This window comes from Eumetopias jubatus, unplaced genomic scaffold (assembly GCF_037043125.1).
Source record: "Eumetopias jubatus isolate StellerSeaLion01/CBP00866 unplaced genomic scaffold, mEumJub1_p1.0 scaffold_2, whole genome shotgun sequence".
In the NCBI taxonomy this organism is placed as follows: Eukaryota; Metazoa; Chordata; class Mammalia; order Carnivora; family Otariidae; genus Eumetopias; species Eumetopias jubatus.
Genome location: NW_028274808.1, coordinates 112,294,384 through 112,582,741, shown reverse-complemented (window position 1 = coordinate 112,582,741; position 288,358 = coordinate 112,294,384). Strand labels below are relative to the sequence as shown.

Below are 288,358 nucleotides of genomic sequence, written 5' to 3'. Positions count from 1 at the left end.
TTTTTTTAAGATTTTATTTATTTATTTGACAGAGAGAGAGACAGCAAGAGAAGGAACGCAAGCAGGGGGAGTGGGAGAGGGAGAAGCAGGCTTCCCCCCCGAGCACGGAGCCTGATGCGGGGCTCAATCCCAGGACCCTGGGATCACGACCTGAGCCTAAGGCAGACGCTTAATGACTGAGCCACCCAGGCGCCCCCCAAAGATTTTTTAAAAAGATGTATTTATTTGTTTTGAAAGAGAGGGAGGGAGTGCACATGAGCGCGCATGAGCGGGGGGAGGGGCAGAAGGAGAGTGAGAGAGAGAATCTCAAGCAGACTCCCTGTTGAGTACAGAGCTGGATGTGGGGCTCCATCTCACAGCCCTGAGATCATGACCTGAACCTAAATCGAGTGAGACACTTAACCAACTGAGCCACCCAGGTGCTCCTTCATCCCAAAGATTTTGGACCATTGTGTTTTTATTTTTATTTGTTCCATGTATTTTTTGATTGCCTTCTTTTGATGTAGGCAGGCTGGATTCAAGAACCCAGAGGGGGTCCCACAGGATCAGCCAAGAGGGTCCTTGGGTATATGCAAGACAGAAATCAAACACGAGCTAGGAGGGAATGAGAGCAGAGTTTATTGAAGATATAGAGAGAATGTAGGTACAGACAGAGGCTGGGAGATTCAGAAAGGAAAAGAAGAGAGAGTCTCATCTTTGCTTGGGGTCTGGGGTTTTTACTGAGGATTGTGGTCTGGTGTATGTGTCCTCCCAGGCATCCAGGAGCTAGTCAGATCAAGGACAAGAGCTCAGGTGTCTTCCATAAGTCACTTGGAGCCTGGGGGTCTCGGCGTCTAGATGTCTAACCCTGGTGGTCTGGAATATGCACAGGATGGCCTCACCCAGTCATTCTTGCCCAGTCCTTCCTTAGATGTTATCTGTTGTGCTGGAAGACTCTAAAGAAATCATTAACTCCTTGTCCCTTACAAGGAAGACATACATTATTTGTACTATGAGGCATGTGTAGAGCGGGGGTACAGGTCCTAGCAAGAATAGAAGCAGGAAAAGGAGCAAAAAGCAGATTTTTATGGAGTGCTTTGGTTTTCCTATCTCACTTTGATGCTGGAATGTATGGAAACTTCAGTTGTTTTAGCCGAGTACTAGGCAGAAACTTTTGCTCTCATCACCTCTTGACCTTCCTTCTAAGCCTGGAGTCTGAACTGGTGTGCACGTCTGTTTTTACTTTATGACCTTGATTTTCTGAGTCTCCCAAGCCTGGCTAACCATGCTAATGTCTCTCAGTGTCTGGGTTTCCCAAGTATTTCCCAGGATACTGAGTACGCTGGAATTTGTGTGAGTGTGAAGGCATTTGAGAGCCAGCAGACCCCTGTGACAGTGACTCATGGTTTACATTGATTTATTTGCAAGCCCCCTCTCAGTGACAGGATAGAAAAAGGCCTCTCAGAGGAAAGCACTCTCGTCTTCCCTCCATTCAGAACAGCTATCAGGGGCTATAGATCAGCTTTGTGTGGGTACCTGGGTTTCATTCATGAGGTGGTTCTTTTTGTGGGTGGATGGTTGCTAGGATACAGATAGTCTGAACAATATCATGGCAGCTGACTTGTTCTTCAGCACATGGTATGGCAGTTGAGAAATATTTTATTTTATTCATTTCAATACTTTTCTGGTTATAATTTCAAAAGCTTGAAGAAGGATCTTTCTTCTGTAGATTCCATCCTTGTATAAACAGATCAATGATAGAGGATCAATCAAATTCGATACTATATAGCTGCTGACACCAATCCTGTGTATTATGGGCCCTTCCCTTATGAGGTTTAAAAACAGGCACAGAGGCAGAAGCTACCAGCAATCTTCTGGTGTTTTTCTCCCTCCCTCTGAAGCATACAGTTATTCTGTTTCCTGTAGAATTTTCTTTTTTTTTAAATTTTATTTATTCATTTGAGACACAGAGATACAGAGAGAGAGAGAGAGAGAGAGAGAGAGAGCATGAGCAGGGAGAGAGGCAGAGGGAGAGGGAGAAGCAAGCTCCGCATTGAACCAGGAGCCCAATGCGGGGCTCGATCCCAGGACCCTGGGAACATGACCTGAGCTGAAGGCAGACACTTAACCCTCTGAGCCACCCAGGCGCCCCTCCTGTAGAATTTTCGACAGAAAGGAAGTTAACCTCTCTTTGGTCTGTGGGGGGACTGCAAAGGCTACTGTCATGAACGTTAATTTGCCCAGTATGTGGAAATGTACATCTTTTAGATTCAAGCGACATTGTTGAGAATTTTAAAAGCTCTAAGTGGATCCAAAAGTTTATTGTATTTTGGAAAACAAATTTGAAAAAATCAACTGAAAGTTTTATGTCTTGGTTATCCTAATGAATCATGACTAACAATTTCATCTAAGAAGAAAAAAAAGGTCCATAAGAAAAATTTTCATCTAAAATTTCAACGTATTTAAAAAGCACCCAACAATGCTCAAGAAAGGATGATAGGTGACTGTCTTTTTTTTTTTTTTATTATGTTATGTGATTTTATTTATTTATTTCAGAGAGAAAGAGTGAGAGAGCACAAGCAGGGGGAGGGGCAGAGGGTGAGGGAGAAGCAGGCTCCCCGCTGAGCAGGGAGCCTGATGTGGGGCTCGATACCAGGACCTTGGGACCATGACCTGAGCTGAAGGCAGATGCTTAACCGACTGAGCCACTCAGGTGCTCCTACTGTCTTTCCATGTTGTTATATTATCTTCTGGAAAAGAAAGCCAAAAAGAAGAACACTGTTCATGGATATCCCTCTTTAACATAAACACATCAATGCACATGAAATGACCAGGTTTTATTACATCCAACAGAGAGGATGAAATGTCATTTTGAAACAAAGGACACATTTTAAGCAGGGTGAATTGTGGTTGGTACATTACCCGAGTGGATTGATCTTGTCACCGGAAAAAGTGGGGCAGTTGCAGACAAGTGGTTCTGGTGTCACCTTGCTTGTTGTCTTATTTTGAATGAAAGTACATGTAATTAGTTGATGAATTTTCTAGACTTCCTCCGGAGGGTCGAGCATGTGTCACGGCAGGCGTGGGCATTGTTTGTTTTAGGTTATTGTTTTATTTCCTTTTGTAGAGCTCATAGTGACACATTATTAATTTGATATTTGAAGTTTAGAGAAGCAGAAAGAAGAAAACATTTTACAGAAAATAGGACTTAAGGTGAATAGCATCTATTTATGAATTTACCATGAGCTCAGCCTTCTTTACAAAATGCCCCAAACAAGGAAACTCTTGAATTCTATAAGACCAGCAGGATAGGAATTGAATTGTTAATGTTAGATTAGAAAGACCTGGAAGATCATTTAGCCCAACCATCTCCTGTTACTGATGAGAAGTTGAGATCCAGAGAGGTGAAGTCACTCAGTGGGATCCTGTAATACTTTGAACTCAGGACCCTGGACTCATAAAATCTACCATGTACATGCCACCTCCTGTGACTGATGTTTGAAAGCTCACCAGTGTAATGATTAGTTCTTCCTACCAAAAAGTATTAATAATATTAAGTTGGTTTAGGTTAAGTCTCTTAAAATATCTAGTGGTTTATCTTTAAATCAGCTTGAAAGAAGGACTAAGATTTCCTTTTATATAAATTATACCAACAAATTAATTCAAATCAATTAAACAAATATTTATTCAATTTTAGTTATGTGTTTGGACGGACAGCGGTGACATCACTGATCCAAATGCCCAGGATCTCCTGAGGGGACAGTGGGGTTCCCAGCTCAGAGAGCCAGGTGTGGAGTGGCCTGCAGTTTACCTGATGACTTATAGACCATATTAGTTGAATTTACCAAAACTAACTTTGACAAAATCCAACAAGTGGCTTAAAAACCTTCCTGCAAAGGAACTAAAGATTGCAGACAATGCTACTAATTCAAACTCAAGAGAATATGATGGAAGGACAGAAGGACCTTTCTCTCTTTCCTAAAATAAGCTCTTTCTTGGTTGTATAAGAGACAAAAACAATGTAAGTCTCTTTAGAGTTGACAAAAAATAAGAAATAAAAGAGAAAAATTAACAAGAAGACAGCCTGAAAAGTGGATTTATGTTTATTAATGTTAGTGATGGACCACACAACAAGTGTAAAATTTGCCTTGAAATGTTAGCTAATGGTAATATGAAGCCTTCAGAACAAGCATGATATTTTAAAATAAGTATCCAGCAATGTGAGATGACTTTTGCTGATTTTTACAGTTGTGTTCAAAGTTTGGGTATATAAGACTATAGTTACTAAGCTTAATGATACAAAGTTAGAAGTCTCTTGAGATTTCTGACATTACAGCAAAAATAGACAAGCCTCTTACTATTAGTGAAATACATATTTCTCCTGCTTCCTGCTGTGGTAGAACACAGCTAAAATAATACACGGAAAACCGCATAACAACAGATTAAAACTTCTGTGAAGTTTTCAACTTCACAGAAAGCATTACTGAAATTTTGAAGAAAAAGTATTATAGAAATTACACAGTTGAGTAAAAGTAAAGGTGTTTCTTATATATCTTGGCTTATGGTATTTTCCAGAAAGTAATAGTCAACACTTAAATGACTACTCCATCTCCATTTAAAGATGAAGAAACTGATACACGGAGAGGTTAGGTAATGAGCTAAAGGTCACACAGCTAATAAGTAATAAATAGTGGCCGGGAAACACTCAACAGTGATCTTAGCCACTCTTTGTGCATTTATCTTTGTTTCAACAATGAAATGTACAAAGAACTAACATTTCTCTGTTTCAACAATGAAATGCACAAAGAACAAATACTTTTTCATTAATCAGTAAAGGAAAAATGCAACAGAGAAGAAATTTTCTCCACAGTCAATTACTTCTTTATATATTGACAAATGTATTATGAAAAAAAAGTAGCATAAGTGTACCCAGCAACAATGGAACCACTGCATTTGCTGGCACGTCAGCAAAAAAGATTCTTAGGTAAGATCATGGCGGGTCCTATACGACAGTCCTTGGCAGTCTCCTAGGGCAGCAGTATTGTCAAGAAATTGGAACTGGAACTGCATAAAGTGCTCTGGGACACCACTGAATGTCTTTACTCCTCTAAAACAAGACTAAACTGGGTTCTTTGTGATACTTGGTATTGAATGGGGAGTAACCATGAAACTATTCTTCCCACAGGCTTGCCATAGAGCATCTTGAAGCAAAGCACTTGAGAGCAGTGTTACATAGTTTTCTTTTTAAAAAAAGGATAAGTTGCAATTTTTTTTTACCTTTTCTGTGATTACAAATAGATGTTACTAGTATGCTACTCAAAAAAATAAAACCATAGAAATTTATCCCTTCAAATTGGAGGTGACGTTCTAACAATGAGGAAGTGACTGCTGATTGTAAGAAACTTGGTTCTGAAGAGAGCAATTTGAAAACAGGTGTTTGGAAAAATCTCCATTGTTTTGTGATTAGGTACCTAATGTCAATATGCCACCGATTAAAAATTCTTATGTCTGCGCTTAAAAAAAAACACAGAAAACCTTGCAAACAGATTTTTTGGAACTTTAAAAAACTTCTAAATATTTTTGTTCCTTTTAATTGCTAAAAATATAAAATATGACACTTTCTGGTTAGTTTGCATTTACTGGTTGAAATCTAGGAAGATAGAGATTTGCTAGTCTAATTCAATAAAATTTGTGAATGATTGATATATTTTGTGATTTTTGTGCATACAGCCAGTGAAGCATTTCTTTCACTTGACATAGATATAATTGTGAATGAAATATGAGTGGTTTTTTTTTGTCTATGACAGCTATCAAAATATCAAAACATTGAACTTTAAGCCAATTTTTTAAATTGTTATGTTACATTCAATCTTTTTAGTAAATGCAAACTAACCAGAAGGTATTGCATAGTCTCAATTTTTCACATGCAGAGGGACTTTTGGGGCTGTGGGATATCCCCAGCTGGAAATGCTCAGCAGAGAGTAGGAAATATAGTAGAAAAACACAGAAGATGGAAGAAAATAGTGATTTCTGAGTCTTTATCATGTGTTTGTGTGTATGTGTGAACATCTGGAAAAACTTTTCTAATGCTTTAATGCTGGTGAGTGCATTTTAGTCTGGTAGCAGCAGTCTTTAAATAAAATTGAGCATAATTTACACTGACAAGATGGGAGATATTTAAACATGCGTATTTGAGACGAAGGATTACCTACAGCACAGGAACCTTATAACAGGATTCATTGTCCTACAAAACTGCATTTTTATGAGTTTTTAAAAAGTTATACTGAGCTGTGGTATTAACCAGGAGATGGATACATAAATTAATGGAATGGACTAGAAAGTCCAGAAATGGACTTGAGCTAATATGGTCATTTGATCTTTGACAAAGGTGCAAAAGCAATTCAATGGAGAAAGGATAGTCTTTTCAACAAATGATGGTGGATCAGTTAGGTATCTATGAGCAAAATAATGAACCTCAACCTAAACCACATACCTTATGCAAAGATTAACTCAAAATGGATCGATCATAGATCTAAATTTAAGATGTAAAACTATAAAAATTTTAGAAAAAGCAAAGGAGAAATTTTTGTCTTGGGGTTAACAGTTCTTAGAAATGACACCAAAAGCGTGTTCAACAAAAGAGAAAAAAAGTTGATAAATTATACCTCACCAAAATAAAAACTTTTGCTCTGCCAAAGGCAATGTCAAGAGGATGAAAAGACATGCTACCTGATGAAAGAAAACATTTGCAAATCACATATCTGACAAAGCACTTGTATCCAAAGTATATTTTTAAAAAACCTTTCAAATGCGACTAGGAAAATAAATAACATAGTTAAAGATGGGCAAAGGATTTTTTTTTAATTTTATTTTATTATGTTAGTCACCATACATGACATCATTAGTTTTTAATGTAATGTTCCATGATTCATTGTTTGTGTATAACACCCAGTGCTCCATGCAGTACGTGCCCTCCTTAATACCCCTCACTGGGCTAACCAATCCCCCCTCCCCCCTCCCCTCTAAAACCCTCAGTTTGTTTCTCAGAGTCCATGGTCTCTCATGGTTTGTTTCCCCGTCCAATTTCCCCCCCTTCATTTTTCCCTTCCTACTCTCTTCTTCTTCTTTTTTTTTTTTTTGACATATAATGTATTATTTGTTTCAGAGGTACAGATCTGTGATTCATCAGTCTTACACAATCCACAGCACTCACCATAGCACATACCCTCCCCAATGTCTATCACCCAGCCACCCCATCCCTCCCACCCCCCTCCACTCCAGCAACCCTCAGTTTGTTTCCTGAGATTAAGAGTCCCTTATGCTTTGTCTCCCTCTTTGATTTCATCTTGTTTCATTTTTTCCTCCCTTCCCCTATGGTCCTCTGTCTTGTTTCTCAAATTCCTCATATCAGTGAGATCATATGATACTTGTCTTTCTCTGATTGACTTATTTTGCTTAGCATAATACCCTGCGATTCCATCCACGTCGTTGCAAATGGCAAGATTTTTTTGATGGCTGCATAATATTCCATTGTGTATATATACCACCTCTTCATAATCCATTCATCTGTTGATGGACATCTTGGCTCTTTCCATAGTTTGGTTATTGTGGACATTGCTGCTATAAACATTGGGGTGCATGTACCACTTTGGATCACTACATTTGTATCTTTGGGGTAAATACCCAGTAGTGCAATTGCTGGGTCGTAGGGTAGCTCTATTTTCAACTTTTTAAGGAAGCTCCATACTGTTTTCCAGAGTGGCTGCACCAGCTTGCATTAAAAAATGGGCAAAGGATTTAAGCAGATATTTCACCAAAGAGAATATAAGTATGCTAATTAAGTTCATGTAAAGATGCTCAACATTATTAATTGCTATAGACTGAATGTGGCCTATGTTTATGTTTTAATTTCTGGAACTTGTGAATGTTACCTTATATGGCAAAAGGGACTCTGCAAATGTGATCCTGAGATGGGGTGGATATCCTGGACTATTTAGGTGGGTCTTAAATGTAATCATCAGGGTCCTTACAAGAGGGAGGCAAGAACATGAAAGGAGGAAGGAGGCAGTGGAAGTGGAGATATATTTGAAGAGTCTGCACCACTGGCTTTAAACATGGTGAAGGAATACATTAGATATAGGGAATACATACATATGTGATGCAATATATTATAAAATTAGAGATGCAGTTATCTAGGTGATGTAATTGTAGGAATCCATTTAAAGGGACCCACTTTTTAAACTCTTTTTATTATTATTATATAAGTTTCAGGTGTATAGCTTTATAATTTGACATCTGTATACAATGAAAAGTGATCACCACCACAAGTCTAGTTACCATGTCACACATGGTTGACCCCCTTCCCCTCTAGTAATCACTGGTCTGTTCTCTGTATTTATAAGTTTGTTTTATTTTATCCATCCCTCCCTCCCCCCTCCTTCCCTCTTTCCCTCCCTCCTTCTTCTCTCTCTCTTTCTCCCTTCCTTCCTTCCTTTCAGATTCCACATAGGAGTAAAATCATATTGTGTTTGCCTTTCTCTGTCTGACTTTTTTGCTTAGCACAATACCCTCTAGGTCCATCTATGCTGTCACAAATGGCAAGACTTTACTTTTTGTGGCTGAGTAATATTCCGTTCTGTGTATCTATGTACCATATCTTTATTCATTCATATATTGATGGACACTCCATTTGTTTTCTTGTATTGGCTAGTGTAAATAATGCTACAGTGAATGTAGGGGTGTATATATCTTTTGAACTAGTGTTTTTATATTATTTAGATAAATATCCAGAAATGGAATAGCTGGTTCATATAATAGTTCTAATCTTAATTTTTTGAGGAATCTGCATACTGGTTTTTGTAGTGACTGCACCAATTTACAATCCCAACAGTGTATGAAGTTTCCCTTTTCTTCATATCCTCACCAACACTTGTTACACTTGTTATTCCTTGTCTTTTTGGTAATAGCTATTCTGACGTGTGTGAGGTGTTATCTCATGGTTTCAATTTGCATTTCCCTCGTACAATTAGTGATGTTGAGCATATTTTCATGTGTCTGTTGGCCATCTCCTTTGGAGGAATGTCGACTCAGATTCTCTTCCCGCTTTTAAATAGGGTTGGATTTTTGTTGTTGAGTTGTAGGAGTTTTCTATTATTTTGCATATTTACATTTTATCAGACACGTGGTTTGCAAATATCTTCTCCCATTCAATAGGTTGCCTTATCAATTGATGATGGTTTTCTGTGCTGTGCAGAAGCTTTTATTTAGGGGCGCCTGGGTGGCTCAGTCCTTAAGTGTCTGCCTTCAGCTCAGGTCATGATCTCAGGGTCCTGGGATTGAGACTCCCATCACGCTCCCTGCTCTGCGGGAAGCCTGCTTCTCCCTCTCCCACTCCCCCTGCTTGTGTTCCCTCTCTCGCTGTCTCTCTATCAAATAAATAAATAAAATCTTTAAAAAAAAGAAAGAAGCTTTTATTTGATGTAGTCCCATTTGTTTATTTTTGCTTTTGTTACTCTTGCCTTTGGAGTCAGATCCACAAAGATGGCACTTAGACCAATGTCAAGGAGCTTACCTCTTATGTTTTCTTCTGGGAATTTCATGGTTTCAGGTTTTCCATCCAAGTCTTTAATCTGTTTTGAATTAATTTTTGTGTATGGTATAAATAATAGTATAGTTTCATTCTTTTGCATGTGGCTGTAGCAGTTTTCCCAACACCATTTATTAAAGAGACTGTCCTTCCTCCACTGTATGTTCTTGGCTCCTTTGTTAAAGGGACCCACGTTCTAATCAGTTCCTGGAACGTGAATGCAGAGAATCTGGCCTTAGGGTGAACATGCCTCGAGCAGTGTTTCCTGAAGTGGGTTTTTTGACACAGTTGAACTATGAGACACTATCCAGTAAGAATTCCTGTTAAATTCAATTTGAGGTAAACATTACAGCATGATGTTTAAAAAGTAGACTCTGTGATCAGAAAGACATGACTTTATTATTTACAAATAACATAAATCTGTTATTTATTGGCCATGTAACTATGGCAAGTTAACTGCTCTAAACTTCAGTTTCTCCTTGTGTACAATGAAAATGCTGAGAGCCCCTACCTCCTAGTGTTACACAATTAAATGAAATAATGCATTCAATGCACTAGTGATAACACCCAAGATGTTGGCTGTTACTATTCTGATGCTATTTACCACCTACTTTCTTGGAGCATCAAAACTTGTCATGGCACATTAAAGACTGAGAAGTCCTATTGAAAAAAAAAATTTGCAGAACCTTCTAGTCTCAGTTAGTATCCTAAGAACCTGGGAGTAGACCGTTTAAGCCTGATGATGAGAATCGGGCTAAGGATTAGGTAGGAGATATTTTCTGCTTTAGATGATACAGGTCCACCACTGCTCTGGGACTAGATAGGCAAACTTCATTCACATATTCCAGAAAGCAAAATTGAACCCCAGAGCTTGTCTTATAGAATTAAGATTTAAATTCACCTCTCTGGCTCCCATTTCTGGTTGTATTATTTCTGGGTCACTTGGTGTCTCTCTCACCTGCCTTGAATGCTGACACTAGTGAATAAGCTGAGAATAAAGATATGATTGCCCCCAAATTAAAAGTGTGCCCTTTCAAGTATGGTAATTAAAAGAAAAACAGATGGAGATGGACTTTTAGAGTGAAATAAAACTTTCTGCACTTCTTAAAACCCAAGTTACCACTCAAGTCAGCCCCTTGAGAGGTAGACTTTTATTAGGGGTTTATGGAAGGAGCAGTGAAAGGAGGTGTCAGGCTTTCTTCCATCAGGTCTGTCAGTTTATTTTTATTTTATTGTTTTTTAAAGATTTTATTTATTAGAGGGAGAGAGCACATATGCGGGGGCGGGGGCAGTATGGCAGAGGGAGTGGGAGAAGCAGGCTTTCCACTGAGCCGGGAGCCTAATGTGGGGCTCGATCCCAGTACCCTGGGATCATGACCTGAGCCTAAGGCAGACACTTAACCGACTGAGCCACCCAGGCGCCCCAGTTCTGTCAGTTTAAATCTATATTCTTTTTTCATGGTGTTGTTGAATCCTGAAGGTCCAGAGCTCCCTTTAAACTGTCTGTCCTGTGAATCTTCAGTCTGTCTCCAGATTTAGAGCAGGAAACCAGTGGTGGGGAGAGCAGGGTGCCATGTTGGCCCGAGAAGGATTTTCTGTTAATCTGGTTGCAGGACCATTTCTGTGTTATGTAGTTCCTGTGCGTCTTTGCCCCCAGGTAGCTGAAGACCTTTGCTTTCTCTTCTCTTTGACCTCTGTGAGACCACTCCCACCAGTTCAGAGCTGATATAGAGGTGCCTCTTGTGAAATACTCTGTTTCTGCTGCCAGCTTCACTCAAAACCTGCTTGTCCCAACTGACCTCTGAACCAGTTCTTGGAGTCACTAATAAAAGTCTTCAGTGGGCTCCAAACACCTTGGCCTCCTTTCTAATTTCTGCAGATCCCCTGCTAATCCCCCAGGTTGGGAAGTCAGAGGTTCCGATTGATTTCTGTGACCTGTTTGCTGGCTTTGGGTTTGTATTCCTTAGAAATGATGTTTGATTTTCTATGCACTTCCCTCTTGCTGAATGGCACCCAAAATGAAGGGCATAGGTTTTGACACGGGAAAGTTTAGCTGTTCAAACATGCACACACTGCTGACATTCAAATCCATGGATTGTACCACTGATGTGTAGAGTCTCTGACAAGTCTGAAAACCCTAACTGATTATCATTTCCAGTGGTAGTACAGAATGACCATTCCATCAAGCCTAAATCTCAGTCTTTCATTTAAAAAAAAATCATATTACATTTCAGGTCTACAAATAATTACCCAGGCCCTGATTTATAAAAAATGATGCGGCAGTGTGGGAAAAGGAATGAACAGTGTTTTGAGGGAAGTGGAATTAAAATCAGTTACATGGGGATGTCTGGGGGCTCAGTCAGTTGGGTGTCTGCCTTCGGCTCAGGTGATGATCCCAGAGTCCTGGGATCGACCCCCGCATCGGGCTCCCTGCTCAGCGGGGAGCCTGCTTCTCCCTCTGCCTCTGCCCCTCCACCCCCACCACCGCCCCTCCACTTGCGTTCTCTCTTGCTCACTCTCCCTCTCAAATAAATAAATAAATAAATAAATAAAATCTTTAAAAAGATTTAAAAAAATCAGTTACATAGGGGCGCCTGGGTGGCTCAGTTGGTTAAGCGACTGCCTTCGGCTCAGGTCATGATCCTGGAGTCCCAGGATCGAGTCCCGCATCGGGGGGCGGGGGGGTTCCCTGCTCAGCAGGGAGTCTGCTTCTCCCTCTGACTCTCCTCCCTCAAATGCTCTCTCTCTATCATTCTCTCTCTCTCTCAATAAATAAATAAAAATTAAAAAAAAAATCAGTTGCATAAGCAAAATAAAGATAGTAACGTCTTGACACATGACAACTCAGACCAAGGCAGGGAAAAGGGCAATATTTGACTGCTAATTCCAACTCTGCCACCAACCAGGGGTGGGTCTTTGGGAAACATCACTGAATTTCCTCATCTGAACTAGATCTATGATTTCCAGTTCACCTAGTGTAAGAATAATCTGGAGCGTCTGTTCAAAAAACAGATTGCTAGCCCTTGGCCTACCCCTACTGAACTGGAATCTAAAAGGAAGGGATCTGCAAAAGACACACATACTCACAGCACCCCATGTGATTCTTTTGAACAAACAATTTGGGGGAACAATTAATTAGGTAATATTTAGGGTCCTTTTCAGTCCCAAGAGGCTATGATAAACCCTGGATGCCATAATTCACCAGTGAATGAGAAAAATCTGAAGAGAAATTTCATTAGTTAATTCATACTTAGTAATTTAATAAATATTTTCAATTTATTTTTTGAAAAATTACTGAAGTTAACGTTATGGTTCATGTTTTATGGATCTAGGTATTCTTTAGATTTCTCTTTTCTCTTTCATTTATTCATTGTAATATCTGGCCTGTCTAGTTCATGGTGTTATGTTAAGCATAAATGAGATCAGGATGTGAAAGTTTGTTGCTATCATTATTATTATTATTGCTGTTAGTAAAATAACTACTGTAGGATTAACTCTGCTTTTATGAATTTGATGTATCTTCTGGTGTCTTCAGCTTTCTTCCTATGGCTAAAGCCAGACAAATGAGCAAAACACAATTATTTCTTTATTTATTCAAAAATTTTGAGTGCCTATTATGTACAAAGCATTATGCTATATTCTGTCTAAAATGTTTAGAGTGCCTTTTCTTTCTCAAAAAAGCTGGAAACCTCCCGTTTCGTAGTACTTTTATTTATTTTTTTAAACGTTTTATTTAATTCTTTTGAAACCTCTACACCCGAGGTGGAGCTCAAACTCATGACCCCGAGTTCAAGATCACATGGTCTTCTGATGGAGTCAGCCAGGTCCCCCCATTTAGTAATACTTTTAAATGAATAAAATGTTTTATTGGTCTTATTAATGTATCAGTGCACTAGAAAATTAATAATATGGGCACATTTATTCAGTTTATAGAGCATGCATGATACACATTTCAAAGAAATGGCTCCTAGTGATAAATCTATAGGCCCACAGATCAGTAGCTATCAGTTTAGGGTGGCTTTTGTATTCCTTCCTTTCCTCTAGGACACATTGCTATGGGAGAAATGAGTTACACCAATGTTCTCACCCAGGGGTTCAAACCTGGACAGTGGCACAAACCTATGTAGTGAGACCTTGGTTCTGGGAATCAGCAATGGCAAATTATATTTGTATAGTGCTCCACAATTAATAAAATACTTTCCCATCTAAAATTTTATTTCTGGGGTGCCTGGGTGGCTCAGTCAGTTAAGTGTCGGCCTTTGGTTCAGGTCATGATCCCAGGGTCTTGGGATCAAGCCCCACATCAGGCTCCCTGCTCAGCGGGGAGTCTGTTCTCCCTCCCCCTGCTCTTCCCCCTTGCTCATGCTCTCTCTCTCTCAAAATAAATAAATAAAATCTTTAAAAAATACAATTTTATTTCTTTCCCCATTAATCCTCTAACGCAGGCAGGGAGGTCTGGTGAGATGTGTAGGAAAGCTATGGTGCCAGGACTATAAACAAGGCTTCCTGGCTCTCAGTCCAATGCCCTTCCTATTTCTTCTATGATACCTCTGGTTCTACAGCTGGAGTGGCAATAGAAAATGGGCTCTCCTCCATATCTGTGCAGGGGTCTTTTATTGTGAGAAAGATACAGGAAGAGTGATTTGAGCTAATTCTCTTAGATATGTATGCTGGCACCGATTTCAGACTCCCATGATCTTGCACTTCTTCCTTCCTCTTGTATTTATTCCGATATCCTCTAAAGCGGAGTTAATGTCTTCTGACTGTAGAACAGAATCCCTGAATAAGAGGAGGTTAATCCATCATTTCGTTTAATCCTTAGAACAATAAACACATTTACTATGTCACATTTAAGGTATTAAAGGCTAATGTGAAACCAGAATAATGTAAACCTAGTGGGGAAGCAAGAATATGTTAGCATTCATCTCCAATGCCCCACTCATCCCAGAGGCTCCAGAGTTCTCTAAAGGCACAGTGGAAGGAGCCTCGTCACCCTCAGGCAGAAGAGACCAAGGCAACTAACCTGGCTGCAGGAGATTAAGCTATTCTCCGGCATTCTCTTGAGGCATCAAAGGCAAGCTCTGCAGAGTCAGCCAATAATTTGTGCTGAGGTTTCCAAAGAGAGGTATTGGATTCCCAAGCAGGTGCTGACTACCTGGGAGTCTGAATGGGAAGGTGGCCATCACCTGGAACAGGAGACGATAGGGTTAGAGTTCAGGGCAAGGTCCTGCAGGAATCAAAAATCCAGGGACGTCCACTACCCAAAACTAGCAAATAAAAATGTAGGTCAACTAGTTAAATTTGAATTTCAGGTAACAGTGAAATAATTTTTTAGTGTAAGCATGTCCCATTCAATATATATGCAACTCAAATTTGACCGGGCATCCTGTATTTTATGTGGCAATGCTAACAGGGACAAAACACTTCAGAGCTTTCACAGGATGGCATCTCGGTTTTCCCTGCTTCCACTTAAGACCTCTTGTTTTCGGGCACCTGGGCGGCTCAGTTGGTTGGGTGTCTGCCTTCAGCTCTGGTCATGATCTCCGGGTCCTGGGATTGAGTCCCACATCGGGCTCCCTGCTCAGGGGGGAGTCTGCTCCTCCCTCTACCCTTCCCCCCTGCTCATGATCTCACTGACTCTCTCTCAAATAATTAAAATCTTTAAAAAAAAAAAGACCTCTTGTTTTCCTTATTTTCTTCTCTGTCATTACCTGAGGTTCTCTTCAAAAGGTAAGAAGAGGAGGTGGGTTGCGTTTCCAAAATGATAATATCTGTAATATTATTTCCAATTTGCATAATTAAAATTTACATTCATCCAGACCCTATCCACAACAGAGTATAGGAGGTGGTTTCTTTTTTAAAATAAAATGGCATTTTACAGGTAAGAGTAGAAAGTGGTTTCCTTTTCAAATAGTTCTTTCTTCCTAACTTGGCAATGTTCATTTCTTGCAATTAATTTGCGAAGAAGATGATTTATAAAATTAATGGTGAACATCCACAGGAACTTGTTCTTCATTTAACATTCTTTATTTAAAATATAAAACCAGGAATTAAAAATTAAGCCTACTTGTACTGGTTGTCATGGGGAAATATTTATTCTAAATCAGATAAAATGTTGAAAATATACAGTTTGGTTTCTTTCTTCCCACTCAGGTCCTGCACCGTTCTTAATTTTCTCCCATGGAAGCAGTATCTTTAGGATTGACCTGGAAGGAACTAATCATGAGCAACTGGTGGCAGATGCTGGTGTATCAGTGATCATGGATTTTCATTACAATAAGGGAAGAATCTATTGGGTAGATCTAGAAAGACAACTTTTGCAAAGAGTTTTTCTGAATGGGACAAGGCAAGAGGTAAAGTACATCCCCAAAGTATTTAAGAGATTTTTGTATAGGCTGACAAACACAGTATCATTAATTAGTAATGTACAGATGAACGAAAATTACATTCCAATTCAAATGTTTCAGGGATTTGTAGATATTTGTTTAATTTGCATCTGTGGCATGTTACTGAACAAACCCACTGATATTCAGAAGACTGCAAAAGGAGTCAGGATGTCAATGGAATTTTGAAACTATACATGTTTATTAAGTCAGATCACCATTTTATGGTTAAAACAGATTACTTACATGATTATTTTTGACTCCAGTGGTTCTCAGCTGAGGACAGTTTTGCCCCTCCAGGGATATTTGGCAAAGTCTGGAAAGATTGTTGGTTTTCACAACTGTGTTGGGAAGGAGAGAGAATGTGCCACTAGCATCTAGTGGGCAGAGGCTAGGGATGCAACTTATCCTAAAATATACAGGATGACCCCCACAACAAAGAATTATCTGACCTTAAATGTCAGTTGTGCTGAGTTTGGGAACCCTGTTTTGTCTAAAATGTCTGTCATAGGTTTTAGCACCTGATATTTAGGAAGAAAATCTTTTTTGATTCTTTTTTTCTTTAAAGATTTTATTTATTTATTTGACAGAGAGAGAGAGACAGTGAGAGAGGGGACACAAGCAGGGGGAGTGGGAGAGGGAGAAGCAGGCTTCCCGCTGAGCAGGGAGCCCAATGCAGGGCTCGATCCCAGGACCCTGGGATCATGACCTGAGCCGAAGGCAGACGCTTAACGACTGAGCCACCCAGGTGCCCTTGATTCTCCTTCTTCTTTTTTTTAAAGATTTTATTTATTCATTATTCATTTGAGAGAGAGCACAAGTAGAAGGGAGAGCCAGAGGGAGAAGCAGACTCCCCACTGAGCAGGGAGCCAGACGTGGGGCTCAATCCCAGGACCCTGGGATCCTGACCTGAGCCAAAGGCAGACGCCCAACCATCTGAAACACACCAGGCACCCCATCTTTTTTGATTCTTAAGGTGTTTGCACTCTGGAAGAAAAATAATAAAGCAGGTGTCAGATATAAAGTATTTTGCTTCAAGTACATACAAAAGATCTTTAATCTTTCTCTGTAACTGGTGGAAACTTTAAATGAGTCCCAGGAGGAATGTTCTCTCGATTCCTGAGAGATGGATTACAGAGACTCGTGACTGGAGAAACCTGAAGCATTTATTCCCAGCACAAAGTGCTCACTGTTTTGTTTGTTTTTCTTCAAACTTCTTTCCCTTCAGTTATTCTTAAAAGCTTCAATTAAGTGCTAATTTCTTTTATTGCATCTCTTCTCTGAGACTTAACTAATGTCACCTTTAACAAGGATGGCTCCTCATTATTCTCCAGCCATTGGTAGAATAGTTTAAAAAATCTTGAGTCTCAAAATCTGGGAAAAAAGTTAAATACTTGTGAATTTGTGTCAAGTCATTAGGAAAGGATTGACCTGATGCCTAAAATCCACCATTGTATCCTCTTCTTTGAGTTAAAACAGGGTTTACAAAAAAAAAAACCCCGTTAAAATACAATTCATCTGGGTGAGCTAATATATTAATATATTAGCAACTGGTTCAATGGATTGGCTAGATTACTTTGCATGAGGTATAGGAATAGTGCAAGCTGGTGAGACTAATCTGAGTTCAGTGATGTCGTGTCAGTGGCTAGAAATCAGCTCTGGTGGGAATATTTGCACCAAATGGTGGGAATATTTACAAACCAAGGAAATCTGCAACCACACAAATCAGGGCTTCTCCCTACCTCCCACCCACCACCCCCCAAGAAGACTGACCGGTTTACCTGCACACGCTAGAAAATTAGGAGATAAAAGAAGTTTTTGTTTGGTCATTTTATCATGAGAGAGCAGGAAACAGTGCACCCAGGAGACATAAAGAGAAGCTCTGGTCTTTGGGCCATAGGGTCACAGTGTGAGGGCACTGAAGACTTGTAGAAAAGGTGGGGCCTGATGGAAGAGGAGGGGCCAGGAAAGTGGGGCTCTAATGAGAAATTCATTTATTTTAGAGCTCTGTGCACAAAGGTCAAGGGCATCTTGCCAGATTTTGGCAAACCTTAGAATTGGGTTCAGGTGAGAATACGGAAAATTCCATTAGCAAATGGATACACTGTCTTTAAGATAGCATGGAAATTTCACTGTTAGTATAGTTGAAATCATTAATACATTATGGTTTTTCGCCTAATTTCGATAAGCATAGGATAATTTTCCATTTAAGGCCCAGAAATACTCATGTGGGAGGGTTAACATTGCTCCATCAAAACAATGGCACCATATATGTGACTATTTTATGATTTAAATAGTTTTATGAATGCACAAAAAATGACAAGTACTTAAAAGAATAGACTTTTATATATAAAGATAATAAAAAATGTTGATGTGAATGAAAAAATATTAATGTTTTGAAATTTGATTTTACAGAGAGTATGCAACATAGAGAAAAATGTTTCAGGAATGGCAATAAATTGGATAAATGAAGAACTTATTTGGTCAAATCAACAGGAAGGAATCATTACAGTAACAGATATGAAAGGAAACAATTCCCGAGTTCTCTTAAGTGCCTTAAACTATCCTGCAAATGTAGCAATTGATCCAGTAGAAAGGTAACTGCTGTTTTCAGACATTGAAGTAGATATCAAAATCTGATGATAATTTAGAGACTCATAACATTTTGAACTCAGAAGGACAAAGGTTGTCTGGATTTGAACCAAGGCAGGCTTCCTTCTACAAATGGTGCTCTTGATTATCCTGATTTCCTACTAGAGAAGAATAATTCCTTAAAAAAAATTTTTTTTAAAGATTTTATTTATTTGACAGAGAGAGACACAGCGAGAGAGGGAATACAAGCAGGCGGGAGTGGGAGAGGAAGCAGGCTCCCTGCTGAGCCAGGAGCCTGATGCGGGGCTCAATCCTAGGACCCTGGGATCATGACCTGAGCCGAAGGCAGACGCTCAACCACTGAGCCACCCAGGCGCCCCAAGAATAATTCCTTTTTTAACTTGAAATCACATGGAATTTCCACAGCAGGGCAATAAATATTTGCTGAATTGGAATTTCATTCAAAATAGTCCAACTCCTCCTGTGCAGACATCCAGGGACTGCTGAAACACTGAGAGTTGGCCATTTAAGTGACTTTACCTTCACTTATGTGTCTATGATGTGTTTGCTCTCAGGTTTATATTTTGGTCTTCCGAGGTGGCTGGCAGCCTTCACAGAGTAGATCTCAATGGTGTGGAAGAGAAGATTCTGTTAGAGACGACAGAAAGAATAACAGCCGTGTCACTGGATGTGCTTGATAAACGGCTTTTTTGGATTCAGTACAACAGAGATGGAAGCAATTCTTATATTTGTTCCTGTAATTATGATGGAGGTTCTGTCCATTTTGGCAAACATCTTACACAGTAAGTTTTGGCTTTAGGGCAAAATAAAGTAATTGCCATTTGAAGTTTGTCCAGCTGACCTAGTGGAGTGGCTTAGCACAGATTTGGAAGTCTAAAAGCTTCATGAGTACATGTCCTAGATTTACCATTTATTGGGCAGGTGGCTTTGGGAAGATTACATGACTTCTCAGTTTCTTTTTTTTTTAAGATTTTATTTATTTATTTGAGAGAGGGAGAGAGCACAAGTTGGGGGGCGGAGGGCAGAGAGAGAGGGAGAAGCAGACTCCCCACTGAGCAGGGAACCTGATGTGGGGCTCGATCCCAGGACCCCAGGATCATGACCTGAGCCGAAGGCAGATGCTTAACCAGCTGAGCCACCTCAGTTTCCTTTAATGTGGGGATAATAGTAGTAGCTATTTCTTGGGGTTATTGTGAAACGTAAGTAAAATTAATTAAGTAAAGACATGCAAATAAAAATAATTAACAGAGTTTTGGCGACTAATAAGTTCTCACATGTTGGCTGTAAGTTACAGTCAATCTTTTGGACTTACTCTGTCCTGTATCTGTGAAGCACCTATTTCATTTGATATACTATCTTGCCTGTGACTGACTCACCAGCTTGTGGTAGGAGGCTGAAATTAGTCAAGTGTGAAATGGATACAACCAGAATCCACTCTTAGAGTGTTCCTATTTTCTTCCCTGTTTTACATTCATCACACTTAAATGCTGATTAGCAAAAGAATGGGACAATGAAGCTGAAGCTAGAAATTATATCCCATTAATTCAGATTATGAATACATAAATAAAATTTTAAGCTTAGTGTCTGCTTCTAAACCTAAATGAGATACAATTGAAAAGGTAGGTAATTAAAACTCAGTCAATAAATTGAAATGAAGTGAAATGTTAATAAGCCTGGGAAGAAATGTTCTGCAATTCTTTATATATTTTCTGTTGTTTTTTAGGCACAATTTGTTTGCAATGTCCCTTTTTGGTGATCGGATCTTCTATTCAATATGGAAAAAGAAGACAATTTGGATAGCTAACAAACACACTGGGAAGGATATGGTTAGAATTAAGCTCGACCCATCATTTGTACCACCTGTTGGAATCAAAGTAGTGCATCCACTCTTACAGCCCAAGGCAGAGAGTGATGCTTGGGCACGTGGTGAGTCATCTTTGACCTTGAATGGAGTCTGGCACTTCGTCTCCACCCGTCCACCTGCTCAAGCCGGACACTTAGGGGCCATCCTTGGTTTCTCCCACTGCCTCAGCCCCAATTTTCAATCTACCGCCAAATCCTTTCCATTCTACCTCCTAAATACATCTCAAATACCCTCTTCTCTCCTCTACTGCTACCACCATAGTCTAACGACCAGCATTTCTTGCCTGGCCTATTGTAGTAGCCCCTCAACTAATCTTTCTGTTTTCCCCTCTTGCCTTGAAATAGTTAATCTGATCCATTAACTCCCCTGCTTAAAATCCTTGGAAAGCTTTCCTTTGCATTTAGATCGAAATGTAACATTTTACCAGGCCTATCAATATATGGTGAAACTGATCTAACACTCCTCCTCCTCTGCTCGCTAGAATCTGATTCAAGTCTTTCCACAGTTGCTCAAACATTCTGTCCCCTTCATGCCTTTGGGCTTTAGCAGTCACTCCTTTCTCGGCCTAGAATTCTCTTCAGTTCTGAGCTTAAGTATCATGTCCGCAGATTAGCCTTCTCTGGTCATCCAATCAAGAGGAGGTGAAGAGGCCTACCTCTCACCTCTGATTTTTTTTTTTTCAGTACACTCTTCACTGAACTTATCCCAAGATGTAATTACATATTATTTCGCTTTCTTTCTGATAGTCTCTCCCACTTGATTATAAATGCCCTGCAGGCAGGGACCAATGCCTATTATTTATTTATTACGTAAACCTCCCTCTATTCAGTGGTTACTGATGTATTTATAAATGAAGAATTTTAAATAACATTAGTTAAATGGTTTGACTGAATCTAGTCGCAGTCCCAAATTTCTACTTTCAAATGTAGTCTCTGAATTCTTTAGCATATACGTTTTTTTAGGGAGGCTCTTCAATATGGTTTATATACCACACAAATGATGTTGTCCTAACATTTTTTATATGTAAAAGGTTAATTTCAAGCAGCCTTTGATGTATATTTACTCTTATCCCCAGTTAGCCAGGAGAGGTTCTGAAGCAGAGATGGAATTCTTTGTTTTCTTTCTATCTGTTGGGTTCCCCTAGGGTTTGGTAATAGTGTGGGAAATGGTAGGGACTGTGTGTCCCTGCCACAGTCAGTAGATGAATGTGTTTGTTCCTGTCCTAGACATAGCTCCAGAAGAGAACTGTGGAGGCTGAGCAGGACAGGCACGAGATTGCTGAAGGGGGGCTGGAATCTAGGGCAACTGACATTATTATTTCTTATATCCTCAAAGAGTTAACTAATAGTGGGAGGACTTTTTAACTGATTTCTTTAAAAACTTAGGTAGAAACCATCATTTAATTTGTGTAATGACTCTGCTTTCAACGCAAGTGATGAGGAACTTCTAAGGTTAAAATAAATTCCAAGAGATGAAGTGTTTATTCAGATAAATTATTTTTTTAAAAACAGATTTACTTGAATTTACAAAGCAGAAGTGGTGGGAAACAATTCAGCTGTGGGTTGGAGCATAACATTAAGTAACAACCTAGTGGCAATGTTATAAGTGAGATGGTTGACCATGATCCATGCACTAAGGGCAGCGAATCTGATATTCTGCCAGATACCTTCCATGGGAAATTTTGACTCAAGCTGTCTTCACATACGACTCATTGTCCAAGTGGTGGTGACTCACTACAAAATTAGCACCAACCACTACTATGAATAAGTAATTATTGAGTCTCATTAGTAATCATTATAGATATGTCCATCACCATCTCTTACATTTCTGTGTAATCTCTTGCTTTCCAAAGTATTTTCGTGAACATTATCTTATTTGTTTGTCACGGTAACATTGTGACACAGAAAGATCAGCAATTATCGTACTTATTTCATAATTGAGAAATCTGGAGCCTAGAGAAGTAGAGTGTGTTTTCCAAGATTACACAGCTTGTTAATGAGGGATTTTGGAGACGACAGTCTCGGCGATGAGTCTGTCAGTTTATTATTCTTTCTGCCATAAACACTTGAGCTCTTCAGAATCCTCCACTGTTACTCAGCTTTTTTGATAGGGCGGTCAAATACGATCATTGAAAGCATGAAGTTTAGAAGAGAATCTATAGTGATTCATTAAAGAGCAGCTTCAACCCATCTGGCAAATCATGGACTTTGGTTGGGAAGCCATGGCCAGCTGCAGAGCTGCAGGAAGACCTGAAATGTAGAAGGCAGGTGGTATTGGAGATACTGGTTCCAGTCAGTGACCAAAGAACACGCTTCACATATACCCCAAGGGCAAAGGACTTTTGATTTCAAAAGCACTGTTACTTTAGCCTTCATTAAATAGGTCTGAATTATTTTAGTGCCTGGTAGAGCAGGAACTCTTCAAGTGGGATTTAAGGACTGTGAATCTCTTGATTGTATGGGTTAGATGAAAATATGCAAGTGTCCCTCCCTACGCAGGTGGTATAGAGCTGTCATCAGCTTCTCCAAGTGCCTTCACATTTAAAGACATACGACTTCTAGAGGCTGGCTAGTTCCTCCTGGATAGTGGGCTTACAACCTCAGCTCCTCTGGAGAGGTGGATGGTGGTGGTACTTGGTTTGCAAGGCATTTAGTAGTGAGATTACTTCAATGGGGAGATGGCTGAGAAAAATCATGTAACCTGGTTGGTATTATTTTTCACATAAAATTTAAGTATTTATACAGACAAGAGTCTCAATAGACTTCATGCAAAATGACTAAACCATCATTTATCAAAGCATGTTCTACAAAACACTGGTACTGTGGGGTTTGATGGGATTATTTGGGGGCAAAAAAGTTTCAGGGTCAAATGACTTAGATAGGCCAGGTTAAAAAAAATTAAACAGGGTGTCTTTTCCCCAAGTGATTTCTTAGAACCACTCATATGGTTAAGTGCATTGTTAGTCTCTAAGGACCATACAACCTATGGCATTTCCCTTAAAAAAAATTTTTTTTAAAGATTTTATTTATTTATTTGAGAGAGAGAGAGAGTGAGAGAGAGCATGAGAGGGGAGAGGCTCAGAGGGACAAGCGGACTCCCCGCTGAGCCGGGAGCCTGACACGGGACTCGATCTCCGGACTCGCAGATAGTGAGCTGAGCCGAAGGCAGTCACCTAACCAACTGAGCCATGCAGGCAGGCGTCACAGCATTTTCCTATTTTATTTTCTATGCAGCAGCCCGCTTGACTCCCAAATCTATTATTTCTAGCCCCGACCTCTATCTTGAGATCTAGACCAATTTTAAAAAAAGAGAAAGACTGAGGCACAGTGAGAGTTAAGCTGCAGAGAAAACTGATTTAAAACATTGGGGATTTATTCAGGGCGTATGAAAGTGAGCTGCACCAGTGAACACTGTCTGACCAAGGGCGAGGGTGGGGTTTACAAAAGCGAAGCCACAAAACCTCACAAGGAAGACACAGCAGTTTGTCGGTTTAAATAATCCTTGTCTTCTCGATTTGGATGGGCTGGTTACAGAGGAGCTGGGTGCCCCTGGTGGCTGAGCCCCAATCCACGCAGCAGAGCCACAGTTTCACCGTCGGTCTGGTTTTCTGATACTTCTACCCAGTTTCCTGAGAGTGGTCACTCAGGTCCCTCATCTGAGCCACACCTGCTTGCTGTCTGCACCCTGCAGGGTCCTGCCGTGGCACATGGAAAATATCCTTATCAAGGCCCATATATTTATCTGCTTTCTGAGCATTTCTGCTTGGCTTTCTTTCAAGTGCCTTAGGCACAAAGGAAATAGTTGACCTACCAACTTCCACCTCCCTTCTCCCCAGCTCCAGTGTCCCCATCTCAGTGAGTGGCATCTCACATCCATCTCCCAAGGCAGAAATCTTGGCCTGAGCCTTTCCCTTTTCTTTCCTCACTCCCACCCCATGAAATGAACCTCCAGCCCCCAACCACTGCCCCGCCTGCAATCAAACCACTAGTGACCTATTCTGCAGCAATTCGTCCCTAAGTTCTGCTTAATCAGCATCTCTGCCTCCCTTCTCCATGCTGCCGGGAGCATAACCCTTCAGAAATGAGAGCCCAGTCATGCCATTCCTCGGTTAAAACCAATCAACAATTCTGTTGCCCATGATGGAAATCCAGTCTCTTTATTTACCCTGTTCATAGCTGTTCACAGAAGGTTCTCGGCTGCACCTCTCACCATTGCCTGCATTACATTCCATGCTGCAACCCTGCTCAAAGATTTAATTTCCTTCCACAAGATATGCTCGCTGTGAGCCCCCTCCCCCACACCCCGCGCCCGGCCTTTTGGCATGTTCAGAAACGTGTTTTCTCCTCTGCACCGGCTCACTCTCTTTGTCCTCGGAGAAGTAGCTCAAACGTTACCTCTTTCAGAAACACCTTCCCTGCCTCACTAATGGTGAGCCTCCGTTAGCTTTTCTCAGAATAACACATTTCCCTCACTTGGCTCCCTTGCTCTTATGAGGACAGGTGGACACCTCCCGGTTGTACTCCCAGTGCCTAGAGGACATTTTATAAATAATAGTTGAAAGAAAAAAGAAGAAATTGCAAGAAGCCCAGAGATATGTTCAGAGTGTTTTGTATAGCCTATTCCATAACCAAAAATAAAAGATTTGTTCTATTTTATAGGACAAATAAAAAAAAATAAACAATAGTTGAAAAAAAAAAGAATGAATAAACACCCTTTGTCACTTTTCCCCCTAAATAATATCCTGACGAAAAAGTTTTAAAGAGGTATCGTAGTGTCAAGTACGTGTCATCTTCCTTAGATGTCGTAAGAGCCCCCTTCCCTTGGTCTGACAGATAGTCTGCTCCCGTTGGTATATAATGACTAAATTCCCAATGTTTTACATCAGTTTTCTCAGTTAACTCTCACTGTGCCTCAGTGTATTTTTCTTTTTTCCTTGAATTGGTCTGGATCTCAAGAAAGAGGTCTGAGCTAAAAATAATAGATTTGGGAGCCACATGTGGACTGCTGCATAGGAAATAAAATAAGAAAACGCCACAGGCTGTGTCATCCTTAGAAATAAATCATTATAATTATTGAGTGTGTAAAAAATGATCTGCTCTGGTGTTACCCATATAATCTCATTTAATTTTCGCAACAATCCTATGAACTAGGTGTGATTATTCCTACCATTTTATAGGTTAAAAAGCTGAGTTGCAGAAGGGTCATAATAGCGCGTTCAAGGTCACACTGTGGAGGAATTGGGATTTGAACCCAGGCAGAGTGACACCATGCTTCTTCCTCAACCATGCTAAAGAAATTCAGCAATATTTTATATAGTAGCAATAATATTACTATTCTCTCTCATTTCATATCTTAGATTTTGCTTTATTTGTTTGGGGAAAACCTGTAATTTGGCATATTCTTAGCTATCCATGGCCTCCCGGTGGTTAAATTTTTTGGTGTTCATAGATCATGGGGCCAAAATCTCTCTCTCTTTCTCTCTCTCTCTCTCTCTCTCACACACACACACACACACACACACACACACACACACACACACACACACACACACACCCTCCCCTGGCTGTCACAGAATTGATCTCCCATTATTTCAAGTTCAACTTATATGGATTTTTGCAACTAGTTTTACTGCTCATATATACTGCTATAAAAGGTCCAAATATTTTTGCTTTCTTCTGTACTCTTGAAATGTAGATTCCAGTTTTATGCTCATAAGAGAGTTTCCAAAGCATATTCTTTGGAAAATGAAGGGTGTCTACCATCAGCACTGTGCAAAATACTTTACATTCATTTCATGCACAAAAATATTACTGAATTTCTTTGGTTCTGAGATTTCATGAAGGAGAATTGCTTCCACCTGGAGATCTACCTGCTTATGGAAGTGATTAGTAGAGTTAAAACTGCCCGGGTGGGACTCTGATTCATTTTGATGATGTCATTGCTGGAATGTCTACTGTAAAACCTTGCCTATTTGGAAACCTCTAGAAAAGAATCATCCTGGATATTTGAGTATTTTTTCATACAGTTGTTTTCCAAATGTTTTCATTATGGTTAACTATACATAACTTAAGATATACAATCTTAAGTATTTTTAAGTGTACATGGGGCGCCTGGGTGGCTTAGTCTGTTGGGCATCTGCTTTGGCTCAGGTCAGGATCCCACGGTGTTGGGATCGAGCCCCGCATCAGGCTCCTTGCTTGGTGGGGAGCCTGCTTCTCTCTCTCCCTCTGCCTGCCGTACCACTGCTTGTGCTCTCTCTCTCTACGAATAAATAAATGTTTTTAAAAAAGCATTTTGAAGTGTATAGTTCAGTGGCATTAAGTACATCCACACACTTGTACACCACCACCACCATCCATCTCCATAATATCTCTAACTCTTCTCATCTTATAAAACCAAAATTCCATACACATTAGCTATACCATCTCCCAGCCTCTGGCAATCACCATTCTACATTCTGTCTTTATGATTTTGACTGCTCTCAGTACCTCATAGAAGTAGAATCATACAGTTGTCTTTTTGTGACTGGCTTATTTAACTTAGCATAATGTCCTCATTTCATCCGTATGGTAGCAGGTGTCAGAACTTTCTTCCTTTTAAAGGTTGAATAATACTCCATTGTGTGTGTATATACCACATTTTGTTTATCCATTCATCTGTTGATGGATATGTGGGTTACTTCCATGTTTTAGCTATTGTGAAAAATCCTGCAGTGAACATGGGCATACAAATATCTCTTCAAGACTCTGCTTTTAATTCTTTTGGATATATACCCAGAAGTGAATTGCTGGGTCATGTAGTATTTCCCTTCTCAATTTTTTGAGGAATCACCATACTATATTCCACACAGTGGCTATACCATATTATATTTCCACCAACACTTTTTTTCTGTTTTCATATACTTTTAAATGATCAGTTCAAACGCCCAAATCTCTGTAATTTTTCATAGAAATCTTAGTAAAATATGGATGGTTTTATCTTCCTAACATTATTTATATATAGTTATTGACATTTTGTTAATGATGAGGGTCACACAAAGATACATGCCAGTGGGGCAATCGTCAGACTGGTTTGAGGCAAAGCTGGGTTTTATTTTATTTTATTTTATTTTTAAAGATTTTATTTATTTATTTGACAGAGAGAGAGACAACTAGAGGGGGAACACAAGCAGGGGGAGTGGGGAAGAAGCACACTCCCCACTCTGCAGGGAGCCCAGTGTGGGGCTTGATCCCAGGACCCCAGGATCATGACCTGAGCCAAAGGCAGATGTTTAACAACTGAGCCACCCAGGCGTCCCCAAAACTGGGTTTTAAATGCGAGTTTGCTCTGACACCAAATTGCTGCCACTTGAAATGTCTTTTAAATACTTGGAATGGTTCTCTATCACTTTTCTCTTTTCTTTCTTGCTGTCAACTCTCACTTTTTGCTGGTTTCCACATGCCTGGCTGGGGACTCTATTTATTTTCAAATCTGAGGCATTTCTTTGCCATTTATTTGTTGAGGAAACCAGATCATTTGTCCTGTCGCATTTTCCACAATTTGGATTTTGCCGAGTGTAACCCCATGGTGTCATTTAACATGATTCCATACTTCCTACACACAGATAATTTGGGCCTAGAAGCCTGATCAGATTCAGATTTTTTTGTCAGAGTACTTAGAAGATGGTACTGCAGGTGGTACTGTATGCTTCCTACAGATCACACCAGGGGTTGTGTAGTGCCTAGTTCTGGTTCTTATTGTGATGTTCAAGATTCATTGGCAGTTTAGGTGTTGCCAAAGTGGTCCATCCATCGTAAAGTTTCCCATCAGCCTTTCACATAATAGCTTTAGAAGCTATTATGATTGCCTAGAGCCATTTTTTCATAAGAGTTTCAAAGAGATGATATTCTAATTCTATCATTGCTTATGCATTTGTTAGCTGAAGAACTTTTCTCCATCAGCTATAATTTCCCTGGGGAGGATCTTTTATAGGAAAAGTAAACTAAATGTTTGATTCTTTCCTTTATCTGTTTTCAGAATAAAGTGTCTTTTTTTTTAAAGCATCTTCATAAACTCAGAGATTTAAAAAATATTTGACATGTTTCTATTCATTGCAGTTATTATCATTTTGACATCAAACTGTACCATCTTTCTCCAGGAGGAGCCCTGAACTGAGGCTTCTAGTCTTTGTGGGAGAGATGACCAAGAGGGATCTCAGCAACCCTCTCCCAGGAAGGCCAGTCTAGAAAGCTGGGCTGAGGCCGTGTCTGGGCTCCCTGGAATCATGCAGTCATTTCTGGCAATGGGAAGTGCAGTGGGGGTGGGGCGGTGACAATGGGAGTGGCATGGACACCTTGCATTTTCACCGTCATGCTAGGGGCTGGCCATGGTCACACTTGTCAGAAATGGGTACAAAGGAAGAAATGACTGAGTGGGCCCAAGGGGCTCATCTGGAGTAAAAGGCACGTATTTGTTAACTGCTCAGAGGCTGTTGATTTGTTTACTTTCTGATTCTCAGAGGGGTTTAGATGGATAAGGGTACCAAGTAGCTGAATTCTGGCGAAGTGGTTTTTGTTTTTACTGTAATTAGGAATTCCGAGAAACTATTCTTGTATTTTCTTCCTCGTTATTTTCTATTAACAAAGAAGAATAAAGCTATATTATACAGTCTGGGAAGTTTTTTGAGGAAATTGAAGAAGTCATTTATTCAGGGAACTCATTAATGAGGAAGACAATAAATAAATGAAACAAAAACATAACTAGGTTCTGGGGCACCTGGGGGGCTCAGTCGGTTGAGCGACTGCCTGCGGCTCAGGTCATGATCCTGGAGTCCCGGGATCGAGTCCCACATCGGGCTCCCTGCTCAGCAGGGAGTCTGCTTCTCCCTCGGACCCTCCCCCCTCTCATGCTCTCTCTCTATCTCATTCTCTCTCTCCAATAAATAAATAAAATCTTTTTAAAAATAAAAAAATATATATTATATGTATAATATATATTTTTTCTATAAAAACCCATAGTTATATATATGCACATAAATACAAGTATACATACATACACACAAGTATGTGTCTATCTATCTATCTATCTATCAGGAGATGGGTCTACAGCCAGAAGGCTTGAGCTTGAGTCCCAGGTTTACCCCTTATTACCTTTATGCGATCCTTAAGACATGGTTTCCTAATCTGTAAAATGAAAGATAACATGTGCTCTGCATAGCTTAAAGGCTTGTTATGAAAATTAAATGAGATAATATAAATGCTTTACAAAATGTTATTTGAATTTTTTGTTGTATGTGCTAAATACTGGGTGTGCTGATACGGAGGTATAAGACTAGTTAAAGTGAGTAAGTTCACATGGAAGAGACTAGAAAGGCTTTGTTGCTGAGGCAAGTCTTACCCTGAATTTGAGGTGGAGGAAAGTTGATCAGTCGATGGGGGAATCCCATGGGCATTGTTTCAGAACTGGGCCAGGGTAAATTCTATAGATTTCCTCGGCGGTAGAAAAGCTCACGAGAGCCTGTGCGTTAGGCAGTTTTTGAAGGCGCAGTTGGTGGTGGACATTAACTCCATGATTAGGAGCTTTAATTTGATCTCAGAGGTACTTAAGCCACACTGCTGAGCTCTGGGAAGGGGTGTTATCTGAGGTCAGCAGCAGCTGGTTGAGCACTAGCTTTGGCCTAATTTGAAGCTAAAGAACAGCAGAAGATTACGGAGATTAAACAAAACTATAGTCCTCAATCCTCTATGTCTTGCCACTTCCTAAAATGACCTTTTAAAGTGTTTAGCGCCTGAATTCAGGTGGCATCCTCAGCCTAACCATTTAGAGGAGAATGGTGATTGCTTTCCTGGCCATCTTCATCATTAAAGAGTGATATATATTGCTAATAAGTGCCATTCAAACCATCAGCAGCATGGTAGCGTGGAAGGGGTACTGGGGTAGGATAGTCTGAGTTCTAAGGCTAAGGTTGACTGGAAATTCAAGGAGAAACGAAATAAAGGAGTTAAGTTGCAGGTGACATGATCACGGGGTTTTTTGTGTTTTTTTTTTTTGTGTGTGTGTCTGTGCATGAAGCCTATGTTTGTAGTATACCTGTGTTGTGAAAGGCACCAGGCTAGGTGCTGTTTGGGCTATAAAATGTGAATGGATTACATGTCTTATCCTCAAGAAGCTTATTGTTAATGGAAAAAAGAAGCATATATATATATATAATCGTGATGACAATGGGATGATGGTGATGATGATGATCAGAGGACAGGTAAGTGCAGGAGAGAGGTAGGAGAAAAGTACGAAAAAGGGATAAATAATAGTGGAGCTAGATGAGTAATAGAGCATTTCCTGTACCCTGGACACTAATTGTTTTTCTTCAATAAGCAGTTTGAATCCCTATTAATACACCATAACAGTAATGAAGGTTTGAGACTCCTTAGAGGTATAAACTTAGAGGAATTTACCACAAACATCTGATTCTGTATAGAACCATAAAATTTTTTTTAAAGTAAGGGATCTCAGAATATTTATTCCAAAACTTTTAATTCATGGATTAGGAAACCAAGGTGAAAGAGATAATGATTCGATGTAAAGGCAGAACCAGAAAACTTGGTTTTTCCTAGTCCTTAATCCAGTACTCACCTGTCATGCTGGGTTTGGCAAGACTTTTACAAGGGATATTTATAGGGAGCATAATTTCTTAATTTTTTGTTACGTCAAGAAAGTGGTAGCACTTTGGTGCCTTTAAAAGGCTGAGTCAGAGGACTGCCTCTTCACCTGGTAGTTAGGGTGCTGGTGGATTCATGAATCATTTACTAAAGCCAGTTAGATCTTCAAATTAAAAAAGAAAGGCCAGGGGCACCTGTGTGGCTCAGTTGGTTAAGCGTCTGCCTTCCACTCAGGTCATGATCCCAGGGTCCTGGGATGGAGCCCCGCATCGGGCCCCTGCTCAGCGGGAAGCCTGCTTCTCCCTCTCCCTCTGCCTGCCACTCCCCCTGCTTGTGCTCACTCTCTCTCTGTCAAATACTTAAGTAAAAATATTTTTAAAAAAAGAAAGAAAGGCCAAGCCAGACATTTCTGTATTTTTATTGTTGTTATTCCCTTGCAAACTTTATAAAAATTAAAGTTCAAAAAAATACATTTTTTTTAAGAACTTTGAAGTGGGTGCATTTTGTCTACTCTTAAAATTTGGATCATTTTATTTTTTCATTTTGCTTAGTTAAAATTTTGGTAAGTAAAGCATGTAGGAACCTGAAAGCAATGTAGCTCTATATGTGTGATTGGTGGAAAAACCATGGATAAGAAACAGAATGCTTGGAATCAATATGCAAGAATCTATTCAGTATAAATCTGAACTGATTCAGTAGGTAATATTGCAACAGTATTGAATAGTCAGCAAGACTGATTTTGTATTTAATTCTGTCATAAGATCTGAATAAACAAGTTTAAAATAACGAAGTTCACAACACAGACTTGCTAAAAAGAGGTATTCATAATTGAGGGGAGGCTGGGATGTTTCAATAGCACATCAGGCAGGTGTTTTTCAAAGTGTGTTGTGAAGACTCTTGGCAACAGAATCACTCTGATTCAGTTGAAAATGCAGATTCCTGAGCCTTTCTCTTGATTCACCAAGTCAGAATCTCTAAAGGATGACATGCCAGGGAGTCTCAATGCACACCAGGGACATTTTCAAGAGGGAAAAAATATGTTTTTACTGTGTCATGCTGTTGTTGATCAAGAGGAATGTTTAGTGACTTGAAATAGAAGGAAATTGGTAGAGTCAGGGTGAGGAGACTTCTTTATAAGTAGATAAACAGAGACCAGAGGAACAACCCTACATGGAGAATGGTCTCAGCTTCTTGCACAGCTGAGCTCAGGCTCTCGCTGGTTTGTTCCCCATGCCATTCGCAGCAAGCCTGTGTTTTTGCAGTCCTTCCATTGGGCCCTTGGCTCTTCTCATTATTCACAGACTCTCATTGATCTCAACCCTGCCTTGACTCGGGATCCATGACCCCAGTCTTCCCCCGCTGTCACCTCTTGCCAGAGTGCTGACCTCTATATCTACTTGGATCCCGAAATCTGCCCTCAGACTCAGGATTAACTCTGTATTTCCCAGAACTTTTTACAAAGGCCCTGTCATTGTTAAAATTGGCAAAAAGTAAGAAGGAACAAAATTGGAATAGGGATATATGCGTTACTAGTTCGTCTCTTGACTCTGGCTCTGAAAATCAAAGGTGCAAAGTTGTCCATTTATTGTTCCATATATATCTGGCTAATCCAGCCCCAGCACCTACCTCACTAAACAGATTTTACTATTTTCCCTGGGCTATTTTGTAAAGCATGGTATACCACCAGCGATGGACTCAGAAATTTGGGGATAAGACATATGGCAGTGGTATATTTTGAGTCTGAAAGATGTTGTTCTTTAAATAAGGATCCTAAAAACAGCTAAATATATATGTAGATCGGACCTATAACTATTATACTTAAAAAAAGATGTTCTTAGGATTAAAGCTTTTTTTGTTTCTTAAACAGATATTTCATTTTCAGGAGTTTTGTTTATGTGCTTTATTATTTTTCTTTTTATGAAAGTAAACCAGAATGAGTGAAATAAAGGGGATTAAGAGTACTCTTATCTTGATGAGCACTGAGAAATGTATAAAATTGTATTTGTATATGTATAAATATACATATATATAAAATAAGTAAAGCAGAGGGGCGGTATAGTCGTTTAATTGCCTACCTCTTGGTTTCTGCTCAGGTGGTGGGCTCAGGTCATGATCTCAGGGTTGTGAGATCCGGCTGGGCACCGTGCTCATATTCAACCCGGAGTCTGCTTAAGACACTCTCTCCCTCTCCCTCTACCCCTCCTCCTTGCTCTCTCTCCCTCTCTCTCTTTCTAAAATAAATAAATAAATCTTTATAAAAAATAAGTAAAGCAGAATGAAAAAGCTACTAGTGTTTAGTGTTTATAGCCCAAGGAATGAAATCTCCAGCTGATTAGGATGTCCAATCCTGAGTGCTTGGTAGGAATAATACAATTAGAGAAATAAGTGGGCTGCCTCTCTGAATGCTTCAGAATCCAGGCTAATACTGTTTAGCTCCAGAGCAGTGCCACCATGGGGAAAGACAACACCCCTGCTCTTGTCACAGGGAAATTAGACTTCTAAGAACCACAATGGGATCAAGCAGTGTCCCCGTCAAAATACATCTCCACTCCAAATAAACCATCTTCTCTTTTAGATCAGAAACCCTGCAAATGGAGGAAAGGTAACTGCAGAGGTAGCATGTGTGGTGAAGACTCGAAGTCCCATTTGTGCACGTGTGCGGAGGGATATACTTTAAGCCAAGATGGAAAGTACTGTGAAGGTAACGTGCAGGGGGGTAGCTGCCTAATGCAAGGACAGGCCACCTGGGCCAGTGGCTGGTCTTCAGTGGGTCATCCACAGCCTTGAAGCAAAACAACTTGAGGTTCCCCCCCCCGTTTTTCCCCAGAAAAATTATTTTTTTCTTCTGTTATTAAAGCCTCTGTAATAGCTTTCAGATCTTCTTTATGTGCTGTGTTCCTAGATCCAATACTCTTAGAGGCTACTCAGAGTTTGATATATGGCAGGGATTCTCTGAGTGGACACCACAAACCTCTGTGGGTTTGACAGTATGCAAAATGTCAGTATTTTCAAATTTTTGCAGTTCCATAGCTATCATTAGATCTTCAAAGGGTAAGTGACTCCTACACCACATCCCATGAAAGTCTGGTAGGAATCTTGAGAAGCTATGCACCAAGACTGTTTATCTGGGGCTCTTCCTATTTTGAGGCTTCAGGCCCAATTCAATGAACCGGGGAGAAATACTGTATTCTTTCACCTGGGAGGTGGGTCCAGCGGGTTACTAATGAAAAGCATCCAATGGCTGTTAGCACACATTCAGTAGAATTAGTTGCGGTATGATGTCAGGTAAACCTGACCTTGAAGTATAAGTTAAGTATATGTCCCCTGCTCACCTGGGACTACTGGGGGGAGAGCCATAGCATAGAACAGTGGCCTGGAAGGCTGGGTTTCAAGCGGAGTGAAGCTGCTGGGGAATGTACCTACATTCAGGTGAAGGGCTCCTGTCAGCTCTGAGAAGGCTGAAGAGCAGAACAGGCGATGTCATATCCCTATCAAGAACTTTCAAGAGTCCCCGCCTTCAATGGCTACATCTTTTCATGGGAAATTGTACTACTTTTTCCTGAAGGTAATTCTAGTATGAAAATACAGAACTATTTGAAAGTTTAAACTGTAACAGTAAAAATGGCTTTCATGACAATTGAACTGACTTCTTTCATTTTTTGCGAGGGTAGCAAAAACAGTATTTCCATGGTCAGTTACAGCAAATGCAAGTGTGAGATATTCTACTTTGTGCTGACTTACTAGCAATATTACAATTTATTTTAAAAAATAACTATGTTTTACTGTTGTCATTGTATAGATGTCAATGAATGTGCCTTTTGGAATCATGGATGTACTCTTGGATGTGAAAACATCTCTGGATCTTATTATTGCACATGTCCTGTAGGTTTTATTCTGCTTCCTGATGGGAAACGGTGTCATCGTAAGTATTTATTGCATTTTTTTTCTTTCATTTTCAGTGATGTTTCCAAGGTGGCTATGATCTGGGTTGTTGGTCCTTGATCAGCAGTATGCATCAGAATTACCTTGATGTTTTATTATGTACATGAATGACAGGACCACAGACCTATTAAATCAAAACTTCTAAGGTTGGGAAAAAGTATATAGATCTCTCTCTATATATATATTTCTTGTTTCTTTATCCATATTTTCTTATGTCTCTCTGAAAGATAAGTGTGTAAAAATATAATCGTGATACATTATTACATCTAAAACACTAGCTGTAATTTCCTGCTATCATCTATTATCCAGTTACTTTTTGGGTATAATCACAATACCGTTGTCACACCTGAAAAAATTAGCAGGAATTCCCTAATAAGACCAAATGTCTAGACAGTGCTCAACTTACCTTAAAAAGTTTTTTTAAACAGTTGAATTGTGTGAATAACTATCCAGACAAGAGCAATGTGTTTTATTAGCTTAATACTTTTCTTTTATTCTACAGATTCCCTCACCTCTGTTTTTTCCTCCTTTCAAGTATTTGTTGAAGAAACTGTTTTTTTTTCCCCCCTGTGGCTTCTTACATTTTGGATTTTACTGATCGTGCTTCTGTGATGTCCCTGACTTTCTGCAAACTTGTAGTTAGATATAAAGGCTTGAGCAGATTCAGCTTTGACATTTTTTGGTAGGAATACTTCTAGGTGTGTTTGTGCTTCCATCAGGAGACACATAATATCTGGTCATTTCTCTTTCTGTCATCCATTATAAAGTTCCTCAATAGTCTTTTATTTTTCTTTTTTAAGCTCTGTCCAGTTTTTTTTTTTAAAGATTTTATTTATTTTTTTGAGAGAGAGAGATAGCAAGAGAGAGCATGAGAAGGGATGGGGGGAGAGGGAAAAGCAGGGTCCCTGCTGAGCAAGGAGCCCAATGTGGGACTCCATCCCAGGACCCTGGGATCATGACCTGAGCCGAAGGTAGACGCTTAACTGAGTGAGCCACCCAGGCGCCCCTGGCCAGTTTTAATAAAGAAAAATTTTGCATGATTTACTTTTCACTGGTCTGTTCTGGCATATTTCTTTCTTTTTAAAAAATATGTGTTTTGTTTTATTTTTATTCTTTTAAAAAATTTCCAGGATAATTAGCATACAGTGTTATATTAGTTTCAGGTGTACAATATAGTGATTCAGCAATTCTATACATTACTCAATGTTCATCAAGATAAGCCTACTCTTAATCCCCTTCACCTATTTCACCCATGGTTCCACCGATCTCCCCTCTGGTAACCATCAGTGTGTTCACTATAGTTAAGAGTCTGTTTCTTGGGGAGCCTGCTTCTCCCTCTGCCTGCAGCTTCACCTGCTTGTGCTCTCTCTCTCTGACAAATAAATGAAATCTTATTAAAAAAAAAAGTCTGTTTCTTGGTTTCTCTTTTTCTTTGTTCATTTGTTTCCTAAGTATTACATATGATAAATTCATATGATATATGTCTTTCTCTGACTTATTTCATTAACATTATACAATCTAGATCTATCCATGTTGTTGCAAATGGCAAGATTTCATTCTTTTCTATGGCTGAGTAATATTTTATATATATATATATCACTTCTTTATCCATTCATCTGTTGATGGACACTTGAGTTGCTTCCATAATTTGGCTATTGTAAATAATATGACAATAAACATAGGGGTGCATGTATCTTTTTGAATTAGTGTTTTTGTATTCTTTGGGTAAATACCCAGTAGTGGAATTACTGGACCATATAGTAATTCTATTTTTAATTTTTTGAGGAACCTCCATACTGTTTTCCACAATGGCTACATCAGTTTGCATTCCTACCAACAGTGCACAAGAGCTCCTTTTTCTCTATGTTCTTGCCAACACTTGTTTTTCTTGTATTTTTGATTTTAGCCATTCTGACAGGTGTGAGGTGATATCTCATTGTGGTTTTGATTTGCATTTTCCTGATGATGAGTGATGTTGAACATCTTTTCATGTGTCTGTTGGCCATCTGGATGTCTTCTTTGGAGAACTATCTGTTCAGGTCTTCTGCTCATTTTTTAATTGGATTATTTGTTTTTTTGGGCTTTGAGTTGTACCAGTTGTTTTTATATTTTAGATACTAACCCCTTATCAGATATGTCATTTACAAATATCTTCTCCCATTCAGTAGATTGGTTTCTTTTTGTTTTGTTGATTGTTTCCTTTGCTATGAAAAAGCTTTTCTTTTGATGTAGTCCAGTAATTTATTTTTGCTTTTGGTTCTGATGCCATATCTAGAAGAAATATTCTATGTCACAGAAATTATTACCTGTTCTCTTTTCTAGTGTTTTTATGGTTCCAGGTCTCATGTTTAAGTCTTTAATCCATTTTGAGTTTATTTTTGTATATGGCAAAAGAGAGTGGTCCAGTTTCATTCTTGCATATAGCTGTCCACTTTTCCCAACACCATTTGTTGAAGAGATTGCTTTTTCCCATTATATATTCATTCCTCTTTTGTCAAAGATTAATTGACCATATAATTGTGGGTTCATTTCTGCGTTTTCTATTCTAGTCCATTGATCTATGTATCTACTGTTATGCCAGTATCATACTGTTTTAATTACTACAGCTTTGTCATATAACTTGATGTCTGGAATTGTGATACCTCCAGTTTTGTTTTTGTTTTTCAAGAAGGCTATGGCTTTTCAAGGTCCTTTATGGTTCCATACAAATGTTAGGATTATTTGTTTTAGTTCTCTGAAAAATGCTGTTGGTATTTACAATGATTAATTCTTCTTGTTGGATTATTCCCTTAATGATTATGTAGAGTCCTTCTTTCTCTCTTGTTATAGTCTTTCAGCACTTTGAATATATCATGCCACTTTCTTCTGTCCTGCAGAGTTTCTGCTAAAAAATCAGTGGATAGCTTTATGGGGTTTCCCCTGTATGTAACTGTTTCTTCTCTTGTTCCTTTTAAAATTCTCTCTTTATCAGTACTTTTTGCCACTTTAATTATTATGGATCTTTGTTTGGACTTCCTTGGGTTGATTTTGTTGGGGGCTCTCTGTATCTCCTGGATATGGATATCTGTTTACTTCCCCAGTTTTGGGAAGTTTATAGCAATTATTTCTTCAAATATATTTTTTGCCCCCTTTCTCTCTCTTCTCCTTCTGGGATTCCCATAATGTGAATGTTGTTAGGCTTGATGGTATCACTGAGTTCCCTTAGCCTGTTTTCATTTTTTATTATTCTTTTTTCTCTCTCCTGTACAGGTTGATTGCTTTCCATTACCCTGTCCTCCAGCTCACTAATCCATTCTTCTACTTCCTCTACTCTACTATTTATTCCCTCTGGGATTATTATTGCAGTTAACTGAGTTCTTCATCTCTGATTGGTTCTTTTTTGTATTTTCTATCTCTTTGTTGGGGGTCTCACTGAGATAATCCACTCTTTTCTTAAGTCTAGTGAATATCTTTATGACCATTACATTAAATTCTTTATAAGGCACATTGCTTATTTCTATTTTTGTTTATCGCTCTTGCTGTGATTTTGTCCTGTTTTTCAGTTGGGATATGTTCCTCCATCTCCTCACTTTGTCTAACTCTCTGTGTCTATTTCTTTTTTTAAAATTAAGATTATTTATTTATTTATTTTAGAGAGGGAGAGAGCATGAGTGGGAGGGACAGAGGCAGAAAGCATCCAAGCAGACTCCATGCTGAGTGTGGAACTCCATGTGGGACTTGATCCCAGGACCCTGAGATCATGACCTGAGCCAAAACCAAAAGCTGGATGCTCAACCGACTGCGCCACCCAGATGCCCTGTTTCTATTTCTGTGTGTTAGGAAAGTCAGCTGTGTCTCCTGCTCTTGAAAGTAGTGGCCTTATGAAGAAGAGGTCCTGTAGTGCTCTGCAGTGTAATGTCCCCTGTTCACCAGAAACTGGCAATTTAGGGGTGTCTCCTGTGTGTGTTGGGTGTGCCCTGTTGTTGTGACTGAGCCATGTTTGCCTTTAGTCCAGTTATCAGCAATGGCTCTCTTCACTTGTTGTGGAAAGGATTTGGTTCCTGTGTTGTTCCTTTTTTTGGGGTCGTGATAAGTGTACTCTTTAATCCCCATCACGTATTTGACCCATCTCCCCACCCAACTCCCCTCTGGTAACCATCAGTTTGTTCTCTATAGTTAATAGTCTGTTTCTTGGTTTCTCTCTCTCTCTCTCTTTTTTCCTTTGTTCATTTGTTTTGTTTCTTATATTCCACATATCAGTGAAATCATATGGTGTTCATCTTTCTCTGACCAATTTTTCTTAACATTATTCTCTCTATCTCCATCCATGTCATTGCAAATGGCAAGATTTCATTCTTTTTATGACTGAGTAATATTCCATTACACACACACACACACACACACACACACATATCATCATCATCATCCAATTTATCCATTTACCTATTGATGGACACCTAGGCTGCTTCCATAATTTGGCTATTGTAAATAATGCTGCAATAGACATAGGGGTGTATGTATCCCTTTAAATTAGTTCGTATTTTTTGAGTAAATATCCAGTAGTGCTATTCTGACAGGTGTGAGGTGATATCTCATTGTTTTTATTTGTATTTCCCTGATGATGAGTGATGTTGAGCATCTTTTCATGTGTCTGTTGGCCATCTGTGTGTCTTCTTTGGAGAAATATCTGCTTATGTCTTCTGCCTATTTTTAAATTGGATTATTTGTTTTTTGGGTGTTGAATTGTATCAATTCTTTATATATTTTAGATACTAACCCCTTATCAGATATGTCATTTACAAATATCTTTCCGGTTCAGTGGTTGTCTTTTTGTTTTGTTGATTGTTTCCTTTGCTGTACAGAAACTTTTTCTTTTGAGGTAGTCCCAACAGCTTATTTTTGCTTTTGTTTTCCTTGCCTTAGGAGACATATCTAGAAAAAATATTGCTGTGGCCAATGTGAAAAAATTACTGCCCGGGCTCTCTTTAAGGATTTTTGTGGCTTCTGGTCTCATATTTAGGTCTTTAATCCATTTTGAGTTTGTTTTTGTGGATGGTGAAAGAGAGTGGTTCAGTTTCATTCTTTTGCATGTAGCTGTCCAGTTTCCTGACACCATTTGTTAAAAAGACTGTCTTTTTCCCATTGTATATTCTTGACTCCTTTGTCGAAGATTGCTGACAATATAGTTGTGGGTTTATTTCTGGGCTGTCTATTCTGGTCTATTGATCAATGTGTCTATATGTGTGCCAGTACCACACTGTTTTGATTACTACAGTCTTGTAGTATATCTTGAAATCTGGGATTGTGATACCTCCCATTTTTTTTTTTTTTTCAAGGTTGCTTTGGCTATTCGGTCTTTTGTGGTTCCATACAAATGTTAGGATTATTTGTTTTAGTTTCATTCTCTGAAAAATGCTATTGGTGTTTTGATAGGGATTACATTAAATCTGTAGATTGCTTTGGGTATTAGAGACATTTTAACAATATTTGTTCTTCCAATCAATGAGCATGAAATGTCTTTCCATTTCTTTGTGTCATCTTGAATTTGTTTTATCAGTGTTTTATAGTTTTTAGAGTACAGGTTCCTCACATCTTTGTTTAAATTTATTCCTGGATATTTTATTGGTTTTGGTGCAGTTGTAAATGTGATTTTTTTTCCCCCCTTAATTTCATTTTCTGTAGCTTCATTATTAGTATATAGGAATGCAAGAGATTTCTGTACATTGATTTTGTGTCCTGTGACTTTACTGAATTCATTTATTAGTTCTAATAGTTTTCTGGTGGAGTCTTTAGGGTTTTTCCTATATAGTATCATGTCATCTACAAGTAGTGAGAGTTTTTCATCTTCCTTACCAATTTGGATACTTTTATTTCTTTATGTTGTCTAAGTGCTGTGGCTAGGATTTTCCCGTATTAAATAAATAAAATAGTGGGTGTGGACATCCTTGGTCTCTGTGTTATTAATGGATCAGTCTGGAGCCACTTTGGGCTTGAGTTGGGTCACAACAGATGTTTGCCAGAGCTGTGGCTGCACCAAACTCTCCCTGTGTTGTCTCCTGAGAGGTTTTCAGTGGTGGCTGGGGCTTGCAGTCAGACTTGATGTCTACCCCAGCCTAATGCTGGATTAGTAGTCAAACTGGTGTGTGTGGTTATGTTCCCCTCTCCCAGGACAGGAGTCCCTTTGGAGTGGTGCTGACTCCTGACTGGGCTGCTTGCATAATGACAATCTTGTTGAGCCACTTTGGAGAACTCTTGCCTAGGGCAGGTTAGATGCAGTAGGGGTCTATAGGAGAGCGTGGGGGCAGGGTGTGTTGTTAGTAAGCTAGGTGGAGAGTATTGGCACTACTGGTTCCCACAGGTGTTTGTGTATCTGGGCCAGTGGGTGGGGGAGAGAAATAGCACTAGCCAGCTCTTTTGTTCTTGGAGAAGTCTCCTAAAGATCCTTGCCTCTCCTGCGAACATTCTGAGCTTAGTAAACAAATCTCCTTCGTGTATAATACAGGTGTTTTTCTAACTGTTGCTTCTGTGCTGTATCTCAGTGGGGCTCTTTGTTGTATTATCTCTTTAAGGGTTGGAATTCAGTTTCCTTTTGCCCTCCAGCTCTCCCAGAGCTGAGCCCACTGGTATTGAAAGGTCCTGGTGTTGAGCCAAGCCCCTCTGGTTTTCATAGCTAAATATAATGGAGCTTCATCTTCCCAGTGTGGGTCTCCCTGTGCCTAGGGTACCTGTGGTGGGGTCTGCTCTTCTCCATTCTTCATGCTTGCAGTGGTACTCCCTCCCAAGGGATGTCTTGCCATGTCAGTTTGTTCCCAGCTATGTCTCTACAACTAGCTGTGGAGAGTTTGTTCTGCTAGTTTTCAGGTTGTTTGCTGGGTTATTTACACTGATGTGGGTGTGCTCTAGGTGTATCCATGGGATGAGGTGAGCTTAGTATCTTCTTACTCTGACACCTTCCACGAAAGCTGTTTGGGCATAATTCTAATGATATCAAAATCACCTGGGTCATTAACAGCTAGTGTGTGTACTCTCTGATATTTTCCACATGCTGTGCCTAATTTAATGTTATTGCCATAGTAGTGTTGGACACCAGTTTTGGCCAACATGGCACAGTACTCTATTTTAGATTTCTGCAAGGCTGGGCAAGAGTTGTTGGTGAGGATGACCACTTTTGTTTGCCTTGTCTAATCATTTTCAGAGTTTTCTTGTACTGCACTATACACTTTTCACTCTTCATAATGGGTTGGAGCCTAGAGTTGATCTATTCCAGCAACTTTTTCATGTTCTATGAGGCCACCATCTTCCTGCCTTAGGTACAGGACAGTTTTCAAACAAAAGAAGACACTAAGATGGTTGGGAGTGACAAGAGTCCAATAGTCTTTCTGCAAATGGTTGTAGCAGAGATTAACAATAATATACTAGGTCTATTACTTCACCAAGGGTTTCAAATGGTGATATCTAGTTGTATTATTTAGTTTTAGTTGTGCTTCATAAAGAGCACTTTCTCTCATTAACTTTTTTGTTACCTCAAGATACAATTCTTACATTAAATGCAGGATAAATGTTGGATTTTTTTCTTCTTTCTTTATTTATATAAATAAACTATATGGTTCCTTAACACTTTTCAAAGATGAATGGTGAGTGTTTTTTAAAAATTAAATATTATTATGAAGTCATGGGTTTTTAACATTTTTAATATGGTTCAACCTATCACAGTTGTTATCCTTACCGATGAGCAAACTGTCTTCTCCTTGGCCAGTGGGAGCCTCTTCAAAGACCCCAGTAGTCTCCAATAGTTGCCTTGTTATCTCATAGGTCATATTTTCCAGGCTTGTCTCGCATATTCTATGTTCTAGACATGGCATTAGCAATTTCTTAAAGAGCAGTGCTTCTTTTTAATGAGAAAATTTATTTAGAGAACATAATCTGCTACTAAGTTAGTCATTGTGTCTAGCCTTTTGGGGAGTCAGAGCTAGGAATACACTTTTGAAAAAGAGAAATATACTAGGAATTTATATGGACATGCCTATTTTCAGTTTAGGATCATATACTCAGGTACCTTCTTATAGGTTTCTTATTGAATCCACTAACATAACTAAGTAGAAATTAATGTTAAAACCATGTATATTATCTAGTCCTGTTCCAGAAATGATGGTGAATAGGTCCGTCTGAGTGCCATAAGTGCTCATGGCATTTAAAGCATTTAAAAATAGATAGATGGTAATGAATTTTTTGGAAATTACCCACTACATTTGTGCCTGTCTGTGGAACTTGCCCTTCTTCTAATACCAAGTGATTTACCTGTTGGCAAATATACTAAAGTGTATGATGTTAATCTGTTATAGAATCCACTACGTGCCAAGCATGACATGCATAATCTCACTTGGTTGTCAAAACTTTTAAGACCTCTTTGGTACACATATTTTATATTTTAATCTTTGATTTACTTGGAATTTATTTTGACGTATGGTGTAAGGTAGGGATTTAACTTTTGCCCTAAATCATTTCTCAGTTATTTATGTATCATATTGGATGATCTTTTACATGCTCAATGATTTAAAATACCTTTACCACAGGGGCGCCTAGGTGGCTCAGTCGGTTAAGCATCTGACTTTTGGTTTTGGCTCAGGTCATGATCTAATGGGTCCTGGGATTGCATCAGGTTCTGTGCTCAGCAGGGAGTCTACTTGAAGATTCTCTCCCCCTCCCCGCTCCTGCAATTCGTGCATGCACACGCTCATGCTCCCCGCCTCTCAAATAAATAAATAAATAAATCTTTAAAAAAAGTAAAATACCTTTATCACATACTACATTCTTTTTTGTTTTTTCTTTTAAAGATTTTATTTATTTATTTGACAGAGAGAGACACAGCGAGAGAAGGAACACAAGTAGGGGGAGTGCGAGAGGGAGAAGCAGGCTTCCTGCCGAGCAGGGAGCCCGACGCAGGGCTCAATCCCAGGACCCTAGAATCATGACCTGAGCCAAAGGCAGACGCTTAAAGAATGACTGAGACACCCAGGTGCCCCCACATACTACATTCTTATGCATACTTGAGTCTTCTAAAATGAGCTTCTATCTGGTTCTATTATCCTCTCTATTCCTGCACTCATTTAGTTAATGCTTCTTAATGATATATTTTGATGTTTGTTAAGAGCCCTTCATTCTCTTCCTACACCTAACCATGCTCATACAATGTTCTTAATTTTTTTTTACATATACAATTAGTTTTCCAGATGAACTTGCAAATCATTTGGCTAAGTACCATTTAAAATATTTTGATGACTAATAGCTTTGAAAATACTGTTTGACATAAAAGAAACTTAAAGGAAGCTAGAAGCACTTTCCAAAATGAGGTCTTTCTTAAATTTTTTTAGATTTGAGCTTTTTCTTTATTTTTACATCTCCCTTACAGCATTTCATAAATGTCTGATCCTTGGTTTAACTTACTCTTTTTAGCATAGCATTTTTGTTAGCAGTTATTTTGCTAAATTTTCACAAATCTGATTTAACACTAATCTTGACCTTATGCTTCATTAATTAGAATTAATTTCCTGTCCAAGCAATACATCCAAATGTAGCCATGACTGTGTTCTGACATCAGATGGTCCCGTATGTTTCTGTCCTGAGGGCTCAGTGCTTGAGACAGATGGAAAAACATGTAGTGGTAAGTTTATTTACTTTTTGTTTGTTTGAAAACATTAATTTTCTGAGTGACACCTAAAGATTGATCTTATTTATAAAGGAGAAGAGACTTTCCAACATTACACATTAAAAGATATTTGTGCAACAGAGTAATATAGATTTATATCAGGTTTTTATTTGTGTGGTTTTTGTTTTTAGATAGCATAGTGTAGCAGTTATGGGCAAGGACTCTGAAGTAGCACTACCTGTTAGTAGCAGTGTTATTTTGGACTAGTTACTTGCCCTCCCTTAGTCTCATTTTTTTCATCTGTAGAAGTTATTCAGCCCTGCCTCCTGGATTTGTGGCCAGCATTGAGCAAGATGATGGATGCAGAGTTTTTAGCCTATTCCTTGCAGCTAGTAAATACCTCTCTACTTTTATCTTCATAGAGACTTAAACATATAGAAGGCTGGATGTAACTTAAAATTAGCATAAGAGTTATGTGTGGCTCTTTTTTTTTTAAATAAAGAAAGCAAAAAAAAAATCATGAGGCCAAAAATATATGTGAGAAAAAAATATATTACTCACTAGCAAGAGTTGGACCAGCTGTCAAACTCATCAAAATATATTTCTTATTCCAACCACTGTCGGTGCACTTGGTCTTCAAGCTCAGTTGTAGAACGGAGGACAGGGGCTGTTGGGATGTGAAGGGTTAACATTCAAGCTATGAGGTTATAGGAAAATAGAATATGGTGACATTTTGCTCCTAGTCTCTGAAAAATAACCTTGATTGCAGCAGTATAAAAGATTGTGGAAATGGTTTTAAAAACCAACATATACTGGGTTCGCTCAATATTTTGATGAAAAATTGTTATATTTTTGAATGACATGGCATCATTAACAAGTGCTTGTTTTTGTAGGCTGTTCATCACCTGATAATGGGGGATGTAGCCAGGTCTGCCTCCCTCTCACCCCAGTCTCCTGGGAATGTGGTTGCTTTCCTGGGTATGATCTACAACTGGACAAAAAAAGCTGTGTGGCATCAGGTTGGTGCTGTGGACGTTTGAAAGTGTGTCTGCAAAAAGATTATGTGAAAACATTTTATTTAGAAAGGTGGAGAGTTAAATTGCTTTTGGCTTCTGAGTGGAACGTCTGATTTTTTATTTTTGGAAATAGAAAACAAATCACATTGTAAATATAAATAAATAACCATTTTTTGAGGAATGTTTCTAAGTTCATTAGCACTCAGCAAGGATTTGCCATTACATCAAGTATGGCATTCCCATATATGGCGAGAATCATGACCAGAATAGTTTTAAAAGACTTCATAGTTTAGAGGCTTTTAATAAATATTGTCGATTGATTTGATTTTCATCTCTCCAGTGAATGTAACCATCATAATACTTTGACAGATTCTGTCCTTTTTATGTCAAGAGTTAATAAGCAGTTGAATGCTTGAATAATTTTTTCATCTTCTGAGATTCTATCTCTTGTGTCCTTTGACAGCCTTGGATTCCTAGATTTATACCGAATTGATGTTATCTCTCCCTAGGTTCATTATGTTTATAATCTGGGATAACATAATGAGGAGCCTGCAGAACTTTCCTTAGACCCCAGTACTCTTAAGCTCTTAGGGCCTTAGTGAATATAGCGTAATCTGAGCTCTGAAAGTTATCAGGGGTCTTGCTATCAACCCAGATAATCATGCCTCTCTTTCAGAAGTGCTCAGGGCAGAGAAAGGTATTTATTTGGACATGAATTAATGTAATTTGCTAATATTAATATGTTTCCATACGTGTGAATCAAGGAGATTATGGCACTAAGACTGGTGTCATCTAGCTATGGTGTTGGCTGTTTATACTGGCTCTTTGTATAAGTAATTTGCATTTTAAAAGCAGGCACCTAGACAGAGGGGAATCCAGTAAAATGGAATTCTGGTAGAATGTCACCTCATAGAAGAAATCTTGCCTGTCCTAACCTACACCACACCAGTGGGAAATTAAGAAGACAAGAACTGCAGAAAGAGGGTACAATGAAAAGGAAAAGTCAGAAGTGCTTACTGGGTTCCAAGGCATATTTTAAATGGAGGCATACTTGACTTTAACAGGACCACAGCCGTTTTTACTGTTTGCCAATTCTCAAGATATTCGACACATGCATTTTGATGGAACAGATTATAGAACCCTGCTCAGCCAGCAAATGGGAATGGTTTTTGCCCTTGATCACGACCCCGTGGAAAATAAGGTATGGTTTTGTCTCTTGAACAGATGTGGCTATGGTTTAAGGACAGAGTAGAGGATTTTATCCTAACAGATGACCTGAGCTACTTGACAACCCTCTGCTAAGCTCAGGATGATTAGGCGCGGAAAAATGTAGATACAGACATTGGAGCATAATTTGGGAAATGTTAAGGACGCTTCTGTTCTCATAACCCTACCCTGGCCCTTACGGTGACTCAGCCATTTTATTGGGAATGATTGAGCAGGACCTTAAATTTAGTTTCCTCTTGGAGATGAGGTTGGGAGGCTAGCACAGTGCTGTACACACGGGAGGACTGCCATAAATAGGTTTTTAGTTATTTGCCAATAGCAGAATGAGTGGGAGGCTGGGGTGCGTTACATTTGTGCTAGGTTCGAATGTGCTTGAAATGATATGTTATGGTGTCTCCTGGAGTTTAATCACACAGTAGTTATACATTTACATAGTTATTAATTATTTAGTTATTACTAGATAGTGCATTCAACCCTAGAATTTTAAACTTTGTATTTTAGAAAAAATATTTTATTTATTTATTTGACAGAGAGAGAGGGAGAGCACACAAGCAGGGGAGCAGCAGAGGGAGAGGGAGAAGCAGGCTCTCCACTGAGCAGGGAGCCCGATGCGGGGCTCGATCCCAGGACCCTGGGATCATGACTTGAGCTGAAGGTAGACACTTAACCGACTGAGCCACCCAGGCGCCCCTAAGCTTTGTTATTTTTGTGTATTCCTGATTTGAAGCAGTCTGGTATATGGTCAAAAGAGACAGAGTGAAGCTGATTGATTCTGTGTTCAGTTGCTATGGATTGATAGCCAAATATAACTCTTTTTGCAAATAGAAGTTTTATACTTAAACACTAGCGAAAAAAATCCTCCTTTCTTTTCCTTGAACTGAATTTATATGACTCCCTGGAAGAATTATATTAATAGAAAGAAAATAATAGGAAAAATCAGTTCAAGATTCATTTATTACCAAAGTAGTTTTTTTCCTACACAGTCAGCATTTTTTATAAGGTGAATAAAGAGACCTAGAATGAACTTGCAGTCATGTGGCTGTTTTTCATTTCCCTGGTCAAGTTCTCATGTTCTTGCTCTTCAAACTGTGGTCCTTGGACCGGCAGCATCAACCTCACCGGGAACTTGTTAGTATTGCAGACTCCCAGGCTCTGACCCCTGAAGCAGAATCTGCATTTTAACAAGATTTCCAGGTGATTCGTGTGCACATTTGAGCTTGAGAAGAGCTCTAGCTTAGTGTTTTGTTTTTTTTTTAATATGAGAAGTACTCATTTTTGTATTATGGAATAGAACCTTTTCTATTTTATCTAGAAAGATGACAACCCATTAGCTAATGAATTACCATTTTATGAACATTGTCATCACTGATTATAAGTTTAGGTACATATACCTACTCAGCTAAAATTCCACAAATGCTATCATTAAATTATCAGCTGACCCATGGCAGTTTTTAACACTCTCACAAAATTCTTGTACTGGTTTGCTAGTCTGCATAGGAGACTGAAAAGGAGCTTTGCACCTGCAAGTTATGTTCTGTTGAACAAGATGGATTAATTAAAGAGAAATTAAATATGGTTAGAGATGAAAGAAACTTTAGCAAATACCTAGTCTAACTTTGTCATTTTTCCAATTGAGAAAATTGAGGTTAATGACTTGGCCAACTCAATTAAACAAAGAAGGGCCCGAACCAGGAGAGGAACCTGTGTCTCCAGACTTGCAGTGAAGTGCAGGGCTGTGGATTGAGCAGTGGAAGTCACAGCCCAGCTTGAGGCCCCCACTAAACTGCTCATCATTGCCTCCTATCAGGCTGTAGAAGCCATTAGTGTTCAAGGACAATGGCTTGGTTATTGACCAATTATCAAAGATTAATGAATTACCCAGTAGCAATAGACATATGTGCCAGGCACAGGGATATATATATATATATATGACCCTGAGGGTCTGAGACATGGAGGAACTTGCTTATGTTTACACACATCTGGGAAGCAGCAGAGGTGGGAGGTGGAATTCAGTTGTAGGTGTGTCTATCTCCAAAGCCAATCTCTTAATGATTACGCTGTATGATCTGAAGATTTGCTAACCATGTTTGTATATATGCCACATTAATTTTTAAAAACAAATCAGATAGAAATGCCTATGTTCTTTCTTGTAGATATACTTCGCCCATACAGCCCTGAAGTGGATAGAGAGAGCTAATAGGGATGGTTCCCAGCGAGAAAGGCTTACTGAGGAAGCAGTAGATATGCCAGAAGGTCTTGCCATCGATTGGATTGACCGTAAATTCTACTGGACGGACAGAGGGTAGGGCTCCTCCTTCTCTTTTAAGCCACGTGGGATGGGAGTGGTGGCATAGGTGATACCGCTGGCCTCATCCTCCACTTTGAACCCAAGAAAATAATGCTGGGCGCTTGGGTGGGACTGGAGGAAAGATGCCCCTAGTGTTGTCCATATTCCTTCCATTCCCTCCACACTACCAAGCAGGATGGTCCTTCTTTCACCAAGACTGGATCTGTATCCAAGGGAGAATTGTGAGGACCAAGAAAGTAATATGTGTTTTTGCACTTCAGGCTGTGGTAATCAGAGAAATGCAAAGCCTGTCTGAATACAATCAGTGAGCACCCTTTGAGCATCTCTTATGGATAAGGCCGTATCCTGGGTAACGTGGGAGGTGCAAAGGAGCATGAGGAGTGTCCATCTTTGCAGTCGGCTCACAGGTTAGCCAGGGAGCTAAGGCACATGGACCCAGGAAAACGCAGTACAAAAGCTTGTTCTACATATCAGTACAAGAGATGTACAAAGAAGGCGGCGCATAAATAATTGCCAATGGAAGGGTGTACACACCCAGAGGGAGCTTTGGAAGAGGCTCCGGGAATCAACTAGCCCAAACCCCTCATTGTACAGACTAGAAGGCACATGCTCTCTCCCTGTGAATAAGCATGAAGGAGGGAGCAAGGCTGAACGTGGGAGTTGTGAGCCGAGTCCTCACGAGGTTGCAGAGATGGTCTACTTGCCCTGACACGGTAAAGAACAGAACTAGAGAGAAGCTATGATGTTTCTGCCCTCTGGGCGTACTGCTCTAGGGGCTGTAGGGGGACAGCCGCGCTTGATGTGTGTGGGGCTTGTGTGAGCCCCGGCAATGGTGGCGGTGGGAGGAAGGTGGAGCAGGGAAGTGGCTGCATCTCTCATGTGCGCTACTGAGAGCCCACACCTTGCTTCCAAGAGGTGCAGCCAACCACAGAGTACAGACAGCTGGCCCAAGATAGCCTTAGAAATTCTCTCTCTAGGATGTTTTCTTGTAAGGCCGTAGAGTGTAAGGGTAGTCAACCTGTGCAACTGTGTTGAAGTAAAAGAAGATAGAATCAATTAGGATTTCACCTCCATGAGGTCAGCGGTCCCAACCCAGAAGGAGAAGTCCCAGGGAACAGGTTTATATGCTTGGGGGTAGGTTTCCTGTGTCCCAGAAAAATCTTTTGGTCTGGATAATCCATGGGAAACAAAAGGTTTTAAAAATGAGCCCCATGTGCCACTGGTGTGCTGTACAGTTATCAATAATATGGTACCTTTATATCCAGGGTGAGTCCATCCTCATTCATTCATTCATTTTTGTTTGTTTACTTTACATACCTTTATTGCTTTATTCTTTGGATATTGATTTATTACATAACTGAAATGCATCAGACACTTTGAAAGAGCATTATATCCGTGACACTATGAATCCCAAAAGGCTAAGTTTTCTTATCCCCAATTTAAAGATGAAAAAATGGAGAATTAAAGAGGTAAGGTACCTTTCCCAATGGCAAGCAGCCAGCAAGAAGTAGATCTGGAATTTCAGTTGTAGTAATGATAAAAATCATAATAACAGCCTCCTCTGTGTTGAACCTACTTAAAAGGACGTTTTAAAATGTCAGCTGTGCATAATAACAGAGCTTGTCCGTGGCTGTTCTCAGAAAGGTAAACGTTGATCGGGACAGCAGATGTCAGCTGCTCCGGGCCTCTCCGAGGATGCCAGGTCTTCTCGTATTTCCCACATTTGCATGTCACCTTTAATTTTCAGTGTTTGATTAATGGCCCCATGGTACCTACTGCAAGGCAATGCCCTCAGGAGAGAGTCACGCACCTCCGTGTCCTGGAGAATCAGACCTCAACTTCCCGAGTTCATTGACTTCGGTAATAACAAGCCCCTCTAAGTCCTCTTCCCTCTAATGGCAGCTGTTAAAAGAAAACCTTTCATTTGTCTGGAAATGAGAGGTTTATAGCTTGAAAACCTTGGTATTAGCTAGAAATTGGATTTAAATAACTGAGATTCCAAGCTCATGATATTAGATTATATGGTAACTTTTAGCCAATTAAAAGAAGCCAAGTGGATGCTTACAGTTTATATTGGCTGAGGAAAAGACAGATGCAGATTAACATCACTCTGTAGGAAGGAAGCTAACTGATCGTTCCACTGCCAATGCTATTATTTAGCATTAAGGAAGCCTGATTCTTAAAGTCAAATGCCTAGTAAAAATGAATCAGGAGGGCGAAAATATATGTTTGCTCATGATTTATACCCACCAGTAGGTATAAATCACTCTTCTAGGGTTCTGGATGGACAAGTGCTGCCCTGAAAACAAGGTGGGTTTTGGAGCATCCCAGTGGCATTGAGACCAATTAGATCATGGAAAGAAAGGGAAAGATGCTCCACTAGATCAAGGGTCGTGCTGGAACTCGTGGGCACCCAAATGTCCGTGCTTGCCTTGCTTTCTCATTACCCACACTGGAGTTAGAGATTTGCTTTCTGGCTGAATCAAATAGAGGTGTATTATTGGGTGAACCCCTCAGAGAGCTGTGAAAGTAAATTCCAGCAATCCCGCGTAAGACAGATCCAGAGTCAGGAGCTTATGTCCATCTTGATTCTCATCATTTCACTCCTGCCAAAACAGTAGGAATTTAGAGATGATGTAACAGTGAGATCAGGACTGACAGTTTTATCTCCCCTGGTCACAAGCAAGTGGCCTCAGAGTTCCTTCCCTCCCATCCAGGGACAGGCTCAGTGACAGTTGTGACTGAGTGAATTTGACACATTGAGTTCAAAAATACCTTCCACCCAGCAGTACCTTCCCGACGATCACTTCATCTGGAAATAGAATTATTTTTTAAAAGTGGCTCTGTTGTACAAATGGCTTCCAATTATCCAGCGCCCTGAATTGGTAGTTTGCGCAGTGTGCTAGATCAGCACAGGCCCTCAGCCAAGTTTGCCTTTGCCTCTCTCCTGCATAGAAACTATGAGGAGGACTATATGAAGCCCCTTCCCCACTGGGTGGCTAGAAAGTTCACTCGAATAAACCACCCAGAGACCTCCTTAGTGTTTAGTAGAACAGGGAGGAGAGAATAGTTCTCCCTTGTGTTTCTGGGCAGGCCTGTTTTATGCAGACATTGCCCACAAGAGCAAGAGATAGACCTTTCCGGATGTTGGTTGAATGAATCAAAGGTAATTAGACTTCTTAGTTTGGAGTAGGGAAACAGGCTGAGCCGACAACACGGGGTGGGGAGGGGAGGTTCTTCTTACCCCTTCAGCTTGCGGTCCTGCCAGTTCCTGGATGCTGCTCGGAAGCCCAGGTTGGTACACAGGATGAGGGCGTGCTGGAATAAGGCATCTGTCTGACTCTGCCACTTGCATTCTTTACATTCTCTAGACTATGATTCCCTGTCCCTCTCCTGCTGAACTCTAAGCTCTATAAGGACAAAGACAGGGTTTTGTTTCCCGTTGTCTCCAACGCGTAGGCCAATCCTTGACACACAGGAGGTGCTCAGTAAATACTTATTTGACAATGAAGGTCAGTTTAACAAATGGTAGAAAAATCAGGAAAAGAGGAGTTTCTCCTCTGCCAGATTCCAAAGGGTTATTTTTTTTAAATTTTATTTATTTATTTATTTGACAGAGAGAGAGAGAGAGAGAGAGAGAGAGAGAGAGGGAGAGCACACAAGCAGGGGGAGCAGCGGAGGGAGAGGGAGAAGCAGGCTTCCCGCGGAGCAGGGAGCCCGACGCGGGGCTCCATCCCAGGACCCCGGGATCGTGACCCGAGCCGAAGGCAGACGCTTAACCGACTGAGCCACCCAGGCGCCCCTATTTTTTTTAATGTAAAGATTAGCAAATAATATTTCAGCACTCCCATTTGTCTTAGAATCATATGGAAGAAAATTAAGTCAACAGAAACCTCCCCTCTGCTGTCCTTGTGTTGGCTGTCTCTGTGGCCCTTCGAAGCCTGCTCTCTCTCCTTCCCGTGATCTGTGACCATGAAAATGATAACTCCTCCCCTCTGGCTTTCACTGGGTTCAGCAGGAGCTGGGAGGTTGTGAAGAAAAGGGGTTGGTGGTCACACCCCTGGCTTTGTCCCTGCCAGGCCCCTGACACAGTCCCCTCTTACCTTATCCTTTCACTGTGTATTTTAGTTTGGTGGAATAAATATTATGATGCTGATTAAAAGACTTTAAAAAAAATAGAATTCGTGGGTGTATGTCCTGATGTGTGTGTGTGTGTACACATGTGTGTGTGTGTACACATGTACGTATGATGTCCCTTACTTGTGTTGAGAGTGTGTGTATGTATGTGTACACATGTGATGGAGGTAGTTTAGAATGCTCATCTTTGCATTTCAGTAAGTAACAGGCAAAAGGAGTATGTTTCTTTAAAAAGTGAAGTTGATATAACAAGCTCCTCTATATTACATGCATCTTAGGAAATCTCTCATCGAAGGGAGTGATTTAAATGGAAAACATCGTGAAATAATCATTAAGGAGGACATCTCTCAGCCACGAGGAATTGCTGTCCATCCAATGGCCAAGTAAGTATTTGTGAAAATAAGGCACTTTCCTATAGAGGTCATGAGGCAGTTCATATTGGATATACTAGTATCCAAAATTTGTCTTAAGACCTCAGGTGTTCAGTGGAATAAGAAATCAAGAAAACCGGGGCGCCGGGGTGGCTCAGTCGTTAAGCATCTGCCTTTGGCTCAGGTCATGGTCCCAGGATCCTGGGATCGAGCCCCACGTTGGGCTCCCTGCTCCGCGGGAAGCCTGCTTCTCCCTCACCCACTCCCCCTACTTGCGTTCCCTCTCTCGCTGTGTCTCTGTCAAATAAATAAAATCTTAAACACACACACACACACACACACACACAGACTTAAAAAAAAAGAAATCAAGAAAATCCATGAGATTGGTTCAAACTTTCAGAAATGATATAGCTAGCATGACTTCCTCATCCTTTCATGTCTTTTGACTTTCTATTCTTACAGAAAAATTTTGTTATTCAGATAACCGTCCTTTTAAGCCAATTTAATTTTTTAAAAAAGAAGTGGTCTGTAATTCATTAACCAATTAGATGCAAGCCCATGAAACTATTTTCTTTAAAAATCTACATTATTGCTTTTCTGAAAGAAGGATGGTATTTGGATTGCATGGCTTATGAATTCTACTTAGAAAAAAAATCAGATGAGTTCAAATGATAGGTCACTCCTAGATTTAGATAAGTGGAAATAGAAATCATGAAAGATTAGAGGACTATGTTGTTAATTGTGAATTAGTGCCTTATTGGTGACAAATGTTAGTTTAGGTTTAGAGAATTAAGGAGAATAATGGATTCCTTCCTAGTTGTTAAAAAACAAGGATTAAAAACATCTATTTTATTTATAATGGGAATTTTATGATGGTCTATGGGAAATAATATACTGTCAGTAGTTGGTAATTGATTTGGAGCCAGCCACGTGATTAAAAAAGTGAGAATGTAACCATCTCTAAACAAACCAGTATAAAAGATAATGAACCATATTGACCTCAAAAAAATGTGCCTCGGCATCCAATTTATGGAACTTAAAATTGACCAAGTTGACTGAGTACATTGTATAAAACTAGATAACAGATAAATATTCAATTTCCTTTATGTTGTAATTTTACATATATAGTGAGTTTTATAAATGCATAACAGAAGGACAGGCTAATAAGATTTTATTGCCTTTTGCAGCATGAAACACTAATTTAAGAGTATGCTCTTGAACACATTTTCAATTAGTAATATAGTACAACTTTTCAAACTAATAATTTCTTCTTTATCCAATGATCTGAGCCTTAGTTCAGCATTTCTTGTCCAAGATGCTCTACGTAGAAAAGATAATTTTTGCTATTGAGAATTATTTGTCCAATGTACACTGCTATACTTTCTATATTGCTTGGCGTACCACTTCAGTTTATTCTAAAGTGATTTACACTGACATTTTCAGTGATGGAAGAATGGAAGAATTTTTTCATGCAAATTTTATTTGTTGTATGCTTTCTTGATTAAAGGAGATTATTCTGGACTGATATGGGGATTAATCCACGAATTGAAAGTTCTTCCCTTCAAGGCATTGGCCGACTGGTTATAGCTAGTTCTGATCTGGTCTGGCCCAGTGGAATAACGATTGATTATTTTACTGACAAATTGTATTGGTGTGATGCCAAGCTGTCTGTGATCGAAATGGCCAATCTGGATGGTTCAAAACGCCAAAGACTTGCCCAGAACGATGTAGGTGAGGCTTTGGGATGGGTGATTTCTTCTTCTTGACCTGAGTGTTGACAAGTGTTAAATACAAAATGTGTTTACACACACACACACACACACACACACACACACACTCACTCACTCACTCACCTGCAGACACCCCCTTCCCTCAGCCATATCATGAGAGAGGGATGGAGACAAACAGACTGACAGACTTCTTTGGGGATTTCTGAGCTACAAAGATTAACTTCACATTGGAATACTGGATGAAACACAGTGAGATATAATCATTTCTCTTTGCTAAGATTTCTCAAAATCAGAATGAAAATATTAAAAGTTTTAAGACCTTTTTAGGAATAAGAACTTGATTCAGTTGTCATTTGTTATGTTTTAGACAATGTCATTTGTACAACTGTGATAGTATCACTTTTAGCTATTAATGAATATCCATTCATATGCAAAGATCAATACATATAGTTTTATTTCTTATTTTCAGATTTTTCATGGGGTGTCATGTATGTTCATAAATATATTTAAAATGCTGTAGTCTATGCTAAATGTTAAAAGAGAAATACTGGGGATACCTTGGTAGCTCAGTTCGTTAAGCGTGTACCTCTTGGTTTCAGCTCAGGTCATATCTCCAGGTAAAGAGATTGAGCCCCGTGTGGGGCTCCCTGCTCAGTGGGAAGTCTACTGCCCCTCTGTCCTTCCCTCCACTCCCATGAGCGGGTACTACCTCTCTCATAAATAAATAAATCTTTTAAAAAAAGAGAGAGAGAGAGAAATACTGAATGTACCAGAAGCCATCGCATTTTCTTGAGCAGTAAATGTATATGATAAGACTGGCACCTCACTATAACCACTTAGGTAGCAATATAAGGGTTGGGTTGAAATCTGGAGAGAAGGAAATTAGTCGGGAGGCTACAGCAGTTGTCCAGTCAACAGTCGGTGAAGGCCTGAGATAGAACATTGCCATTTCAAAGTGGAATGGAGGATTAGAGTATTAAAAAAAAAAAAATCACTGTGAATGAAACACTTAGAGGATTTGGTAGTAGATTGAATAACAAAATGAGAGTCAGAGAGATATTGAAGATGCTTCAGAGATTCAGAAACTGGCTGGTTTGAGAAGATGCAAAAAGTCTGGTCTATCTCTTTTACGAAGAAGCAGATTAATAATCTGTATATTTATTTTGTCCATTCTTTTTGGTTTAGAGGAGATGAATTTCTAGATTTGTATTATACATTAAATAGGTCGTAAGCATAATTGAAAATTTTATAAACTTCTAAGGTTCCTTAAAAATTAAAGGTATACTTTACAATAAATCATAAGCTTATGTAAGATCATAGACTTTATTCATCCATGCACTTAACAGATATTTATTGAATCATCTTGGGAAATGGAGATACAGTAGAGAGTAAAACAAAAATGGTTCCTGTGAGGTCATGGGGTCTGGGGGTAGGGGCGTATGTTATTAAAAAATACATCACCCAAATAAATGGAAAATTATAGCTTTGATATATGAAGGCATAAAGGGATTTGAAAATTCCTAACCAGAATGTAAAGATACCATATGCCAAACCAAAAAGCATAACAGATACTTTGTGAATAATTTCTGTGCTGCCGTAATCTGTGACTAATACAACTTCCTATTAAAAGCTATTATCGATGGACTTTGGGGAGGGTATGTGTTGTAATGAGCACTGGGTATTATATAAGACTGATGAATCACAGAGCTGTACCTCTGAAACAAATAATACATTATATGTTAATTAACTGAATTTAAATTAAAAAAAACATTATCAGATATTTGTTAGAAGATCTAAGTGACCATTTCCATCATTACAGTGCCATCTACTGGCATATAGAGGTGGCTTCTCAGCTGCTCACTCAGGATTTTCAATGTAAAGATTGAAGGATTCATTCATTCATTCATTTCTTTCTTCTTTTTTTTTTTTTTTTTGTTGAGAGACAGCTTGCATGGTAGGGACGGGCAGAGGGCAGAGGGAGAGAGAGAATTTTAAGCAGGCTTCAGGCTCCGTGTGGAGCCCGACACAGGGCTCTATCTCATGACTCTGAGATCATGGCTTAAACTGAAATCGAGAGTTGGGTACACAACTGACTGAGCCACCCAGGTGCCCCTGAAGGAATTCATTCTTCATTTAACATTCAGCTGTGGCTCTCCTATTTAAAAAAAATAAGGAAGATTATGTCTAGTGTGAGGTATTTGTTGAAAAACTATAGCTAATTCTCAATATTAAAAATAAGAAAAATATTTTTTTAAAGATTAAAAGAAAACATAGCTAATTCTGACACATGCTACAACATGGGTGAACCCTAGGGACATTATGGTGAGTGAAATAAGCCAGTCACAAAAGACAAATACCATATGATTCTATCTACTTAAAGTATCTAGAATAGTCACATTCATAGAAAAAGTAGAATGATGTTTGCCAGTGACTAAAAGGGGTGGGAAATGGGAAGTTGTGGTTTAATGGATATTAGAGTTTCAGTTTTGCAAGACAAAAAAGTTCTGGAAATTGGCTGTATGACAAAGTGAATGTACTTAACACTACTAAAATGTACACTACGGTTAAGATGATACATTAGATGTTTTTTTGCCATAACAACAACAACAACAAAACCTCATAGCTATATAAAAAAAATTTCCTTGCTGCGTTTATGGCTTTAACTAGGAACAAAAGGCTAGAGACTAAAATGCATTTTAATGGCCCTGGTCAATAATGATGGATGGAGACTCGTTGTCACCAGAACAAGTCATTTGAGTTTGCTGCCAGAAGAGGGAGATAGTCATTCTAATCCACCAAATCCATTGCTCATTTGCAAAAAGACTGGCCTGGGAAATGTGACTGGACATGATTAAAGCTTCCAAATTTGGGGCTCCCTAGCTTTAGCCTCTAGCCCCTTGAGATAGTGTATTCCAGCATTTCCCTGCTTGCTATAAATACTTGAATATCTTATCAGGGCAGTTGCAGGGGTGTGGAGAGGTGGGTTAGTGGAGGTGGGGTCAGAGGAGCCCACTTACGGGTTGATAGGAGCCATGAAAATGGAGGCAGTAGGTAATAAGTGACTTTTAAACAGCTTGGCTAATAAGGGAAGGAAAAAGACAAAAGGAAGCTAGAGGGGCCTGGGAGATGAGGATATTAATCAGCTAAGGGAAGGCAGCTAGTAGAATGAAGAGAGTGAAGATGTAAAAGAAAGGGGTGAATGACAGAACAAGGTGCAAGAGAAGGCAGGAAGAATGAGACCAGAAGTACAGGCCAACGCACTAATACTAGGTAACAGGAGAGATAAGGAGGTGGGGGTCCGATGCAGGGAAATGTGTCGCTGGAGATGGGAACTGAAGGAGACTACTATTCAGTTACTTCAAATTGTTAAAGATCCTTCCAACGACCTGTGAATTTAGTCTAGTACTTACGGTTGCCACTCAGAAGACAAGGAACTTAATGCAAAGAGAGGTAAAAGAACTCACTGAAGTTTAGTCTATAGTGACAGAATCACCAAACACAGAAACATTGCCGCCCTGGCCTCCTCCTTCTTGATACTCTGTCAGTCAGCGCACAGTCTCCCACTCCCCAAATGCTGTGTGACACTGTGAGGACCTCACACCCTGCGGCTCCCATTCTAAGAGGAGTTTCCCTCATCATGTGGGTCCTCCTTGCTGCAGGCAAAAGTAGGGGCATGCATCTGGCTTAGCAGCTCTATTAAAAGAATGCTTTAGTGTGGGAATCGTGTGAGCATGTTGTAAGCCTTGTTGTTTTAAAAATATTCATGGCAAAGACAAGATGTATGTAATGGATTTAAACTGCTTCCAGGGCACCCATTTGCTGTGGCTGTGTTTGAGGATCATGTGTGGTTCTCGGATTGGACAATGCCATCAGTAATAAGGGTGAACAAGAGGACTGGCAAAAATCGGGTACGTCTCCGAGGCAGCATGCTGAAGCCTTCATCACTGGTTGTAGTTCATCCATTGGCAAAACCAGGTACACTGGACACGTCACACAGTGTTTCTTTGGCTGGCATCTGTAACTATTTTAATTGATAGGAGAGGAGGAGGGGGTATTGCAATTCTCACTAATTTGGGTAGATGTTAAGATTTCCTGAGATTTGGATTGGGGTTAAATTGAGACAATCTGATAGTGAATTTGGGCTTTATCTCTCCATTCTCATGTTGACTTCTCCTGACCAGCTTCTACTTAAATTGTTCCTTTTCAAGGAGTCTTGGGTTAAAGTCATTGAGGGTGAGGATGAGGGACGGGGCGATTTAGACACCTGCAGTAGAAGCTTCTATCTCTAGGTTAGGGCCTTTCCCTAAACCTCCCCCTATCCCCCAGAGTGCGAGTGAGTGAGCATCATTCAGTGTCCTATAATAACTTCCTTCTGAATTGCCCTTTGTCAGTTTGACTAGATTATGAGTCAGGAAATAGGGATCACATCTGCCTGAAGAGCTTCTTGAACAAAAGTACTGGCTATAGTCAATAAATACGCACGAGGTAATAACATTCTGAGCTGATCTTAGAACCGGCTCCGTTAGGAACTCTTCTGAAATAGCTCTTGATATAGGCTCCATTTAGATATGCTGAGTTTCTCCCCTCAAAACCTGTACCCTGTGATTTGTATCAGTGTCACTTTTTTGATCTCCAAGCCCATCTGTGAATGTACCTTTTTCCCCCACAAGGAGCGCAGCCCTGCTTACATCAAAATGGAGGCTGTGAACATATTTGCCAAGAGAGGTTTGGAACTGCTCAGTGTTTGTGTCGTGAAGGTTTTGTGAAAGCCCCAGATGGGAAAGCGTGTCTGGTTCTGAATGGCCATCAGATACTGGCAGGTAAGATGATAAATTATATGGCTAAAGTATCTTATTTTGGCTCAAGAATATAGTTCTACATCAATCTCTATGCTTTTGCTGATGTTTAATATTTTGTATTATTAAAAGCTTCTCTGCTTCGGGGCACTTGGGTGGCTCAGTCAGTTAAGCGTCTGACTCTTGGTTTCAGCTCAGGTCATGATCCCAGCATTGTGAGATCGAGCCCTGCACCGGGCTCTGTGCTGGATGTGGAGGCTGCTTAAAGATTCTCTCTCTCCCTGTGCACCACTGCCCCCCCACAAAAGCTTCCCTGCTTTTAGGGATGCCAAGTATTTTTATTTTGTTTGTCTTTCTCCTCTGATGAGTTTGGGCTCCTTATTAAAGACTAAATTCAATTGACCTCCTCTAGTTATAAAATTAACAAACAAAAGATAATATCTAAAATGTTGAGTTCCAGTCCCCCAGCCCCCCATTTACAGTGGAGTGGCCCAAACTTGGAAAAAATATGCCAGCATTTTACCACCCTAGATAATGTTCAGAGACATTTTGTTTAGGCATTTTATGGCCTCAATATTAGTGTAGTCATATATAATCCTTCTACTACATAACTGGTCTTAATATGAAACACAAATCCTTTATAGTAAATAACAACTGTAGGGAATGTAGCCTGAGAAGGCTTATGATCCATGTTTAAAAAACTAAATATGACTTTGAGGAAGAGGAAGGAAGAAGAAATCAAATGTGTTGTGTAACCAGTAGTAGGGAAGAAGAAATCAAATGTGTTGTGTAACCATTAGTGCTGATTTGCTTCCCTTGAATATGTATGCAAGCAATGAGGGAGTCGTTGGATTCATCTCTTGATATCTTCATACCAAAGAGAATTTAAATGTTATTAAAGATTTTTTTTAATTCGTTTATCTAGTAGGCATGGTGTAAGTTAGGTGATAGATTAGCAGCAAACAAATGGGTTGATTATCCATGGACCAGAATTGGTGATTTTGGATTTTCAGAATTTTCTATTGATTGCTGCTTTAGAAAAAGAGTTCTCAATATTTTTGGTTTTAGGACGCCTTTACACTCTTGTTTTAATAGATTTATTTATTTATCTTAGAGAGAGAGCGAGAGAGTGCGCCTCCCCACTGAGCACAGAGCCTGACACTGGGGCTCGGGGCCACAACCCTGAGATCATGACCTGAGCCAAAATCAAGAGTCAGACACCAGGTGTCACCCAAGGACCCCTTTTCACTCCTAAACATAACTGAAAACCCCAAAGAGCTTTTGCTAATGTGTGTTATATCTATCAATATTTATAATATTAGAAATTAAAACTAAAAGTTTAAAAAATATATCTATTAAACTTACAATAATATTCCAATATGTATAAGCAGAACATACTTTTAGGGAAATAAATGAAATAACTATTTTCTAAAACAAAAATATATAGTGTGCATAAAGGCACTGTTTTGCATTTAAATGCTAATGTCTGGCTTAATATAGGGCAGCTGGATTCTCATATCTGCTTCTATGTTAAATCTGTTGCTGTGTTGTTTTGGTTGACGCCTATGAAGAAAATCTGGCCTCACATAGACATGGATTTGGAAAAGAGAGGATTGATCATTTAATAGCCTTTTCAGATGACTTTTTTGTGTATCTTCTTTTGATACTATGGCAGAACTGGACAGGTCATTCTTAAAACATAGTTGCAGTGTGGAATCTGAAGCCATATCAATAAACGTTTTGTAACCGCTACGTTAGAATGCAGTGGTCTTGTTTTGTACTTTGAGTGGCTTTTTTTTTTTCCAATGCATGATTTTGTGGCATTATGTTGGTCATTTGAAAATACGGATTGGCCGAGTTGTGCATATCTTCCAAGCGTCACACACACTTATAAATCACATTCATTAATTGTTACCATCAAACTCATTAGACAGGTCTTTGAGTTTTGGGATTTTCATCAAGCTCAGGGTAGTGGAGAAAATTTTTCAGAATTCTACTTTTCACTTGAAAGCTGAAATTTTATCATTGGCAATAAGTACTCTCAATTCATTTTCTTGAAACGACAGACTCGCCTCATTTTTGAGAAAACGCTTGCCAAATTTCCAAGTGTTAATAACATCCCTTGTCAGTCAGCCTTTCAAGTAAAAATTATGTTCAATGAAAAAAGAGGCTAGTGAGTGATGCCTGGAGGGTATGGTGTAGCAGGCAAGATTTTCTAAGTCATCAGGACACTGCTAGTTTCCCTGAATGCTCTTACTGTAAGAGTAAGTCTAAACTTACAACCAGAAAACAGCCATAAATATAAATTAAATCAAACTTTCTTGATCATAAAAGGTACAGTAACTGTAACTTCTGCCCTTCACTAGGTAGTGAAGCAGATCAAGTGATGCCATTGGATGTCTTATCCAGGAAGAGAGGATTTGAAGATAACATTACAGAATCTCAGCATTTACTAGTGGCTGAAATCCTGGTATCAGGTATGAATAAGGAGTTCTCCAATATAGCTTTGCTTCCAACAATTTCCATCCTACCAGGTAGAATCCTGAATTAGCTCTCTAACTTTGGCTAAGTGTACACAAACCTAGTGAATCCAAACTTTGGACTCAAACTTTGGTCCTTCTTCTTTTCTGAACCTTGTGCCTGAGGAAGATGACTCCATGTTAGACTGGACATGAACTTTACTCATTGAGAGTCTTTGAACTGAAACTTTTTGGAATAAATCTAACTTAGAAACAAAGGTGAAAAATAAGACAGAACAGATTTGAGTGTGTCTCCATCCATACCTAGTAATTTTGATATTTAACCCATCTAGCTATATACTTCCATTAGTGTGAAAAGTAGATAGTAACTGATAAGCAAATATAGGTTGGTCGCTTCAGCTGCTCCAGAGTTTACAAACAGCAAATGTTAGAATTGTGTTCTTCTATATTGCACATTTATCACCAAGATGCTAAATAGTTTTTCAGTATTTAACAACTTCAGGGAGCCTAGTTCTTTTTTTTTTGAAGATTTTATTTATTTATTTATTTGACGAGAGAGAGAGAGATAGCGAGAGCAGGAACACAAGCAGGGGGAGTGGGAGAGGGAGAAGCAGGCTGCCCGCAGAGCAGGGAGCCCGATGCGGGACTCGATCCCAGGACCCCCGGGTCATGACCCGAGCCGAAGGCAGACGCTTAACGACTGAGCCACCCAGGCGCCCGACCTCTGCAAACCTCACCCCTTCTTCACTGCTCTCTACCTGTAATCAGTGCAGATCTACTTTGAAACATTTTATTTATTTATATTTCTAAGATTTTATTTTAACAAAGTATCTGTGGCTAAAAATAAGTTTGAAGGCTCCACATTAAGACCTTAGATACACTGAAAGTGCTCAACCAACTTTTGTGGTCTACAGACTACCTTGTCTGCGTATAAGACCCTGGAGACCTCTTACCTCTCCCTGTAAGAACTTATCAGTACAGGGGCGCCTGGGTGGCTCAGTTGGTTAAGCGTCCAACTCTTGATTGCAGCTCAGGTCATGATCTTAGGGTGGTGAGATCAAGCCCTGCATCAGGCTCCCCAGTGGGTGTGGAACCTGCTTAAGACTCTTTCTCTCTCTCCTTTGGCCCTTCCTCCCTCCCTCTCTCTAAAAAAAGAACTTATCAGTATGATATTTTTATAAAATACACAGAGGTGGATATTTTTGGTAATAATAATTTGTATGGAGCTTTGGAGTTTACCAGGTACTTTACTCTCTAATTTGATTCTTCTTTTTTTTTTTTTAAAGATTTCTTTCTTTACTTGAGAGAGAGAGAGAGTAGGGGGAGGCACAGAGGGAGAGGGGAGAGAATCTCAAGCAGACTCCCTGCTGAGCATGGAGCCGACCATGGGTCTCGATCTCACAACTCCAATATCATGACCTGAGCCAAAATCAAGAGTTCGAAGCTTAACTGACTGAGCCACCCAGGCGCCCCTCTAGTTTTTTTAAAGCACATAATGTATATATATAATACATATATATGTATAAGTTCTAATTTGATTCTTATCACAGCCCATCAATTTACAGATTTGAAAACTGAGACTAAGATATATTAAGGTAATGAGTTTACCAAAGATTTTTGAAAACTATGACCAAATAATTAATTCATGTCAAGAGGAAGTCTAGAAAACAGCACACTAAGAATAGTACTCATTTAGTGATTATTTAATAATTTTCTACATGCTGTGCTAAGCACTAGGGATATGATGATGAGCTAAATACAGCCCTGTTCTCCAAGGGCACAGTCTGGTGTAGAGACAAATAAATGAGAGAATAAAACAGTATAAATAATATTAGCAGTATTGAAAACGATTTAAAAGTTGCTAAGGATCCCTGAAGGTTTCCAGAGCATAATTTGAAAGACTAATGTTTGGGAGATTCAAAGACCGAGATAATGACAGATAGTGAATTAGACACATGGGTGGAATAGGGTAGTGATGAGAAGGCCGAAGATTTGGAATACATATACTGTATAATAGGCTGTGTTTGGCTTCATACCTGAGACTTTATCTCGTGCAGAATAGATGGAATTGACTGTCTTTGTGAAAACTGCCTTATCTTTCCATACCTGAATTGGGTTCTGTTTTGTCTTAGTCTATAAAGTTTTAGTTCTACTCATGTTAGGCTAAGGGGTCGTATTTATATTTCGTAGTGAGATTTCATTTAAATAAAGTGTCTATGCTAAAAAGAATTTGAAAACTCTATAATAGATTTTAGGTTAGGATCAATATATTCTTATTCCCCAAAGACACACAGACTGCTACGTAGCAAGTAGATCTGTATACAACAAGACAAAGAAATTCAATTATAAAAAGGTTTCATTGTCAAGTTTACTAAAATAATGAGTTCTTCTAAATTCATGAATAAAATTTAAAATTCTTAACATGGCCTGCTGGGCGCTAGCTGAACTAACTAGTCCTTACACACCTCACCAGCCTCAGTGTGTGCCTTTCTGTGCTCGACATTTTTTTTTTTTTTAAGATTTTTATTTATTTGACAGAGAGAGAGAGCACAAGCAGGGGGAGCAGCAGGCAGAGGCAGAGGGAGCAGCAGGCTCCCTGCTCAGCAGGGAGCCCAATGTGGGGCTCGATCCCAGGGCCCTGGGATCACGACCTGAGCCGAAGGCAGATGCTCAACCAACTGACCCACCCAGACACCCCTCTGTCCTCAACTTTCTATGGCCAGCTTCACTTCCCCTGGCCTTGTCTGTAACAGACAGATGCTGTGTTCTCAGCCCACAGTGCTCTCTCTACACCCTTTCAAGTCCTGTGTATCCTTCAGATCTCAGCTTCAGATCTCGCGCAGAAAGCTTTTCTTAGTCCCCTAAGCAGGTGAGATGAGAGTTATTTCAGCTCTCTTAGAACCTGGGCTGTTTCTGGAGAGTGCTTATCTCACCTGTACTTCAATCACTAATTGTACAAGAAAGCAGAGACCCTGTCTATGTTCTCCATCACTGTATTTTCAGCTCTCATTAGGATCTGGCATGTAATAGGTACTTTTAAAAATTAATTTTAGTAGTTTGACTAATAGACCCAAGAGTCTTTTCTAGTGTGATAAGGCTAATTCTGATTCAGACTGTCACAATACTCTTCTTCTTTATCATCCGTATTTGCATATGTATAAAATTTATTATTCTCAAGTCTTTTTTTTAAAATCACTTTTTTCCCCAAGTTCTTACAATTATCATGTGAAGTAGACTGGACAAAAAGTGTCACCCATATTTTGGAGAAGAGGGATGTGAAGCCCAGGCGCTCATTCCTTCCAGAGCTAACTTGTGGAAGAAAGAACTTTGGCTATAGCCCATCCCCCACCCCCAATGGCATATCCATTGCTTTTCATTATGCAAAAGCTGCCTTGGGGTTTGCAAGTTACCAAATAAATCCTGAATCATATTCTAATTTAAGGCAATTCTGCAAGTGATTTAAAATGTCTTGGGTAATTGGATCTTGTCCACCGTACACTGAACAAACCTTGTGACTTGAGAGCTAGCCTTCCAAATAAATGCCAAATCAAAGGGATAATTGATTTAGTCTGAACTTATCCATCTTGAAGAGTCATGAGTGACAGGAGATGACCAAGGAAGAATGAAGGGCATGTGTTCCCACAAGAGAAATCTCACTCAAATAGCTAAGCAAATCAAATGCAATTACCCAATGTCTGCATTCACATGGAACCTGAATCCTGCTTAGATCATCTAACTTTCTTTAATTTATGGGCAAGTTTAGAAGGCTTCTTTTACCTCTTCTGTACTCAGATGAGCAAACTAACCAGTGAATAGAGAGATGATAGTTTATATCCTGCTGTGGTATGTCAGATCCCCCCAACTCCAACTGTGGCATTTGGAGAATGAATATATATATAAGTAGTCAAAAGAAAAAAAAAAAAAGAACTTGCTCATGTTTATGGCTCAACATGCAGCTCTGTCCCCTGGGGGATTTGCATTTCAATGGAGTATGAAATGAAATGATCCATTTACAGCATTTAGTTTATATGGTTCATGACTTTGTAAAAGTGCCTTGAGGTTTGCAAGTCACTGCATAAATCTCGACAATAAACATACATGGTGACATACATATTCTCATATATATGAGACATAATTTTAGTACATTGACAATAAATCTTTATTGTATCTTGTATTATTGTAATAAATTCTTATTTATCGTGTCTCTGCCATGTTGGTACACAGATCTACTTGTTAAATATTAGTCTGTGTCTTTTGGGGAGATAAGAATATATTGACCCCTATTGCACATCATAATGGTTGAGAATTCTCAAATAAACAATAAAAGGTTTGATATTTGAGTCCATTTACTCCTGGAAATTTTATAGTTCAAGTTTGCAAATGCTTTTTAAAAAATTATAAACAAGTTCACACAGGGCTCTTTGAACACCAATAGTTCTTTAAGACTCAAGATTTAATGAAAGCATGTAAATGGGAGCATATAGCTTATGGACCCTTTAATATAGATATAGCTTACAGGTCAACTAATTGTTTCTCTTTGGAGGTTAGGCTGTCCTAGAACTTGGAAAGAAAGTGCTGGAATATTCTGTAGAACCCAAAACATTCAAGCCCATTTCCCCCCTAGGGTCTGCAAATAATCTGATGGGGTTCTCGCTGTTTGCAGATGCTGATGACTGTGGTCCTGTGGGATGCAGTACACGGGCTCAGTGTGTTTCAGAGGGAGAAAATGCCACGTGTCAGTGTTTGAAAGGATTTACTGGGGATGGAAAACTATGTTTTGGTAAGAGCAAAGGCCAATACACATATCTGGAAAATAGTGAACCAGAAACATTCTTTCAGATAATACTGATTCAAAAGCTCCAGAGGATTTATGTAATCAGCAGGATGGAATAAATTATTTGATATTAGCTAAAAAGACAAAGGATGGCATATATAGAGTATATGAAACGTATAGTATGTTGTTCTATTACAGTGAGTTTGTATTAGAATTATGTAATATATGCAGTTGATATTAAGGAGAAAAAATTTTATAATTGGCTTCACAAGCATGAATTTGAGTTTGAGTCAAATTTATAAATTCACCAATTACAATAAAAACACAACTTTCCCCCCTAAAACCTGAGGTCATAAGTTTTAATTTAAGAAATAGATTGTGCTGGATAGATTTCCGTTTTATATTGAATGCCTTGAAATTTTAAGTTAGTGGTTACTGTAAAAATCTCAGTTTTTATGGTCTGAAACTCTGGCACAATCTGATTTATTTACACATACTTAGCTAAGCAGACACCTAAACAATCTGTAAAAATTGATTCGGAAATGAACTTTATGACCAAGATGCAGAATCTGCATTACATTTGCAAACAGTATCTGTGAGTGGCTGAATGATTATATGTCAGCTTATACTTATTTTTTCCTATGATTCTCATTTATGCCAGGATTGTCTACATATTTCACTGTTCATCGTTTTGCCCACAGATATAGATGAATGTGAGACGGGCATCACAGTTTGCCCTCCCACCTCCAAGTGCGTCAATACTGAAGGTGGCTATGTCTGCCGGTGCTTGGAAGGCTACCGAGGTGATGGAATTCACTGTCTTGGTAAGAGAGCGTGTGTGCCTAGGGAGGGGACTGGAGGCAGGCCTCAGAGGATTGAGAAACACTGTGGGTGTGGTGGGTCGAGAAAAGATAGGATATAATTTAAGTGCCACACATGTTAAAAGAGAAGTTGCGTGACCTGTTCAAACTGACATATCTCAATTCTGGATGAACAGTCAAGTTTGTGCCCTTGTGTTAGGATGGGACTAGTCAGCTTCAAGACCCTGCAGAGGTGGTGGGCCCCTCTGCTTTCCAAATTCTTTCTCTCAAGTTTGAGTGACGCCAGTGCCTCATCAATACTCCACACCTCAAGCCATCATGGGGTTGGGGGGGGAGTCCTACAGCATTTTCGTTATCCCTGGATTTTGTAGGTGAGCCGTGGTGAACTGCAGAGCTGATGGAGGCTTGTTGGAAGTTCCTGCTCTGTGCATAAAGGAAAGGGAGGGCAGTTCTGTGAAAGGGCTCACCAGGTGGCTCTTGATGAGTGTCAGTAGATGGGGGATTCAAGCCACTGACATTTAGATACAAGTAAAGAGTGATTAAGACCTCTTTCATAATCACCGTCCTCTGCCAAGGTCTGGGTGTGGCTTCTGGGTTGGGAGCTCACTCAGTGGATGTCTCATACCCTGCCAGGTGTCAGTAACACCGTAGCATCCCACAAGTGGGGACCTGCCTAAAGTCATCCTAGCCCAGTGAAGTGCTTACCCAGAGTTTAATAGGGTTTTCACATGTCTCTTCCAGTATTTTCTTTGCCTTCTGAAAACATACAAATCTTTTTACGGTAAGGGGCAGATGACCTGATAAGAAACTGAAATGATGCTGCTTTCTCCCACATGCTGAGGTTAAAGATGAAACACCAGTCACGACTCCCACGTTTTTTTGGATCTGGCTGGTTTAAACCAGACCTTTATCAGATTAGTTTTGTGGAGTCCACAGTCACTTGTAAATACTCTTTTCAGCACATAGTTGGCCGTCAATTAGGAAAATGTTACTGCTCTTAATTAATTAGGCTCATAGATAATTTAGGCAAACAGGCTTTCTATTTAATTTACTTTGAAGAGAAAAGAAGGCATACTTTTTGGATGTTTAAGCTTATTAAACTCTGTTTCCCTGTTACTAACCTACCTCCTTCCAGTAGTGAACATGCAAAAGGGTATCACGGCCCAGTGTACCTGGTTGGCGTGGAGTCCTCACGCCACGTGGAAGAATGGGCTTATTCCTGTTTCTCTGTCTCTCTCTGCCTTTCTCCCTCCCTCCTTCTTTCCTTCCTCCTTCCAGATATATGTAGCTATAGTGCTTTAAACCATGCTTGGAGCATAATAAATGCCACACAAAAATAAGTTATTCTTATTCTTAGGAGTGGTTGTATTTCTTGGCTAAAAGTATATCTTTGTTCTTGCTTCTTGGAAAAGCTCTCTCTGACTCTCAAGGTTCATTGAGATTATAGAAATTATAGAGATGGAGAGACTATAGAGATTTCATGGAAATTATAACAGGAAGTAAGCAAAAAAAAAAAAAAAGAGACTCAATTTGAGTCATTTGGGATAGCAGTTCAATGTGACAAATATTTATTTGGCACCTATTAGTGCAAAGACACGGTACTTGTTTGTGTGAGGAACGCCAGAATGATGGAGGTAGTGCTTGCTTGTGAGAAGAGTAGGGTCTGAGGGACAGGGAGCTGTGAGAAGCATTATGAGAGAAGTAAAAACCACAGTGAAAGTTCCCAACTGGAAGAATATCTGTTTGAGGTATTAGGAAAGACTTCATGAAGGAAGTATCACTGTGGATGGAACTTGGAGCATGAGTAAATTTTCATTAGGCAGAAATGGGAAGGAATGGGGAGCATTCCACACACGAGCATATGACGGGTCTATTTGGGGGGCGCTAAGTATAGTGTATGTAAACTAGATGGCCTTTCTGCTGTGGTTTGGGGATAGGAGATCTGGTGTCTCTTCCTTTTCTTATAAGAACTTCAATCCTATTGGATTAGGGCCTCACTCTTGTGACCTCATTTAACTTTAATTACTTCCTTGAAGGCCCCATTTCTAAATATGGTCACACTGGGGGTTAGAGCTTCAACATAGAGATTTTAGGGGAGATACAATTCAGTTCATAACAGGCGGGTTGGATTACATATATAGAAGACTAGAAGCTGAGGGTCAGTCATTAGGATTTTACTTCTCTAGTAAAAACTTCTACAAACCCTATCCAGTAGAACTATAATATAAGTTACCTACATAATTTTAAATTTTCCAATAGCCACATTACAGAAAGTACAAAGAGACAGGTGAAATTAATTTTTATATTTTATTAAATCCAACATATCCAAGATATTAATATTTTAATATGTAATCAATCACTGAGGTATTTTATATTCTTTCTTATTTTGGTACTAAGTCTTCAAAATCTGGCAGATGTTTTATACTTACAGCATATGTCAGTGTAGACCAGCTGAAGTTCAGATGCTCACACACACACACATGGTGATGGCTGCCATATTGGGCAGCTCAACTCTATGCAACAGAGAGCGTTTGAGTCAAGGGGTGCAGTGATGGGAGATGTGCTTTAGGATGTTAATCTGGCACTGGTGTTTAGGAGTAGAGTGGGGGAGATATGGGATGCAGGGAACGTAGTGAGACTGTTCTTCTTATAGTAATGTAACCCTGAGGAGAAGAAGGATTTAAATGTTAAGCTGGTGGTAATTGAAAAAGAAAACATTGGTAGTTGGGAAAGAAAGGGATGACTTAGTTTATATTTATGCAGAAAAAAAGCAGAAATGTTTTATTTGCTCTAACATGTATGTCAATGACTGGATGTCTATTTGCAACAGTTAAGAATGAATCTTTAGGATCTGATTTGCTAAATGTTTGCCTAGAGCTAGTTTACTCACTCCAACCTTCCCACTGAACTGCATGTTGGGATGTCTCCTTTCCTCCCAAGCACTGGGAAATCATCCAGCCTTATTTCAGGAGTTTAGAACACCTGAATGGGCAGGCAGCTGAGGGAGCCAGTTCATCCTTGTGTCCAACATTCATGATTGCACTTTTTATTATTTATTTATTTATTTATTTATTTGACAGAGAGAGACACAGCGAGAGAGGAAACACAAGAGGGGGAGTGGGGGAGGGAGAAGCAGACTTCTCATGGAGCAGGGAGCCCGATGGAGGGCTCGTTCCCAGGACCCTGAGATCATGACCTGAGCCGAAGGCAGACGCTTAACGACTGAGCCACCCAGGCACCCCCGTGATAGAGCTTTTTAATCAAAAAAATACAGAGGCTCTGAGAGAATGCAGCATGGCAGAGGTTGAAGATGCTCCCCTCCCAGAATGTTGGCTTTTCCAATAATATAACCCTTTGTCCTCCTCTGCACGTCACTTTTCTTTTCCCTACTCCTTTGTTTCTGGCAGATATTAATGAGTGCCGACTGGGCATGCACACTTGTGGGGAGAATGCCACCTGTACAAATACGGAGGGAAACTACACCTGCATGTGCGCCGGCAGCCTGTCTGAACCTGGGCGGATATGCACTGGTAGGTTGGTGGGTGGTCTAGGCCCAAGGAAGGGACTTAATTCTGGAAAATTCTATACCCCAATGTATTTGCTCTAGAGAGTCTAGAAATCATTCGATTCAACCCGGCTGGTGAGTTTACCTTCCTGATTAGGTGGATGCTAAGCTTGGGAATGTGAAGTAGTCCAAGTTTTCTTAATTTAATAGCATCTGGAAGAAATTCTTTTTTTATTATTCACAATTCAATAAAGGTGGGAATACAGGTGGTTCTCTTTATGCGACTAATGTCTTAATTTGTAATGTTGATTTCTGGGGCTGCTGGAAAAACTTTGCAGGTCAAGGCAGGTCAGGAAGGATGTCTGGACCCTTAGCATTTTGAATCACTTTTAAAGCTTTTAAAATATTACCTTAAAAAATTAGTATTTCTTGATCTGAACTAGAACTTCAGCTCTTTTTTCTTTCTTTTTGAATATTAACGGTCGACTTCTGCTTCCTCGAGGCTCTCCCCAAATGGCAGTATCTTCTCACCATCTGTACCCCAGAAGGGGTGCTAGCTTCACCCGGACCCTGGAAACCAGGATCGGGGGCGCTTTTGCCACCACCTCCCAGCTATTTACCTGCTTCAGCTCTGCAAGCAGGAAACATCTTAAGAAGGGAAATTTACACACTTATTTGGGTCTCTTTTTTGAACACATTATTTTTCTCAGATAATTTGCTCTTCTTATAGTATTGAAAGACTGCTAATATTTATATAGTCAGCTACACACCCTAATGTTTTCCTTTTAATGAGCAGAGAACTATTCAATAAAAGGGACTTCACCACTTTGACATTCCCTCTGTCATGGTAACATTTCTTTTCTGTCAGATTTGCTAGTCTTGTCTTTGAGGGCTCCCCTGATATTTACATCATTTTTAGAAGAAAACATTATGTGGGAGAAATTTTTGAGGCTTCCAGGATACTGGGGGTAAGGGGCTGTATATTGGTGGGTAGTTTATAAACCATAAAGAGATATTTTGTTCAGTGAGACCCTCTTAAAGCTAGCTGTCACTTCACATCATTGGTGGGTGTTTGTGGATGACAGATGGCTTTCATAATGAGACCAGTGACTCGGGATTCATGCAGTAATTTAGAATTGACCATTCTCTTACTTGCCTCCAGTATGCTTTATGTCAGACAATACTGAAGCTAAAGAAAGAATGGCTGGCTTCGTGGTGAATGACGTGAAGTCTGGTTAGGAAAGTGAAAACTAGAGTTGCTTCTGAGTTCTTGTCACTAAAAGACACTAGATCACAAATTGTTCACAGGGACTAGTTCTGGATATTGACCCCTGAAAGACCTAGTCACTTCAGAAAGTAAAAGTAATGTTTTTGGTTCTTGTAGACTCTACGTCCCCTTCTCATCTCATGGAGGATGGCCACCATTCTGTGAGAAATGGTTACCGGGAATGCCCCTCAGCCTATGACGGCTATTGCCTCTATAACGGTGTGTGTATGTACATCGAAGCAGTTGACAGATACGCATGCAAGTAAGTCAAGCTGTCTTTGTGATGGCACAGAGATATGAGATTGCAGTCCATAACTTTTGGCTAATTCATAAAATTCGTATCAAGGAGTTTTTTCTGTAATTCGGTTTTTGCTAGGGAAAAACATATAAACACACATATATAAATTGTGTGTGTGTGTGTGTGTACTGCACCCTCCCTGCGTATCACCCCCAACCCCCAAGCTGCCAATGGTAAATATACATTTAAAGAATTGATGATTTTCCCTTTTACGTAACTTGATGTCACTACTGGTACGGTCTGGGGCCTAAACCTCTTGTTCTGGCTGAAAAACTTAGGTTTGTGGAAGAATTCCTTAAAACTTTATTTTCTCTCGCATATGTGGAGAACATCCACCGTATGTTTCTGAATTTACAAATGTGTTACATACACACACTGGACTTCTTACCTTCAATTTTCAAAACTAGAAAAAAAATTGTTTTTCTTCAGTTTCTAATAGTTGGTGTTTACACTTCTGTTACTTAGTAACAATTGCTGGAAGCAGTCCCTGCTTCTCTCTGTTCCTTTTTTGTTCCCATGATGGTTTCACAGTGTGTGCACAGTCAACTGAAAAGTAGGTTTGAGGGTGACCTGAAATTATAGGTCCTCCCACCGTACTTACTCAGAAAACATTTCCCTTGTGGCAATATCTAGTTCTGCATCAAATTTTACTTTTAGTAGATTTTGTGTTTTCAAGTCAATCAGGGGGAACTGATAGGTCCTGAAAAATAAATAGGTCCCCCATGGCTAGACTCCTGACTCATTGATAATTTCTCCATGTCTGAGGAAGAAGTGATAAAATATTCTGATCCTCAGGAATAGATGCTATAAGCTTAAAGGGTTTTATTATTTTATGAATAATAATCAGCAGAAACATAGTCTAAATTGTTAGAAGAACAAGTTATATTCTGTGACAAAGTGAATGGCCTTGCATTATAAATCATGTCAGCTAGACAAACGTAATGAAAAATGCTCGCGAATATTAGTGAAAATGACTCAGTTCTCATAGAATTCTACCCTCATGTTCATATTTGCGTGCTGTAATTTTCTAACGTAAGATAAATCCAATCTTCACAATAGTTATCCTTGATTTTAATAATAAGAATCAATTTTTTTTCTTGTTCATGGTTCCTAATTATCCTAAATAATGAAATTGTGAAGATAAATGTCCTACTTTATTAGATCATGGTTTGTTTTTCTCGATGATACTTTAACTTTAGATTATAAGAGACATTACAATAATGTGAAGGGTACTTCACAATTACAATTGCATTTAGTACATTATTTTCATTTGACCTGATAGCATCAATTCATTAAATGATTTATGAACTCTTTAGTACACTACTTTTCTTTCTGTCATTAAATCCTGATGAAAATATCTTATTCCCTGATAATGTTTTAAACATGAGTTGCTACAAAATGACAATTAAACTAGAGATAACACTCACATTTAAGGACCTTTAATCAAAAGCAGTATTTAAAATATCACCAGAGGTCCCATTAATCTAGACTGTAACTTTGTTTTTGAATTCTACATTTAATAAAAATGTGTTTTAATCAGACATCGAACCCTTTCCTCCTTTTGTCTCGATGACTTCACCTTGTATTTTTAAAATTCTATAACACATCTCTAGGAGTGCTCACCACTCTAACTTTTATTAGAAACACTTCCTCAGCATCATTCAGTAGAGTGTTCTTAACACCATGAGAAGGTTTATAAAGGGCTGCTCTTCTTTCCTTGCTCAAAGGCAATGGGAGCTCCCCTTAAATACAGAGACCCCTTGGCTGCCTGGGCTGCAGAGGATGTGAGAACTGAAGTCTCTATGCCTCATGTCTTCCTCAAAGGTTCCCTGGTCTGGAGAATCTCAGAAGACCAAGCCTCCTGAGCTAAGAGGAGGTCCTCATTCATTCTGGTTTGGCTTTGAACCAACCCACATGCTTCTGGCCAGGTCTTCTTTAGACCAAGCTGCCCCAACACCAGTGCTGTGAAATGTTTCATAAAAAAAGAGTTGTGTGGTCAAATCAGTCTGAGAAATGCTACATACTCTAGCCCTCAGTTCTTGATCATCGTACACCACAATGTGAAAAGTCTTGTTGACCTTTCTTCAGTCCAGAATTTCTTGAAATTATTTGACCAAATAAACTCAGATTTGAATAATATATCTGAATAAGTAAACCTAGAAATCTTTTGCTTGGTTTAACAGAACTAATTAATAACCCAAAGAACTAGTAGTGGGGGACCCATCCATGTGAAATGCTGGCCGACTGCTTTGGGCCATATATGGCTCAGAGAGGCCCCAATATTACAGCTGGCCTTTGCTCCCCAGGACTCTTGCCCATGTGACCGGCATATTCCTTGAGACCCCAAAGTCTCTGAGATTAACACCCAACAGCTTAAAAGTGGCTGCTTGGCATTGGTAATAAATGACTATAACCAAAGATAGTTAGAATTAAAACAGTATCCAGGAAAGCCTGGAATAACTTGATGGTCCTTTATACTTCCTACACTGAGATCCTATCATCTCTTTCATGATCCGTTCTGGAAGAATAGCTTTTCAGGGGTGCATAGAGCATAAAACCCTTTTAGGAAGTAGCCCAATGTACCAGAGAGAACACAGGCTTTGAAATCAGAAAACCATTTGGATCAAACCTGTCATTCACTGGCTAAAAGCAGAAAGACAAAAAATAACAAGTATTGGCAAGGATGTTGAGAAAAAGGAGCCCTCATACACTGTTGGTGGAAATATAAATTGGTACAGCCACTGTGGAAAACTGTATGGAATTTCCTCAAAAAATTAAAAATAGAAATACCATATGATCCAATAATTCTATTGGGTATTTTTCCAAAGAAAAGGAAAACACTAATTCAAAAAGATATGTGCATCCTTATGTTTATTGCAGAATCATTTACAATAGCCTAGGTATAGAAGCAACTGAAGTGTCCACTGATACATGAATGGATAAGGAAGATGGTGTGTGTGTGTGTGTGTGTGTGTGTGTGTGTGTGTGTGTGTGTGTGTGTGTGATGGAATATTATGCAGCCACAAAAAGGATGAGATGTGCCATTTGAGACAACATGGATGGACCTAGAGTATATTAGGATAAGTGAAATAAGTCAGACTGAGAAAGAAATACCATATAATTTCACTTCTATATGGAAGCTTAAAAAATGAATAAACAAATAAGAGGCAAGAGGCAGAATCAGACTTGTAAATACAGAGAACAAACTGATGGGTGCCAGAGGGGTGGGGGTGGGGAGATTGGCAAAACGGGTGAAAGGGAGTGGGAGAAACAGGCTTCCAGTTTTGGAATGAATAAGTCATGGGAATAAAGGCACAGCACAAGGGGTATAGTCAGTGATATTGTAATAGTGATCTATGGGGACAGAGGGCAGCTACACTTGTGGTGGGCAGAGCATAATGTATAAACTTGTCAAATTGTTACATTGTACTCCTGAAACGAATGTAACATTGTGTGTCAGCTATATTCAACCAACCAACCAACCAACCAACCAACCAACAAAATCCCTGCCATTCACCAGCTGTATGACCTGGAACAAATTACTTAACTGCTTTGAGCCTCACTTTTCTCATCTGTAAAATGGGAATCTGCTATTGAAAGTAAAATGGGTAAAAGTGCCTAGCACAGTGTCAGTCAGATACATAGCGTGCTTAAATGCTAGTTTCATTCTTCTTCTCTCTTAAAGTGACTTTCCAATGCTCTTATGACCATCTCAAGGTAGAACTGGGACTAGGATCTAGATCTTCTGCAGCTTCATCTCATGCTTTTTCCGTGCTGTTTCTTCCCACCGGGAGGACCAGTATCAATTCCCTGGGCATTCATTCCTTCAGGTCCTTTTGGAATGAGGTGCGGATAGATAGTTGACCCAGCGCTGAGCGGGAAGGAAATTCCTAACAAGTGAGCAGCTCAAAATGCTTAATAGGTTATTTTTGAAGTTTATGCTCTTGTGACGAGTAGTAGAATACAGTTGTACCCAAGATCCCGTAATTTCTGGAAGTATACATTCCCAGTAGATGGCAGCATTGTTTCATTTACTTTTATCTACGTGTTTGCAGCGTGTGGTCGTGGCTGGTAATGCTAGTTAGGGGTTTCACTAATGAAACACCATGAAAGCCCCTTTTCTTCCATTTAGTTTTTTCTCCCTTGAGGAAAGTACACAAATGTTCACGTGTCGCCACTGAGACTTTTTCTCTTGGGCCAGTGGTGATTTTTTATTTCCTTGGCTGACAAAGCTATACTTCCTGTTCAGAGACTACACGCACGCTTTTATAAGCCTGGTCTCCAGTAAAGGACTCTGCCTTCAAATTCTTCCTTCCTTTGACCTATACTCTGCTATCTGGCCAAACATTTGTTCAAAAACTCTCTTGGCTCTTAGGGCAGAGTTGCTTTGTGTTGGTCTTAGAGGTAGCTCCTCAGGATTTTAGCCTAACAGAAGCTGATCTTTAATCAATGTTCTGCAATGCCTTATAGAGGCGGTATGCAAATAATCCCTCATCAATCCCAGGGCAAACAGACCACAGGGGGAAGTCCATGCTGCATTAACTTGTAAATCAGAGTGTTTTCAACTGACCCCTGATGGATTTTCCATATGCTTCTAAAGAGCTGAGTCTGGAAATGCAGAGGGTGAAAGACAGCCGGATATCGAATCTGAAAATATATAAGCGGTTTTTGGCCAGGGCTTAGCGCTGACCTCTGTTGTGTGTTGTTACAGCTGTGTCTTTGGCTACGTCGGGGAGCGATGTCAGCACCGAGACTTGAAATGGGAACTGCGCCACGTTGGCCAGGGGAGGCAGCAGCAAGTCACCGTGGTGGCCATCGGCGTGGTGGGGCTCATCCTGCTGCTGCTGCTGGGGCTGTGGGGGGCTCACTGCTACAGGTGACCTTGTCTTTCTGTTGGCACTTTCAACCTCTCTCTAGCACCTCCCAAGGGAACGCCTGCCTCCTCGAGATGAATTTTTTCTACACACTTGCTACATTTGTTTAAAAGGGGGAATAAGAGTAAAAGAAAACAAGAAATGGCTGAGGATTTCACAGCTCTAAAGCATCAGTGGTTTTACAGCCCTTGTCAGTATATCTACATCGTTTATGGGGTTGTTACTGAGCATAATGCATTTTTATATTCCACTTTTTTTTCTCTTATGCATCACCTGCTTCCCCCCCCCCCCCCCCCCCGCATAGGCTGCATAGTTCATTTTGCGCGGCTGCCTTCCACTCAGTCAATTTCCCACAAAGTATTAACTTCTGTTCAAGAGAATCAGTACTTTCCCTCACTTGGAAGGTCCTTGGGGTTTGTGTTTTCAGTAATTTCAAGGTAAAAGTTAAAAACAGTGGAGCAAAAATATACATTTAATTAAAAAAATAATACTACATTGAGGTGAGGGGATCATTTTCCATTTTCTTGCAAAAGACTTGATCTTCCCCTATCATCAGTGTCGAAAGGCGTTGTGTGTACTGTTATAGTTTGTGCTGTACAACATTATTGAGCCATAATACTTTTGGGCAGAAGGGAACTTTGTAGAATTACCTAATTTAATCCTGAATAGCCTATGACCCACTTAACTAATGGCCCCAGTTCTCTGGGAATGTAGGGAATACCAGTACCACCGTCTGCAGATGAAAATCCTCCCTTTACTGCCCTTCCCCTCAGTGCATGACACCATGCCTTCTATAGACTTTGTGCTTTGTGTTTGTGAAACAAATAAGTATTTATAAAGCTAGGTTTGGAGGCAAGAGACCTATCCTATTTCCTAGCTTGGCAACTCTGAGATAGTATTCTCTTGGGTCCTCCTCTCTGTGTGCGTCTAATGCCTTTGAGCAAGAGGGGGCACCAAACTAGTGGGAGGAGCCCAGGCCTCATGGAACCTTGGAAAAAGCGAAGTATCTGGGAAGTTCTGCAGAAAAGAATGCCTTAGAAAACCTAAAGTTATGCTCCTAGTTTTCTTAATATTTCTTCTCATTTTAAGTACCTACATCTCAGTAGCAAAAGCAGTCGTCCCTGACCATCACTGAGTGGGCTACTAGTTGTGTTTTGTTTTGAAATTGTCTCACATTTTGGCTTTATTGCAGGACTAAGAAGCTGCCATCAAAAAATTTAAAGAATCCAGATGAAGAGTCGAGCAGAGAAGTTTGCAGTAGCAGGCCTACAGACAGCGAGGCCGGGATGGCCTCATGTCCCCAGCCCTGGGTAATGTGACCAAAGTACATGAAGCAAGAAATTGACTTCATATGGATCCCAGTTCATTTTCTCTCTCTCTCTCTCTTTTTTCTATCCTGTAGCTTCTTATGGGTTATGTGAAAAGCCTTTCCCAGTTTTTAGGTAGTCTCTTTCAAATGGATGCCTTAAAAGCCCAAGATTATGCTCTACCTCTCTTTCTTTTTTTCCCCCCTTTATGTTTGTTTATTATTTTATTTATTGTGTTTGTTTATTAACTCACTTTATTGAAATATAGTTGATGCTCTAATTTTCTTAAGATTTCTTTTCTTAAAAAAAAAGATTTCTTTTCTTCACATACATTTTAAATCCCAAATTTCAACAGCAAAATAGTTGCCAGATGTAGCAAATAAAAATACAGACTCCCTCGTTAAATTCATACTTACAGTGAATGTTGAAATTTAAATTCAAATTTAGCTAGGTGTCTTGTATTTTATCTGGCAAACCTATACATTTTCCAAAAAGCACAGAGATTGTGAAGTTCAAAATGCTTCATAAATTACCCACTTCAGTAACTGATCTTGAAACCATATAGGGCGAGCTTGGGCTAGGCTAAGCTCCCTTGAAACTGTTGGAATTTCCATTTCCAGACACCTGTCAGTGACAACTTGAGTAGTTCAGTGTGTACTGCTGGTATTATGTGTGGCATGAATTGCAGAAGAGGCTGGAATGTATGGCAGATCCATAGGGGATTGAAACCTGTGGGTGAATAGGGAAAAGTTTATTAGGAAGATGTTTTGGAGGAGTAGAGGCAACATTTCTCTCCTCCCTGCACCACGTCCCCATCCCCTGCCTCCACTCACTTTGCTTTCCCAGAGAGGAGCTTCCCTGTGGCCATGCTTCTACCTAATCGGGGATCGCAGATCCTGCCTCTTAGAGGCATTCAGTGTATACTTTTCTGGCTGAGACTTAAACTACAAATACTTAAAATACAAAAATCAAATAAGAAATGTGAAATCTAGCCTGAACCTCCTACTAATTGGCCGTCTTTTTAAAAAATACATATTTTATTTATTTATTTGTCAAAGAGAGAGAGAGAGAGAGAGAGCACAAGCAGGGGGAGCAGCAGAGGGAGAGGGAGAAGCAGACTCCCCACTGAGCAGGGAGCCTGATGCGGGGCTCGATCCCAGGACCCCAGGATCATGACCTGAGTAGAAGGCAGATGCTTAACCAACTGAACCACCCAGGCGCCCCCTAATTGGCTGTCTTAATCTTCAGCAAGTCACTGAACTCCTGTTTCCTCTTCAGGACACTGACGGGTTTGGATTAGATGACCTCTGAGATCCCTTCTGTATCTTCGGATTCCATAAGTGTGTGCTCCTGGGTGGACTTAGCTACAGAAGGTCCTCAGTTCTTTGAGCCCTCATGACTGTGGACTTCTAAATGACGTATATTGCACCTGTCGGTCTATATGGTGTTTCATTCAGGTTTTGGGTAGCAAGTTTAATTCATGGTATTGAAATCCTGGAAAGGAGGGAGAAACAATCTGTATCTAGTTAAAAAAAAATCAAAACATTTGGCCACTGTCATTAGCAGCTTATTGGCTCAAAGCTGTGGTAGGAGGCCTTGGTCTGCTGAGCTCCATCCCCCTCGCCATCATAACCATCCACCATAATTGTCATTCACACCAGCCACTGCTGCAGAGAGCAGTGGGAGTGGGAGAGATGTGAGCATCTGAACTAGCAGGAGAAGCAGCAGAACCGAATCTGGTTCCATCAGCTGCCTTCCCCACCTCAGCCCAGAATTCTAGGACCTATGTTTTTCTGGCAGGAAAACATGTGGCTGGGAAATTTGCAGTGCAGAGGGCTGGATTTTGACTTTAGTCAGAAATAATGGGTATGTGCCCTGAAACAGTGGGTCGTGTATTGATTTGGCAACATGTTGCTGCAGGGAGACCATTAACGAAGAGAAAGCAGTGAAGGATAATTAGCTCTGTGCAAAATAAGAAAATGAAAACACATGTTCATGGGATTCGCCAACATTTCTCTCCCTAATTGACTCCAGTTGTTATTCTTCCTACACTTTTCTCAAAGAGAAATATGAGCAGGGAGGTGTTTTTTGTTTTTTTTTTTTTCCCCTATTCCCTTTTCCTTATTGTATTTCTGAGTTATGGGCTCCTCCTGTGGAGGGCCCATTTCTGAACCAACAGAGAGCACGATCAGCTAAAATCTTGGGGCAGTCCCTCTGCTGGGTCACTGATTGGTGAGGGAGGACTTTGCAAATTGCACTCTTTGTCCTAGGGCATGAGATAACTTACAGCATTGATCTATTCTTTTTTTCATTGATCTATTTTAGTATCAAATCTATCTAGTGCGAATGTGAGCCAGTGGACTCTGGTCAGCCTGCATGGCAAGTGCCCAATCAATTGTGGGTAATATAATAAGGACAAAAATAATTTTTTTTTTGACCAAAGAGAAATGCTGAATCATTCTGGGCCTGCCTTTTAGAATTCTTGTACCCAAGGTGTTCAACTATGAAAAAGCATTTGTGTGTGTGTGGTTTTTTTTAAAGATTTATTTATTTATTTTGAGAGAGTGAGAATGAGAGAGCGAGAGAGAGTACATGAGAGCGGGCAGGGTCAGAGGGAGAAGCAGGCCCCTCGCCGAGCAGGGAGCCCGATGCGGGACTCGATCCCGGGACTTCAGGATCATGACCTGAGCCGAAGGCAGTTGCCTAACCAACTGAGCCACCCAGGCGCCCTGAAAAAGCATTTGGTGGATCCCTGAAAAATAGTAGTTCTCCTATTAGTTATTATTACCCATTAATGACCCCAAATTACTCAGAACTTGGTAGCACCTTTAAATGAATTTTATTAACTAGACACACACACACATATTTGAAAAGTTGGAGCGCATACGTATATGAGGTCTTCTTTGTCTGGTCTTTGGGCAATGCTTACAACACTCGGGCACTCTTGGATTGCTTAAAGTAAAACAGTAGGACCCTTGGGACCCATGACCCAACACCTGGGATTCCAGAATTAGAGCAGATTCTTCAGTAAAGGTATTGGTAGTGCCTAGTTGCCTTCATCGACGTAAGGCTCCTAACTGAAAACTGAATCTTTCATTAGCAAGAGAGAGAAATTTGCCAGGGCCTTTCTTTCAGCTTTCACCTTCCATACGATGAACATAATGAAGCCATAGATCCTGGTTTCATGTATGTTGAGATAATTGATGAATTATGGCAATGTCCTCACTCTCTTTCCCTCCCTTGTGTTCTCTGTAGTTTGTGGTGCTAAAGGAACACCCAAATCTCAGGAATGGAAGTCAACCTGTGGCCCTTAAGGATGGTGAGGCAGCAGATGTCAGCCAGCTCTCCTCTCCGGAGCCAGGTGAGTGGCTATCTTTACCTGGATCCTGAATGTTTTCCCAAGTGGGAAGGTCTCATGGAAGCACAGACACAATAGTTAAACCATGTATAAGCCATGTGAGCAGCTGGGCTGTATTGAAATGCCATGGAGCCTTAGAGAACTGTATTTGGATTGGATTCTTATCTTGTATGAGGTTACCATGTTCACTCAAAACTCTGGTCACATACCAGTCTGCTGGATCACTTTGAGCAAGCACACAATGAGTGACTCTCTCTTTTGAATTTGGTTGGGTTTTGGGGTCATTCTTGGGGTTTGGGATCTGTACTGGCAGCTGTAGGTATAGTTCTGGTGAAATTGTAAATGGCCCTAAGAAAATATGTTCTGTGTTCTAGTAGGAAGGTTCCTGTGAATTTAAGTTGATCTGGGGGTCCCCCTGGGGATTTGGGAGCATTCACATCTTATCAGGGGCTGGCCCTCAGCCAGATGCCTGGTCATCTGTGAAGTCTGTGCAAGCTACTGGGAGAAGGTCCATATAATCAACCTGGATTCTCGGGCTGCTCTGGGACTCAATCTGCATCATGTGGAAATGGAATTAGATACCTATTAACATAATACTTTTGCCGAGAGTTACATGATGATAAACATCCTGGGCCTGGGGCTCGGATGTCAGTTTTATTTCATAACTCAGAGGACAAGGTTGAGCACGTTTTGCATCATAAGTGGTTAGAAAGTTTCAAAGATGGGGTGCCTGAGTGGTTCAGTTGTTAAGTGTCTGCCTTCAGCTCAGGTCATAATCCCAGGGTCCTGGGATCGAGCCCCACATCGGGCTCCCTGCTCAGCGGGAAGTCTGCTTCTCCCTCTCCCACTCCCCCTGCTTGTGTTCCCTCTCTGGCTGTCTCTCTCTCTGTGTCAACTAAAAAAAAAAAAAAGGTTCAAAGAGGGCGCCTGAGTGGCTCAGTTGTTAAGCATCTGCCTTCGGCTCAGGTCATGATCCCAGGGTCGTGGGATCGAGGCCCACATTGGGCCTTCTCTGTGGGAAGCCTGCTTCTTCCACCTCCACTCCCCCTGCTTATGTTCCCTCTCTCACTGTGTCTCTCTCTGTCAAATAAATAAATAAAATCTTTTTTTTTTTTAAAGAAAGTTTCAGAGAAACTTGGAACCAACAAAAAACTGTTTCTTGGGATGCCTGGCTGGCTCAGTCGGTTAAGCATCTGCCTTCAGCTCAGGTCATGATCCCAGGGTCCTGGGATCGAGCCCTGCATCAGGCTCCCTGCTCCGCGGGAAGCCTGCTTCTCCCTCTCCCACTCCCCCTGCTTATGTTCCCTCTCTCACTGTCTCTCTCTCTGTCAAATAAATAAATAAAATCTTAAGAAAACAAAAAACGGTTTCTCTGCTGAGAGGGGCTTCAGCTCTGCTTGTATTTTCTGATGTTTGCCCTTTGTAAATATGCTTGTTACCTTACTCTTCTCTTCAGATTTCCTTATAGAGAGAATGTAGGATTCTTGTTTTGAAAAGCTCATTCTACATCTGTCTCATGTGTGCATTGCCATGTAACCCAAATTCAGTAGAACGTTTTTTTCTTTGACGAAGGCCTTGGATATTAAGGTACACTAAAGAATTGAAAATTAAAACAACAATAAATATAGTTTTATATATAAACTGTTCCCAGTGTTGTTACCTTCATAATGAAGACGTTTGGCATTTTCACAAGTTGCTTGGGTTTTGTTGTTAATACTGACATTATTAGAAAGTAATAGAATATCTTATAGTTATATATTAGTTTTTCTTGAAGAGCTAAAAGCCCATAATTCTTTGTTACAAAAGTAACTAAATGTAGAGATACATATAATTTTAACAGTTAATCAGTAGCACAATGATTTGACCAAGGTGTGGTTAAACTCAGAAAATAACTAAGGACTTGATTAGCTGAGTACACGGGAAAAAATTAGAATATCTCCCTTTTTGCTCACTCTATTATAGTTTGACTCACTCTCTGTGGGCCATTCATAAAACTGTCTCCCAGTTTGAGTGATCACAAACCCCCCAGTCATGGCCAGCTGTCTCATAAAATGCACGAGGTGAAAGTGCATGAAGAGATCTAAAGTAGGGAAAGGGAATGGAGAATGAGATAAAAGATCGAAATTGGCTCTGAGCCAATTCCTTCGCTGCTCCTGGAAAACCCATTAAAACCCAGGCTGTACTAGTGGTGGATCCATGGAACCATATTCACTGACCTCAGCCAACATGAGTTGGTGCAGGTTAAGTTAGCATCATGCTATGGGCAGAGTACCATGCTAGGGAATAGGCATACAAGTGCATCGAAAACCTCAAGTCTCCCAGAAGGGGAGAGAAGTGCGCAGAGAAAGTCAAAGAGGAGTGTCGGGTAGCATAGCCTTTGAATCATCTCATCCAACCAAGACTAACTTTTTAGAAATTGGGTCCAGATAGTCTGAGAATGGATTCATTCTGTGTCTCAGCTTTCAGGCCTATTCTCCAGTCACTATTATTAGGGCCTCTCTTGCTGGACATTGTGAATGATGTGAATCCTCAAGTTTCTTTTTCCTCTTGTATAGGCTCAGCGCAACGGCTGTCATGGAGAGATGAAGCCCAGATGTATGTGGGCACAGAGCAAGGCTGCCGCACTCCACCACCCAGTGACAGAGGCTCTGGTCCCCAGGCAATGAAGCAGAGTTCTTCTCTCCCCTCCTGTGGGGCACAGCCCATTGCTTTGGGGGTTGAGAAGCCACATTCTCTCCCATCAGCTAACCCTTATTGCAACAAAGGGCCCCAGAGCCACCACACCACAAGAAGCTGACTCGGTGAAAACTGGAATTAAAAGGAAGGTCAAAAAGGATAAACTGTACCGATAGACGGTAATACTTCATTTCCAAAAGTAGAGGGAACATACAGATTTGGGTTCCCAAATCTCTGCAACTGATCACCCACTCAGGGTCCTGGAGACAAATAGGTAGTCATTCTTTTGTTTCTTCCTTCAAGCAGTCCCGTTGCAGATTTTCAAGTAAGAGTAACTGGGAGAATCACTAGGTAACTCATTAGAAACCAAAGCACAGTATTACTTTGTAAACTGTGTTGTCTTCAATAGTCAATACAGATAGGTACGTTTTTCTCTGCAGCCCCAGAAGAAATTGGGTGAAAGCAGTCCACCATACCGGTCTGCTCAGTTATAAGGGAATTCCTTTTATCCGGACAGAACATTGAGCTCAATCTCATAAGATGATTAGACTTAAAATTGCTGGTATGATACATTGTGGGCATTTAACCTATCACTGGTGTGGTCCATGCTGGTAATTTCACAGAATGAATTTTGATAAATTAACCAAAAAATGTATTAACTTAGAACCTGATTTCTTCAGAATTAGTTGGCTTATTTTTTCTATTTTAAAATCTTTGAATGAAAACATTTTATTTTAAAAAAATTACCCAAGAGACGTCAGTGTTTCTCAAGCATTACTATCCTTTCCCCACGGAATTTTTTTTTAATGAAAGAAATGGTAAATTCGCCTTTCATGTGTTGGCACAGAATTTTTACTTACTTTCAAATATGAGATTGGAAGCAAATTTCCAGGTTTATTTTCATTTTGAATAATCGATCTCTTCTAATTATTTAAATAAAATCACCATAAAACAAACATTTTCTTGTATTCTTGGTTAAGGAAGAAATGATAGTTTAAGGAATATGAGACTTGAATGAAAGTGATTAGCCAAAGTGATTGTCAAAGCTTCCTATTGTTACATTTCTAAAAATAATTTTGAAATCTATTGTTGTAACTTTATAAAGTAAAACTTCCTAAGGTGTTCTAATTAAATCTTATTCTTGTAGCTAAGATGTTGTTATTACAAATTATACAACCTAATACAGTAAGTGTAGACTGTTTGGGCCTTTGGATTATTCAGTTTATGCATCAACTAGTCCCTTTGCTTATCTTTTCTTGCATTTTTCTTCAACTCCTTAGACTTTGTTAGACCAGAAGTCAGCATAAAAAGGAATTGAAGCACCTCTCTTCAAGTAGATACTTAGAAATTTTGGTAAAGATTTAGTGGTAAGGAGGATAACTTATTTAATTATTCACTATGACCCCTTTCCCAGATTTATACAAACACAGATTTTTCTGTATTCTGTATAAAGTTTTGCTTTGACAGTCGATACCCTGAAGGATCGGAAGGCCTATTTTTTTTTCTAATGAATGGAATGACCTCAGAAAACAATACTCAGAACATTCCCAACTATGGGGAAATTATATTCTGAAGTGTGAATCTTTTTTCTCCTCCCCAAAGTGAGTATTTCTGAAGCTTTCAGGGTGTAGATGATACAATTTTTTAAAAACTTTATTACCTCTTTCTTTTAGAATTTCAATGGTAATTAAAGAGATGACATGAGACCGCAGTAGCTCAGAATGTAACATTATCTTTGAACCAGATAATCCCTGTTTCCTTCAAGACTTTCAATGAATCTGATACCTCATACATTGGGACCATGTTAAATTCCAAACCAGGCTCTAACACTGGCTCCCCAGTCAGATTAAAGAAAAACATCCTTTGCATTCTGTATCAACAAGTCACCGTGAAGAGATAGCTTCCTTTCTTGTGCTTCCACGTTTCTACTAGAAATATCCTCCTTTAAAAATTTATTTTTAGAAGAGAGCATTTTCATCGGAGATGTTTGATTTGCATTTTTTCCAGACTGAATATTTTTATTTCCTAACTCTCATGGTCTCGTTGGGCACAATGCCTATTTGTGATTCTATTTGACTACATGTTGCCTACTACATATAAAATGAGCATTCAGACCTCTTTTCTAGCATCTGATGAAGGCTTAGGACACTGTATTCTTTTAAAACCAGTTCCACATATTAGCCTTGATTTCCAGCTCATGTCCTCTTCATGTGAATAAATGATTATTGTGTAATAATTCGAAAATGTGTTAAAAGCACTAAATAATAAATCCTTAAAAATAATTTTGGGAGAAAAGGAAAATACCTAGTCGTTTTAAGTAGCTGTGACAGGCAAGGTATTGTTATGTTTTGCTTTGTTTTACTTTTTCTTTCTTTTTTTAAGTCTTTAAATGAGAAACCCTAGTTCTATGCATTGTTTCAACCTCAGCTCTTCAAAGTTAGACATGCCTGAGGCAGAGGATCCTTTCCCATTTAGAACTTTGTAGGATGTCTATAGCTAGTGGCCATATGCTAGCCACAACAGAGCTCTGTAGGAAAATACGTAGCAGACATTTAGTATCATGTTAATCGTGGACACATCTGAAACAGAGGCATCTAAATTATAATACAGGAAAATTTCCTAGCTGGTGGTCATATTTTTTTTTCCCCTCTACAGGGAATATTTGGCCCTTCTGACATAATTCAGTTTCTGATGGGCCAGAAGAAAGTTAAGATGTGCTGCACTCCACAAATAAGCCTTCAGGATGCATTCTTCTTCTTTTTTTTAAGTTTTTATTTTAATTTCAATTAGTTAACATGCAGTGTTATGTTAGTTTCAGGGGTACAATATAGTGATTCAACACTTCCATACAACACCCAGTGCTCATCACAAGTGCCTTCCTAATCCCCATCACCTATGTTACCCATTCCCTCACCCACCTCCCCTCTGGTAACCATCACTTCGTTCTCCATAGTTAAGAGTCCGCTTCTTAGTCTGCCTTTCTTTGTTTTTTTCCCTGTGCTTGTTTGTTTTGTTTCTTAAATTCCGCATATGAGAAAAATATGGCATTTGTCTTTCTCTAACTGACTTATTTCACTTAGCGTTATACTCTCTAGCTCCATCCATGTTGTTGCAAATGGTAAGATTTCATTCTTTTTATGGCTGAATAATATTCCATTGTGTATATATATATATATATATATATATATACCATATCTTCTTTATCCACTCATCAGTTGATGGACGATTGGACTGCTTACATAGTGTGGCCATTATTAAATAATGCTGCAATAAACATTAGGGTGCATGTTTTTGTATTCTTGGGTAAATCCCTAGTAGTGTAATTGCTGGATTGTAGGGTAGTTCTATTTTGAGCTTTTTGAGGACGCTCCGTACTATTTTCCACAGTGGCTGCACCAGTTTGCATTCCCACCAACAGTGCACAGGGTTCCTTTTTCTCCACATCCTGGCCAACACCTGTTGTTTCTTGTGTTACTGATTTTAGCCATTCTGACAGGTGTGAGGTGGTATCTCATTGTAGTTTTGATTTGCATTTCCCTGATGGTAAATGATAATGAGTATCTTTTCATGTGTCTGTTGGCCATCTGTACATCTTTTTTTGGAGAAATGTCTGTTCATGTCTTCTGCCCAGTTTTTTAAATGGATTATTCGTTTTTGGGATGTTGAGTTTTAGAAGTTCTTTATGTATTTTGGATACTAACCTCTTATCATATATGTCATTTTCAAACATCTTCTCCCATTCTATAGGTGGCCTTTTAGTTTTGTTCATTGTTTCTTTTGCTGTGCAGATGTTTTTATCTTGATGCAGTCCCAACAGTTTATTTTTGCTGTTGTTTCCCTTGCCTCAGGAGACATATCTAGAAAGAAGTTGCTACAGCCAATGTCAGAGATCTTACTGCCTGTGGCTTTTATAAGATTTTAATGGTTTTAGGTCTCATATTTAGTTCTTTAATCCATTTTGAATTTATTTTTATGTATGGTGAAAGAAAGTGGTCCAATTTCATTCTTTTGCATGTTGCTGTCCAGTTTTCCCAACACCATTTGTTGAAGAGTCTGTCTTTTCGGGGCACCTGTGTGGCTCAGTCATTAAACTCTGCCTTTGGCTCAGGTCATGATCCCGGGGTCCTGGGATCCCGCATCAGGCTCCGTGCTCAGCTGGAGGCGTGCTTCTCCCTCTCCCACTCCCCTTGCTTCTGTTCCCTCTCTCACTGTATCTCTCTCTGTCAAATAAATAAATAAAATCTTTAAAAAAAAATTAGGAAAAAAAAAGAAACTGTCTTTTCCCACTGGATATTCTTTCCTGCCTTGTCAAACATTAATTAACCAAATAGTTGTGGGTTTATTTCCGGGCTGTTCTGTTGATCTGTGTGTCTATTTTTGTGCTGGTACCATACCACACTGTTTTGATTCCTACCGCTTTGTAATGTAAATTGAAGTCTGGAATTGTGGTGCCTCCAGCTTTGCTTTTCTTTTTCAAGATTGCTTTGGCTATTCGGTATCTTTTGTGGTTCCATACAAATTTTAGGATGGTTTGTTCTACCTCTGTGAAAAATGCTGTTGGTATTTTGATGAAAAAAATACATTTGCATTAAATGTATAGATTGCTTTGGGTAGTATAGACATTTTAACAATATTTTTCTTCCAATCCATGAGCATGGAATATCTTTCCATTTCTTTGTGTCATCTTCAGTTTCTTTCAACTTTCATTCAGTGTTTTATAGTTTTAAGAGTACAGGTCTTTCACCTCTTTGGTTAGGTTTATTCCTAAGTATCTTATTATTTTTGGTGCAATTGTAAATGGGACTGTTTTCTTAATTTCTCTTTCTGCTACTTCATTATTAGTGTATAGAAATGCAACAGATTTCTGTACATTGATTTTGTATCCTGCAACTTTACTGGCTTCGTTTATCAGTTCTAGCAGGTTTTTGGTGGAGTCTTTCAGGTTTTCTATATAATGTATCGTGTCATCTGCAAATAGTGAAAGTTTTACTTCTTCCTTATAGATTTGGATGCCTTTTGTTTCTTTTTGTTGTCTTATTTCCATGTCTAGAACTTCCAGTACTATGTTGAATAAAAGTGGTGAGAGTGGACAGCCTTCTCTTGACCTTAGGGGAGAGGCTCTCAGTTCTTTCCCATTAAGGATGATGTTTGTGGGTTTTTCATATATGGCCTTTATTACGTTGAGGTATGCTCTCTCTAATCCTACTTATTGAGGGCTTTTATATGGATGTTATACTTTGTCAAATGCTTTTTTTGCATCTATTGAAATGATCATATGGTTCTTATCCTTTCTCTTACTGATATGGTGTGTCACATTGATTGATTTGCGAATATTGAACCACCCTTGCACCAAGGAATAAATCCCACATGATCCTGGTGAATGATTTTTTAAATGTATTGTTAGATTCAGTTTGCTAGTATTTTGTTGAGAATTTTTGCGTCTGTATTCATCAGGGATATTGGCCTGTAGTTCTCTTTTTAAGTGATGTCTTTATTTGGTTTTGGTATCAGGGTAATGCTGATCTCACAGAGTGAATTTGGAAGTTTTCCTTCCTTTTCTATTTTTTGGAGTAGTTTGAGAAGAATAGGTATTAACCCTTCTTTAAATGTTCGGTATATTATGCCTGTGAAGCCATCTGGTCCTGGACTTTTGTTTGTTGGGAGTTTTTTTAATTATTGCTTCAGTTTCATTGTTGGCAATTGGTCTATCCAAATTTTCTTCTTGTTTCTGTTTTGGTGGTTTATATGTTTCTAGGAATTTGTCCATTTCTTCTAGCTTGTCCAATTTGTTGGTATATAGTTTTTCCTAATATTCTCTTATAATTGTATTTCTGTGGAGTTGGTTATTATTTCTCTTCTCTCATTTGTGATTTTATTTATTTGAGTCCTTTCTCTTTTTTCTTGATAAGTCTGCCTAGAGGTTTATCAATTTTACTGATGTTTTCAAAGAACCAGCTCCTGGTTTCATTGATCTGCTCTATTGTTTTTTTTTAAGTTTCTATATCATTTATTTCTGCTCTAATAGTTATTATTTCCTTCCTTCTGCTTGTTTTAGGTTTTGTTTGTATTCTTTTTCTAGCTTCTTTAGATGTAAGGTTAGGTTGTTTATTTGAGATTCTTCTTGCTTTTTGAGGTAGGCCTGTCTTGCTATAAACTTCCCTCTTAGAGCTGCTTTTTCTGCATCCCAGAGATTTTGTCCATTGTGTTTTCATTTTCATTTGTTTCCATGTGCTTTTTAATTTCTTTTATTTCCTGGTTGACCCATTCGTTGTTTAGTAGCATGTTATTTAACTTCCATGTATTTGTGGTCTTCCAGATTTTTTTCTTGTGGTTGACTTCTAGTTTCATAGCCTTGTGGTCAGAAAATATGCATGGAATGACTTCAGTCTTCTGAATTTGTTGAGGCTTGTTTTGTGGGCTGATGATATGTGATCTATTCTGGAGAATGTTCCATGTGCACTTGAAAAGAATGTGTATTCTGCTCTTTTAGGATGGAATGTTCTGAATATATCTGTTAAATCCATCTGTTCCAGTGTGTCATTCAAAGCCACAGTTTCCTTGTTGATTTTCTGTTTAGATGATCTGTCCATTGATGTGAGTGGGGTGTTAAATTTCCCCTACTATTATTGTATCATTATCGATTAGTTCCTGTATGTTTGTTATTAACCGTTTTGTGTATTTGGGTGCTCCCATGTTAGGTACATAAATATTTACAATTGTTATATCTTCTTGGATTGTTCCCTTTATTATTATGTAGTATCCTGCTTTGTCTCTTGTTACAGTCTTTGTTTTAAAGTCTACTTTGTGCGATATAAGTATTGCTACTCCCACTTTCTTTTGACATCCATTTGCATGTTAGATGTTTCTACATTCCTCTGTTTCTTCCAGCCTGCTGTTCATTCCATCAGGCACATTTCTCATTTTGTTTATTGAGCCCTTTATCTCTGCTATGTTATTCCTTATTCCCTACGTTAAGGGTCTCACTCATGTCTTCCACTCTTATCTGAAGTCTAGTGAGTATCCTTATGATCATTACTTTAAATTCTCTATCAGGCATGTTACTTATACCTGTTTCACTTAGATCTCTGGCCATGGCCTTGTCCTGTTCTTTCATTTGGGACAGATTTCTCTGTCTTCTCATTTTGTCTAAGTCTCTGTGCCTGTTGCTATGTTTTAGGAAAGTCAACCACCTCTCCTATTCTTGAGGGTAATGGCCTTATGAAGAAGAGATCCTGTAGTGCCCTGCCATGTAGTGGCCCCTCCTTCCTAGGGCCTGGTGCTTCCAGGAGTGTCTCCAAAGTGTGCTGCACATGCTCTGCTGTTTTGTCCTGGCCACTTTGTCCTTCAGGCCAGTCATCTGCAGCAGCTCTCTTTGCCTGTTATGGGCAGTATTTGGTCCCCAGGCTGAAGGTGCTGTGTTTTAGCCAGGTGTGCGCTGGTCTGTTTGTGAAATGAGCCCTGTCACCACCACCACCAGAACCAAGGCTCTGCAAAACTCCAGGTCAGGAGATGGTTTGAACAGGGCTTTGGGCTGGTCTTCTGGGGGAGGGGGCCTGCTGTGCTGGGACTGAGGCAAACATGACAGGGGCAGTTCCAGTGGAGTGCAGGGAGGTGAGGCATGGTGGTAATCAAGTTAGGTAGTGAGTGTTGGTGCTGTGCTGGTTCCCACAGGTGGCTCTGTGTTTATGCTGAGGGGTGAGAGAGGGACATGGCACTGCCAGTTTCTTTGTTCCCAGAGCAGTCTCTCCATGAATGTCTCTCTGGGATGTGCTCTGAGATGAGTGAATAACCTCCCACTGTGTGCCTCAGGTGAGCTTCAGATCACTGTTTCCATACTGTGTGTTTTCTGGGCTGTTTGCCGGCCTTTTCTCCAATAGCAGCCTCAGTGCCCTCCAAGCTCTCCCAGAGCCAAGCATGCTGACCTTTAAAACTCCAAACTAACCCCCACTGGTTGCAAGAACCCATGAAATTTGGCCCCTCTTAATTTCCAAGCCAATTGCTATGGGGATTCCTTTTCCCTGTGTGCTCCCCTGTCTACTAATCTGTCTTTCATCCTTCTCTATGATCATGCTCCCCACCTCCAGCAGTGCTGTGATCCATTTCTCTCCCAAGCCCATCTCCACACTTCCTACCTTCTTCAGTGTGGCCTCTTCTTCTACGTTGAGTTGTGTTTAGCTGTCTTCTGGTTCATTTCTGGGGTATTTAGGATGATTTCATAGTTATCTAATTGTATTTGTGGGACGGGGAGAGCCTCGGGTCCTCCTATTCCACTGCCATCTTCCAACCAGTTGCCAAGATGTATTCTAAATGAAGAGCTATAAATCCCAAATTAATGCTTGATTTATTTGGGTTCTTATTTTTAGTTTATACCATTCATCTGCCAAAATAATGAAAGTATAGTAAAACTTATCATTCAGAACCTTTAGGGAGTCATTTTGGATAGTGAGTTAAATGTTTGCACCTCGGTTTCTTTAGCTCTAAAATGAAACATTCTTTGTGTGAAAACAACTTAAGTCCCAGCAAGCACCAATACACACTAAGGTATTATTACTATTTCCAAGGTATTGAGATACTGTAGGCCTTACTGCTTTAAATACCAATGTTCTTTTATCAGTCTAGGATAACTCCTTCTCTATCATTATATAAAACATGTTGAGCATAAGTATATCTATCATTGTATAAAACACGTTGAGCATAAGGGACACCTGGATGGCTCAGTCAGTTAAGTGTCTGCCTTGGGATCAGGTCATGATCCCAGTGTCCTGGGATCAAGTTCCACATTGGGCTCCCTGCCCAGCAGAGAACCTGCTTCTCCTTCTGCCTGCTGCTCCCCATGCTTGTGCTCTCTCTCTCTCTCTGTCTCTCTCTCTGGCAAATAAATAAATAAAATTTTTAAAAAACAAAACAAAAACGTGTTGAGCATAAGTATACATTTCTTGATAAAATAAGAGCTTCATTACATATCAGCCATAATAAAGTGCTATCATTTTGTGATGATCAGAGCTCCTTTACTGTATATTAAAGGTTCTTAAATCTTGAGTCCAAACATTTTAACCTATTATTTACATTACTTTTACATTACATTATTTACATTACTTTACAATATTAATCAAAAGAAGAAGAGAGAATGAACAACTAATATTATGGATGAAAAGGGCATAAAACTACAGGTGTGGTAGCAATTTAAAAAGTAAGAGAATAGTATGAATGACTTTCTGACAATAAAATTTCAAATTTAAGCCAATGGACAATTGCTTAATTGTCCATTGTACATTATTTACATACTTATAAGCTGCCAGCCCTCATGCCTCCATCAATTACCTTCCATGCAAGCTCCTCATCCCACCTTCCTTGTTGCTTCTGTTTTGTAAATGTGGTGTTCAGATAGCCAAGCAAGTTAGCATTGTAAATAATGTAAGAATAAATGTATAAATATGGTGATTAACATAACAATAAAAATTTAAAGAAAAAAATAATAAATGTATATTGAAGGCAAGTTTACAAATATTTCCTAAGTATATAAATTTTAGCTCTTAGACTTTTGGCATGTTGCATCCTTTTATTTTTTCCTTACTGTTTGCAGCTGCATTATTAGCTTGCAGATACATCAATTCCAAATAGACGAGGTGATGTCATTATGTATATAATGACAATACATGATGTAGTGGTTAAAAAGATGGTCTCTGAAGTCCACAGGGCTGGAGTTTACTAGCTTTGTAACCTTGTTCAAACTACTTAATCTCTCTAAACTTCAATTTCCTCATCTCCACAATGGGGAGAATAACATTACTGTTGCCATAGGATTGTTGGGCTTTGAAGTGAAATAATGCATGCACGGTGCTTACCATTAATGCTTGTCACAAAATTAAACTATATTATTATTGTTATTATTTTGCTTCTTCTCGAGACCACTGTTTCAACAGTATTAGCTTATAGTATGGTAAACTTGTTTGTACTGTTTCTAATCCAGGCAAGTGGCACATGAAGACGGGGCTAAGAGCAGAGCCCTAAACACCTGGGTCAGAATTTCAAGAGGCATTGTACACAAATATCAAGACAGGTTAAACATTCAATTTCATTTTTACATTAAAATGACTACTTTAGACATATATGTTTGGGATATGTTGGTCGTTTATTCATCAAGTTTTATGCATTGGATAAAGAGCATTAATTATGACTATATTAGTATGAGATAACATTGTACAGTTTATCTATGTCCAGGTAGAGCTGGGAAAATTATTTTTTTGTTTTTGTTTTTATCTATTTTTTTTAAAGGCAAGATGCTTATAAGCAGAGAGGTTTTTGAGAAACCTCATAAGGCTTCTGAAAATCTCAGTTTACTTTCATAATTCAAATAGTAATTAAATATCCCATGTGTTATGAGAATAACCCCTTTGTCTATATATTCTAGGGAGATATTTCTCTAGCATTTGTTGGCAGCTGTTAAGCCAAGTAGAAATACACTGTCAAATGTGGACATTAGTTTTAAATATGTATTAATTTGTTAGATTTTCAGACAGCAGCACAAAAGACATAGGTGGTAGCTTGTAATCATAGGTAAGCAAGTATATAATTAGAGTTCTAGAACCACTTGCTCTCTGTCAACAGCAACTTTCAAAAATTTTTCACTATCATCACCTGCTTTTATTAGTATTTCCATCTGTTGCCTCAATGGTAAGGAAATACCACCTAAAAGAAGTATGGCAATGACTGGGCTATGATTGAGCTTTTAAACCATTTATACCTAAAGCCCATTTAAGCCTACCTAGTCTTATAGATGTGGGTATGTATGATAGTTTGCACTATCAAAACGTCTTTGAATCTGTGGAATTAAAATATTTTTCTCCAGAATTATATCTTACATTTGCATTGTGGCTTCTAATTCTTGTATTCCTTATCTTATTTGCCCTCATTAATTCTCACATCCAATCTAAAAAAGTTAGTGGAGCAGATATTTTTTTCTTTTTACTTGTTCTTAAAGATCGTATCCAAAGTTGAAGAAAATTGAAGATGAATAATAAAATATATTACTAGAGATAAATTACTTCATAATGATAAAATGTTTATTTTTCCAGAAATATATTACAATTGTAAAATCATATGCACATAATACCCATCCTCGGGTATATAAAGCAAAAAATTGACAATTTATCAGAAGTATTGAAGAAAATAGCATCACAGTAGATTTTACCATACTACTCTTGGTAATTAATAAACTTGGGAGACAGAAAAATTAGTAAGGACATAGAAGACTTTAAAATACAGTAATTAGAATTGGATATATATGGTGCACATGTAACTTCATGGAAATTAATATGTTTGTGCTAGTCCATAATGTAGCTTCAATAAGTTTCTGGGGACCACATGAATATGGTGATATAGACCATATTCTCTGATTGTAATGAAATTAAGTTAGGGTTAATAATAAATTGATAATTAAAATGTTTGTAAATTACAAAAACATTTCCTAATAACTTATGGGCCAAAGAAGAAATCATAATGGAAATTAGAAAATACATAGAACTGAACAACTGTGAAAATTCTATATACCACAATGAATGGTATATAACTAAACTGGAATTGAAGGGGAATTTTATTGGAATTATATCCTATAAAGGATATATCCTTATCCTTATAAAGGAAAAAAAGAAAATTAATGAGCTAAGAAGCACCCACTGAAGAAGTTAAAAAAGAAAAGCAGAATAAATCCAAAGAAAGTATAAGCAAAGATTTCATTTAGTTAAGAGGAGAAATTACTGAAATAGGAAAAAAATTATAAGAAAGGATCAAAAGAACCAAAAGTGAGTTGTTTGAAAAAGTTTAACAAATATACAACAATATTAATCAAAAGAAGAAGAGAGAATGAACAACTAATATTATGGATGAAAAGGGCATAAAACTACAGGTGTGGTAGCAATTTAAAAAGCAAGAGAATAGTATGAATGACTTTCTGACAATAAAATTTCAAATTTAAGCCAATGGACAATTGCTTAAAAAAAAAAAATCAGCTTACTGAAACTGACAGAGAAAGAAACAGAAAACCTGAATAATCCTAAACCCATTAAAGAAATTTAAAAATTTAAAAATCTTCCACAAGGAAAATATAAACTTTAAATATTTGGTATCTTTGCATTGTGTCAACTTGGTCAACTGGAACTGTTTCCCAGACTTTTATTTCTGTGTGTTTGTGTGATAGAATTGGTCAGTGCCACTAGGTCTCACTCTTCCCCGTGGTGATTGCTGTCAGGTTGCAGACTGTTCTCCCTCTCCCTTACTTGGTGTTCATCTCTTTTCCTTGACTGTTGGGTCTAATGCACATCAGTGATCCCAAGCCACCACTCGCCACAGATGCAAAAGTCTTCCATTAACCTCTGCACCAGCTCTGCTTCATGCTCCCACTTAAGAAGGTGAGAGCACCTGGCTTTGTAGATTTTTCTGCAAACTTTACCTTATCCATTCATCTCATTGCATCAGGAGTGCTCATCAGTGATTGTCCTCTGATCCTCTAAATTACCAGTCTGGACCCTATTTTCCCAGCTCCTCCTGAAGTTATGCAAGATCTAATTTCTTTCTTTTTTTTTTTTTAAGATTTTATTTGTTTATTGGACAGAGAGAGAGAGAGACAGTGAGAGAGGGGACACAAGTGGAGGGAGTGGGAGAGGGAGAAGCAGGATTCCCGCCGAGCAGGGAGCCCGATGTGGGCCTTGATCCCAGGACCCTGGGACCATGACCTGGGCCAAAGGCAGATGCTTAACAACTGAGCCACCCAGGTGTCCCACAAGATCTGATTTCTATAATAAATTTTTTATTTTATAATATCCAGTGATGTGCTTCCTTGATTGAGTCCTAACTGATCTAACAAGCAAATTCAACCAAATATTTAAGGTACCCCTAATTTTTATATTACACAAATTTTTCCATAGAATAAAAAAAGGAAAATATACAGATGTCAAATTACAAGCATAAGAAAATGTGCTCCACATCATCTTAAATTTGCATTTTAAAACAATAGTGAGATACCACTACACACCTATAGAATGGCCAAAATCTGGAACACTGACAACACCAAATGCTGGCAAGGATGTGAAGCAAAAGGAGCTCATTTGTTGCTAGTGGAAATACAAAATGGTACATCCACTTTGTAAGATAGTTTGGCATTTCTTATAGAATTAAACATACTCTGGGGAGCCTGGGTGGCTCAGGTGGTTAAGTGTCTCCTTCGGCTCAGGTTATGATCCCAGGGTCCTGGGATCCAGTCCCATATCGGGCTCCCTGCTCAGCAGGGAGTCTGCTTCTCCCTCTGCCCCTCCCCCTGCTCGTGCTTGCTCTCTCTCTCTCTCTCTCTCTTGCAAAAATAAATTTTTAAAATCTTAAAAAACAAAACAAAACTAAATGTACTCTGACCATATGATCCAGCAATCAACTTCTTGGTATTTACCCAAAGGATTTGAATATGTCCACACAAAAACCTGTATATAGATGTTTGTAGCAGCTTTATTCATAGTTGCCAAAACTTGGAAGCAACAAGATGTCCTTCAGTAGGTAAATGGATAAATAAACTGTGGTGCATCCAGACAATGGGATATTATTTAGCCCTAAAAAGAAATGAGCTGTCAAGTAAAAAAAAAAAGACATGTAGGAACCTTAAATGTGTTTTCCTAAATGAAGAAGCCAATCTGAAAAAGTTATATACTGTATGATTCCAACTAGATGACATTCTGGAAAAGGCAAAATTATAGATACAATAAAAAGATCAGTGGCTGTCAGGAGTTAAGGGAGAGGGATAAATGGGTGGAGCACAGATTTTGAGGGCAGTAAAAATACTCTGTATGATAAGGCAGATGATAGATATGTGTCATACCTTTCTCCAAAGCCATAGAATGTACAACACCAAGAGTGAACTCTAAGGTGAACTGTGGATTTTGGGGAATTGTGATGTGTCACTGTAGGTTCATCAATTGTAACAAATGTACCATTCTGGTGGGGGATGTCAGTGGGGTAGGCAGGTGTGGGGGCAAGGGGTTTATGGGAAATCTGTATAACTTCCTCTCAGTTTTGCTATGAACCTAAAACTGCTCTAAAAAAAAGTCTTAAAAACTTTTTTTAATTTAAAAAATGTTATGGGGTTGATATAACCCTTATTTCTTTTTTTAAAAGATTTATTTGAGAGAGAGAGAGAGTGAGGGGATGGGCAGAGTGAGATGGAGAGGAAGAGGGAAAGAATCTCAAGCAGATTCCCTGCTGAGCATGGAGGCTGATACAGGGCTTGATCTCACCATCCTGAGATCATGGCCTAAGCTGAAATCAAGAGTTGGATGCTCAATAAACTGAGCCCCCAGGTGCCCAACACTTATTTCTAAAGTAGGCAAATATAGAACAAGAAAGAAAGATTGCAGGCCAAACTCAATTATGAATAGAGATGCAAAAGTCTGAACAAAATTTTAACAAATGAATTTAGCAATATATTAAAAAGATAACATATCATGGCTGAGTGGCAATTCTATAATAACTGAAAAGTTGACTAAATATTTAAAGCCAATCAGTATAAAAAAGTAACAAAAGAGAAAAACTTTTTACTAGATGCAGAGAAAATTTTCAGTATATAATTCAACATCCATTCATGGCAAAATCTTAGCGAAATAATAAAAGAGAAATTCTTTAACTTGATGAAGAAAAATCTACCAGAATCCCACAGCAAACATTATGTTTAATGGTGAAATGTTGAAGATCAGGATTAAGATAAAGATGTCCTACTATCATCACTTTCATTCAACATTGTACTAGATGTTGTAGACAGCACAGTAATATTCCCAAAACAATAAGATTAATTTTTAAAACTATGCAAGTATTGAAAACAAGGAAATTAGACTCTCATTATTTTTAGATGATATAGCTATTCTTTTTGTAAACAAAAAGAATCTACAGTTAAATTACAAGAAGTAACACAAAGTTATTATATCTTTGCAACACTAACTAGAAAATGTAGTAGAAAGATACATATCAATTACAATAGTAATATAAATATGAAGTAACCATGAATAAATCTAAGCGGGTCCAGGTCCCTTGTGGAGAAAATAAAAAAACTTAATTAAAAGACCTGAAAGATGGCCTTAAAGAAGATATATCATGTTCATGGATAGGAAGTTGTCAATTATCACCAAATATGTCAACTCAATAAAATTTTATTTTATTTTATTTTTTTAAAGATTTTATGTATTTATTTAATTGACAGAGACAGTGAGAGAGGGAACACAAGCAGGGGGAGGGTCAGAGGGAGAAGCAGGCTTCCCGCCAAGCAGGGAGCCTGATGCGGGGCTCGATCCCAGGACCCTGAGATCATGACCTGAGCTGAAGGCAGTCGCTTAACCAACTGAGCCACCCAGGCGCCCCTCAATAAAATTTTAATAAACGTCATGTTTTAAAAATAAAATTTGACAAGCTAATTCTAAAATTTAAACAGAAAGATCTGGCTATGAGAATGTAGAGTATCAGAAATTTGCTGTGAACAATTAGAAAACTGGATAAAATACAAAAAAATAGCCCATTTGAAGGCATCAGAGCTACTAAAGCAGTGAGGATTTGAAGGGTTAAAATCTTGGATAGAAAGAATGAGAAATGCAAAGAGATAAACCTGATATTCAGTGTCACTTGTCTTTTTGAGCAGACAGTTTTATGGAGGTGAAGAGATAAGAATCAGAGGTTAGGGCCTAGAAAGAGGAGTGGCCCTGAGAACCAATCCAGGTTTTCATACAGGATCTTTGAATGGCTACAGCCTAGGCAAAAGAACTAACTAGAAACAGTCTAGCTCTCACAAAGACACACAGATTCAAATTAGTCCATTCCCAAGTAGGATTAAGGTGATCTGACCTCATTTTTAATTTTGCTATGAACAAAAGTGAATCCTCTCTAGAGGAACATAACATCATTCAAAACTTCTGATTATTTCTCTAATTTGTTTTTTATATGTGATGTCTGGCATTCAACAAAAAATTAACAGGTGAACCAGGAGATAAGACAATTGACCAAAAACCAAAAGAAAAGAAAAGAAATCAGGAAAAATAAATAGACCTACAGGAGATTCAATTATTGAAGTTATCAGACATGGATTTTAAAATACTTAGGTTTATATATTGAATATATCCCGAGAAAAACAATTCCCGCAAGAATCTGAATTGATTAAAAAATCAACTGAAAATGACAATAACTAAAATAAGGAACTCAGTAAATGGGTTTAAAGATTAGACACAGCTGAACAGACAATTAGTAAGCTAGAAAATAGGTCAATAGAAAATAAATATATATTTAATTTTAGAAGGCTAGAAAAGAGAGAATGGCAAAAGCAGTATTTGAAGAGATAATGTCTGAGACTATTTTAAAATAGATGAAAAATAATAAACCAGATTGAAGAAATGCCACAAAACCAAACAAGAGAAATACAAAGAAAACGAGAAAATTTAAAAGGCGTTCAGAAATAAGAAACATACTTTCAAAAAAAAGAAACATACTTTCAAATGAACAAAAATAAGATAGATGACAGAAATGATGAAAGCCAGAAAAATAGAATATATTTAAAGTGTTGAAAGAAAACAACTAGATTTCAACATCTAGCAAAAATGTTGTTTACAAAAATGAAGGCAAAATAAGAACTTTAGATAACACAAATCTAAAAAATTAGATACCAGGAAACATGCACCAATAGAAATACTAAGGAAATTTTTCAGACAGAAGTAAAATGATCCCAGATCACATCATGCAAATACAAGAAATGAGGAATAATTGAAAAGGCAAATATGTGGGTAGATTTAAATGAATATAGACTGTGTATGAAAAATCAAATTTACCCATGAAGAATTAAATAGGAGGACTTGATCTATCAGATAGCAGAAATTATTATAAAGCAATGGCAACTAAGAAGTGTAGTTGCTATTACAGGAATACACAAACAGACAAATGGAATATAAATGACCCACACATAGCAACTTGAAAGATGATAGCATGGGCAATGCACATTGGTGGGATAAGAATGGACTATTGGTAAGGACAGCCGAGAAAATTGGTTATCCATATAGAATATAATGAAACAGATCCTTATCTTACACATTTACATAAAAATCAATCCAAGGTAGAATATAAATGTAAATGTAGAAGGCAAAACTGTAATTCTTTTAGAAACATTTATAGGAGCACACTTTTTAAGAGCCTTGGGTTAAAGAAGAATTTCTCAATCAAGAATCCCAAAATGAAAATATCAGTAAATTATCGTGAAAACTAAGAACTTCTCTTTCTCAAAATACACCATATCTGGAGGGTCAAAATATAAGATGTACTGTTAAGAAGAGGTTTGCCACAGATATAACTGACAAAGGTTGCTATAAATCTAAAATATGTAAATAATTCCTAAAGGCAATAGGAAAGGGAAAACAATGCAGTAGAAAATTAGGCAGAAGAGGAAACACAAAGGTGACCTAAAAACCACACAAAATACCATTACATTAGTATTCAGGGAACAAAGCACAATGGGATGCCATTTCACACCCAGCTTCTGGCAGACATTTCATTCAGACAAGTCCAAGTTTTAGCAAGAGTGTGGAACAACCAGGACTCTCACAGCTGGTAGGGCTGTTGATTGGCATAATCACGTTGGCACTACCAAGTGAAGTTGGACATGTTCATATTCCACAATTTATCGAGTTTAACATGAGGCATATATCCTAGGGAAACCCTTACACCTGTATATTTCAAGGCACATAAAAAAGAGTTCATGATAACAAAAACTGGAGACCACATAAATATCCATCAACAGTAATGTGAGAAAGAAATTATTGTATAGTCTCGGGGCGACTGGGTGGCTCAGTCGGTTAAGCACCTGCCTTCGGCTCAGGTCATGCTCAGGTTATGCTCGGCAGGGCGTCTGCTTCTCTCTCTCCCTCTGCCTCTCCCCCCCTTGCTCATGCTCTCTTTCTTTCAAATAAATAAATAAAATCTTAAAAAGAAATTATTATGGAATACTGTATAGTAGCTAAAAACAAGTGAATTGTAGCTACACACATGAAAAGGTTGATCTGAAAAACAGGGTTTAATCTGAGTTAATCTGTAAAACAGGACAGAAGAGAATTTTACATACTAAATAATTCCATTATATAAAGTTTATAAGCAGGTAAAACCAATAATATGTTGTTTGTGGAGGCAGGCTTAAGTGGTACAATTATAAAGAAATTGCTGACAAATTCTGAAGGGTAGTTGTCTTTGAAGGCAGGAGAGCATGCTTTCAGTGATGGGTATCCAGGGTGTCCAGGACTTCTGAGATCCTGATAATATTCTATCACTAAGTCTTGGTGGTGCCTACATAGGTATTATTATTATTATTAATTATTATTTCTCTGTAAACTGTCCACATGTAATACAAAAAAAGTGAGGGAAAATCTATATTTCACAGTTCCAAAGCAAAATGGTGAAAAGAAGACAATAGAAATTGTCCCTAAAGTGTCCCTTAGTGAACTAAGCACTTCACGGATTCCAAAGCAGAATTATTGACATTCCTTGCATTTATCTGAGCTGGGCTTTCCGAAGTCTGGCTCTCTGAAGCCATGGAGCATGCAGGCTGGATTAACACATTCTGAGCTGGGAATTTTCCTCCACAGTTGCAAGAGCCTGAAGAAGGGCAGAAAATGCTATTCAACCACACACTCTGAACACATTTGGCAAATAGAGGGATCAAAATGAGGAATGAGATCATGGAGGTTATGGGGAGAGAAAGGCTGTGTACAGCAAAGGAGGAAATACATAGAAAAAAAAATTGGCATTTGGAATTACCTGGTTGGGTATGGTAAAAAAAAAAGATAATTATGAGAAGGGTCATTCACATGTTGATGATTTGATTTGCTTTGACCCTTTATTACCAAATCTGACCTTTAGCAATCTGTTGTTCCATTTTTCTCCTTAACTTTTAGTTTTAAATTCTGCTTTTCAAATCCTTGTGCAGCCTTCTGTGTTTGCACAATTATTTGACAGATTCATACAGCAATGTGGATGTTTGTCCCAAGCTGGAAATTATAATGAAATTGTCTGTCCTTCTTGAATTCATGAGATAATGGGTAGGGATAATTTTTTAAGTAATTAAAGCAGAAAGGCAATCAAGATCACAAAATGGAAGAAAGTAGAAGCTAAGGCCCTCTGCCTCCATCAGCATTTTTAATCCTCCGCCACATTTGAACTCTTGGGACCAGGTTTGTTCCTTTCTCATTCTAAACTCACAGCTTTCTTTCAGTTTGTCTCTTGGACTCCAAACAACTTTGTATTCTTCCACAGTTTTTACCATCTTGTTATTCAAAAACTGCCATAAAACTCAGCAAAGTTCTCAGAGAATAAAGCAGATAGAAAAATCTGGGGGCGCCTGGGTGGCTCAGTTGGTTAAACATGGGACCCTTGGTTTTGGCTCAGGTCATGATCTCGTGGGTGGTCGGGTGGCGGGGAGTCTGCTTGAGATTCTTTCCCTCTTCCCCTCCCCCCCACTCAAGCTCGCTCTCTAAAATAAATCTTAAAAAGAATAAAAAAAAGAAAAAGAAAAATCTGGACTTCAGTGACCACTCAGTTCCCTAAAGCAGTCATGGTACCTCCTCATGATCGGAAGAGAGAAAAGAGCCTTTGTAATCTTGGCCTTGCAACTGGACAATCTTAAGATACGGAACATATCCTAAAGGTTTAGTTCCATGCTCAAAGTAGAGTTTCCTCTCCCAAGTCTCTGAAGTGGGTCCTTTCACTTCACTTTCGACTTACCGCCTGTAGTCACAGGCAGCTTTGTACTTCAGAGGACAGCTGTTATGCCAGTGGAGTTTCAAGAACGTTCTTCCTGTAACAGCCATCCACTGGACCGGCTCTGATGGCTAGCTGACCAATTCTTCATTTAATCCTTAAAATATTAAAAAATAGTATCTCCTTTTTCAAGACATATCTCCTGAAAATCTTTTTTTTCTCCCCCAGAAGCCAAATCTCCCTGCCTTTTTTGTGCATTCCTCTATCAATTATATTTTTAGACCTTTCAGAATAGCTGGTGCCGGTCCTTGGAGGCAGGGCTCCAGAACGTCAGTGTCCTTTTAGAAGTGAGATGTCCAAACTGAGCACCATACTCCAGATGTGGTGCGGATCACATGGAGTACTAAGTGCTTTATTCCCCCTTTTACACTAAACTTCCCAAATTGTGTTCCTTTTGGTAGGAACTGTCACATAGGAAGCTCATATAGAAACAACCAGGGATTAGCATCGGACTCCCACTGGAGCTACCTGCGCTGAAGAAGTGTTCAGTGTGAAGAAGTGTTCAGACACAGTTCACAGGGCAACCCTCCAAGATGTGGAAGTGAAATATTTCCAGGTCCCGCGACTGGGGAGGAACATCCGGGGTTGGGCTGAGTCTCAGTCCCTCACCCTAGAGGCCTCTCATCTTTGCTTCTCTCGGTAGGTCTGCTCTGCTCTTCTCTCCCTCTTCTCCTGATATCATGGCCTTTTTCTCATGACTTTGACTTGCCTGTGTTCCAGGGTGCCCTGAACAACCTAGCCCAAGTTCTATACCACCTTCCATTTCAAGTGCCCCCTCCCCAGCATCCAGCTCAGTGTCCCTCAAACTTGAATGTCCGCAAAATCATGCAGAGATCTTGTCAAAAATGCAAATAATGGCTCATTAGGTCTCAGGAAGGAGTGTACATTTCTAACAAGTTCCCAGCTGACATGGATGCTGCTGGCCCACAGATCCCACTTTGAGTAGCAAGTGAATCAAAATACAGCTGATCCAGTTTCCCAATTCCAAATTTGTGGAAGAGGGAATTTGATTATCCTGGTCCAATTTTTGGGTTTGCTCACCCTGGATTACACTGCTCTTATTAGCTATTGGTGGGAGAGCAGATGGACAGAAGACAAACATGCACTTTGGTCAGCCTCTACAGCAGGAGATGTGGGTAGACTGGGTAGTTCAAGATGTTAAAATATATCTACAGTGGGAGTCAACTAACACCCTAGGATCATGTTTATATAAATGGCTCACCAAACCAAACATTTTTAAAGGCTTTATTTATTTGAGAGAGAGAGAGCTGGGGGAGGGGCAGAGGGAGAGGATCCCAAGCAGACTCCATGCTGAGTGGAGAGCCCTATGCGGTGTGGGACTCGATCCCACCATCCTGAGATCATGACCCAAGCTGAAACCAAGAGTCAGATGTTTAACCGACTGAGCTACCCAGGCGCCTCTTGACGAAACCAAATTTTGCATGTGTTGCATTTGTGCACTTTTTTTTGAGGGGAGAGACTGCCATTTTCCAACATAATTGGTATGGTTCTGATTTCCTTTAAACCCTGTTCATGCAGTTAAGCTAAACTTGTTTCTGATGTTTGCCTAAGGATTATACCTGTCAAAATCAAATAGTCTAGAAAAGAAAAAAATTATGAATTGTCCTCGTAAACTAGTTTTTGTATTTTAGATTTTATTCTTCTGTCATTTCAGTGAGATTTTGGAAGGAATGAAAGACTTGCTTTCAGCCAGCCATCCTAAAGAAGGAGCCCCTTTATATTGTATTATTTATCTTTGTGCCAGCCCTGGACTCAGTGCAAATTTGCAGTTATAATGGTCAAATGTCCCTTTTCAACAGCCTATCCAGGTAGGCCTATATGGCCTTTCGGGGGTCTCTGAGTGTGATTTCCAAACTACAAATGATGTCTAGAGGGAAACATTGTAGTTCAGAACTGAAACCTACACCCTACATTTCCCCACCCACATACTGTACAGAATGCTCACTCTTCCACCACATTAAGGACACTGGAAATGAGGGCAGCATTTTACTTTTACTCCCTAACCTACATGCTTACTCCTTGGTAGAGATACTGTGGTGCTTTCCCCTTCCAATGGGCTCCAGTGTTTGTTTGTTTGTTATTATTATTATTATTATTATTTTTTAGCTGCAAGCACCTAGGTAGTTTCTAGCGATTGAAGTACTTGAAGGAGTATGCAGTGGAGAGCGGATGATGGGGATGGATGAGCCAGGTAAATGAGAAAGTTCTCTGGCGTGAGACTGGGGAGGGGAAGGAAACTATTCCAGCTTGGGGAGCTTCGAAAGAAATCCTGTAGCAATTCATTTCAGTCCTGGATTGTCAGAGTTGGTCTTGCTGTTTATTCACTTTTTAAAAACTAGTCCTAGAAAAACGATATGATCCATTTGGGGTTTGCAAGAGGGCTTCCATAATTCAGAGGCCTGGCACATTAGTTTAATCAGAAACTTGGCTTCTTTTCCGTCTTTTCATTTTGTCAATTAAGAGGCATAAGCCACAATGGATAGATTTATTTGGGATGCAAAGAAAATCAAAGTACTCTCAGAGATTTGTTGGGCCAAGGAGACATTCACCTGGGACCACTTTAGAGATCAATTTTCAAAGCCTATAAAAAATAAATGGAAGTGTCCTTTGTGAGTCTGTTAGCATCTGTACCACCGCATTATGCATGATCCTGGCCATGTTCATGGTGTGTCTATCCATCACACTGATTCAACAAAAGTTTTCCTTTTTTGCCAAATGGTAGACATCAAGACCAAATCCATACTTTCCTCACTCTGGTTTCTTGGCAGGGGTCTCTTTTGTCCTTTTAAGCTGTGTGTAAGTTATCTTGGGTATAGCCACAGAAGTTTGGCCTCTTCCTTTTGGGGGCAATTTTGAAGGCTTAGAGACATTTCCCTAATCTTAATATGAATATGAAACTCATTATGTTAGTCTGTCTAAAGTAGATCTCATCTAGGTAGTTAATAGGTATGACTTTCATGTCAATGTTATAAGAAGAGAAAAATAAATCTGATTCCTCCCCTCTGTTAGTTGACACACATATTCATTGATACAAAGCAAACAGCATATTGTGGGCTTATTTTTTTTCACCAACAGCAAGTAATTTATTCATTTTAATGTGAGAGTTTGTAAAATGGAAGTTTGCATTTGAATTACAGTTTCAATAAACAGAGTCATTACAAGTGCCTATTAGGATGATTCTTATGTTTTATAAGCATTGAATTTTTGGATAACCAATAGCAAGTAGAAAGCCCCTGTGCCAATTTTTCTTTCTTTCACAGATGTAATCTATGCGAATAGCTATTCAAACTCTTTCCATTTCAAACTCTATTCAGACTGCTGAATATTTGTCTTTAGTGCTTTTTCTCCCTTGACCAAGATAGTGATTGCCTTTGCTAAAAAAAAAAAAAAAAAATCATTTTGTTTCTTCTGCCAATGCTCCAAATCCCCTATTCTAATTTGTTTTATATATCTTGCTCTACTGTTCTAGCTTTCTCAGTTTCTTCTGATTGAGGACTATTGTTTAAATCTTGTGAATGATTGTCATTAATTTGTCAGAAAAAATATTTTAGTCAAACCACTACTGATGTGAGTTTTCATTATATTTATATACTTGATAACTGCATATGGCAACTGAGCCTTTCCTGCTGATGGTCAACAGCATCTCAGGCAATGAATGGTTTAAGTGGCAGCACTTACGAAACTTACCAAGTTCTGTAATTGTCAACTTTGATTTTTTTTTCGACCATGCCCTAAATTAGAGACATTTGTGCAGTGACCAAGACTTCCGGAAGCCAAAGTCCTCTTTTTTCCTGAAGAATGACTTTTTCCTAAAGGAGACTAGAGCTCATTTACCAATTTTAGTCAGTTGCTCCTTTGTTTCAGAAAAGCCTGGGATTGAGACAAATCGGAGGAAATGTGTAATTTTTGACATGAAAAGCAGTGAGATGGATATGAATCTAAACCATACATTTTTCAGTCAGCTGTATAGGCTTAAACTGAGCTGGGATAATCTTCTTTTGCAACTCCAGGCATCAAGAAAAGCGAATTTCTGCTACATCAATGTTTGGAGGCTATGAGCAGGTACTATTGGAGGGAGGTGATGTGCTTTCACGTGGTAACTATGTGAAGAGTTTATTATAATGGTTATGTGTTTACTTTTCATCCAACATTTTATTATGGAAAATTTCAAAATACAGCCAATAGGAAAGAATTTTACAATGAACACCCATAAACCTACTGCCGAGATTCTACAATTAACATTTTACTCCACTTGCTTTATCACATGCATAACTTTCTATCCTTCCCTCGATTTAGCCATCAATTCCTCTTATTTTTAATGCATTTTATGCATCTTATTTTTAATGCATTTCAGACACCAGTACATTTCTCCTAAAACCCTTTAGCATGCAGATCATTGAGAGTTCAATATTTGTTTATAGTTTATTTTTTTGTGGGAGTAAAATTTACTGTCTTTGACAAAATGCATACATATACCTGTGTAACCCAAACTCCTATAAAAATATATAATATTGCCATCACCTCAGAAATCTCCCTGAGGACTGTTCTTCCTTAATCCCCATCCTTACCTCTTATCCCCAGGCAACCACAATTCCGAGATATATATCTTTTAACCATGGGTAAGTGTACCCTATTTTGGAACCACAAATAAATGGAACTTTTGCATAAGGCTTCTTTCACTCAGCCTAATTTTTTTCTTCATCCCTCTTGTTCTGCCTATCAGTAGTACATTCCTTTTTATTGCTGAGTAATATTCTATTCTTTTTGTGTAAAGAGATTTTCACTTTCCTTGGGTGGAATGGTAGTTGTCAAGTTATAGGATAGGTATATTTTTTTACTTTTTTAGGAAATGTAGGGAATTTTTTTCCAAAGTGGTCGTACCATTTTACGTTACCAGCAGTGAGTGGTTTGCTTGTCCCATCGTCAGTCTTTTTATTTTTACCCTTTCTTTCAATATGAGTGGTACTCATTGTGATTGTGATTGTAATTGGATTTCCCAGGTTTTTATACTTAATCTGTTTTAGGAAAAAGACAATTAGAACATTGAGTCTATGATTTCAGGTATATTAGGCTGGAGCCAGGACCAAATAAAAAGTGTGTCAATTTAAGATGAAGTTAAATTAAAATTCCAGATAAATAATAGTTGAGGTGGTATATGGTTATAGCAAAATTTGTAAGTGGTTTGTGAATAAGTGAAGTTTGGGAAATGCTGTTATAGAGGAGATTATTTTTCAGACTTCCTCTATTTCCCTGGCTTTTTTGGATTGATTCAAAATATCAACATGTAAAAACCCTTAAGAAATTCAGTCATTTTTTTCCACAGAAGATGTACAGATGGCCAACAGGTGCACAGAAAGTTGCTCAGCATCACGAATAATTAGGGAAATAAAATATCAAAGCCACAATGAGATACCACCTCACACCTGCTAGCATGGCTATTATCAAAAAGACAGGGGAAAAAAGAAGAGAGAGAAACCAAAAAAACAGATTCTTAAATACAGAGGGGAGGTTGCCAACTGGTGCTTGCCAGAGGGAAGGAGGGTGGGGGGATGGGTGAAATAGATAAAGGAAATTAAAAGTACACTTAGTAAATGTATAGAATTGTTGAATCATTGTATTGTACACCTGAAACTAATATAATGCTATGGTAATTACACTTGAATAAAAAAATATAGGAAATAAGTGTTGGTGAGGATGTGGAAAAAAGAATTTTCAGGCCCTGTTGGTGAAAATATAAACTGGGTGCAGCCACTATGGAAAACAGTATGGAGGTTCCTCAAAAAAATTAAAGTTAGAACTACCTTATGATTCAGCAATTTCATTTCAGGGTATCTATCCAAAGATAATGACAACACTAATTGGAAAAGATATATGCACCCCCATGATCACTGCAGGAGTATTTACAACAGCCAAGATATGGAATCAACCTAAGTGTCTATCAATGGATGAACACATAAAGAAGATGTGGTATATATACAAGAGAATATTATTCAGCCATAAAAAAGAAGGAAATCTTGCCTTGTGTGACAATATGATGGAACTTGAGGGCATTATGCTAAGTAAAATAAGTCTGAGAAAGACAAAAACTGTATAATCTCACATATATGTGGTATTTAAACAAAAAACTAACTCATAGATACAAAGGGCAGGTTGATGGTTCCAGAGGTGGGAGTTGGGGGGTAGGCAAAATGCATGAAGGGTTTCAAAAAGTACATACTTCCAGTTATAAAATAAATAAATTATGGGATTATAATGTGCAGCATAGTGACAGCATTCATATACATAGTTAATAATCCTGTCGTACCTATTTGAAAGTTGCTAAGACAGTAAATCTTAAAAGTTCTCATCACACACACACAAAATTGGTAAGTGTACGGTGACGGATGTTAAATAGACTTATTGTGGTGATCATTTCACAACAAAACCAAATACTGCATCATTATGCCATGCACCTGAAACTAATGTTATATGTCAATTATACCTCAATGTAAAAAAAAAAAAAAAGACATTTCAATTACCGTTATCCACTACAGAGTTGTTGAGCTCTGAGATTAGAACTCTGTGTAAGCATAGGGTGAAAAAGATTTCAGGTGTCATCCCTGCTTTTCAGGCCATGCTTTAAACAAAGGAAATCTGTATTCCAAAGGCAAAATAGCAAGATGGATATTCACATCCACTGGAGCCAGCCAGCTGGGTTTCTTCCTGGTTCTACCACTCCCTTGCTGTGAGATCTAGGCAACTTACCTTACTTCTCTGTGCTTCGGGTTCCTCATCTATAAACGTGGGGAATAATAGGAACAGATTCACATGGAGTTGTGAGGAATATATGGGTAAAAACATGGAAGTAGCACATAGTAATTACCACAGAAGGGATGAGCTACTATTATTACTACGGTTGAAGGACGATCGTTCAGCCCAGTGTGGAGAAAGGCTCTGCAGGCCAACATCTCTAACGAAGGAATAAGGCAGAAGAGTAAATACCTTAGAAAGCAGAAAGACCCATATCTTGTCAGCCTGGTGTCTGTTTCCCCTTTTTCTGGTAAGAGGAACTTGCTCTTCCTTTGGGCAGCAGCCCTCCCCCGTTGTCAGGGTAGTTGAGGCTGACCTTATTTCGTGGCATTCCCATCCCTCGGTTTACACTGATTGGTCAAGAGATGGACACTTGATCTCAGTCAAAACACACCACTTGATTGTGCAGTTTTCACTGGTGCTACTGAGAAAGATTAATGCCCTTTCCTTCTGCCTGAGTTGCTAAGCCAATAAGACATAATGATGATACTGATGGGAGTCACTTTGCCACACTCTGGGGAGAGGCTTCAAGGGACTGAGTCCCATGCTGAGCTGGAGAGAGACAGAGAGACAGAGAGAGACCAAGAGAGAAACAGAGACAAAGTGAGAGACAGAGACAGAGAGGGACAGCGATAGAGAGACAGAAAGAGAGACCAAGAGAGACAGAGACAGAGAGAGACAAAGAGAAAGAGACTGGCAGAGGGACAGAGACACAAAGAGACACACAGGGAGAGACAGAGTGAAAGAGAGGAGACAGAGACAGACAGATCGAGAGACAGAGACTATGAATAGCTAATATCATTTAAACAATCGGCTCCAGCTGTGTCGATTGGACCTTCCGAGCTGTGGGCGCATGTAGGACCCTTTTTTATTGCCTCAGCCAGCTTGGCTTTGGTTTCTGTTATTTGTAAGTGAGAATCCTGATGAGTGCCTCTTTAGTTATCAAGGACACATCTTTGCAAGATCATTTTCATGGATTAGGGGGGCTTTGTTTGTTTATGTAAACATCTGTCTCTACAGAAACTTCTGTGGGTGGTTTGTAGAGATTAGGTGCAGATTCCAGCAGAGCCAGGTTTATGAAATTCCTCAACAGTCAAGAGGCAGGTTTGAAGAGAAGTGATGCTAATCAGTTTACGAGGGAGCCGCCACGGAAGCCAGGAAGAGACCGGTTCGTCGCCCTGGCCATCGGGGTTCCACAGGCTGTGTGAGGTGGAGTGGGGTGCGACAGGGCCCTGGGGGAGGCTGAGATTCTTGGGCAAATCCGAGCTCCGCAGGTGTTTCTCTGGCGCCCCACATGAGACAAGGGATCTGCTGCCCAAGTTCCCTTCTCTCTTCTCAGTTGGCCTCTTTCGATCCTTGCTGCTGAAACTACCAGAATCTCTGCCACGAGATCTCAGTGCTATCTGATAACACCTCTGGTAGTAATCCTACCTTCTGTCTTCAGATGAAGACTCCTGTAACGTGATGTAATCCTGTGATTTCAATTGGCCCAGCCGTCTGGAAAAGGTGACGTTCAGTCATTTGGTGGCACGGAAGGAAGCTTGACAGTACGGCTGGGTAACTGCACTTCTGGTTAGTACTCTCTCATGTGCCTCAATGAGTGATTGCAGATAGTGAGGAAGTTGAGGTTCAAGGACTGTGCGTATGATTAAGCGGTGAATGGAGGGTGCTTGAATGGTGTCCTAGGGGTGACACACCGGGGCCTATACCTCCTGCTTGCACACAGCTGAAGGCAAAGCGGCAGGGGCCCTTCTCTGGTGAGCAACTGTTGCCAACTCCACACAGGCCTCGGTTGTGGATCCCGAACCACTCAGGGAAGTGACGAGAAGCGGCGCTAAGGAATCAGTGGGTTCAAGTGGGGTACAAGTGCCAAGGTTCTCAAGGGCATCTACTATAATATCCCCATCTCCATTCTCAGGGTCCCACTTCTTTCCCATCAAGGCCCTGACCTTGGCTTGTGCTGGGAATCCAGTCTCTCTCAACTTCTGCCACTCTTACAATTAAGTCTTCCAGCTGTAGTAGATGAAGAGTTTTCTCTTTTTATTCCCACACTTTGCTTTAACTTGTTGATGAACAGATCCGCCAGTCATTTTCTCTCTTTATGGATCCTCCCAGCTCCTACAGTTACTATGTCCCACATACCTTCTAAATGCCTGTCTCTTGCACTAGTTAACACACCTCTTTCCACCTGTATTCTATCTTCGTTCTCCTGCTAAATGTCTTCGCAATCACCCTGCTAGGAATTAGTAGCACACCACCTCCCACCCGTGATGTGGTCTCCTTTCCAACTAGTAGGTTAGGGATGCAGAGTCCCATCCTCAGTTTTGCTTCCTAGGACCATATGCAGTACCAGTTCTCTTAGGATGTGGGGTTTCTCATTCAGGTAATTTCTTGGGAAAGTACTCTCTGGAGGAGTGGGAGAAGTAGTGATGGGGCAAGGAGGAAAAACTAAACAAGGGTGTGATGGAAGCTAGAGACTAGCTCTCCCTCATGGAAGATCTGGGGCAGGGATTGCACTGCAGACCTGGCCCATCTGTTGATAGAAAAGATGGGCTCCTCACCCTTGGTGGGACCAATTCCACAGTGCAGTTCCTGCCTCAGATCACAGTGTGCATTATCTGTACCCCCCAGCCCTAACACACAGACATAAAGCTTGGCAGTTCTCCACCGGGTTGTTATCAGCTGGGGAAACAAATTTCTAGGCCCAAGATGGAACTGCTCCTGCCCAGGTACCTCGTCAGGAAACCCAAACTTGTCCTCAAATGCTCCACTTGACCAGAAACACAATATACCTAGTCAACCAATCCCCAAATGCCAAGCCAGCTCTGGGCTCTACCCTTAGTTCATATTATTCCTTCTGATCCAAAAAAGGTTGGCTATGTAGGTGGGAAACTTCCAGAGTCATCTATTGAAATTTCAATATGAATCTATTTTTAATTTACAAGCAAATAATCCTTAGGCATGTTCTTGTAGTCTCAAGCTACTCTGGCGAGTCCTCATAGCAGAAAAGAAAAAAGAAGTACTTTTCTGAAAGTAACTCTAATTTTCTTCAGCATACATGAAGGAATTTGGGGGAAATTTTGCACTTTGTGAAACCTATTTATAAATTTTTCTTATGAAAATATTATAACCATTGTAGCAATCATAGGGAGAGGAAGTGCTCGATCGATCTTCGTGCAGGTTATCGGCTATGAATATTGGAAGTGAAAGCTGCTGAGGTCTGTGGTATAGGAGTGGTGGGCTGAAGTATCCTGTTAAAAGGGAAAAACTTACACATTTCAGTATTTGCAGACATTTCTAAGACAAGGAGATATGACCTTTCAGGAAAAAAATGCCAAAGAGGTAGATTGCTTCCCTTGCCAGGAGACAGAGTTTTTGAGTAGCTCTCAGGAGAGCAATAATGACCCAACATGGGTTTGATTGATTTGCAACTGGATAGGTACTAACTTGAAGAAAGTGTTCTAGAAATATTTGGAAGTTATGGTTTCTCTGTTGAACTGCCTTGAAAATTTAACTGTCCCTGTAGGTGTTGTGTGATCTGTAAAACACTGTAGTGACTTGTGAGCTTTTGGAGGTAGGTGATGAAGGATGATGGTGGTATGTTGAAAGAAATCAAAATTCTCCTTTTGGTCAGGAATGGTGGCTCGGCTTGCTGCATGCTACCTAACATTTATTGACGACTCATGATGAACCAGGCACTATCTAAGCACTTTAATGTATTTATTTATGAGGGAGATACTATTCCTACCCACATTTCATAGATAAGGAAATTGAGGTAAAGAGAGGTTAAGTAACTTGCCCATGGTTACACAGCTGGTAAGTGATAGAGTAAAATTTAAACCTAGGCAGTTTGACTCTAGAGCACATGTTCTTTATTATTTTGCTACACAGCCTCCAAGGGTATAACCACAACAAAAGAAGGTACCTCTAGGCTTACAATGTTCAAGTTACTTTGAGGCAAGGCTGCATCCCTCCAAAAAAGTTAAGTGAGGAATTGATTTATTTTTGGATGAATTTAGTCAATTCTATTTGGCAGCCCATTTTTTTTGAAAAACTCAAGCTGCTGCTGAATGTTTCTAAGTCTTCAATTACTGTTTTTTAGTAAGTTCTCCTAAATTCTTGACTGCATTTTATTGAGTTTGTACCAGCTGAAAAAAACCCAAAGCACAGTGATGCAAATGAAGAAAGTAGACCTTAAGCATGTTTCCCTTTGCTGATGTGGATTTCTAGGAGGACTGCAGAGAGGAATATCTAATTTTAGTTGGGGAAAATGCTGGAGTCCTCACGGCCCTCACAGATCATCTGGAGTTGAGGAAATTGATGGTCACCGAAGGTCTGTGACTTAAGCAAGAGCACACGCAACAATTCAGAGTGACTTATAGGCAGCCTAGAATTTTCACTTCCTCGAACAGAGCTCTTTCCACAGTGGTGCCCTGTAAACTGAAGCGAGCTGTCAGGCAACGCTTGAAAAATCATACTGAAAAGTAACAGCCCTGATGACAGGGCGTTTGCTGACAAAGACGTAAAATTGAACGGAAAATCCCCCTATTGCAAGTCACCTGGGCCTTTCAGCTATGGAGAGTCCTCTGAGGAAGAATACATTTGGCCCAAGCTTAGCCTTTGATACAAAGGATTCCTGACAATGAGGTGGCTGGGGCTGGCCGGGGTGGTGATAATGACAAGTTGGCAACCAAAATGAGAAGAAAGCAGATTTATGGCTTGAAACCCTAACCCAACCACAGTGAAAAACAAAGGACTATCAACTGCCAAGTGCTGATGACCTCAGGGGATTTGATATCTTGGGAAATTAGGCCCATTTCTTCTTCATATATCTGTCTTTAAAATATATCACCATACTCTAATCCTACCTTTGACAGTTGTGGAATAGTTTGACTGTGATTGGGTTAAAGTCACAGAAAAAGCATCCTATCTCTAGAAATTAATTTAAAACATCACAGCTCTACAGACGAAATGTTAGTGTCTCATATTTCTAGGGACAAAAATATTTACTGACTACATAAATAAATGAATGTTCTCGTCAGGACATTACATCCCTGGTCAATCTTTACCTATTTTTATGTGGAATACATATTTAAAATTATGGTCAAAACACTTCTTTTAAACGACTTAAATAGAATTTAATCAAATAACTGCCAGTTAGTCTCATTTGCATAATACTTTTTGGACTGCTTTGTATAATTTCTTTAAAGCCTTGCCTAGCTTTCTGTTAATAGTGAGAGAACACGACTGATGCCTTCGTTTACATGCATCTCATATTCTGTACAATTAAATTTCTCCTTTTCTATTCAGCTCACCTTGTTAGATGGGGATAAAACTGTCTTGTTCCAACTTAATAGGAATATTGCAGAACCAGTGAGGAAATGCCCAAAGTGCTTTGATAATCTTACTTGTGTGTGCCTGGTGATTATATTAATTAAAATGTCTTTTGTGAGCAGCACATGAGTAGGTTTTTAGTCTTTGAAATAAGTTGATTTTCAACCTGATGATGTAGTTAAATTCAGATTCATTGTGAAATATAAATACTTTAGAGGAGAAAAAATTGGTAATTTTCCCCACTAAAAGAAACATCCTGTTGTGCCAAAAGGAAAGGAAGCCGTCAGACTTGTGAGGTCATGACAAAAAGAGAAAGCAGCCATTCTAAAGGGCTCCCACTGACCCAAAATGGGATAACTTGAGCAGCCAAAAGAGAATAATGACTACGATTGGTTGAAACATATTGAATTTATACAAATCTGTGAATTCATAAGGATAATGAGAAAAAGAAGGGAATGAAAGGACAAAAAAAATCTCAGAACTCATTTGTCACTCTTAGAGGTGGTTGGTGCCCCAAATTGGTACTCTGAAAATTGCCATTTAAGGAAAGAATTAAAAAAAGAAGGGATTTATCCTGCCTACCTATATATTCCCTACATAAATCTTATTGTAGGATGCCCAAATGGCCTGAGTTCATGAAGAATGCTTTCCAATTAAGCAAAAGAATTTTAGTTAAGGTGGACAAAAAATAAAATGATAAAAATCTCAATTTTTCATCCCTCAATAAAATAAAGGATTCAGGCAACTATTACCAGAATGGATGGCAAAAGGATTAGAAGAAAGGTTTATAGGGAACTGGATATTTGGAAGGTGTCAAAGTACTAGCCTACAGTATATGCTGGGGTGGGGGTGTGGGTGGAGAGTTGACATTACAAAGTGGGGGCAGATTGCCATTTGAGCCACGGGGACTATCGGAGACTCTCTAGAAGTGGGGCATCCAGGCATCGTGTGCCTCCTTTACAAGTACACACTACCTCCTAAGATGTTGTTGCTGAAAATTTTAGGCTTGATTATAATGAAAATTGAAGATCTGATTTCTCATTTATAGGCAATGCTAAGGACAGAGAAATAAGTTAAATGACACCACAAGCTAACAGTCAGAGAATCCAGAATGTAGGACATTTCATAGGACCGTTGGCCCTGTTTCTCTAAATTGGCATGAAAAAAAAGTCAGAGGAGGTCTCTCTAAAAAGTCATTTTGGAGATAGCCAGGGAAATTTGAAAAATGGCCATTAGATGGTAATAAGAAATGATTAATTTTGCTAGGTGTCATGATATCAATACTGGGGTTATGTAAGAAAAATGTCTTTTATTTTAAAGCAATGCTTCTTGAAGTATATAAGAATAAAATATCAGAAGCCTGGGATTTACCTTAAAACAAATATGGCAGGGCGCCTGGGTGGCTCGGTCGGTTAGGCATCTGCCTGCAGCTCGGGTCATGATCCCAGGGTCCTGGGATCGAGCCCTGGGGTTGGGCTCCCTGTTCAATGGGGAGCCTGCTTCTCCCTCTCCCACTCCCTCTGCTTGTGTTCCCTCTCTTGCTGTGTCTCTCTCTGTCAAATAAATAAATAAAATCTTAAAAAAAAAAAACAAATATGGTAAATATAGCAAAATGTTAGTAAATGTTAAATCTAGATAGTAAGAATAGGCTCATTATACTATTCTCTTTACTTTGATGTATGTTTAAAAGTTCTCATGATAAAAGGTTTAGTCAGTGGTTAGATGCAATAAAGTTACCTATGAATTCAGCTCTGAGGAGCAGTTCAAAATATAAAAAAAAACTTCAAATTTTTTTTAAAAGTGCACACATATATATTTGTGAATGTGGGACATTTTAGGAAGAAACTAAAATAGCTTTCCAGATATAATAAAGATTTTTCTTGATAAACCCATATGTAATAAAAGAAAAAGAAAAGGAGAGAGAAACAGTCTTAAGACTCTGTTTGTTGAGGTTACTGGCTTTATTCTAGTTTCAGAGCTGGACACTTGATAAATCCACTGAGGAGAATGGCAATTTTGAAAGAAACATGCCGCCTTAATTGAAATGCAGTCACTGTAACATAATTGCAAAGTAATATAGAAAGTATGCCAAAATTCTAGACAAGGAGAACCCTTTTTAGTGGCATTATACCTCAATTAAATAAGGTTTATAGAATTCCCATAGTTAAAGCAAAATCTATAACCTAAACTTCAAAATGCAGTTAATCTAGTTGGAATGGACAGACAAGCAAATGGGTTTCCTTCCTCAGCTCAAGTGCAGCTTGTGACGATTCAGTTTTCCTTACATCTCACTAAAGATGTTTCCACATAAAAGGTTTGTTTGTGAGCTTAAAGGTAAGTAAGTAGGTCTACATTGACCGATGTTTAATGATTAGTATTTCATTCAGTACTTTTGAATGACAAGTACATATTTAATCAACTTAGCAATTTAAATATTTTAGGGCATTTTGAATACAATAGTCATTTGGGAGTTGTCTATGTTCCTGGAGTCAAGTTTCTTTTGCTAGAAAATCTCCTAACAAGAGACATGATGTTCTTGACAGACTCGCCCATTAAAGAGACATGATGTTCTTGACAGACTCGCCCATTAGAACCAAAAAACAAAAAGGCCATTCTATTTTAATTCAGATGTTTAAATTTAGATGTTTGTGTTGTATTAATAGTCCTGGCAATTTCAAAATGTATTACGCCAAAAAATGATATTTAAGCTATGAAGTGCAAGAGCTCACTTCTATCTCCATAAGAATTTCTTTTTTATTACAATATTCATGCAAGAAGCAGGCCTTTGGTGAAAAATGATCTCTTAGGACAGGTTGCAATAATTTTTGGGCCCAAACAGTGGATGCTTAGGTGAAAGATATTTTCCCCTCAAGGGTTTTCGCTAATCATGAATGAATATAAACAAACAAACAAACAAACAAAAATGTTAGAAAGAACTTTACATTTGCCGTAATGTAAATGAATTGTTTGCCTTGCATCTCATTCTCTATTAGCCAGAAAGAGATACTTTCTTTGTTTATAGAATGTTTTCTAATAATAAGACAATGAGTGGGGCGCCTGGCTGGCTCAGTCGGAAGAGCCTGCGACTCTTGATCTTGGGGTCGTCGGTTGGGGCCCCACACTGGGTGTAGAGATTACTTAAAAAAATAATTAAAAAAAAAGAAGAATGAAGTTCTATAGGTGAATGTCTCATGGTGAAGAATAAAGAGAGGCTCATGTATAGATCACCCAGAAAAGAGAAAGTAAAAATAACATTAGCAATAGTGGTAATATTAGCAAAAATTTACTGAGTATTTACTTTGTCCCAAGGACTAAGTTTGTGCTTTACAAGGATTATCTCATTTAATCCTCCTGCTAACTGTGCAGTAGGTGTCGTTTTATGCACTGTGCCCAGATGAGGAAATGAGGTACAGAATTGCCAAATTCCTACTCCCACGCAGATGGCAGAGCAAGGCAGTTAGATTCCAGAGCCTATGTTCTGAAGTCCTAGACAAGAATTTTTGCGAATCACAAATGCTACACTACACGAGATTTTAACATTTCCAGTAGAATGAGCAAATATGAAGTAAATAAGCAAATAATCCAAGAGCTGAAAATACACTTCGGCCTGTTCATAAATATATGATGATGAAGTACGAGGACTTTCCCAATATATGTGAACACACACATTTACACACATATACACTAAACACACAGTATGAGCTCTAAAATGGCACAGGTTACATCCATGACTACATATTGACATTTATTCATCTTTTCAGAAAACAGTTAGCTCTCTCCCAGGCCCTGGCATTGCTAGGGAGAACAGGCAAACTTATTCCTGTCCTACAGAGCTTGCAATCTATTGAAGAAGGCTGACTATTAAATAGTCCACAGATAACTAATCATTTCATTACTGTGATGATAAGCCCCACTGAGTAGAAAAGCACAGAGCTGTGAGAAGAAAATGCAAGCACCCTAACCTGTACTCAGAGGCAGAGGAAATGGGCTTGTGGGAAGGCCATGAGTCAGGATAAACATAGCAATTCTAAGAAATTATCATGACTTTCTGCAGTTTGCCCGTTTAATTCAAAAGCCAACTTTTACTGGAAAGAAAAAGACTTGTTTTAAATATGTTTGCATTTGTGTGGGTGGTAAAGGTGCCGGGGGTGAATTTAAGTGAGTCACAGAGATGTCTTTACCTATGGTCAGGGCAGGCAATAGGGAGTCTGCAGGAGAGTTGGGGAGTCTTCTGGAAAAGGAACTCTACCCGTGTCCTCTGCTAAGCTTGGATATGCCTGGGCAAGTTTGGGAGCAGATGTGGTCACAGGGATCCATTTACAGTGGGGCTATGAACTGTCCAGGGATGGTACGTCACCAAGTGGGAAAGGAACTAGGTTCATTGAGCTCAAGCCAGGAAGAGGCTTTGCCCATGCGGAGGAGGAGGAAAGAGACATTCTGATGGCTGTTCCCCCAGTTTGTCTCCCGGAGGTATGTCTGGCTCCTGAGTAGAGAAGGAGGCCAGCTTTCTCACATAGAACATGTGACCAAGGGGAAAAGGGCATCTTGCCACACAGGATCGCAGAGGGCACTGTGCAGAAAGCAAGATTTCCGGGCCCAGTGGAGAGCTGCAGTAGCAGCTGGGCCCGGTGGAAATGGGAGGGAGGGAAGGAGGTGAGGTGGGGGTGATGGCATAACAGAATCGCCTGACAGAGGCTGTGAGACTCCTCTTGGCGATTTCCAGAATTAGATGCTAGGGACTTGGCAGGAAGTCAGAGGTCCTGCCTCAGTGGGAGCTACAAACTGGTAAATGATTTGTATCCACTGGCTGGTGGGTTCAAGGGAAATTCAAGTTACATGTAAATGAACAAATGAGTTGGCATGGCTGCCTAAGTCCGTTTGGAAACTCAGTACATTTATTTATGTTGTATTGATTTGATCTTCTAAGACTCAGCTGAAATTAGAACGGCTTCTCATGTGGAGACAAAGTGCTCGTTTTTGCAAAAATGCTCTGGAATTTTACAGTAATTCACATATTAACTATGAGCCCGTGGAGGATGCAGGAAGCTTGAACACTGCTTTCTCTTTGTAGGGAGATATTGGCTGCCTTAGGAAACACCCATCAGAGTTTTCATAAATAAAACATAGCAGAGCAACACCCAGGGGGGCAGTTTTTCCCTCTAGAATGAAAGGAATTAGTGTAGTCGATAGAAAACGAGGCTGTGTATGGAAGCACAGAGTGTAGCACAGGGTTTTCACCATGGGGGTCTGAAAATACCAAAGATTGAAGAATCCAGTAGTGAGATTGCAGTGGCAGTGGTGGTGGGGGTGGGGGGGGTCGGGGGGGGTCTGGAGGGGGCTGTCACGTGTGTTTAACCCTTAGGCTGCAATGTTGTTTTCATGTGTGTAGGTGTATAATCTTTCCCTATAAATACATATCCTGTAATGCATATATAAATAAGGTGAAATACCTTCAATTATTACGTAGACATGAACAACGAAAAGCAGAAGAAAATGTAAAAGATTGCAGCATAAAACGAGAGAGTGAATTAGATAATAGTCTCTTTACATCAGTAGGATCTGATAGTTTCCTGACCCAGAGCTTCTCATCTTGCCAGGAGTCCTTTATTAGTGAGTGACATGATGTTTCAGGACAGCATGGACGGAGGCAGAGGGCACAAGCAATTCTGTATGTGTATGAGTATCCGGCTGTGTGTGTTTCGGGGGGCGGTCATGTGGCCCCACCCCATCCTCCCACGATGGCCATCCCGGCAATCACTACGGCTTCTCGGCAGGCCTCCCTATAGACTCAGGAGATGTGTTTGGCAGTAACTAAGATCCTGCCCCAGATCTACCAGGACTGGAGATTAATCAACTATAGACTGACCAGTAGGGAGCTCTTTTAGTTATTTAACTGTCCTGACCATTGATTTAGGGCATTCATGGGCTCCAATTAATTTCATTCATTTTGAAAAAGCAAAAAACAGCCAAGAGTGCTCATGTTGCTGAAATATTGGTATTCTGATCTCATTCTTAGGTTCTCATTTCTAGGAAGCCTGCTGTAGTAAATTTCTTGGTTTTGAAATTACATAAGTGCAGGCTTTTTGTTAGCTAGACAGTGATATAAAATGTTTGTATGTTTTAATATTTGCTTTATTAATTTCTGGAGCTTGCATTGTATCAGACTGTGTTTTTATCAGAAGTTACCTGATGGTGCAGTCATTTGTAGTGGGTTTCTGAGAGCGCTATCAAAACCAGAAACACCCCCTAGGTTTTCTCTTCCCTCCCTCCCTCCCTCTCCTTCCTTCCTTCCTTCCTTCCTTCCTTCCTTCCTTCCTTCCTTCCTTCCTTCCTTCCTTCCTCCCTCCCTCCCTCCCTCCCTTCCTCCCTCCCTCCCTCCCTTTCTCTTTCTCTGTCTTTTCAGTGAAGTTAATGAAAATACTTTGTGTGTAGCATGGGGTTACCCCCCCACTTTGTCCTGAGTTAAGAACATACATTAAATAGGTTATAAAAGGAATAGAAAGTTCCATCTTTATTTATTCTGAGATGATGTGAAAAGAGGTATGTTCTTAGCAATTTGGCTATGGAAAACATTCCCAAACGACAGGTTCTTGGTTTTGAATATATATGCTGCAGGGACATTTCTGTTGTACACATTATATAGATGCCCCCCAAAAAACAAAGAATGCCATAAGACATTTACCCGAAAGAGTATACTCTAGAACATATGAGAGCACCAGAAGTTGAAGGTCAAATTTTAGGATCAGGGAGTGGATGTGCGGGGGATTACCCTTGTTAATAGCCCACAGGTGTGCAGGTAATGTACCTTCCTAGGAAGGAGGTGCTGTGCTTTCGAAATATTTTCCCCAACTTACATTATGCCCTGAAACCCTTTGTCCAATGACATGGCAAGTTGCTTCCTAGTTCAGTGCTGAATATTGGAATTTAATTCATTCACACTCTACTTCTTTCAAAAGATTCGAATGGCAACAATGAAATTGAAGTTAAGATTGCGTGAAAATTCTATTCCTTCTACTTCTGTGACATTGGATCTAGCAGGAAAATTTTTCTCATCTGTAAAATGGGGGATCCAACTTGGACTGTCTGCCCTGTGAAGACTGCTGTGGTGAGCTAGTAGGTCTGGAAAGTGCATAAATTGTTATGTGTTATATCCGTGAAATACTACTGAAGGGCTAGGCCCCTTGTGGGATTTCGACCAGTGGTATTTGGGGACTACATCATTGCTGAGCTCTACTCAAGAACTGGAGTGACTCGCTACGTTCCCTGAGCACGTTGGTGTTAAGTGCGGAATGACCTTTCTGAGACTTTTGAGTGCCCAGGGTGCCCTCTTGGAACTGCCCAGAACAAGAGATCAAAGAAACCGCACACATTGTTTGGTTTTAAATCAAAAGTTATGATTTTATTTTTAATTTTAATATACCAAGAAAAAATATTTCTTTGAATGTCGTGAAAGAAGCACTTGAAAATAACAATTCCAACATTGCTGTGATTTGCTCTATGAGGCTTATGTGGGTGAACTTCTATCTGAATATGGGCTCTGGGGCCCTGAAGAGGCTGAAGCTCCCAGTGGTTTTCAAGTTAGCAGCAAGCAACCTCCTGCCTGAACATGCCCAGACAGTCAGACCTGTCTAAAACCAACATGCCTGGGGAGCACTATTAGACTACTTCTGGAGAGTTCTTGATTTCTGCCCACTGAGAGAAGTTTCAAGTCCTGCCAAGCGTTGGGAAGTAACAGTGTTTAAATACCAACATGCGTCAGGACCCCACAATGCTAGCCTAAATGGGTTGCAGTTATGGCTTGACCCTGATGTATGGGACAAGTTTCTTTAATTTAACCAGTTACTTCAGGAAAAGTTGACTACAACGTAGTTTCGGGTTTGGATTTCCACTGGTGTGTCTGACTGCAAGACTTTTGTCTGCCCAACATAAAATCAAAACGCCTTCATTAAGACCTTCCCAAACCCACACATGGGGGTGCTCCCGTTGTCTCTCTTTCAGTGTTAGAACAACTTCTGTTCCACTTTTTTCTAAGTGTAATTCAGGAGGAAGGGAAGCCTGGAGATTATCTTTCCTCCTTCTGTGAGTCCTGAATTTTCCAAGTATCTGAGGATGAGGGAAGTAATGGGATGATTCAACAGGCTTGCGAAGATTCTTTGATGCTCTGCACAGGTGTTCTTAACTGGTTTCTTTAGCTATGGGTTCCGCCACATGGCTGGAGGTTTATAATGGGATTCTGTCACAAGCGGCATTCAAAAAAAAAAGCTCTAACTGCACTGACACTTGTTTTACTTAAGTATTGGGGACCAGCAGACAGGGGCTGCTGGTTCATTGGAAAACTGGGACCTTTGTACTGATTGCTGGCACAAAAGAGTGTAAGATTGCGTTATTAGCTCTCATTTCAGTGTGTATACGCTACAAGCCAAACCCTGTGGGGCATTCTTAGCAAAATCTCTTCTTGAGGATAAAGGGTCTGAGGCACAAAGAGTTAGACCTTGCCTATGAAACAGAGAACAACTTAAGAAAGCTACAGGCGACAGGGACTCACAGCACGAACACAGGCTCTATCATCCTGAATTGATAGCAAAATATTACTGGAAACAAAGACTGGAATGTCAGAAAGTTCTGGACTTTCCTCATGAAATTTTCACACAATTACACTCTTGGGGATGGAAACTTGTTCAGGGAAATAAGTGTATAGGAGAGACGCATGGGCCATCCACATACAACTCAAAGTGCTGAGCTCTGGGAGGCAAAAATCTCCTGGATCTTCTCTATTAACAGCTCTCTTGAATCAGCACATGGCCAATCCAACAACTCTGAGGAAAAAAAAAGCCCCCAGAATGTGCTGGAGCTGACAGTTGTATGACACGTAGTCTCTGAGGGGAGGCTGTTTTATCAGGATAAAGAAAAGATATAACCTGAGCATGCTGTCTCTCCCAGGTAATTTAGCAGTCTGGGAATGAGGCCAGACTTCTGGAGCATTCTACTCAGTGTAGTTGACTCCAGGTGCATTACTTCTTTGATGTGACAGGTTTTATCATAAAGACACCACATCTGATTAAAAAAAAAAATCTGTAGGTCTCTTTCCCAGAAGTGTTCTTCCATTCAGTTCTGCAAAACCCCTCCTCACATGAAGCTTCTGACTCAGGCCTGAGCTACATTAGTAGAGGTGGGGAAGTAAGAGGGACCCAATCAATCCTTTCTTTCCCCTTAAGCAACATCTATGTATGTATTATCTCTACCCCGCCCCACCAATTTTTATAGGAGTGTGTGAGTAGAAGGGTGAGAGTAAATCATCTGGAATAATAACCTCCATACATGATTTTAATTCAGTACTTTGGCCTGGTGTGGATTTAAATAACATAGTGCTTACTCTTTTTCTCATTAGCAAAACTAGAAGACCCAGATAAAACCTCCTGTTCTATGAATAGAGCATTTTTCATTAGAATGTTTTTCATTGCAAACTCATAGACTTGGGTTGATACTCAGACTGAGGGCATCAAATTACATGCACTTAGATATGAAATGAAGGATGTTTGTTTTTTCAATCCAGAAACGTTTTCACCATAATGGGATTGGAATGCAGTAGAAAATCTCCAGTAGAAAGATAATCTATTGCAGCATAGTGGGGCAGTTCTGAAAACTTGCCTGCCCCAAGTTTTTCTGGAATGTTAACTGACAGTAGGATTATCTGTGTAGCAGTCAGTTCTCTGGTAGGATTCAGATTTGCCATGGGCTAGTGGTCCAGTCTCTTATCTTGATACAATTAAGCGGTTAAACTGAGATGTTGAAAACACTGTATTGAACCTCTAATACCAGAATTTTTTTAAAAGTGTTTTTCTTTCTTTCCATGAGAAATGTCGGAAAAGCCTTTAGATTTATTTAGCCAATTTACAAACTACTTAGACATTCAACCTGTAAAAAAAATTCTAAGTTATCTCACAAGTGAACACAAGCATGAAATTGCACCAAGATCAAAGTGCTTTGGAAGCATCATTTAGAGTCTATTTAAGATCTATGCTCATTTCCTTATTCTAACCTGCATTAAAGGATCAATGATCAATCAATGGATTCAATAATTAAATCAACCAGATAAGCTCGAACTGGTCCTTCAATTAAGCTCAAGTCGGCTGTTATTTGGCCTTTTCCTCATGTGAATTATTCTGCTCATTTTCTTTTATAAGAAAAAAAGCTTATTGCACAGTATCATGTCTTTTCAAAGCTCAAAAGAACATTATTTGCAGCCTAAGAACCTCGCAGTTGTTATAGCAGGACCTATCTTTTTAGCTCACGTCAGTTTCCACCCGAAGAATCACAACACATCCCTCCATCAGTTGTTTCTCATCTAAGAACCGATGTCAAGACATCGTAGACTGCCCACGATAATTTAATACAGATGTAACAGCTTCCCTCCCTGCATAGCCCAGCGCCACACCCCCCCCCCGCCCCGCCCCCGGCCCCGGGTCTAGGGGTCATGCCCTGGTTTGCATGGATTCTTTGTTCATTGTTCAAACCCTTCACACAGAATGGGATAAAACTTTATTCTTTCAAATTCCACACATAAACAAGATGCTGAGAAAGCCCTTGTCATCTCTGACAGAAGCAGAGCAGCTCTGTTTCATGAATGACAGCACAGTTAAAGCTAAAATAATATAAAAATAATCTGAAAAATCCCTTTTACTGTATACTCTCAAAGAAAGCAAAAGATAAACAACAGTTTTCTTTTTCTGCTAGCCAGAAAAACGGGTTCCTGTTCATCTGGGCTTTGAAGTTGAGTGTACCCCACATCTATGTGCACGTATGTGTGGTGATGCATGTATCAGCTATATGCAGTGTAGCTGCTAATCGTGCCATCTAGTTTGTCTAATCATGAAGCTACTTAACCAGAGTATTAGCATATCACATTGAACGATTTTATATAATTGCATCTTTGAAATACTAGGAATGTTGACACATTGATTTGGCTTGTAAAGGACTGAAGTATTACAGATAATATTATATTATCTAGCTTTCATTTCTTTCTCTCCTCTCTTTTTGTAAGGAATATGGCTCTTAAACTGATTTTCTGAGTTCCAGAACAGAAGTCCTTTTTAAAAAAATTTCTGAAGCTGACTTGAAGCAGGAAGAAGGTCTTCTGATTTGGCCAAAAATATGACGAGTATTTTATATCATTGAAAACTTGAAGGATAAGTGTATCGGGGGGGGGGGGGGGGCCTTTGTTGTCAGCTGTTCCAGCCAAACTTGCCATGAAGGGTTTGTTGAAGTAGCTCCACTTGACCAGCAGAGGGCACTTTACACACCTCTGCGTCGCTCGAGGGGAGCAGACACAGATGATGCGGAAACACAGTGTTCACCCAATATCAGGAAGAGCCCTGCAGATTTCTTTGTGAAATTCACAAAAATATAGAAAACATGGACCGTACAACAGGGTTTCATTTGGAAAGCCATGAGTGCGCGTGTGGAATCAAATAGAGTGGGGGGTATACCGAGTGTGTCTGTTGGATGGATCCTCGGCTCCCATCTTTCCCCACTGTCCTTTTCCCAGCTCAAGAATGGTACGGGGCTGACCCTTTTTAGAGTTGGTACAGAACCCATTTTCAAATCATTTGGTAGAATTTTAACTTTGCTATTGATATTTACTCTTCCGTTCAAAAGCCTGGGGCCGCTGAACCAAGGATAATCCTTGAAAGCTCATTTCAGAGTGGAAATTACAGTGAACCATCAGAAGTGCTCTGAGGTGAGCTGTCCCGTTAGGAGCTGGTCTGCACTGTTTCCATCCTCCCAGGAAGAACCCTGGAAAAATATTGTGCCCCGTTTGGTTCTGGCAAAGTCACTAGCCCCAGACTGGGCTAGGAAGGGAAAAACACCAGTCCTTCTCTTAGGTGAAATACAATTGTTTACATCCGTTTTCATGAGAGGTGATTAAGACATCTTTTCTCACGGGGGCTACAGCTACTGGCCTTTCTTAAGAAGGCTTTAATTTTTGCAAAAGCATTATTGTTCTAGATATACACCCTGTGTCTCTTCCATTTTGTATCTATTCTATTGTGTGTCCAAAAAGATTAGAAAGGATTGTGTGTGTATGTGCTCGCACAGTTTCTTAAGTAAACTTCTTTCATTCTTAGACAAATATAACACTTAGTAAATACTTTTTTTTCCATAGAGTGTTAATAGCCTTTGTTGACCTTCTATTTCTCTCTCTCTCTCTCTCTCTCTCTGTGCCTCTGGCTCACTTTTGTTCTCATTTGTCCTAGAGCTGACAGTTAAGGAGGGAATGGGGTTTCCAGCAGCAGTCCTTTGAGATGGAGGTGCACTCAGTGAGTCCTCACCCAAAAAGGATCATAAACTTACTGGGTTGAGTCAACCTTATTATCCCTAAGCTGCCTTGGGTTTTGTGTTTGCTCATGTATTTTGTTTAGTTTTAGCTGCACCATATGTGATTCCTTGTGCCATTTTCTTTTTGTCTATTGTTTTTCTTGATGACCCTGAGCTATGGCTTCCTCCTCAGTTCCAACACTATTCAGCCTTCGTTGTTTTCCTCATCTTGCCGATGTAGGCCTCAAAGAAGAAGTGGCAGAAGAGCACAAGGTAGCTGAGGTACATGAGTGAGGACCAGAAGATATTCTGAAAGTGAGAGTGGCACTGGTCATGCTGCATCCAGTAGAAGACCAGGTAGTTAACGACACAGCCCATCAGCATCTGAGTGATCTGGGACAAGGTGATGAACATAGCAAACTTCCGCGAAACTCGGAAACCTGCCGCTCGCAAGGCATAGTAAGAGTACATGACGGCGTGCACGCTATAGTTCATGGTCATGAACCAACCCCCCCCGGCGACCATGTCCTTGTAGGAGTACCATGAGTACAGCAGCACGGTGATGTGGTGGTACCAGTGCAGGAAGATCAGCTTTTGCTTCCTCAGGATGATGAATATTGTATCTCCTGGAAGACAGAGAAGGGGAAAGCAACATGAGCCCCTCAGCCATGATGTAACGATAATCCATATTTTCCCAAGAACGTACAGAGCTTCAACTCGTACTTGAGAGCGAGATGGGCTGGGTTAGAATCCTGGATGGATATTTACTAGCTCTGTGAGCTTGGGCAACACTGTTTTCCAGTTTCTGTAAAACGGGGATCGTCATGGGGGTAACAGCAGTAGCTTGGGATTGTCTGAGGGCTAAATAAGATAATCAGCACGCCCTCTTGGCACATGGAGAACATGCAATAAATGGTACTTTTAGAAGGATGTTATACACAAAATCTTAACAATTTTTGATCTAGAAGGGACACGAGCCATCATGTTACCCAATTTCTTTTTTTTTAATTTTTTTATTATTTTTTAAAGATTTTATTTATTTATTTGAGACAGAAAGAATGAGAGAGAGAGAGAGAGAGAGAGAGCACATGAGAGGGGGGAGTGTCAGAGGGAGAAGCAGACTCCCTGCCGAGCAGGGAGCCCGATGTGGGACTTGGTCCAGGGACTCCAGGATCATGACCTGAGCCGAAGGTAGTTGCTTAACCAGCTGAGCCACCCAGGCACCCCCATGTTACCCAATTTCTAACTCGACCGTACATTTTAGGAAATATCACCTGGAAAAGTCAAGTGACTTCTCTCAGATCATTTGTCAGTAGAGAGAAACAGATTAGAATTCAAGTGCCCAGCAAAACGTTCGTGGGCCTCTCTGGAGTACGAAGACCATTTTTCTTTGGTATATGGTGAAAGCTACTCCTAAAAAAACCTATCCCTGTGAGCTCCCTGTAAAAGGTGAAGCCTCGACAGACATTTGGTATTCAGAGGAGTAAAATTGAAACAAAGGCAAAAACAGAAAAAAGAGAAGAAAAGTCACCTTCTACCATATTTGCTGAAGACGGTAACCTGAATATTTTATACCAATGAATCGAGTGGTAAGAACGGAGAGTGACACACATTTTTACGGAGTTAACTTTGAGAAAGCTTTCCAGAATCTAGTACTAACAGTATCCTTTTAAAGAAAAAGACCTCTGGCCCTAAGGTAGGAAAATCTATGTTATAGAAGCCAGAATTATGCTCAGGTAGGTAGATGCTATTTATATGTAATGATTCTCTGAAAAGCCTTAGGGATTCCAAAACATATACCATAGGACACTTATGTCAAAATGGATGAAGAGGAAGCATAGTAACAAATGCACATGATTCCATTAACAAGTATGAAAACAGGATTTATGCTCCATTCTCTTTCCTAGCTCCGTGTTCTCAGGGATGGGAAAACCCAACCTCCTTCATGACCTTCGGTGAACTCAAACTTGACTTGTTTCGGTACGACAAGGAGAACTAGAAGGTCCCTCTTCTTATTCTGAAATCTAATGAAGCACAAAGGGAATCAGTACTTATCTTTGTCTTATCCCTCAGACTTCACGGATGCCCTAAACCATTTGGCACTAGGAGGGGTCAAAGAATGTGAGGCCTTGGGAAGATGAAGGCTCTGATGGCCGTCGTTGGAATAACCTAGGTGGTACCCCATTCCATTCAGCAGGAGCTCTTTGTTTGTTTCCCTACTGAAGTGTTAAATGTTAGCACTTCATATTTGTTTAGAACAGAAAAATTCATATTTGTTTAGAATAGAAAAGGAGAGCTACCAGTTGCTGCATCTCCAAACATATTATAAAATTTTCTTTGAAGTCCTTTTCTCTCTTGCGAGATGCCTGACATATTATGCCTATAAGTGTCAGACAGATGGATAATGATTGATGGTGATAGTAGCTCTGACTAAAGGACTTCAGGGACAAAACTGGTATCAGGAGACCTGGGGTCTACTTCTTAGTGTTAAACTGCACTATTTTTGTGTGCCTGTCAAAGATCCACCATTTCTGTGTAATTACTACTCTGTACTCTGTGCCTATATAGTAAACTACAAAGTAGACACAATAATTCCAGCCTACTTTTGTTCACGGTGGAAAGAAGGTAGAAGTCCAAGGAATTACATGGTAAAAACAAATTCAGTCATTCATCATTGAGAAGATGTTTTTTTACAAGCCTTTAAGCATCACTGAAATGTATAAGCCACACAATACCCAAACACACTGCATTAAGGTTACTTGCTATAGAGTAATAAGTATCTCCTCCTTTTTAATTCTTTAGATTTAATCTTAACTCTATCGTCATTTTTATATTAAAACTTCATTGTCTAAAGAACAACTTCAGTGTGAGGAGAGTAATAGGGGACGAAAGACAGGCCATATTAGAATGGGCTAACCTGGAATGGAAAGTGGAACCTACAGTTCTGGTACTGAAACTTGCTTTGTGTTTTTTGTGTCTGAGTAGGGGGTCTCAGATCTCATTAGTAGGGGGCATGACTGAAACACATTATGTGTTTCCATTTAATATGGGGGAGCTGAAGCTGAAGCACATGTTACGAGGTTTTTTTTTTTTTTTTACAAATTTATTTATTATTTTGTGGGGGGAGAGTGCAGGGGGAGGGGCAGAGGGAGAGGGAGATAGAAAAACAAGCAGACTCCTGCTGAGCGTGGATCTGGGCTTGGGGCTTGATCTCACGACCCTGAGATCATGACCTGAGCCAAAACCAGGAGTTGGATGCTTAACCGACTGCACCACTCAGGCGCCCTGACATCATGAGATCTTCCAAACAAAATTAATTTGAATTCCTTTAAGATTTTTTTCTGGAACAGACATACAGGATGGCAGGTGGAGTAATAAAGATGAGTATTTTCCAACAATAGCCCTGGAGCCTCTCAGGACCACCACTCCAATGCCGCATCAAGGTTACCATCCCCAGGAAGGCTGTTGACCTAGGGAATGGTAGTTTCCCCCGGGTAAGGGGAAGGGGATACTGGTGGGGTTCCGGAAGGGCTTCCTGAGACCTCCTGTGGTTTTTTTCTCTTGTTTCTTTGGTCAAAGGTCTGGTTGGCATTCTGGAAAGAATGTTGACCAACAATAAATAGTGGGACTTTCGATTCTTGAATGATTCAGCCACGTCACCCATTTGAGTGACCGCTGGTTCATGTTTTCTCCACCACAGTCTAACTTTAGATTCAGCTATTTTCAGCCAAGAGCCAGTCTGTAGGTAATCTCATTCCAAATTGTCCCTCCCAAACGATACGCCTCCAGCCTGTGTGCCTGTTAATACAGATGTCTGTGCTGCTGTGGAGCAGTCGGTCGGCATTTGGAAACCCCCAGGGTGCTCAGAGTCCCCAAGAGGCCACTCTGTGTGGTTTGTCCCAGATGGCCGTGCCCCTCCTCGCAGAGTTAGCTGGAGCTCTGCTGAGTCAGAGTTTCAAAAACAATGACAAGCTCAACTGAGCAAGGACCTAGACTCAGAGCAGATGTTTCCAAGTTTTAACAAAAGCAAATCTCAGCAGGTTTTAATATAATTCAAACAGTAGGCGCGCACAGATTTTGGCACACAAAGCAGGTTGGTGGTTCTCTTCTCCTCATTTGTTCTAATGGGTCGTAACTCTATAATTCACTGAAATGAGCTCATTGTTTTCTGCTGAAACAGAAAGCCCTTCTTGCTATTAAGAGTGCAGTGAAGGGTAGTGTTTAATAGGTAGCGTCAGTTGGGGAAGATGAAACAGTGCTAGGGAAGCATGATGGTGATGATCGTGCAATGACGCAAGTGTTCTTAATGCCACAGCCCTGTACACTTAGAAATGGTAAATTTGATGTAGGTATATTTGGCCTGCCCCTCCTCCCCCTAAAAAAGTATACTGAAAACTGCAGGCATGCAGGTTTTGGTGGGAAAATAGAGTTTTGGTATTGAACACAGAGGAACTATTCCTTCTCACAAGAACCTTCTCTTTCTGCTGCACATAAGGGAGTCCAGAATCTTAGAGTATTGAAAAGCAGAGCTTAGGACCTAAAAATAAGAAAAGTTCTCAATAATCCAAGTGGATAGATCTTTCTTAATTAAATGGTAGCAGCAATGTCTTCTAGGAGCGAAAAATCTGGAAAGGGGTTTAACTTCCAAAATGAACAAGAAGGCATCCAAGAAAACATGTTTGCTGAATTAGGGCTAGGGGCTGGCTATCTGGTTTTTGGATCTACTTTGATTCAGAAATTTAGTTTGGGAAGACCATTTGTCAATGAGCTCCGGAACATTTGAGAGAAAATACGGCATGTCTTAACACTGAAAAAAGGGTACTCTGACCATGAAAATACCTGTATAATGAACCTGAAACGACATGAAGAATATCACTAGCCTCGTTAAAGAACCAGATCAAGTTTATCACTTTTTTCCCCCAACTCTTTAGCCCATTGTCAGCACTTCAATCCTTTATTTTAACTGTGAAGAAATGGATTGTTTGATATCCAGCCTACAAACCACTATGGTGAATGAGGCTTCTTAGGGAAAGGGATCACCGAAACAACGGCACAAGGGACTACGGTACAGTTCCTTCTGGGCTCAAGAGGGAATAGAATTGTGTTCAATTATAAGCCAACACTGGGGCGGTAGGGAATGGCATGTCTGGGTCTACATTAAATTAAGACAGGTGATTAATTAGCATCATCCAGACCAACACTCTAACAAGACAGAGGGCAACGGCACAAATACCTCTTAGTACTTCACCAACAGTTCTTCTGTGGAAATTCTAACTCTGTCTGCTATCCTAAAACTTTGATGTCAGTATGGAACAGAAGATGGGAGGACAGACAGCATAGGTCTACTCATGTCTTTGAAGAAAAATGACCACTATGAATAGGTTGAGGTGGCTCTTCAAGAAATTATTCTAAAGGTAGAAGGGACTATTTTTAGTGTCAAGTCCCTCAAATTCACGTGGATAAAACTCAGAGTGCAGACAAGCAGCCCTTGCAAGGAAGATGATTTCTAGAAGCAAAGACTGAGGTTGCTCCTTTGCAATTTAAGGCTTAAGGGCCCAAAGCATAGAGGCACCATTGCTGATTTTTTTCAAAAATGTTGAGGGTAGTGAAACTGTGTGAAGTGTTTCGTGGTAACATGTAGAGGGAGCCACATGGTTCGTGCATTTACAGTTTTCATACATCTGTAGTCAGTTCTATGTCAAAAAAGGTGGGCAGATTCATAAAGATACTTATTATACAGCATAAATTAAAAGTCAGAGATATCTGATATTTCTCAAAGTGAATAATTCTCAAACATTAATAATGTATGAATTTTAAAGAAAATGTCACACAACCCCAAGAGAATACATGAATGAATCTATGAATCTAAAGACTAACTATGAAAGAAATATATCTGGCAAGACAGTCTTTTATTTTATCTATAAGTGAAAACACAAAATTAAAATGTTCCCATAGAATTTGAAATTCCTAAAAACACATCTGTCTTAGGCACTGTCTGTAGCTCCAAGTTTCAGAAAACATTTTTCTAGCCTAAGATTTGGCAGCTTGTGGTCTCAATTCAAATATGAAAACTTGCCTCCTGGGGCCTGGTTCATAAAATTCATATTCTAAATTTCTTTTTAGAGGAGTTAGACATTCCGTTCTAGCCCCTATTAAATGCCTACTGTAGGTGTTTAATATAAATATGTTAAGCGAATGAATGAGTACATACATACCAATGCATTTCAACCTAAGTCTGCCTTCATGGGCTTTTGTGTGTGTGTGGGCACACACAACAGTGATCTAGTCATTTTGGACTGTAGAGGATCCACCTCCATACCCCTGCTCTTCTTAGCAAAAGTTTTCAGAAGTTTTCCTCTGCTGTTCTTCCCTTGCCTTTGACTTGGGAAACAATAGTCAAACTGACAATTCAAATCAATTGCCCTCCCTTTGTAGGCAGGGCAGACAGGTTGCCGACATTCACATCCGAGAGACCTCATATCCTTTGTGAACAGACACAGGATAGGAAGTAAAGACACCTTAAAGAAAGAGTGTGGATGATGAATGGATAAAGAAGATGTGGTGTGTATATACACACACACACACACACACACACACACACACACACACACAACGGAATATTATGCAGCCATCAAAAAACCTGAAATCTTGCCATTTGCAATGACGTGTATAGAACTAGAGAGTATTATGCCAAACAAAATAAGTCATTCAGAGAAAGACAAGTATCATATGATCTCACAAACTGAGGGTTGCTGGAGTGGTGGGGGGTGGGAGGGATGGGGTGGCTGGGTGATGGACACTGGGGAGGGTATGTGCTATGGTGAGTGCTGTGAACTGTGTAAGACTGATGAATCACAGATCTGTACCTCTGAAACAAATAATACATTATATGTTAAAAAAAAAGAAGATAGTAGGGAGGGAAAAATGGAGGGGGGGAAATCAGAGGGGGAGACTAACCATGAGAGACTATGGACCCCGAGAAAGAAACTGAGGGTTTTAGAGGGGAGGGGGTGGGGGGATGGGTCAGCCTGGTGATGGGTATTAAGGAGGGCACATATTGAATGGAGCACTCGGTGTTATATGCAAACACTGAATCATGGAGCACTACATCAAAAACTAATGATGTAATATATGATGACTAACATAACACAACACAATAAAATAAAAAAAAAAAAGAAAGACTGCGGATAGCTTGAATTGTATGTGGCTTATAAAGAAAGTACAACATCTAACCCCCTTTTTAGGAGAAACAGGAGAGGGAATCCAATCTATAAAGAAATATTTTGAACTAAATAATAGAATTCTTAATTCCCAATAAAAAATTAAAAAACCCAGACAATGAATAGGTGTTCCCTAAGGATATATATGAGTTTGTGAGCTGATGGCCAGTACTGCTCATGGATGAAGCCAGAGTTTATGATCACCAGCAGATCCCTTTCTCCAGCAGTAAAGATATTTTCCTGGTGAACTACATCCATGTCACATCCTTGCCACTAATTTCCCACTGTTTCTATGAATCTGGACCACACTTCTATTCATTAAAGAGCTGAAGGAAAAACCTTAGGAATCTATATATGTAGCCAGTATTTTGGATTCAGTTCTAGAAGGGGAGCCACATTCCTCTTCTCCAAGGCCCATCTCTTAGATGATTCAAATCAAACAATACCAGGAACCAACCCTTAGCACTTGTTAATTAAAACATGAGGACACCCAAACGGAAAGCCTAGTCTCCTCGTCTGAACCCTAATGGCAGGATGAAAGTCTGTTTCCTTGTGGGACTGGGGGAGAGCTGCATTGTGGACTTCCCTCCATATTCTCATCTTAGCACAGCCATTAATGCGCTGGACAGAAGGGCCCGGGTAGCTTTTATGCGCCCCTGGGAGTGTATTTCCAGTAGTGTCTGGAAGTCTGCATGTTTTCGTAAACTATTTTGCTCTTCACATACACAATGTACAATTGTTGAAACGGAGGGAAGGAGGGGAGAGAAAGAGGTAGTGGAAAAGTTAATCAAGAATTCAAATTCATTAGTTATAACTTTCCTGCAACCAACAAAACAGGACCTTCAAATCGTTTCTTTGTCTGTTTTCAAATAAATAAATCTTGTGGGTGTGTAGTTACCCAGAGGGGTGGGGGTAGAAACGGAAGGAGAGAAGACACTCACCTAGTTCGGGTGCTTTGCTTAGCACAAATGCATAAGCCCAGAATTTGCTGACAGGTCCATTGTAAAAACTCTGGTCACAAACTGACTGCTTCAGGCCTTTGGTCATCAAAATGTACACCATATAAGCACCAGTTCGAAGAGCACCGAATATACTTCATAATGAAAAGAGAAAAGAAACAACATTCAGGCAGATCATTTCATTTCTGACATTACCCACACTTAGAAAACTGCCTGCCACCTAGGGGAAAGAGGTATAGATGACTCATAATCATTTGCATTGACCCAGAAGCATCTTAAAATGTTTTGTAAACAAGAGCAACAGAACATCTCCCTGCTTTATTCCGAAGGCAATAGGCGATGCCACGTATTGCTCATCACTGTTACCAAGAAGAGGTCATGGCAAAGCGGAATGGATCCAGGGCAGGATCTCATGGAGAGGCTGGTGACCACTATGTTTCAGCTTGAGAACTGTCCCTTGGGGATGAGAGGGGGTTGGCTGAAGACTCTTGGAAGGATCTCAAGTCCGTCCTATGTCCAATCATTTTCGAAGTCCCTTCCGGCTCGATTGCCTGAATATGTTTGTTTCTCTCAGCCGACTCTTCCTTTACCTTTGGACTGGCCTTATCAATGTAGACCTCCTTGGCATCTTTCTGGACCCCTGCAGCAGCCTCTAACCCACAACTGTCATCGCTTAACCCCTCGTCCACTCTCTTAATCCGTCTTTCTCATGGAAGCCAGCAGAAGGCTTAGCTCTCCAGTCAGGCTCACTCTCCTGAGCTTCCCATAACCACAGGCTAACACTGTTCACACCCCGTTCTTCAAAGCCCTGTCACATCTTTGCCTACACACAGGTGCAGGTACTCAGATTGTTGAGAAATAAACTGGCTTCAGGCATTTTTATCAAGGAACTGCCAAGGAAACAGGAGAGCTCTGGGAATGCGTTGAACTCAGTAACGCAACCTGAAGTGTGAAAGAACTTTGCAACTGGAACAGGCAGTCTCCATTATGGAGTGATCCCCCAGGCATATGTACCAGAGCATGAGGACCACACGCATGACTGAAAGTCAAGCCCGCTAACCATGTGGGGAGCTGGACTCGGCCATCCTTTTTCTGGCAGCATCCCCGTCAAGGGTCTAAGTCAGTTAGGAGATTAACCAGTGAACAGCTGTTGAGACTAGTGGCAGCCTCACCAAATTCAGAATAGGAGCTTTCATTTCTCCTCAGAGGCATTATTGTTTCTTTAAGAGATCTTAAGAGTTGCTTCAGAATAAGCCATTCCACTAGGCCACAGGGTCCATAAACATGCGTCCACCCACTAGAACCAAAGGTCAACTTTGCATAAAACCAAGGTAATAAAGGTAAATTCCTGGCAACTGTTTGTCAAGTTGGGACTTTGTAAGTAGCTTCTCCAGTGACATACAGCCTACATTAAATGGAATTACTCTTTCCAACATATAAAATGATCCTGCATAGTATTTTTGGTGTCACTTTACAGTTGTAGATCCTATTTAGTCCTTTAGTGGCTTCCCACTGCATACAGAATAAAACCCGCAGCTCCTTAATAGGACCCACAAGGCTCTGAATGGCCCCTTTGTCTCCCATCTCCACCCTTCCCACCGGCCATTCTCTTCCTGCTCACTGTGAGCCAATCATTCCACCACTTTCTCACCCTTTCCGTTTTCTGCCTTAGGAACTTTGCATATATGTCCTCCTAGGGAGCTTTTCTCCCTGTTCACTCCAGGGCTGCTCCTTCTCACTTCCTTATCTCAAAGAAATGTCCCTACTAGCGGAATGACCTGTGTCTTTACAGTCAACAAACTGTCCTAATTTGAGAGTGGAGAATTGGAATTCATTGGTAAAGTCAGGTAATGGAGATTTTTCTGTCTTATCTGACTTGATTTTTTATGTGTTGTCTTTACCTCACCAGATGATGGCTAAATTGTGTTACAAAAAGAGGCCACCACCACCAAGTTAAGGTGATTCGCACATTGGGCCCTTTGATTTTGCTGCTATGAAGGTAATACAGAAATGCGGATGTGGCATCTCTGCTGAGCATATGTGGGAGACGCTGTTGGTTGCCTATTCAAGAGCCAAGTGCTTCCTCTTTCTCTGTTTGAAAAGAATCCTGATTTTGTCCAGTTTCTCTCAACTCATAATTCTCCCAAGGAAGGTGACATCATCTTTTATCTAGGAGTGCATTCTAATTACTTAAGCTAGTTTTAGTAATCCCGTTTTCCTTATCGGTGATTGGTTAGGGGTGGGCACTGACCCACTTCTAGCCAATGTGATGTGAGGACTGGGCTGCTGGGGGCCGTGTGGGAAAGGTTTCCTTGCTCTTTGCTATGTATTGCCTGGAAGTGCAGTAGCCGGCTATCTTCCCAAAGGGAGGAAGCTACCCTGAGGCCAAAAGTTATTGCTGCAAAATGTGACCAAGCTAGGGACTGAGCCAATCTTTCAGTGACCCCATTGTAAGGCTTCTTGTTTTTTGATAAAGCTTTCTTATCGTCTAAGCCCTCTGGAGTTCTGCTTTCTATTACTTGTGTTCCAGCAGACACAACACACAAGATCGGATTTTCAGTAGACCTTTGAACACTGGTTAACATTTTGTGGCTACACAATATGTCTGAGTCAAGATACTGCTGGTGAGCTACTTACTACATCAGTTATCTGCTTTCCATAAACCAGTGGGAGATAAGTCAATGACTTCTGTACGAGCCCAAAGCAGAGAAACACACAAGTGACACACTTACAATATGTACTGGTCTCTGCTCATTAGCCCCTGGTCTAGGACGTTTCTGAAGCATAAGCATACCGTCCCAGAACTAACACCGGCCCACTGTATACAGCCAGCCGAGCCCCTCCTCTACTGTTTTGCTGCTAGACTCTGTGCTTCGTACATGATCAGAGCAGAGACAAGGAAAGCACCTCTGGAAGAGTTACTGTCCTTTCATCTTCTTTAGTTTCAAAAATCATTGTAGTTTATATAGCCCATTTCTTAAGCATTGGCACGGTTTAATTTATTCTTTCAGTTGTTAAATATGTACTGGCAAAGTCCCAGATGCCAGGCTGGCAAGAAGCAATCAGCTACCTCTGGCTAGGGGTGGGGGCGGTCCTGGAAGACTTCAGAGGAAGTGAGATTTGACTTCAGGATAAATAGGGATTCCGAGTTTGAGGGTCAGGGTACAAGGAGGTCATTTCAGAGCATGGCAGCATTAGAAGTGTAGGTATGACGTGGCCACAATATTGCTGGTAACCACATATTATCGTCCCGTATCTGGACCTCAGCCTCACTCCCTAAGCTCTGAACAATAAGACTGACTCAGAACAGAGGACAGTGCATTTTTCAGGGAAACCGTCAGTGCCAGCCATCGGGCCTATGTGTCTGTGGGCAAAGGCGCTTTGTTGTGGTGTGACAATGCTCCTGCTGGGAGGCCGTCAGGGAGCTGCTTAGCCAATGGGATGATTGTTATCAGTGGGAAGCCAGGAGCTCTTCCCCTGGTACATCTCAGCCACGGTACACTTTGGAACCACGTGGCTTTTTATTATAACTAGGCTCAGGCCCTTAGGCTATGATACCTTACCAAAAAATACTTTGGGTCAGGCTACATTTTTCCTTCTCAAGTTACACCATCTCTTTTTTCTTTTTTGATTTATTTCAGCAAGCTCTATGCCCACCGTGGGGCTCGAACTCATGACCCCCAGATCAAGAGTCGCGTGCTCTCCCGACTGAGCCAGCCAGGCGCCCCTGAAGTTATATCATCTTGAGAGACACCGTGATGTAAAAGACAGATATGCAGCATATGTTCTGCTTCCCCCAGTCCTTGCTTATACTCACGGCAGACATTTCTGATCAATCTTGACCCTCTTCTTGGCCATGCCTGGACATGATCTCAACTTTCTCAACATTCTCAACCACTCTAAGCCAATCAATCCAACAGATGAGAACTGCAAATTCTAGTCACACTCGCTCTCACTTGCTAGTTTCATGACTGGGCAAACTGACTTCTGTAAATCTTTATTCATCTGAAATGTTAATATCTCATGTGCATATTAGGTCTATGAATTCTGTAGGACAATAGAGGTGAAGTAGTTAGTGTAGAGCCTCTGGTATATAGGTGCTGAAGAAAACAGTTTTTATTATGTTACTATTATTCCTTTATTACTATTCATTGTTGTTATTAACGCCACCTTTCTTGGTCTGCCGTTCAGTTTGGAGAAGCACTTTCACCTGTCTAAGCTCACCGTGTCAGGTAAGAGGCGTTAAAGATAATTAGCCCGAATCGAAAGTCAAGAAAACACATGTACAGAGAATTTGATGTGCACTGATGATTATTCATATTATTAAGCATTTATAGAAAGTATTTACTGTTAAAGTGTTTCTTTGCATGAGATGAGCCAACTTTTCACAAAACAAGTAATAGCCAGCAAGTTCACAAGAGGATGTGAACTATGCATTTTCCACAGAACTTCTTGAAGGAGACTGGTATAAAAAAGCATCTGGTTCATGTAAAATTTATCTTTTAATCAGATGATAAAGATTATTCTAAATCTAGGGGCTCAAAGAAGCTGAGAGTCTGGGCCATTGTGTTTAACGAGGGCAGATTAGTGCTATATCACATGTCTTTTCCCAGCTGTAAGGTCACACTGGCATCTTTTAAAAGAAATATATAATTTTTCTTGTCAAAGTCCAGTTTGGATTGTAACAGTTAATGGAGTAGGAGAGAGCTCAGTGAAGGGAGAAGTGGATGTTTCTGCTCTCTTTCAGCTCCAATAGGCATAATGTGGCAAGGAGATCTGGAAGAAATCACGACCCTGATTAGCTAGGGTGTTTCTTCTCAAACAAAAGTTCTGGAGTCCTAGTCCAGAAAAAGTCTGTTTCTTCATCATTAGCCATTTGCCACGGCATGGACTCAAGGAGGTATCAAGAATGCTTACTGGACTGTTAAACAATGTGGTATTATGGGGGTGAGAGAGAGAACCTTATCTTTTATACTATGTATACATTTCTGCATTGCTTGACTATTTTAAAGCAAGCATATATCAGATTGACAATTAAAAAATGTTTAAATGGGTGCTTAGCTATAATTGATATAATGATTAAACAATCACAACTGTACTAACTTTCAAGACTTTACATAAACTTTTTAGTGTGAAGTTGAGATACAACACTAATCCCTGATCAGCCGGCCCATGATGACACCTGCGCTTGGAGACTAGCAGGAAAGACTGGTAGACAATGCATGTATACCTGGTTGGGATTCTTCTTTGGATATATAATGTACTCCATTACACAGATGTTGAAACATTTAGAGTAAAAGTTTGGAAAACAAGTTCTCATTCTGTACCAGTTTTTTTCCTTTCACAAGTTAAGTATTGGAGTCCTTTCTGAAAAAGCGTGAGAGACATGGTGAATCTTCCTTCAAACCCAGCCTCTTACCATGAGACCCCCTCATTTACCAAGCTGAGAAAAGTCTGAATAACTCTGTGTTCCAGCCTTCAAATTTTACTGCCATCTGGAAGTCAAAGTGGAATAATCTCAATAGTAACTACAGAATTCCAGAATTCTGCTCTGGGTAGAAAGACTCCTAAGGTATAAATCAACAGTAATCGTTCCAATTGTTTCAACTGGAACATCAACGGTAGATACAGTTTTACATTGTTCCCTTATTGGCCCTCAACTTCAATGCGAGGTGTTTTGGAATCAAAACAAGGGTTTCTGAGAGGTTTTTTTTCTGAAGTGCCAACCACTGGAACCCCTCAACCTGCTAACTCAATAACCAAAGGTGCAATTACTTTTAGGATTGGGCAATGAAAATGTTTTATTATACTTGTATCTTATAATCGGAAAAAGGAAAAAAAAAAAAGACGTGTGATATTTTGTCAGTTGTCGAAACATGGCTACAGCTGATCCAACAGTAGCAACTCTACAAACATAAGAGAGGTCACTGATTTTCCTGATAACAAAACTTGAATTACCATTTGTCATAGACTCTGACAGTTTTCAGAGAAGGAAGAATATTCAATGATCCCAGAACAGGTTAAAAGCAAATTAACAGCAACCCAAAAATCCACTCTAATGCCTTTAGATTCCAGAGGTGATACAGGATTACAGTGCTTGTGATATGGAGTAATGGCGTCTCTATGTCATGTCATGTTTCTTTTGGCAAAGTGCAATCTAGCTTCTAAAACCTTTCTGCATCTGAAGACAGGCATCCTTAACAGAGAATGTCTACTTAAGTTGGGTCTAGTATTTGGCCTGTGTTAAAAATACATTTTTCAATAATAATATAACAAACCATAAAGGTGTGCATTTTTTGCCCAAGAAATCAGTAGTTAAATGGGAATATACATTGTAATTTATTTTTATTTTTTTAAAGATTTTATTTATTTATTTATTTGAGAGAGCAAGAATGAGAGAGAGAGAGAGAGCACATGAGAGGGGGAAAGGTCAGAGGGAGAAGCAGATTCCCTGCTGAGCAGGGAGCCCGATGCGGGACTCGATCCTGGGACTCCAGGATCATGACCTGGGCTGAAGGCAGTCGCTTAACCAACTGAGCCAGCCAGGCACCCCTACATTATAGTTTTTAATAATTTACTTCCCCTATTCTTTCACTAACAAGTAGAGTGTACAATTTCATCTCTCACTGAGTGATCATTTCTAGGTTTGACTCATTTGTCCTGATTGGAATATTTAATCAGACATCTCCATTAGAAAGTCTCTCAGACAACTTGGGGACCAAGACACATGAGGCTAAAACTGCCTATTATATATATCAAAATTGAAAATACACATATCTTATGACATAGTACTTCCATTGTTGGAAACACAACATGCCCTTTAGGCATACTTGCAAAAATATACCATATTGTATGTTTTGTAATACAGAAAAGATGGTTAGAACAAAATCTAAAAGCCCACTGATATGAGGAGGGTTAAGTAAATTACAACGAACTATAAAGTGTGCCAGGCACATCTTCCTGAGATGCTGACATGGAAAAGCTCCAAAGTACAAGAGGATTAAGTGAAAAATGTAAGGAGCAAAGCATTCTGTATGGAATGATCCAAACAGTGTGCATTTTAAAAAGGTTTTAAGGTTACACATACATGTACTGATGGTTATAAAAATACTTAGGGAAAAAGCCCTTCAAACTGTTAACAATGAGTCCTAGTCGAATTTTGTTTTATAAGAGCCGTGTGTTACTCTTTTTCAGAAGCTATTAGAAACCTAATTTTTAGTGCCCATTTCTAATATCTATAATCTGATGTTAAATTAACCTTGGGACTTTTTTCTGAATAAAAAAGGATATGTTAAATGTCTAAATGTTGTTTAGATAATGACTGCTTTGCTTCTCAGAGGTCAGACGTATTAGAAGGAGTTTTTAGTCTAGAGGGGAATCAGACAGCCAATAACAATCATGAAGAAGACCAGAAATAGATCATTTAAAACTGATTAAAAACACTGAGTAGAAAAGCTGAGCCTAGTTTCGCATAGGAGGAGGATAGCTGTGGCCTCTGTGGAGAACTACCACTTAAGTCTTGAAGCATGGAGTAGCTCCCACAGCATCTCTGGTGATGGTACCTAATTGTTAAATAGTATCACGGAGAATGATGTTCATGAACTCCTAATTAAAATGTGACATGTTGCAGCGTGGAATCCATCAGAGCTAAAGGCTTTATGGAAGCAGCTGTAGGTGAGGCAAGTCTTGCAGAGACTACAGAGAAGGTATCTTAGCAGGTAACATGGTTCCTTGCCTGACCAACAGAAGGTGGGCGCGCCCTCTAGGACTGCTCTCTCTACTCACCACAAATCCCCTTGCTAAGTCAGAAAACATCAGTCTCAAACAGATGTTCTTATTTAATGTTTGATGGGAAGGGTTGACTTCAATTCACTTTCTGATGAACAGTTTATTCTCTTAACTTGTGAATCTAAGCATTAAAAAAAGGAAAAGCCATACTATGGGTCTGAATATTGCTTAGATCATACTGTGGGGTACAGTCCTTGCATCTGGAGTGTGCAACTTGGATATAACACGCTTGCTCCAGGTATCGGACAAGGCAAAGATATGCTGGCTTAAGTTAAAAAAACAAACAAACAACCTGATAAAACCCAGCCTGGCAGAGTGGGAAGGCAAGAGGGGTGGGGAGATTAAAAAATAATAATGGTAAGGACAATTGGTACCATAATAGATGTCAATTAGAATTTCCCCAAAGAAACATAATACCTGGTTATAGAACTCATAACATTTTAATTTGAATTTGAAATTTTAAGATTGCACTGTGTCTCATAAAACAGACAGGATTTTCTTTCACTATTATTTGAGCTACTATTATTATGTTTCAATCTGAGCTAGAGGAATTTTGTCTCCTCGGAACAACCAGTAACCTTCGCCCCGTCAGGGCCACAGTGGAAGGCGGCCACACAATGCCAGCTTCAGTTCTGGTTGACAAGTACTTGGGTCTGTGGAAGCACTGTGCTAGATGCTGGCAAAGTATTTCACATTTGAAGAACTTTATTGAGCTCCTCCATGATGAAATTTGATTTTTACAACTTCATGGAGCATCCCTATCCTGGTGATAGAGACAAAGACATAGGCACGGGAAGGGCAAGGGACTGGTCCAAGGGCACCCAGTTACTAAGTACCAGAATCTTCTGACCACAGCTCCAGTGCTGATACCGGACTCCCTACCAGGCTTTCATTTAGCATAATGGTTCTTAGCCTGACTGGATATTACAATCACCACAAAGGGCTAACACAATTCTAATGTTACTTATTCTAAAGTTACTTATCTATACATCGGTGCTGTGCTAGATGAGAACACTTGTCCCTGAATTTTAAGTCTTAGGGTTCTGCTAAATTCCACAAAATTAATGTCCTTTGATGGGTATGTTTTCTGCCTTTGCCTTATCTTCTTTACTCAACCACTGATGGGGATGTCATCTAATGCATTCCAGGGCAAGTGGAGACTGGCCCACAACTTTCAACTACATTTGGAAAGAACAATGTGCGGTTTCCAGACTTTTACAATGGGAACAAAGAGATTAAAGTACTACCAGTAGTGAACCAATTAAGTACCGTAGAAAGTTAAAATATGTGAGTTGAATGAACTAACAGGAGCCTAAAAATAAATGTGGGCAGTAGCAAAGATTAATGTTGAAGCCAAAAAAACTCACCAAGATCACAGAAGTGGTTAATCATCTTGTTTCTACAAAACACTTTCTTCCTTTGAAAAAATTCTTAATCCCCCTTTTGGAATATTACAAATTTACTGGGACAGTGATAATTCCAGTACTAAGATTAATAGCATTGCCCCACTAACTCCACTGCACAGTCTTAACTAGGTGTCATAGGCACATGAGGAAACCAAACTTCTTTTCTTCTGAGGGATGATAAATGGAAATTTCACTGGGAGAGTACTTGAATCGAAATATAACATTATCTGTAGTAAAAATAAAGGAAACGTTAAAAACAAGGTTCTGAAGCCCTGTAGGGGGAGCTCTCACACACTACTCCCTGTGATAAGAAGCATACCTCCTATTCCCCAATCCCAATAGGAAGAAGCTTACTTAACATATTCAAGCAGGAGGAAGGAAGAATTTCCTTCAACAGCCCAGCCAATGAGAAACCACCACACTCAGTCAATGAGAGGCCATAACAGCCCCTCCCAGCTTCCCCCTCTCCCTTGTAAAAGCAAGCTCACGTCCACTCTCTGGACTTGCCTATGGTTTGCGTGTCCTGAACTGCAATTCTGTTATTCCTGAATAAACTCATTTTTCTGGTAAAATAGCTGGCTCTTTTATCTTTTTAAGGTCAACACTGTAAACACTGTAAAAACAACCCAACCCCAAAACAAAATAAAAAGAGAGGAAGGAAGGGAGGGTGGGAAGAAAGAGGGAAAAGAAAGAGAAGGGGGGGAAAAAAAGAGAAAAAGTTATTACAACTCTCAGTTTTCCACATCCTTAAATTGAGGGACTGGAAATATCCTTTAGGATTTCAGCCCTAAACTTCTGTGAGCTCATGTAGTAACTATAAGAAAGGGAGGAAACATGGGTCGTAAGAGTTGCTGCTCTGTATATGCCCAGTTCATTCCTTTGGGCTTACTGATCTAAAAAGCCATTAGATAAATTTTTACAACCTTTCTAAGCAGCACATTGACTGTTAATTTTCATAGTTGTTCACAGTAACGGAATTACTCTAATCACAAGACATACCCAAGAAAGTAAATTTAAACAATTTTCTTTCTATAAACATTTAGTAAGTATGAATGCCTACTGAGGTGATAGGCCCTATCTCACTCCTTTCAGAAAGAGTTTTGTTCAAGGGGCGCCTGGGTGGCTCAGTCAGACTTCAGCTCAGGTCATGATCTCAGGGTCCTGGGATCGAGCCCTGCATCTGGCTCCCTCCTCGGTGGGAAGTCTGTTTCTCCCTCTCCCTCTGCCCCTCCCCACCACGCATGCTCTCTCTCTCTCACTCTCACAAATAAATAAAAAGTTAAAAAAAAAAAAAAGCAGCCTGAGAATTTCCCCTCTCCTGCACCTCAAGAGCCAAACCAAAGCCTCCATAGTCCAGCACACCGAGGTAATACGAACTCATGGCCCCAATTTAATCACAAAATAATTTTAGAAACAAAAATCATAGCACGGATAAGCACATTTTTATACATTTGTGTATACCAGGTCTAATTAGAGAAGAAAAATTCACTTTGTTGCTTAGTTTTTCTGTAGAGCGTTCAAATGGGATATGTTTGTTATCAACTAGCAGCAAAAAGTGAAAATGACTAAAACGGCTGCTTATTTAATATGCCTGTGAAAAGTTTCATACACTAAATTTCACCTATCTTGATCCAATTAAATAAAACGTGCACATCCCTCAGTAAGACTATTAATGTAGTAAAGGACTTCATGAAATGTTAATCACTAGTAAAATAAAAGGACTTCATAAAATGTTAATCACTAGTAAAATAAAAGACCCATTGATATAATACATGTGAAAATATTTCTAGTAACTATGGCATCATCTAGAAGTTTAAGGTATTATCAGAAAGGCAGCCTGGTGTTAGGCCAAGAAAACTTGACAACCAGATTCCTAATCTCATCTCCTTTACCTGCTGAGTGCTTTAAATGTCCCATAATCTCATAAATCTCACTTTCTTTATAAAATGGAGATGGCCCTGTCTAATATTCTGCTTACATCACAAGTTATCATGAGGATCATATAAGCTGATGGATGTTAAAGTCACTGACTTGATGACAGTAAAAACATTATTATTGATACCACTACTATTTCTCTTTCATCAACAAATCATTTTCTGACTACGTCAGTCTCATTGACAATCTAATTTCTGTCTAAGCACACACACTCATAGTAACTGGGTTCTGTGAATTTGTAAGGGCTAGGAACATGCTTAAACTGTCCTACCTATTCTGCTTATTTTTGTGTTTTTCTTTCTTCCTCACACAAAAAAATTTTTTTTAAGGTCAGTCTCTTAGACTTTAATGACAATATTTTGGTAACTTTCGAGAAGAGACATCTAGGTGGACATTCGTCTCTTAGGAAGAAATCCTATGGGACTACTAACAGATTAATAACAGAAAACAACAATGACACCAAAAACAATACAGAGTGCATTAAAGCTCAGGTCCCTTGTTTTAATACTGGAAAAAATGTCAAGCCCATTCACTCTCCTGGTTGGGACCACAAGTCTATGGAAATATTTCCATCTCTTATGTTTCTATAATACATGTGGCACTGAGCTCATAGGAGCTGGTAGTCGGAAGATCTTGCACCTGGATTAGCTTGGCATTTTGATTACTTCTATCCTAGGAGTATTCTTCCCAGAGGAATTTTTTTTTTTTTTAATGTTCAAGGCAGAAACAGCTTAAAATGGCGTTAAGTGTGCTTTCACAAATTATCTTAAAAGATTTGTGAGACATAAGATAGGAAGTTGTGTTTGTGAATTATCCATGGCCCTTAAGCATCTGTAAATAATAGGAGCTCAATGGATATTTTGTGTGCTGTGACATTTATGATTATGCATAGGACTGGTAATACAAACACAGGTTTCGGGGCGCCTGGGTGGCTCAGTCGTTAAGCATCTGCCTTCGGCTCAGGTCATAATCACGGGGTCCTGGGATCGAGCCCCGCATCGGGCTCCCTGCTCCATGGGAAGCCTGCTTCTCCCTCTCCCTCTCCCTCTGCTTGTGTTGCCTCTCTCGCTGTGTCTCTCTCTGTCAAATAAATAAAATCTTAAAAAAAAAAAATACAGACACAGGTTTCAAAAAGTAGGCACCTTGCTTGCTTTCTCTTGCTTCACAGATCCTCAGGCTATTGAATTTTCCAAATGGCCTTATCATGCATACCTAAACTCCTCAGGCCTCTGTAAATTTCCTTAGGGAAGAAGGCCTTCTTCATCATTACGTGTGAGTGTGGAGGAACAAGGAGAATTCCCTCCCTGTCTGTCCCTTGACCTCCCAGCCATACCAGCAAATAAGATGGTGTCCTTGAGGTTTTAGGGGTTTTCTTTCTTCCGGAGGAAAAGCCTGTTTCCATCTGGTGTTTGAGAAGGGAAATAAAAAGATTAGTCTAGAACACAAGTGGAAAGTTGTTGGTTTGTGTTTGGCATTTCCAGCCTCACTTTCTGGCCTTCTCCCTTGTCCTCGCTCCTTTCCTTTCCTGTAACCTACGGCCCTTCAAAACTTTGAGTTTCAAAATACAGATTCTTTTGCTTCTCCATTTTTATATAATTACTCAATTAGACATTAGAAGACAATGTGATCAAAGGAGAGATTTAATGAAACTCCCTTACTCTTTCTGGGGAGTTAGAGAAAATTTCAACTGACAGAATTGCATATAGTCCAAGTCTCTGAAGAATTCCAGACAGGGAAGGGGCAGGGGCTTTTACTCATTCATTCATTCAACCAATTTTGTTTTGTTTTGTTTTTAAAGATTTTATTTATTTATTTGACAGAGAGAGACAGCGAGAACAGGAACACAAGCAGGGGGAGTGGGAGAGGGAGAAGCAGGCTTCCCGCCGAGCAGGGAGCCTGATGCGGGGCTTGATCCCAGGACCCTGGGATCATGACCTGAGCAGAAGGCAGACACTTAATGACTGAGCCACCCAGGCGTCCCCATTCAACCAATTTAGTATATGCCAGGCACTATTTTGGGTGAGGGAGAGGCCTAAAATTTTAGGACTTGGAGAAGATTAAAAAGAATATGGATAAGTCACTAGGCACTGGGATACAAGAGTAAACTCAACAAATAGGTCTTGCATTTTGTGGAGCTTACATTTTAAAGCAGGGACAGAGATAATATGTCAGGAAATATATAATATGCCAGATGATGGCTGATAAGAAAGATTAGGGAGGGCTGGGTGGGGATTGGGCTTGTTGTTTTATTATTTTTATATATCCCATGTTATTTCCATATATATAGAAGAAAACCTTAGTAATATGGTGCCATCTGAGCAAAGACCTGAAGGAAGGGATGGAGTGAGCTCCACAGTTGTCCTCTATCCAATGACCTCAACCTTAGCCTTCCACTGGATCCCTAGGTCAAGCTATGCCCTGTTCCTTTGTCTCTTGGAGCTGGAACTGCGACTGACCCACCAGGTCCCTTATGTCATCAAAAGATTTATGCTCACGAATTCTGTCTCCAAGGGGCTGGAGTAAAACCAAAGAAGTGAGCTCAAGCCAAAATCTCGTGCTGTCCAATTTTTATTACTCTGGGAGCAAATTTACCTAAATCAAGAGTATTGGGAGGAGCCTTAGATGGCTCCTAGTCCAAACCCCTATACATCGAGCAATCACTTCAACAATACCAATTAGGTGGATTTTCTAGTGAAATGACTTTTTTAAAATATTAGAACCAAAGCCAAATCAAAAAGCCCAAATGGAAGCAACATAGGCCTTGCATAAAAATGCAAAAATTATTTCCTGAAGTAAATAAAAGTTTCCAACAATGAAGAGATGATAGAATGAAACCTAACGTGATCAAAACTATCGCAGGTGTGGGGTGTTCCATGGGAGGACCGTAACAGCGATGGTAACATGGTACAAGCTGACTAGGAAACTGAGCAACAGTACAGCAGGTACCAGCCAGTGTCAATACCAACAGAGTTGAAGGAATTGCCTGCTGATGACTCAGAACTTGAAGCTATAAACTGAATTTGTTTATAAGTAAAAATGAGTTCGTGACGAGGATGGAAAAAAAGAGAGGCAAATATGGTGCCTAACATGAGCAAAATCAGAGAGCACAGACAGCCCTTTAGAATTTAAAGCTGATTTTATCGGATTGTTTCTATCTGGGTTTATTCACCTAAAAACTTTATTCTAGCTATGGCTACTACATTTATTATTCCTCACAGTGTAGATGTTCCTAAGATCTGCTGACAAATGCACAGCAGGAGGAGAAAATGATGTTTTCAGAGACTTAATTCATCCAGACAGCTGGTTTATTTTAAAAGAAACTACCAAGCCACCCACCAGGATTGCTAAAATTAGGGAAAACTGACAATACCAAATGTTGGTGAGAGGATAGGGAGCAACTGGAATTTTCACATGCTGGTGGTGGAAGTGTAAATTGGTACAAACCTTTTGGCAGAGCCTACTGAAGCTAAACCCTCTGACTGAGCAATTCCTCTCTTAGGTATATACCCAACAGAAAGACAGGCATAAAAATGTTCACAGTTGTATTATTCCTGTCTCCAAAGTCGAAACAAACCAAATGTCTATCTGTAAGAGAGTGAAATAAAATAAATGAAATACTATACATTAGGGAGAACAAAGGAACGATTGCTACATGCAAAACCATAGATAATTCTCACAAATATAGTGCTGAATTAAAGCATCCAGACATACAAGAGTACAAATTGTACACTGTTCATATGAAGTTCAAATATAGGTAAAATTGATCTGATAGAGAAGTCAGACTAGCAGTTACTTTTGGGGAAATAATAATTGGGAAGGGGCACAGAGAGAAGCTTCTGGGGTGCTGATAATGATCATGATCTGGGCGGGGACTACACAAGTGAGTTAACTTTGTTTAAAAAAAAAATTGTTTTGAATTATTTCCTTGGGATAGATTCTCAGCAGTGGAATTACTGAGTTAGAGGGCTGGCTAAGAACTTTTTCTTGTAAAATTCTGTGTCAGATCATGTTGAATTTGAGGCCTGATGGGACAACCAAAGAAGAAACTGCAGGTTGATATGAAACAGGGACTCCGGAAATGTGGCAAATCCTATATGTGTGTGAGAGGAGGGATGTGGGGTGGGAGATGCTAGAGTCATGGTGACATTTTGCTCACAGGAATTCCTAGCAGAACCACGAGATGCCATCTGGGGGCTTGCTTTGCTTCTCACAGCTCTGTGGAGATGACAGTAGGCCGACCAGGAAGATGGTTGAAATATGATGCCCTCATGAAAGGTTACCAGAACACTGATGTTATTTCAGGTGCAAGAACCCAATTAATAGTCCATGGAGCTGGATAAAATGGCTATAAAGAAGTCAAAGACAAAATAAGAGATGCGTGAGTAAGGATCAAGTATGCCATAATTGACTGGAGTCACAGTCTGATGCCTCTACAGAGTTTATCGTGCACTGGACTTCTTAGCTACTGAACATCTCCCCCAAATCTCTAATTATTTAACAGGGACTGTCAGTGTAGGGAGTCCCTGGATTTGGGGGTGGGGGAGAGCGTAGTGTTCAAGGAGCACGTAAGATGCCTGAAATTATATGAGAATTTTAATTATAGTGAACCATGGAGGTTAGTAAAAATGGAGATTTCCAGGCTCCAATTTAATAGCTTTGGGGGAAGCCCCAGAAATGGAAATTTTTAATAGACGTTCCAAGTGTTTTGATGCAAATGGTCCACCGGTTACAGTCTGAGAATCTCAGCAAAGTTTCTCCTCTTTCCCTGGCTTATAAAATCATATTCTACCCCCCTCTTTTTTTCATATTCCCCTTTTACGGAGGTCACAAAAGACTGTCTGGAGCTGGCACCTTTAATTTTGACCTTGCTAGTTAAGTAAAGAGCATGCACCGAGCAAAGAACATGGGTTATGGGTCAGACCAACTAATTCTGATCCTCTTACCTATAAACTGCGTCTGTGGGTAAATTTCTTAATCACTAAGCATTAGTTCCTTCATCTGGCAATAGGGACATAGTTGCATTTTACATAGAGGTGGAGCATGACATTTTGAAATATTGGTATATACAATATTAATAAGGACACTTGTGACATGTAAAATCTGAAGGAATATGAATGCCCTATATCTAAAATATACTCAAGAATGACAAAATTGCCAAGTTGACAGCCAAACTGATACAAACTATAATATTGCCACAAGAGAGTACCACATTAGTGGGAAACAGAAATACCATCTCTCCTCAGCATCTTCTGAACTATGCTGTTCTTTAGGTGCCTCAGTAGTCCTGGGTGTGATTTTTGGGGACTACTGAGCTGTTACTTTAACAGTCATGGCTGGTAAATTATAACAATGCCATCCAAGTATTCATTAAGTGGGGGGTAGAACAGAGAAACATGTATCAGAAACCAAGAACTTTGGAATGAAGAAACAAAATTTAACACAATGAAGTTACTATTAGGCATGTATTTATTGTTGTGTTTAAAATGAGTCCTATGGGGGAGGCCCCTGGCTGGCTCAGTAGGTACAGTGTGCAACTGTTCATGTCCAGGTTTTGAGTTCAAGGCCCACTTGGGGCATAGAGGTTAATTACAAATAAATAAATAGATAAAGGTATTACCTATATTTAAAAAAAAGATTTTAAAAAATAAAATTATTCCTATGAGAAAACAGATTTTGAATTATGAACGTTCTGCAATACTTGAATATTTTGAAATTTTCAAGGAATTCCTCTATCTCAAAAAATGTGACACCCTTATAATAGTATTTCCTTCATAGGTCTGTTGTGAGGATGATTAAGATAGTATAGATAAAGCACCTAGCATATATCATCTAAATTGGTTATTAGGTTTGGAAAGTTAGGGCAAAACCTAGGATTTCTTCGCTATTGTCAAGAGAGGGGACATGGTTGTTTTAAATCAGAGTAATCCAAAATTTTTTTGGAAAATGAAGAGTTTTCAGGATAAAAATTTTCCATTTAATATTGAGAACTACTTTTTGTCCCTCTCCTTCCACAAAGATTTTCATCAATGAACTTACAAGTCCCAGAGAAGTCCAGTTGAAATCCTTAGCTCTTATATTACTATAAAGCCTGAGTGGATAATAAATTTGATTTTTTCCTCTCCTTTATTTTTTGTGGTTTTGATAAGATAATCCTTTATTTAGTATTCTGTTAGGGCAACCAGAACACTCAGAAAACTTCTCCCTTAGAAGTATTTTTTATAAAATTCAGTTGCTATTCTTGCACCTTGGCTTACATTTCTTTCCTACTACAAGACCAGGGTTATGTGAACAGTCTGAAAACTTGGCAGTCAGAAAGAGTAATTATTCTCCATTTTGGACTTGGTCCAATTCAGGAAACAGTAAAAGACTTCCAGTGGTTGGCAAGCCCAGCTGTCTCTGATACTCCTCTTCATTCTATAAAAATTCCTGAATGAGTTTCTTAGTGTGCACCTGCTGTTAATATCACATCAGAGAAACTCATCTTTTCCTTTGTATAGTTACTTAAGTTGCATTAAGAAATAATCATTTAAAATTTATAGTGGGATGAAGGAGGAGTTAATATTTTTTCTGCCTCCTTGAATAAAGATTCCAAATACATGGCTTAATTAATTTTTTGAAGGGTTTAAAATTATAGATCTATTGAGGATTTGTAAAACATCTCACAGCCTTTTGCCTAGAAGTGTTTAAGGTAACAAGAAATAATGGATTGCCAGACCGAGGTGACCCTGACGCTAGGTTCAGAGGTTTCCAGTCCCTCCAGTCACTTCTACTCAAAGGTTTCAGTGAACTGCGTGTGGAATTTGCGCCAAAACCGATATCATGATGTTGTGGCTTGAATATGATAGGAGTCAAAATGAGAACCTATTAACGTTTCCTTTTCTCCACATGCTCACCAACACTTGTTATTTCTTGTCTTTTGCTAATAGCCATCCATTCTAACAAGTGTGAGTTGCTACCTCATTGTAGTTTTGATTTTGCATTTCCCTAATGATTAGTGATGTTGAACACTTTTTCATGTACCTGTTGGCCATCTGTATGTCTTTTTCGAAAAAATGTCCATTCAGATCTGCTCAGTTTAATTGGATTGTCTTTTTTTTTGCTATTGAGTTTTATGAGCTTCATATATTTTGGATATTAACCCCTTATCAGATATATGATTTGAAAATATTTTCTTCCATTCTGTAGGTTGTTTTTTTTCATTTTGTTTATGGTCCGTTTGCTGTGCAAAAGTTTTTTAGTTTGATGTAGTCCCATTTGTTTATTTTTTACTTTTGTTGTCTTTGCTTTTGGTTTCAGATCCAGAAAAATCATTACTAAGACCAATGTCAAAGAGCTTACTGCCTGTGTTTTCTTCCACGAGTTTTATGATTTCAGATCTTACATTTAAGTATTTAATCCGTTTTGAGTTAATTTTTGTGTATGGTGTAAGATAGCAGTCGAGTTTCATTCTTTTGTATTTGGCTATCTAGTTTTCCCAGGACCATTTATTGAAGAGACTGTTCTTTCCCCATTGTATATTCTCAGCTCCTCTGTCATAAATTAATTGGCATATATGTGTGGGTTTATTTCTGGGCTCTCTATTCTGTGTGCTGATCTATGGGTCTGTTTTTATGCCAATATCATCTTGTTTTGATTACTACAGCTTTCTAATACAGCTATAGTGATGCTTCCAGCTTCACTCCTTTCTCAAGATTCCTTTTGTTATTTGGAGACCTCTGAGGTTCCATATGAATTTCAGGATTGTATGTTCTATCTCTGTGAAAAATGTTATTAGAATTTTGATAGGGATTGCATTGAATCTGTAGGTTGCTTTGGGTATTATGGACACTTCAACAATATTAACTCTTTCAGTCCATGAGCACAGATTATCTTTCCATTTATTTGCATCTTCTTCAATTTTTTTTCTTCTTTTTATCAGTGTCTTTAGTTTTCAGTGTGTAGGTCTTTATCCTCTTTGGTTAAATTTATTCCTAAATAGTTTATTCATTCTGATGTAATTGTAAATGGGATTTTTTTCTTAGTTTCTCTGTCTGCTAGTTCATTATGAGTGTGTAAAAACATAATAAATTTTTGTATAACAATTTTGTATCTTGCAAATTTATTGTATTCATTTATTATTTCTAACAGGTTTTTGGTAGATACTTTAGGGTTTTCTATATGCAACACCATGTCATCTGCAAAGCACGACAGTTTTACTTCTTCCTTTCTGATCTGGATGTCTTTTATTTCTTTTTCTTGCCTAATTGCTCTGTCTAGGACTTCCAGTACTATATTGAATAAAAGTGGCAAGAGTGGGCATCCTTGTCTTGTTCCTGATCTTAGAGGAAAAGCTTTCAGCTTTTCATCACTGAGTGTAATGTTAGTTGTGGGTTTGCCATATATGGTCTTAATATTATGTTGAGGTATGTTCCCTCTATGCCCACTGTGTTAAGAATTTTTCATCATAAGTGGATGTTGAATTTTGTCAAATACTTTTTCCTGTAGCTTAAAATGATTTAATGATTTTTATCCTTCATTTGGTTAATGCGATGTATCATATTCACTTGAGGATGTAGAAACATCCTTGCATCCCTGGAATACACCCCTCTTGATCATGTTTTATGATTTTTTTTTAAAAGATTTTATTTATTTATTTGACAGAGAGAGACACAGTGAAAGAGGGAACACAAGCAGGAGATGTGCGGTAGGGAGAAGCAGGCTTCCTGCTGAGCAGGGAGCCCGATGCGGGGCTCGATCCCAGGACCCTGGGATCATGACCTGAGCTCAAGGCAGACGCTTAATGACGGAGCCACTTGTGCAATTCAGTTTGCTAAAATTTTGTAGAATATTTTTCCATCTATATTTATCAGGAATATTGGCCTGTAATATTCTTTAATTGTGGCATCCTTGTTTGGTTTTGGTATCAGGGTAATGCTGACTTTGTAAAATGAGTGTGGAAGTAATCCTTCCTTTTCTATACTTTGTATGAGTTCGAGAGGGATTGGTATTAATTCTTTTGAATGTTTGGTAGAATTCAGCAGTGAAGCTGCCTGGGCTTTTGTCTGTGTTTGTGTTTGTGTTTTTTTTAACTCATTTAATCTCCTTACTAGTAGTAGGTCTGTTCTGATTTTCTTTGTAGGGTGTATGTTTTTAGGAATTTACCCATTTCTTCTGGGATGTCCAATTTGTGGGCATATAATTGCTCACAGTAATCTCTTATGATGCTTTGTATTTCTGTAGTATCAGTTTAAAGATCTCCTCTTTCATTTCTGAATTTATTTGAATCCTCTCTTTTTTACTAGGTTAGTCCAGATAAAGATTTGTCAATTGTTTATCTTTTCAAGAACCAGCTCTTAGTTTCATTGGCCTTTATTTTTCTTTAGTCTCTATTTCATTTATTTCTGTCCTAATCTTTGTGATATACTTCCCTCTGCTAACTTTGGGCTTTGTTTTTCTTTTTCTTTTTCGTGACGTTAGGTTGAGATTTTCTTCTTTCTTGAGCTAGGCATTTATCGCTATAAACTTCTCTCTTATTATTGCCTTTGCTGCATCCTGTATGTTTTGCTATGTTATATTTCCATTTTCATTTGTTTCAAGGTATTTTTAATTTTTCTTTTGATTTCTTCTTTGACCCACTTGTTGTTCGGGAGCATGTTGTTTAATCTCTGCATATTTGCAAATTTCCCAGTTTTCTTCTTGTAATTGATTTCTGGTCATGTTACTGTGCTTGGAAAAGATGCTTGGTATAATTTCAATCCTCTTAAGTTTATAAAGACTTGTGTTATGGCTTAATATATTATCTCTCCCAGAGAATGTTCCACGTATGCTTGAGAAGAATGTACTCTATTGCCTTTCGATGGAATGTTCTGTGTTCTGGCTTAATATATTATCTCTCCCAGAGAATGTTCCACGTATGCTTGAGAAGAATGTATTCTATTGCCTTTCGATGGAATGTTCTGTATATATCTGATAAGTCCATCTGGTCTAACAAACCTTTGTGATTATCCAAGCAGTCTATTTTATTTTTAATGTCTCCCAGTAGTTGAGGATATGCCAAGATCTATCAATGTCCCAAATGGGAGGATCTCTCTCAGCTCTTAGATTCAGGTTGATTGGGTGATAGACCCTCAGGCAGAGCAGCTTATAACAAGTGCAAATATACAGTCCTGAAACCACAAACATAAGCCTGCTGGTCACCACGGCAAGCTGATCTGGAGGTGTCCCCTGGCAGCAGCCACAAAAATCAGGGCAGCAGACAAGACCATATGTTCCTTTCTGGGAAACACCTGCAAGCTGGAGCAAGGCAGAGGAGAGCACAAAGATGGTGCCCACCGGCCTCTGTCCCTGGAGAGTACCCCAGCAGCCCCCTACATGTGTGTTAAATTAGATGCTTGCTCCTTAGTCTGATGCTTTCAAATAAACAAATGAGCCTCTTGATCAGCTGTTTCTCACTGGGCCCCGGGATGGGTGAGCGCCAGCACACAAGTCTTTTAAGAGCCGCTTCTCGGGTTGATATAGCCCTACAGGTCTTGTGTGCTCAAACCTCATTGATTTTCAAAGCTAGATGTTTTGGGGCTTCATGTCCCAGGTGCACATCTTAAAAGTTGGGATGTCTGATGTGGGGTTCAAACACTTCACTCCTCAGCAAAAAGCTCCAGGTTTTCAGCTGACCTCCCTATTATGGGTCATTGTGCCTAGGGTGGGGTTTATGATGAGACTGTGTCTCAAGTCACTCCTACCAACTTCAATGTGGGTTTTTTCCCGTTCACCTGATGTGTAGGAGTCTCTCAGCTGGTTTTTAAAATTTTTTTTCAGAGGAAACTGTTCCATATGTAGCTATAGATTTGGTGTGTCCATGGGAGGAGGTGAGTTCAGGATCTTCCTCTGTTGCCATCTTAATCTGGAATCTGCCTTTTCTTTTAATGACTTCAAACTTTAACCCAGTTCTACTCTGTGAACTTAAGGATCAAAGTCCATAGGAGCACAGAAAATTACATACACATCCTAGAGATATCAATCAGCAGATTAGAGAACACTCAAGTACATTTCCTTCACTCCTAGGTGTGATTAAAAATGGGTTTGGTCTCAGCAAAAACATATGAGGTGGCATTAAACATTACAAGATGTTAAGATAAAATCTCCTGAGCCAGACTGTCTGCTCAAGATTGCAAAAGTTCTAAGAATTAGGTTTCTTCTCAGCTCTCCTCTCCTAAGTTCTGCAGTCTTGCTCTGGACACTTTTGAATTTTTTTTTTCTTCCCCCGGTACCAACCTAGTGTAACTCCAGTTTAAAGCTAAACCCTTATAGAGAACCCAAATCAATATCTCCCACATAAGACGATCCTGAGTAGCTAATGATTCATAATTTCAAACTGTAGACAATTATGGAAAGCTGTATTGAAGATTTCCGCTCCAGCTCTGGGTTAAAACAAATGCCTAGAATCAGTGAGCAATCTCTCTTGGCTACTTCAATTACCCTGCACATCCTTTCTAAGTCTGTGATGCTTATCCACTTCCCAGGATGAAAAAATTTAAAAAGGCCACCTCTCTGTCCACCCTTATACCAGTAGTAATGAAATGGAAGGAGGAAAAGTAAACCATTGTTTTATTATGCCGTTAGGGAAATGCCATGTATGAACAATGAAGTATTTTAATTATATATATTTGATTCCAAATCCTAAGGCTCTGAAAACTGTAAGAACTATTATGAATGCAAATGAAGGCAGTGAAGATTGCTTGGGTACTACAGACTCCTACCGGCATGACAATTTAGTATAAGCAATTGACAGGAAGGGAGCAAACAACCCCCACCAATTTTCACCTGCAAATGTTTTGCAACAAATGGTAGGGAAAGAATTGCAAGGAGACCTAGCTACCAGTTAAACTGTTGGTAGCACTGGCTAAAGGAATTGCTGGTTGTAAGGGAGAAACCCAGGCGCTCTATTTCACATGCAAACTCAAGTGAGAGCTAGGCAACCTGTCAGGTCCATGGCATCATCAAAAACAAATGAGCAGGTCCTAGCTGGAGTGCTGGGTTGAAATCCAGAGGAGAAAAATTGATTGCTTTCATGAAAGAACTGCCAATACTTTTAAGATTGAGGTCAGAAGAAGCTTGCAATAGTTGTTTCATATGGGAAAGGCATTATATTTAGGAGGATGACTTTTACTTATTTAACAGCAGTGGGTAATCCTAGTGTAAGTGACCAATGTTTCTTTATTGAACCCTGATCTCATGTCTTTTCTATGGTTCTCCACTGTCCTTGAGGACATGGGGACCATGAAGGGAAGGAAGATTCAGTTCTCAGTATTTTCAATTAAGTTTCTGCTTACTAAATGGCCCTCTTCAGAAAAAAACTTGTAGTACTTTCGCATGTCATTCCTTTTTCGGATGCGTTCAGCCAGTCTACTACTGTGGTTAAGTCAACTTAATAATGGGGGTGGGGAGATGGGCAAAATAAGTAAAGGGGATTAAGAGGCTCAAACTTGCAGTTATAAAATAAATAAGTCACTGGGATGAAGGGTACAGCATAGAGAGTAGTCAACGGTATTGTAATAACTTTATATGGTGACAGATGGTAAATCAGACTTCTCATGGTGAGCAGCTGCATGATATATGGAATTGTTGAATCACCATGAAACTAATATAACATTATATGTCATTATATGTCAACTGTACTTCAGCATTTTAAAATTTTAAAAAATTACCAATGTCAGCATCATCTGATGCATTCCAGATTAGGCAATTTCATAAAAAGTTAGGTCTGAACATTTTTTTAAGGAATCAATTCTTCATTCAAAATCTTACAGTTTTTGTTCAGTTGGTTTTTGTTCTTTTTTTTTTTTTTACCTCGCTAACATAAAGGATTGCTTAAAAATTTGTGAGGTAACATAGAAGTTTAAATACTGCAATCCTTAACTCAGTCTTAACCCAGAACAATCCTTAAAAAATGCTCTAGGGGTTATTATACTTATATCCTAAATTACCATGCGATCTCTTCAAGAATGCTCACGTTATTTCTCACACACGTTTCAGAAAAACTATCATACTCCAGCTATTTAAATACTAATTCATTTTGGTAAAATGATGGAAGACGTCGTACAAGTCAGCTGTCTCAAGTTGTTATAGCAGCAGTAATAGGAACATATTACTGAAGTCCCGTTTTTGTCCTAACTCAAATATATTACAGAGAATTGAAATTACAATGAAAGAATCTCAAGTTTAGTGTTAAATTACAGAAAAGGCATGTGCCAAAATATTAACAATAAATATCTGTGTGTAGTGAGATTAAAGGCTTTCTCTGTGTTTCCCATGGTTTCAGTCTTATACAGAGGGACTTTTCTCTTCTATAACTAGAAAAAGAAATTATTTAATAAAAAAATACTACTGAATAGCATTTCCAATTATAAGTAGGCAAATGTTGCCAAGTGGACTGCCTTTTTGGCAGAAGGAGAGGCCATTCTTTACCTGTGCTTACATTAACCTGCAGCTCTTTCCATGCCTTTCATTGGTGATGGTCCGAGTTTTCTATAAACTTTTTTTAAAAAAGATTTTGAGGGGGAGAGAGAGAGATTGTGGTAAAGAATCTCAAGCAGATTCCAAGCTGAGCTCGGACCCTGCCAGGGGCTCGATCTCACGACTATGAGTTCACCTGAGCCAAAACCAAGAGTCACACATTTAACCAACTGAGCCACCCAGGCACCCCTAAACTTTTTACATTTATAACAAACTGCCATAAATCATAAGCTTATGTCCTATCTGGACTTAATCATTACACAATGAGTGGATGTTTTTGGAAGGAAATAGATAAATCAGGCAAGTCTGGAGCCACAGAGTGACTTGCAGTCACTGCCCATCCTAAAGTAAGGAGGGGCCAGCCTGCTCACTGGCCAGAGCCCAAAGTGCCACCTGCAAAGCAGAATGACCTTTGTTTTCCTGGCTTCTTGTCAGTAAGTCCTTTTCACAGCAGCTTGGAATTCTCCTTCACAATGCACATTTTTATTTAAAAAAAAAACAAGAAAATATCATACATTTACTTACTTAATTATTGTTCTCTTGGAATTAAAAATTGGTAGTTCCCGGATTCAAGGGAGAAGCGGAAAATTTTTCTTATTTCCCCCTTTGGAAAGAAAGACTTTCCAAAAAAGGAAAGGAGAGTTACTAACAACTGTTTACAAGGTCCCCCTCTGTTCATTTCCCTTTTTGATTAAAAAAATATATATATATATATATATATATATATATAGCACCTATTTGGACCTTACAGATGCAGCATAAGAGCAGACAAAAATTCCTGCCCTTGTGGCATTCATAGTTCAGTAGGAGGAGAATGAACAAGATTAGTAAAACATAGAGTGGGCTAGAAGGTAGCAAGTGCCAAGGAGAAAAATAAATCAGGCAAGGGCAGTAAGGAGTGTGTGGCGGGGACTGTTGTGATTTTAGAGAGAAAGGCTGAAGAAGGTCTTACCAAGAAGGTAAAAAAAATTTTTTTTGAAGATTTTATTTATTTATTTGACAGAGAGAGAGAGAGAGAGAGAGAGACAGCGAGAGAGGGAATACAAGCAGGGGGAGTGGGAGAGGGAGAAGCAGGCTTCCCGCGGAGCAGGGACCTGGATACGGGGCTCGATCCTGGGATCATGACCTGAGTTGAAGGCAGAGGCTTTTTTTTTATTTAATTTAATTTTATTATGTTATGTTAGTCACCATACAATACATCATTACTTTTTTTTTTAAGATTTTATTTATTTGAGAGAGAGAATGAGCATGAGAGGAGGTAGAGTCAGAGGGAGAAGCAGACTCCCTGCTGTGCAGGGAGCCTGATGTGGGACTCGATCCTGAGACTCCATGATCATGACCTGAGCCGAAGGCAGTCGCTTAACCAATTCAGCCACCCAGGTGCCCCACATCATTAGTTTTTGTTGTAGTGATCCACAACTCGATTGTTTTCGTGTAACACCCAGGGCTCCCTGCAGTACATGCCCTCCTTAATACCCATCACCGGGCTAACTCATCCCCCAGCCCCCTCCCCTCTAAAACCCTCAGTTTGTTTCTCGGGGTCCATAGTCTCTCATGATTCGTCTCCCCCTCCAATTCCCCCCCTTTATTTTTCCCTTCCTTCTCCTAATGTCCTTATGTTCCACAAATAAGTGAAACCATATGATAATTGACTTTCTCTGCTTGACTTACTTCACGTAGCAAAATCTCCTCCAGTCCCATCCATGTTGATGTAAAAGTTGGGTATTCATCCTTTCTGATGGCTGAGTAGTATTCCACTGTATATATGGACCACATCTTCTTTATCCATTTGTCTTGGCTCTTTCCACAGTTTGACTATTGTGGACATTGCTGCTATGAACATGGGGTGTATGTGGCCCTTCTTTTCACTACATCTGTGTCTTTGGGGTAAATACCCAGCAGTGCAATTGCTGGGTCCATGGTGTAGCTCTATTTTTAATTTTTTAAGGCACCTCCACACTGTTATCCAAAGTGGCTGTACCAGCTTGCATTCCCACCAACAGTGTAAGAGGGTTCCCCTTTCTCCACAACCTCTCCAACATTTGTTGTTTCTTGCCTTGTCAATTTTTGCCACTCTAACTGGTGTAAGGTGGTATCTCCGTGTGGTTTTGATTTGAATTTCCCTGATAGCTAATGATGATGAACATTTTTTCATGTGTCTGTTAGCCATTTGTATATCTTCTTTGGAGAAGTGTCTGTTCATATCTTCTGCCCATTTTTTGACTTGATTATTTGTTTTTTGGGTGTTGAGTTTGAGAAGTTCTTTATAGACCTTGGAAATCAGCGCTTTGTCTGTAGTGTCATTTGCAAATGTCTTCTCCCATTCTGGGGGTTGCCTCTTTGTTTTGTTGACTGTTTCCTTTGTTGTGCAGAAGCTTTTTATTTTGATGAAGTCCCAAACGTATGGTGCTGGGAAAATTGGACAGTTATATGCAGAAGAATGAAACTCGGCCATTCTCTAACACCATACACAAAGATAAACTCAAAATGGATGAAAGACCTCAGTGTGAGACAGGAATCCATCAAAATCCTAGAGAAGAACATGGGCAGTAACCTGTTTGACATTGGCCACAGCAACTTCTTTCAGGATACATCTCCAAAGGCTAGTGAAACGAAGGCAGATGCTTAACGACTGAGCCACCCAGGCGCCTCAAGAAGGTAAAATTTGAGCAAAGACTTGAAGACGAGGGAGAAGCCATTGGAATACCCAGACAAGGAGCATTCTGGGGAGAGGAGGGAAAGTGGGAGGAACCTGAAGGAGCAGCCTAACTAGCACGTTTAAGGAATGGGGCTGAGGGGGGACGGGGGGCTGGGGGGATGGCAGAGAAGGGGAGAGGAGGAGGCGAGGAGGGGAGGAGGAGGGGAGGTCAGAGAATAACAAAGACCAGATTGTGTAGGGCTTTGCAGGCCTTTGGAAGGCCCCTGCAATTACATAACATCAATCTCAGATTTCTTTTTTTTTTTTTTAATTGAGATATAAATGACATGGAGCATTATATTAGTTTTAGGTGTACAACCGAATAATTCAATATTTATACATATTGCAAAATGGTCACCACAATGAGTCTAGTTAACATCCATCAATACAGTTATGATCTTTGTTCTTGTGCTGAGAGCTTTTAAGATCTATTCTCTTAGCCACTGTCAAATATGCACTACAGTGCTGTTAACTATAGTCACCACACGGTACATTACATCCACATGCTGTACTTACTTCATAACTGACAGTCTGTACCTTTCTGCCTTCTTGCCTACCTCCTACCCCCTGCCTGTGGCAACCACCAACCTATTCTCTGAGTTTGCAATTTTTTGCTTTCTTTTAAGATTCCACATATGTATGAGATTATACAGTAATCTTTGTCTTTGGCTGGCTCATTTTCACTTAGCATAATACTCTCAAGGTCCATCCATGTTGTCACAAATGGCAAGATTTTATTCCTTTTTATGGACAAATCATATTCCATTCTCTCTCTCTCTTTCACATTTTCTTTACCCATTCATCCATCGATGGGCACTTAAGTTGCTTCCGTGTCTTGGCTATTATAAGTAATGCTGCAATGAACACAGAGGTGCATGTATCTTTAAGTTAATGTTTTCGTTTCCTCCAGATAAATCCCCAGAAATGGAATTGCTGGGTCATACGGTAGTTCTAGTTCTAATTTTTTAAGAACCCTCCATTTGGTTTTCCATAATGGCTATGTCAATTTACATTCCCACCAAAAGTGCACAGGGGTTCCCTTTCTTCTGCATTCTTGCCAACTCTTAGTGTTTCTTGTCTTTTCCAGATTTCCTAAAGTTTGCCTATAGTTTCACAGATGAAGCCTCATGATACCAAATGCAGACTGGACTGGGGTATGTCTGACACAAGTGACCACAAGAAATATAAAGGATGAACAGTGAAATGACTGAAAATGCCGAGCGCACATGACTGGAGGAGCGGCCAAAGGTGAGACTTTTTTTAATCTATTAATTCAGAAACTCTGTGCATGCCAAGGTGTTCCAGGAACAGCCTGACACAGTTTGGCCTCAAGGAACTCATATAGTCTCCCAGGAGGCACATTGGGAAGGCAGCATATGGTCTGGTTAAATGATGCACAGCAGCGAGCTTGGTAGAAGCTGTGATACGTCCTAAAGTGATATGTGTTAAGACTTCATAGAGATGGCATTCTAAGTGAAATCCAAGCGATGGTTAATACTTAAAGGAAAAAAAAATGGAGGAAGAATGAAGAAAGAGAAGGAGGTGTGGGGTGTTCAGAGACATGAAATTAGGATGGGCAAAGTGTGTTTGTTTTGAATGGAAACGTATGTTGCCTTGAATGGAAGATGTGTATGGGGCAGTGGTGAAAGGTGGGTCAGGGTAAGATCGTCATTTTTTTTATGGACAGATTGAAGTTTTAACTGATAGGCAAAGGGGTTTCAATGGAAGTTTAGACAGGAAAATGGAATGGGTGGAGTGTGGAGTCGCTTGGACAGAGAAAACATTTGGGAGATGGCAATTAGTGGCGGCAAATACTCAAGCAGTAAAGCGGTGAAAGTCATGACTGGAGTGGCCAGTGTGGACATGGAGAGGTGTAGACAGCTACCCCAGATATTTGAGAAGAATTATATATAACCTAGTGACTGGTTACAATATTTTGAAGGATTTAAAGATGTTCGCTAAGAAAATGGTGACAAATTTTGAGATATTTCATGGGGTCAACAAAAAGGGACCTGGCTTGAAGATTTTAAATTTGAGTGATGATATGCCAGATATTTTGAAGGGTTACAGATAGGGGAGCAATTTTCAGGGGCGAGGCAATGCTAAAAAGAAAAACCTGTTAGGGCGAAGTTGGCAAATGATTATTGGTATTTCTCCTTTTCCTGTTTCGTCGAGCCAACACAATCTCTCTGTGGGTATAAACAGAAGAGCCATTTCATTTCCCATTTAAGTTGGGACATTTTGCGAGTGAGAGGGGAGCTACGAATCATTACAGCGGGACAAGGGGCAGAGAACGAGGGCTGTCCAGAGCCAGTGAGCATGTATAGATCCCAGTTTATAAGCGCTCTCTTACTTTTTCAAGGATGGAGAGTTGCCCTTCCTTATCTTTATTATTGCTCTTGTTTTCTCAAAAGGAGTCAAGCGATTCAATTAGTGTCACTTCATTGTCATTTGAGGCTATAGTCTATTCTGGTTAATGAAGTAGCTTAGGTCCTGTAACTCCTCTCAATCGATGCTCCTGGCACGACTAATGAAGTGTGGAGGGGGAGTGCCTAAAGGGTTCATGTGTGTGTGTGTGTGTGTGTGTGTGTGTGTGTGTGTGTGTGTCACACACTGAGGAGGAGCAGGCAGGGAAAAGAGCTCTCTTTATCCTGTAGTGGTCATCTGTTCGGTAGTTCCTCTGCTGCAAAAGTAGTTTTAACAGAATAGCAAAATTGATATTCAAACTGAGTCCAACTGTGGAGAGTATTAAGCAGCTCTCAGGTAGGAAGGGACTCAAATTCAACTCAAAATGCTAAAGAAAGTCATTATCTTTCAGACTCGACCTTGTCATCTTCATGTATGAAAATGTTAACAGGGTGCCCTTCATCAGGGAAGGAAGTCAACTCTGGAAGTACCGAGTAAAATGTAGGGATGAATTTTCCTAGGGCAGTGGACTTTTCTGCCTTTACTGTTTATTAGGCTTCCTGCCTTAGTAATTTATTGGGTTTTTTATTCAGTGTAGATGCTTCACATTTCTCTTGATGCAAAGGGAAACAAAATGTGTTTTGCTGTCGTTCTTGGGCCTGACCTTTGAAACAATCATGTTATCTGGCTATTGTGTTATGTCTAGTCTCTGTGGTTTTACAGTTGATTTTTGAGAAAAATCTATTTGATTCGGCAAAGAAAACTTTTATACACCCTGCCTTCAGGAACGAAGATTTTTCTATACATCTATTAGTTACAGTTTAAAAAATGAGACAGAAGCTATGATTTATAAATATGGCATCAGAAGCAAAGCATGCAATGATTTCTATGGTTCTTTGATAAAATGGCACAAAATCCAGAGAGGAAGAAAGGCAAAAAGTATTGAGATATATATATATATACACACACACACATACATATATATGCCAATATATATATCAATAAAGTCATATTTTACATTTTCAAATAGACTCTACGGAGAAACAAAACATTTTGACAAAATGAGATGATGAACAAATGTTTAAATGAGCAATATCTGACTTCCATCTGTCTATACGTTGTCCATCAGACCATATATCTGTATACAATATAGAAATACTAGATGGTCTTTAAGAGTCAAACAACAAATGGACAGAAAAGAGATGTCCTAAAATTATTCTTTCAGTCATACATACATTCTTACTCAGAACAGTTGTCTGAAAAGAGAAGACACAAAGTATTCTTAATTCTAACTATAAACTTGCCATTAGGGAGGGAGGGGAAGTATGAGGGTCAATAGGGTAAAATTTGTGTTTGGATATAAGCTTGTTTTATTTAATGTATACCAGCATTTTGCCAGAATCTTATTAAGTACAATTGCTAGCTTTTCTTTTGAAAAGTAGATTTTTTTCATTATTTGCTTTCAACTAAAACAAAAAACAAAAAACCTGCCATCCATACTTTGTATCAAAGCAATTATCTTTATTTTGTTTGACCTATTTGTAATGACATAAAAATCTTACAAAAAAAGAGCTGAAGACTTCATTCGACCCTCATTCCTTCTGCCTCGCCAGAAACAGAGATAATCACTAGCCTGAACCTTTCAAATGTTATTTTTTTTGCTATTACTGCATATGTTAATAAATAAAATGTAGTGTTAATTTATGGGTTATGAAACTTTTCAGATGAGGCATTACATTCCCATGATTATTCAGCAGCTTGCTTTTTTTTTTTTTTTTTTACCACTCAACATATGCTTTCTAGAGGTATCTTTTCCTTTGTTACTTTTGCCTCCCTTGGTGCTACATTTAAAAATGTGAAATTTCTAACCTGTTATCAATACAAAAGGAGCTTTACTCCTGTCACATTTACAGTTTATATACCCATTTCTTTTATATCATTACTATCACCAGAATCATTCTCTGTAATGTTGTTCTTTGTAGATCAAGAGTGACCACTTTTGGTAACCATAGAACAAAATTCTAGACCAGAGATGCTTCAGTATAAATTGATTAAGTTATTCTGAAATTTGTCATTTTCAACATCCATTCATTATACAGTTCAGTGATGTATTTCCCCTTCAACAAGTTTTTTAGATGTCATATTTTGTCATCTGAATAGTTTCAGTTGGTTTTACTATGTATTTGTTGCTTAACAATAATAAGACTGTTACTAATAATTCTCCAGATATTCAACACTGATGTGTGTGTAAAAAAAAATCACAAATAGATTTAATTAAACACCATTCATCTGCTGCTCTGCACTGTTAAACATACTTTTCTAAATGTTTCTGGTGCTGTCTTTAAACACTTTGTTCTTGGAAATCTCACTAAAGAAAGACAAAGAATTTTTTTTTTTATTAAGCTTGAATATATTTTATACTTAGGGCAGATGTGTATGCTAGATTTTGTGGTTTTCAAAAATTGTAATAAAATTTTTTTGTGCTATTTCAATTTTCAGTAGCAAATGTGTGTGTAGAAGATCTTATTAAAATTGACTTATTCGAATACCTCTTAAAAAAAAAAAGCCGACACTGAAATTTAATGACAAAAAATACAGCCAGGAAATAAAAATGAGTTTCAATGGGAAAAATGGCCAGTTAATAACAAGGTGAGAAGTCAAACTGCAAAGCACAGAACATTTGGCTTTTTTCTTTTTTTAAAGTGATTATTTTTGGTTGGTCTTTTTTTTTTTTTTAAGATTTTATTTATTTGACAGAGAGAGACACAGTAAGAGAGGGAACACAAGCAGGAGGAGTGGGAGAGGGAAAAGCAGGCTTCCCGCAGAGCAGGGAGCCTGATGTGGGGCTTGATCCCAGGACCTTGGGATCATGACCTGAGCCGAAGGCAGATGCTTAATGACTGAGCCACCCAGGCGCCCCAGAACATTTGGCTTTGTGCAAATAAAAGCTAACAAGGTTGAGGCCAGAGTGAATCACCAGGAAACATGAGTAAGCAAATCTGGAGCAAGTGTGATACTGGCATCTAAAAATATGCAGCACATCTTACCCTGATGTACACTGACTAGGCCCCCTGCTTTGAACTGTTAATAAGTCGGAGACCAGGAAGGCCAATTAAAACTCCTAATGCTACCAAAGACAAGAAAACACTGCCCCACAGATACCGGATGAAGGCTGCTGGAGTCAGAAGCACGCACATCTCTACCCCATCTAGAAGGATTTGGAGTTATTAAATAAATACATAGAAAATGCTTTACAAATCAACTGTAGTAACCCAGCCGAGCTACCATAGCAACATAGTTTAATGACTTAGTGATGTTGAAGAAGAATGGATCAGAGGCACCTTGAAGTGTTTGATGATTTTTGCCGGGAGAAACAATCTCATCTAAAGGATTTACTAATTCAAAGTACCAGAATTTTTCTCAGTATTTATCCTAAGGAAAGATTCAAATATCTAGGGCCGAATGCCACACAGAATTAGCTCATCAAATAAGGAAATGCTTGTCCTTAGGTCAGGTGGGATGTAGGTAGGGCACTGTGTCATCATCCCTAGGGACTCAATGACAGCAGACGCTGATGATTGGAATCTGAAAAGGGTGGGGCAGGTGCTGGGTGATGGGGAGAAACTGCCAGGAAAACTTGGAGAAATCATTCTCAAATAAAATGAATACATTGCAGGCCTGGTGGAAACTCAGTCGTGATCATATTCTACTGACTCCATCCAAACTTAGGACAGCTTTCAATAAATTAAATGGTATATGGCTTGTATGAAGGCTACTATCATATATTCAGTCAATATCCAAAAGTAAAGAGAAAGAAGAATATTCTATAAGCAATTCTTGCCAAACTAGATTAAACCCCACACCACTTTCTGAAGTAGATTGGTATGAAGACAGGGTTTTATTTTTGCTTAAGTACTTGGCATATCCAAATTAATTCCTATCTCAGTTGTCTTCATCCATGAATAAACACAGTGTGTGGCATCTGCAAATCAGTCTCTGGCTACTACAAAAAGCTAATGGGCGAGCTTGAAATTATTCCTAAGCAGCAAAATACAGACACATACACACACACAAAATCACATTTTCAATGATTTAAAAAAAACACACACACACAAAACTAGCTGTTCCTCCCCTCCCTGCATTTTTAATTCCTCTAACTCAAAATTTTGGTTCTCTTTCCCTTTCTTTCTTTTTCCAAATAGATCATATCTTATCCTATAGTGGTGAAGAGGGGGGAAGTCGAACAGAAGCAGGCCATTGAATGCAAGAATGTCTCCCGAGCAAGGAATTTTTTAACTTCTCTGTTGGGCCCCATTGGCAGATGGACTTGAAAATTTGTTAATTACAGTAAGGTAAAAGCCATTCAAAAATATATTCTTTTGGGAACTTGGATTTTGGCATGAGAGGAAGGAGGTGTAAGAACATAAGTAAAATACTCTCTACTAGCAAATATGAACTACAAGTATCAGAGCCAGCTCTTGAAAAAAAAATTTCTGTTTCTGGCCTCTGAAAGGCCTAGAAATAAGAACTACCTTAGCCACAACAACCACCCCACCCCCAGAACTCAGTGGTTTGTAAATACTATCTCCCCTCCCCCAAAGAAGCTGGGGCTCCTTGGAGAAATGGCTCACTCCAGTTCTGGGTAAGGAATATGCAATATGCCTGGCCTGGAATATCTTGTCATCCCCGCTCCCCGCCCCGCCGCCAAAAAAAAAAAAAAATCAAGCTATGAGCACTATCAGTGCATGTGAAAGGATTCAGGAGCCAACTCGAAGAGACTCACACTGGCCAAAGATGGATAATTCAGCATCAAAAAGAATAAGAGCAATGAACAAAAACATACCTAAATCAAATTCATCTAAAAATCAATGACACATAAAGTCTAAATCCATGAGTTCATAATGATACCTAAGGAAAAAGAAACATTGTTATTTACGTGCCAGGTAATCAAATTAATTTATCTTTTGGAAAATGATAAATATGGCAAAAGAACCAAGCACTTATACTGCCTTTGCTATAATAACTCTATATACTTTAGGATAACTGCATAGTTGATAAAGGTAAATTTCTTCTTGTCGGATGTGAAAACTAAATATAATCAAACTTCTAGATCTAACTACCAACTGATAAGAAATACAGGGGGCAGCAGAATGCAATCAGCAAGATCAACAAGTCTGGGGAAACTGAGAGGGGCAAATGTGTGCTTTCTTTGAAGGATGGATGGGGAGCTGGGAGTTGGGGGAGGGCTGAGGAGAGAGGAAAGTAGAAAACTCTAAGTTAAGAGAAACCAACCAATGGAAATGTATGGATCTTATTTTGATCCAGATTCTTAAAGATAAATTGAAAAAAAATTTTATGAGACAACTGGGAAAATCTGAACACTGAAGGATAATAGATGATTACTCATTTAAGTGATCATAATACTCTGGTCGGTGTTTAAAAATGAGTACTTAACTTTTAGAAGTGGTATCATTTCATTCAAAAATAGTTAAGTTTGTATTATTTCCAAAGAATTTGGGGGAAAGAGGAAAGTTGGTAGGTGAAAGAAGATTAACCCATTTTGGTAATAATTCTTTCAGCAGGGTAACTGGGGCACCGGGGCGCTCCTTGTACTCTTCTCTGCTCCTAAGTGTTCAAGTTTTTTTAAAAAAACAAAAGATAAAGGCTTTTGTTGAAAACTATGTAAAATGCTGAAAGGCATCATTAGGATAAAGATTAACTTTTTCCTTGGGACACCTGGGTGCCTCAGTTGGCTAGCTCCTGACTCTCGATTTCGGCTCCAGTCAAGATCTCAGGGTTGTGGGATTGAGCCCCGTGTGGGTGTGCCTCCTTTTCCTTCTCCCTCTGCTCCTCCCCCCAGCCCTGTGCTCAGGCTCACTCTCTCTAAACTAAATAATTAAAATCTTAAAAAAAAAAAAAAGATAACTTTTTCCTCAAATACAAAAATACTTTAGTAGAATCAGGCTCTGTGAACCTTAGATGTGAACAAAAATGAAAAATGCTACTTTGTATTATAGAGAATCATGTCCTGATTCAGATTAAAATTGAAGAATTTTTTAGTGACAGATCCAAATCAGGAGTACTTCAAATGTAGAACTTACAAAACGCACCGAATCAGAGGATAGCCACGGGAAGCACGCAAATGAGTGTTTGGAGGCAGGGATCTGACATAATGGAAATGTGCAGATCGTCAGAGTTTATGAAAATTCTCTTCCTGCCCGATCCTTTTTAAAAAAGCCTTAAATGACTAATGAGGGTTTTAATGATACCATCTATTTCTGCTTAGTGGAACAGTTAATATGTAGTATGAAAAAATAAAAATGAATAGTCATAAATATTAAAATAGTTACTTATTTGTAGGATATCTCCTCCACTCCCCCTTACCCCAAGCCTAGTTACAAACTTGTGGGTTTGACAAGCAGAACACAAATAGAGCAGGTGCCTTTGTTAGTGTTGAAAGTATTTTCTGGCACTTGTATGGATACCAGCTGTGTGCTAATTAATCTTGTGATGGCCTAGATCATCAAATATTACAAAGCTAGAAAAGCTCCTTCAAGCTTCCAAGAATGTGTCTGAATGTTGGCTGCCAGGTGCCTCTGGAGAGATGGGCCTGGTCCTGACAGCCTCTACGATGAGTTCTAGCCAGTACAATGTTAAGAACTGGTTGCATAAACATAGGCCAGCAAGTCAGCTCCAGGCAATGGGGGTGAATGGTGCCTTTGGGGATGCAGAGCTAACAGCATTCTCTGGTCTAGTAATACTGACAGAGATAGGTGTCCAGTATCCACTCATGTGTTGGGGTACCATTTTTTGATTACATATTAGTCAGTAACAGCATACCCAGCACATTTAAACCCTACTCTGCCATTGATCAATAGTTTACCAGTGTGGCTTTGCATTTAGCCCTTCGGCTATATTTAAGCAACAACAATAATGGAACTGACACATTGCTTCTAGGCCTACGAGATAAACTGGATCACTGCTGAGCAGTTTGGACAAGAAAGGAGATAGCCTGAAAATAAAGAGACCGAGTATAATACGGCAAGTTGGTTGCATTGAAGGCCTACTCTCTGGACATGGCTTTATTTTATCCTCAATGTATTGAACAGTCAAAAATACATGCTATAAAATGCTCAAGCACGGCTTCTTTCAGCCAAGTCTGATGAAATGGATGGATTGCATTGGGAAAATGAAGAAAAACCTACCTGAAGACTGCAAGGGTCAGAGACCAGAGCACTAATGGTTTTCTCAGTTCAAACTTTGCCCGTTTGTTCATCAGGTGCCGACCACCAAAGATAAAGGCAGCATACAGAGCAGAAAACAGGAAAGATTTCTTCCTGCAACAAACAAAAACCCAGTATCTTAGGAAATAAAAATCTTTAAGCAATTTATTTTTATTCATCAAAAATTTATATTTACTAATTATTTGTAATTTTTTATACCAGTCCCTCTTTGTAGTGCTGAAAGCATATTCTTGGGAATGTGCCCCTTCACCGAGGAGAGAATGTTTAAACGTCTTTTTGGCAACATGGCATTCCATGGAAACCTCCCTTGACAAATTAGGTCATTCTAGATTAACCAACACATGTCAGAATAGATCTATGTTGTTTTTGGGCTCTATGACTTTAAAAAAATTTTGACAACATAACATTAAGTTACAAAAAGAAAAATTTTCACTCAGGGAATTAAAACACTAAAATCAAGCTACTTAGAGCACTTGAGTTAGGGCACCCCCAATATGGATTCCTGAAATCTTCTCCACCAAAGGAGCAGGTATTAAGTTACAATATTATCATTAATAATAGGGATAACTGGTAGACATCATACAATACAATAGGAAGAACATAGAATTACCTAAAATATACTTGCCTTAGAGCTTGAACTTGAACCTAATCAAAATCTGATTTTACTACCTATTCTTGGGAAATATAAACTGTGGGACCTTCTGTAGGACAACTGAACTTATTTCTTCAATAAGTCAGGAGTATGGAATCCAACTATGGGACTCTTCTAGATTAAGAAGCGACTTGAGAAACTACAATCAAAGGTAATAGGTAGACTTGGGGGGGTCTTTATTTGAGCAAACCAATTGGAAAAAGACGTTTTTAATAAAATCAGAAAGTTTTAGTCATAATTTTAAAAGTATGTAGTTAATATTTCTGGGTGAAATTACATATCTTGGATTTGCTTTAAAATATCCTAGGAAACAAACAAAACCAAAACAATACTCAGGGTAGAGAGATGAAACTGTATTAACAAAAGGACGAAGGAATACAGGGGCTCATTATTCTCTCTTTTTATCAGGCTTAGGTGGAACTCTTAGTCAGAAATGTACAAGCAATATGAATTAGAATCTCTACGTCCTGCTGGTTTATTACTGTACCAAGAAGTAAACAGTGGTGTTGATAATGACAGTGAGAACAAAAATAAAACCCACGATATTCTAGAGAGCTATAATTCAATAGAAAGTAACAGAGGCCTTGTAAATAATTTAAACACCTGAACGGACTTCCTAAAAAAGCAGTATCTCTTAAAATGGATATTCCCCACTCAGTGAGATTAAAAGGGAAATTGTTGAAAAGTAAGTTACAAGCATAATACAAAAAGTAAAATGAATTAACCTAATGAGCATTTTTTGCAAAATGCCTCCTGTTTTTCTCCCTGATTGCTGATACCGCTGGTATGTATTGCTGACTGAGGAGGAATCTAATTATTTACACAAGCAACACACCTATTTCAGTGAATGCATGTGACCTACTGGGTGAACACCACCCGATAAAGTAGTAATTCCAGAAACCAACCCCAAAAGATGGAATAAACCACTTCCAACTGAGGTTTGCAGATTCTTTTTGAAACATGAGACCGGGGCACATAGTCACTGCTTGATAAATATTTGTTGGATGACCATGGTCTTGTCATATCAAATTTTCTGATAGGGAAAAATAATTATGCACCTATATACTTAGGTGCTCAGCAAACATTAACTGAGTGAATGAATGGTTGTACTTTCCCAGTAACATATGAATTACTAAAGAATGAAATATTCGGAAAAAACATGATCCATTTTCTTCCTCCATAAAGAAACAGGGAATTTCTATACTTCAAAGAGAGGTGGAAATGTGAGACAATTTTATGGAGACTTTATTAAACATTTCAAGAAGAAAGTGTTTTTGGCTGTAAATATGTGTATATAATAAATATGAATACGAATGTGAATGAGCATATGTAAGTATACTCATATATATATTATATATGAATTTTGCAAGTGTATATCACTAAATTGAGTCCCAATCACCGTCTGCATTTACATGTATCTAAGCAAGGACTCGCTAAAAAACAAATTCTATCAAGTTGATATAAGCAATAGTAATATGAAATAGTATATATTCTTTCCTAAATTTTTTATACAATTTTATTATTCTTTTCTAAATTATAAAGGTAATGATGAGTGACAATATTCATGGTATGATTTAGGGAGTGAGTCCTGTGGGCAGGCACACATAGTGCTGAAAGAGTTTTCTCCTTTGATCTTCCTAATCACCCCTAATGTAGGTAGAGCATTATCTTCATTTTGCGGATAAGCAAACAGGCTTAGAGGTTAAGCCTCAGATCTTCCTGTTTTCCTGTGGTAGACTTTCAGGAGGAAAAAGGGTGTACCTGATGTGTTATCTTACAGGCATGTAAGAATTCCACAAGCCCTCCTACTGAATTGCATGGTCATTGTGTAACTGTGTGGCACATTGTTTAACCGTGACTAGACCAAGAGGAATCTCCATGCCTTCATGTTCCAACTATCATATTTTTGGGGCAAATGAACTATATATGCCCCCCTGAAAGCTTTTCCTTAAATTATCTATCATTCTCTCTCTTGCTCATTCAATCTAATTTGTATTTTGGTTATGGTTAGATTAATTGTATGCAATTATACACCATACGACCCTATCATTCAAGCCATTAAGGGAAAAATAATGTGTCTTGAAGATCCAAAAAACTACAGAAATCTTCCCTCAGGATGTTTTCCTCTACATTTCTTCAGCTACAGAATGAGAATTAGTCCTAATGCACTACTAAGTGCCTGGCACAGACCCTTCTCTTTTCCATGTGTGTTCTAAAGATTATCTTTACCAACCTTCAGTTCCATAGCTAGGGCAACCAAGTCAATCAATATTGACACAGAGAATCTGAGAATTGCAAGAGACCTTAGAGAGATGGAGCCCAATTTTCTCATTCTACAGAAGAGGGAAGGGGGGATGGGGTGGGGTGCTGGATGACATTAGTTTCTTAGGGTCACATAGCTACATAGCTACATACTGTTGCATAGTCACATAGCTACATACTGTATAGGGGCCAAGCCTACCAAAATTTTGCTCAAGCAGGTAGGTAAACATCAATTAATTGTCTAGGCTATATCTGAGTCACGTGCTATAACACAAATAAGTTGCTTATTGTATACTTTATAAATCTTCTACTGTGGTGAAATTCAAGTCTGTAATCCTTTAGGTTAATTCAGAATTAAGCTTAAGCTTCTTCTGTAAGAGGGTGTCATCTAAGGAAGCATTAACTCTTACCTCTTCCAACTGAGAATTCGAAATGTATCACTTATAGTTAAATGTATTATGATTTTTTTCCATTTAGCTTAAAATAAGGTAAGAATTTCTTTAACAAATTGGGCAATTTAAATGGACTCAAGCTGCCTTTCAGTTCTGCCATCTCTTTGGTAAAGGTTCAATCACTGTCAAGATGAATAATGACTTCCTGCTAGCCCACTTACTATTTAATGGGGATGGATGACTTCCCTAATGCTTCCACGGTAATCTAATAATACTTCATATTCTGACAGGCCTCCATAGCTGGGTATAATGGTAACACTACATTGTTTTGTTACTGGATAAGTAGCAATTTCCAGAGGATAGGGACTCCTCCTGTTAAAGAATCTTAAACGTAGGGGCACCTGGGTGGCTCAGTTGGTTAGGCAACTGCCTTTGGCTCGGGTCGTGATCCTGGAGTCCTGGGATCGGGTCCCACATCGGGCTCCCTGCTCGGCGGGAAGTCTGCTTCTCCCCCTGATCCTCCCCCCTCTCATGCTCTCTCTCTCTCAAATAAATAAACAAAATATTTTAAAAAAAATCTTAAACGTATATCATATAGCCCAACCCTCACTATAGGTGCTTAATACTTTTCAGGATGGTGCTTCTGTAGCTATAATTAGAGTAACCAACCAAGTAAAGAACACTCAAAAGAAATACTGATGTGCTTTGAGCTTGTCACCCTTGTATTTACTCTTTTCCCCCTTTCCATTTTTGTCATCAATGTGAATGGACATTTGCCCATAACTAGTAAAAACAGATAATGGCTTTATCATTTATCCTCAGAAAGCTGGACTTCTCTATCACACTACCCTGGTCCAAAACATTCCTAGAAGGTGTTTTTCCTATTCTCACCAGAGTAGCTGCTAATGATTTGTACTTATTGTTCTACCCAATAACACTTGTCAAAGAGTGCATATACATTGTTTTGTACGCACAAAACAATGTTTTTGGTTTTTTTTTTCCCCAACCCGAGCTTCCACTGGGGAAACAAGGACCTAGCTTGGATCCCTTTAACACTCACCTCAAGATCTCTGTCAGCTGATTTGTGCTCTTCCACAGAGTCAAACAAGTTCATTTGAGAATGGTGAACCTTTCTTTCATGTGGGTGGCATTTCAACACGGGGTATTAGCTAATGAACACTTTGGGGCAGATGGCCTGAACTCCCTTGTGCCTCAGTGACCTTGTTTTTGTGGCTACCATACATGTATAAGGTACAAGGAGTTGTGAAAATGCAAACAAAGCTTTGAGGAAGAAAAGAAAAGGACACCTGAACACCTCACCTGCTTCGGCTGATAGCTACCAAGCACAGAATGTTTTCTAGTTGAGAAAGTTTTCTAGTCAAAGATCTGAAACTGAGAAAAAATGCTAACCGGTGAGGCCACATCTCTTTTAAGACTTCTCCTTTAGTTCAGCTCCTTATTCAAATGAGGCAACAATTCAAGGTCTGAAAGTAATTTTAAGGGCATAAACAAATTAGAGACCCAGAGATGGAGGAAATAATACTTGTTCTTTGCCAACAAGACGTTCAGTGGACCATCGTCAATGGTGGTCATAATTTGGTAAGACTATAAAGGAAGGTTTTCTTGAGAGGGATCCCAAAGTTGTGCTTTGGGACTGGGTTCTTTCCTATTTTTGAGAATTCCCCCAACACTTCATACGGGCATTTTTCTACATTACAAACAATGGGAATTTTCCAGAAGTTGTTATTCACAAGTAAATTATAACTGGAAATTAACTCTGCCCAGAAAGAATGACTTGGAGAATAATAGTGGAAACAGAACCATAATAAATACAAATGAGTAGTGACTTTATAATTGCAAGACAAAGCTGTGACTAGAGTGACTAAAGGTTGTTATTCTAACCAGTTATGTGTGACCCAGGAAGCCAAACAGTCTCTGAGCTTCTTTGAGTTGCAAATACCTCTTTCTTATTTTGCTTTCCTCTCAGATGTGAATTGAAAGATCACAGGTTCTCCTTATTTATTTAATTAAAAAAGGCGAGAAAACCATTTTTTTTTTTTGTAATTCGGTTTTTCTATTGTTGAAAGTAGGCCACACTCAAAGTAGACTTGTATTTAGTCCTATGGATTGAATGACTTGGCTACGTATCTCTTTCTAGGAAAGTACACTCCTCTTAAAACAGATGTATAACAGAAAGTTGCCTGTACCTATATGGTAACATACCATTTTTGCCCCTTGTCACCTTTTTAAAAATCTTGATGAATTCTATTTTCCTGTTGGCTTTCTTTTTACAAGGGGATATAGGATCTTTCTACTTTCAAAATATTAAAATCACATACACACACAGCCCCATAAACAATGTCATCTCTCTAATACTTAAATTGGCAAGATACCCATTAATTACCTTCGTTTTATCAGTTGCTGATAAAAAGTGCTGACATCCATCCATCTGTTCACAATTTAAATGAACGTTATCATTGTCATTTTCAGTGTTTTTCGTATGCTCTTGAATGAAAAAATAATAATGAACCAATCCCTATGTAAGAGTAAATTCTGCTTCTGCCAATCTCATTAGAAAGACAGGAAAAATGTGTGTTATAGATAATAATGTCTGATAAAAATTCTGAGGAAGGAGATATTGCTGTGATGAGAAAATGCTCTGTGGAGGGTGGGCTTGGAGGCAGACTCTTTAAGGCTTTGGATGGATGAAAAGCCATAAATGGGAATTTGAGGTGGGAAGAAAGCAGTACCTTAGGCATGAGCGAAGCTGGGCATATGTCAGACCTGATGTTTCCTCACGGGTGAGGAGACATGGGAGAAAGTCAGTTTGGAAATGTGGATTAAAGTTCTGGCAGCTGAGTTAACGACTGCATCTTCTCCTCAAGGTTGTGTGAGGTGTGTGGTCAGTAATGGGTTATGACTAGTAGTTGAAGTATAGTGCTGGAATCTGTGGCTTAATTTTCCTTCTTTTTAAATAAATAAGAATAGTTTCACTCATGTGTATACCATGATGTGCCTGGGGGAGAGAAGAAAGAGGGAAGTGTTACTGCTCGTGACCCCTGGAAAGATAGATGGAGACGCACAGGTTCAGGGCATGGAGAGCACTCAAAAGTCTTTGAGCTGGGGTGGGGGCCAGAATAAAAAGAGATGCATTGATTTGGGGAGACTTGGCATTGATTACTTCTCTTCTAGCGGGCAGATGTGGCTGAAGTTTGACTCTAGATCTCTAAGTCAACACACACAGTTTCCCCACAGCCCACACTGCCAGCATCGATAGCTGCTGGGGTCCCTGAGTGCCATGGTGTGGACGGAAGGAACTTTTTTTTTTTTAATTTTATTTATTCATTTGACAGAGAGAGAGCGAAAGAGGGAACACAAGTAGGGGGACTGGGAGAGGGAGAAGCAGGCTTCCCTCAGAGCAGGGAGCCCGATGCGGGGCTCGATCCCAGGACCCCGGGATCATGACCTGAGCCGAAGGCAGATGCTTAACCATTGAACCACCCAGGCACCCCCGGAAGGAACTTCTTTAATGAACTGCTGCTCTTCCCAGGAATTATCAGATGGGACCACCTTTAAGTTTTATTCACTTAAGAATGACTATTCTCCTGTCCTGAGAAAAGAATAGCAAATTGCTGGGTCAACCGTGGCATTGTTTCCAGAAAGCTGATATTTGGTTCAGTGTCCCTCAACTGTCCTCCAGAACAAATGTCACTTTTAATCCTAAAATAATGCATCTTACAGAGATGCAAGAATATTTTCTTTGTTTTCCAAGACATGGTTTCATAAAACCGATCAGAAAGATTCAAGTTCAAAGTTAGAATTAAAGATTTTAGAGACCACTAAAACAAAGAAAGAATTAAATTTCTTGCTTTGACAAAGGTTAGAGTTTCTTATCTCCTTAGAAAGAGTAAAGCTTGTGACCACCCGTGAATAAAAATTTTGCCAGAGGTCTTGGTAGACAAATCTCCCATTTCAAACTAATAACGAGCTGTGCATTGACAAACTCATTTGTAGTTTCTGGTTTGTTTGAGAGCACGGCTCAACTTGATTACCTGGTCCTGATTGTCACTTTGAGTTAGAATTGCTAAGTAACCAAGTAACCATCCTGTATAATACATCAGCTACTGATACTAGTCATGGCAAAACAGTACATTCTCGAGGCCATGTAAAAAACAGTAAGTTCTAAATAGGAGACAGCAGGCAGAAAGAGAATTCAAAAAGTGGTTCCATCAGCACTTCACTTTCATTGTGCTAACTCCCTTAAAGAAATGCCCTTTGTTCTAAGAAAAAGAAAGCTCTCATCTGAATTTCCAATGAAGAAATGCGCTCACCCGTTAAGATCATGATAATGAATAAAATGAATATAATGATGAATACAGAAAGCATACTAAAATTCTGAAACATCTCCTATGAAATAAGAGCAGTGAGTGACTCCCTGTTACCAGATTAAATTTTACCTTTTACAGTCTTAAGATCTACTATGAAGCAGAAATGAGACATTAGGGATTTTTTTTTTCTTGAAAATAAAGTTTTCTTGGACCAGAAGTTACACAAAGTATGATTAATTATGGGTTTGTGTCAAGGCCACAGGTTTTTGTTTGGTTTGTTTGTTTTTGAATCTGGTTATCATTCTAATGGCCTGCTCACCATAGAAATAGAAAATTAAAAATTTTATATTAAAAATATATAAAAATAAAAACTAGAGTCAAATACAGAAATTTGTTTCCTGCTTGTCTTCATCCTAAAGAAGCCCTGAAATGTTCTGTAGAAAATAGATTTATCTGAGAGTTGGAGACTAAAACCAGAAGTGAAAAGACACTATAAAAAGCATTTATGATTATTCACAATGGAACGGAAACTGGATTTCAGGTTTATAAGATTAAGTCCAATTCGGACACAATTTTCCCAGACTTAAAATCAAAATAACAGCTGCACAGACACCAGCTCATACCAAGCATAAACATATCCAAATTTATGTGTGCTTTATACTCGAGGGCTAATCGTTTGAACTAAAAGATGATCCATTTCTGGTTCACTACCACCTTATATTTATAGAATTTTAGTTTATACTCATTGCTTCAGCCAACTGTAAAGAAGCTAGAAAATACTATCATGGAAAAAAAAAAACAAAACAACCCACATGTTTTCATGGTAACCACTGGGTGATTAAATATACTGTTGCACTGACTTTCCTCCTGGATAGAAATGTTGAAAGAGGGGTGGGAAAAGCAATGAGAAAACATGTTCCAAATGCTATTTCTGGATTAGGGAGAAAATAGCTCAGAAGTGATAAAGACAATTTTGTGGTATAGCTCACGGATACTTTTTTGTCACCAAAATCACATTTACATAAGAAATGAAGCCTGAGTAAAAACTGGCAACGACAAGAAGAAATATATTATTAGCCAGGGAGTGGAAATGACAGACTTTTTTTTTCACCCATGAGATATCACCCAGTTACCCAAGAAAGAACTCTCTTTTGCTCTTGAAAATAATAATGTGGCCAAATTTTGATTAGGGTGTTCACATTGCTCCTTCCAGATCTGAATGCTCACTCAGAGACAGAAGAAGACAAGGTCTGAAGACACTAGCTTTGAGAACTCTGGTAATGAGGACCATCTGCCTTATGAATTGGACTGTGTTGCTTTCTCATTGCTGCTATAACAAATTCCCACAAATGTAATGGCTTCAAACAACATGATTGGATTATCGTACTGTTCCAGAGTCAGAAGTCTGAAATGAGTCTTGAGGGGCTAAACTCAAGGTGTACGCAGGTTGGGTTCCTTCTGGAGGTTCTAGGGGGCAATCTCTTTTCTTGCTTTTTGCAGCATCCAGACTGCTTGCCGTCCTTGGTTTTCTCCACATTCAAAATGAATTGCTCCAACCTCTGTTTCCAGGGTCACATTGCCTTCTTTATTAACTCTGTTTTTGTCATCCTATCACCTCCTCTGACTCTGATCTTACCTCCCTCCTTAAGGACTTTTGTGATTATGTTGGGTCCAAGAGATAATCCAGGCCCACACCCTGGAAAGAAAGGTTCTCCAATTTTAAGGACTCATGTGATTAGATTGGGTCCACACTGATATTCCCTAACAATCTCCTCATCTCCAGGTCCTTAACCTAATCCACATTTGCAGAGTCTCTTTTGCTCTAGACGTGAAACACATTCACAAATTCACAAATAAAACATGGACGTCTTTGGGGGACTATGATTCATTTTGCCACATGGATTAACTTGAAATAATAAGGTCTAAAGCCATTTTTCTGCTGCAGCTGATAGGAGACAACCCTGCAGAGGGCAAAACTTTCTTCTCTATTCTTGGTTTGTTGGATCCAAAGCCAGCCTCTTCCCTCCAAGTCAAGAAAGCACTTTAGAATGCAAGGGGCTGAGAGTCACACTGTTACACAGATGGTCCTGAAGCTGCTCATATGCATATAAACTCACAAATCAGTACTTGAATTCTTAGTCGTAACATATGGTTTATCATATACCTTACAATGGACTAAGTGTCAAAGCTTGGAATTTCTGGTAACATACACAATTTATTAGAAATAACTAATATGTATTCAATTTATCCCCACTGTCGCAAGTTCTAAATTGCCTTCTTACTCTCTTTTGTGACAACAAAGACTGTTTGGCTTGTGACTATCACTTGCATTTAAATCTTAAAATATACGTTATAGGCTACATCCAGTACCTTTTCCTATCTGCAGCAAGCCCATTGTCCTATGCTTCATCACTCTTACTGTTAAATCCATAAAGAATGAGTCTTCATCTTAGGTGGCTAATGAGCAGCAGCTTTGATACAGATGTTAACTCCTTTTCTGTAACTTGTTCTTCACTTGGATTTTGGAACGCTATTTTCCCTTATTTCTTTCCCAATTTCACTATCGACCCTTTTTTCATTCTCCTTTGCTGGTTGTCTCTTAATCTTCCCAATCTTTAAACCTTGAAGGGTTCCCAGGGTTCAATCTATGGACCTCTTTTTTTTTTTTTTTAAAGATTTTATTTTATTTATTTATTTGAGAGAGCACATGAGAGGGGGGGAGGGTCAGAGGGAGAAGCAGACTCCCTGCCGGGCAGGGAGCCAGATGCGGGACTCGATCCAGGGACTCTAGGATCATGACCTGAGCTGAAGGCAGTCGCTCAACCAACTGAGCCACCCAGGCGCCCCTATGAACCTCTTTTGTAAAATCTACACCAGTGTTCTGCAATGGGGGCGATGATTTTGCCGTGCAGAAGACATTAGGCAATGTGTGGAGACATTTTTGTTTTCATAACTGGATGGGGGTTGGCTACTGGCATCTAGTCTGTGGAGGCCCTGGATGCTGTGCAGGATTATCCAGCCCAAATGTCAGTAAGTGCTAGGGTTGTGAAACCTTGGATAAGAGAAATATAAAGAAAGATTAAGAGAAATCATCTTTAAAAGCAGGTCGGAGGCAGGGTACCTGGGTGGATCAGTTGGTTAAGCATCTGCCTTTGGCTCAGGTCATGATCTCAGGGTCCTGCGATCAGAGCCCCGAGCCCTGTGTTGGGCTCCCTACTCAGTGGGGAGTCTGCTTCTCCTTCTTCTCGGCTCCTCCCCCTCTATTCAGGTGCATGCGCACGGTCTCTCTCTCTCTCTCTCAAATAAAATCTTTAAAAAAAAAAAGAAAAGAGAAATCGGAAAACTCAAGAGAATGTATGTTGAAATGCGGTATAGCTTCAAAAAGCGCATTTACTAGTTGGGATGATATCACTTATGCTTCAGATACACTCAGGCTGAATTGCTTCAAACTGATTTTTTTTTTAATTTTTTTATTGTTATGTTAATCACCATATATTACATAATTTGTTTTGGTGTACTGTTCCATGATTCATTGTTTGTTCATAACACCCAGTGCTCCATGCAGAATGTGCCCTCCTCAATACCCATCACCAGGCTAACCCATCCCCCCACCCTCCTCCCCTCCAGAAACCTCAGTTTGTTTTTCAGAGTCCATCATCTCTCCTGGTTCGTCTCCCCCTCTGACTTACTCCCCTTCATTCTTCCTCTCCTGCTATCTTCTTCTTTTTCTTTTTTCTAAAAATATGTTGCGTTATTTGTTTCAGAAGTACAGATCTGTGATTTAACAGTCTTACACAATTCACAGTGCTCACCGTAGCACATATCTTCCCCAATGTCCATCACCCAGCCACCCCATCCCTCCCACCCCCGACCACTCCAGCAACCCTCAGTTTGTTCCTGAGATTAAGAATTCCTCATATACACAATGGAATACTATGCAGCCATCAAAAGGAATGAGATCTTGCCATTTGCAACGATGTGGATGGAACTGGAGGGTGTTATGCTGAGTGAAATAAGTCAAACTGATTTTAAGCACAGAGTAAACTTCTCTTTTCAAATCAGCAGTTCAAGTTAAAATTGAAGACAAGACAAAACAACAAATTCGTGTCAACTTTTCCTTCACCATTCTAGAATTAGGTTCACTTCTGCCTACAATGGAAACATGGTACAAGCCGGCTGACAATGTGAATGATCAATTCTTACAAACTCTACATCTTGCAACGCTTTCCTTGTCGTGAAGGTCATTGGGAAATGATTTTATAGTATCTTTCCAAGAGAAAGGAATAATCTGAAAGGAAGGTTAGTCAAGAAAGGTTGCCAAGACAATCCCCTACCCCACAGACAGAGTTCAGATTCTTCTTGAAGTAGAATTCCAGTTGTTTCCAGTCATCTCTTTACTAACCAATCCTACAGTATAAGATAATTCCATGAGAGCCAATCCTAACTTAGCTCTGGATGGGGCAATGCCATAAAAATACATTAGACTATCAGAATTTACAACTGTTAACGTAGATCTTGTGAGTTCTTACTCTTGACATTATAAAATAAAATAAAATTTAAAAAAGTTCTTAATCTCTTCTAAATCATTGAAGTATGACAAACTGATAACAATAAAGGTTTCTACGACATAAACTTTTTAAAATTTAGAGTAGGAAAAGCTCTATTTTGTAAGCCTCAGAGTTATGTGAGGAAAATAGGTGCTCTCATGTGGTAAAATATGCCAAACGTGATAAACAAAATCAATCACACGGTTTTCTAAATCTTAGAACAAATTACTGGTTATTTTCATTAGCTACTCTCAGGCCTTTGCTCCCCAACATTTTCGCCACATTGAGAGACACTGATTCTCCCCTGATGATTGTGTACAAAGCTGAATGAGCTGAGCAGGAAGCTGCTCTCTATAACGTTCACGTCATCAGTTTCTAAAGGGGCAACCAGAGTGAAATCTGCCAGATAGTGTCCAGAGCTGGTTTAGGAGCCTTTTATCTTTCTGTTTACTTCATTTCCCACAAAGACCTTCACTTTGTTTCTTTCCCCCCCCCCTTCATTCACAGATTCAAAGCTAGAAAAAAATGGTAAGATTTTTAGGGAAAAATGTGTAATAGTAAAAATCTCAAGATCTATTAGAAAACTCAAACATTAAGAGCATAGCTTCCATTTCTTTATAGAGGATGAAAGAGGAATTACTTTTATTTTTACAAGTTTCTCTGGACTACTAGGTTGTGAGACAAAAAATAATTTCTTTTTTCCACGTTTGTCAGATGTGTCTTCGGACACAACTAAGGTACAGCTGGGATTTATCAAGCATGGGTTCTGACGAAAGAGATTCTCAAAATAACAATGCCCACAGCAGCCTTTTCTTCACAAGAGGGTGCAAATGCCTAGGGAGAGAAGAAAGTGTCCCTGATTCATGGTTTCTTTGAAAGCCAGAAAGTTCATGTGTCTTCCCATACTTCCAAGAGCATTCCCTTTGGGGTGTGCATTAGAAGGGAATGTGTCCTTCACATTGAGCGTGGTGGCACGCATGTGTTATATCAAGAGAGAGCAATCACTCCAGAGAGTAAACCTGAGCCTTTGCTTTACTATTCCAGTTTCTACTGTTCTCCTTTGTCAAGACTGATTTTCGAGGCAACAAATTTGAGAATATTGAAAGAATGGTCTGTTCTTAGCTATGCTTACCCAGAAAGGTTTCCCACCAAAAGAAAAAAAGAAGTTGAAAAAAGAAAAAGGACTGACATGTATTTATTCAAGATATGTCCTTTGATCTTAAGCATTTTGAACCAGTTTGAGAAATACTACATGCCTAAGGGCCACAACAACATTTAAAAGTATTTATTGAACATCCATAGGTTGCAGCTATCTACACAAATCTCTGCTACAGGAACTTACTGGTCCATAATAGGCACAAAGTTGAAGGCCGGCTTGGAATGCAGTCCTGTGTGTTGCTCCAGACCATAAAAAAGAATGTGTTTCAATTTAGTCAAAGTAATATTAACTTTTTAAAGGGAACACTTACTATATCCCAGGCCCTGTTCTTAGTGTTCCAAGCATTTTTTATATATACATTGTCTCATTTATATTTCAAAGAATCTACCACCGTCCTCATTTTGTAGACAAAGAAAAACTAAGGAACAAGGTTAAATAACCTGAACAAGAACATAGAGCTTTTAAGTGAAGGTGCTGAACTTAAACCTAGGCAGCCAAGGGTCAGAGCCTGTGCACTGAACCACTACATTATATTGGCATTCTAGAACGTATGCTGCTTCTCAGTTGGTCCTTTCAACAGTAGTGGTGTTTGTCCACCTTTTCCAGCTTCCATTCACATCTCACTGCTCTTTCTTACATTCAAAAATGTAGACTATTACTCACACTTGAAATCCACATTTTCTCCAAGAAAGTATTCCTTTTTTAAAGTCATAGTCATAGGTGATTGATTTTAATAGGGAGACAGAGCTTGAGGAAGATAACCTAGAAGCAGTACGCTTGCTTATCAGGTCCAAGTCTTGAGCAAATTCTTCCCCCGGAGTCATCGCGTCCTAGAAGCTGACTAATTCTTCTCCAGTCTGCATGTTTGCGTACTGTTTTGTATGCTGACAGCCACTTTCCCTTGATGACTTAATGGTTGGACACACTGTAAGATCTTTGGTATATCACACAATTTTCTGCCTTTGAGTCTTTCCACTTAGACTGATCTTTGCTGTAGTTCTAGCCATCCAAGAGGACATGCAATGTTCCCGTGCGTTCAGATCCTAAAATCTAGTATTGACAAATTGTTGAGAACACATGTACAAGAATATCTATAAAGAAATATAAACAGTAAAATCGTACAAAGACAAGTACTTTATATTTTCCAACTACCTTGTCTATTTGCGTAGAAAGGTCATTAATCTCATACGGTCATAAAATTCTCTAGGAATTGTAACAGATTTGAGTTTATCTCTCAGTCTATCTCCGAATGCTTTTACATGATTCAAATGGTGTTACCTGTCTACTTTGGAACTGTGTCTTATACCTTCCCCTGGAACATCCTATGTTATAGCCATACTGTGATTTTCCAGAGATGTCATACCTTTGCCCCACCTTGCATTTGCACAATGCCATTGTCACCACACTGCTCTTCTCACTTATACTCATCATTTTCTGGGAAGATACGCCATGACTGCCTCTAGGTCAAGTTGATTACCCAAACCTCATCACTGCTGTGCTTTCTATATGCCTTTTTGTGTACCTAATACCAGCACTTACCTCTTTATATTTCAGTATATAAATATATATATATTTCACTATAATCCTTAAGTGTAAATTTACAGGTCTATAATCCTGATGTATATATAAGAAGTGTGTCTTACTCAACTTTGTATGCCCAAGGCCTTATATGCCACAGTGCTGGCCTGAAGTGGGCTCCTGACATACGAATGGATGCATGATATAGTGGATATTATTAAATTTTGGAAATACTTTAAGGGAAAAGAAAAAAAATCTATAACTGAGAGACTAAATAGGATAACCAAAGCTCAAGTCATCTTTGAATGGGTGCTTCAAGTCCACTTAATTCTAAGTCCAAACAGTAAAAATTATATTTTATTATACCTTTTTTCCCCCCTTTGGAAGCAGAAGGAATCCTACAAATTAATCTGAACTCAATACTATTGGCTTCAAAAACAAACCAAAACAAAACACCTTTCTTTGGAAATATGATTACGTTTCTACTGAGGCATGCCGCTCCTGGAGTAGCATACTGTATCAAATACTGCTCAGGAAGGCTGGGAAAGCACGATCCAATTTCTTTAGTTCTCACTGGCCAGAGACTGATGTATTACTTTCTCAGTGTAATTGTTTGCATAAAGTAAGCAAAAGACACAATAGGCAGGTATGAAATGAGACCGGCCCTGTGACAGCATCACTTTCCACCTGATAACTCTACCCTCATCTGCCATCAAGAGAATCTGTGACCCACTGACACATTTCAAGACAAATTCTGTGAAGGGCCAAGCTTAATCTAAAATTAAAATAATGACCCCAAACCACCTATAATTTTGCAATTCTAAATAAAACAGGTTTGTTTTGATCAGGATCTTTCTATAATCAAAGAAAACTCTAAGGTACCATTTGATGTCTATCAATAGGCAAAGAAAGTGATAATATAGTACTTGATTGAGGAGAGTGACTCACAGCTTTTGCTGGCAAGTGGGAAGGTAAAATGACCTATCTCTGGGAAAAACTTATCAAGAATTATCTCTCTAAACAAACAATCTTAAATATGGGAAAGGCAAGAAAATCACTGGAGTACAACAGTGAAAAAGTGGATGAAATCTCTAAGAGTCAGGGATATACTGTGGTATATTCACTCAAAAGACTATTATACAGCCATTAGAGTTATGCAAGATGCATATGATTTTAATTACTGTGGGAGAAAAAAACAGAATGTGGTATAATTGCAAGTTGAAAGAATGCCCCCTGCCCCCAATTTATAATAGTTATTACTGGGTGACAGGGTTACACATACTTCTTTTCTCTAATTTATTATGTACTGAAGTTCTTTTCTATTAGTTTAATAATGAAAACTGAGGATTTTTATAAATAAAACTAAATGATAAAAAGTATGTTTTTATTTCTAAAAGAACAAAATGCTAACAAACATACCAAGCATTTTGGTGGTGGCTGCATGTATATTATATAAAATTATACAGATTTTGTTCCACATACTTCTACAGTCTTAATGGAAGATGCTATAGCAGTCACTCACCATTACACCGACTGGAGTCACAAAGACACGGATTTCAATCCTGGCTGCCACATATCCGTTCTGTGATCTTAATCTTGAATAAATTCCTGTACAAATTTTATCTGTCTCAATGTCATCACCGAAAAAGCCAGGAAAATAACCCTTGTTTCTCAGGCTTATCATAGATCATCAAAATACTGGACCTGGCAGCATCTGATGAGTTGTAAGTACCCAGTACATGACATGTTACTGCTCATTATCAAGAAAACAAAAAACACATAAGAATAGAATCAAATGCGGAGTGCCTGGGTGGCTCAGTCGTTAAGCATCTGTCTTTGGCTCAGGTCATGATCCCAGGGTCCCGGGATCGAGCCCCCTCATCGGGCTCCCTGCTCCACGGGAAGCCTGCTTCTCCCTCTCCCACTCCCCCTGCTTGTGTTCCCTCTCTCACTCTCTCTGTCAAATAAATAAATAAATAAAATCTTTAAAAAAAAAAAGAAAAAAAGAATAGAATCAAATGCAAAATTGGGCTACTTGGGTCTTTATGGCCAAAAGCATTTCAAGTTCTGTTTAGTCATTTATGTATGTATGTATGTATGTATGTTTAGTCACTTTAAGGTTACAGATGACACCAGCCGTCCTGTGAATTTGATACTGACCTTGTGTGTGTACTTCAAAGAGCGATCAATTAGCGAAAGAGCACAATCCAAGTCTGCAAGTAAACAAGAGCTTTTATAAAAACAAGTCACTTTGATATCTCAGCTTGAATATGGAGAGAAGGAAGAGTGTGAAACGATAATTTAAGCACTTTATATTCATAAGAACTTGTAGGCAGGATGCGGGACATAAGTTCCTTAGATGGCACCTGCAGGTAACCCTTGAACTGAGCTGAAAGCTAACTGAACTAGTGAAAAGCAGTCTATTTAGGAATAGTAACAAATGGCTATAGATGAGTCTTCTAAATTAGATATTTCTTAAGTAAAATGAAAATAAAAATGTTATGGGTAGATACCCTTTTCTTCCCTGACCTATATATGGAGTAAGAAAAAAAAAAGGTCCCCTTTATAGTTATTTAATTACTAGGGTGGCAGTAAAGAAAGGAATTAAATGTAACCATTTAGCTGATTTATGCTGCAGTTAAAAGGCTCATGGAATGTTATGACGTCAATGTTACACGTTGGCCCCTCTTTTCACAACTTAAAAAATGTTGACTGCAGCAAGTCTGAACAAGATCAGGTTGGCCAAGCAACCAGGTGAGTGGAGAAAGAGGTCATGCTGCGTTGCGAGGTTGTTGCTCTCTGCCTTGGAGGGGAGAGGTGAAAAGCAAACGTGGCCGCAAGGTGAAGGTCTGATCTAACCCAGGTTCCTCAAACAGACAATGATGTCAGCAGACATTCAAAGATATGGCACTATCTGATGATTCCAGACCAGCTATTGGCCAAGACTCTGCCCTCGGTGCCCTACGGCTGGCATTGGCGAGCCTGACTGATCACCAGCTCTCTGACCCCAAGTGCACCTTTTGCTTTGGGCTAACAGTAGCTCATGATCTCAGGTGACTGGTTTTCAACTTCCAGTGCTGCTTTTTGCCCATGATTTCCCTAAGACCTTTATAGGAAAAGAGTTTATAAGTCAAAAGGGCTGAAATTGTGAAAGTGCTTTGCAAGGTTCCTGTTCTCAGCAGTATCCGCATTTGGCTCCTTGTGGCGGGCTGGGGCAGAGAAGCGGGCAGCAAGAGCTAATCCCGGCTTTGCAGTGCTTCCCTTACCTAAACAGCGTTGGGGCAGAGAGATCTGTGTGGCAGTTCTCAGTACAAAGGAGCACCAAGAGGAAAAGTTTAAATCTAAGAGCGCTAGGTGATTGGGGCACCTGGGTGGCTCAGTCGGTTAAGCGTCTGCCTTCACCTCAGGTCATGATCCCGGGGTCCTGGGATTGAGCCCCACATCAGACTCCCTGTTCAGAGGAGTCTGCTTCTCCCTCTCCCTCTGCTCCTCCCCCTGCTTGTGCTTGCTCTGTCTTGCTCACGCTCTCAAATAAAATCTTAAAAAAAAAAAAAAAAAGAGTGGTAGGTGAAGCCAAAAATCTAATCTCTGTTTTTGGAGTTAAATCTTTCTTGCAGTTACAAACTCTTCGTGGCCACGTCTTTTGGAAGTGTTTCAGTAAATAAAACTGTCAATAATGTGTTGTAGGTATAACTATAGGCAAAGGCAGCCCAGCCTTGTCTGACATGGGCGGCACGGTCACAGATTTTTTCTGACATGGGCGGCACGGTCACAGATTTTTATCCATAACTGTATATGATAAAACAAAAGATTACCTAAATGACACCAACACGATGATTCTTTTTTCCTGTTCAACTGATGAATTCCGGGGCGTAAATTGACTGAATCCAACAATTTAGGTCATATATTCACTGAAATTTATACGGCCCATGTTCACTGAAAACTCATTCGTCTAGTCTCCATAGCTGGCCCAAATAAGAAAAGTTGTACATTTTGACAGCACAAATTGCCAGGTAGAAACATTAATTTTCTATATTCTTGTCCACTTCCAGTGGGAGAGCCTAATCATCCATTCAGGAGGTATTAATTGAGCACCTACTGTGTGCCAAGTGCAATTCTAGGCTCTGGGAATACACCAGTGAGCAAAACAAACCAAAAAGCCTACTCTCATGGAGGTTACAAGTCTGGAGACAGGCAATAAATAATATGGTATGTTAGAGGATTAGGAATACTACAGAAAGAGGAAGAGTTATGCCTTGTAAAGGGAAAATGAGGTGGGGAGTAAGGGATAGATGAGAATTTAAAATAGGAGCGCCAGTGTAGACATGCTGAGGTGAACTGGAGAAGAAGACTTCAAGGGAATGTGGGAGTGGAACAATAGTGGGAAACCGTGTGGTGTGTGGGGCTGAGAAGTCGCCAGGGCTAGAACCGTCTCCAATGTGTAAATTTTCCAGATGGTGCCAATTTTGTCGTTAAAAAATTCAGTATCCAAAGATATCCTTGGAGAATGTGTCTGTAAGTGTGCATCTGAGCAATAATTCTGCTTCTTCCAGTAAATTTTCATGTCGGTATAACTATTTGCATATTCATGAATGTCATTCAAGAATAATGAACATGAAATCACCTAGACTATGATTTTAAAAAAGTTCATTAATTTGTAGAAGTAATCTTATTCAGGGGATAATTATAAATCTGAGTTAGTAAGACATTCCAGAACATTTGAATTTCTCAAAGAACCTTCTGTGAAAGAAGTTAAGACAGTCCGTAGGTGAAGATTAAAAGGTTCCATGGTAGAGACTTGAATTAAGACAGATCTAAAAGTAGCTTGACACTAGAGATGAATTTATTTAATCTTTCTTATAAAGAAGGTGTGTGCTGTTCTTTCAGGATTTCCTCTTGCAAACCTAGACTTGAATATACAAAAGCAGAGCCTGTTTCTTCAAGAATTTAGCAGGCTTATTCCTGAACTAGAGACAAAATTTGATTTCCTACAAGCACATTAATTCTGCTTCACTGGCAAACTGGTTTTAGGTCCAAATCGCGAAAGAAAGATAATAATTCCTGACAAGGACAAGGAAATAGGTTTTCCATTTTCTTCCAAGTCAGCAGGGGAGTGTAGGACACAAGTGACTTTCTAATGTATATTTCTCTAAATGTGGTGGCTTTTAGATATGAAGCTAAATAATCATGATCTTGAAGTTCAACCTCAAGTCTAAAAATCTCCTGAGTCATATTTAGCAAAGTCTAATGGTAATGTGGAAATCAGAACTTTATTTTTTAAAAAAGGCAAATGAAAATGAATAAAATACAACTTTTAGACTAAAAAAGGAACTAATTTAAAAATATATATATACTGTAACAACTATTTCCATTAAAAAAAATTAGGTCTTTTACTTCAGGGCTTAAGTGAGTTGAGGTGAAGTTTTACATTTTCAATCACTAGGCCAATCCTAATTTTAGGAAGTCACCATTAAGTAGAAACATAAACAAATACTTCAAAGATAAGGTTTCTTTTGGGGCAGAAGACATGAACAGACATTTCCCCCAAGAAGAGATACAGATAACCAACAGACACATGAAAAGATGCTCAGCATCATTCATTGTCAGGGAAATGGGAATCAAAATCACAATGAGATATTACCTCACACCTGTCAGAATGGCTAAAATAAAAAAATACAAGAAACACCAAGTGTTGACGAGGATGTGGAGAAAAAGGAACCCTTGTGCACTGTTGGTGGAAATGCAAACTGGTGCAGCCACTGTGGAAAACAGTATGGAGCTTCCTCAAAAAGTTAAAAATAGACCTACCGTATAATCCAGCAATCGCATTATTGGGTATTTAGCCAAAGAATATGAAAACACTACTTTGAAAGGATATTTGCACCCCTATGTTTATTGCAGCATTATTTACAATCATCATATTATGGAAGCAGACCAAATGTCCATCAATAGATGAATGAATAAAGAAGATGTGGTATACAACCAACTGGGTCACCCAAGCCTCCCCCCCCCCAGTGACCAGTCTTAAACAAAAGACATCAGATCCTAGTTGGAATTGTCGGGGAGGGAGGCTGGCATCAAAAACGGGAGCCAAGCTTGGAATTCCCATTAATGGCAAAATTAGTAACTCAATGGTGGCTTTCTGGAGGCCTGCTGAGGAAGTGTATGTGTGGGTGGTGCTGGAAAAATAGATTGATAGGGTTCGCAGGTGCTGGCCCTCTAACATCTATCTGCCAGTTCACATTTTCTTAACTAAACGCTTTCACCAGCTAACCTTAGATGTTCCTCAATATGGTCCACTGACCACATGCCTCAGAACCTCCTGGGGTGTTTGTTAAGACTGGATTTCACCTCAGACCTTCTGAATGTAGGAGAGTGCTATGGTCTGAATGTTTGTGTCCCACTCAGAATTCATGTAGAAATCCTAACCTCCAACATGACAGTGTTACGGGGTGAGGCTTCTGAGAGGTGATCATATCATGAGGGTGGAGCTCTTCGGAATGGAGTTTGTGCCCTTATAAGAGAGGCCTGAGAAGATTCTGTGCGAGGTCAAAGAGAAGGTAGCTGTGTGTTCTTATCAGACAATGAATCTGCCAGCACCTGGATCTGGGACTTCCCAACCTCCAGAACTGTAAGAAAAATTTCCGTTACTTAAGCAACTCAGTCTGTGGTATTCTGTGATAGCAGCCTGAACAAAGAGTAACTCCGAGAAAGTCTGTAGTTAAATATGACTCTTAGGGGATTTTTAGACTTGAGGTCGAACTTCAAGATCATGATTATTTAGCTTCATATCGTCAGCCACCATCATCCTTAACCCTCTGGATTCCTTGATTTCCTATCTCAAAGATAACACAACTGTCATATAGAGCAAAATCAATTATATCCTACAATCAAATAAAAAACTTCTGGCTAATATCCTATTTACAAAAAAAAACCCCAGTATATTACAACTGGAAAAGACTTTGACAAGAGAGGAAAACTAAAGGAATGGAAAAGTGGTAGACAATCTCTCGTGCTTTGTATCAACAACACAGACAGGACATTGCATTTTAGTTGCCCTGGTACCTTAACTATGAGAAGGTAAGCCTGTGTCTCACTAAGCTTCCAAAGCATCTCACTTATGTGAGAATTAAAAAAAAAATTTTGACTTAGTCTAAAATTCCTTGCTCTTTTAAACAAAACTGAAACCTAGGAACAACATGTTACTTTTCTTCACTAAGTAACGAGTTACTTCAAGTAAAAGATGTAATTTTCCATGAATTGCTTTAAGAATGATAGTTTAATAACAGAGATCAAAGATATTTACTTACCTCCTAGTTAACAAAAATTTGCAAAGCCTTTTGGCTTATGGTACAAAATTTTGCTGAATTTGTATTACTGAGAGTTTATCTGCGCTCAGAGGAAAGAGAATTCCGATTCATTCATTCTTTTATACCGCTATTCAACAAATATTTTCAACAAGTAGTTAAGTGCTAACTATGTGCAAGGTATGTCTGCAAACAGACATAATCCCCTGCCCCCTGGAGACTTTAATGTCCTTTGGAGGTAATAGACAAGTACATGGAAAAGCGGAGAATAGATAATAAGGAAATATTCTAAGAAGAAGGAGAAGGATGCGCTCTAACTCAGATTAGACAGGATGAGTAGGTGAGTTGAAACAGCATGGGCAAAGAATCAGAGGCAAGAAAGAAAAAGCACATTCAAACAACTATACAAAATTTAGTGTGCTTGACCTTGAAATCCAGAGTAAGTTGGAGACTGTTGAGCTGAAGGTCCAGGAAACAGGTGGAAGCAAGATCATGAGGGCTCTTATAGATCATGTTAAAAAGTTTACTTTTAATCCTAAAACCAATGGGGAGCCATTGACGAGATTATATGAATGAAGTCAACATGCTTTTATTTGTGATCTATAAAGATTCTTCACTGATTAAAAAGAAAATCAGGAGCTTGAGTAAGTCTTGAGTTAAGGGAGTGGCAGAGGTTTTAGACAAGAGAAGGCCAGGACCTGGAATTTAGGAAAAGGCAGGCATGAACAGTGTAGTTACAGGAAGTTCCCCAGTCTACATGCTCCCAGTTTTGTGGGGGGTCCTTTCACAGTAACCTATCATATGGTCCAATGTTCGGTGTGTGGATGTATGAAGTTAGGTGCCTTCTGCAAAAGACTTCCCTCAAACATTTCTTGGCTGAGCGTAGGGCACATAGCAAAGTATAGTATTTCCTCACTGGTTTGGTGCTTATCGTGTTCTTAGATACAAAATTATGCTCTCTGCCATCATGTGTCAGCCACCGGTATGCAAGTTAGTTTCAGGACAAAGAAAACATTCATCCATGTTTCCAGTCAACAAGACAGAACTTGTAAAGGAAAGTTCTCAACTTACCTGGAATACATTTTTGAAGATCTAAGAAAGGCTGCACTGATAAGCATAAATAAAGCATGTGACTGAGTCACCAAGATTTCATATCCATGCCTTACAGGGAAAATCAACCTTCTGAAAGTACAGGTTTGTGCTTCTCTTTCCTACCTAGTCACAGACCTGACTTTTGGTAGTAGCCATGAGAAAGGACAGTGGCGTAGAAAGACGAACCGAGCTTGGTTTCCTGATAGCATCACTGAGCTGCCTCATCAACTCTATGTTGTGCGCTCTAGACTTTTGTTGAATGAAATGAGAAAATCCCCCTACTTAATGAAGGCTCTATTTGTTGATTGTCTCTTCTTTCCGGCCCAACACTCTTAAAATCCTCAACTTCTATTGAAACTTCTCTGAATATAATGTACCAAGTTCTGTTGCTACTGACAGTGTGTGGAATTCTGCGGTGGTTTAATAACATGGATGAGAACCAACAAGCCATTACCTCCAAAACCTAAATGTTTTTAAAGTGACATCTGTCTAGCCACCTATGAAGATGCTGAGCTACCTGATCTATGGGAGTTGTGTTATTACCAAAAAACAGCAGGAAAACAAAACGCAGAAAACTCTCCACACACTTCCTGGGCATTTTAGGCCACAATTATTCTTATTTAGTTGAGCTTGATTGATCAAGTATTAAAAATGACTGAGCCCTGATGTTCAAGCTGAAGCAATACAGGGATCCAAGGGAAGGTCACTTCCCAGAATAACAGAAGGGAAAATGTTTTGTGGACAATTTTAGGCAAACTAAAGTTGCACAATGGTAAGTACTGCACATGCCAGTCACAAGTGTCAGTTGATTGGACAGTTCACTTTAAGCAAACATATTATGTGGGCTGAAGGTTGCAACAGCTGTACTTATTCAAAGGTACAACCTGTTTGGATGGCTTCAGATTTTCAGTTATTTATATAAACATGACTAGAAATCATTTTAGGATATCAAAGACAGATTTATATTTGTGCATGAGTATATATTTATATTGGCATTTAAATGCATATAAACACAGGGAAGCACATATTTCTGTTCAAGGAGATTGTATGTGAGTTTAACACAGTATAAGGATCCTTTGAGACTTCTTACTCCCACTTACCTGGAGAAGCTCTGGTGGCACCGTTCTTTTGTCTTCTTTGTAATAGAATCCTTTATAGTTAAGAAAGCCTTATAACTATAAAAGGGTCTATACCTTGGACATCCGATTGAAAATAATAAATCACTTATAAAATATCTGCCACCATGATTTTCAAGTCCCTGCAAACCACCTATCGCCATGCACTTATTGATTCAAATTTGCGTGGAGAGAAATTCAGTTCCAAAGCAGGGAGACAATACGTCCCCTGCAAGAATTAGAATAGCTTAGGCTGCTTAATCTAGAGTTGTGTGAACTATTTTTTAAATCAGAATTATTCAAATTGTTTGTTTGTACTGATTAAAACTGGCCAGAGGATTTCCAAATCCCTAATTCATTTGAAGACATATAGGCAATCTTTTCTCTCGAGAATTAAATTACCTTTTACAACATGATGAGTATAGAATTATCAGCTACAAATCCAAGTTACCGCAGTGTATGTGAATAAAAAGATCCAAGTCTCCAGCTGATTGTTTACTAAAAAGTATTAAATACATATAGTTACAAAAATTACCTGGGGAGTCTATTTAAAAAGCCAGAAATTTTAATTCTCTAGGTCCTATGGTGGCGAGGAGGACCCCAAACTATGAATGTTAGCAACAGCTAAATGATATAGGAGGCTCCTGTGGACCCCACTTTGAGAAACCCTGGTCCATACTGTTCTGGAAGCCAAGGACACAAACCCCAAACAGCTCACTCCAGGGATAGACAAGTAAGCAATTTTACGATGCATTTTAAACATCCAGAGAGGTATGGAGAAGATAGAAGGCATCAAAAGGCAGGCAGAAGTGAAATTCCTCTTGCAGAAATCACCAGTTTTTTCCCTAACCAGTAGAACAACTGCAGAATAGGAGGAAGCATGGTGGGGGCAAGCCTGAGTGGGAGCTGGTGGGGACAAGCATAGGGGAGTTTGGACTAATCAGCATAGGATACAGGAGTAGGAAATGAGGTTGTTAAGACGAGGTACCATCTTGAACGACTTTTGTGACTGTGTGGGCCTAATTTTACCTTTTCATCCTGAAGGCACAGGAGGCCACTCAGGGTTGAAGCAGGAGAGGCAGCATTAGATTCCATTTTAAGAAAGGCCGCCAGGCAGCAGTAACATGGGGGGCCTCCAGGAGGAATGGAACCTGATGGAGGTGGAGAGGCCAGGTGACAGCCCTTCTCACCAAAAGATGCCTACACTGGGGAAGACAAACAGATGAATGCCGTCCAGACGGTGACCCAGCAGAGTAGTCATTCTCTAGATTTATTGAAATGAATTCAACAAGGAGGAAGAACAGAGGTCTTAACAATTTTGTTAATGTGGGGAGAGAGGCAAACTAGAGGAACAGATGAATTGTGGGTTTCTGGTTTGTCTGACTTGTTATCTGGTGTTAGTTCGGTGGGTGGGGAGTAAAGAAGTGGCATTTCAGGGCACCTGGGTGGCTCGGATGGTTAAGCGACTGCCTTCGGCTCAGGTCATGATCCCAGGGTCCTGGGATCAAGCCCCACATCGGGCTCCCTGCTTGGTGCAGAGCCTGCATCTCCCTCTCCCTCTGCCATTCCCTCTGCTTGTGCTCTCTGGCTCTGTCTATCTCTCTGTCAAATAAATAAATAAAATCTTAAAAAAAAAAAAACCTTAAAAAAAAAAAAGAAGTGGCATTTCAGTGTTCACTAATAAAAATAGTTAACAAGACTATAGGACTTACTGGTAGAGATTGAAAGAGGGTATGGGACTTAGAAATGTCTGGGCTGAATGAAGATACCTATTTGGAAGTGATCCATGTCTGGGAGGTGGTGGATGAAGTCATCCAAGGGGAATACTCTTAAGGTCAAGGTGGGGCCTAACTGGGAGGGGGGCATCACCATTTCGAGGGGAGGAGAAAAAGAAACAAGCAGGAGAAAAAAAAAAAAAGAAACAAGCAGGAGAGCATAAGAAGAAACAAAGGTAAAAGGAAAATGAAGCAGTGTTATGGAAAAAACGTTAAAGAAAGAGGGTCAAGTGTCACAGAGCAATAAAGTTAGATAAGTACTGATACGGAGAAGTGTTCCATTGTGACCCGAAGTGTCTATCAGTGCCTCCTCTATGAATGGTTCATTCATTTCTTCAACAAATATTTACCAAAGTCCCCTGAGTGCTCAGTGCTGCGCAGATAAACCTCCAACCTCAAGGACAGTCTCATCCTACTTTGAAAGCATAGCGACAGCATTTCCATTTCCTTACAGATGTCACGCTATGTTAAGATGTGAACAGGAATGGAATTTGTGTGCAGAGACAATCCCAGAAGCCTAGGAAGAAAGTGAGAAAGGGAAGAAAGGCAAAGCAGCTTGACTGGCTCATCCTGGCCCTTGTTTCGGCTTATTCCTTTACTTCACCCCCACATCTATTCAGGAAGCAAAGTCCTAGGCTGAAGAAAAGTAAATTATGTTCTTTTGGCATTGAAAGAAGAAAATTAAGGCAAGAAAGAAAAGTTAAAGACACCAAATGAAATTAAAATATTGGGACGCCTGGGTGGCTCGGTCGGTTAAGTGTCTGGCTTCGGCTCAGGTCATGGTCCCAGGGTCCTGGGATCGAGCCCTGCATCGGGCTCCCTGCTCAGCGGGGGGCCTGCTTCTCCCTCTCCCTCTGTCACTCTCCCTGCTTGTGCTCTCTGTCTCTTTCACTCTGACAAATAAATAAAATCTTTAAAAAAAAAAAAGAAACTAAAATATTTCTGGGCTCTGACTACACTTCATAGAAAACTTGTCTTATAATTACTTAGCACTGATTAAATGTCCTTCTCTTTTTTCTTTTTTAAAGAACAAGTCTTTTGATTTTTATTACTCAACAAGGTTCCATTTCATTATCTAGCTTTCTGACTCTGTGCATGTTCCTTCAACACTTTCACGATTTTCTGCTCCTCAATAAGGAAAGCACGCTTAAATCGGTCACAGACACATTTTAGCACACATGGATCCAACATAGGCCCTTTTGACCTGTTTCTTTGTTTGGGTCTTATAGCATGGACTCCGAAGTTGGCCTGGGCACACACAGTACGGGGATTCTGCTGCCTTCCAAAACATCTTGGTATAAACAATTAGCAGGGGTTCTATTCCCACAGATTTGAGACAGCCTAGTTTTGAGAGCCTGTATTGGAGGAGAGCCTACAATGGTATAAGTCAAATGCTGGGCCATGCTGAAGGCCTCTAGACACTGTCTCCAGAAGAGCATCCATTTCTTAAAAGTACTCTAAAAACTTAACCTCTAAAACTCCCCAACAACAGTTATTAGAAAGCCTGTTTATACACCTTTAGAAAGCCAGATAGAACTGCTAACATCCGTTAACACTTGAACAGAGTAAATCGTATGATTATCTCATTTATCCATTCACTTATAAAGAAAATACTTCATGAGTTCTTGCTAAAGATTGTTAAGTATTAAAAAGTTAAAGTCCTGGAGCACCTGGGTGGCTTAGTCAGTTGAGCAACCAACCCTTGATTTCAGCTTGGGTGGTGATCTCAGGGCCATGGAATGGGCCCCAAGTCGGGCTCCATCCTCAGTGAGGAAGCTGCTTGAGATTCTCTCTCTCCCTCTCCCTCTCCCCCTGCTCACTCTCTATAAATGAATGAATGAATGAATGAATGAATAAATAATTAAGATTCGAAAAAAAATTTAAAAAAAGATGAAGTCCTGGGTGGGAAGGGAAAAATACATACATACGTACATACTTATGTACATAGATGAAATCCTTGAGCTCACGAAGCCTACCTTCCAGTGGGAGACAGAAACTAACAAGCAACCCGAAGCTCCACGACAATGTGCTAATGATGCGTGTTACATATAAAAACAAAGCAGAGGAGTGACAGGGCTTCATCAGCATGGTGATCAGGGAAGGCTGCTCATACACAGAATAGAAATATATGAAAATAAATATTTGAAATGATTAGGGAGAATCTATTTGACTTCATGCCTGCTGCCTGGTTCTGATCCCTGCAATGTATTCCTTCTGTCAGTATTCCCAACACCGAGACCCACCAGCTGCCAAGCACCATGTTAAGCACAGTGAAGGATAAAAGCATTCAACCATTTCCTGCCCTCAGAGTCTCCAAACTAGTAGTAACTATCACACATGGAAGAACATGGCCAGTCATAATAAAATTATTAAGAAAACAGAGGGAAATCAGCCAATGGAGGAGTTATTTCAGGCTGTAAGAGAATGAGGCCTTGGGTAGGACTGGCACAATGGCCGGATGGGGAATGATGGAGATCAGGAGTGGAGCATTCCAGAAGGAAGGAACGGTGTGAAACAAGGGCTAGAGAAGGTTTGTCCAGAGAATGAGGATTATTTCAGGTTGGCTAATGTGTTTGATGTCTGAAAGTGATGATGTGGGAAATAAGGCAGAAGAGGAGCCTGGGAAAGAACAGTGCAGGGCCTTGAATTCCAGGCTAAAAATGTGAGGCCTTTCGTTTTACTTATACTCACTAACAGACCTGGAAAGTGGAACCCAGGACACTCCTTTATAATATGTGGATGTAAGACTGGAAGAAAAGGAGAGAATCACCTTAAGGCCGTCAGAAAGTCACTGAAAATCATCTGAGGATGCCTAACGAAGGAGATGTTTGAACTTGCACCGGACTCCAGTGCTGCTGAGGACTTTGGAGGCGCTGTGCTAAGAACCTGGCAAGGATCTCTCCTTCAATATTCACTCCAACTCCACTACAGATGTGCACCCTCCCCAGTTACAGAGGAGGAAGCCTTGTGAGCTTAAGTAACTTGCCCAAGCTTACACAACTAGTAAGTAGGGGTGTTTCGGCCTCACTTCAGAGCCAAGGTCAGCATTATGGAGGATGAAAATTGTAACCGAATTAGCAAATCCTGAGTAGTCAGAAACACATGTAATGAAGCTCCACAAAGACAGTTTAGGGTAGCAGGGTAGGAGTCCAGGGAAGAAGTGAAGGCACTACAAATTTAAAAATGGATAAACTCAGAGGGAGATAGAGGCCCTCATAGGAAAGAGACTACAACCCGAGGGACTGCAATATGGTGCTCCCTCTTCCCTCCTACCTGCTTTCTCTTCTCTCAACCTCATTCAGGGCCTCCTGGAAGAACAAGGAAGTAATCCTGTTCTCAGCGGTGTCTGTCCACACTGGGCAGCAGAGAGAACTTAGTGTTTGGAAAAGATCCTCAAAGATGAACAAGAGGTCAAAATATTAGATCTATGAAGAAATATCAAAGGGAACCAAGAAAAGGCTGACCACAGTGTAGTATGAGGTCTTCAAAGAACTGACCTCTAGCTTCATTAATATCACATAACTTCGATTAGATGTTAAAACTGTGAGTCCAGTAGAAAAAGGCATCTTTCTTCTCAACTTGGACGAGGAGTTAGAGTGTTAATTCAATCAGCATAATATAAATGATTAAGCCTGGCTAATATGAAAGATATCTATGGTGGACTCCTTCAAAGCACTGATCATGGAGACCGACTGCACATTCACAAACTGAGGGGTCCCTATTCAGAAAATCTACCCTAATACATACCTGTCTCTCTATGAATGTTGTTTCACAGGATTCTAGATATTTGAAATTCTAAGTGTTATTTTGGTCTCAGTCTATTAGAAAGTATCTCAAATTCCTCTTTCACTTTTCGATAGATCATGAATGCCTTCAGATGTTTTCTCTGGAGCTAGGAGTCCTGCATTAAGGAATAGACACATCAATATAATACTTTTAAGTTTCATATTTAAGTTCAGTAAACCGTAAGGTGAAAGGCTGTGCTCATAGTTCTTCTGAGTAGAATTCCCACAACTACAGGTTTGTCTTTTCTTTTTTTTTTTGATTTTATTTATTCATTTGAGAGAGAGAGAGAGAGCATGAGTGGGGTGAAGGGCAGAGGAAGAAGCAGACTCCCTGCTGAGAGGGGAGCCCGATGTGGGACTCGATCCCGGGACCACAACCAGAGGCAAAGGCAGATGCTTAACTGACTGAGACGCCCAGGCGCCCCTAGTTTGTCTTTAATAAAAAAATGTTCACTGTATGTTGAGTACATTACTGAAGACATTAGAAATGTAAAGTTGTCATACGGTTTGCCCCACTATCAACAAAGCTAGGACTGATTATGTATTCTGTTGACTGACAGATAGAGTTATCTAAATTAGGAGCAATCAGCACTTCCTCATAAACCGAATTATAGACTGGAGATGTAGTCCTGGAATCAGTTTATGAATATTTTCTTATTTACCCAGAATAACTAATTCTTGTAGGATCCGCCAGCCATCTCTAATTATAACAGCTGCACCCAATACCCACACCAAACAACATTATTTTACCCTCTGAAAAATATTATTTTATCCTCTGAAAGCTGGCTCAAGGTCAGGTGTGGTTTTCTGAATTTCACATCACCTTTGTGTTTTAGGTCATCAGATTGGTAATTTATTTGTAAAGCTGCTGTTTGAAACTGAATTAACAGTTAGAAGCTATATGACAGCCACACCACGTCCCCCTGTAGAGCACAGAGAGAAGCTGAGAGAAGAGGAAATGAATAGAAGCCTGAAAAGAAAGTCTTACGACAGAAATGTCCAGATATCTTCAGTATTGTCAATTAAAAAGCTGTGGAACTCCCATAAATGCAGAACTACTCCCATCCTTCTTGGTTGGAAGGCCAAGGGCCCAATGGTAATATGTACACACATTAAAACTTGGCAGGGAAAGTGGCACCTTTGTAAATTTTATGGTTTGGTATTATATGTATTATATGTAGTCAAGAAATATAATAAAATGAATTTCTTTGGTTTCCTGAGGAGACTAGAAATCAAGAGAACTTTAGGCTAGACTTACGGGTTAATAAGGGTAAATTTTAGTTCCCCTCCAGCACTAGAATTCAGTTATTTCTTTGACTTTGAGCCTGGACTACTGGCTAGTTGCCTTTAGTGATTTTCCATTTTATGGCTGCTTCCTCTTAAGAAGTTCAAAATTGTGACTAACTTTCTTTGGGCAAAGCAGGAAAGCAGAGGTCAAAGTCAATCAGAAATGGAGCAAAACTCACCTAGTGAAGAGGACATTTTCATTATGAAGCATGAGCACTGTCCAAGGTTTTATAATCTATTTTGACTTCACTGTGGACGTTATGTTCATATCAGTTAAGCTTATGTTTCTATTAAGTCTATCTACATTTAAAAGGTAGGAGTCCCTGGCTGGCTCAGTCGGAAGAGCATGTGACTTCTTGATCTCGGGGTCATGAGTTCAAGACCCACATTGGATGTAGAAATTACTTAAAAATACAGTCTTTAAAACTAAATAAATAAAATTTAAAAGGTAATAGCTTAAAAAAAAAAAAAAAGTAAAAGCTGGGGGGCCTGGGTAGCTCAATCGGTTAAACAACTGACTGTTGGTTTCAGCTTGGGTCATGATCTCAGGCTACTGGGATCCAGTCCTGCATTGGGCTCTGTGCTCAGCGGGCAGTTTGCTTGAGGATTCTCTCTCTCTCCCTCTGCCCCTTCCCCTGCTCACTTGCACACTCCCTCCCTCTCTCTCTCTCAAATAAATAAATAAATCTTTTTTTAAAAAAGTAAAAACTAACAGTCACTATGAACAGATGTATTAATAGAATCTATTGTTTTCAACCATATAGTAAGAATAGTGATAAGACCATAAATTTATGAGGCCCTTAGCAACTCGCAAAACAAAACACATTCACTACCATTACATAAATTCCTCAACAACCCACTGTGAAACAGTAACTAATTTGTGGAAATAACACAATTGGTAATGGGCTCTCAGATGCTCAGAATTCCCAGACAGCTAGCTGCATGGGCTCCCCCTTGCATTACTTTCAAAATAACACAGCTGTGCATATTCACTTACATAATTATGGCGGGGTTTAACTATACCTCATGTATCATCTACCTTATTCCTATGAGACAAAATTATTGCCTTTTACAGATAAGAAAACTGAGGCTCTTAAGAACAGCCTAATAAATGACTAATAAATAGCAGATCTAGGATCAAAGAGAGTGTAATTCTTTCTTCCACCCCAAACTTCTGCTCAATTCATTATGGAAATGCATAGAGCAATTCTCTCCACCCCCTACTGCTTAGGTTTCCCCCAAACAGTAACCAATTTTAGCCATACAACATGCTCTCTAATTTACTATAGATGGAACTACTCCACTAGATTTACTAGTAACTTTTAATTTGGTAAAACATGACTATCAAAAACCAATCAAATGGCAAACTTCTCTTTCTTTGGCCTCACCAGTATAAAGCAAGCTAATATAATGTTTCTGTATTGGTGCTAATGATATATACATATATATCTCATTATATAAAAATACAAATAATTATATATAATAATATAATGACATAAAATATAAATATTTTTATAAAAATATAAATAGAATTAATTTATATATAAATTATTAATTTATATATATAAATGTAATACATTTTATTAATCCCACAAATACTGCATACCTATCATCTGGCAGACTCTATGCTTGGTGTTGGATACACAGTACTGAAAAAGAGGGCAGCACTGTGAGCCTCACAGAGCTTATTCTATTGAGAAGGGGAGAGCTGGATACTAACAAACAAAAATAACCCACATGAAAAAGAAAAACCACAAGCCCCAAATAGCATTTCTAGGGCCAGGCCAAGTCACCAAACTGGGGCTTAATACCCAACCCGATTGCAGGTTCAACCACCACTAGAAATGTAAGTATTAACCTGTCCGTCAGGAATTTTCTGATAAGTACCAATGAGGTCAGCTGTCACTTGAGCCTTATTCTTTCCTTTTGTTTCTAACTTTCTTACTGTACCCTCCTTCTTATAACAACCTTCCATTTTGTACAATTCAGAGCACCCCTCTCTTTGGTAGATGGGGTGCTGCCTGGTACATGAATCATTGAGTAAAGACAATTAGATCTTCAAATTTGCTCTGTTGAATTTTGTTTTTTAACACCCACTATGATGAGAGAAAACTAAGCAGAGTCCGGGGAGAGATGTTCGTTGTCCTCCCTTTAAATGGAGGATGGGAGTGTCTCCCTAAAGTTCTGGCCTTGAGAAGAGTGAAAGAACATTCTGGGGAGAAGGAACTACCTACTGGCAAGTCTCAAAACTAGTTTGGTTTGTCTAAGGATCTGCAAAATGGCCATTGTGTAGGTACAACATAGGGTGGAGGAAGGTCTGAGGTAAGAATGCAGTCCTAAACCCTCTGAAGTGTGTGCCCCTGCTTCCCGTTTATGTGCCATGACTTGGATAATTGTGTTGTAATCCAGAAATTATTAGAGATTAAGCATATAAAAATATAATAACAATAGATGACCTAAACCAAGGACGCAATGTTCCAAATTTTTCTTATGAGTAATTTATTTTAGAGAAAGAGAGTGGGAGGAAGGGCAGAGGAAGAAGGAGAGAGACTCTCAAGTACACTCTATGCGGGGCACGGAGCCTGACACGGGGCTTGATGCCATGACCCTGAGATCAAGACCTGAGCAGAAATCAAGAGTCAGACGCTTAACCAACTGAGGGGTCCAGGTGCCCCCACAGTGTTACATCTTTTAATGAAGGTTTGCATTAAATGAAATCATTGTAATTATAGATACTCATATGGATATATTGATGTACAGATAGATATGGATACTTATCTCTAGTATTCTAGAAAAAAGTCTCTCTCAAGGTTGGAAGGTAGTGAAACTTTCACCTATAAATTTTAAAGAAAGTGCTGTTATAGGGACTAACTGTATATATTTTGCAAATTAAGAAAATAAACTGGAAAAAAAAAACCCTTTTGTTGGGGCACCTGGGTGGCTCAGTCGTTAAGCTTCTGCCTTCGGCTCAGGTCATGATCCCAGGATCCTGGGATCAAGTCCCTCATAGGGCTCCCTGCTCAGCAGAAAGCCTGCTTCTCCCTCACCCACTCCCCCTACTTGTGTTCCCTCTCTCTGTGTCAAATAGATAAATAAAATCTTAAAAAAAAACTCTTTTGTTTTTATGAAAGCCTGGTTTTAAGAAAAATTTCAGCTGGTTAAATTTAGGGAGCTAAAAAAAAAATTATATCCAAGAATGTTCTCTGGAACTGAGTCCAGTATATTTTTATTTGAGAATCTGATACACATTTTTATCCTCATGGGGCTCTGGGCTGTCAATATTTAACTTCTCAGAGATAGGCAGACATGTGCAGAAAGTCAGTGACCTCAGTAACACATTTTTCCTTATTCAAATCTATTTTCCCTCTAGTTATTTTTGCCTGTTAAAGTTTTTTTTGTTTTTTTTTTTTGTTTGTTTCGCTCACAGATACATTTTTAGAGAATAACCATGCACATAAAAATTTTTCCCCTTGCTCTGCTGGACCTGGACCTTTTCTCTTAACATGTCTACTCTTTGTCTCTTTGTAGAAATGATTTGGAAGCAAAGAAGGGAATGACTATGTAGTTGACCCTACTCTTTCTTTCTTTCTTTTTTTCAAGATTTTATTTGAGAAAGAGAGAGCATGAGTGGGGGAAGAGCAGAGGGAGAGGGAGAAGCAGACTCCGCGCTGAGCATGAAGCCTGAAACGGGGCTCAATCCCATGAGTCACCCAGGTGCCCTGAATTTTTTCACATTCTTAAACTAACTCTTTCCTTTCCCAGGTCAACATTGGGAAATGACAGGTTATCAGTCATTTTAGCAGGTTATCAGTCTCTCACATGACTGCAACAAACTCTACTATTCCTAAATTTTCATGGCAAAAACCTCAAAACACACCAATTGTCTATAAACTGTTTCTAATATCTAAGTGTTGGATGTGCCTTTGTCCCGTCCCTTCCCCTTGGCAGAACATTCACCTAACCTGCCCCTTAATTAGTTATTGGCACTTTGGGGGAGAGCTGTGTCACCCTGGTTGCTTGGTATCACCACCTAGCAGGTGGTGATGATCTGTGACCTCCCTAATCCCTAGCTGCCATAGATGGAGTGAACTCACTTGCTCATTTACTTGGTGAGTGCTAGGTTAGCTCATGTGTCCTTTACTCCCCATGCCAGTATGGAAATGGACAGAACTAGCACCTTTCTATATGCCCCAAACCTGACGTTATGTTTCTCAGGAAGGTGGAAAAGTGGGGAGTTTTTTTCTTTCATTCTTTCTTTTTCTCCCACAAGCCAGAGGAAGCTTGTACTGGGTCTTTATTTCTGCAATTGTTGCAATGATCAGGTGCTTCCTGCTCCTCACTTCTAAATTCCTGTGCACTGAAGTATCAAATTCTAACCAATCTCTATCACTTATTCTGCTAAAAAGAACAAATATTTACTCTGAGACTTTAGTTCTTTTTACTTTTTTGGATGGTTGTCTGCCTTCAATTCTGAGCACTTCTTAACTGCAACCAAGAGATATTTTTTAAATGAATTCTTAAGGTTATCAACTGATACTCAAAAATCTTAGCAATGTCTGAGTGAAACTGACCATGTCCTTATTGCCCAAGTGCCTTCAATAATTACTTGTTAATTGCAACTCAGGGTAATACTTTTTAATGAATATATTAAAGTGTTCAAGATGTACCTAAAATTTAACAAAATATGAATAATCCTGTGCATATTCTTTTATTACCCATTAAAGTCACATGTTGGACACCATAAAAATACCATAGTAGACTCTTCTGGAATGACTAGTTTTTCTCATGCTTTTTTAGATAAACTTTTTTATTATGATCTTAATAGATAACATGTAAAAAGACATTTGACAACAACTTATTGAGAGTATAATAGCAGTAATATCCCCTCTTGACTCTGCGAAGAATACAAAACCTTAGGATCTCTTTCTGCAAGTGGTTTGCAACCTCATCAAAGAGCTTAGAATTTAGTCTGAACAAAATAATTGACCTAAGTTCTGTTATCCCCATTTACAAACTGTCAAAATGTATGTGTGTGTGTTTTTTTAATGGCCCATCACCAGAATTAAAATTTCTCATTCAACTCATTCTCATTACTCTTGGTTTTGGAAAAACTCAATCCATAAGAATTGATTCACCCTGAAGCATGAATGACCGACAGCTGTCATTTTTAATCTTTAAAGCTGCATGGTTCTGGGCACCTGGGTGGCTCAGTCATTAAGTGTCTGCCTTCGGCTCGGGTCATGATCCCATGGTCCTGGGATCTAGCCCCACATCGGGCTCCCTGCTCAGCGGGAAGCCTGCTTCTCCCTCTCCCACTCCCCCTGCTTGTGTTCCCTCTCTCGCTGTGTCTCTCTCTGTCAAACAAATAAATAAAAAGTTTAAAAAAAATAAATAAAGCTGCATGGTTCTGAGCCCTGGCAGCACATTAGAATCACCTGGAAAGTTTTTTAAACTACAGTATCTGAGAGCTGAGAGAATCTGATTTGTATGGGGGAAGGAAGGACTGAGGCATTGATTTTTTTTTTTAATGAAGTGTAAGTTTCATTAGTTTCAGGTATACAACATAATGGGCCATTAGTATTTTTAAATAGTGCCCAGGTTAACTTTAATACTCAGCCCCAGAACATCTGAAAGATACTCACAATGCACCTGAAGAATACAGCACAGTGGTTCACTGGGGCCACATGCTCAGAAAAGGGTATACCAGAAAGCTGCAGGCTGGGGGAGTGGAAGATCTGAAGGAGCACTACAGATGACTGATAAGGACCATTCGGGACCTTATCTCGAGAATCACTGTGATCCTTACAGAATTATTTGAATTTTAGTAGTATAGTATTAGTGTTTTATTAGCATAAAAGAACCTTCTGGTGCTTTGGAATTTTAGGTGAGTTTTTTTAAAATACAAGAAATTCAACTGATGTGGGAGAATATACTTTGAAACAAATGACTATCATATAAATAGTTTAGCCCTGTGTTAGCCAGGCTTCACTTCCCAACTTTCCCATAAATTGGTCCTGCTTCTCTGATCACCTCTTTGCCCACTTCTGAACCAGCAACTTGTCCCCCAAATTGCCCACAACTCTCTCAGTGGCTCAGGGGCTCTGGGAAAGTGCCCTATTAGCTATGACTGTCACCCATCCTTGTCTGTCCACTTAGTATTGGTGGCACTATGGCCTCTTTTCAGTTCTTATCAAATACGACCAATGCACTTTGTATCACATAGCCCAGTGGCCTTCGCAGGCTGACAACGAAAAAAGAAACTTGATATGGATTGGAGAACTACTTGGCTCCTTATCCAATTTCTTCCTCATTGGTGGAAATGCCTCCTTTTTCATTCAGATATCATAAAATTCCTGATTCTGAAATGAGTAGCAATTCTCTCTAAAAGAAACAGAATCTTTTATTTTCAAAGGGATATTTCCTGACCGAATTGCCCAAATAGATATTATCATTCTAACAGGTTTTTTTCCTCTTTCATCACAAAATAAGTTAGTTCTCACATTCCAAGAGTCACCATTTCTGCTACAGCAAGTGGGGAATACATTTCTCAGTGGGTTCTGATTTGGTGCTACAGACCTGGTTACTCTCGCTTACCTGGAAAGGAGGTTACTCATTCTAGAGACTTTCATCTCCAGAGAATAAATTATTGTATGCAAACAGTTTCAACTATGAACGTTAGATCGGCAGATTTCTTGTGTGTTTTTAAAAACTTGCCACTATTCAAGGTGATTTCACTTAATTTATTGTATTGTAAAGATGCAACAACGCAGATATTATAAACCAGTTTTACAGATGAGGAAACAGGGTTGGAGTGTATGTGACTTACATGGAATATGAATTGCAGGGGGCAGTGATAGGACTTGAGACATGTTTCACTAATATTATCCTCTTTTTACCATTTCCCAGGCCTGTTTTTAATAGCTTGGGACTAGATTTCAAAATCAAAAAGGTTTTGATTCCCTGGTATATGTTGTTTTTTTTTTTTTTTCAAGTTTTTATTTATTTAAGGAATCTCTACACCCATGTGGGGCTCAAACTCATGACACCAAGATCAAGAGTTGCATGCTCTTGTAGTGCAATTCCTGGGTCATATGGTAGCTCTATCTTCAACATTTTGAGGAACCTCCATACTGTTTTCCAGAGTGGCTGTACCAGCTTGCATTCCCACCAACAGTGTAGGAGGGATCCCCTTTCTCCGCACCCTCGCCAACATCTGTCGTTTCTGGACTTGTTAATTTTAGCCATTCTGACTGCTATGAGGTTGTATCTCATTGAGGTTTTGATTTGGATTTCCCTGATGCTGAGCAATGCTGAGCACTTTTTCATGTGTCTGTTGGCCATTTGGATGTCTTCTTTGGAAAAATGTTTGTTCATATCTTCTGTACATTCCTTGATTGGATCATTTGTTCTTTGGGTGTTGAGTTTAATAAGTTCTTTATAGATTTTGGATACTAGCTCTTTATCTGATATATCATTTGCAAATATCTTCTCCCATTCTGTCGGTTGTCTTTTGGGTTTGTTGACCATCTCCTTTGCTGTGCAAAAGCTTTTTGTCTTGATGAAGTCCCAATAGTTCATTTTTGCACTTGCTTCCCTTGCCTTTGCCTATGTTTCTAGGAAGAAGTTGCTGTGGCTGAGGTCGAAGAGGTTGCTGCCTGTGTTCTCAAGGATTTTGATGGGTTCCTTTCTCACATTTAGGTCTTTCAACCATTTTGAGTCTATTGTTGTGTGTGGTGTAAGGAAATGGTCCAGTTGAATTCTGCATGTGGCTGTCCAATTTTCCCAACACCATTTGTTGAAGAGACTGGCTTTTTTCCATTGGATATTCTTTCCTGCTTTGTCAAGGATTAGTTGAGGGTCCATTTCTGGGCTCTCTATTCTGTTCCATTGATCTATGTGTCTGTTTTTGTGATAGTACCATACTGTCTTTTTTTTTTTTTAAGATTTTTTATTTATTTATTCACGAGAGACAGAGAGAGAGAGAGAGAGAGAGAGGCAGAGGGAGAAGCAGGCTCCCAAAGAGCAGAGAGCCCAATGCGGGACTCGATCCCAGGACCCTGGGATCATGACCTGAGCCGAAGGCAGATGCTTAACCATCTGAGCCACCCAGGCGCCCCAGTACCATACTGTCTTGATGATGACAGCTCTGTAATAGAGCTTGAAGTCTGGAATTGTGATGCCACCAGCTTTGCTTTTCTTTTTCAACATTCCTCTGGCTATTCAGGGTCTTTTCTGGTTCCATACAAATATTTGTTCCATTTCTTTGAGAAAAGTTGATGGTATTTTGATAGGGATTGTATTAAATGTGTAGATTGCTCTAGGTAGCATTGACATCTTCACAATATTTGTTCTTACAATCCATGAGCATGGAACGTTTTTCCATTTCTTTGTGTCTTCCTCAATTTCTTTCATGAGTATTTTATAGTTTTCTCAGTACAGATTCTTTGCCTCTTTGCTTAGGTATATTCCTAGGTATCCTATGGTTTTGGGTGCAATTGTAAATGAGATTGACTCCTTAATTTCTCTTTTTTCTGTCTTGTTATTGGTGTATAGAAATGCCACTGATTTCTGTACATTGATGTTATATCCTGCCACTTTACTGAATTCCTGTAGAGTTCTAGCAGTTTTGGGGTGAAGTCTTTTGGGTTTTCCACATAAAGTATCATATCATCTGCAAAGAGTGTGACTTTGACTTCTTTGCCGATTCGGATGCCTTTTATTACTCTTTGTTGTCTGATTGCTGTGGCTAGGACTTCTAGTACCATGTTGAATAGCAGTGGTGATAGTGGACATCCCTGCCATGTTCCTGACCTTGGGGAGAAAGCTCTCAGTTTTTCCCCATTGAGAATGATATTCACTATGGGTTTCTCATACATGGCTTTTATGATATTGAGGTATGTACCCTCTATCCCTATACTCTGAAGAGTTTTGACAAGAAAAGATGCTGTACTTTGTCAAATGCTTTTTCTGCATCTATTGAGAGGATCATATGATTCTTGTTCTTTCTTTTATTAATGTATTGTATCACATGGATTGATTTGCAGATGTTGAACCAACCTTGCAGCCCAGGAATAAATTGCACTTGGTCGTGATGAATAATCCTTTTAATGTACTGTTGGATCCTATTGGCTAGTATTTGGTGAGAATTTTTGCATCCATGTTCATCAAGGATATTGGTCTGTAATTCTCCTTTTTGACGGGGTCTTTGTCTGGTTTTGGGATCAAGGTAATGGTGGCCTCATAAAATGAGTTTGGAAGTCTTCCTTCCACTTGTATTTTTTGGAACAGTTTCAGAAGAATAGGTATTAATTCTTCTTTAAATGTTTGTTAGAATTCCCCTGGGAACCCATCTGGCCCTGGGCTCTTGTTTGTTGGGAGATTTTTGATGACTGCATCAATTTCCTTAGTGGTTATAGGTCGTTCAGGTTTTCTATTTCTTCCTGGTTCAGTTTTGGTAGTTTATATATCTCTAGGAATGCATCCATTTCTTCCAGATTGTCTAATTTTCTGGCATATAGTTACTCATAATATGTTCTTATAACTGTTTGTATTTCTTTGGTGTTGGTTGTGATCTCTCCTCTTTCATTCATGATTTTAATTACTTGGGTCATTTCTCTTCTCTTTTTGATAAGTCTGGCCAGGGGTTTATCAATCTTGTTAATAATTCTTTCAAAGAACCAGCTCCTAGTTTCATTGATCTGTTCTACTGTTCTTTTGGTTTCTATTTCATTGATTTCTGCTCTTATCTTTATTATTTCTCTTCTCCTGCTGGGCTTAGGCTTTATTTGCTGTTCTTTCTCTGGCTCCTTTAGGTGTACGGTTAGGTTATGTGTTTGAGACCTTTCTTGTTTCTTGAGAAAGGAGTGTATTGCTATAAACATTCCTCTTAGGACTGCCTTTGCTGCATCCCAAAGATTTTGAACAGTTGTGTTTTCATTTTCATTTGTTTCCATGAATTTTTTAAATTCTTCTTTAATTTCCTGGTTGACCCCTTCATTCTTTAGTAGGATGCTCTTTATCCTCCATGTATTTGAGTTCTTTCCGACTTTCCTCTTGTGATTGAGTTCCCGTTTCAAAGCATTGTGGTCTGAAAATATGCAGGGAATGATCCCAATCTTTTAGTACCAGTTGAGACCTGATTTGTGACCTAGGATGTGATCTATTCTGGAGAATGTTCCCTGGGCACTAGAGAAGAATGTGTATTCTGTTGCTTTGGGATGGAATGCTCTGAATATATCTGTGAAGTCCATTTGGTCCAGTGTGTGATTTAAAGTCTTTATTTCCTTGTTGATCTTTTGCTTAGATGATCTGTCCATTTCAGTGAGGGGGTGTCAAAGTCCCCTACTATTATTGTATTGTTGTCAATGTGTTTCTTTGCTTTTGTTATTAATTGCCTTATATAATTGGCTGCTCCCATGTTAGGGGCATGATATTTACAATTGTTAGATCTTCTTGTTGGATAGACACTTTCAGTAGGATATAGTGTCCTTCCTCATCTCTTATTACAGTCTTTGGTTTAAAATCTAACATGTCTGATATAAGGATTGCCACACCATCTTTCTTTTGATGTCCATTAGTATGGTAAATGGTCTTCCACCCCCTTTCAGTCTGAAGGTGTCTTTGCATCTAAAATGAGTCTCTTGCAGACAGCATATCAATGGGTCTTGTTATTTTATCCAATCTGATAGCTTGTGTCTTTTGATTGGGGCATTTAGCCCATTTACTTTCAGGGTAACTATTGAAAGATATTAATTTAGTGCCATTGTATTGCATGTAAGGTGACTGTTAGTGTATATTGGCTCTGTTCCTTTCTGGTCTATGTTACTTTTAGGCTCTCTCTTTGCTTAGAGGACCCATTTCAATATTTCTTGTAGGGCTGGTTTTGCGTTTGCAAATTCTTTTAGTTTCTGTTTGTCCTGGAAGCTTTTTATCTCTCCTCCTATTTTCAATGACAGCCTAGCTGCATATAGTATTCTTGGCTGCATATTTTTCTCATTTAGTGCTCTGAAGATATCATGCCAGTCCTTTCTGGCCTGCCAGGTCTCTGTGGATAGGTCTGTTGTCAATCTCATGTTTCTACCATTGTAGGTTACAGACCTCTTGCCCTGAGCTGCTTTAAGGATTTTCTCTTTGTCTCTGAGACTTGTATGTTTTACCATTAGATGTCAGGGTGTTGACCTATTTTTATTGAATTTGAGGGGGGTTCTGTGTGTCTCCTGGATTTTGATGCCTGTTTCCTTCCCCAAATTAGGGAAGTTCTCTGCTATAATTTGCCCCAATATACCTTCTGCCCCCCCCTTTCTTCTTCTGGAATCCCAATTATTCTCATATTGTTTCGTCTTACGGTATCACTTATCTCTCGAATTCTGCCTTCGTGATCCAGTAGTTGTTTATCTCTCTTTTTCTCAGCTTCTTTATTTTCCATCATTTCGTTTTCTATATCACTAATTCTCTCTTCTACCTCATGTATCCTAGCAGTTAGAGCCTCCATTTTTGATTGCACCTCATTAATAGACTTTTTGATTTCGACTTGGTTAGATTTTAGTTTTTTTTATTTCTCCAGAAAGGGTTTCTCTAGTTTCTTCCATGCTTTTATCAAGTCCAGCTAGTATCTTTATAATCATCATTCTGAACTCTAGTTCTGACGTCTTACTAATGTCCGTATTGATTACGTCCCTGGCAGTCGGTACTGCCTCTTGTTCTTTTTTTTTGAGGTGAGTTTTTCCATCTTGTCATTTTGTCCAGAGGAGAATAGATGAATGAGAGAACAAAATGCTAACAGGATAACAATGACCCCAGAAAAATATACACTAAACAAATCAGAAGAGACCTGAAACCAGGGGAAAAGAAACGAAAAGAAAGAAAAAAGAAAAAGAAAAAGAAAAAGAAAAAAGAAGAATATGATCAAATATGATCAGGCTGGCGAATAGATCAGTGCCACACACTAGATTTTGGGCATATTTTGGTCTGTTAGAAGAAAACTGCCTCTCAAAATTTTAAAGAAAGAAAAACTTATATATGTACAAAAATATGAGTAAATATGATGAAGGGATGAAATATGAATGTAAAGATGAAAATTGTAAAAGATTTTATAAAAGGAATTGATAAGATAAGAAGGTGGTTGAATAAAGAAAGAAGAGAAATTCAAAAAAAAAAGGGAGAGAATGTGATCAGGCAGGAGACTAGAACAAAGTCATACACTAGAGATTTAGGGTATATTTTGGTCTGTTAGAAGAAACTGTATCCCAAAATTTTAAAGAGTGAACAACTTATACATATATACCAAAAATAAGGTTAACTACAATGAAGGGATAGAATATGACTCTAAAAATGAAAAATAAAAAAGATTTTTTAAAAAGGGATTGATAAGATGTTCATTGAAAAAGGGAGAAATAAAAATTCAAAAAATATAGAAAAAGAAAAAAAGAAAGTTAAAAAAATTAACTTTGAAAGACTAAAGAATCATGGGGAAAAAAACCATGAATTCTATGTGCTATATTCCCCTAGTGCTTGAGTTCTGCCATTCTCATTGATCGGTAAACTTGGGTTTTGGCTGGCTGTCCCAGTTATATATTTTGAAAGTATTTATTGCATTCCTAATTTTTACTCCAGGCAAAAAGTATATATATTTTTTCTTTTTTGTTTATTACTATTTTTAATGTGGTCTTCTGTCATGCAGATTACTTAGTAAATTCTACTGGTTACTCAGGCTGTGAGAATAACTTCTGACAATCTAGAAGCATGTGACTAGCATTCCATTCCTCTCAGGAAGTGAAACTTGAAAACGCATGGAGCCACAGGGTGAGGGGTCTTATGTCTGATTGCTAGCCATCCTTCAGCTACAGTTTGGCCAAATGTCATTCAAGTGTCATTTGTTTCTGGGATCTCTGCAGTCAAAGGAACTTCATCATGGACATCTTGCCCGTTGCTAGCTTTTAGTAATGTCCTGGGTTACAAGAATTTGCCTTACCTGTTTAACAGGATTTAACAGGGTTAATCTTGCTCCCATTCTAACTAGCATTTATGAACATTGCTTACATTCCCACCTATACATGTCTAAACTGTGGGATCACTGTCATTTGATGTAATCTGTCTACTCTTTAGTCTTCCTAAAGAATTTCTGGACAACTAGTTAAATGAATTAATGTAACTACCAGGAAGTTCAAATCTTCAACAGTAAGAATGAACTCTTACTCTCTTGATAATCAACTTGCTCCTTCCTCCCTCGGTTAGATCATGGCATTTCCTCATTCATACTGAAAAGGTAAACAAAATAATTACTGACTTTAGTTAATTCCTGCTCATACCACTTGGCTGGGATCTTTATTGGCTGTGTTGCCAGTTTTTCCAGTTATCAATCCTACGACATACATCTTAAATTGTGGTTTTGCATTTTGAAGAAGTTATTATACCAATGTTAAATCTTCTAAGACATATTGTAATGGCTTGCCCGTTATCCATCAGACACCCCTCCACCCCTCAGCATACACAAAATGACTTGTCCCTTTGTCAAATTCCATAGACCCTCAAGTCTACCAATTAAAAGCTGATAACCTCTGTACCATCTGCCTATCAAGTGGGTAGTTCTTGTAGGCTGGACCACAATATTGTGTAAGGGACATCAAACTCCTGATTCCAGGATTTGGTGAGGACACATCATTAAAAAACAAAACAAACAACCTCATTGGACATTGCTAGATGTGGTATATCTTATCGACATCAGCTCACATAAATGGCAGTGAGATTTTCACATGAACTAGACTGCAGTGCTGGTTTTCATTTGTCTTTACAATAAATATTGTTCTGTAGATAGTCGATAAATATACCTAATTTTTCTATTGATAGTTTTCTCTACATATAATATACAATATATAATACATGTCTCCCAAGTGCTCATTAGTTCAATTATTCTTTAATGGCACTCCTGAATCTATAGATAAGGTAAAAATTTCATGCTCTGATTCCGTGTTTTGCATTTATAGAGTAAATGCCTACCAATTCAGAAGAAAAGAGATAGGTTATAGAAATGACCCATTATAAGAAATGTGAGCCATTCCTTAGGATGCCTAGAGCTTTGCTACTCAAAAGGTAGTAGCAATCAGCATCATTAGCATCATCTAAGAATCTATATTTTTATATACTGATTTCCTGCAAAAGAGTCCACATTTATCAGGATTCCCCAGAGGACTTGGATGCATATTAAAATTTGAGCAACACTACATTAAAATGTTTAGTTTTCTATCAAAAAAACAATAACAAGAGGAACAAAACTAGTCACTTTCACAACATGAGATTGGTCTTGAGAAATAGTAAGTCAAGGAACTGACATACCAATTTCAAAGCAAAAATACTGAAATCTGTCACAGAGACATCCTCCATGACCCACTATGTATTAATACAGTCTGTCAGTTTCTGTTACACATGAAAATTAGATAGCTTCCTGCATTTTGATTCCACCCCAATCCTTAATCCTTATGTAGGTACTCTTATAAGAAATGGAGAGGCACAGGGAGTAGTTATGAATATTTTAGATACTGCAAAAGGTGTCTTTCACTGTAAGTCAATAACCTTGGTACGATACCTACAGTATATTCATATAATGTAATACTATGCTAGCATTAAAGACATATTTGCTTATGTCTATTTCCAAGTTTTTGATGATGAACATTAACATTTTATCAAAATGCCCCCTTTTCCCCTAATAGAACTGGAATAACCAACCATCAGTGAAGTGATGAGCCCCAGAGAATATAGAAGACTCATGAGGTCCTTCCTCAATAGTCAGTGGTGGCCCTCCTCTTTCCAACCTTACTCTGGTCCCCAATATGCAGAAAGGATCCTAATTATAATGAGCTGGGACAGATGCAGTTAGTGTCTTCCTGCTTGGGTGTTGCACAGGAGTGACCATTGCCAATAAAAATACAATTTGTAGCTAACTCTTTAAACAGAGCCTCTTTGCTTTGAAAATTGAACTAATTCCAAATGGAACAACTGTAATCACTACAAAGAGAATGTCTGCCAAGAAATACATTATTAAAGATGGAAATTTGAGCACTTCAAAAAGCCTAATTTTAGATGCCAGAATCCATCAACTGTTGAAATCTTTCTCTCTTGTCTTGTCATCAGGCAGTCACCTCTCTCCTTTTGATCTGACTTATACTCTCGTTTTCTGCATCAGCTCCCAGAAGTGCATTAAAATCCTCATCTGAGAAGTCTGGTGTCCAGCATGTGGCAATGCAAGAGGGTCCATGCCAGGTAGAGTTGGAATTCAGGGAGGTTCAAGGTAGAGAGAAATGGCCCGGCTGGGGCAGTACACCAGGCAGATGTATAGTTGAACAATGTGGGGGTTAGAGATGCCAACTTCCTATTGCAGTTGAAAATTCATGTATTAACTTTTGACTCCCCCCAAATTTAACAACCAATAGCCTACAATTGAACAGAAGCCTTACTGATAACATAAACAATTAACACATATTTTGTATGTTATATGTAATTATATGCTGTATTCTTACAATAATGTAAGCTAGAGAAAAGATTAAGAAAATCATAAGGGAGGAAAAATACATTTATAGTACTGTACTTTTAATAATGGAAAAAAATCTGTATGTAAGTATACTGACACAGTTCAAACCTGTGTTGTTCAAAGGTCAACTGTATAGAGAAGAGATAAGAGAGAGGTGATTACGATGAAGAGAGAGCTCATAGAACTGGCAGGAATAAAAAGGAAAAACAAAAACCCAGCCAGCCTCCTGGGACCAAGGCAAGATTGTTTTCCAGCCGCATATTCCCAACCCTCATTCCACAAGGTGAGAAACCCAAATATACTGGATATCCAGACAGAAGGAATCCTGGCCAGTGGCCCCCTACTCAGCATACTGATGGAAGAATGCCACCAAGACCATTCTCAAACTGAGTGGTTTACCATAATAAGGGTTTCCAATTAGGTTCTAGAGAAGGGGAGAATCAGTCTATCTACCTCGAGATGATCATAAATTAGGATGATGAGGATGAGAAAGAAATAGACAATTATTAGAAATGGAAAAAAATTTTGGAATAAAACAAATATGAATATATGAATTCTATCTGGATGACTTTGTGCTATTTTTCTGTTAAAGAGTCTTCCCAACACTGATATTTACCTGCCTACATAGAAAAATTTCCACTTAGAAAAGACCTACATAGAGTATGTTTTAAGCACCCCCAAATGGATAAACGAATTTATTGTTTCAAAGACTAAATCTTATAGGTTTGAGAGCTTAATGCTTTCCTAATCAAATTCCTAGTTGAGTTTTTTTTTTTTTAAGATTTTATTTATTTGAGAGAGAGAATGAGAGAGAGAGAGCATGAGAGGGGGTTGGGTCAGAGGGAGAAGCAGACTCCCCACTGAGCAGGGAGCCTGATGCGGGACTCGATCCCAGGACTCCAGGATCATGACCTGAGCTGAAGGCAGTCGCTTAACCAACTGAGCCACCCAGGCGCCCCCTAGTTGAGTTTTTATTTTATCTTTAAAACAAGCACATCAGAGGTCCAAGATGGCGGAGGAGTAGGAGACTTCAATTTTCTGTGGCCCCAGGAATTCAGCTAGATAGCTATCAAGCCATTCTGAACACCTACAAACTCAACTGGAGAATGGAGAAAAGAAGAGCAGCAATTCTCTTAACAGGAAAGCGACCACTTTCTAGAAGGTAGGATGTACAGAGAAGTGAATTCAAGGCGATATTCAGGAAGATAGACCATGGGGGAGAGAGCCTTCAACAGCTGCTACCAGCAAGTGATTGAGCAGCAGAGCACAAAATTGGAACTTTTAAAAGTCTGCTTCGCTGAGGGACGTCGCTCCAGTGGCTAAGCGGGGGATGGAACCCTCGCTGGGACAGTGTGGTCTCAGGATGCTCGGGGTCACAGAAAGATGGGGGTGCCTGAGTGTGGCAGAGCTCCCAGGTATCAGAGCAGAGAAGCTGGCTGCAGAGACAGAGCCAAGGAGTGGACTCTCACTCAGCTTGGGGTTGCCATAAACCATGATCCCTGGCACAGTTAGACCACTGCTCTTCCATCAGGGACCCAATAAGTGGCAGATCCGGGGAGACTCCCCTTCCTCCCCCAGGAGGAGCGGCGCAGGAGCGCACCACAGGGATCTGTTGGGTTTGGAGACTCCACATGGGGTCGTGTGCCAGAGATAGAAACACTCAGTCACAGGCCAGGTGAGCACGGAGTGTGGCCAGAGACAGGGAGACGGGAGTGATCGACTGCTTTTCTCTGGGGGTGCACTGAGGAGTGGGGCCCCGAGTTCTCGGCTCCTTAGGGGCGGAGATTGGGAGGCCACCATTTTCACTCTGGTCCTCCAAAGCTGTATGGAAAGCTTTCAGGGAACAAAAGCTCCTGAGAGCAAACCCGAACAGATTACTTAGCTGGACCTGGCAAGGGCGGGGCAATTCCACCTCTGGAAAAGACATTTGGGAACCATGGCAACAGGCCCCTCCCCCAGAAGATCAGCAAGAACTGCCCACCAAGACCAAGTTTACCCATCAAGGAGAACGGCAGAACTCCAGCACTAGGGGAATACTGCACGTAGAATTCATGGCTTTTTCCCCAGGATTCTTCAGTCTTTCAACTTTTTAAAATTGTCTTTATTTTTTGAATTCTTCATCTTTCCTTTTACAATGAACTTCTTATCTTATCAATTCCTTTTAAAAAATCTATTTTAATTTTCATTTTTAGTGTCATATTCCATCCCTTCATTGTATTTAATCTTATTTTTGTATATATTAAGTTTTTCTTTCTTTAAAATTTTGGGAGCTAGTTTCTTCTAACAGACCAAAATATACCCAAGATCTAGTGTATGGCTCTGTTCTATTCACCAGCCTGATCATTTTTTTTTTTTTTACCCATTTCTTTTCCCCCCGGTTTTGGGTCTCTTCTGATTTGTTTCTCTGGGGTCATTGTTACCCTTTTAGCATTTTGTTCTCTCATTTATCTATTCTGCCCTGCACAAAATGACAAAATGGAAAAACTCACCTCAAAAAAAAAAAGAAAGAAAGAAAGAAAAGAGTCAGTACCGATGGCCAAGGACCTAATCAATATGGACATTAGTAAGATGTCGGAACTAGAGTTCAGAATAATGATTATAAAGATGGGCTTGAAAAAAGCACAGAAGACACTAGAAAATCCCTTTCTGGAGAAATAGAATCTAAGCAAGTAGAAATCAAAAAGGCTATTAATGTAGGTGCGAACAAAAATGGAGGATCTAACTGCTAGGATAAATGAGGGCGATTAGTGATATAGAAGACCAAATGACGGAGAATAAAGAAGCTGAGAAAAAGGGCGATAAACAAATACTAGATCACGAGGGGAGAATTTGAGACATAAATGATACCATAAAGCAACACAATATTAAAATAACTGGGACCCAGAAGAAGATAGTGAGAGGGGGGCAGAAGGTATATTGGAGCAAATTATAGCAGAGAACTTCTCTAATTTGGGGAAAGAAACAGGCATCAAATTCAGGAGGCACAGACAACCCCCCTCAAAATCAATAAAAATAGGTCAACACCCCAACATCTAATAGTAAAACTTACAAGTATCAGAGAAAAAGAAAAGCCTGAAAGCTGCTCGGGACAAGAGGTCTGTAACCTACAACAGTAAAAACATGAGATTGGCAGCTGACCCCCAGAGACCTGGCAGGCCAGAAAGGACTGGCATGATATATTCAGAGCACTAAATGAGAAAAATATGCAGCCAAGAATACTATATGCAGCTAGGCTGTCATTGAAAATAGGAGAGATAAAAAGCTTCCAGGACAAACAGAAACTAAAAGAATTTGCAATCACCAAATCAGGCCTACAAGAACTATTGGAAGGGGTCCTTTAAGCCAAAAGAGAGCCCAAAAGTAACATAGACCGAAAAGGAAAACAGACAATATACAATGGCACTAAATTCATATCTTTTAATAGTTACCCTGAAAGTAAATGGACTAAATGTCCCAATCAAAAACACCAAACATCAAATTGGATAAGAAAGCAAGACCCAACAACGTGCTGTCTGCAAGAGACTCACTTTAGAGCCCCAAACACCTGCAGATTTAAAGTGAGGGGATGGAAAACCATTTACCACAGTAATGGACATCAGATGAAAGCTGGTGTGGCAATCCTTATATCAGACATATTAGATTTTAAACCAAAGACTGTAATAAGAGATGAGGAAGGACACTATATCCTACTTAAAGTGTCTATCCAACAAGAAGATCTAACAATTGTAAATATCATGCCCCTAACATGGAAGCATCTAATTATATAAGGCAATTAATAACAAAAGCAAAGAAACACATTGACAACAATACAATAATAGTAGGGGACTTTAACACCCCCCTCACTGAAATGGACAGATCATCTAAGCAAAAGATCAACAAGGAAATAAAGACTTTAAATCACACACTGGACCAAATGGACTTCACAGATATATTCAGAGCATTCCATCCCAAAGCAACAGAATACACATTCTTCTCTAGTGCCCAGGGAACATTCTCCAGAATAGATCACATCCTAGGTCACAAATCAGGTCTCAACGGGTACCAAAAGATTGGGATCATTCCCTGCATATTTTCAGACCACAATGCTTTGAAACGGGAACTCAATCACAAGAGGAAAGTCGGAAAGAACTCAAATACATGGAGGCTAAAGAGCATCCTACTAAAGAATGAATGGGTCAACGAGGAAATTAAAGAAGAATTTAAAAAATTCATGGAAACAAATGAAAATGAAAACACAACTATTCAAAATCTTTGGGATGCAGCAAAGGTAGTCCTATGAGGAGATTATATAGCAATACAAGCCTTTCTCAAGAAACAAGAAAGGTCTCAAATACACAACCTAACCCTACACCTAAAGGAGCCGGAGAAAGAACAGGAAATAAAGCCTAAACCCAGCAGGAGAAGAGAAATAATAAAGATCAGAGCAGAAATCAATGAAATAGAAACCAAAAGAACAGTAGAACAGATCAACGAAACTAGAAGCTGGTGCTTTGAAAGGATAAGATTGATAAACTCCTGGCCAGACTTATCAAACAGAAAAGAGAAATGACCCAAATCAACAAAATCATGAATGAAAGAGGAGAGATCACACCCAACACCAAAGAAATACAAACAATTATAAGAACACATTATGAGCAACTATATGCCAGCAAAGTAGATAATCTGGAAAAAATGGATGCATTCCTAGAGATGTATAAACTACCAAAACTGAACCAGGAAGAAATAGAAAACCTCAACAGACCTATAATCACTAAGGAAATTGATGCAGTCATCAAAAATCTCCCAACAAACAAGAGCCCAGGGCCAGATGGGTTCCCAGGGGAATTCTACCAAACATTTAAAGAAGAATTAATACCTATTCTTCTGAAACTGTTCCAAAAAATACAAATGGAAGGAAGACTTCCAAGCTCATTTTATGAGGCCAGCATTACCTTGATCCCAAAATCAGACAAAGACCCCATCAAAAAAAGAAGAATTACAGACCAATATCCTTGATGAACATGGATGCAAAAATTCTCACCAAAATACTAGCCAATAGGATCCAACAGTACATTAAAAGGATTATTCACCATGACCAGGTGGGATTTATCCCTGGGCTGCAAGGTTGGTTCAACATCCACAAATCAATCCATGTGACACAATACATTAATAAAAGAAAGAACAAGAATCATATGATCCTCTCAATAGATGCAGAAAAAGCATTTGACAAAGTACACCATCTTTTCTTGATCAAAACTCTTCAGAGTATAGGGATAGAGGGTACATACCTCAATATCATAAAAGCCATGTATGAAAAACCCATAGTGAATATCATTCTCAATGGGGAAAAACTGAGAGCTTTCTCCCTAAGGTCAGGAACATGGCAGGGATGTCCACTATCACCACTGCTATTCAACATGGTACTAGAAGTCCTAGCCACAGCAGTCAGACAACAAAGAGCAATAAAAGGCATCCGAATCGGCAAAGAAGTCAAAGTCACACTCTTTGCAGATGATATGATACTTTATGTGGAAAACCCAAAAGACTCCACCCTAAAACTGCTAGAACTCATACAGGAATTCAGTCAAGTGGCAGGATATAAAATCAATGCACAGAAATCAGTGGCATTTCTATATACCAACAACGAGACAGAAGAGAGACAAATCAAGGAGTCAATCCCATTTACAATTGCACCCAAAACCATAAGATACCTAGGAATAAATCTAACCAAAGAGGCAAAGAATCTGGACTCAGAAAACTATAAAATAGTCATGAAAAAATTTGAGGAAGACAGAAAGAAATGGAAAAACGTTCCATGCTCATGCATTGGAAGAACAAATATTGTGAAGATGTCAATGCTACCTAGAGCAATCTACACATTTAATGCAATCCCTATCAAAGTACCATCAACTTTTTTCAAAGAAATGGAACCAATAATCCTAAAATTTGTATGGAACCAGAAAAGACCCCAAATAGCCAGAGGAATGTTGAAAAAGAAAAGCAAAGCTGGTGGCATCACAATTCCAGACTTCAAGTGCTATTACAAAGCTGTAATCATCAAGACAGTATGGTACTGGCACAAAAACAGATACATAGATCAATGGAACAGAATAGAGAACTCAGAAATGGACCCTCAACTCTAGGGTCAACTGATCTTTGACAAAGCAGGGAAGAATATCCAATGGAAAAAAGACAGTCTCTTCAACAAATGGTGTTGGGAAAATTGGACAGCCACATGCAGAAGAATTCAACTGGACCATTTCCTTACAGCACACACAAAAATAGACTCAAAATGAATGAAAGACCTCAATGTGAGTCAGGAACCCATCAAAATCCTTGAGGAGAACACAGGCAGCAACCTCTTCGACCTCAGCCACAGCAACTTCTTCCTATAAACATCGCCAAAGACAAGGGAAGCAAGTGCAAAAATGAACTATTGCGACTTCATCAAGATAAAAAGCTTTTGCACAGCAAAGGAAACAGTCAACAAAACCAAGAGACAACCGACAGAATGGGAGATGGTATTTGCAAATGATATATCAGATAAAGGGCTAGTATCCAAAATCTATAGAGAACTTAACAAACTCAAGACCCAAGGAACAAATAATCCAATCAAGAAATGGCCAGAAGACATGAATAGGTATTTCTGCAAAGAGGACATCCAAGTGACCAACAGACACATGAAAAAGTGCTCAACATCACTCGGCATCAGGGAAATCCAAATCAAAACCACAAAGAGATACCACCTCACACCAGTCAGAATGGTTCAAATTAACAAATCAGGAAATGACAGATGTTGGTGAGGATGCGGAGAAAGGGGAACCCTCTTATGCTGTTCGTGGCAATGCAAGCTGGTGCAGTCACTGTGGATAACAGTATGGAGGTTCCTCAAAAAGTTGAAAATAGAGCTACCCTACAACCCAGCAATTGCCCTACTGGGTATCTACTCCAAAGGTACAAATGTAATAATCCGAAGGGGCACATGTACTGCAATGTTTATAGCAGCAATGTCCACAACAGCCAAACTATGGAAGGCGCCAGATGTCCATCAACAGATGAATGGATAAAGAAGATGTGGGGTGTGTGTGTGTGTGTGTGTGTGTGTGTGTGTGTGTGTGTGTGTGTGTGTGTGTATAACAGAATACTATGCAGCCATCAAAAATGAAACTTTGCCATTTGCAATGACATGGGTAGAACTAGAGGGTATTACGCTAAGCGAAATAAGTCAATCAGAGAACAACAAGTATCATATGATCTGACTGATATGTGGAATTTGAGAAAGAAAGCCGAGGATCATAAGGGAAGAGAGGAAAAAAATGAAACAAGATGAAACCAGAGAGGGAGACAAACCATAAGAGACTCTTAGTCTCAGGAAACAAACTGAGGGTTGCTGGAGTGGAGGGGGGTGGGAGGCATGGGGTGGCTTGGTGATGAACACTGGGGAGGGTATGTGCTATGGTGAGCACTGCGTATCGTGTAAGACTCATGAATCACAGACCTGTACCCCTGAAACAAATAATGCATATGTTAATTTTAAAAAAGGGTTAATAAATAAATAAATAAATAAATAAATAAATAAATAAATAAATAAAACAAGCACATCATGGGGCGCCTGGGTGGCTCAGTCAGTTAAGCGTTTGCCTTCAGCTCAGGTCACGATCCTGGGGTCTTGGGATCGAGCTCCACACTGGGCTTCCTGCTCAGCGGAGAGTCTGCTTCTCCCTCTCCTCCCCACTCGGCTACTTATGTCTTCCTTTTTCGGTTTCCTCATCAGTAAAAAGGAGAAAATACGAGTTGTTCACCTAGGAGTATTGTGATGATTCACTTAGTGGATTGCGCAGAATGCATTTAGTAATCAGCTAACGAATATTAATCTTATTAGAGAAGTTGTAGCAGTCAACAAGAAAGTCACTACCTGAAAATATGAACATCTTTAAATTCTAAACTGTATGGAAATCCTAGTGGTGAAACAGAGACTTATCCAGGGGCGCCTGGTGGGCTCAGTCAGTAGAGCATATGCGACTCTTGGTATCAGGGTTGTGAGTTCAAGCCCCATGCTGGGTGTGGAAATTACTTTAAAAAAAAATCTTAAAACTAGAAAAGGGAGATTTAGCTAATGCAGGGTAACAGTAAAATGAATGTTCATATGAGGAGTATTTGAGTCTAAATAGTTGACTCCTATTGATTTGGCTCTTGGCACTCCCACATGCCCCCAAAATATTTTTATTTTTATTTTATTTTATTTATTTATTCTTCCCCTCCTGCTATCTTCTTTTACCCCCAATATATTTTTAAAGTTTAATACTGGTGGATCGCACTATAGTAAGAAACAGTTTTCTTTTGGGACTACAGATAGGTCACACCGTACGTACCTCATCCCAATCCTGATCATGGAAGTTGTTGAGAAAAAAATAATCTCTCACAATGGATTGTCATCAATTATTTCCCTGGCATTACCTTATACCTGCTATGATCTCACGATTACAGTTATAAAACCTTTATCTGCTCAAGCCTCACCTCTCTATTACCTAGGATTAGGATCTCCCTTGTCTAGAAAAGTGTAAAGGATTGTCTCAAGCAGAGAAAGAGAACTGTCTCAGTGAAAATATAGATAGTGCCATGCTTGGCCTTTCTGCCAGGCAGTGAGTGATTCTTAATATGAGGTTGTTAAACTTCCGATATGTTTGAACATATGAAACACTTGGAGATCTTGTTAAAATGCAGATTTTGATTCAGTAGGTCTGGGGTGGTGCCTGAGATTCTTACGTCCAACAAAATCCCCAGGGATACTGCTGGTCCACACACAGATCACACATACAGGTAGTGAGGATTGAGACAATTAGGTCACGGGTGTGTGTGTGTGTGTGTGTGTGTGTGTGTGTGTGTGTGTTTTAGACAGCTAAAAATATATTTCAGGAAATTTTAGATGAAGGGGAAGAACCTTCCCACACTGTCCTAGAAACCTTATTTCAAAATGAACATTTGGTTCTTTCAAAATTTGCTTTTTCAAATTGGCAAAGACAATTTTTTGTCTCTGTGGCCCTCCCATGAGTGAAGATGCTGGTCTAGTAGAGAGCAAGGAGGACACAGTAGATGATGAACTATTTCTCTGATATGCCCTTGGTCACTTTTTAATGTCGTGGTCAGCCTATGTTAGTTTGTAAGTAGGCAGCCAGAACACCAAAAGATATGAGGAAACAATTATAAACAGAACGTATATTAGGAAAATGTCCTGGTGTCATGGAGAAAATTTTTCAAATTTAATAATAATAATAGTAATAGTAATAAGTAACTATAATTACAGTAAAATTGTAGAAATATACCATTCTGTAGAAAGTAGGTGGCTAAGTATCACTTCTGAGACCTTACATATTACTTTATTTCCTACACAAAATATTTATCTTTGAAACAGAATGGCAGCATTTATCACCTACAGATCTCTTTTGAATGCTTTAAACTCTGATAGTGGGATAATTAAATAGATAGCTCTTAGATAGTAGGTTAAAACTTAACTGATGGTGGAACAGAAAGAGAAATATTATCTGTAAAATTCTTAACAAATTCATTCCTTGATATAAAATCCACAAGGATGGGCAGGGGAAAAGCACCAGGAAAAGAAAGTGAAATGTAATAAATGCTCCTTTAAGATTCATAAACTGTTGACACATTTTATCCTCCATATGAATCTCATTCTTAAAATAAACAGTTTTTCTTTTCAGTGTTTTGAAAATTTAAAACTTTAAACCTTCTGCTCCCATGTAAATAGGAAAGAGAGAAGTACTGTAATCTTAACATTTTTAAGGGTGGTTTTCCAGATTTAAAGAAAGCTAACAAATCTTTGTTTAAATGGGATCCACTGAACTTACTAATGCCATTCCGGAAATAACTCTAGAGATGGAATAATGGGCTGTTTCTTACTTTGTAGTTTCTTCATGCAAAGTAAGCAGCTTTACAGGGCTTAGCTGTCCCCACTGACCTAACAGCATTCTTTACCTCATTTGCAATGAAACAGAAATAGTTTTCTTTTCCAACCACAATTTTATTCCAAGGCACAGACTTGTCTACTAAAACTACGGATTCCTCTTTTATTCAGAAAAGTTAAGAAATGTAAAAAGTACTAGGCATTGTCATCAATATTAATTTCTTCAGCTTAACATCTGATTTGCCTTCCTGCAGTTATTTTTTTATCATCAAACCCAAAGTTCATCTGAATTTTTTAAAAAATTACCTATTTATTATTTATTTATTTATTATTTATTTATTTAAGTAGGCTCCATATCCAATGTGGGGCTTGAACTCACAATCTTGAGATCAGAATCCCATGCTCTACTGACTGAGCCAGCCAGGTGCCCCTCTGTTTGAACTTTTTATCAGCTGCCAACTTCAGTCTTATACTGTCACCGCTGGGTAGACAAGATGGCTTGGTGCTGCATGAAAGAGAAGCAGCAAAGTACTGAGCAAGATGGAGAACCATGTGCCATGCCACTCTCTAACCATAAAACTCCATGTCTTCTTTGTGATTAACTTGGAGGAGAAATGTTATGTTATTCTAGCAGCTGGAAAGCCAAAAATGTGCCAGAAGGAGAAAAGATAAGGACTTTCCAAGAAAGAGAGATCTAAGCTGAAATCCAGCACATTTGACAGTTACTTATTCTGTGACTGGCCCACAGCTCTCTCATCAGTAAAATGGAGATAATATCTTCCTTGTTGCATTATTCTGAGAATTAAGTGAGTATTTTATTTTATTTTTTAAAGATTTTATTTATTTATCTGACAGAGAGAGACACAGCAAGAGAGGGAACACAAGCAGGGGGAGTGGGAGAGGGAGAAGCAGCCTTCCCGCTGAGCAGGGAGTGGGGCTGGATCCTGATGCGGGGATCGATCCCAGGACACAGGGACCATGCCCTGAGCTGAAGGCAGATGCGAAACGACTGAGCCACCCAGGTGCCCCGTGAGTAATGTATTTTAAATACATGATAAGTACTTAATATACTTTACTAACTCCAATACATTTTCAGCAAATTTTGGGCACAACTGGTAACAGATTTTAAAAATTCCATGAAAATATAATTTTGAAGTACATATTGACCATGTTCACGTACATGAAAACTTCTACTTCTTAATGTCTTGCAGATGATAAATTATTATAATTGCTTGCTCAAAATTAAATAATGGTCCTAATGCATTTATTAATGACTTTGTGGTTTTAGAAATTTTTACATTTAGTCATGCGGTATTTATTAGTGTGTTAATAGTATTGACATATCACAAAAAAACTTATCTAAAAATATAGACACCAAAAATTATTATCTTGGGTGACTAAGAGTGTAGGAAACTTTCTTTTTTTTTCTCATGATCTTTTTTTTAATTTATTTTTTATTATGTTATGTTAGTCACCATACAGTACATCATTAGTTTTTGATGTAGTGTTCCATGATTCATTGTTTGCATATAACACCCAGTGCTCCATTCAGTATGTGTCCTCTTTAATACCCATCACCAGGCTAACCCATCCCCCACCCCCTCCCCTGAAACTTTCTATTTATAACAAAAATTTGTTTATAATAGAAAAAAAAACCCATAAGATCTACCCAAATATTTAAGTGCATTCTATTACAAATTGGATGATATTTCACAAAAATCAAAGTTTTTAAAATGTGTATCACAAATTCCAGGATTTAACTATGCTATAGGCATTTGTTAGAAGATTTATTTTTTTTTCTCTAACACAATATCATTCTTTCCAGACAGTAAGAAAGACCCAAGTTGTCCTGGTTCCTGATATTCATATCTGAACCCCGAGATAGCTCAATACACCATGACAGAATAGATACATATTCCAGGTATGTTTAAGATAACCAGAGACACTTGAGCAGATAAATAGACTCCCTTGTTTCTAATATCTTCCTAAATCACAGGTTCTCATTACTTCATCTCCTGCGGAAGTTTTTAAACCTCCTGATCGCCACCTCCAGAGATACTAAGGTGATTGCACAGGTGATTGTAAAAGCTTCCCATGTGATTACTACGTGGGAAGTCATGTTAAGAACCATATGCTCAATCATGAGAATTGCTACAAAGCCGTGTAGGAATAATGAAGCACACAGGCGCTGAGAAAAGACACTGAACAAACATTCTCTTAGGAAGAGTGCCTTACTGGGCATCCCTCCAAATATGCCTGTTTTCCTTTCTGTAAATACCTACTGAAGAAAGGGACAGAAAAAGAAGAGGAAGACAAAAGAAACCAGAACCTGCTGGAAGAGTAAGATTCCAGAAGAGCCAGCTTGAAGATTGAAGAGACTGGCCGTTGTTATGGAACATGATGTAGTTGGTAAAATCTGAATCATCAGGGAGCGTTAAGATGCACTCTGGAGTGGGAGGCATGTCAGGAAAGAGGATTAGGGAACAAGTTACCTAGACTTAGGATGTCAGTCTCCCCGAAGGACTGCTGCTCGGGGGAGAAGGGAAGGTAAGGGCTTGTCTAAGACCTCCATGCCCGGCTCTGCTCCCTCTAGAATTTTACTGACGCACACGAACAGGCAGGAAAGGGGCTCCCTGTGTGATGAAACCCGTGCTTCTTTTTCAGGAAAGAAGAGACAGAAGGATTGAATTAGCTTCTTTGAGCCATTTGGTACTGCCTTGGTTAATTAAATAAACATTTGATTAATAAATGTCTGCCTTGGAACAAAATACATCACGAAACTAAAAACAGCATCCACATGGACAGCACAAAGTTATTCCTATAAATCTTTCATATGGTAGTCCGTGGCTGGATATTTGGGACTAAAGGGAGCCATGGCAACACTGGTAAAAGATGCCTTTTCCTCACTCACTTCACTGATCTGTAACACCCTGTGCAAAATGGCCAATCCTTATCAGGACCTGTTTTTTGGAAGATTTGGAGAGGAAGGTGGTCGAAGAGGAGAAGGCAGGATCCCCTTAGTCTCCTTGTGGCAAGGCCAAAGCTTAAGTGAGAAAGGGGTAAGAGAAAGGCTCAAACATCTTATTCACCCCTTGTGTCAAATAACCACCACCTTCTCTTCTTCCCTCCCCAAGTTATTGCTAACTGAAGCCTAATAGGAACTGAAGCCTAACAGGAAAATAATTTGGCATATGCAATGTGAAGTGCAAGTACCTGGTTTGAGCAGATCAGATACCAAAAATCCATTCCATAGTATTTGGGGAGGCGAGTCAGGGGGAGTGAATGAGTAATCTGTCAGGTATTTCTTAAAGATATTTTACCTTTCTTTAAGAAGAAAATCAACAGTAATTCAATAAGCATTTCCTGAGTGCCAAATACCTCAAGGAATTACCCATCTGCTATGGAGGATATAAAAACATCCTTGTGGAGTTGTACATGTTGAATTAGCCTAACTGACACTTTGTTTCATTCTGTTGTTAAGTAATAATTTAAAAAAAAAGGAAGTAGGAAATATATACACTCATGAAGGTACGAAGTGGACTAACAACGCTTCATATTTTGACATCTAATCACAAATCCTTTTCTAGGAACAGGAAGGATTAAACAAAATTATCTGATATAGAAAGGTAAACCAAAGTCCATGGATGTAGTTCACTAAAACTAAGTTTGCCAAGTCAGTTGATTATGCTTCAATGCACAGTTTAAGAAAATCTTTACATTATTTTCTTGTACTTATTTACAATTTGGTAAATTTATTAATACATATATTAAAAATATACAAATATGATACGTATATTACAAAACTCTAATCATAATATACATTCCTATTTTACTTTATTTTAGATAAGGGTGCATCTTTCCATGTCAGTACATATTCATCCATGGAAATACAGGTAAGGCTGCATAATGGACCATTGTATGGATGGTCCATAATTTAACCCCATTTTCAACCTTAAATCAAAACATGAGGTAACTTATTTTGTGTCACCTATGGAATTGCCCTACACATTCCTCTCACTGTAGTCTGTTTACTGAGACAGAAACACAGCTCTGATGAAGAAAAACTCCACATTCACATTTTTCTGTTTCTCAGAGGCGCTATCAAGAACTACCAAGAGCCACAACAAAATTTAACAAATATTCTCAAATTAGTGACCAAGAAGTTGGCTAATATGTGAAGTTGAACAAATAGTTACGACTCACAAAATCTTAACCTCTGCTAATATTAAACTCACTTGGCACATCTATTCATCACTGCCAGACTTACTTTGTGACACCATTTTTTCTCCTTCACCTGTAAAACTGAAACAATAATGTACCCACCAGAATGATAGTGGTACTGGAATATTGGACACTTTATTAAAAAATATTTTCCTTGGGGCCCCTGGGTGGCTCAGTTGGCTAAGCGTCTGCCTTCGGCTCAGGTCATGATCCCAGGGTCCTGGGGTCGAGCCCCACGTTGGGCTCCCTGCTCAGTGGGGAGTCTGCTTCTCTCTCTGCCTGCCACTCCCCCTGCTTGTGCTCTCTCTCACTCTGTCAGATAAATAAATAAAATCTTTTTTAAAAAATCTTTTCCTTTATTCAGTCAACAAAGTTTTATCGAGTGCCTACCATATACCAAAATACCAGGGCATAGCCCGGGAACAATACAGATGAAACCTTTTACTGTCAAGGGATTTCTAATACAGGGGACCACCAGTCAATAATATATGTGAGGAGAAAAACAATGATTTGATGGCTAAAGTTATTTTGCTTAATTGTATGAAGAAAAATAAATGTTTTCTCATTTAAATTGGTGAGATTTCATTTTTACTATGAAAATAATACATGCATATGGTAAAAAAAAATGGTCAAGTGATACAGGAAGAGTACAAAATGAAAGTCAGGTCTCCTTCCCATTCCCACAGACGCCCAATTCCATTCCTCAGATTTTTGCATGTTGGTGTATAATATGTGCATATACACTTTTTAAAAAGTCATATTTTGGGGCGCCTGGGTGACTCAGTCGTTAAGCGTCTGCCTTCGGCTCAGGTCATGATCCCAGGGTCCTGGGATCGAGCCCCCATCGGGCTCCCTGCTCGGCGGGAAGCCAGCTTCTCCCTCTCCCACTCCCCCTGCTTGTGTTCCCTCTCTCGCTGTGTCTCTCTGTTAAATAAATAAATAAAATCTTTAAAAATAAATAAATAAATAAAAAGTCATATTTTATTTTTTTTAAGTTTATTTATTTAAGCAATCTCTACACCCAATGTGGGGCTAAAATTCCTGACTGGAGAGCCACGTACTCCACCGACTGAGCCAGCCAGGCACCCCTAGGAGTCCTATTTTTATATATTTTTATTTTTTAAAAATTTTATTTATTTGAGAGAGACAGAGAGAGACAAGCACTGGGAGTGGCAGGCAGAGGGAGAAGCAGGCTCCCTGCCTAGCAAGGAGCCAGACACGGGACTTGATCCCAGGACCCGGGATCATGACCTGAGCCGAAGGCAGACGCTTAACCGACTGAGCTAGCCAGGAGCCCCTAGGAGTCCTATTTTTAAATAATATTGTACATCTTGATGTTTTTCACTTACAACAATGTATCTTTGAGATCTTTTCACATCAGCACAAGAATCCACCTTAGTCTCTTTAACAACTAATAGAGAATGCAAAATTAGCTTCCAAAAGGGCTCCCAAAAGTGCAGGAATTTATACTTCCCCCAACAATGTCCCATGCTCTCTAGCATTGAGATTGCTCAAAAAATTCAATCTCTCATCACTGAAAAGGTGAAAGTGGTACCCCACTGCTGTTTTCTTTTATTTCGTAGTTGTGAATTCATTTAAACATTTTTTTCAGTTTTCCTGAAAGACATGGCTAAGAAACATTTCCTCTGTTATGAACTTCCAATGTATGCCCTCTATATACCATATTATTGAGGTTAATGAGTACGCTCAAGTTCACCAAACCATTAAGTGGCAAGGGTGGACCTGGACCTTGGTACGTTTGAATCTACAGGCACCAGGCTTTCCTACACTGCTTCTCTAACAACAAGTCTGGGATAAGGGAAGTTGAGGCCATAGCTCAGAAAAGGAAAAAGGGAAACTGCATTCATTAGCATGAGTATTAAGACCCCAGCACGAGGTACATACATTCCATACATTCTCGTATAAGGCAACTATCACAGTAGGTCTGCTCTAGAGATGCCAAGAAGATTTGCTGAAAGAAAGAAAACAAGATGGAAGGCGGGCTGGGAGACTGCTTGTTTTTGAGGAAAGGAAGGAGTTCTGAAAAGTAATGCAGCCTGTGGCCTTTCTGTGCATTCAATCTTTATAATGTCCATCCAAATTATGGCAAACATAAAAGCTTGTGCAGCAGGTTTGCTCTTTATTCTGCAAAAAAAGAGAACTGGCTTCTAACTCACTGAACAAGAAATACAGACTATTTGCTTGGTGTCTGCAAACAATAAACTCAAAATGTCAACCGTCCCCAGTACTCTCTCAGGTGAAAGTATTTGTGAAATAAGGAGATTAAAACAATACCAGGGAATCTGTTTCCGTCAAACCATATGAGATTACTATTTCAGAGGTCAAAATACTTAAGCATTGTCTGTTCCATATGGTTCATCCTCAATAACATTTGGGTTTGTGAAAGAAGAGGGAAGTTCCACCATTATGTTCATCCTTGATTTATGTGGTTCCTTCTTGCCTCCCAGAACTACTCCAATTCCTCAGTCTGGCTTCTGAGCTGCCAATGGACCCTCACCTATCCAGCCTCCTTCCCCCCAACAATTCCATGGAAACCTCAGTCAGGCTGGGCTGTGTCTCCTCTCAGCTACTAAAGCTGCTCAAATCCTGTGCTTTACTAGCATCGCAACAAAGTGGGTACGAAAGATCACAGGTGCAGCAGGGCTGTGCATTAACATGTGCTGTGGTGCACAAGATACGCATGGCTTCTGGTCTCTAGAGCTGGGCATGCTCGAGTTCTAATCCCAAATTAGTCACACACTCACTAGGGGGTAGAGGTGAATTAATCACCTCTTTGAGACTCAGTTTCTTCAACTATAAAATAACAATTATAAGGACTCCTGTCAGGATTACCAAAGATTCATCAAATAAGGTACATGGAGGTTGCTAGGTAACACCTCCTTTGAAAAACCAAACGTTTACCCACACATGGGAGAGAATTCAAGAATTGCCAAGAACAATCCTGCAACCTCTGCCTAAGCCCTTCGGCTCACCAGGGAGTGTGGGAAGAAAGGGTAGTTTTCTCAAGCAAGAAGAACATAATTGTTCTAATGGCTTCTCTATATTCATCACAAACTATCAACTGGTGATCCTGTTTTCAATACACCTCGCCACCTCCTCCCTCTGTGACACAAGAGTCTGGCACTACCGGGCCAGTTTATCAACAAAAGTCCAGCTCAGAGCTGATCTTCAGGGAAGATAAAGACAGCATTATTGATCCCCTGGGTACTGTGACTTCCACCCTCTCTCAGGTACTGAGATCACTGGAAAGTGACTTTAGTCCTGTTAATCTGACCCCTGGGTTGTTGTGTTCTTTGATGTTACATCACTGACTTTACCCTGAAGGTTGCTGTAAGTCTTTGGTCTAGGACCCTATTTTGTCCTTTTACTGCCAGAAAAAGCAACTAGCTCTCTTGAGCAACACACACCCGCCTTTCATTTCAGATAACAACTCTCTTGAGTTCTTGTGTGTCTACTTTTGCCCTGGCTGACTGAAAGCAGCTGAACGGCACTGTCTCCATCTCAGCACTCTGTACTCTGTCGGGGTTGGCATTTGGGACAACACATGGGGTTCTCTTGCCACCACCTTAAAAGTAAACTCCGACTGCTCCTTCTTGTCAATCCAACTACAAGTGCTCAAGGCCCCTGCCTCTTCATGAAATCTTCCTAAACATCTCACTACATAGTGATTTTCTTTTCTGAGTTACTATAACTCACTCCGATTATCATAGCACTTGAGTATTTGCTGGGCCATATGGCATCCTACCTGCATGTTGCATGTAGATTTGCCTTCCTGAATGGATCACAATTCATATAGACTGAGAGATTGAGAAAGGGTCTCTCTACCAAACACAGGACATTGTCTTCCTGTCGTCTTGCCTGTCAGGCACACTGTGATCTCCTAGTAATCACCAGCTGGCTTGACCCAAGAATAGACTGAATGGCCTAGATGCACACAGCTGCTAAAGACCAAGGCATCTGAAATTCTCTCCACTGGCAAAAATGTATTACGTGGACTGAGACACACTTGGTTCCCCAGAGTAAAAACTTAATCCCATCTTCAAAAGGACCATGATTAGAATCTTGATGCACACACAGTTAAAATTGTGTATATTTGTTTGTATATATGTATATATATATATAATATGTGTATGTTTTACAAATTGGCCATGCTGTTTTGTAGGCAGGCATTTTTTTCCCCTTTAGCAATATATGATGTGCATTTTCTGTCAAGATATATTCTTTAGTAATATACTTTTAATGAGAACACAGGGTCTACTAAAGATTTTTGGAGGGTAAAGTGATTTTGAGGGGAGTGGAGCACCTTTCCATCAGAATATTCTTTTTTGTTTTTTTAAGATTTATTTATTTATTTGAGAGGGAGGGGGAGGGGTGGAGAGAGAGGGAGAGAGAGAGAGAGTGTTAAGCAGACTCCATGCTGAGCACGGAGCCCAACGAGGGGCTCAATCTCATGACCCTGAGATCATGACCTGAGCCAAAACCAAGAGTTGGATGCTTAACCGACTGTGCCACCCAGCTGCCCCTCCATCAGAATATTCTTGACTACAACTGATCTCTGTCAAGAACATACAAGTAACTCGCATACATCATCTTTTGAAAAATCTATGTGTAGAGTTCTTATTTTTTTAGAGGCATCAGAACAGAATGTCTACGTTAAAGTTTAAAGCTGTTCTTATTGTTTGTATATAAAACTTTTTGAAGCCTTTAGGTGCTGATAAGTGTCAGGCCAATTAAAAAAGTCCTTTCTTGAATTTTGGAACAAAATTCTAGATTTAATGCTTGATTCCAGTTGGAAGATCTAGTTAGGGAGTGTTTATTAATTAAGATTAATGTTTAATAGAAACCTGCCTTCGTATCACTTTATGAATAGAGCCCAGAATATAAGTAGACATAAAAGAGATTACTCAAGGAAAAAAAAATTAAAAGTTTTCAAGAGTGAATCAGCATTTTCTGGCTGTATTTTTAGCTTGTTTTATGAGCATTATATTGCTATAAATCATTAGAATAAGAGTCCAATTCAAAAGATACAATCAGAACTTTTTCAAAAACCCTATTTCATGTGATATATTTCCATTGATCTGGGCTTCCTTAACAAAATGAAGCCCACTTTCCCATCCATCACTACCCTTTTAAAATATTATATTTGAAATGGTTTTTATGATCTTTCCTGTAAGTGCTGAGGTCATTAGCCAAAGTGGGAGAGGGAGTATATAAAGCATAGAGAGAGGACCCAGCCTGCCTGGGTTTAAAGTCCATCTCTACTGATTACCAGCTCTGTGCCCTTTTGCAAGTTACTTATCTTCTCTGTGCCTGAGGTTCCTCAGCTGCAAAACATGCCCAGTCACAAAGCATATCCTGTAAAATGGAGGGTTAGTGAGTCAATATTCATAAAGCCCTTCGTAGGCTCAGGGTAGGCTCTCAATAACTGTTAGCTAATATCCTTATTAAATGCCCAAAAGAAATCTTCAAATAAACATTTCAATTTCCAGCAAACACTTCAATCACCTTCCACATCCATAAAGGCAATGGCAAAGGATTCGCTGCATATGTGTGTGTAAGCGTGCATGCTTGCAATTACCCACCCTTTTCTGAAATTCCCTCCTGATTCTCCCTTAGGAAACCACAACTATGTTTTGACCTAATTCTTATCTCCTTCACAAAATTTTAGGGGTGCCTGGGTGGCTCAGTCAGTTAAGCATCTGCCTTGGGCTCAGATCATGATCCCAGGGTCCTGGGATGGAGCCCCGGGGCAGGGTCCCTGCTCAGCGGGGAGTCTACTTCTCCCTCTGCTCCTCCTCGCCACTCCCACCCCCACCTTGTGCTCTCTCTGTATCTCAAGTAAATACATAACATCTCTAAAAAAAATAAAATAAAATTTTACATCTCCAGCTTTAAAGGCATGCTTTGTAATGGAAATTGGGAAAGAGAAGTTCTCTGTATAAAGAGATACTTGCCTTCTCAGCATTCAGTGAAAAGTATTTTCACTGCTAAACATAGGCTGAGTGCTGCCATTATAAGTTAGAGTCATCTAGGACAGTAGGAAGACTTGAACTTTGGATGCTACTTTCTGCAGCTGAATACAGATGATCCTCATTATTGCAAATTCGCCTACTCACTCAAGTACATCACTCACCCCAAAATCTATACTCAAAAGATTTTCGTGGTCATTCATGGTCACGCGCATGCAGCAGTGAATAATTTGACTTGCCCATGCCCACGTTCCCAGCTGAGGTCGAACGAGGCAACACTCTGCCTTCTTGTTTCAACTCTCATACAGTAAACAAGAGTCCATTGTTCGGTCTACTTAGTGCTACATTTTTTGATTTTTGTGCCTTTTGTTGGTGATTTCACTGTTTAAAATGGCCTCCAGTACTGAAATGCTGTCCAGTGCTCCTAAGCGCAAGAAGGCTGTGCCTTACAGAGAAATGCGTGTGTTAGATGAGCTTCATGCAGGCATGAGTTATGGCTGTGAGTTTAATGTTAATGAATCAACAGTACATATTAAAGTGTCTTTAAACAGAAGCACACATTAAACAAGGTTATATATTAATCAGTTGGCAAAACTGTCATGACCAAAGGCTTGCAGGAACCTAACCCTGTATTTCCCCTGCGAGCAATGGTTCAGAAGAGCACTTTGAAAACAACACAGTTTTCATGTAACGTGGGAGAAAAGTTTGAAGAAACTACAGTTGATGGCAGAAAAACTCAGACTGTCTACAACTTCACAGATGGCACGTTGGTTCAACATCAGGAATGGGATGGGAAGGAAAGCACATCACAAGAAAATTGGAAAATGGGAAATTAGTGGTGGAATGCGTCATGAATAATGTCACCTGTACTCGGGTCTATGAAAAAGTAGAGTAAAAATTCCATCATCATTTTGGACAGGAATTAGCTGTGAGGATGAACAAGCTCAGTTCAATGAGCAAATCTCCATACTGCTTTTTTTTTTTCATTGCCGTGTTCGATTATCTTTATCACAAACATTTTACATGCATCTAAGTGTTGATTTAATTAGGATCATCCCTTTGGTTAGTAAATAAATTTGTTTGTGCTAAAAAAAAAAAAAGAATTTGCTAATTCAGTGTTTCCAGACACTTTATGAAACATAACTACTGCAAGTGATGAGAATCAACCGAACCTCTGACAAATAACATGGATTAGAACAGACAGTACTAGTACTAATCTATTTAGGCAATAGTTAGACCCTGGGAAGAAAGAGATGTCTAGAATATAATCCATACTTGGTAAAGTTGCTTAGGTGAGTGATTATCTTCTTAAGAAATGTGATCTGACTTTGCTTAGTTTAAAGTAAATGCTTGCAAAAATAAACACTTGTGTTATCCCAATGTACTTAAAATTCTTTCTTCCTTCCTTTCTTTCTTTCTTTCTTTCTTTCTTTCTTTCTTTCTTTCTTTCTTTCTTTCTTTCTTTCGTCTGTCTGTCTGTCTTTCTTTCTTTCTTTCTTTCTCTCTCTCTCTTTCTCTTTCTTTCTTTCTTTCTTTCTTCTTCTTCCTTCCTTCCTTCCTTCCTTCCTTCCTTCCTTCCTTCCTTCCTTCTTCCTTCCTTCCTTTTTTTAATACTGTGAACTCTGCAAAGAGCTTTTGAGTCTCATTACAGTGAAACAAAGGATATATGTCCCCTGGAGTATGGGGACTTTGCATCTGAGCCTTATGCTTGTTATATAGTAAACACAGGAAAATCAACACTCCCAGATCTCCCAAAACTGCTTTTGGTCATGTTCTAAGTACAGAGAAACAGAGGGAAAGCAGAATCTGCCATCACACTGACTTTACCCAATGCATATGTCCAGGCAATACCTTCTACTCGGCCCTGTGCTGAGTAAACCTATAGGTCTGTTTAAGAAGTACAAAAAGCACACCATGCATCACCATGATAGTATGCTATTTCATCCATTGACTTTATCTGCTTATCTGTGTATTCAAATAGCACCTCTGACCTGCTTCTCTGCCTAGACAACACAAATTGCTGGGTGTGACTTAGTCAAGCGTGAGAATGCACACAAACAGGGAAATGTAACTCAGGCTGTCAAGGCCCAGGAGCACGCAATAAGAGAAGGAGGCAGAATGGGATCCCAGTAGACCAGTATGCTCTCTGAGCGCCAGTCCCAGGATGGTAGTAACTGCTCCAAGAGTTATGTTGATGTGTTAATGCGCCTAGGGATACCCTCAACCACGGCCGCCGCTCCCCCCCCACTCTCCCCCATCCCCCCACCCCGGTCATTTTTCTCATCCTGGAACATCCACATCTGAAACATTTTAAAAGACTCCTGACCATCATCTAAAACTTTATTAGACCTGATGAGAATGGATTCTTTACCTGATTTCTAGATCTGCAGGAAGCCATCCTAATGTAATTTACCCTGTTATTTTTTAAATAGTCCATGTCACTCAGCTTATGGTTGCATTCTGCCAAAACAACTTCCTGAACTAAAAAGACTCAAGTAAAATGACATTACCGTCAATGCAAGATAAAAAGATCTCATATTTTGGGATGTAAAACCACTCATTCATTTTATTTATTTATTTTAAAGATTTTACTTATTTATTTGAGAGAGAGACAGAGCACAAGCAGGGGTAGGAGCAGAGGGAGAGGGAGAAGCAGACTTCCCACTGAGCGGGGAGCCTGATGTGGGGCTCGATCCCAGGACTCTGGGATCATGACCTGAGCCATAAGTCAGAGGCTTAACCAGCTGAGCCACCCAGGTGCCCCCCCATTCAGCCATTTTATTTTATTTATTTATTTTTAAGAGTTTTATTTATCTATTTGACAGAGAGCGAGAGAGAAGCGCAGGGGGAGCGGCAGGCAGAGGGAGAAGCAGGCTCCTGCTGAGCAAGGAGCCCAATGTGGGGCTCCATCCCAGGACCCCGGGATTATGACCTAAGCCAAAGGCAGACATATAACCAACTGAGCCACCCAGGCGCCCCCCCCATTCAGCCATTTTAAACACATATCTTCATAATGAAGAATGCTATTCCTCTTGAATATGAATCAAAAGAAAAAATTAAGAGTTCAGATGGTATCTCTTTCTGCCTGTGGCCCTATTGAATCAGATTGGACTTAGTGAGAGTTTTCTGTTGACGTTCAGTTCCCTCCTGCTCTGAACTGAGTATTTCTAGTGTCAACACATGTTCACCAGACTGGATCTGCTTTCCCTGTATTAGACCTATCAGCAGTCACAGGTGTAAAATCTACAGGCATAGGATAGATTTAAAGCACAGGAAACTATCACATAATATACCACGATCTTTACCTATATTTTTACTCTTTCACCCTAGAGCTAGCATATCCATGCATTTAGGTCAATCCCCAAAATTCAATGCAGTAAATGAACATCATTATTTCTACTGAGTAAAATTAACTTCTAGGATACTTGTTGTCTATTAACCAGTCATTCCTTTCCCTTCTCTGTACTTCTAATGTGACCTTATGGACCATATAATCTAAGAATGTGTATATTCCACGTATATTGTAATTTCTGCTTATACTTTAAGTAAAATTTATAATTAACAAACTAAAAAGAAATAATCATTGTTGGGCTCATACATGATTGGGCCATAAAAGTATATTGTTCTTGCATGGGGATGAAAATTCCTAAATCTTGGGGTTGCAGCAAGGGGACCATGAAATCATGTGAATGTACTGTGTAAAATGTTAAATACTGACACATTTAACATTCAATGATAACAGCATAACTAAAACGTATTTATTGTTAGTGAATGCTTTATATACATTAATTCATTTAATCAATGCAACAACTCTATCGGATCAATATTACACATTTAACTTTATTTATTTATTTTAAAGATTTTATTTATTTATTTGACAGAGAGAGACACAGCAAGAGAAAGAACACAAGCAGGGGGAGTGGGAGAGGGAGAAGCAGGCTTCCCGCTTCGGAGCAGGGAGCCTGATGTGGGGCTCTGGGATTATGACCTGAGGCGAAGGCAGACACTTATCGACTGAGCCATGCAGGCGCCCCAGTATTACACATTTTAAAAATAAGGATACTAAGGTTTAGAGAAGATATATAACTTCTCACCACTATAGAGCTACTAAGTGGCTGAATAAGGAAGGATTCAAGCCCAGGTGGTCTGGCCCTAGAGTCAGACTGTATCATCTCTCTGTACGATGTTACTATTAACTAGTACATTCTATTTGATCCAACAGAGACACTAACAACTGTCTCCAAAGCATTGCCTTGCTTTGAATGTTCAGGTAAGATCTGCGTTGAGTTTACATACTGAGTAACTAAAGTTGACTGACACATGCTGATATCAATGATCCCAGTACTTTGTCAATGTTGGGTCAAGTTTCAAGACTCTGACATGTCAAGTAACATGGAGAACTATTCATTTGTTGGTACTTTGGGAATTATTCTTATACTTCCATTAGAAGATTAGTATTTTAATCTTTATCTTTAGAGATCAAGGAGTAATTCACACGATAATTTACATTTAATATCACCATGAATAAGTCAATGTGTCTGCTTTTTTTTAAGATTTTATTTATTTATTTTTTTGTTTATTTAGAGGGTGAGAGCACGAGCTGGGGTGAGGGGCAGAGGGTGAGGGAGAGGGAGAGAGAGCATCTCAAGCAGACTCCGAACTGAGCATTAAGCCTGACACGGGCAGGGTCGGGGTGGGGGGCTCGATCTCACGACCCTGAGATCACAACCTGAGCAGAAATCAAGATTCACACTCAACCGACTGAGCCACCCAGGCGTCCCAATGTGTCCACTTTTTTTTTTTTAAGATTTTATTTATTTATTTGACAGAGAGAGACATAGTGAGAGAGGGAACACAAGCAGGGGGAGTGGGAGAGGGAGAAGCAGGCTTCCCGCGGAGCAGGGAGCCCGATGCGGGTCTGGATCCCAGGACCCTGGGATCATGACCTGAGCCGAAGGCAGACGCTTAAAGACTGAGCCACCCAGGCGCCCCCAATGTGTCCACTTTTTAATAAGACCATTCTGTTTGTGAGAAGTCATGTAAAAAGTACCAAAATGAGTTTTATTAAAGCCTTAAATCTTTTCTGTCTTATTAGATTGAAGTTCTTGTACTAGCATGGGGGAGGATACTGTAACAGCCAACCCAGTTTTCTCCTTTGCTAACAGAAAACTTAACCTGATATTGTTTGGAAGGCCATGTGCCCAGCCCTGAGACAAATCAAGACTGGAATGAGCACCTCGAGGCATTAGTCTCTTTGTCAACAGTCTGAAGGGTGGGCAAAACCATCACAGTCCTCTTTGCCAGTGAATGGCCAAGAGTGAGGCACGTGACCCAGGCCTGGCCAATGAGATGTCGTTATAGCAATAGAAGCCAATCCTTATATAAGCTTATTAAGAGCAAGTTGTCTCGGAGGCTTCTCCTTATCAAAGAAGAGAACTGAAAGAAGGCACTTTGCTGCTGCCCCTTCCCTTTTGCTTAGAAAGCTGTAGTGAGGACAGATGCTTGGTGAAATGGCAGCCATCCTGTGACCACAAAGAAAACACTGCTGATACATTAAGGATGGCAAGACAAAAACTCAGATAGAACCTGGACCACTGATGCATTATTAAACCACTAAACAACTGCAGAGGCTTCCAATCAGACTTCCTCTTATATGAAATAGTTAAATGTTTTATGTTTTAAGCCACAGTTAATTATGCTGTTAGAGTTTGAAAGCATCTCAACACAATTCCTTGGTTGGCGGGTATATTTTGCATAGCAAACTGATGAGCATTGCCCAAAGAGGACATAATCTGTGGAAGGATATAATCTGAAATGTATTATGCTTTTATTCTACTGGCCAAAGTTAAAAGCATCTTAATAATATTATTCAGTGTTTACTTTTCCTCTTTTAAAGCTACGAACTTTTGGGACGCCTGGGTGGCTCAGCCGGTTAAGCATCTGCCTTTGGCTCAGGTCATGATACCAGAGTCCCGAGATGGAGTCGTGCATCTGGCTCCCTGCTTATCAGGGAGTCTGCTTCTCCCTCTGCTCCTCACCCCGCTTGTGCACGTGCGCGCTCTCTCTCCCCCCCCAAATAAATAAATAAAATCTTAAAAAAAAAAATAAAGCTACCTAGCTTCCTTTTTCCTTCTAAAAATGACAAAAAATAATACACTGATTAAAAAGAATGGCATGTGTTTCCTCAAGCTTTTCACATGTTAACTGGAACATCACAATAAAGAAGCATAATTCTCTCAATTACAATTAGGTGAGGGAAGTATTTAACAACATGGAATAATGTCCATTCTATATTAAGAAAAAAAAGTCAGGTTACAGAAAAATATGGTATGAGCTCTATGATAATATTTTTGTTAAAAAGAAAAACAGAAATGGACAGAAAGAAAGAGTTTTAAAAAGATTTGCACCAAAATGTTAGTGTTTATCTCAAGGTAACATTTATTTTCTTATTCTTGCTTATCTGTGGTTTCTTAAATTTTCTACAATGTTATTTAAAACTTACTTGCTCCAGGCCTATCCACTGAAAGAAGAAACTACAACTGAGTGAAGTTTATTGCTTTTACAAAATATTTCTGTGACAGTACATGTCTTTGATTATCAAAACAAATCCTAATACTCTCTACATAAGTAAAATTGTCAGGAAAAAAATAAAGGTCCTAAGTATATCTCCATAATTCTAGGCCTCTGTGTGCATACAATTAAATTGATAAAGCAAAACAATATATACATCAATTTCAGGAAGGACAGTAGAAACAGTAAACCTTTAAACTCAGCTGAACTCATGAGAAAACAAGTGTTACCGTTCATCTTCACATGAAAAACAATTTAAGCTAACTTCTTTTTTTAAAAAAATTTTTATTTATTTAACAGAGAAAAGAGAGAGAGCACGTGCACAAGCAGGGGGGAGGGGTAGAGGGAGAAGCAGAAGAAGGCTCCCAGTGGAGCAGGGAGCCCAGAGACGTGGGGCTCCATCCCAGGACCCTGGGATTATGACCTGAGCCGAAGGCAGACGCTTAACCAACTGAGCCACCCAGAAGCCCAATTTAAGCTGACTTCTAAAGACAATTGGCGAGCTATTGATGGTCTGGCCCCAGATCAATGAAAACATAATTTATAGGATACTCTGGGAAAGCTACTATATTCCAAATATCCTAGACTTTGCATATAAAAAAAGACAGTCAGAGCTGTTATACTGTAGCTACCTAAGGAAAACAGCTTCAATCTATTACAGCCCATCTACATATGACAAATTATAAATGGAAGAAAGAGCCTATGTATTCTTTCCACTAAGTGAAATTTAATCCTGGAAGGGGCATCCAGTTGCACCACGTTTTGTCATTTTCTGTCCTCCACTGTGGGAAGGGAGGACAAGCACAATTTACCGGCTTCTCAGCCCTGACACCTCGTCCCTCCAACATCCCTGAGAAAAAAAGGGACCTCCGGACACCAACTGCTTTGTGGGGAAGAAATATCCACAGAAAGTAAGTCAGATGATGAACTCTTAGATCTCTAAGGCCACCCATGCGATTCTTTAGCCATGATAGAATTCTCAAAACCATGGTAATCTTTTTTTTTTTTCCCACTTTGTTTCGCGTAGTTTTCCACTGTGAATATTATTTCATCTAGGCAATGCCAGTTCTGAAAAACAGCTGTCTGGTTTGCCTGAATTACTCACATGAAATAACATCCACCATCTGAGCCTAGCCATCAGTTACAGTGCACTGACCACTTCTTACTTGTCACAGCAGAACTAAAGAAGAGATTAGTATCAACATTTGTTCAATTAAAAAAAAAAAAGCCCAATAATTAGTAGAGGTTTACTTTTTAAATCACCACAATGTTCGTATTATACAGCATTAAAATTAAAGCTTATTTTCAAAATAAATGTAAATATTTATCAAGCATGTACAGTATGCAAAAATTTGTCTGAATGTTTAAGTTCACCAAAAGTGTATAATGTGAGGGCCACCTGGGTGGCTCAATCGGTTAAGCGCCTGCCTTGGGCTCAGGTCATGATCCCAGGGTCCTGGGATTGAGCCCCGCATCGGGCTCCCTGCTCAGTGGGGAGTCTGCCTCTCTCTCTACCCTTCCCCCTTGCCTGTACTCTCTGGCTCTGTCAAATAAATAAATAAAAAATCTTTTAAAAAAAAGTGTGTAATGTGAAAAATTTTGTTTTAATGTTTTAAAAAGTCAAATACAGTCATATAGCCCTTACTCTCTCCTGGCAGGAACTGCATCTACATATCCACAGAGATTGTGCTAGTCAGAACATTTTATGCTTAGTAAATTGTAATTTGGATATTAGGCTGATATAAGCACGTTGCTCTAGAATATGAAACTATGTATGCTTTATCTGGGGGTGGTTTTCAAAATTTTTAAAAAATAAATTTCTATAGTAGGAGAAGACTTCCTTAAAAATAAATTACCTGAAAGGAGATAAATATACATTTTCTTCTTAGGTGACAAAAAGAAAGTTACAAATGTTTAGTAGATTAAATTTTTAAATTTACTGCAAGAAAAAATATCTTTTGAGGAAATAACATTCTTAAAAATAATCAAGTCTAATAAACCTGAAACATAGTAAATATCCAATATTTTCCTTAGTACTTAATATTCTTTTTTCCTCCTCTAGGACATTTCTACCTATTGTTGGTTTTTGTTTTTTTTTTCATCCAGAAAGAATACTTAAGTTGTCTATAGCTTAAGAGCAGAACTTTTTCTAAATTTACAGAAATGATAGGACCAAAAGATCATCAGATCATTTACAGAGATCTTTAAAAACTGTATCCCATATGATTTGGAACCATTCTCCTCCAACCTCCCTTTCCTCTCTCCTGTGCCTTCTGTTTGCTGGCTGAGACAATGGAGAGGAAAAGACTAACATGGAATGGCAGCTCTTCCTAAACACTGGTAACATAAAAACAAAACAAAATACTACTTTTCCTGTATTCAAATGGAGATCCCCCATCTTTTTCTAAGAGGAAGTCCAGAAGAAGCAAGAGTTTAAAGCCATGCCCAAGACTGATAGGATCTCTACAAAGCAGTCCTGTAAAAAAGCTCTGTCACCCTCTTCTTAACCTCATCCCTGGGACTTCGCACCAGATAAAGACACGCCAGGTTCTCTGGATCTACACAGCATGGCCTCCGGACTAACCCTTCATTTCAGAGAAAAACAAAATCCTTCCAGCTCCTTCAAAGGAGATACGATCTTTCCAGGCATTCTGCAATTCTGGAAGTATTTGTTAATGATGAATTCCAGGTATGTGTACAGCATCTGTTCCAGATGCCACAAGGTCCCTGAGCCAATTATCCTATTCATTTTTTTCTCTCTAGGGACAGGTTTATGTTTAATCTTTTATCTCTATTAAATTAGATGACTCTTGTCCCTGGGGAAATTTTGCCCTATTAGGTAACATTCCGGAAGCCCATGTATAAAAGTTGTAATGTTAAAGTCAAATTAATGTCTTTTATCTCTGCTCCCCAGCACCCCGCCCCGCTTAAAGATGGACAACCCCTTCCTACTAAAAAATAATCAAACTGTATAATTTACAGTTGGAGAAAGTAGAAGAAATTTATTGTAACATCAATAGTATGGCTCATCTCTACCTTAATCTGAGAAAATTTACTGAAGGAAGATTGTGCAGTTCAATGTCCACAAACTGTGTTTCTGTTTAACTATGTTGCCTTTTTAAGTGTTTATTTAAAAATGCATTAGTTTAAAAAAAGTGTTTGTTACCTGATATCAAATACACCATTGTAAAATGCAACTTTTATTATAAAAACAGTAAATACGTTATAGTTAGTGCAAAAAAAATGGAAAAGTAAGACCACATGCATAATCACACCACCCACACATACTCAGAATATGACAGAAAAAAGATTATAGAAAACTAGAAGAGCAAAAGGAGAAATAACTACCATTTTACCATCTTGATACAACTATCTTTTGCCATTTGGGTATTATTTTCTTCCTGATCTTTGTTCCTTGTGCATACAGGCCTACCCACCCCTCATTGTAGGTAAGTCTTTTGACTTCTTTCTGATTAGATGGTTTGAGTGTCTAGGAAAGAACTAATAATCCCCAACAATAAGCACAGTTCCACTAAAAATTAGTCATGATAAATTAATACCTTTTCCTCTTAAAAATAAAATTAGAAGAAGAGAATACGTATGTTTATTATTGTTTCAATAAGGCACTGGACAGTGTCCCATGATTCACTTAAGGACAATATAAAGTGTACTGGATGATAAATCAGATACATATGAAAGTGAATGAATAGGCTTGAGTATCCATACAAATATGTATTTGTCCATTTAACACACATAGAGTGCAACTAGGTGCCAAATTCTGTGATAGGCACCGATTTCAAAGCTAGAAGAAAAAAATACTCATCGATTGATGAGTCAAGGAGTGCCTGCAAACCACAAAGGAAGACCCAGTGGATTTTGATGGGTGGGGAGGAAAAAGGATTTTTAATTTGCATTTGAATAGAGAGCCTGGGTTGAGGGCTACTTCAATAGATAACACTAGGAAGGTGCTTTGGAGCCAGATTTTAAATGACCTTTCAAACCAACCAAAACAATTTGGACTTGTCATACAGACAGTGGGGAACCACCGGAGGTTTGTAGGGCAGGAGCGACAGGATGGGATCTGTGACTTCGTGCTGAAAGACTAGGGAGACAATAGAGGGAGGAAAGTGAGTGAGGAGACAAAAAGCAAGGTGGGGGCCTTGAAGGAGAACAGTGGCAATGGCCATGAGCCAAAAGAAATGAACTGAGGGCCAGATCACGCAGGACTTATGAATTAGCGGTGAGGAGGAAGGGGAGGGAGACAAGGGTGTCGAAAAAAGTGATATCCTGTCCCGAAGCAGGCAACAAAGGAAGTAGGGCAGATGGGAAGTTCAGTCTGTGAAATCAATGGTCTGAGAAGACAAACCCAAAAAATGTATGATGGAATCAGCATCATACAGAGCAGTACTCGCTAAGGCAAGTCTAACAATTACCTGGGAATACTTTTCACGGCACCTGGGCACCTCCATACTCATACTGACATACTCATTCTGAATCTCTGACAAGAAGCCTGTTCGTGTGTATTCTGAAGAGAAACCACCTCCTCTAAATGAGTCTCGCCAAAATACCTGTTTTAGGTCCTGTTCAAGGACACAGCACGGTTCTTGATTTTTTTTTTTACCCCAAACTACCCTCATCAGTAGAAAAAGAACTCAATAATTACAAAGAACTAGAGAAGAACCAAGTACCAACCAAAATGATGTCACCACATACAGTATCAGCAATCGCAACATACAGGTTCAAAAAAGGATTTCTGCAAATGCGAATGCATGAGCAGTAATTGAAAACCACTATAACTCAAGATAACCCTGGTGGTTCTCTGATAAGAGTCCTTAAAATTTCCAGAATGTCATATGTACAATAGGAGGTTTGTAATGTTCCAAAGGACCACAAGGCTGACCTTCCAGTAGATTAAAATTATAATTCCCTCCTCCCCCACCATTATTCTCTAATGCAGACTTGCTCATTTTAATATATATGTACCAAGCTTTACAAAATTTATTAGCAGTTTCCTAGTCGGTCACATTGAATTGTCCAAACCAAAAGCATGGGGGGGGGTCCTAATTTTTTATTTTTTAGATGTGTCCATGTGGATTACCACTGGGCTGCAAATAATATACGAGAAATGGCTTAGAAAAGAAAGCCTAGAGAGGGCGTAATAGCAATTTTCAAATGCATACACGATGGGCATGTGGAAGTGGGAATGAAATACAGGTAGAGTCCGCACTAGGACTAATGGAGGAATAACGGAGGGACACAACTTTCAGGTCAATATGTAGAACAGCCTTCAACAATCGGAGCCACCCCCAGTGGAAGGCGGCTTCTTAAGAAAGTCCTCAGGTTCTGATAGTAGACGACCAAGTTAAAAAAGAAACTGCTTTATCCTGTTAGGAAAGTAGTCCTAATGAACACAACACACATGGAAATTCTATCTATTATCTTCTCTGAAGTCAAGATAACATAGTTTAAGATACATTGAGATGTTCTGAATTCTTAACGAACAGAAGCCATATAGATTAGTGCCATTGATTCTTTTATTGTGGAATGTGACATGTTTTTTGAAGCCATCGATTGAATAAAAGCATTGATAAAAATGTTTATGGAATTTCAGATTCACTGTGCATTATTCAATAAAGTAGGTAAATCTGTCCGCACATCATTAAATATTTATTTTAACTAGCTAATCCTCATCTTATTTATTCTATCTCTGTTAAGAAATTAATTCAGCTTATAATGAAAAAATTTAAATGTGTCAGGCAGTACATAGATTTTGAAACTTCTTTTAGAAGGATATGAGCAAAAAGTTTGAAGCACACTCCTATAATGTAGAAAATTCCATGAAACTATCTGTGTTTTCTGATTAAGCATCACGATGTCCCTAGACCTCTTACTCATCTCCTACTTTCATGTCAGTACTAAGTGTTATACCCCTTCGTGGGGCCGTTTTTCATGAGTGCAGAATTTCTACACTTCATGAAAATTCCTACCTAAAGGACAATAAGAGAAAGTCCAGCATAACTGCTCTGACAAATAAATGCTTCTCAAATTTGACCTCAGAAAAATTTTTAAAAATGCTTCATTTCCTGGACCTTTGGGTCATTTTCCATGTTACAACTGCTACTGTTAAAACCACAAATTCCAAGTATCTACAACACTAGGTCTGAAAGAAGAATTTCTCTACAGTTGATATGGGCCTAGGGGGACAGTCCACTTACAACTTAAGTATTTATTAGCTTAGAGATTAGATATAAAACACCTCTAATGGCATGGCACACTTCACCTATGCTGCCATCATAAAGAGGGGTGCAAGCTGCCCACTGCCATGCAAACTCCAGGCCTGGATGGGGAGCTGTGGGTTTGTAACCTCAGAAGTTCTCCAGGTGAAATTCGAAACTGGTCCCCTGTGCATGGAGACTGAAGGAAGAGGCCAGACTTGTACGTGGCAGTTTTAATAAGCAAGGGAATTTACATACAGGGTTTGTCTTCAGAGACCACAACACGAGCTGATCTCTACACCTGCCCGCCGGAATCTTAAAGAGTTGCTACAAAGGCCTTCACGGGGCTCAGTCCCGTATATAGTCCAGATGGTCTCTATAACACAGTACTCTCTCAAGGATGCGTCCTTGAAGTGGCTTCTAGTCTGGGAACAATGGGAAGAACATACATCTCAAAACCAAGGGAGGGGATAAGGATCCTCCGAATGCCTAGGTCCAGCTTGAGGGTCAACAGGCAGTCATGTGCTCTCAAGGACCTCCAACAGGAGCTAAGAGAGGAAGGAATAAGCATGTGGACGAAAAGCTCCCCCATCCCCTGGGAACCCCGAATGGACTTCCTTGTCTCAAGAATGAGAAAATTGGGAACCTTAAAGAAAGGACTCCACTTTAGTTTCCCCACTACAAGCTCACCGCGATTCCGGTACATAAGAGAAAACCGATGTGTGATGCTCCCTAAGAAACTAAGAAACCACACAGCCATGCTTCTTTCATTGAAATTAAATATATATATATACATATATATACACACACACATATATATATACATATCTTTGAGCAATGACCAAAGCCTTACTTTGAAGCACAAACTTGGAAGTTCATAACTCCAAAATTTTCAGCCATTATCGTTTCACTTATGGATATAGTGATTTTACCTTTAGTGTATGTAACACAATAGAGACACTATCACACTCTTGCTGAATAAATTATTAAATGAGATAATCTCAGGTGTTTTATAGGAAATAAATTAGTAATCAGCATCTATTCCCAGGAATGCCTCGATTTCACACCATTTGTTACATGTGATGAAAGATAAAGCATAGCTTCTGAAAATGCTCCAAACGTTCATGGTAGAGTTTGGCCCCCACACTCTTTTTTAAACCACATTTACATTAACAATATGTTCTCTTGTTGGGATCTTGCAAATTATAGATTTCTTGACAGCAAAGTCGAATGTCATACTTTTTCTTTTTCTTGTTTTTTCCCCTCAATGCCTATCTGTTGGTCATGGCTCCTGCGTAATGGGCCTTTGTGTCATATTTGGAGAACTGACTGCACAGCCATTTGGGGTTACTTCAGTTCTACAGGAACTTAATTATGATTCCTCCTTTTTCCTTTTGATGCCATAGAATATATGGTACAGACAACAATAAAGGTATAATAAAAATTATATACAGTCCTAGACACTGTTCTAAGGACTTAATGTATAATAAATTGTCTAATTCTCACAACCTGCTAAAGTAGATTCCACTAAAAATTTGCAGGAAGTCCAAGAGACAACTCCCTCTCTCTCCACACTGAAGCCCAGTCTCCAGGCTTTCTCTCCTCTCTCCTTTCCTCCCTGGGGCTGTTGACTTACAGGTTATTCATAAAGAGACAAGCACAGTTGTTTCCCTTAATTCAGAGGGTGATGGAAACTACATTTCTATTTCATATATTAAACTAGTTGCTAGAAGTCACTCTAGAGAAGAAATTATTCACGGCAAAGTTGTCATGCTGGACAAAAGCAAATATCCTTAATATATCCCAAGTGTAAGCAAATAACAGCTAAGTAGGAAAGGTCAGTAGAGAGAACTTAAACAAAAGCAAATGGAAAATAAACCCAAATATATTGTTTGGATCTCAGTAGAAAACAAATAAATATAAATTAAAGCAATGGGAGATCCCATTTTGCATGAACTTATCAAAGATTTTTATTTTTTATTTTTTAAAAGATTTTATTTATTTATTTTGAGAGAGAGAGAAAGAGAGAGAGTGCACAAGCAGGGGGAGCAGCAGAGGCAGAGGGAGAAGCAGACTCCCTGCTGAGCAGGGAGCCTGACACGGGGCCTCCATACCAGGACCCCAGGATCATGATCTGAGCTGAAGGCAGCCGCTTAACCCACTGAGCCACCCAGGCGCCCTATCAAAGTTTTTTAAAATGTGATCATCTTCAGCGCTAAGAAGGATATGAAAACTGTCCTTCCTTGCTGGAGTGCAAATTGGTTCTTCTTTTCTAGACATCAACCAAGCTATAAATATTATAAACCTTAAAAGAGGTAATTCCCCGGCGCGCCTGGGTGGCTCAGTCGTTAAGCATCTGCCTTCGGCTCAGGTCATGATCCCAGGTTCCTGGGATCGAGCCCCGCGTCAGGCTCCGAGCCCTGCGTCAGGCTCCCTGCTCCGCGGAGAGCCTGCTTCTCCCTCTCCCACTCCCCCTGCTTGTGTTCCCTCTCTCGCTGTGTCTCCGTCAGATAAATAAAATCTTAAAAAAAAAAGGAGGTAATTCCCCTGCATGCTATAATTTATATTTATACAAAGGAAATTATCAGATAAGTAAAAAATTAATATACAATGATAATCAGAGGACTAGTTCTAATAGCAAAATCTTAGACACTTAACATGTTCAACAGTAAGGCAATGGTTACCTAAATTAATTTAGGTTCAAAAAATACCAAACAATAAAATATATGGAAAATATACTTCTGGAGAGGTTTTAGTGGTATGTTTATAATGTAAAGAGGGAAATAAGAAACATAAAAGTTGTAATGAGATGATGTATTAAATGTAAGGCGCCGAGTGCAGTCCCCAGCACGTAATAAGGAACTCAATCTGTCAATGGTGTGCACTGAATGATCTAAAGTATATCAAAAACTTGGAAACAAGGCTGAAGGAAATGTGGCAAAAGAACAGCGGATGCCTCTGGATAAGAATTAAAGATGTTTTATTCCCGTATCCTTACACTTTCTAATGCTTTCATGTCTTTGCCTATAATATTTCTTTCTGTAGAACGAGATAAAGAATTTAAAACTCATAAACAGAACAAATAAAAATACACTTTAGTTCTTCACACTGCAGGAACAGACCTCAAAGAATAGGGACATCCTCAACCCACACATCTTTTTTTTTCCCTTCTGTCAACAGTGGGTGACTATTTACCCTAGCTACTAAAACCTGCCTGGAGGTTTACTGGGAGGAAAACCGGGTACAGGCAGTGCCAGGTGGATACAAATTCCTGGGGTTCCAGAACCAGGTTGAACGTATGAGGCTCGTGGAAGAGAAGCAAACAGAAAGCATGCTTTATAAGAAAGGTTCCGAATCTGCATGTCATCGCTTGCGACAAAACTGGAATTGTTTATGAGAGAAGCAACATTAAAGGTGACGTGGTGTTCCCCACTTCTGAAAGTGTTGATAGATGAACACATAATATTCAGGAAATATTTCTTAAAGATTAAGGTGCTTATGTATCTATCTAGTTTAATGTTCACTACAACGTTTATAGGTGTTTTTCGTAGAGATCCTGGCCGGACGTGTTCAGGATCCCTTAGTGAAAATTTCTTAGAAGCACTTGGGAGATCCTTGACTAAAATCACAAGTTCCTTCCGTGTTTACAATGCTGCAATTGTTCGAGTGCATTGTTGATTGAGTATTTATTCCTATTCAAATGAGGGCTCCCTGCTCAGTGGGGAGCCTGCTCCTCCCTCTGCCTCCCCTCCTGCTCATGCTCTCTCTCAAATAAATAAATAAAATCTTAAAAAAAAATAAAAAAGAATGCCTGCAATCAGTAAACAATTATGTACCAACTATTAGTATCATTACTCTAAAATAAAGAAAATCTACCCCACTTTTAAAGATCTTTAAGTCTGCCAAAAAGTCATAAAACTGAGAAGAAACCATAGACATTGATATTTACAGTCCCTTTATTGAGCTTCCTTCCCTTTTATTGTAATGATAACCACTGCTAGTCCAGCTTTTAAATGCTTAACGCACCCAAAGACTTTAAGAGAAATCTCACACATTTAAAAAAAAAAAGTTTCAGGAGTAAACCTTTTCAACTAGCCCCTATTTCTCCACTGAGCCTCCTAAAACAAGATCATAAAATTCTCAACTTCAAAGCATTCAATTCCACTGAACTCACTACACCTGAATGAGTCAATTACCCCAGTTAGAGTGGGCCAAGTATCTTAAAAGCTTTTACATTTTACTAACACCACCTTTCGAATAGAAGGAACAACTGGGCTTACAAGGCAAAAACAAAAACAAAACAAAAAAACTTGAAGGTTTCAGCCAATATTAACTATATTGAAGATTTTTTAAATTTATTAATCATCAGGATAAATCCAAGTACTGATCGGGATAAATCCAATTAATTAAACGTACAATTTTTGTGGTTTTAAAGTATTTATTAAAATCAAATTATTGGGGCACCTGGGTGGCTCAGTTGGTTAAGCGGCTGTCTTCAGCTCAGGTCATGATCTCAGGGTCCTGGGATCAAGTCTCACATAGGGCTCCCTGCTCAGTGGGGAGCCTGCTTCTGCTTCTCCCTCTCCCTCTACCTGCCATTACCCCTGTTTGTGCTCTCTCTGTCAAATAAGAAAAATAAAATAAAATCTTAAAATCAAATTATTTAACCAGTTTTAAAAACCACTGACAAAAGTCAAGGGGCGCCTGGGTGGCTCAGTCAGTTGAGGTGTTGATCTCGGGGTTCTGGGTTGAAGCCCTGCGTTTGGCTCCATGAAAAATTGACAAAAATCAATTAAATTGGGACCTGTTTTGCAGCAAATTTTAGAAGTATATCCAGTTCAGTAAGATGCTCTTTGAATAGCAAGAAATAAAAAACACATGGTCTATAATGGGGTATCGGTTTTCATTTTTTGAAGGTCACTTTAATGTCTTTATGTATACATGTGTACTTTTCTAGGTAAATGCCTGCACCTCTCCTAACAAAAATATATAATAAACATGCATTTCATGGGTTTTTTTCATAATCTTCAAAGAATGATGTATACTATCTATTAAGAGTTAATGAATTCAAAAGTCAATTAAAAAATTCAGCCTCAGAACTCAAACGATCAATTAAAGAAACAAAACCAAACAAAACACTAGCTCCAAGGATGGGTGTTAATAAAGTTAAGGGGTGAACTAAAACATTTGAAATGTATCCTTAAGAAATGGGGTTATACCTATTTCACTGAAAGTATGTGATCATAAACCTAAATAAAAACAGTGAGATCCCCCAGCCCAAAATACATTGTCAATGATATTCCCCTAATCATATTGCAATTAGCTATAAAATTTTTAGAAAGAAAAATACTAAAATATGAAAATGTGGAGAAAATAAATTTTTGTTAAAGATTTTATTTATTTATTTGATACAGAGAGACAGCAAGCACAAGTAGGCAGAGTGGCAGGCAGAGGGAGAGGAGAAGCGAACTCCCCACTGAGCAGGGAGCCCAACGTGGGACTCGATCCCAGGACCCTGGGATCATGATCTGAGTCGAAGGCAGGCACTTAACCGGCTGAGCCACCCAGGTACCCCTGGAGGAAATAAAATTATTAGAAAACTATATGAGTGTCCATCCAGCAAAATTGCTTGTAATCAGCAGGTCTTATCCATCTCAGCAAAGGTAAGTGTAAATCTTTTTCACTTGTACATTTGGCGGGGGGGGGGGGGTGGGGGGGGTGCAGACAGGCTTTAAAGTTAAATTGTAGAAAGTTCACAGAGAATGAACTTTCCTAAAAATATTTGTCATTCCAATATACTAGGATAAAGAACCTTAAGACTAAAAATTTTGAGTGCTCAGTATAGAAACGAATCACAATAAACATGTAAGCTTGAACTTAGATGACCTACCCGACCCAATGCTTTGGAATGGTTTTTGCTCAACAGGCCTAAAAGTACAAATTCATTTTTTACTCTAAAACAATAATTTTTTAAAAGAACTAATCTATGTCTAAAATAAAATGATTGGTAGTTAAATATAATTAGGGATGCTATTTAAGTTCTATGAGTAACTATGCCAAAAGTTACACATTTGTACCTGCCTGTTTACACAATCTGAAAACAGATAAAGTTATGAACTTTAACATTTCAATAAAGCCATGTTATATTTTCAGGGTGCCTGAGTGGCTCAGTCAGTTAAGCATCTGCCTTCGGCTCAGGTCATGATCTCAGGGTCCCGGGATCAAGTGCCACATCCGGCTCCCTGCTTGGTGGGGAGTCTGCTTCTCCTTCTCCCTCTGCTCGTGCTCTCTCTCTCAAATAAATAAATAAAACACCTTTAAAAAAAGCCACATTATATTTTCATTCAGGTTTTCTAGGGTTATCAATAGAAATATCCATCTGTGGTATACATAGGTAACTTCTCTACGTAAATGCCTGTGCTCTTTTAACAAAGATAAGTGGAAAGTAAATGGGAGGAGGAAGACTTGAAGGTAGGGACTAGAAGATAGAACAGGTAGGGGCAAAGAGCTAAGGCCAAGTTTGTGGACTGTTGTCTGGTTCCTATTAAGAAAGGGCAGCCCAGCTCACCTATGTCCATACATGAAAAATTAAGTGGATCATTGAGACGATGTTTACGTAATTCATGTTAGAAAATACTTGGACCCCCCCTCTTCCCCTAAGAGGCCTGAGGTGACCTCTGAAAATGCTTGACCCCGAAACCCCTACAAAATCATGCAAATCAAGAGGTTCAAATCTGCGTGTTCACTTTAAGAACACACGTGAAACTGCCCAGGCCATCAAGGGTATGCATATCCAAAAAGCCACCAAGTATCTGAAGGATGTCACCTTGCAGAAGCAGTGTATGCCATTCTGTTGCTACCATGGTGGAGTTGGTAGGTGTGCCCAGGCCAAACAGTGGGGCTGGACACAGGGCTGGTGGCCCAAGAAGAGTGTTGAATTTTTACTGTACATGCTTAAAAATGCAGAGAGTAATACTCAACTTAAGGGTTTAGATGTAGACTCTCTGGTCATTGAGCACATCTGGGTGAACAAAGTCCCCAAGATGCAGCACAGAATTTACAGGGCTCATGGCTGGATTAACCCATACATGAGCTCTCCTTGCCACACCAAGATGATCCTTACTGAAAAAGAGCTGGTTGTTCCTAAACCACAAAAGGATGTTGCACAGAAGAAGAAGATATCTCAGAAGAAACGGAGGAAACAAAAACTTACGGGCTGGGAGTAAATTCCGCATAGGGTAAATGCAAATAAGAATAAAAAGAGAATGTTGGTTATCTATTATTAAACATATTTCAAGTATCCTCAAAAGAAAAAAAAAAATACTTGGACCTAAAGTATCCAGATCACTGAAGCAAAGATGAATTCTTGAATTAACTGAATAGTGCCACACTACTTCATTTTGCTTTGTTGGCTAAAGACTGACTAGATGGTTATCTTATGCCCTCCTAAGTATTTCTAAGTCTCCATCCCTCACCTCCAACCCCACAGCTTTTCTACCGTCTAACTTGAAAGAATCTTCTTTCAAGAAGAATGCAAAGCAACTCTTAGATCTGGAGTGGGTTCAGACACTGGAGTTAAATGACAATGTGATCCTGATACCTTTAGAATTATCATCATCTAACATTAAAAGCAACAAGAAACAAGCCTTCTTCACAAAATTCAACCTTCAATTTAACAAAAGGCCCTATGTAAAAATTTTATCATCATATACTAACTAATGCAAATATAGGGATGGATAATATGATCATAAAATAATTTCCATTATCCCTGGGAATCCTAAAACACCAAGGACTGCACAAAAACATATCTTTTCTAAAAAGATACATAAAAGTTCAGATCATAGTTACCACACAACATTTCATTTTCTAACACCATAACATAGATCATATTTTTCTTCTCTGCACATTTTCTCAGTCTTCTCATTCTTAACCTAGTGCTATTAGGCCAATAACCCAGTGCTCTTTAAAGTTTATTGAATGACATGCTAAATTCCTCTCACTTAGGACTTTTCAATCCTAAGACTAATATGAACTGTGATTCCCCAAAGTGGCAAGAAACATGAGTATTATGTGGACATAGTATTTTCCTAGATAGCTGACCAAATTTGTAGTGGCACTGATTAAATGAGACTCTGGCCTTTCCTGTTTCATGAGAGCAGACTGCACTTATTCTCCAGCCATTTTTCTTATAAACGAATATAGCAGATTTCAAGGATTTTAGGGATCGATTCAGAACAACTGTCACTACAGGAGAAACAGCTTAATACTCTGCCTGCATTTTAAAAGTTTGACATGCCTTATGATGCTATATTTTAAGTAAAATACTAAGTCAGGCTTATAATGTTCTTAAATACAGAAACTGTACCTCATGTTACTTTCTGAGCCTCACATATAACAATGTACAATTCCTTTTAAATAGTGTTTCTTCTAATTTTTGTCTTAGAACAAATTTGCGGATAAAAAGGTTTTCTTGGGTAGTATTTAATCTTAAAAATTCCTACACTATCTTATAGACCCTAAAATACAGAACACAAAATGTAAACAATAAAAGCCTTATAACCAATAAATACCTCGGTGGGGGGAATGGAGAAAGTCAGAAAAATATACAAAGCATTGAAAGGCTGGATACGTGAAGGATGCCAGAGGGGAACAGGGGAGGGCTTCACGAGGTTCTAGGCAAGCCCTGTGATGACGTCACCTCACAGCCATAATGTTACAGCAGTCAGCACAGGCCTCCTCTTTTCCTATTGGTGAACACCCTGTCAGCCGACATCAGAAGATAATCATCATTGGCCAGACAATTACAACTGGAGCGATTAACTAGCATCCACCGCTGTTAGCACAAACCTGGCAGGCTGCTGAAAGAGAAGGCAGAGCCCAGCTGCCCTTCTCACTCAATGAATTTTATGTCGCCTTGCCTTACCAGTCACTATGTGATTTCGCTTCCTTGCTAGCAGCACTTATAAATTAAGTCAGCTATTAGTGACCATAACAGGTAAAGGTGAGACGTCTCCTTAAGGGACAAAATGCCTTCCTTTTCAATGTAAAATCACAGATAGGGCTTTTCAGTGTAAAATTGGAAGTCAAAAATGCTACTGAGCTAAAAGCACGCATTTTTTTCTACCTCTACCTCGTCTAATAAAGTCCTATTTACCAGATAACATTACCCGAGATATTTTTAACTTGCCGTGTAGTTTCAAGATGAGATCTCAGGAGGATTCTCCAAGAAATATATATATTACTTTGCATTCATTTCAATTGCTGCTCTATTATACATGAAACTATTTGCTAGAAAATTAAAAAGGTCTATGTATCTATCCTGTGTTTAAAACAATGAGTATAGGGTTAATCATTTAAGGCAGTAATAAACCTGATAAACTTGCCACAGTTGAACACTTTAGTGTTTACACAAATACCACTGCAAAATAAGGGGACCATAACATTAATATGTAATAAGGTAATGAATATGGAATATAGGCTATGTCTAATAAACTACCCTTATTTAAGGTTCTCTTAAATAATGCTACAGAGCGCACAGACAGCATACTGACAAAACAGCACTCCTGGCCTTTCTCACAATTCTTCAAAGGACCATGTAGCTCTTTTTTGAGAGAGAAGTTATAATTCTCTAAATTAACAAGCTTTGTTTGAGGCCCTAAGACATTTTTAAGGACAAGTGCAAATGACTGCTCAAAAGACAGAGTAGTTGCTTCACAATATTGTGTTTGTCCTACAGAAGCTATTTCAAACCATTTTGAAAAGGTAAAGCTTTGGTTTCCTAAACTTCCCCTGCCCCCAAGAGGGTTTAAGCCGTGGGTTATGGAGCTCCCTACTCCTGTTAAGAAGGGAAAGAAAAGAGAAAATAGTTTTCTTACGCACCTTGGTAGAGACTTTTTGCTGTTGGGATTTTGGTGGGGAAGGCTTAGAAAATTGGGACCCCAGGATACCGGGAGAGATGCACCCCCTCTAGGTTAGGGGATAAAAAGGAGAAAGCAAGACAATTAAGGTCGGGAAGACCTACAAGGAAAGAGAAACAGCCAGTAGAGCTTTTTGACTGCAAAAGGCAAGCTAAAAAAATAGGGTCAGGAAGGGAAAAATCCCAGTACGTGCCTATGACATAGCATTCAAACTCAGGGGGAGGCCAAATATGTTAAACTTCAGGTATTAACTGGTAGACCTGGCAATAAAATGGGCATCAGTAATCATTTTAACTCACTGGATAAGCATCTTCCCTAGCATCTGCCATGTACAAAGCTCTCTTCAACGTGCTCCGAATGAGACAAGAACCATGCCCTGAAGAGCTGCCGGTCTGGAAGGAAGGAGGCACCGCCGGACACGTAAAAATTCATGCATATAAATAAAAGCCAGGAAAGATGTTGCCAGAAGAACAGTCTCTAAAGAGCTAGATGGAAAACAGTGGTGAGAGCTCAACAGGAGAAAAGAACTTGGCGCATTTTTGCCATTTTCGGTCCTGGTGAGGGCGAGGCCCTGCCTGGCTCATTGTGTACTTGTTGAGTGAATGCATAAAAGAGGCGGGAAACGGTTACCTGGCCTCAGAGAAAAGGCAACCGGTTTAAATAAGAGGCACTATCGACCGCGGCGGGGCAAGGGAAGGCTGGCCGACCGTGAATGGGGGCAGCCACGGCGAGGGGACGCCGGCTCCAGAAAGGCAGGTTCAATAAAGGTGCACCAAGTTGAAGACAAGGGAGACTAGAAAACAGCACACAGCGCTCATGGGGGAAGAAGACAGGCTCGAGTGGTGTGGCAAGAGAACCGGACAAACAGCTGCAGAGAAGATCCGGCCGCTCAGGGGGCCCGCCTCGCAGCTCCTAGCGCCCGCGACCTCGGGCCCCTGCCCCCGCCCCGCCTTCAGCACCACCCTCTAGGCGGGAGGAGGAAGTGCCTCCGGAGAAGGTCCCCAGGCCGCAGGGGCCCGGAGGGGTCGGCCTCCCCAAGCGCCAAAGGCCTTTCCATGTCTGCACTCCTACGGGATCGGGCCTCGAGGTGTACCACCACCTTCCGGACCCACCCTCGGCGCTCGCCGGCCCAGGAGGGGCCCCAGCCCCGCGCCCCAAGTGCCCGCCGCACTTCCAGGGCTTCGGAACGGATCGCGTCCGCCTGCTGGCTTCCGGCTCCGGCCAGACGCGGCCCTCGGGCCCCCTCACGCCCCGCACCCAGTGCAGTCCCCAGTCCAGCCGCAGCGGGTGTGAGTGCGTCGTGCCCTCCGCACCCGCCCCCCACAGGCGTGGCCCAGCCCGCGCGCAGCGCGCCGGGGGCGGGCTCGGCCCGGCTACAGCCGCAAAGCGCCAGCGGGCCTCGGGCGGGCCAGAGGGACGGGAGGAGGCAGGCAACGCGGCCAAGCCTCCCGGGGTCAGTCGCAACTCCTGGGGACCGGAGGAAAGGAAGTTGAACCTCCCTCCAGCAGCTCCGGCCCGCGGCACCCCCTCCTACAGCACCAGCCATCCCCGGCCCCCTGCGCGCCCGCCTCTTTGGTTTCCCATTGATGAGAGGGGGGAGGGAAGGCAGGTCGTGACGGCGCGGGGCACGCGCGCTCGCGCTCGCGCACGCGGCGGCGGGCAGGATCCCTTGGCTCCCGAGAGCCCCTCAGCCCGACCCTCCCATCGAGCACCTAGGAGGCTGCAGGCCACTGCCCAGCTCCGGGGTGCGTTGAGCGTGCACTTTACTGATCGCCAGACGCGAGCTTAAGGAGAGGACCGGCATGTCTGCCACGGCAGCTCGGTCTACAAGGAAGAAGAGAGATGAGCACACCCTCCCCTGTTAAATATTGCAAGGTGACACAGGATCGCCTCCCACACAGGGACTTTTAAAAGGACTGGCGGAGGGAACACACTAAACAAGCAAAACTCTTTCCCTATTAGAAGTTTGTCTGGGGAAGAGCCCCCAAGGACTCTGCGGACCGAGGCATTTTTGATCTGTCTCAACTCCAATCAGCAGCTTCCTACTGAATTAGAACTGAGTGTGTCCAAAAGGCGTTTCCATAAAACAGAAACTTAATAATGGCGTGGCTCCACTCGCTCGGATTCATTCATTTTTATTACTGTTTTCATTGTCCCCTCCCCCTCCGCCCCCGCCTCTTAATGAAACCGGAAAGGGATCCGCGTGGGGAAAGGGGTCCAGGAAAGGAGAAATCCGGCCGGGGAGCAGCAGAGAGTAGGGCAGTGAAGTAGGAGGGCTGCAAGGAGAAAGGAAGGACACGAGGGATGGGGAGAGGGCGAGGACCAGAGAGCGCAGGCGGGAGAGGGTTAAACGGAGCAGAAGCCTGGGTCCTTCCTCCACTGCCTTTCACACTCAGCTTGCGGGAGGCCAAGCGAGAAAACCCAAATCTAGATGAAAATCAGAAGGTAGCCCAGGTAGGGAATCTGGACTGTAGCATCTCTCCCGCCTTCCGTGTCGCGCAGACATCTACTCTATACACTCATGTATGTTCTATGTTATATAATCTGTTAAAGATGTATGTGTAGCCACGGTTCACACAGGGGCACTCACAGACCCACGCGCTTCATGCAGCCCCAGTGGTTCCTGCACCCGGGAGACCCGGGAACTCAGCGACCAGCTCTCTGCTGCCTGCGATTCACCGCTCCATTCACGCCCCAGACAGAAAACACCGACATTAAGGCACAGCGGGAAGACGCGCAGGGCTCCCGGGAAGAGTATCACGCGAAACCATCACCTACCAGTTTTCCTGCATCCACTGGATGGCTTCATTCTCGTTGAACTGCTTTTCGAATTCATATTCTTGTAAAGTCAACACTGACATGTTCATTGGGGCTGATCTTCGGAGTCGCTACGTGTTCTCTATACAAAATAAAATAATCTGTAAAGCGCTTGATTACGAATGCTGTCCTGTTTTCCCCACCCACCCCCCTAGGTCTTCCCCCCGCGGCTGATGTCCGTGGGCCGGCCTCTCCCAGCCTCTCTCAGCTACATCCAGGGTCGAGCATTGCCTGTGCCACGGCTCCCAGGTCCTCGCTTCGGCGCTCTCCTCCTCCCGGCGTCCGCATCCACCGGCGGAGGAAATGAATGCCTTGCGGTCTTAGTGCCCGCATGTTTGTCCATCACCCTTTTTACTTGTCTACAGGGAAATCTCCTCCCCCTCGTGCGATCAGAAAATTAACCCTTTGCGAGAGAGAGAAAGCGAGACCTCTCTCCCTGAGGGGCAGTTTTGCTGAAGCGAAGGTGACTAGGGGAGTGGCGGAAGGGTGACGAGGAGGAGGAAGAGGCCTCGAGGTCATTCAAAATCCCCAATCCCAACCTCGTGGGCAGCCCAGCCTTGCCTTTTGAATGTAGTTTCGGCTTGCCAGGCGCAGACGCGGGGCGCGCGGACCTGCAAGCTTGGCTAGTAGGCGTTTAAGAAAACAGTGAAACCTGCCCGCTCTTTCGCCAGGAGAACTCCAGGCAAATTTGTGCTGAGATCACAGGTAAGAGGAACGCGCTTTCCACCTTCTTGCCCCCGCCATACTCTCGGGGTCCCCCACCCCAGAGCTATGGCTTTGACTCCCGCAAACCTGGGGCCCGGCAGCCCCCAGATCTCCTCAATCACTCGCGGGCTGGGGATGCTGGGGTGAGGAGATGGGAGGTGGAGAGCGACCAGTAGCCGGAAGAGGGAGAGAGGCTGCTAGGTGGAGGGTTTGGGTACGGGGAGAGGTAGAGTTAATGAACTGAGACAAAGTGGGGAAGGAAGTTAGATAGGAGAACTGGACCAGCTGGTCCAATGCAAAAACTTTATTTATATGTAAAATTTCGTTTTATATATTTCACGGGTAGGTGAAAGAGAATCGTGTTGAGGAGAAGGCTAAATGCAATGTTGACCCCTACTGAAACCCCAGTCTCACAGCAGTGTCCTGAACTCAGCTTCTGTTTACACCCCTCCTTATTCTCAGAAGGAAAAGGATTTTCTACTCCGGCCGTCCCTCCACTCATTACCCACAGGTTCGGAAAAAATGAGGTATAGGAGACATGGAGTTATCTAATAATTAATTTATGGATGTAATTGCAAGCCCCATATAATAAGGAACCTATGCTTTAAAAATTAGGTGGACATTAGGACCAAGAAGAAAATTCCCTTCCTTACGCCGGTGCTCAGTTTCCCACCTCACCTGTAGTCCTAGGAGAGGGTATTTTCATTCAAAGTTAGGTTGCCTGGAAACTATGAAAAGTGGGAACTGGGAGAAATATCTCTGTAAAGGAGGAAGATATAACAAGAAATTAAAGAAAGGGTTTTTTAAATCCAGTACAATATTACTTAAAAGGCTAGATTGGTTGATGGTTAGCAATAACTTGTAAGGTGATCCTCCCAAAAAGATTTCAGGTATAGACTTTCCTTGTCTCTCCATTTAAGGGTTGTCATTCTAGATAATTCTGCAGTACAAGTCAGAATGAATTTAAAAATAAAGGCCAGGTGATATTGACCTAGAAGATGGGTGTGGTCTGATGAGAGAGAAAGATTTTCTACAGTACCTAGGCCTGTGAGCAATCAATAAATATTTGTAAGATGAATGAGTGATTGATTAAATAAACGAAAGAAGGGAGGGAAGTTCCAGCAAACGTTTTACTGTATATTGCAAGGATAAGTCTTTAGTCTTAAAAAGATTTGATTTTCAAATTCAGTGCCCTTATGAGTCATCACATCAATTTCCAACCAATATGAAACATTCTCATTTACTCTGTTTCTCACTCAAATAATGGTTGTTATTGCCTGTTTATTTTTCAAAGATGGATATGAGGTTACATTAAAATATCTGATTTGTTCTTAACAATGTCTAAAGAAAAATTACTCTGACATGGGATATAGGTCCCTATTTTTGACCTTTAAAATGGACAACTACAAAAAATGATAAATGCTTGGTAGTACTAAGTGCTTCCAAGGGTATTCAGGCCCTGCCAGTGGCAGTAAGAACCGGTGACCATCCCAAAAGCAATTTGGCCACCTATTTGGTCATTTTAAACCCATTTACCCTCTAACCATTTATTCACCAGATATGAGCTCTTGAGACTCAGTGGAGAAGAAAAGAGATAGGGCTCTTGCTCTTTTGGAGCTCACATTTCAGAGGGCAAGACAAAATAATTTCGTACAGAGTGAAGCACTAGAATGAAAATTAATCAGGGGCGCCTGGGTGGTACAGTCGGTTAAGCCTCAGACTCATGGGGGCGCCTGGGTGGCTCAGGCGTTAAGCATCAGCCTTCCGCTCAGGTCATGATCTCAGGGTCCTGGGATCGAGCCCCGCATCAGGCTCCCTGCTCCACGGGAAGCCTGCTTCTCCCTCTCCCACTCCCCCTGCTTGTGTTCCCTCTTGTGCTGTGTCTCTGTCAAATAAATAAATAAAATCTTAAAAAAAAAAAAAAAGCCTCAGACTCTTGGTTTCAGCCCAGGTAGTGAGTGATCTTAGGATCATGGGATCCAGACCCCAAACAAACTCCAGGCTTAGCAGAGTTAGCCTAAGACTGTCTCTTCCGGGGGTGCCTGAGTGGCTCAGTCGGTCATGATCTCAGGGTCCAGGGATTGAGCCCCACATCGGGCTACCTGCTCAGCAGGGAGTCTGCTTCTCCCTCTGACCCACCCCCATCTCGTGCTCTGTCTCAAATAAAGAAATAAAATCTTAAAAAAAAAAAAGACTGTCTCTCCCTCTGCCCCTCCCTCCCCAGCCTGCTAACCGGCCCCCCCATGCCTGTACACGTACACACTCTATCTCTCTCTCTCAAAAATAAATCTTAAAAAAAAAAAGGAAAAAAAGAAAATCAGTATGACGAAAGGGATAGAAGTGCTCATTTAAGTCCTTTTAGGCCTCACAGAGAAGATGATTTTGATTTGAAACCAGAGTGGTAAAGAGGCAGCCACATCTTGCAGGAAGTTACAAGAAGCGTGAGCAAGTACAAAAGTCGTGGGGTAAGAAAGGAGTTTGCAAGAGTAGGGCAAAAGGTTGGTGTGTCCCCAGGTTATAGATAAAGAGTAACTGACAGGTTAAAGAGACAAGCAGGCCAGGTCTTGGCAACTTGGTAATAAAGATATTTGGATTTGATTCTACCTGCAGTGGGTGGGGGAGTATTAAAGGGTCTTTAGCTCGGAATATCGCATGATAATTCCTAGTAATTCTACAACTAGGAACTTATTCTGAAGATATACTTGCAAGAACATTCTAGATGTAAAAAAAAACAAAACAAAAAACATTCTAGATGTACGTACAAGATATTGTTCAGCAGTTTGTAATAACAAAACTCTGGAAATAATGGGGGGCCGGTTAACTAAATGATGACACATCTTTATAATGGTATATTATAAAGCTTTGCTAAAAGAAATGGTTCTGTAGGTTGTAATATTGAAGGATTCCAGATATATCTTTAAGGAAAATAAAAAAGTAAGGCACAGCACATTGTGTATAGTGTTACATTAAGAAAAACATTTACAATTGCACATAATTTTTTTTTCTGGAAAGACAAACAAGAATTCGTTGGTGATGTATGTTTGGAGAAAGACCTGGGAGCAAACTAAGGAGAGCTCCTACTTCTTATTTATACTGTTTGTTTTTCTGAAGTATTTGAGTTTTCTTATGATGTATTTGTGTTTCATTAAAAGAAAAAAGTCAACAAGAATTAGCAGAGTAGTGAGATAATGGGTCAGTTTTCTACTTTTCTATATTGAAAGATTTCATATGTAGCATAATATTAGAAATAAAACATTCTAAATGCTGGCTTTCCTAGACCTATTTTAGGGGCTATAGAAGGTTGGGAAAGATGGAGGGGAAGGTTGGGAGGGTGCCGAGCGACACCACTAGGAATCTTTATGAAAAGATTTATTGTGTGTGTTTCTGACCCATAACCAGATAGGTAATTACTATTGAATATAAATAACTGAGGCTCAAAAAGTAACAGTTAATTGATATTTAGTAGTAAAATTTTAAAAAGTCAGGCCAGAGAGTAAGCAGTATTTGAAAGACATAAATTTACTATAGAGATGACTCAATTACTAAGCAAAAGATTCGGATTTTAGTACTAACTTTATTCCAGACCTAGCTATCTGATCTTGGGGAAAGTAAGTCCATCCTTTAATTTCCTTTTCTATGTATAAAATAACAGTACTGAGCTGGATGATCTTGATACCAGCTCAAATTTCTCTGGCACAGAAATATGTTAAAATACACACATTGTTTCTGGGCCTTTCTGATAATACTTCCCTGCTTTTCTAGAACTCTATTCCATAGGTGGAATTTAACCAAGCTGAATCATTTAAGTTTTATTATCATTAAAAAGAGCCAAAACATCTTAAGTTTTGGCTCTTTTTCTCCCATAATTCCCTCTACTTGAGATACCATTCCATGACAAACTCCCCATTTCTACCTGTCGAATTCAGTCCACTCTTTGAATATTCACAAGCTACTCCCTACTTGAGGCTTTTCCTGTTCACAGAGGTGATCTCTCACTCTCTTGCTTCTGATGCTCTTGAAGCTCTAGTTAGTGTAGCTCTTAAGGCCCTGCCTGAGCCATCCACTTCCATGTAGGAGATTATAAATTTCCTTAAGGACAGGGATGATGATTTTTTTTATTGTATTCATTTGCTAGAACTGCTGTAACAAATGACCACAAAGTGCCACGTTGCCCCAGAGTTGCATAGCTCTGTTTATTGGAGATATTTTCAAAAAGTGGACAGCATATTGTTTTGTAAAAGAGAAATGCTTTTTTGTGTTCTTAATATTGCGTATTAAAAACTCATCCATAAACTGATAACTGCCATAGAGAAGAAAAAATCAATATTTGGTTCCTGAACATCTTCACTTTAGACCTCTTTGAAAATTCTAAATCCTAGGAAGAATTATTTTTTTCTCAAAGACATAATGTACTGATTAACCAAAGAGACCAAGGAACTTTAGCCAACCCCTAACCCTTTCCTGAGCAAAAACTGACAGAATAGAGATGGCTCTCCACCTCCTCACGAGGTTTTTGGTTGGAACAGGGACGTTGAGGCCCAGGGCTTCCTTAAAGACTCTGGCAGGACTGAGCCCTCTGCCACACAGTGGAAGGAACAAGCTGAGCCAGGCACCCACCTTCTGATCCTGCTACCTACTGCCCTCCAATAATGCTTTGGGATGCCCAGGGTAGTATCCCCAATCTCCCTATCAGAATTCTGAGTATCTCCTTCTCTTGACCCTGCATTTTGGGGTGGGTCTGTGTTACCTCAGACTCTTTCCCAAATAGACCTGTCTTAAAAGATCTTATTATACTGACAAATGTTCCTTATTGATCTTGGAGGGAATTGAGGTAAATATAAAAGACATCGACTATTTTATGTAAATAAGAGAAGTGCAAATAATTAGGTAAAAATAAAGTCACACTCCAAAATTGATACTTACAAAAGTTTAAATATATGAGCAGTGAGCACAGCAGTTCAAGAGGAAGAAATTTGACTTAAGAAAATGTAGTAAGATTGGACTTTCACAAGTCCAGTTTTACCCTGGGGTTTTCACAATACTGTGAGCACATACCTGCGTCATTCAAGACTTCCTACCTGGAACCATCTGAGTCTACAAGCCAAGACTCTTCACTCTGGTAGTGAATAGCAGAGGGCAAGGAAGGTCCAGGGAATGAGTTTGTCTTGGGGCCATTGGGGACTCAGGGCCTCTCTGGGAAAGATCAATGGGCTGATGGGCTTCTACCTGTCTTCTGCTTTATTTCAGATGTATTCTGATACAGTTCCCCTATATATGGTCAATACACAGAATTATTCTGTAGTACAAAAATTTATTTGAGATATAAATCAAAACCCCAAAGAATGCTATTTGCTAATGAAAGCAGATTTTTCATCATTGCTATTAAGACCATAGAGCTCCTGGGGGGATATTGGACAACCTGTGTGTGAAAGGAAACCTCAAGAGCTCACCTCTACGTTCTCATTCTGATCTTCCACTCTCTATATATGAATAGATGTATTAATGACCTGACTGTTAGGAATTTTCATTTACTCCTCATTATCTGTGTTAATAGAAAAAAGAGAAGATGCATGGAAAGTATCTAATGATGAATAAACTTCTTTGAATTAGCAAGAAATACCCAAACCCTCTCCTGCTCTCTCTTTATGGGTCCCAGTGCAGACTCTACAGGAGGACTCAAGAAAGGCGAGGATCTCAGTGGGTCCCTTTCCCACTATGATCCAACCTTCACCTGTCGGAGTCATTGTGGCAGGGGCAGAAGACAGTGACTGGGCCTTTGGAAGAGCATGGAGGTCACTCTACCATGTAAGCTTTAGGAGGGCCTTTCACCGCCTTTGTGACTTGGGCTAAGACTTACTAATGGTGAATGCCAATTAAACTCCTAAGGACTTACCTTTTCAGCCTGTTCCAGGCCGGATAACCTAGAGGGGGAGAAAAAAAAATCTTCAAATATTTTTCTTATGAGGAACCTCTGAAGAATATTTCCATCTGGTTTCAGTACTAAAAATAATTGTGTCATCTCAAGTAATTGATCTCTTAGAAAGATTCTTGTGCATTGTGTCTTCATTGTTAGAACTCTTGGAGGTAAATCTGGGACTTGCCCTTGTACCAAGGGTTTAGTTTAATATAATATACATTTTTTATCTCATTCCTTTCTCCTTATAATTTGACCCTTACTTTTTCTTTTATTTGTTTTTATGATCTTGAGGTATTTTATGCATCCTTCTGCTGTATGATATATCTAGCAGAAGAGCAAAGAAATGGGAGGATGTAAGAAAGGACAGAAGGGAGAAAGAGAGGGAGGGAGGTTGAGAGGGAGAGAGACCTACCAGCCTCGAATGAAGGCAGACAAGACCTAATAGGAGATGTCATTTCAGCTATTTGTTAGAGAAAGGAGAACTGGAAAGGGGAAAAGTGTGGCATATAGTGGAAAGAGTACTAGACTGTTGTCAGAAGGCCTGAGTTCTTTCCTAGCCCGGCCATTAATTTACTGGGTAATACTGGCAAAGCCCTTCACCTTTATGGCCCTTGGTTTCTTCCTCTGTGAAAAGAAGATAGTGGGCAATGTGACCCGTAAGGTCCCTAATGTTTTCATGGTCTCAGCAGGCAAAGGAGGCAGGGGGAGATGACTTTGCAAACTGCCCAGCCTGCAGACAGCTATGCTACTCCTGGCCTGACCATCTATGATTCATGTGCTCTGCGCATGGCAGGCACCCACAGGGCAGATTCCTTTCAACCAATTCAACTTGGACCTAGAGTTTTCTCAATTAGACTATGTGGAAAACTCTTGCACTTACTCAACTATCTTGAGACAAATCTTTGAAAGAGATTAGAGGGTGTTTTTTTTTGGAAATTACGAAGACCTTGAAAAAAAAATGCCATCCAGAAAATAATAGAGTTTCCAAATTGCCAGATGAGTAAAATAGTTCCCAAAACATGGGTTTTCCAAGATCACACCAATTTATTCATGTCTGACTCTGTTTGAAGTCTCGTACTTGAGGCTTTTAAAACTGTGAATAATTTTTTTTTTAATTAACACTATATAATACCAGTTGTAAAGTCTAATGACTTACAGGGGGTCATGAATTTGAGTGTGCTTTCTAATAATTTTGAGTTTTCAAAATTGATTTTTCAATCAGGATATAGAGGAAGAAAAAAATGGGTGTTACTAGAACTGGTCTTAAAAAAGAGGAGGTGTAGGGGTACCTGGGTGGCTCAGTTGGTTAAATAACTGCCTTTGGCTCAGGTCATGATCCTGGAGTCCCGGAATCGAGTCCCACAGTCCCAGGATTGAGTCCCACATTAGGCTCCCTGCTCAGCGGGGAGTCTGCTTCTCCCTCTGACCCTCCCCCCCTCATGCCCTCTCTCTCTCCCTCTCATTCTCTCTCTCTCAAATAAATAAATGAAAAATTTTTTAAAAGGAGGTCTTCAAAAGGAGATGGCTCTTTGTCTTCCCACTTAGCACTGCCATTCATTCATTCATTCATTCATTTGTTCATTCGTATATCCACTCATTCATTCATTTTTAACAGACACTGAGTGAACTGTCTGTATCCTGAAGATACTCTCATAACCGCAGAGCCCAGTGGGAGAGATGACAGTTAATCCAACTGTTATAACATAGTGAAGTAAGGACTCTGAGGAGTATATTATGGAGGTTACCGGAAGACAGAGTAGGGGTATTTAAAACAGACTGTGAGCTTTGGGGAAGGCTCCTGGAGGGGATAATAGTAGTTGAGATTTGAAGGACCAGCAGGACCTCTAGCTCAGAAATCCCTTGACAGGGAGGTATGTGGTGCTATGAAAAGAGCATGATCTTTGGCTTTCGGCTTTATCCTGGTGGGTACCACTTTCTGATAGTGCCTCTTCAGACAAGTACAAAAACAATAGCTTACTATTTCTCAGACTTGAATTTAGTGCTTTGCAGGCATGGTCTTTTTTAATCCTCATAACAACCCTGTGGTCTAGGTTCTGTTAGGACATTCCCAATTTACAGGCACCTGGGTGGCTCAGCTCGTTAAGCGTCTGCCTTTGGCTCAGGTCATGAACCCGGGATCCTGGGATCGAGTCCCACGTCAGGCTCCTGCTCAGTGGGGAGTCTGCTTTTCCCTCTCAACCCCTACCCCCTGCTTGTGCTCTCTCACACTCTCTCTCTCAAATAAATAAATAAAATCTTAGAAAAAAGAGAATATTCCCAATTCACATGTAAGGAGAAGCAAGAGGGTAAGACATCTTCTCATGCTTCCTTAGTTAGGGGAGAATTTGGGATGAGGAACACAGGTAGTCTTGTTAAGAAACAATGCTCTTAAGCAACACACAATTCTATCTCTTTTACCTCTGATTCCCTCTCTGAAAATGAGAATTAAATACAGTAAGAGGCTTGAATGGATAAATTATATAATGTGACTAACACAGCAGACGTTAACAGGCACGATGTTGATGGTATGAACTTTATCTCAATCTCACGTAGAAAAATAGACATGTGAAAGATGATCCAAGCCAGCCACCTCTGTTCTATAAGTGAGGAAATGTCGAAGCCTGGAGGACTTTTGCAAAAGCATTTGTTCTCAGAGCCTGTTCATTCCGAAGTACTGAAAACCTCATATTGGAAATCATTGGTGCTGACAGTCCCCACCAAGAGAACAGTCTCACTGAGCTTCGGCCATGGTCCAGGAGAGCAACTGTCAGCCTGTCAACTTTCATGACCTCAGTGGCCATTCAGCATAGTTAGATCCATAAGCTCTACAAACATCACATTCTTTAAAAAAAAGAAAAACAAAAAGCCCACAGTTTTATTGTAAGGCAATATAATATTATAAAGAAAAGGTGAAAAAGAAAAAAGTGGTGGAGGGTACCTCTCATAAGCTCTCTGCTAACACACTGTTTGCATTCCCACTTCCTAGCTGGATGATCTGGGCAAGTTATTTATCCCTGTGTGCTTCAATGTTCTCAGCTACAAACAAAGAATAACAGAGCCTATCTTACAGGATTGTTATGAGGATTAAATGAGCTAATAGGGGGCACCTGGGTGGCTCAGTCGGTTGAGCGTCCGACTCTTGGTTTCAGCTCAGGTAATGATCTCAGGGTCGTGGGATAATGCCCCAAGTCGGGCTCTGAGTTCAGCGCTGAGTCTGCTGGAGATCTCTTTCCCCCCTCCTTCCCCCCACCCCTCCCACTCCCTGCCCCTCTGCTCTTCCCCTCTGCTCACATAAGCGTGCTCTCTCTCTCTCTCAAATAAATAAATAAATAAATAAATAAATAAATAAATAAATAAATAAAATCTTAAAAAAAATAAATGAGCTAATATTTACAAAAAGTGTTTAGGGACCAAGAACATAATAAGCATAATATACATGTTTGGTAAATAAAGAAAAATAAAATGCACTAACTCTCTGAGGTAGAATAGGGGACATCTGAGCTGAGACTTGAGGAAATTCATTTTGCGGAAAAGCTGGAAAGACATTCCAATTTATAATCGGGAAAAAAATCACTTGCAAAGATCCAGAGACGTAATGATGCTGAGTGTGATGATGACGATGATGACTATGATGATGATGATGAACAACCTCTACTGAAGATAGACAACGTACCAGACCCTTTACTGTATCTTATTTAACCTTGTCAATATCTCTGCAATATAGATTTTCCTATTTCATAATCTATCTCATAATATACTTAAGAGAGCTATGGGTCAGATAAAATCGTGAGAGGCAGAAGCAGGCACACAATTTCAAGTCTGACTCGTTTTTGCCCATGGTTGGGAAACTTCAGTTTCCCTGAAGTCTTGGAAGTAGGAAGCAGAGTGGTAGAAGGTAAACTAGACAGTTGTCCAGAAGTCAGATATTAAAAGATCTTGTGTGTCCTTTTGATTTTAAGGAGTTTGGACCTCAATCTTTATATAATGAGGAGTTACTGAGGAATTTGTTCACCAAGGGGCAAGATAAGTTTTGCATTTTTGAGCAATTACAGAATCAGGAACACATTGTGAAGGATGGATTTTTCAAACAATAGGCCACTTTGGCCAAGCAATTGCACTGTTATTGAGTATCCCCGAGAGATGTGAAAAGAGATATTTAAACAAAAATTTGTACATAAATGTTCACTGCAGCATTATTCATAAGAACCCAAAGGTTGAAACAACCCAATGTCTCTCAACTGATGAATGGATAGACAAAATATGGTACATCCATAAAGTAGAATATTATTTTGTTAGAAAAAGGAATGAAGTACTAATACATGCTACATCATAGATGAATCTTGAAAACAGTATGCTAAGTGTAAGAAGCTAGTCACAAAAGATCTCATATTATGTGATTCTATCTCTATAAAGTGTCCAGAATAGTCAAATCTATAGGGACAGAAATTAGATTGCTAGTTGCCTAGGGCCAGGAAGCATAGGTGTCAAGGTGATAGCTAAAAGGTATGGGCTTTCTTTCGGGGGTGATGGAAATGTTCTAGTGATTATAATGATGACCATACAACCCCTTGAATAAAGAAACCCATTGAGGATGCTTGGGTGGCTCAGTCGTTAAGCATCTGCCTTTGGCTCAGGTCATGATCCCAGGGTTCTGGGATCGAGCCCCACATCGGGCTCCCTGCTCAACAGGAAGCCTGCTTCTCCCTCTCCCACTCCCCCTGCTTGTGTTCCCTCTTGTGCTGTGTCTCTGTCAAATAAATAAATAAAATCTTAAAAAAAAAAAAAGCCTCAGACTCTTGGTTTCAGCCCAGGTAGTGAGTGATCTTAGGATCATGGGATCCAGACCCCAAACAAACTCCAGGCTTAGCAGAGTCAGCCTAAGACTGTCTCTTCCGGGGGTGCCTGAGTGGCTCAGTCGGTCATGACCTCAGGGTCCAGGGATTGAGCCCCACATCGGGCTACCTGCTGAGTAGGGAGTCTGCTTTTCCCTCTGACCCACCCCCATCTCGTGCTCTGTCTCAAATAAAGAAATAAAATCTTAAAAAAAAAAAAAAAGACTGTCTCTCCCTATGCCCCTCCCTCCCCAGCCTGCTAACCGCCCCCCCATGCCTGTACATGTACATACTCTCTCTCTCTCTCAAAAATAAATCTTAAAAAAAAAAAAAAAGGAAAAAAGAAAATCAGTATGACGAAAGGGATAGAAGTGCTCGTTTAAGTCCTTTTAGGCCTCACAGAGAAGATGATTTTGATTTGAAACCAGAGTGGTAAAGAGGCAGCCACATCTTGCAGGAAGTTACAAGAAGCGTGAGCAAGTACAAAAGTCGTGGGGTAAGAAAGGAGTTTGCAAGAGTAGGGCAAAAGGTTGGTGTGTCCCCAGGTTATAGATAAAGAGTAACTGACAGGTTAAAGAGACAAGCAGGCCAGGTCTTGGCAACTTGGTAATAAAGATATTTGGATTTGATTCTACCTGCAGTGGGTGGGGGAGTATTAAAGGGTCTTTAGCTCGGAATATCGCATGATAATTCCTAGTAATTCTACAACTAGGAACTTATTCTGAAGATATACTTGCAAGAACATTCTAGATGTAAAAAAAAACAAAACAAAAAACATTCTAGATGTACGTACAAGATATTGTTCAGCAGTTTGTAATAACAAAACTCTGGAAATAATGGGGGGCCGGTTAACTAAATGATGACACATCTTTATAATGGTATATTATAAAGCTTTGCTAAAAGAAATGGTTCTGTAGGTTGTAATATTGAAGGATTCCAGATATATCTTTAAGGAAAATAAAAAAGTAAGGCACAGCACATTGTGTATAGTGTTACATTAAGAAAAACATTTACAATTGCACATAATTTTTTTTTCTGGAAAGACAAACAAGAATTCGTTGGTGATGTATGTTTGGAGAAAGACCTGGGAGCAAACTAAGGAGAGCTCCTACTTCTTATTTATACTGTTTGTTTTTCTGAAGTATTTGAGTTTTCTTATGATGTATTTGTGTTTCATTAAAAGAAAAAAGTCAACAAGAATTAGCAGAGTAGTGAGATAATGGGTCAGTTTTCTACTTTTCTATATTGAAAGATTTCATATGTAGCATAATATTAGAAATAAAACATTCTAAATGCTGGCTTTCCTAGACCTATTTTAGGGGCTATAGAAGGTTGGGAAAGATGGAGGGGAAGGTTGGGAGGGTGCCGAGCGACACCACTAGGAATCTTTATGAAAAGATTTATTGTGTGTGTTTCTGACCCATAACCAGATAGGTAATTACTATTGAATATAAATAACTGAGGCTCAAAAAGTAACAGTTAATTGATATTTAGTAGTAAAATTTTAAAAAGTCAGGCCAGAGAGTAAGCAGTATTTGAAAGACATAAATTTACTATAGAGATGACTCAATTACTAAGCAAAAGATTCGGATTTTAGTACTAACTTTATTCCAGACCTAGCTATCTGATCTTGGGGAAAGTAAGTCCATCCTTTAATTTCCTTTTCTATGTATAAAATAACAGTACTGAGCTGGATGATCTTGATACCAGCTCAAATTTCTCTGGCACAGAAATATGTTAAAATACACACATTGTTTCTGGGCCTTTCTGATAATACTTCCCTGCTTTTCTAGAACTCTATTCCATAGGTGGAATTTAACCAAGCTGAATCATTTAAGTTTTATTATCATTAAAAAGAGCCAAAACATCTTAAGTTTTGGCTCTTTTTCTCCCATAATTCCCTCTACTTGAGATACCATTCCATGACAAACTCCCCATTTCTACCTGTCGAATTCAGTCCACTCTTTGAATATTCACAAGCTACTCCCTACTTGAGGCTTTTCCTGTTCACAGAGGTGATCTCTCACTCTCTTGCTTCTGATGCTCTTGAAGCTCTAGTTAGTGTAGCTCTTAAGGCCCTGCCTGAGCCATCCACTTCCATGTAGGAGATTATAAATTTCCTTAAGGACAGGGATGATGATTTTTTTTATTGTATTCATTTGCTAGAACTGCTGTAACAAATGACCACAAAGTGCCACGTTGCCCCAGAGTTGCATAGCTCTGTTTATTGGAGATATTTTCAAAAAGTGGACAGCATATTGTTTTGTAAAAGAGAAATGCTTTTTTGTGTTCTTAATATTGCGTATTAAAAACTCATCCATAAACTGATAACTGCCATAGAGAAGAAAAAATCAATATTTGGTTCCTGAACATCTTCACTTTAGACCTCTTTGAAAATTCTAAATCCTAGGAAGAATTATTTTTTTCTCAAAGACATAATGTACTGATTAACCAAAGAGACCAAGGAACTTTAGCCAACCCCTAACCCTTTCCTGAGCAAAAACTGACAGAATAGAGATGGCTCTCCACCTCCTCACGAGGTTTTTGGTTGGAACAGGGACGTTGAGGCCCAGGGCTTCCTTAAAGACTCTGGCAGGACTGAGCCCTCTGCCACACAGTGGAAGGAACAAGCTGAGCCAGGCACCCACCTTCTGATCCTGCTACCTACTGCCCTCCAATAATGCTTTGGGATGCCCAGGGTAGTATCCCCAATCTCCCTATCAGAATTCTGAGTATCTCCTTCTCTTGACCCTGCATTTTGGGGTGGGTCTGTGTTACCTCAGACTCTTTCCCAAATAGACCTGTCTTAAAAGATCTTATTATACTGACAAATGTTCCTTATTGATCTTGGAGGGAATTGAGGTAAATATAAAAGACATCGACTATTTTATGTAAATAAGAGAAGTGCAAATAATTAGGTAAAAATAAAGTCACACTCCAAAATTGATACTTACAAAAGTTTAAATATATGAGCAGTGAGCACAGCAGTTCAAGAGGAAGAAATTTGACTTAAGAAAATGTAGTAAGATTGGACTTTCACAAGTCCAGTTTTACCCTGGGGTTTTCACAATACTGTGAGCACATACCTGCGTCATTCAAGACTTCCTACCTGGAACCATCTGAGTCTACAAGCCAAGACTCTTCACTCTGGTAGTGAATAGCAGAGGGCAAGGAAGGTCCAGGGAATGAGTTTGTCTTGGGGCCATTGGGGACTCAGGGCCTCTCTGGGAAAGATCAATGGGCTGATGGGCTTCTACCTGTCTTCTGCTTTATTTCAGATGTATTCTGATACAGTTCCCCTATATATGGTCAATACACAGAATTATTCTGTAGTACAAAAATTTATTTGAGATATAAATCAAAACCCCAAAGAATGCTATTTGCTAATGAAAGCAGATTTTTCATCATTGCTATTAAGACCATAGAGCTCCTGGGGGGATATTGGACAACCTGTGTGTGAAAGGAAACCTCAAGAGCTCACCTCTACGTTCTCATTCTGATCTTCCACTCTCTATATATGAATAGATGTATTAATGACCTGACTGTTAGGAATTTTCATTTACTCCTCATTATCTGTGTTAATAGAAAAAAGAGAAGATGCATGGAAAGTATCTAATGATGAATAAACTTCTTTGAATTAGCAAGAAATACCCAAACCCTCTCCTGCTCTCTCTTTATGGGTCCCAGTGCAGACTCTACAGGAGGACTCAAGAAAGGCGAGGATCTCAGTGGGTCCCTTTCCCACTATGATCCAACCTTCACCTGTCGGAGTCATTGTGGCAGGGGCAGAAGACAGTGACTGGGCCTTTGGAAGAGCATGGAGGTCACTCTACCATGTAAGCTTTAGGAGGGCCTTTCACCGCCTTTGTGACTTGGGCTAAGACTTACTAATGGTGAATGCCAATTAAACTCCTAAGGACTTACCTTTTCAGCCTGTTCCAGGCCGGATAACCTAGAGGGGGAGAAAAAAAAATCTTCAAATATTTTTCTTATGAGGAACCTCTGAAGAATATTTCCATCTGGTTTCAGTACTAAAAATAATTGTGTCATCTCAAGTAATTGATCTCTTAGAAAGATTCTTGTGCATTGTGTCTTCATTGTTAGAACTCTTGGAGGTAAATCTGGGACTTGCCCTTGTACCAAGGGTTTAGTTTAATATAATATACATTTTTTATCTCATTCCTTTCTCCTTATAATTTGACCCTTACTTTTTCTTTTATTTGTTTTTATGATCTTGAGGTATTTTATGCATCCTTCTGCTGTATGATATATCTAGCAGAAGAGCAAAGAAATGGGAGGATGTAAGAAAGGACAGAAGGGAGAAAGAGAGGGAGGGAGGTTGAGAGGGAGAGAGACCTACCAGCCTCGAATGAAGGCAGACAAGACCTAATAGGAGATGTCATTTCAGCTATTTGTTAGAGAAAGGAGAACTGGAAAGGGGAAAAGTGTGGCATATAGTGGAAAGAGTACTAGACTGTTGTCAGAAGGCCTGAGTTCTTTCCTAGCCCGGCCATTAATTTACTGGGTAATACTGGCAAAGCCCTTCACCTTTATGGCCCTTGGTTTCTTCCTCTGTGAAAAGAAGATAGTGGGCAATGTGACCCGTAAGGTCCCTAATGTTTTCATGGTCTCAGCAGGCAAAGGAGGCAGGGGGAGATGACTTTGCAAACTGCCCAGCCTGCAGACAGCTATGCTACTCCTGGCCTGACCATCTATGATTCATGTGCTCTGCGCATGGCAGGCACCCACAGGGCAGATTCCTTTCAACCAATTCAACTTGGACCTAGAGTTTTCTCAATTAGACTATGTGGAAAACTCTTGCACTTACTCAACTATCTTGAGACAAATCTTTGAAAGAGATTAGAGGGTGTTTTTTTTTGGAAATTACGAAGACCTTGAAAAAAAAATGCCATCCAGAAAATAATAGAGTTTCCAAATTGCCAGATGAGTAAAATAGTTCCCAAAACATGGGTTTTCCAAGATCACACCAATTTATTCATGTCTGACTCTGTTTGAAGTCTCGTACTTGAGGCTTTTAAAACTGTGAATAATTTTTTTTTTAATTAACACTATATAATACCAGTTGTAAAGTCTAATGACTTACAGGGGGTCATGAATTTGAGTGTGCTTTCTAATAATTTTGAGTTTTCAAAATTGATTTTTCAATCAGGATATAGAGGAAGAAAAAAATGGGTGTTACTAGAACTGGTCTTAAAAAAGAGGAGGTGTAGGGGTACCTGGGTGGCTCAGTTGGTTAAATAACTGCCTTTGGCTCAGGTCATGATCCTGGAGTCCCGGAATCGAGTCCCACAGTCCCAGGATTGAGTCCCACATTAGGCTCCCTGCTCAGCGGGGAGTCTGCTTCTCCCTCTGACCCTCCCCCCCTCATGCCCTCTCTCTCTCCCTCTCATTCTCTCTCTCTCAAATAAATAAATGAAAAATTTTTTAAAAGGAGGTCTTCAAAAGGAGATGGCTCTTTGTCTTCCCACTTAGCACTGCCATTCATTCATTCATTCATTCATTTGTTCATTCGTATATCCACTCATTCATTCATTTTTAACAGACACTGAGTGAACTGTCTGTATCCTGAAGATACTCTCATAACCGCAGAGCCCAGTGGGAGAGATGACAGTTAATCCAACTGTTATAACATAGTGAAGTAAGGACTCTGAGGAGTATATTATGGAGGTTACCGGAAGACAGAGTAGGGGTATTTAAAACAGACTGTGAGCTTTGGGGAAGGCTCCTGGAGGGGATAATAGTAGTTGAGATTTGAAGGACCAGCAGGACCTCTAGCTCAGAAATCCCTTGACAGGGAGGTATGTGGTGCTATGAAAAGAGCATGATCTTTGGCTTTCGGCTTTATCCTGGTGGGTACCACTTTCTGATAGTGCCTCTTCAGACAAGTACAAAAACAATAGCTTACTATTTCTCAGACTTGAATTTAGTGCTTTGCAGGCATGGTCTTTTTTAATCCTCATAACAACCCTGTGGTCTAGGTTCTGTTAGGACATTCCCAATTTACAGGCACCTGGGTGGCTCAGCTCGTTAAGCGTCTGCCTTTGGCTCAGGTCATGAACCCGGGATCCTGGGATCGAGTCCCACGTCAGGCTCCTGCTCAGTGGGGAGTCTGCTTTTCCCTCTCAACCCCTACCCCCTGCTTGTGCTCTCTCACACTCTCTCTCTCAAATAAATAAATAAAATCTTAGAAAAAAGAGAATATTCCCAATTCACATGTAAGGAGAAGCAAGAGGGTAAGACATCTTCTCATGCTTCCTTAGTTAGGGGAGAATTTGGGATGAGGAACACAGGTAGTCTTGTTAAGAAACAATGCTCTTAAGCAACACACAATTCTATCTCTTTTACCTCTGATTCCCTCTCTGAAAATGAGAATTAAATACAGTAAGAGGCTTGAATGGATAAATTATATAATGTGACTAACACAGCAGACGTTAACAGGCACGATGTTGATGGTATGAACTTTATCTCAATCTCACGTAGAAAAATAGACATGTGAAAGATGATCCAAGCCAGCCACCTCTGTTCTATAAGTGAGGAAATGTCGAAGCCTGGAGGACTTTTGCAAAAGCATTTGTTCTCAGAGCCTGTTCATTCCGAAGTACTGAAAACCTCATATTGGAAATCATTGGTGCTGACAGTCCCCACCAAGAGAACAGTCTCACTGAGCTTCGGCCATGGTCCAGGAGAGCAACTGTCAGCCTGTCAACTTTCATGACCTCAGTGGCCATTCAGCATAGTTAGATCCATAAGCTCTACAAACATCACATTCTTTAAAAAAAAGAAAAACAAAAAGCCCACAGTTTTATTGTAAGGCAATATAATATTATAAAGAAAAGGTGAAAAAGAAAAAAGTGGTGGAGGGTACCTCTCATAAGCTCTCTGCTAACACACTGTTTGCATTCCCACTTCCTAGCTGGATGATCTGGGCAAGTTATTTATCCCTGTGTGCTTCAATGTTCTCAGCTACAAACAAAGAATAACAGAGCCTATCTTACAGGATTGTTATGAGGATTAAATGAGCTAATAGGGGGCACCTGGGTGGCTCAGTCGGTTGAGCGTCCGACTCTTGGTTTCAGCTCAGGTAATGATCTCAGGGTCGTGGGATAATGCCCCAAGTCGGGCTCTGAGTTCAGCGCTGAGTCTGCTGGAGATCTCTTTCCCCCCTCCTTCCCCCCACCCCTCCCACTCCCTGCCCCTCTGCTCTTCCCCTCTGCTCACATAAGCGTGCTCTCTCTCTCTCTCAAATAAATAAATAAATAAATAAATAAATAAATAAAATCTTAAAAAAAATAAATGAGCTAATATTTACAAAAAGTGTTTAGGGACCAAGAACATAATAAGCATAATATACATGTTTGGTAAATAAAGAAAAATAAAATGCACTAACTCTCTGAGGTAGAATAGGGGACATCTGAGCTGAGACTTGAGGAAATTCATTTTGCGGAAAAGCTGGAAAGACATTCCAATTTATAATCGGGAAAAAAATCACTTGCAAAGATCCAGAGACGTAATGATGCTGAGTGTGATGATGACGATGATGACTATGATGATGATGATGAACAACCTCTACTGAAGATAGACAACGTACCAGACCCTTTACTGTATCTTATTTAACCTTGTCAATATCTCTGCAATATAGATTTTCCTATTTCATAATCTATCTCATAATATACTTAAGAGAGCTATGGGTCAGATAAAATCGTGAGAGGCAGAAGCAGGCACACAATTTCAAGTCTGACTCGTTTTTGCCCATGGTTGGGAAACTTCAGTTTCCCTGAAGTCTTGGAAGTAGGAAGCAGAGTGGTAGAAGGTAAACTAGACAGTTGTCCAGAAGTCAGATATTAAAAGATCTTGTGTGTCCTTTTGATTTTAAGGAGTTTGGACCTCAATCTTTATATAATGAGGAGTTACTGAGGAATTTGTTCACCAAGGGGCAAGATAAGTTTTGCATTTTTGAGCAATTACAGAATCAGGAACACATTGTGAAGGATGGATTTTTCAAACAATAGGCCACTTTGGCCAAGCAATTGCACTGTTATTGAGTATCCCCGAGAGATGTGAAAAGAGATATTTAAACAAAAATTTGTACATAAATGTTCACTGCAGCATTATTCATAAGAACCCAAAGGTTGAAACAACCCAATGTCTCTCAACTGATGAATGGATAGACAAAATATGGTACATCCATAAAGTAGAATATTATTTTGTTAGAAAAAGGAATGAAGTACTAATACATGCTACATCATAGATGAATCTTGAAAACAGTATGCTAAGTGTAAGAAGCTAGTCACAAAAGATCTCATATTATGTGATTCTATCTCTATAAAGTGTCCAGAATAGTCAAATCTATAGGGACAGAAATTAGATTGCTAGTTGCCTAGGGCCAGGAAGCATAGGTGTCAAGGTGATAGCTAAAAGGTATGGGCTTTCTTTCGGGGGTGATGGAAATGTTCTAGTGATTATAATGATGACCATACAACCCCATGAATAAAGAAACCCATTGAGGGTGCTTGGGTGGCTCAGTCGTTAAGCATCTGCCTTTGGCTCAGGTCATGATCCCAGGGTTCTGGGATCGAGCCCCACATCGGGCTCCCTGCTCAACAGGAAGCCTGCTTCTCCCTCTCCCACTTGCCCTGCTTGTGTTCCTGCTCTCGCTATCTCTCTTTCTATCAAATAAATAAATAAAATCTTAAAAAAAATAGTAAAAAAAAAAGAAACCCATTGAAATGCACACTTTAAATGGGTGAATTGTATGGTATATTTTATATCTCAATAAAACTATTACAAAAAGAAAAAAAATAGACAAGCTGAACACCAGCATTCAGAAAGGGGTGGTAAGGAGTAGGTAATGCACATTTTTGGATGGGCTTATCAAATGACAGGCAGAGAATTAAATTTTCATGTAGATTATCTCATTTAGTTTAATTCCTACAACAATCTCATACAGTAAGATTTTTTAAAATCCTCAGTTCACAAAAGTGTAAAACTCAGCTCATTGTGCCTTCAAAATCTTTGCCCTTGCCATTTTCTGAAACATAATATCTCCATGTGGATCCCTTACGACAGCTTATTTATTTCTGTCCTCAGCGGGTTCTTACTTTATTGTTCTTTTCTCTCCCTAATTCTAGTGGGTAGGTGTTTTCAATAATCACTCTGGGTTCCTTTCTAGAGCATTACTCCATTCAAAGAATTTTAATATTCATTCAGACTTTAGTGCTCAAATCTAGCTGAAACCCTCTGATACTCTGCTAAAAGGGGTTTTGGTAGGTTCATTTTCTTACAGTTTTCAAATAACTTTCCATTGTCCTACATATGAATGGGTTTAACATTCTTTGATCACACTTCTTTCCTTCCAGATCATAAGTGTCATCAGAGGTAAAATAATTACAAATAATCACAATGTAGTGTAAGTGGGTAGGAAGTGGGTGGTAGGGGTTAAAATAGATTGCTTTTTCACTTAATATGTGCCAGGTACATAAACTCTTCATACATATTATCTAAGATAGGAACTCCATAAATAT

General features: G+C 39.6%; 2 protein-coding genes across 2 annotated transcripts in view; one reads left to right on the top strand and one right to left on the bottom strand.

Annotated features, from left to right (window-relative positions):
• Nucleotides 1-86,527, top strand: part of EGF (epidermal growth factor) — a 95,579-nt gene extending 9,052 nt beyond the window's left edge. Inside the window, 24 exon segments of the mRNA XM_028121296.2 lie at nucleotides 15,719-15,918; nucleotides 18,364-18,545; nucleotides 19,116-19,343; nucleotides 20,285-20,487; nucleotides 33,635-33,760; nucleotides 34,859-34,981; nucleotides 44,519-44,641; nucleotides 45,520-45,645; nucleotides 46,707-46,843; nucleotides 49,023-49,171; nucleotides 53,593-53,697; nucleotides 55,193-55,416; nucleotides 59,223-59,390; nucleotides 60,086-60,235; nucleotides 62,578-62,688; nucleotides 67,355-67,471; nucleotides 68,167-68,289; nucleotides 71,694-71,816; nucleotides 73,176-73,320; nucleotides 78,068-78,232; nucleotides 79,423-79,540; nucleotides 82,793-82,898; nucleotides 85,451-85,648; nucleotides 85,651-86,527. Coding sequence (XP_027977097.2) covers nucleotides 15,719-15,918; nucleotides 18,364-18,545; nucleotides 19,116-19,343; nucleotides 20,285-20,487; nucleotides 33,635-33,760; nucleotides 34,859-34,981; nucleotides 44,519-44,641; nucleotides 45,520-45,645; nucleotides 46,707-46,843; nucleotides 49,023-49,171; nucleotides 53,593-53,697; nucleotides 55,193-55,416; nucleotides 59,223-59,390; nucleotides 60,086-60,235; nucleotides 62,578-62,688; nucleotides 67,355-67,471; nucleotides 68,167-68,289; nucleotides 71,694-71,816; nucleotides 73,176-73,320; nucleotides 78,068-78,232; nucleotides 79,423-79,540; nucleotides 82,793-82,898; nucleotides 85,451-85,648; nucleotides 85,651-85,700 — 3,500 coding nt within the window. The 3' untranslated portion in view covers nucleotides 85,701-86,527.
• Nucleotides 86,528-128,799: 42,272 nt separating this feature from the next.
• ELOVL6 (ELOVL fatty acid elongase 6) lies at nucleotides 128,800-267,461 on the bottom strand. Its single transcript, XM_028121304.2, has 4 exons — nucleotides 267,324-267,461; nucleotides 174,951-175,082; nucleotides 138,004-138,155; nucleotides 128,800-130,468 (listed from the first exon to the last, which is right to left on the bottom strand). The coding sequence occupies exons 1-4, from the start codon at nucleotides 267,410-267,412 to the stop codon at nucleotides 130,044-130,046; spliced, it is 798 nt and encodes a 265-aa protein (XP_027977105.1). The 5' UTR covers nucleotides 267,413-267,461; the 3' UTR covers nucleotides 128,800-130,043.
• Nucleotides 267,462-288,358: the final 20,897 nt, after the last annotated feature.

What these genes read in the sequence shown, in the direction of transcription:
- ELOVL6 (XM_028121304.2), bottom strand. Translation starts at nt 267,412, where the DNA reads ATGAACATGTCAGTGTTGACTTTACAAGAATATGAATTCGAAAAGCAG. An exon ending in CAGTGGATGCAGGAAAACTG is followed by an intron (nt 175,083 to 267,323) that starts GTAGGTGATGGT and finishes TGTTTGTTGCAG; the next exon opens with GAAGAAATCTTTCCTGTTTT. An exon ending in AAGCAAAGCACCCGAACTAG is followed by an intron (nt 130,469 to 138,003) that starts GTGAGTGTCTTC and finishes TCTGTCTTCCAG; the next exon opens with GAGATACAATATTCATCATC.